This window comes from Polistes fuscatus, unplaced genomic scaffold, assembly GCF_010416935.1.
Source record: "Polistes fuscatus isolate 324 unplaced genomic scaffold, CU_Pfus_HIC Scaffold6, whole genome shotgun sequence".
Classification (NCBI taxonomy): Eukaryota; Metazoa; Arthropoda; class Insecta; order Hymenoptera; family Vespidae; genus Polistes; species Polistes fuscatus.
The window spans coordinates 9,234,396-9,438,170 of NW_025113140.1; the positions used below are offsets into that span (position 1 = coordinate 9,234,396).

Here is a 203,775-nt window from a genome sequence, read left to right on the forward strand (position 1 = left end):
AGGAGAAAAGAAAAAAAGGAAGATGGGAAAAAGAAAATGAAATAATGTAGTAGAATAAATGGAAAGAAATGAAAGTAAAAATTAAAAATTAAAAGAAATCATTGAAAACTTTTTACGAACGCGTTAATAAAAACGACGAGATTAAAATAAAAGGATGAATAGAGAAGACGATAAAAATGATTGAAAATAAAATGACAGACAGACAGACAGACAGAATAAGAATCACACACAGAGACAAATAGAAAAGGAGATAATAATGACGGATAGATTAAAATACTTATGTTGGTTTAAATAAATCGATAATGTATACAGATAATTAAATATGAATGAAATTAATTGTAATATAAAAGAGATGATAAAGAGAGAGAGAGAGAGAGAGAGAGAAAAAATGAAAAAATATTATGTCCCCCTTCGTAACTACGCGAATCGTAGGATTCGCGATACGATTAAACCGTGTCGACGTTCGCGAAGCTTTTGAAGGAAAACGAACGAGTAACCTCGGGTGCGGATCGATCGATAGAAGGGGAGCTTTCAGCATGCGCTGCGCTTTCTCTCTCTCTCTCTCTCTCTCTCTCTCTCAAACGTATACTGTCCGTCCACCTATACAGGGTGTATATCAATTTAATAAGCTTATAATATTTTAACGATTAAATCAAATTAAATACGACAAAATGAATCCTAATCTACATACATGAAATATATATGCGTGCGTATGTATTTAAATATATTATTAATATATGTATTTTTTAATATAATATATTGTATTTATCATTATATTTATATTATATAATATATATGATAAAAAAATTAATTTTTTTAATCATAAGATAATTACACACACATTAGGTATATAATTATATTATCATATATATGTATAAGATAATTTTATTAACATAAATATTTTTAATAAAACATATCTATATTAATTGCTTTGCGTCACACTTATGCGTCATGTTTTTAAAAATATAATTTTGATCTTGCGATATGAAACATAAAATGAGACCCAATACAAATAATTATATTTTAATATAATCGTATAGACACATGCGCGATTGTAAATTTTTAACGAATTAATGCTACACACAGCATTGTAATGTGTGCATTATATTCATTTACGGTACCTATCCTTTTTTTTTTATTAACCGTAAAAAATATACTTCTTTGTTCGGAGAATATTTGTTTTTTTTTTGTTTTGTTTCGATATTTCGTATATTTGATACCACCCTGTATACACCAAACACGAAAGCTTGAAAATATTTCCTTCTCTTTATGCACGATGGCAATGACGTCGTCGCAATCGTACTCAGATTTTCATTCATTTTAACCAAGCACATCTCGGCGTACATTAAACTTCGTTGATGTTTTCACGTTTTTCAAGAACCCTTATACAAGCGTTCTTATCTATCGCTTTTCACTTTTATATTTTCTGTCTGCTAGTACAATTATCTTTACCAGATGATCCAATCGTTGAGAATTTTTTTTACTACCTACTTCAATTCCTCTCTCTATCTCTCTCTCTCTCTCTCTCTTTGTCACTTTTTCGATAAAAAGACCAACAAAAAGAAAACAAGTAAAATATCTATCTAGGTTAGAGAAAGAGAAATAGAGAAAGAAAAAAGTAGAGAAAGAAATAGAAGATATGATTCAAATAACGAGCAACGTTAGATTTGCAATTTAACCGATGTGATATTTGTATAACGAATTAAATTATTCCTCGGAGAATTGGGGTCTCTTATCTTGTTAATAATTAATAATATTTTATAACGAAAAATGGTGGAATATCATTTCAATTATCAGGCATTTATATTATTGATCGAATGCTGGTTTGATTTTCAATATAATAATTTCATGAATTTTCTAACAAAGTGATATATCATTTTAATTGATCACATTGTCATTTAAGTGATAATAAATTAAGAAACAATGCAAATCGTACGTAACTATTGGGTTGCCAACTAAGTTAGCATGGTTACCTTGAATAGAAACCTATTGAAAACACAGGCCCCCCCGGGGGCCACATATTTTAATATCAGTTAAGAATTTAAAGAACAATATTTATTTTCTCGATGTTTTCCATTCATTTTTGATTTTGTTTTCGTTTCGTTTACCGAAAGAAGTATCCCCTTGTGAATTTTTCTCTCTTTCATTCCTACTTTTAAAGAGGAAGGATCACTTAGTTGCCAACCCAATATTATTATTATATGCATTTGCATCGGTAAATAAAATTAATTACCCCTATGTATGTACAATATATATATATATATATAATATTATAATAATAATAATAATACACGCGTGAAACACGCCTACCAATGAAAATCATAACCTGATTTGTATTTTAATACGTAACAAAAATACGGGATAGGATGAATTTATCGTAACAGCTTATTCCATTAGACAGGGAACATCCCACGCGTTGCATGACTCTTATGACATTTTGATATTTTCAACAAACCACGATCGAAATGGTTAAATCAAAATTTCTATGAGTAATTCTCTCTCTCTCTCTCTCTCTCTCTCTCTCTTCGTAGTTTTTTTCTGTCATTATTATTTCACATATTATTCAAGTTATTTGTAGGATATACAATTGACCTATTAAAATATAATATCGATATTATCGATAGTTTCTTTTTATTCGAATAAGTAAATGACAGGAGAAGTCATTTTGTACAGCTAACATAGAAGAATATAATATTTGTTTTCTTTTTTTATTAAATATATTTATTATTATATTTTCAATTTTTCTTCTATCATTTTGTCTCTTTTCAATACTTTTTGATAATACGAAATGCTATTTATATATACGAAATATTTATAATTCTAACATTACGTGCAGTGTTGCGTCTCGATCGACAAAAAAAAACACAAAAGAAGGAATAATCCTTTTCGGTAATAACTTTTACGATCTTCAAATCAACGTTCAAGATTCTCGCCATGCTTAAAATGTTTCTCCGTGTTAGAATTGTAACCACCGTCCACACCCACATTCGAATTCTCCCACGCATTTTCTCGTGACTACCCTTATCGAGTTGTTCTGATAACGTCGCCCACGATAACATTGGGATTATGGAGAAGGGAATTTGATTTGGTTCGTAAAGAAGTAAATCACAAACTTTTCTTACACTGCTAACGCAAATTTTCCTCTTTGACTTTTTTTTCTCTCGAAATGTCTGATCAAATAAAAAGAAATAAAAACAAATTAGAATCATTCATTTGACCCTTGTATTGCATAATCGGTTTCTTTACTTTTTTGGAGGGGGAAACGAATTGCTCCGTGGGTGATATAAAAATAATAAAAGGAAGCATGTTAAAATTTGTTATTCCTTAGCATATTATTATGCAATAAAGTAAAATAAGAAAATATATAATGTGTGAAATATAAGGTGTGCCATTAGATTGTGTTATCTAACGTAATTTGAGACAATTATTCGCAAACAGGGTGTTAATCGATGACTTATCACGAAGATCTTATAAGTTACGAAATTCGACGTTAGATGTCGTTACGAGTCAAAACGATTCCTTGATTTGTTAACAAAACTACCGACAGATAGCGTTTCCAGTGCGTTCTTTTGTGTGTTATAAAAAAAAAAGATAATTAAAAAGAATAAAAATCCCCGCATTTTATACCGGTCACGTTACGATATTATTTTGATATATTTAAGTCTTTAATAAAGTTCATATAATCATATGATAAATCAAATTAACGTCGTTGTATTTGAATCAATCTTGTGATGTAACATCTACGAAAGTTATAAATATTTAGCAATTTTGTTTAGTACCAACGAATAAACACAACTATAAATGCAAAGAGTAAGTGATACATATATAAGGAACGAAATATCATTGATCTATACGTTACTTCGAACAATTTAAAGTGTTAAACGTTTGTATTTTTGTAGATATTTGCTTACGTTCGATCTTTGAATTCAACTTTAATTCAATCATTCGTTCCGTACTTTACAACTAGAACCATGACAAGCAATAATGATACTAAGTCATCTTTTGGTGATACAAAGCGTAAGAAATCTATATCTTTCTATTAGTTTAGTCAGAAAATATTTTTATCACTATTTGTCTTTAGATAAAATTCATTCTCTCATATAGTTTACTAGTTAAGATATGTCAAACTTTTGTACTGTTGTTTTAGTAGAGTATCATAAATGATATATTTTTCTTATGTATTTAATTAGAGAAATACATGAACATGTCGTTAGAAGAAAAAAAGAAAATATTTAAATCAACTACAAATAGCGTGAATCAAATACCAACATGGGCAGAATATTGGTCTAAAAATAAATCATTTATAAGCGTTAAAGTTTCGAACCAAAATGCAAAGGCTGGCATGGAAGTTGCTAAAAAGATTTCCTTTTGGATGGGAGACATTACCACTCTCGAGGTAGATGCAGTTGTCAACGCAGCTAATTCGGTCTTAATACCTGGCGGAGGAGGTATTAAAGAATGGGTTTCAGCGAAAAGTATGATCATACTTTATTTGTGATATTTGAGAATATTAAATGTTCTTCAGTCGACGGTGCTATTCACAAAGCTGCTGGACCTTATTTGAAAGTAGAATGTGCCACGCTAGGGAGATGCCCTGCCGGAGAAGCTAGAATCACTGGAGGATACATGTTGCCAGCTAAATGTTTGTAACATACGTTTATTCCATCGATTTTTTAAACATTTTTCTCCTTTGATTGAGATATTTACAGAAGACAAATTTTAGATGTCATTCATACCGTTGGTCCAATAGGAAAGATACCTGAGGTATTGGAGCAATGCTATAAGAATTGTCTCGATTTGGCGAAAGCATATGGATTAAGAACCATAGCATTCCCATGCATATCTACAGGAGTTTACGGTTACCCTCAAGAAGCAGCCGCCCAAGTAGCCTTGTCTACAGTTACAAATTATCTTATTAATGATATAGATAGCGTAAGAAATATTTAACAAATCTTACATCATTCTTGATAGATACGATAAAAATAAAAAGAATTAATTGTCTAAAGGAACTAGCTCTTCGATGCATACACAAGTATATAAATATATTAAAAATTTTATTATAATTGCAGGTGGACCGAGTAATCTTTTGTCTCTTTCTAAACAGTGATAAAGAAATATATGAGAAATTGTTACCAAGTTATTTTGATCTGAACTGAATACGACTAGCAGTTAAGTTTATATTTAGGTATCATTCAATTAGTTAGATCCAATCAAATAAAATTGTATTTAAATATCTTTAATATTATTCTCATAAAATATTAAATCGAATACAGTGGATTTTCCTTGATCCCATCCGCTGATAGAGATTCCTTGTGACATTAACGTTCTATCTTTCTCTTTCTCTTTATTTACAGAAAAACAGGACATAGTCTCCAGAAAATAAATATTAACATTTCTAATCTAATTAGATTATTGTATCCAAGAAGAAATTTCAATTCGAAAATTCGCGGCATTCGAAAGAAAACCAATGGCGAGCTCGAGTCAGCGATCAAAGCGCCAGAGTTTCGGACGCTGACCGCGTCTGGTATCCAACGACGGCGCGCCGCCATTTTGAAAAATCGAAAGTGTGGTAATGTCTGTATGTGGTAATAGGTGGGGGACTGGGTCGTTAATGTCGATGATCATCTTGTGCGGAAAATCCGTCACAAATGGGTAAATATCGTACATTTTAAAAGTGATAAGGGAAAGGCGGAGAATTTTAATATACTATTCGCGTAATTTCGAGAGTAAATTATAAGATTGTGGGGAGACCGCTGTGGTGGATATGATCGCACACCCATCCTCGTCCTCATCCTCGTCGTCGTCGTCAACGTAGTGATCATCGTCGTCGTCGTCGTCGTCATCGTCGTTGTCGTCGTTGTCGTCTTCGTCATTGTCGTCATTGTTGTCGTCAATGGTTTAGTGTAAATTATAATTTTTAAGTGTTAGTCGTGGTAAACGATAAAGCCGCGATGAGTTAGTAAGTAGTGTCTTCCAATTTCTGGTCGCGTTTCTCTCTTTCTGTTTCTCTTTCTTGCTTGTAACCTCGCAGAAGGTACTCTGTTACGTTCTGTCTTTCTCTCTCTCTCTTTCTCTCTTTCTCTCAGTCTGTCTTTCTTTCTCGGTTAGTTTGATCGGAGGGTGCGCTCTTTCGAAGGTAGTGAGCGAGCAGTGAGAGCGGTCGGTGTCGCGGCGAGAGTAGTACGGGTGTCTTTTCCTCGTACACGGGTGTCGCGACATCGTCGTCTCCTCCCTTCGTATAAAGGAGACGACGAAAAGAAGACAAAAAATAAGAGAAGGAGGGAAATTGGAGAAAGAAAAAAAAAAAAAGGAAGGAAGAGAGAAAGAGTTGAGAAGGACGAGTAATTTCGCGTTACGCGAGTGTGTATAATACGTGTATTAAAATAATCTCGTGTGATATTGGCTGCTGTTGGACGGTAAAATAGAGTCTAATCTAAGGAAAGAGTTGAAAAGTTAGAAAACAGCCGTCAAGAAACCCACAGCAGCACACCACCACCACCACCCAATAGTAGTAATAGTAGTAGTAGTAGAAGTCGTCGTAGAGTCGTAGTAGCAGAAGCAGTAACGAAGCAAGAAGTGAGAACTGGCTTTGCTAGCGTGGATTGAGCACTCGTATTGGATCTCGTGCATGTGTGCGTGGGTCTTTGCCAGTGTGCAGCGGGAGGAGAAAAAGAAAGAGAGAGAAAAGTATAGTCGGCTTGGCGAGGTCGCCGGTGTGCCTGGCGAGAGGAACCCATCGCGTCTTGAGTCTTTCAAGGAGGACTCATCGTCCAACTAGAAGAAGAAGAAGAAGAAGAAGCCAGAAGAAGAAGAAGAGAAGAGAAAGAAAAGGGAAAGAGGAGAGAAGAGTTGGAGCAAAGTGACTGGTACGACAAAGAATACAAATCAAAATAAAAAAAAGAAGAATAAGGAAAAGGATGTAACTTCTAACTCAATATACATTAATACATATATATATATATATCGTTCTTTCTCTCTCTTCTTCTCTCTCTTTTTTTCGCTTGGACGAAGGCGGACAGAGTCCCGTAATCCTGAACGGCCGCCGCCACCGCTTTGTAGGTTACTGACGGACGCACGCGGAGCGAGAGGGAGCTCTTCGCAGCGCTAGCGACACAGAAAGAGACGGGTAGAGCTTCTTTCGAGAGAACAAGAAGAAGGAAGGAAGGAAGGAACGAAAGAAAAAGAAAGAAAGAAGAAAAGCAAGAACGAAAAGAAAGAAAGAAAGAAAAAAGAAAGAAAGAAGAAATAAGTGGTAGAGACAGTCAAGCAAGCAAGTAAGCAAGCAAGCAAGCAAACCCAACCCAGCAGCGAGCGCTAGGAGTAAAGTGTTGAAAGAAAAAAAATCGGATAGAAAGAAAGAAGAAGAGAGAAAGAGTAAGAGAAAGAGGGAGAGAGTAGAGAGCGAGAGCACGGTCGGGTGCGCGCGCGCGCGCGCGCGCAACTACTCTCATACATTCGCACACGACTACCGATGTACGGGCAGCGGCAACAGCAACAGCAGCAGCAGCGGCAGCGGCAGCAGCAGCAGCAGCAGCAGCAGCAAGGTACGCGATCACCACCACCAGCCAGCAGCCGGTTGTCCACCGTCTCGGGACACTCGGAAACCGCCGGTTTTCCGCCTACCTTGCCGTCGTTTTATTCCTCTCACATTTTATATCTATCCTTTTGCTAGTGCTCTCTTTATGTGTTAGTGCGTTATCTTCTCGAGCACACCACCTGTAATATTTCTACTATTATTACTACTATCTATCATTACTACTACACCACCACCACCACCACCACCACCATCACCAACCACCACCAACCACCATACCAACCAGTACCGCGATTGTCATCGTTTGACGACCACTACGACAAAGACGACGACGACGACGACCAACGAGGCGTCGAGTTTGCCTTTTAAATGCAACCGTGATCATTTCCCACATGTTGTATGCATCCTTACGATGACGACAACGACGACGACGACGACGACGACGTGGGTGGACGTGTACGTATCCTTTTTTTTTTGAACACGTTGCTAGCTAATCCTTTTTAATATCTTATTTATTGTTTTTTTTATTTTTTTTTTCGAGACGGTTTAAAACGAAAGTGCCAAGACAACGGCGATAATTTACTTCTCTATGGCAATAATTTGTCTTAGTTGCGCGGTAAACACATTTAAAATCAATTACTAATATATTATGCAAAAAACAACAACGATAATAATCAATTAAATTACATATTGATGAAATTTAGTATATCGCGATAGACAATATAATAAAGTTGCTGCTTAAAAAGAATTGAGAGAGAAAGAGAGAGAGAGAAAATGAGAGAGAGAGAGAAACACACACACACACGGTAGATCGTGTGCGCTAAGAGTGAGTGTATAGATATATATGTGTGTGCCTATGTGTATGTGTATCCATATATAATATGTCTTCTTCTTTTCTACTCTCTCTATACGTGTGCACGTCACTACTAGCCATCCCAGTAAGTAAGTACCTACAAAATCGTTTGCCTCTCTGTGGAGAGTGCCGCGTGCGTGGAACTCGAGCAGTTTCTCGAAGCCGGTAATACAGGGAAAAGGAGTGGTGAAGGGGACAGGAGAGGGATACAAATATCTATATATATATATTTAAACGACGTGTAGTCAGAGAAGCTTGACAATCTCACGGAACAACTTGTGACGTTTGGAGCTTTTTTTTGCTTTCTCTCCTTGTTTTTTCTTTTTTCTTAAATTTATTTTTGATTTATTTAAGAATTTTTTTTTTTTTTTTTTAATTTTCTTCCAATCTCGCTTCAGTAAATTGTATCGGGTTCGTTCAATATGTACGTTAACAAGATTTTTATTCCGAGTAAAAATAAATGACGAGAATCGTTATGGGAGAATCATATCGTAGGAAGGTAAAATGCTGCTTATGGGTTGTTTCCCCCCTTGTCCACTTCTCTTTCGATCCTTCGAATCGACGAAGATTCGATCGTTTCGTCCTTGTATGGTTCTACGGATCGGTCCGAACAACGCGCCATCTGTCTTTCTGTTCTTTCTGTTCTTTCTTTCTTTCTTTCTTTCTTTCTCTCTTTCTCTTTCTCCCTTTCTCTCGACATTCTTCATCCTTCCTTTTCTTTTTCCACCTTCTCTTCTGCCCCCTCCCCTTTCTATTTCCTTCTCTCTCTCTTTCTCTTTTTTTTGATTTTTTTTTTTTTTAAACTTTGATATAATACTTTTCGAACTACAAGGGTTGGCGTAATTTATATTATTTACCATGAAATTTTTAAAGTCAGTTTTCACGAAGAACTTACACCTATAATATGTTAACTACTAACTATGATTTAATTATATATTACTAATATTCGTTCGGAAACACTGAACCAAAGAAGAAATTTATTTTATATCAAATATATGTGACATAATAGGATGAGACATAAGTCACTTTTCTAACGAATAACTTTGAACAATTTATTTTTATATTTTTTTATATTAATTTCTTTCTATTTCTAATAATTCTGTATACTCGCAGTATACTACTTACATTTACTAATGATCAATTATATAAAACGATTGTTTTATCAACTGTTTGTTCGTTTCAATTTGATGATTTTTGTGCACAAAAGTTTGGCAAACTGGGCTTGAGAATGGGAAGGGGGGTACAATTTTGATCTTATCCTGTATATGATTTTTTTTTTTATAGTTGCTATAATTCGACACCGTGAAAGATTATTTAATACATACACACATACCATTGGTCGTCCGTTAACCCAGGAAGACGATCTTATCTACGTGTTTTCCACGAGGTGCTCCGAAAAAGTCTATGTGATTCCTCTTCCTCTTCCTTCTTTTTTTTAAACGGAAGAAGACGATTCTTTAAGTTAGAGTGAAAGAGTTGATAGAAAGACAGAGAGAGAGAGAATGGATAGGTGGAAGAAGTTAGAAAGAGAGAGAGAGAGAGAGAGAGTAGAACAAAGGCAATTTCGACGGTCAATACGCTCCTCCTGCTATGCATGTGTATGTATGTGTATGTGTGTGTATGGATGTATAATACGCTTACGTGCTAGCACGTTCTCACACATACACATGTTCGTAAATATCCCTTGGAGTTTCTAAACGTCTAAGCCTTTGCTAGATTCTCGACCCACGTTTGATAAAAATACCTTCTATGTATAAAACAAGCTTAACTTTTTGTTCTAACTATCTTTCCTTCATTTTGATTAAATATAATTTATAATCTATTGAAAGTTTATGTTTCAGTAGATTTCCGAAGCTAAGTTCGTTAAAAACAAACCTTCCCTGTTAATCGTACAATTTTAAGAATATTTTCTATCTGTTTTCCTTTTTTTTCATTTTTTTGTCGGTTGGTAAAAATTAATATCGCGTGCATTGGAAGTAATTGTAAGTTATGATAATTAGTTACACGGGAGTCCTTCATTTTTACAAGCCAAATTATGATAAATAAAAATGGAACTTTCAAATTACGCGATTACTAAATAAAGTTAAACATTATTCGAAACAGTAATCGATCAGAGATATTTTTTTTTTTTATAGGAGAACGAATTTTAAATGGTACATAACAGATTATAGAAATGGCAAGAATAATTGTAATATTTAAAGTGCAAGTAAGAACAAAATCCTATGTTAAATAATAGAAATTTGAACGTGATAATGAATAAACTTGCAATCCTGTTCTGATATTCAAACTTCAGTTATATCAATTTCATTTTTACACGTTTAACGGAGAGATATACACGTGTCGTGATTGGCTGAGTGAATGAAGCAATATAAGATACATCTAATAGAAATTTTTGGTTAAACACGTTAACAATCAATGTTTAATGTGTCGTCTATCCTGCATTCGATTCTCATCGTCCGTTCATTCGTTCAAATTCGTTCATTTATTTGATTTGGTGCAATGCAAAGACCAGATGCACCTGTCCCATCGAGTAACCATTTCTATTTCTATCTTCGTATCCGGATATATGTGTTATATATTTATTTAGTGATCCCATTACAATAATCTTTCATTCGTCCGATTAATAACATCAGAATGCGTTTGTCGCGTAGTATCATTCCAATCGAAATCATTTTCGCAAAGGTACGCCCACTTGCTGCTGCTGCTGCTGTTGCTGCTTTGCACATTGTGTTGTTAGTTTCATAACGATGATCGAAGCATTTTACGATGAATTAATATTACTATGCTCGAGAACAAAGAAAACGTTTTTCGATCGATCAGCAACGGCATATAAATTATATTCAACAACAAAAATTTATATCATTATTTATACGTAATTACCTATTATTATACGTTATAGAACTTAAATTATTAGTAATCGTACAAAATTCAATGTACAAATTGATTAATAGAATAGCATATTGTGTTTTCAATTGTAAAATATAATTTCGAGTATGAAAATTTATATTAAATTTAATTTATAATATTTAAAAAAATATATATATAGTATAGTACATTAAAGAAAACAAATAATTTTGATACAAATATATTTAGAAGTATAGAAAAAATATGATATAATTTATAATAATATTAAAAAAAAACCCCATTAATTTACATATATTATTAATATATTATTATCATCATCATCGAGTATAGGAAAAAAGATGATATAGTTCGAATTGTAGTAGAATCAAATGAAAAGGCAATGAGTTTTCCCTGATCAATTTCCCCCCTACCCACCCATCCCCTCCCTCCTCCTCTTCCTCAAAGGACTATCGGTAATGATATCGATGTCTTTTAACGGTCTCCTATCGATCGCAAAGCTGAAACCGTTACGAAAGCGTACGATCAACTGCGTTCTCTCGGGTTTGCTGTTGTAACATTCATTCGTCGATTCTTCGTGAGTAGTATATAGAAGGTGTATATATTTCTTCGTGTCTCTTTTTCTCGTTGGTGTTGAATCGTTAAAACAAGTCGTGTTAAACTCGTTCACCGCGTAGTTTCGAACCGGAAGAAGAAGAAGAAGAGGATCGAGAGATCGACCGATATTTCTTTTTTTTTTTTTCTTTATTTCATCTTCTTTTTTTTCTTCTACTTCAATTTTCATGTTAGGAGATCTTTGTATGTTCGGATAAAAGTGTTACGATAACATTTCAACACTCTTTTTTCTTTTTTTTTTTTTTTTTTTTTTAATTATTATATTTCGTTTTACATACGAAAATTTCGATCGATGTAAATCTTATGATGGGTTCGCAAAAAGGTTTCTGGATTTCGTTTCGTTCAGCACAACAGTTAGGATATTTAAAATAAATGTAATAATTCTAATAAAATGTAAACAAAACTAGAGAGACAGATAAATCTAATGAAATGTTTGATCAGATGTTTGATTTGTTTATTAGTTTTGTTATGATGCTTATGCGCGATGTTTAAAATAATTATATTAATTAATAAAATTAACACAAATATATATATATAATTTTAGAAAGAGGTAGGGAAAGAGAGTGAAAGAGAGGGCAATGTTTGATTAGGTGTTCAATTACGTATGTGGAAATAATATTATTTGTAAATGATAAGATAAAAGATAAATAACGAAAATTAATCAATGTTTCATTACGTATGTAATAATATATTATGTAATTTAAAAGATAACTAACGAAAATTAATTTTTCAATATATATATTTATTTAATTTAATTTTTATAATTATATATTTGAATATGAATATATTAAATAACACAACTCTCGTCTCTAATTTGAGTTGCAACATCGAACAAACTTAGGTAGCATCATTTTGTTCGTATACAACAAAATTTGGATTTTTCATATATCATTAGGATTAAATTTATTCACAATTTAGATATATTATGTGTGCGCTGTGTGTGTGTGTATAGAATTTTTTCTATAGAAAGAAAACGTTGATGAGATCGAATTGGAACAGTTGAAATAAACTGTGTGTGTGTTAGGGGAGGGGAGGGGAGGGTTTAGGGAGAAGGGGAAAATACCTTTGATATCGTAAACATAGATCATCCGACTTATTGGTACACCGGTGTTTACGTATTTTTCTCAACAACGTCTAGTAGAATCCTTGATACTATAATATCCTTTATCAGTATCACATCATCATTCGAATCATATATCGAAATGTAACCACTCGCGATGGAAACGTTATCGAAAACGTTTACGATTCTATTTACGTATATAATATGTGTGCCTGTATAAAACAGTATAGTGAACATTTTTTCTTCACGCGTTACAGAGGTTGTTTTTTTTTGTTTTTCTTCATTATCTTCATTGCACGTTCGATAAAGACAGGTGAGATTCATTTAAGAAAAAGAACATTATTCTTTTCTTCTAGTATTATATTTCATCGATTTTCACGTACACATATTCGCATCAATTTTCAAGCAATTTTCTTTTATATATATGTATATATATATATAAAACCGATTTAGTTAAGAAGAAAGTAATCCTACTCGATAACGTTGTTACCGATGTTTTATCGGTTAATTAATTAATCGTATCGAACGTGTGTACACATTTTCATCGAGTGACCAGGTTACTCGTTATTCTCTACTTTCACAACTCGACTTTACACAGAAACATGACGTATGTATATATGTATATCTATGTATGTATATGTGTACAAGGTGTTCAATTTCCATATATTTAAACCCCAATCCATGTAATGAATTATAATTATTATTTATACGATTAGATATGTGTAACAAAATAATTATTTATTGAAAAGTATCAAATCGTATGATTCGTGTCAATCATTATAACGTGTAATTTTGTTGTTTTTCAAACATTAACGATATAAATGATGTTTGATCGATTAGGATGAGACACACCATGTATATGTGTACATACGTATCTGTCTGTGTATGTGTGTATGTGATGTGTAATCATATTCGATCAGCAAGAAAGTCTGTTTTCTTAAACGAGCATTGTTCTATAATCAAACTATGTATATATATATATATGTGTGTGTGTGTGTGTGTGTGTATACTTCTATATAAAACAAACAAACAATCGTTTGCCAGCTCGAAGCAAGAGTAAGACACCTTTTATCGACACCTGCTTGCTTGTTCTCTTAGTGTTCTTAGTTTTATCGTAGTTCCTAGCGACAAAGATGATCGTTTAACGAGTATATAAGAATAATGCACCTTTGTTTAAGAGAGAGAGATACTATTAATTAATTAGGCATTGCAAAGTTGCAATTAGAGTGTTAATTGGGTCAAATTATACCTAGAAAATTAATGTACCGTATCAGTGATATAAAATTGAATTTAATTTAAGTTCAATGATTTCTTTTTCTTTCTTTCTTTCTTATTTTTTTTTCTTGTTTTTTTTTTTTTAATTAACAAGATATACAAACAGCAGAGTTTTATTTATTATTTTGATTTAAGTTATTTTCTTTTTTTCTTTTGATCGATTTTAATTTTAATTTTTATTTGATTTGTTATGTTTCAAATGATTCGTTTGTTCTTCCATTTCATGATAATAGTTTTTACAAAATAAAACTTGTAATTTGATTAAATAATTTTTTGTTTCCAATTATACGCATACGGAGGATTAGAAAGTTTGTTTGTGTGGTATAAATTGGCTCATTTAACGTGTCCAATTGAAAACACGTTTCCCTTCGAAGTTACCCTTTTTCGTTGGATTAAACATTCGTGTGATTTTTGATACGACTATCTATCGATTAGAGCAACATCACGTTGCCTTCAAATTGTTAAAACATTTCACGTTATAATCGCGTTAATAATTATTTTCTATGGTTACAATCTTTGACGCAGTTGCGTTAATAAGACGATTAATTAAGCGTCGCGTATTTAGTTACAATTAATTAGCGTTAATTACCGGCCAATTCGAGCACGTTACTTTCTAATAAATGTGTCAATTTATTTTTTCTTCTCTATCTCTTTTTCTCTCTCGTAGAATTTCTGATTCGTTAATTAATTCCAGGAATATTTCATTATAATCATGTTAATTATGCCGATGTTAAGCCTTTGGTTCCCATGAAATTCCATTATTTCGATAAACAATATTCCGATATACGTTACGGTAGAGTAGATGCTTTGACACGCACTCCCCCTCCTCTTCTCTGTGTTTATGTGTGTGCGTGTGTGCGCGAGTGTTCCGTTGACCTAGTTCTAAGGGACGGTCTAGGACCTAATTTTGCGTTTACTCCGAGTACCCTAGATTCACTTTTCTCGATCTACCGACCGAGTTTGTGCTTTTCTTACCTCATCTCTCTTTTTTCTTTCTCTTTCTCTCTTTCTGTTACATCGAAAAGAGTTTTAAGTAATTTTCATTGGATCTTTTAATGTACTAAAAGCATACACAAATATATGTCCCTATTACGTGTACACCTTGTGACACACAAAACTACTAACACAAATTTCATTTTTATTTAATAATATCTTTTTTTTTCTAAAAATTTATCTCCCAAGTTTTTAATGTTGAAATTGAAAATTGACAAATATTTCCAATCGTTTCGTACAAAATTAGTAGAGGATGATTTTTTTTTAATCAACCAATGATTAGTAGGTATACTTCGTGCAATTTGTTTTTTTAATTCTGTCGCATTTAACATACATTCTTTTTTTTTAGATTTGAAGTAAAATATTTTAAACGAAGAGCAGCACTTATTTTTTTTTTTTAGATTCGCAGGGAACGTTGTAGGAGGATATAATTTACGATTGTTTTTTTTTTTATAACAGTTACTTTACGTACGTAAATGGATTCGCTTATGGTAATTGAGTGATTTAAAAAAAAAAAAGAAAGGAAAAAAAAACTGTACCATCTTTTCTAACTGTCCTTTTTTTTTCTTCTTTTTTTCCACTCGACTCGGCTACTTTATCGCCGCGAAATTTCTCTCCTCGCGCAGTATTAATAACCTCGAATCGCGATTTACGTCACCCTGGCAGACTGGTGTACTGACCGGCCTCGAAAGCTTCTTGCATAATGCTTTTAAAGATGTTGCTCGCAGATATTCCTTGTTCCTTGCTTACCTATATATGTTTTTTTATTTCTTTTTAATTTATATATGTGTGTTTCTTTTCTTTCTTCTTCTTCTTCTTCTTCTTCTTCTTCTACTTCTTCTTCTTGTATTTGAATTTAATTTCTAGCCATATTTCTCAAGGGAGGAAAAACAAATTCGAACTAAACGTAATTCCGTGTAATTTTTTATTCGTAACCCATTTGTGTATTATTAAATGAAACTATAAAATGAAACACTTCATTTGCGAATAAGAAGAAGAAGAAGAAGAAGAAAGAAAGTATGATAAAAAATATATAATTTTCCTTGCCGAATCGATATACATATCTCGAACTTCCTTGGCTGGAAATTGGTATTTTATTTCACTTCCCTAAAGTTCGGTTTCAATTTCTTCCATCGAATCGATAGAAATAAATTAAATGTTTTCTTCTCGTGTGTTAGCTTCCTCTCTTTCTCTCACGCTCATGCTTTTCTTCTCTTTTTTATTTCGACAAGTTTAGCATAAAAACATAAGAATTAGTTCCAATGACAGATTATTAAATGAAGTTTTTATCAATCGATCATAGTTCGATTTTTCGAATCGGTTTTGTCAATGTAAAATTACATTATGTCTAATTTTGTGTTTTCGTAAATCATTTTCTTAATTAATTTATATACAATCTTTAATTGACGTCAATTAAAAATTTGAATAATCTAATTCTAATGACAGGCAAGAAATTCTATACAGAAGTAAATTAAGTTTTTGAGGTGTCTACACATCTACACACACATATAAGAAAAAGAATCAGGATTTATTTGATTGAATGTTTCAGTAGGATTTCTTTTTTTCTTTTTTTGATAAATTTCTTTATCGTTAAATTCGTAAAGTATTTTCTTAATTAATTTATATATAATCTTTAATTGACGTCAATTAAAAATTTGAATAATTTAATTCTAATGACTGGCAAGAAATCCGATACAGGAGTAAATTAAGTTTTTGAGGTGTCTACACATCTACACACACACATAAGAAAAGAATCAGGATTTATTTGATTGAAATGTTTGAGTAGGATTTCTTTTTTTTCTTTTTTTGATAAATTTCTTTATCGTTAAATTCGTAAAGCATTTTTTTAATTAATTTATATATAATATTCTTTTTTTTGAGTAGGAAATTGAGGTGTGAAGGAATTGAGTAGTGAAATGTTTGAGTAGGATTTTTTTTTGTTTTGATAAATTTCTTTATCGTTAAATTCGTAAAGTATTTTCTTAATTAATTTATATACAATCTTTAATTACGTCAATTAAATATTTGAATAATTAAATTCTAATGACAGGCAAGAAATCCGATACAAAAATAAAAATTAAATTTTTTAAGTGTCTACACATCTACACACACACATAAGAAAAAGAATCAGGATTTATTTGATTGAAATGTTTGAGTAGGATTTCTTTTTTTTTTTTTTTTTGATAAATTTCTTTATCGTTAAATTCGAGAAGCAGTGGTGGGAGGGTGGGGGTGGGTGGCAGCGGGCTAGTAAATCGTAAGAATTTTTTTTTACGTCAGAATTGTCTCTTTTTCTTTCTCTTTTGGTCTGGTTTCTCTCGACCATATATGCGTTCAGCATTTTATATCGGACGAGAGAGAGAATTGTCGTCATCGTCGTCGTCGTCGTCGTCGTCTGCGGCTTTTATGCTGCAAGGCGGTCGACCAAAGGCGGAAGTAGTATACCGATATCCTCTCACTTTATGCTTTGTGCCTTTGTGCAAAAAAAAAAAGAAAGAAAGAAAAAGAAAAAAGGGTTGGATGTTCTCCCCTACTACAATTTTTCTTTTGAAAAATGTGCGTTTAACGCCAAACCCGTTTTTATTTAATTCCGCAAAACGAAATATTCAATTTTGTTCTTTATCGAAACAACGCAAAAACTCGTGCTAGAAAAAAGAAATAGAAAGATAATAATAGAAAAAGAAACCACCTCCTCCTGTCCTTTCTTTTCCTCGGAAAGAAACAAAAAGAAATTAATTTTTTGTTTCTAACGTTTGTAAACCAAACAAAAAAGAAAAAACTGCAATAAATCGATCGGACAAGTGTACAAACGAAATTTAGATAGATAGAGAAAATGATAAACACGAATTGTGAGATTGAACGTAATTCTTTGATTTAATTATCATAATCGATTAGAATGATATAACAAAATATAATCGGATTTTGTTGGATATTATTCTAAAGTCTCCTCTCAAATTCCACTTATTTCGATTGGATTTTATCTCAGAAGACTCAGCATACGCAAACGTAGATTCAAAGTTTTGCTTTGGAAAGTATCGGGGAAAATAAAAGGATAGAAAATGAAAGAAAAATCCGATTGAAGGTAACACGCTTCAGAGAAAAACAGACAGCGAGAGAGAGAGAGAGAGAGAGAAATACGTCGTTAAGGATTACAAAATTTCTACGTGCATGCACACAAATGTTTTTGCAGAGAGTTGTTTTTACCATGCACATCTACACACACAAACAGACGACACGTTTGCTATTTATTTTCACATATACGAATGAACAGGATAAATACATGCGTTTGCAAATGGAATAAAGATTTGATATTTCTCCTCTCTCTCTCTCTCTCTTTCTTTCTTTTGCACCTGTCGACTACTCGTTTCCTTATTTCCATATGGTTTTTCTTTTTTCTTCTTGATTTTTTATTTATTTAACTTTTATCTTTCCGTTTTCTTTGTTGATCGGCTTGAACGAGGAATCGTAGCTCGGTTAACTTCGCCGCTTTCTTCTCTCTAAGCGAAGACTTAGTACGTTATTTTAATATTCATTGGATCCCACGCATGCACTTACATATGTATGCACGTACTACGTGAGTAATTACGTTTGGAAAAATACGTATAGGGAGAACGAGGGGATAGAAATTTCTCATGAATCTTTCAAACATTATATATATACATTTTCATTTCACAAATTTTCGATTCTTTTCTATGGGATCCCTTTCGAAAGTTTTATTTCACGAATTCACGAATTTTAATAGGTGAAATCATGTGTATTGTACATCAACTCCAAGTGTCTTTTTGTATTTTTACACGTTTTGTCATTAAGCTCTTGCAATTATTTCGTATAAAACTTACATAGTTTGTATTTAAAATAAAAGTTCTAATTTTTTTTTTTTATCAGTAATCGGTATTTGTTTAACATTAAATCTATCGACAATTCACTTATATTAATTGTAACAGATTATAAAAAATAAAACACATATCTTTAATATATAATGATATTAGAGATTTTAACAAATTGAATATAATGAACAATATATTTGATTTTATTTAGAAATTATTTAGAAATTATTTAGAAATTAATTTTATTTTTCATTTTTCATAGAATTTCATAGAATTTTTTTTTTATAAATTTTTCATAGAATTTCTTTTTTATAAATTATTGAAGGTAGACAAATAAATGTCTGCCTGGTGTTAGGTTTAATATTAAAATGATCATTAATATTTTATTGTGTGATATTAAATTCGTTAAAAATTGTGTTTTGAAAATATATTCTTTTGGATTTGATACTCTTAGAAATATTGTTTTCTTCTTGATTCTGATTGTCGTTTAGAAACGTTGTTAGACGTTTTAGCTCGATCTTGGCCTTTGAGTTACATTCCGAGACACACACGGTTGGTTACAAACTATGATTCATCTCTCTCGCCTACCTGCCGAACTTCTCTCTCATTCTCTCCCATTCTTTCTTTCTTTCTTTATCTTGGCTTCTCTTTGGCTGGATGGGTCTTCGTTTTACGTGTGTGTTAGTAAGATACAGAGATAGATACAATCGTGATCTATAGCAAGAGCCAAAAATCTTCAACAAGGGAAGAATTACAATTTATTTATAACGATTTCCTTTTTTTTCTACTTTCTTTTTTTTTCTTATTCGTCATTATCGTAAAATAATATATTCAAATATAAATATATATTATTACATTGCGGAGTGTAACACAGAGAGAACAGATATTTATATAATTTATATATATTTAAAATATAAAATAATATGTAAAATAATATATAATTATATAAATAATATAAATAATATAAATATAATATATAAAATAATATATATATATATATTATTTTATTTATTATATGCTTCGTTTTTCTCGAATAAAAAAAAATAAAAATAATATTAAAAATATTATATTAAAACGTGAATACTTTCATCTGATTGGTTTAAATGGGTTTTAACATAGAAAGAAATGTATCGTGATCGGGTCAAGGGGGTCATCATTATCATCATCATCATCATCATCATCATCATCGTCGGTGTGAATATACATATACTTGCATACATAAAACACACATCGATTGGTTGGTTGGGGACCGTGTAATTGAAAATACGCTACGGTGCTCATACCAATTAAAATGTATCTTGTCTCTCCTGTTAAAAGAGAAAGAGAGAAAGAGAGAGAGAGCTTAACAGTTTAAGCTTATATGTGTGTGTGTGTGTGTGTATCAGTCATGTTTATAGATACACATGTATTTACATATGTGTGTACTTTCCTGTGTTAAATGGTCGTTCAACGTTATCACGGTCGATATCTGATAAGCCACGGCCTTGTCTCCGATGCACATCCATGCAAAAGAAATAGAAAAAAGAGAGAGAGAAAAGAACCATAAACCATGGAAACAACGAATCCTACTTTTTCGTCTCGATGATTAGTTTAACTAACTACGATCCGAACAACTTTCTCTGTTTTATTTTTTTTTCCCCCTTTCTATTTCTTTTTCTTCTTCATCATATCTTTCTATTATTTTTTCATTTTTTTGTTCTTTTTTCTTTTTCTCACCCTTCCCTCTCTTTCATTTTATACTTTCAATCGTTAATTTTTCTATCAAATATACTTTTTACCACGATTATCTGGTGCTCGTTATTTCATAGCAAAAGAAGACAACGAAAAAAGTTGACCTTTTCTCTCTTTCTCGAATACTTTCCATCGCTAATTGTTGCATTCAATCCATCTCTTTCCTCTCCCCCTCCCCGTCCCCCCACCCCCGTCCTATCATCACGGTGCTCGTTATTTCAATTAAAATAATATCGCACAACCTTCTTTCGTACTCCCCCATTAATCAATTCTTCAACTAAATTCTTTCCATTATATTTTTAACTCGTGTTATTATGGTAAAAAAATATTTGGAAGGGGGTTTAGGGAGAGAGGAGGGGAGGGAGGTTAGGTTAATTTAACCCTTTGCACTCGAGCGGCGCCGATACGACGCCCGGCTGATTTCAAGTGTAATTTGAAATCTTAAATCAAGCGACTTAGCAAAACGGCACAAAAAGGGACTGCAAGGTTTGCTCTGACCGTAACACGATTGGAGGTAAACGGGAAATTTCGTATTACTGCGATACGTTTCCTGATAAACCAAGAATGCATCTTGGCTATTGTTTCACTAAATATCACACCAAAACTAATTACAGAGTGTAGTATTTATGAAAGTTTGTTTTTTTCGACATATGAATGAATAAACTGATGATATTTTATTATTTCTGTACGTTTGTTTGTTTATAAATGTTTTTAAAGTACCTGTAAAATGTCTACTTAATTTGTCTCTTACGAAATCGTCTCGAGTTGTTGGTTCGCGTAAGCGAAAAAGGGCCTCGAGTGCAAAGGGTTGAATGAAAATGAATTCGAACGAAATATTTCATACGAAATGTATAGAAATATTATATTTATATAAAATGTATACACTTTTGTGTGTGTGTGTATATTGGTTGTTTTATTTTTCCACTTTTCCCCTTCTATTTTTTGATTTCAGGCGTAGAGAGAGAGGGTGCATCGTCAAAGGGTTGGAGGGTTTGAGGCAGTGAAAGTGGCTGGCCTACAATGTCCGCTAGCATGCGGAGCACCCTGCAAACCGTTCCAGAGTCCGTGCCGGCCGACCACGTCACTAACTCCAAAGTAAGTCGAATTAAATTTATTTTACAACAATATAAAAATATTTATTTTATCTTATTTTATTTTATTTTATTTTATTTTATTTTATTTTATTTTACAACAACAACATTAAGCCTTGACACGCACGATCGAATGACCAATTCAATATTTTCAATAGAAAAAAAAAAAGAAGAATTTATTTTTAGCGACATTTAATTCTTTCTTTATATTCGTTTCATTTTTTATTATTACTATTATTTATTTATTTATTTATTTTGAATTATCTACCATATATCCTTATGCTTCAAATATATTTAAACGTTTGATAAATGATTGTCCGTTCTATTGAAAAATATAAAGCCATTGCACATTTGCTTTTATTTATAATCTATTTTAATTGTTTACTAATCGTTATTATTTGAATTATAATAATAAAGAAATTATTTGCAATTGTCCTCCACGAATCTTTATTCAAAAAAAAAACTAAAAAATCGGTCATTTGATCTTTTCATGTTATAAATCAGGTTTAGTGTTAATCGAATTAAAAAAAAAAAAGGGAAAGAATAATAATAATAATATACACACAATTGCGATGTTATTAGATAGAAACATAGATATATAATAAATAAATAAAAAAGAGAAAAAAAAGAACTTTTCTTTTTTCTCTCTTCAAACGACGACAGAATTTTCAAGAATCGAATGCAGCGACGATCCCACTTAACCAATGAGATCAACGAATGAAAAGAATATTTAATATTTTTCTTTTTTCTTCTTTTTCTTCTTCTTCTTCTTCCGTATCGTTTCTAAACCAAAACCATAAAAGCAATACCACCAAAGTAACAATCTATTGCACGACCTTTGAACCTTCTACCACTCGAAAGGAGGAGGATTACAAATGTCAGAAGTGCAAGCTGTTCTCTGCGGTAACACATTTAAAACAGCACGAAACACACATATTTACGCGTTACACACACACACACACACAATAGTAACAAGAATAATAACGAGTAAAGGGGGAAAAATATACGACGTTAGTCCTGCTACTTGACTTTACAATTATTTTTACCTATTTATGCACCCATACGTCTACATTTTATTATAATTTACTATAATTTATATACATAGTAATTTTTTTTTTACTATATATATTTTTTTATATATATATATTATATAATATTATAATATTATATTTTATATATATATTTTATATATATTTTTTTTTATTTATATTTTTCTATATATATAGAAATATTGTTACAGAAAATCTATAAAGATTCGTTACTTTCATTTTCCCGCCAATTGATTGACATTATTTTCAAATGAATGTTTTTTTTTTTATTATACAAAAGATCGTCGCTGGTATAGAATCCTTTGAAAATTCTAGTCGTCGATTAAATTAAATGTGTCTTATTGTTAATACTATGTCATGCATATCACACGTTCGGGGGTATACTAGCCTAGACATTGTTCTACGTTTACTTTTTTTTTTTTCTATGGTGAAATGTTGTGGCTATCCATTGCGATTATGGATCACTTTCATTATATTATTAATTATTTTTTTTTTCTTCTTTTACATATTTATATCTATAAATAATTATTTATTTATTTATTATGGTATATATATATCACGGATAATGCTTATGGTGCCGTCTATCTCTGGTTCATTGGTATACAGGGTCAGCAATGTTATAATACTAACAACAAAAAGCTTTACAGGGATTTAATGGATTAAAGACAGTCGTCCACATAACATAGAACACAGACACACATATACATACGTACATACATATGTATGTACACATATACACATGTATACATAAATATATATATATGGGTGCCTTTAACAGCGGCAAAACATAGAGGAATTGATTTTACATCGACCCACTCGTTATATAACTAAAATGCAAACCTATCGAACTGGGATGGTTGTTGTTAACGTGATAAAGTCCTTAATTAAATGATCAAAGTCTTTCGTTGAGTGCACTAGGAAGGAATCCCGAATTGAATTTTTTTTTTATATATATACTCGTATATATATATTTTTTTTTAATTTTCGTAGAATCGGCTGTTAAAATATTAAAAGGAAATAATATCGATCTAGGGAAATTTTTCTCGCAAATTTCTAGTGACTTTTTTTTATATATATAATAACAAATTTCATCCAATTCTCTAATTTTACACGGTAGACAAAGTTACAAGAATAAAAGGTGGTGATATACTCCGTGCTTGGAAAAAATAAGTTAATTTTATGGGAACTGTGTGAAACGTTATATATTTTAAAAAATAATAAAAAAAAAGAAACGAACTCCTACATACATTTTTATCTGAAATTTAATCGAACGAAGGTCGGGGCGGGAGGGGGATGTGAACACTTTTTTTAAATTATGCGTAACTACGAAATCAAATTTCCTTTTTTCTAACCGAGTTTTAGAGATGATTGCATAGAAAAAAAAAAAAGAAAATTGAACTTGATATAAGACACGCGGGTATTCAAATTTGTTGATTTGAAAAAAAAAAAAAAAAAAAAAGAAAGAAGAAAACGTTGAAAAGTTCGTGAGAACGTAATTTAGTCTTCTTCTCGATACTCGGCAAGAATTTCATTAGGTTTTCTACTATCTGAAAGGAGTCGTACTAGATGAGTGAGAGAAATACTACTACTACTACTATTACTACCACTACTATTCAAGTAGACAGGTTTTCTCGATTAGCAGCAATAGCAACAGTAAGTAAAGTCTATGCAGTAGCTTTCGAATTTTCTCTAGACGGCGTCAAAGTTCTGTTTTTCCATCTCTTTCTATTTTATTCATTGTTAACATGCTCGAACGGAGAGATAGATAGATAGAACATTTCTATTGATTTACCAATTGATCGATGTTGATTTTTAACAAATTAATAGAAAATTCTTTCTCCGGCTTTGTGAGTCTACATATGTGTATGTATGTGTGTGTATGTATGTATGTGTGTGTGTGGTTGTTGGTTGGTTGGTCGGTTGTACATGCTCGATTTCTCCCTTTTTTCTCTCTTTTTTTTTTGTTCTTTTTTTTTTTCTTTCTTTCTTTTATCGAACGATCTCTTTCCTATCCTCTCGGTGTGTTTCGTTTCCAACGTTCATGCTCGAATTGAAACGTGTGTTTCACCGACAGAACTGAACTCAACTGAACGGAATAGAACTGAACTGAAGGGAACAGAACGGAAAACCAGCTAGCCTAGTCTATGTTAGTGTATGTGTGTATATATATATATATTATATATATATGTTCGTTTAATCGATAACTAATTTATAGACGCCGAGTCTCTGAAAGGAAGCAGTTGGAAACGAAACGAGGTTGGTAGCACACCTAAATAGCACCTTGTCTGATAGTTCATCGGGCATCGTATATAAACTCTACGCTTTCGTACTTTGACTTTAAACTTAAAGATACTATAAAACTACTACTACCCAATTCCACCCCCGCCCGCCCCTACCCTTCCAGGATCAATAGATTTTCGTGTTTCATACTTTTATCGTTTCTAATCGAAGACTGCTATCATTTTTATTTCTCTCATTATGTTAAATATCCCTTTTGTTATTTTTTTTTTTTTTTTGTAGAAAGAATCAATAGATTTCTGTGTTTTATACTTTTTATTGTATCTTAGGATCATCCCTAAATCATTTTTTTTTTACTACTTACTTTACTACTTTTTTATTATTATTATTATTATTATTTATAAGTAGAGTAGTATTCTGAGTAATTGTGATTTATTGATCGTTTTTTTTTTTTCATAACATTATATGATTTGATGAATATGATTTTAATATTTTTCTTTCTTTCTCTCCTTTTTACTTTTTTATTCCATCATTCGAAAGCACGAAAAAACTTGATAACTTTTATGAGTTAATAATAAGTAGAGAATCAATTAGGGTAAAATGAGGAGGGGGATAGCGAGGGTAGAGGGAGTGATGATCGAATCGATTAATCAAACGTTCGTCGTAATAAATTTACTAATTAAAACAAAAAAAAAATATAGAAATGATTCATACGCTCGAACCTTTTCTCTTCTTTTCTTTTCTTTTATTTGATTGTATTTTATTTGATTTCCTTTATCGTTCAAAGCGATAAAATTATTGATCGATGGGGAGAGGTAGAAGAGAGAAAATAAAAAATAAAACTTTCATGTCGAATTGAGTATTTTTATTTTTCTTTTTTTTTTAAGGATAGGCTTTAGTGTTGTAACAACCAGTCACAGTCGGTCGATCGGTTGGTTGGTTGTAAATCACGAAACCTCGTGTTCAAAAGTATTATTTCCCCCCTACCCCTCGTAAAGATTTCACCTTAACTTTTTTAATGTTTTTTTTTCTTTTTTTTTTGAGATCTTTTGTAACACGCATATTATTTGTAATCCCCCTTAACACCCACCCACCCCCTCGCTGAAAAACAATACAGAAAGAAATCATCAAACGATTCAAACGTGTTGTGTTAGATCAAACGATAACAAACGTAATCTCCTATTTTTGGAAAAGATTACTATTACCTCCTATGATTTCATTCTTAGCTGAGTAATTCGAGTAAGCGAAACTACTAATACTACTCGCTTGTTGTTGTTTAGTGTTGTCATTACGAAACTAAATCCAGTAATTTATATTTGCGGTTTCTTATTATTTTTTTATTTTATTTTTTCTTCTTCTTTTTCTTTTTTAATTGAGAAATTTTCAATTCTTTTCAAGCTCATCCAAGAAATTTGATGATTTTAATTGATACAAAATTTAAATTATATCTATCTTGTATATTATTTTATTGGACACTTGTCTATAAAATTTCATAAATGTTCAATAATTTTCATCAAAGCCAAAGAACAAGTATGTTTCGATAAAAATGTTGATAAAATCAATTCTGATCATGAAAAGTTGAAAAAAGAAGAGAAAAAAAAACACACACACACGCAAAAATTAAACTAGGGTAATAATATTGTTCACAAAAATATAATTTCAATATTCCAGATGTATTTAGTACAGTCTGAAAATAAATATGACAAGGTCGATGAATGGGGGGAAGTGGGAGGGAGAGGGGTGTGTTAGATCATGAAATTCGTAGGATATTTTCGACGAAAAATTGGATCACAATATTTATCGATGGGGATTTACGATAAGAAGATTTGGTAAACGAAGAGGAAGATATCAGTTTGATATAGCGTCTGTGGTCGGTTAGGTTGATTGCTGACCCCCATACGTATGAAATATAGCTGCCTTGGAATTGAGCTCAACTAATAATTACGAAGTACCGACAACTATCCACGCTGATATCGCGTGGACTCGAATCGTGGTGACAACACGAACGCAACGAGAGTTTTTTAAGCTTCGACATTTGTAAACTACTACTCGGGTGCCCCCATACAATTCTCTCCAACAATTATATAATATAATTGATCTCGGTTATATTTAAAAATTATATATTTTTTTTATATGTGTGTGTTTCAGAAGAAAGAAAAAAAAGTTATTCATTATTGCATATATTATTTCTATACTATCTAAATTTTATTATTTCACGCACACTTGTTTATAATAATAATAATAATAATAAATAATAATATGTTATATTTATTATTATTATATTATATATTATAATAATATGTTATATTTGTTATTATTACGAGGAATGAAAAAAAATGGGAAAGAGGTGTTTTGAAGTTACGTGTAGGAATTTTGTTCTGCTGGAATGCGAGGGTAGGAGGGGGTGTGGTGAGGGGAAATATATAAGGGAACGAATTCGTCTTATTATAAAAGCGTGTATTTTATAAAGTATATTTTGTAATTGTTCGTTAAACCTCGAAATTAGTTCACGGCATTTCGCCAATGTGCTGCAAACGTTGGCACGATTATCATAGACGATCCGCCAACGAAAATCGTCGAAGCTTTTCGTCTTCGTTTGTCCCCTCCTTTCTCGTTCCTTCTTTCCTTCCTTCCTTCCTTCTAACGAAACCACTTTACCTATACATATACATAAATATATATTATCGACCAAGCGAAAAGAACAGATGTACGCGAATATTTTTCGCAAATTACGACTCTTTCCAAATGATCCGCCCACGAAATATTTTGTCAAACACATTTTTATATATATTTTTTTGTCATTATTTTATATTTTTTCTATTATATATATTTTTCTCGTCAGGAATACGAGATTAAATTGACTTAACAAACAGTAATAACTTCCTTATTGAAGAATTCTTAAATTAGAAATATATTTTTGTTCAATAGTTAACACATTAAATAAAGTTTGCAAAACACGAGATATACATGCACACATACAGCTGACTCATTCGTTACCCTAAAGGAAAAGTAATTCGCTATCGCATCCCAAGCGTTCTGCGCTTTAAATCGAATGACGTAAAAGGTATCATCGAAGGAAGAAGACGCTATAAAGTCTGGGCCTTATTTAATCATACAAGGTGATATATTGTGTCAGACCTTTTAATGTGTATATATGTATATATATATATTTCTTTGTTTTAATTTAATTTAAAATAAAGTAGAGGCATTTTAATGTATTATTAAAAATGATATAGGGAAGGGATGAGGTCAACGATCGTAAAAAAAAAAAAAGAAATAAAAAATTTTCATCATTCGTTGATTAAATATTGTAAAATTCGATCGAAGGATAAAACGCTTTGAAGAGAAATGTTTTTTCTCGATTTATTTTTCCACTCGTCTCTCAATTGGTTTCAACTAGTGAGAGAGGGAGAGAGAGAAAAAGGAAAAAAAAAAAGAGAGAAAATAGTTTTCGGTCAATATTTAACTAAACGCCATGCGAATTTGATTTCTTGAACGAGGAATTACCGATGGAGTAGAAAGTCGATCAAGAAGTTTGCAGATTTCAACGCCAGATGGCGAACCTAGTCAAGTCCGACATTTAACTCGAAAAAGAAGAAAGAAACATATAAGCATTAAATAAATATATGTAATACGTGTGTGTATATATAATGTATGTGTGTGGGGTGAAGGGGGGGGGTAAGACATATATATATATGTATAAAATTTATATAAAGAAATAGGTAAGAGAAAATGTAAAAAATCAGTTTCCAATACGAGCATACGTTTTATTTTTGAAATTATTTTCTTACATTTGCAATCATTCAATTTTTTTTTTTATAGATAATTAAAATATGTGAGAAGAGAGAGGTTTGATTTATTAAATGATATAAGATATTTCCTAATGATATTAAATTGTAATATACTGTTAAAAAAATTCTTCCTCGCTTCTTATCGATTTAACGATTATATAATAGATTTTGTAACTAGGACCGACATTTTGCTCCACCTGCCACCCCCCCACATCCACCTCCATCATCATCACCACCACCTCCTCTTCCTCTTCCTCTTCCTCTTCCTCATCATAAGAATACATAATACATATATTTTATTACATAACGTTATAACTTTGATATAATATAATAGTTCTCTCTTAGTATCTTTATTTCATAAAATTACCGATAAGGAGTTCTACTTTTTCTTCTTTCTCGTTTGCAAACTGAAAGATTTACGAGGCCGATAGTATGTATACTTAGGTGTGCATGCATTATAGATGTGTACAAAAGTTAACGTCTCTCTTCCTTTTCGACGAACTCATTCAAGCAAAAGTAGTATGCTCGTAAAACTATAAAAGTCATTTATAAGCTCTAGCATAGAAAGAGGAATGATTGAAATAGAAATAAAGAAAGAAAGAGAGAGATAGATAGAAAGGAGGAGAAGAAGAAGAAGAAGAAGAAGTAGAGGAAAAATAAATAGAATGAATGAATAAAATGAAACGTCTATATCTATATCAATACTTTTACAAACATGATAAATTCGATCATTTGATTCGTATAAGAAAGTAAGTTAGTTGTAAAGTTCCTAGAGATTCGAAAATAAAAACTAGGGAATATATAGTTTCATCTGAGAATATAGAAAATAATTTAAAAATTTGGTTGCAATTAAGTTAATTGTAATTGAATAGAATATCGAAGTATCATGAATAATAAATTCAAATAATAATAATAAGGGTTGTTTTTTCTAGTAGATATTTATAATCCTAATAAATCATTATAGAAAGTACAGTAGTTTCAATAATGATACAATTTTGTTGAAGTAAAATCAAAAGATAACACGCAGCCTTAGAATCAAATCGAAATAAAATCCATAGAAGAAATATCACGAAATATTACCTATACGCACAAAAATTCTAGTTAGAAATGAAACAAGATTTTGATCATAAGTTCGCGTGATCCTATCTATCATAAACCAGACAGATAATCGTTCTAACGTAAGATGAAAATAATCAATAATAATATATGATAATTGTGTAGGAAAAAGTAAACTAAAAATTAAGTAGAACGTTAAAATCATTATTAACGGAAAAAAAATCTTTAAGAATTATTTTAAAGTATTGTTTATATAAAAACAGACGAGAGTAATATATTGATCTCTCTCTCTCTCTCTCTCTCTTTCTAAAAAAAAAAAAATAAGAGAAAAGTAGTTGGCCGGTGTGCGCCTTTTCTCGTAGGTGGAACCAGCTTTGGTGCTTAAAAAGTGTTGACCTTTAAAGGCAACACGTTCGTAGGAGAAACATCGACAATAGTTGTTCGGCAAGGGGTTCGGCAATACTTGCTGCCATTTATGGCGTCCAGCTTTCGTTCCGATCGTCCTCGAACACTCACCGAGCAGCTGTCCAGTAAGATTTTGCAAATGCATATGAAACGAAAGCCTTATGACGTGTTATCGACAGTTTTACTTTTACGTTTTCGTCCATTTCGATGGAACCACAAACACACACATGGTTTTTTTTAATACATACGTCCATCGAATATTCTATTTTTAGTATGATTCTTTGAAGATATTTTCTCGAGAGTAGAAGAGATGTTATTTTATCTTATTATTATCTTGTCAGAAACAAATATCTTATAAAAATATCATTTATCATTTAAATCGTATACGCGATTTGTTCTTTTTTTCTTTCTCCCATGATAGTTCAAATAAATCAATCAAAAAAAAAATAAGATATCATTTTACTATAACATCACGTGTAGGAATTTAAATAATTTCGTATTGGTATTAAAAAAAAAAAATATGTTTGATAGAGAAATATTTTTCTAATGCCAATAGTGTAATTATTTTAAAGTTTCGTGGTTATAAAAAAGCGTTATAAAAAAAAAAAATGTTTCTTTTATAAAAGTATTAATAATTTCTGGAATAATTAATATCCTGTATAAACAGTTTATAATTCTTATTCGAATAGTTATTTAAAGACTCGCAGTAAAAGTATGTAACACGCGTTTGCTATTAATATGATCATAACACTTACATTTAGACATACTCTCATATACATACCACCGACACCCAACGAATTTATAGAGAACGTTTGTAACGCATTCGATTTTATAGACCATCCCATTAAGGATATACAGGCGTTTTACAGACTTTGTCTGTTTGTTCTCCAAACACACTCGAACCGATCACAAGCTAACAATTTTCGATTAATCGAGAAATATCGAGGGACGTGAATATATAAAATAGAAAAAAAGAAAATCAACTCTTTACTTTTGACAACCCATGTCCATTCAGGATATTTACCTATACCGTTTAAATAAATATATTGTCTATTGAAACTAGTATAAACTGATGAAAATTAATAATCGAACCGTAAATCCACTGACGAGAGATCAATTTTCAAAACCTAGTACATATAAAAGTTTAAAATACTTTTTCAACAATTTTATTTATTCGAGCAATCCAATTTTTTTTTTTTTTTATTTAAATTCAATCTGATACAATCGTGCATGAATAAAAATAATATTCACGTTGAAAAGAAAAACAAACGTACGTATTATTTCATTTTTATTAAAATATCGACGAATTATATTTATATATATATATATATTTACAAATATTTGAATTTAAATAAATTGACTCAATGAAATACCATTTATCATGTTGTAATCCATATAATAATAAATGTAATAAAAATCCCGAGTAAATCCGATAACTCGTTGGAAATAAGAGAGTAGGGAGAGTTAAAAAAATGTATATCGATAGTATAAAAAAAAATAAAATAATAAAATAAAAGAATATGATCAAATAAAATGAAAGAAAGAAAAAAAATGAAATGAAGAAGCTATCGTGAGGATATATAGGGGGATTCTTATCGAAATGACTAAAATATCGATGACACGACGTGGAACGTGACAGTTACGTGCAAGCTGTGCTCGAGTTTTAAGATCGAAGTGATAAGCGATTGCGAGCTTGTTCGAGTTTTGGAAAGAAAAATCTTTAAAAGGAAGATAGGTTCCTCCTTCCCTGATCTCTTTGGTTGGTTGGATCGTTGGTTGGTTGGTTGGGGCCAATCGCGAATCGATCATCCAGACACGTTGACTTAAATCAGATGAAAGAGGATTCAGTCTGCTTCGAGAGTATCAGCAACACCAGCAACACCAGCAGCAGCAGCAACACCAATACTATCAATACCAATACCAATACCAAAACACCAATACCAATATTAGGAACAGTAACAGCACCAGTAGCGGTTAACAGCTGGTGTGTACTACCCATAGCACGACGTGGCATATTCTGCCATCGTGATCCACTTGTAATACCCCGTTCAATGCGTTTCCAAGCGTGTTCAAGGACTGTCTTTACTCGTCCAACCAACCAACCAACAAACGTGTGAACGAACACAACTTTTTATACGCTGCGAAATCTTAACGAAACTCTTGCAACGTCCTTCTTTATTCCTTAAACATATTTACTGGGTGGGTTGTAATACTTAATTTGTATAATTAAGTTTATTTGAACGAAAAAAAAAAAGAAGGAAAAAGAAATCCTAGCTCGTTATTCAATTTGACCAAATAATAGATGAGATGAACGAATAAATTGACTCGTGTTAATTTGTATCCATGAAAAAAAAAAAATAAAATCTATTAGACATATCTTTTTTCTTTTATCTATAGTTAACATTTCGAATGCTTGATCTTGACCCGTATAGAATACGTAAATACTTTGTGACGTTAGTTACTTTAAAACTAGCCGTGCTGTCTAGAAAATAACTATTCACGGAAGTGAAGATTCATCGCATATCTTAGTCAGCCATAATAGTAGTTGTAGTTGTAGAGTAATAGTAATAGTAGTAGTAGTAGTAGTAGTAGTAGTAGTAGTAGTCGTAGTGTAGAATAGTAATAGTAGTTGTAATAATAATAATAATAAATATAATAATAATAATAGCAGTAGCTCGTTAAGAAAAGAAGGCTTCTACTCGAGTTTGTAGAAAAGGCTTTTCTTACAAGAGCACGATTCCTCCTCCTCCTCCTCCTCCTCCTCCTTCTTCTCACCTCCTCCTCTTTTCATCTCTTTCTATCTTTTATCTTCTCTTCTCTTCTCTCTCTTCTTTTTTCCGCGATTACATAACTGCTCGTGCTTGCGAACAAGATTGTGAGCGAGTGTGAGATCATTTCGAGGAGAGGAGGGGCAGGGGAGGGGGAGGGAAGTGACGTCACCAGGAGACTCCTTCTTACGAAATGAAACACCACATTTTTTCTTTCTCCTTTCCCCTTTCTTTCCTTTCTGCATATCAAAAATTACTATTATGATTTCAATTTCGAATATTTGACATTTGAAAAGAAGTTTGACGATAGAGAATGTAAGAGGGAGGGGAGAGGGGTGTAGGAAATATCAAGATATTTCTTTTAGACAAGTTATCTAGATATATGTATTTGATAATTAATTATAATTATGTTTTTTTTTTTTAATACAATTTACGATATAATTAAATGTATCTCTCATTTCAATTAATTGATATATATATTTTTCATTTATTTCTTAGCCATTCTTGGCCGAATATTCGGAATTAATGCAAACGATGACGCATTTAGCTAAAATTAGGCTTATTTACTTGTTAAAGTACAAAAATGATCAATTTGTGGATCCTCGAGATGTATTACAAATTTCATTAAATTGGTAAAATCAAAGATTATTTGTATAAATATTAAAGATATAAAAAAAAAGAAACTTTTGTGTGTGTGTGTATGGGAAGGAAGTGGCGGTGGTAGGGGGAGGGGAGGGGGGAGAAAAGACGACATCGATTATGTTTCTAAACATATCTCAACTAGGACGCAGCTCAACTAAAATTGGAGACGGACACTTGCTCTTGCGTACGTACGTCAAAAAAAAAAAGAGAAAAAAAAAGAAATAAAAGAAAAATATAAAAAAGAAAAATATAAGAAAAAATCTCAATGCCCTCGTTTCATCTCTCTCTTGTCTCTCTCTCACTCTTACTTTCTATTCTTTTTTTTCGTTTTTTTCCGAAAGAAAATTATGAATTTCAATCGTCTTTCATGTATTTTCATTATTTTATTTACGATTAAAACATATAACCGATAAGATATGTTGAAAGTAACATACGTTAGTTGAATTTTATTTGTTCTTTTTTATTTATTTATTTTTTTTTTTCTCTACCAATTGCAACATACGCACACATACTCACTTATTTGAAACGAAAGAGAGAGGGTGGAGAGGGAGAGAGAGAGAGAAAGAAATATACGTAATGATGCAAAACATTTTGCTTTTTATAGAATTGAACAAGAAGAAGAAGAAGAAGAAGAAATATTTAACATCGGTTAATGAAATTTTAGAAAATGTTTCTCACGATCACGTATCAAATTATCTTTCTCATTCTCTTTCTCTCTTTCTCTTTTCATTTTTCTTTCTTTATCTTGGTTATTAACCGTACTCGATTCGACTGAAATTAACAAGCTTGAGAACTCGTAAATTATAATTCTCGGATATTAAAAGCTTTACTTTTTAGGTAGGAAATTAATGATTATCTTAAGGAATCTTAAATATGATTTTCATTTAATCATTTTTCTTTTTAATCATTTAATCATTTTCCTATTTGAAATATCTATCAACCGGTATATCTATTTCTATTTCTATTTTTCTTTTTTTGACTGTTTAGAAAAATAATATAGAAAACCAAAAATATTTTAATTAATTAAAAAGCGAGAGATAAATGTGTACGCGTTACGTGTGCACGTGCACGTCGTATACCCGCACACACACACACACACACATATATACACTTGTCAGTTGAAAACGTATGTTTTTTTAATACACGACTGAAATGAAGAACTTAGAAGACAGAAAAGGGATTTATTAGAAATTTCAAGGCTTCCTCGAAGATTCCACCATCTTTAACGTAGTACAGTTGTAGTAGTAGTTGTGTAGTAGTAGTAGTAGTAGTAGTAGTAGTAGTAATATATAGTAATCGTGCAATGCCAAGGACACCTTTCACTAGGCTTATATGTTGATTAATGTGGCCAACGAAGAATCGATAAATCGAAGGGCGGGTGGGTTAACTCCTTTTAATACGACAAATTAAATTTTGTATTTTTTTTTTCTTTTTTTTTTTTCTTTTTTTTCTTTTTTTCCTTTTACAATCATAATAATAATAATAATAATAATAATTACAAGAAAAGAAAAAAAAATGAAATACCCACACCATCCGACACTTTTAACTTTATTAGAATTAGTCCACGAGATATATAATGTTATGTGTTTCTAAATTTTACAGGGAAAGGGTTCGTCTTTCACGCGATTCCGCGTAAGTACAATTAATTCAAGCGAAAGCACGTTTATCGCCTTCCTTTTTTTTTTTTTAATCATTTTTTCTTACTACTACTACTTCTTTTAATAATTATTATTATTAAACCAAAAATCCTTAGATCGGACTTTATTTTCCGTTCGTTCGTTCGTTTATTCGTTCGTTTGTTCGTTCTTTTTTCCAAGCTCGAATTTTTCTATATCTATATATAAAAAAAAAAAAAAAAAGAAATTATACTCAAAAAATTGTGCCAATAATTAATTATGAACCAGCTAACAGGGTCAATGAAATTGCAAAAACATTTGTTTTATGATTTATTTTGAATACGTAACGTATTTTAATGTCGGATAAATCATAAAATTCGTCCTATTTGTTTTTTTTTCTTCTTTTTATTTTTCATTTTTTTGACCAAAGTCCAACGTCATAATTAAATGGCACAAATTGTTTTTTTCAATCTACCCAAAATTTGTTCCCCCTTCTTCTTTTTTTTTTATTTTCTTACGTCATTTTACATACAAAATTATTGTAAACATTTTTACACGTATCTCATAGAACCTCTCCGTGTACTTACTAATTATATTGTTCCTGCGTTGTCGGACTATATTTATTTAATTAATTAATCGAAATATTGACGCATTACGTAATACGAGAAACCCCCTTCCCCCCCCGCCTACCCCATCTCCCCCCCAGAATTTTTGTGTATATTTTGACGCATTAATATTTTTCTTTTAATTCTGCAAATATTTACAAAAATAATACGAAAAATGTTGTCGTTATTAACTTGATTAATGAATCTTAATTACATATATAAGTTTTATTCGCGAGTTTATTAAAGAAAAGAAAACATAAAGTAATCAAATGCTAACTGTTTACGTGTATGTTTTGTATGCATACGCAAATACATCGAGCATGATTAAATGAAAGATAAGAGAAAACGTAATTTTATGGAATATTTTAAATCTTGGGTTATCTGCGGTTGAAACGATCTGCTTGTCAAAGGTCAACTGAATTGAAATATTTCTCTCTTTATAATAACTAAAAATATCATTTTTTTTTTTTTTTTTTTAAATTATTAATTCGAAACAATCAGAGACAATTGTGCCATATTTTTCTTTTTCTTTTTCTTTTTTTTTTTCTGGTTTTTTTCGTTCGTTCTTATCCCCGTATCTTACAATGAAATATTACAATTATTCTCGTAGCATGTAAAAAAAAAAAAAGATAAACGTTCGTTTAAAAAAAAAGTTCAAACAAAAATAGTTAAAAGTTTCTAAATACGATTTACTGTATATATATTATATTTTGTAGTAAAACTAGTTTATAAATTTCATATGTACTTTTCTTTCTTCATTTAAACTCTACTTTAGTTCTTTCTTTATATCTACGATACGCATTCTAATACTCGTGAATTCTATTCTTAGAAACTAATGTGTTCCGAGAGTATAATCCATTTATCCTATGTTTGTGTGTATATTTGTGTGCGAGTGAACGCACACTGACACGAAACTATGTAATTTTGTTGTATGACAAAACTCACACGTATACGCAAGCTCGTAAATTTATAGTAAGTTATAATAGTAGTAGTTGGGGAGTATACTACTAACAATAGAAGAATAAAAATTGCACAATTTAAATGAATATTAGAATAACATTTTCAAAAACGATTTAATGATAAGCAAATTTTCGTATAGTAATATTTTTAATTCGTTCCTATTGTCGAAGATCAATGTAAGTATTCCTTTTCAACTATACTAATTCGATGGTTTTTACATCCCTTTTTTTGTTCAATGCACGCAATTCCCATAATACGACGTTTAAATTCCCATAATCGAATATCGAAGAAAAATATTTTCCATAAAGTTTGTTATTACTCGTCTACTATAATTTATTCAATCTATAAATAAGATTATAATTCATTTATTTAATTTTTATATTTTAATACAGAATAGGAAGATGCAGTTAACAAATTATCCCCAAAAGAAACTATATAATAATAATAATATATAAAATATTTAGAAAAATCCAAATCAATATTTTTTTGTTCAGTACTACTAATCCGTTACATAGTGATTTATATTTTATAATATAAATAATATTAAAAATAATTTATTCAATTTTTAAAAATAAGATTATAATTCATTTATTTAATTTTTATATTTTAATACAGAATAGGAAGATATGCAGTTAACAAATTATAAAAAAAAACAAAAAATATTACATAATAATAATATATATATATAAAATATTTATATAAAAATCCAAATCAATATTTTTTTGTTTAATATTATAATATAATAATAAATATAATATAAGTAATATTTTATATAAAATAAATCATATATACAATTTGTTTTTCCAATTCATTGATGATAGTAAATCCACTGTCATAAAACACGTATAACAATTATACATTTTGTTAATGAACGTTCGATACTTAATTATTGATTCCTTTTGGTTTTTTTTTTTTTTTACGCGAATGACTCATAAATATTTCTTCGATCGTCTTACTCATCTCAAACTTCCGGAATCATAATGAAATTAGTCGATGCGCTAGATGGATAATAATTCACGTGAGTCAATCTTACAATTAGCTTCTTACGAGAACTTTTCTATTCACTATTGACTGATTATTTTCTATAATTTTTCCATTCAAATAATAACAGAGAATAATAATCTTTTTATATTAATTTTTATTTCAATTTGATTCGACCAATTACGTAGAGATAAAAGATTCGATTGATGATTGATCTAATGCAAATAACGTAAGATTACAATCTATGATGATTTTATAAAAAGATATACAAGGTGGTTAAAAATTAGGGACACTGTTTCAAAATATAACAATTTAAATATTTTGGTCATTTAATTTTATTCACTTTAAAGAACAAATAATAGTGATCATTTGAAAGTGAATATTGAAAATGATTTAATTATTTCTGAAGAAATATAATTATTTTAATATATAATATTAATATAAATTATAAAATTAATATAATATAAATAGGGAAATTTTTAATACGCAAAAGAGTTTAATTTATTTTCTTTTTTTTTGCGTGTAAAAAAGTTTAATAACATTTGGAAGTTTTACCTTGTATAAGTTGTAACGAGGGTGTGGTATTTCTCGTTGAATTCTATCTTCGAAACTCCGGTTCTTCGATTAACCCGAGCAATGTTTTAAAAATAATCCAAAAGAGCTTCGTCGGAAGATAAGATCAACTTTCAGTTAGGTTTTTTCAGTGCCAGTGACTTGGTCATTTTATTTCCTTTTTTTTTTTTTTCTCTTTTTCCCCCTTTTTTTTTATCACTCGCACACACAAACATACAAATAATACAGACGGTCCCATACGGCAGCAAACGTTTTCCTTATGCTCGGTTTTTTTTTTTTTTTTTTTTTTTAAATATACGATTCGCGTATATAAATACACATAATTTATTCTCATACGATTCTTTTGCTTTTAGGGAGACATTAATATGACGATTATGTGTTTCGTTAAAATTATATGATGATATTTAAAGTTCTTCGACTGATGAAAGAAAGAAAAGAACAAAAAAAGACAAAACTTGCTCGATAGGTTATCGAGTATATTTAATTTTTTTTTTTTTTTTTTAGTTATCGGTGTCAAGGTCAACACGTATATATACACATGTTCGAATTGTATCTACAATAATATTCGTTATTCTCTTCGATTATAGATCTATCTCAATTATAGCAAATATTTTTCCCCGTAAATTCTTTTCGTATTCGTTCTATGGGGGTCCCATTTATATATCAATCGCTTCGTATCGTTAGTTTTTATCCTAATACACCGTACACCGTACAACGTTTCGTAATGTTTTGTTTTATTTTCTAAAGCGATTAAAAAATTCGTTAAATTAAATTAAATGTTATTTTGAAACGTGTTATCTGTCATTGGTATTTTCCAAAATTATACAATTTCATTGTACATTTGTATTAAAAGAAAAAAAAATTGATCTGATGAATAATTAATTGGATATAAAGTCGAATAAATTTGAACGACTTTCGATGATAATTCAAACAAATCTCTATAGAACATTTCCTCCATTAAATTTCGATGTTTAATACGTTGACACACATTTTAGGTATAATAACATTAAATCCATTTATTTGCATACGTGTTTATTTGATATTCGTGTGCTGTCTAGTTATAAGAACGTAATAAAATTTCTCTTTTCGTATGCACCGTTACTTTCATCATTGAAAACGCATCCGTTCTCTTTACGAGAAAGTTCTATCTTCTCTCAACGTAGATGCAAACACACACACACACACATAAAATGCAACATATATTTTATACGTACTTTCCACTTCCGAAAAACGTCTCAACAACAAAACCGCAAGATCGATCACAATCTTTTCCCGTTATACGAGAATACAAACTATTATTCTATTCTAAAATAATGAAAAACTTTATAACATACAACAACAACAACAAGCAAAAAACTATCATTTATTTAAAATTAAAACATTATAATCAAAAATCCCACATTATCGTGCGATAAAATGTATTTTAAAACGATCGAAATTAAAATACATGAAATACGTCAATTCTTAGGATTGAATAAACTAAGTGAAATTAAAGGGAACACCACGTCAGAGGAAAAATGATTACTAAAATAAAAAATACAAAAAAAATAAAATAAAAAGATAAAGAATAAGGTTTCGAGTCAAGGTCCTCTTTTCCCCTTCGTTCACCTAGTATCATGTGAGTTGGGTCCCGAAGTCAATTAATCTAATGGATCTATCCTCATACTTGATGTTACCACTTTCCTCCTCGCTCTCTTTCACCCCCCTTCACCCCTCAATCCTCTTCGTGACTCTTACGAACCACAAGAGACGTCTCTTAAACGCGTTAGTTGCACAACGAATACATCTAGGCGCGGTTTATGCCGTTTAATTTCTATTCAGCTGATGGCATCCAAAACAACTGCAACTGCAACTGCAACTGCAGTAGTAGCAAACCAGGCAAGCTGCTGGTGTGTCTAAAAGAGAGAGAAAGAGAGAGACAGATAGATAGAACAGTAAACGTGACCAGCTTGTACAACTAACATTTCGTAAAACAACCACCTGGAGACCAAAGTTAGAAAAGTGCAAGAAGGTTTTCTTTTATAACCGAACTGTCAACTGCAGTCCTTCCTTCTTTCATTATTTTTAAGAATTTTTCAATGATTAGTTGTAAACTAATTATACATAAGTTTGATCATTTTTGTTTCTTTTTTTCGTTTTAATAAAATATTCGATGATCTATTTGAAAAAAAAAAAAATAAATAAATAATTTATTATATTATTAAACATATAATTACATAAATTTTTCAGTAAATGTTTGCAATTACGTAGACAAACGAACTATGATCATTTTTGATGTTGCTGCGTTGTATTTTTCCAATATGGAATTGAATTAAATTAACACGAGAGTTAGTTAATTGAATTAGAATTTCAAAGTATATGTATATAAAATATCCATTATTAGATTTCTTTAAAACATTACACTACTGAGGAAATTGCATGCATTTAAAAAATGTAAAAAGCACAGATTTCCATTAGTAACGATGCTCGTGTATCTTGGATTTGTTGATCCATCTGTGGAAGAAAACTTATTCGAGATATATATATATGCTGACTAAAAATCTTTAGAATGTTGATCCCCTTTTATGGTACCATTTCATTATGCGCAGAAAGAAGTAAAAATCGAAGAAGCGTGCAGAGAAATAGAAAAATACGCGCTCACAGATGCGCATACGTATCTATTCGTTAAACAAATTCGCCATATGGGACCGTTTTTTTTCTTTTTTTGAAAAACTATCTCACTTTTCATGTATATTTTTGTCGAAGAAAAATTAAAGATTAACATAATTGCAATTCAATTCAAAAATATAAATATTAATAGTTTCGCGAGTCAGACAATATTTCTATTAATTTATTACTATATTAGAGTAAACCCAAAGTTCGTCAGTTTATTCTGTTGAAACTTTACTTTGAAACTGCATTAATAGAGATTGGTTTTTGTTAAAATTTATTTTGGAAATATTGATACGTAAAAAAACGTTTGATTCTTTCCTAATATAATTTGACTATACATACAAATTTCCATACATAAAATATAATATTAATAGAGAGTCAGACAATATTTCTATTAATTTATTAATATATTAGAGTAAACCAAAAGTTCGTAAGTTTATTCTGTTGAAACTTTACTTTGAAACTGCATTAATAGAGATTGGTTTTTGTAAAATTTATTTTGGAAATATTGATACGTAAAAAAAACGTTTTGGTTCTTTCCTAATATAATTTGACTATACATACAAATTTCCATATATATATATATATTTGCTGTAAAAAAAATTGACTTCTTGTATACCATTTTCATAAAAAACATATCCATATGTTTACGCACATGCACGTATATAGGGAAAATGGTAGAGGGGTGGGGAGAAATGGCAGCACAAGTGTATCTATGCAAAAAATATAAAGTGAAAGAGAAAGAAAGAAAAGGGGGTAGGAGGAGAGGGGAGGAGAAGGAGGACCAGATGATAAAAACATACACATATACACACATATACATACGTGTACGTATACCCATATGCATAAAAAATATATATATATATATTATATAAAATAATATATAATATAAAATAATAATATAAAAATATATAAAATAATAATATAAAAAATATATAAAAAAAATAATATAAATAATTTCAATTATATATATATAATATGAAAGATTCATATTTTTGGCAATGTTTACGATTTGACAAGTAAGGAATAAATATATCTGATTGGTTGGTTATTTTAATAAACACACCGTGGCGGTGGTTTCGTTCGCGTGTTGGTTCCCTTCGAACTTCGAGCTCTCGAGAGAGTCAGCCACGGTTGCTCAGCAGGCAAGCAAGCAAGCAAGCAAGCAAGCAAACGAACAAGCAAGCAAGCAAGCTTAGCAAGCGGACGACGAGTTTCAGTTAGCACGAGGCCCGCGATCGAGCAACATTGAACACACCAGCCAGTGGCAAACGAGAAAGAAGAAACAGTTAAAAGAGAGAGAAAGAAAGAGAGAGAGAGAGGAGAGGAGACTGACATTCTCTTCTTTCTTCTTCCTCTTCGTGCACTCGATTATATTTTTCTCTCTCTTATTCGCGCGTACTAGAAAAATTCAAACGATATTATTTGTTGTGTTGTGAGTATCCTGTGTTGTATGTGTGCGCGCGCGCGTTTGTGTAGAATTTTTTTTGATATATTATTAATCGTTTGAACGTCATAATAGAAGATAGGACGTTCGTTTATCGTCATAACCACGTACGTTTCGTCAAATATTTCTACACATTTTTGTTCTTTTTTTCTTTCTCGTCATTGGTCTATCTTTCTCTCTTTCGCTATCTTTCTAGTTTTTATTTTTTTTTTCTTTCTCGTGACATATTTTTCATCGATTCTCATATATATATATTGTGATCATCGGTTAAATATCGTACGAATAAATGATGTACAATTATTTGTGATTTATTTCTGATTTTTTTCTTTTTTTTTTAATTTCGCGAGTGGTGTCATTTCTTATTTATTATCTTTTTTCTCTCTCTTTCTCTGTACGATGATTTATAGATCGATTTTCATCGATCGGTAAATTTGGTGTACGGTGTTGCGACAAATATCTTCGATTATTTTTTGTTCGTTATAATGTTTGTGAATTCTTTTTTCTTTTTTTTTCATTTTCTATCTATTTCGTGAGTGACGTTTAGTGTTCAATATAAATTCCGATGGATCTATAGAGATCTATAGATCCGATCGTTAAATTGTGGTGGGTATGCACGCTGAATTCTTCGCTTTAACGCTCGAATATTTTGTTATATATTATAGAATATATTATTCTCTTTATTCCGCATTATCGTTTTCGCATATCTTTTTCTCCTTTTTTTTTTTTTATCTTCAATTAGTACGGGATGTTGATGTCATATTTCTTCGTTGAAATTTTCGTCGATAGAGAGGAAACACCATGACTACATACTTGATTAGAATAATTTTTTTGTCTTTCTCTCTCTCTGTCTCTCTCACTCATTTATTATTCCATTTATATTATTTTCTATATTTCGAAATTTCGTTTCTCGAATATTTTCCCCCCGCCCGACCGCCCCGCTGCTTTTTCCTCAGATATAAAACCTTCTTGACTCTCGAAATATTTATAAATGAAGAAAGAGTTAAAATTATTACCTGCCAATGTTCTCTCTAACTACTCTTGGGAAACGTTAATTACAGTGATAATGATTTTTATACTATACCAACGTTGTAAAAAATCTACAAGAGTTTATAACAAACAACAAATCTTTACAAATATATTTTGCACGTCCATTTAAAAGAAAGTACGATAAAATATCGAATGAAAAATTAAAAAATAAAAAACAAAAATAAAACACTAGTGTTCAATAAACGAATTTACAAAAAACGAGTGAGTGGGTGAATGGGCGAGTGAAGTTTAGGGGGAGATGGGAATGGGGGGCGGGGAAAGAAATGTTTCAATCCAGACGGGGTCAATAAAACGCAAACATAACTGATAAAAAATTTGTCATCGTGTGTGTAAGTTTTTTTCTTTTTTTCTTTTTTTCTTTTTTTGTTTTTATTTTTTTCGAGTAATCAAATAATAAACCGAGTACGAAATAATAGATTAATTTATAAAAATAGTTATAGAATAGTTTTGCTTACGATACGTTGTGTCGGAACGTAGGGGTGGGGGTGATGATGAAGGATGGATGGGGTTGGGGGGTGGGAGGAATACGAGGACTTTGAAATCGATGCTCGAACAAGTTTGTAAAGTATATTCGACTATAATGGCGCCGTTATTGCTTGCGATTATCATCCTTGATTCGACTTTAGAATATTCATCAAGTTTGGCGTCCGGTTTAGTTAGCTGTTTAACTTACACGCACGTACTCAAGCACGCACTCGCGTATTTTAACGGCAGAAGAAGAAGAAGAAGAAGAAGAAGAAAAAGGTAGTCGTGAAAATCGAATCCGACTGACTGATAAATTCATAGAGTCTCTCTCTTGTTTTTGATTTGCACTTCGATCAATTTTAAAGATTAAAACAACCAACGAAAGAGAGAGAGAGAAGTGTCGTAAACATTCGTGACATGAATTAATATTTGTTGATATATATGTGTACAGGTGATTATACACGATGACAATTTTATTATTTATTTTACATCGAATAAAAATGAACCGTAGGAAATATTTCAAATAGAAATGATTAGTATTATAAATATTTGATTTGTTATTTGATAGTAGATATTATTATTCACATTGTGTATATTGAAATTTATTTTTATTTTTATTTTTATTTTTATTTTTATTTGGAGATATTGAATGGAGATATTATTTGCATTCAAAGAAAAACGTATCAATGATTTATATTATTTTAGGGATTCAACTAATCATTTGTCCTTGATTTTATATTACTCGATGATTCTTTTTTCTTTTTTTTCTTTTTTAATTTAAAAACTTTTGAAATCTCAGTCGTGTTCGTGCAACAGGTTAAACGACGAAGACAACACTTGGAATACTATTAAAGATTATTAAGAGACGTTTGTCGCGGTGACTGTTATCAAGAAGCGTGTAAAACTCTTCAGAAAATTTATGACATCTTACGGAAACACGGATTTATTCGAACGACGGGTATGGAGATTTGTTGTTATTAAAAGAAAATAAGAATACACTTGAGAAAATAAGAAAAGATAAAAAAGAAAAATTATAAAACCGATCGGTTTCTACTTTATTCATTTCTTTCATACGAAAATCAAACTCTCTTTACCTTATAACGATGTTTACTAATTTTTAACAAAAAGGAAAAAGTATAATAAAAAGATTATAAAGCTATTTCAACAGCAGATTTATGAATGTTTGGTTTATTACTTTTTTAACGACTTACAAACATTGAATGAACGAAGGAATCGAGAGTCGAGGGGGAGAAATTAATATTAACTTATATCACGTAACTAAAAACCACCATATACTTTTACAAAACAATATTTATAAATAATATATATATATATATAGTAATCAAATTTTTAAAGAGTCAAATTGGCTCAGTACGTAAAAGAATAAATCTAGTGTTAAGTATGAACAAAAGGAAAAATACAAATACAAATAAGGAAAAAATATAAAATACAGAGTAATTTGAATTCTAATGGTACAAACAATTGATGTATTATTCCTAACGTTGTTCTAACGAATAGCAAAGAGAGAGAGAGAGAGAGAGAAAACAACACTAGTCATTAAATATCACCAACAAAGACGCGTATCCTCCCACTCGTAGAAAATATGTGTGTACGCACATACACCCACCCACCCACTCCCTCACTCACTCATTTGTACGCACGTACATACACTTATAAAAAGAAACAGAGAGTGAGTGAGAGAGTGAGTGAGTAAGTGAGAGAGAGAAATACGATGAGAGAGGAGAGTGTAAAGTTACGAGAGCGTTCGAATAGCGCGTGACAGTCGTCGTCTAACAATCCTCGTTTATACTCGAGCTTCTAGAACCTGAGTCTAAGGTTACGTGTTTCCAACCGAGTATCGGAGAACCAACCAACCAACCAACCCACCGCTAATTCGTTTAACTTAACAACATTAGGGAGTGACAGAGACTCTTTTACTAATCTTTATGACGTTTACTAGTCGTGAGTGTAATTTTGAACTAGAACGTGATCGTTTAGATTTCTTTCTTTCTTTCTTTGGAAAGGACAACGACAACAATAACAACGAGAGAGAAAAAGAGAGAGAAAGAGAGAGGATCACAGGTGTTAAGCGTCTGATATCTTCTCAAGCGTGTGTTGATTATAAGTTTTCTCTTCTTTTTTTTTTCTTCTTTTTTTTTTTTATAGATATACCGATTATTGTGCATATTTAACGAAGTGTAAATCGGTGAGTGGAAGTGTCCTGTTTTCAATAAAGTGTCCGTTTACTTTTCTTGACAAAGATTTATTCTAGATTCTTTGTTCAGAATTTTTTTTTATTATAGTGTTGTGAGAAAGAAAGAGTTAGTTGTTGATATTAGATTGTTTAGGAATTGAATAGGATTAATATTTGATTAGATCATCACCTATCATTTCAATAATACATTCCAAGAAATAATTTCGAGTTAAACGTATTCATATTTGTTTATGATGTATTAAACACAGTTAGAGATCTGAATAGGATTAATAACTTATATCAATCACACATCATTGCAATGATATAGGTATGAATTATTCTTGGAAATAAAATAATTCTAAGTATAATACAATATACTCATATTAAAACACAATTAAATTGTTAGAGATATAAATAGAATTAATATTTATATAATTCATAGATCATTCCAAGAAATAATCACAAATAAAACATATTCATATTTCTTTAATATATATTAAAACAAATTTAATTAAAAACGTTAAATTTTTAGAGATTTAAATAGTATTAATATTTACATCATTCATAGATCATACCAAGAAATAATCACAAATAAAACATATTCATATTTCTTTATAATATATTAAAACAAATTTAATTACAAACGTTAAATTGTAATAATACATTCCAAGAAATAATCACAAATAAAACATATTCATATTTCTTTATAATATATTAAAACAAATTTAATTACAAACATTAAATTGTTAGAAATCTAAATAGAATTAATATTTATATCATTCATAGATCATTGTAATAATACATTCCAGAAATAATCACAAATAAAACATATTCATATTTCTTTAAAATATATTAAAACAAATTTAATTACAAACATTAAATTGTTAGAGATCTAAATAGAATTAATATTTACATAATTCATAGATCATTGTAATAATACATACCAAGAAATAATCACAAATAAAACATATTCATATTTCTTTATAATATATTAAAACAAATTTAATTACAAACATTAAATTGTTAGAGATCTAAATAGAATTAATATTTATAATTCGTAGATCATTGTAATAATACATTCCAAGAAATAATCACAAATAAAACATCATATTTCTTTAAATATATTAAAACACAGTTAATTAAAAACGTTAAATTGTTAGAGATCTAAATAGAATTAATATTTACATCATTCATAGATCATACCAAGAAATAATCACAAATAAAACATATTCATATTTCTTAATAATATATTAAAACAAATTTAATTACAAACGTTAAATTGTTAGAAATCTAAATAGAATTAATATTTATATCATTCATAGATCATTGTAATAATACATTCCAGAAATAATCACAAATAAAACATATTCATATTTCTTTATAATATATTATAAAACACAGTTAATTACAAACGTTAAATTGTTAGAGATTTAAATAGAATTAATATTCATACATAATTCATAGATCATTGTAATAATACATACCAAGAAATAATCACAAATAAAACATATTCATATTTCTTTCCAATATATTATAAAACACAGTTAATTACGAACGTCAAATCAAAATTGTCAGAAATCTAAATAGTATTAAATACTTCTATCAATCATAGATCATTCCAATAATCAACTCACACACAAAGGAAGAATTGTACCCGCTCATTATTTGACTACTTAACTAGTTCGGATATGACAGCGAACCAGCAGCACCGATGCAAAAATATTTATCCGTCCAATTCGCGTCCTCCTCTGTACAGACAGACAGAGAGAGAGACAGACAGAGAGAGAGAGAGAGAGAGAGAGAGAGAGTGAGATATATACAATATATATGTCTGATATCGTCTCCCTTCGTTTTACCAAGCCGAATTGCAAATAATTGGTAATTACCGTTCTTGTTGGGAGCGGACGTGCTCCAGATTCGATATCTCTCTCTCTCTCTCACACACACATACATACATTCTCTCTCTATCTCTCTTTCTATCCATCTATCTCTATTCTCTATCTATCTCTTTCTTTCTTGGAAGCCGTCGTCCTCGTGGAAGCCGATCGCACGCATACGATGAATGGTGGATGGGTGCTGTGCTGATGATGGTTTAATATTTCGCGGTTTATATGTTGGTCGTGGAACACGCGACGAACGGCTTATGTTTAAACGTCGTTTGTCATTGGTCGTCGTTTTCCTTGTCGCATACTACTCTCTCTTTATTATTTTCCTCGCTTGCCAATTCGTTCTTTTCTCAGATTTCTTCTCTGCATTTCGTTGCAAGGACACCCTCTTTTCTTCTTCTTCTTTTTCTTCTTCTTTTATATATATATTTTTTTTTTGTTCATATTAACCAAAACCGTTAGATGCAAACGGAGAAGAAGAAACATTTTAATCGTATTACGTGGCAAGGACAGAAATGAATTTTCTGGCACAGAACGATAGATTTCTTCGTACGAACGCGTTTTTATTTGTCTATGTTCTACTCGTCATAATAAAACAAATAAAGAAATTCATACTCGTCAGAGTTTTTTTTCTTGTCTCTTTTTTTTTTTCTTTTTTTTTTTATAAGTCATCGGATATTCAATGAAGTCTATGACGAGAGAGAGAGAGAGAGGATCGGTAGATCAAAAAATTTGACGGAGAGATATCTATGGTGGTGATGTTCTCGTAAATCCGATGGTTTTTTTTATACGTGATCTTTAACTAGGTATTAAACAAAATGGGGAAGGGGAGGGGAGGATATTTTTAGCGGAAGCTTCTCATTAGTTCATTTCTGTGTCAAGTTGCTGACATTTTATATTTTCCCTTCCGATCTTTAATGTAAAAAAAAGAAAGAAATTATCACGCAAAGTAACAATATAATTATATTAAAATTATATTAAGATTATATTATATTTAAAATTATATTATAATTATATTAAACGAATAATTATATTAAAATCATCGTTGTCACAATTAGTAACGTAAATTTGAATTAATCGACGAATTTTATAATTGACATTAAAAATAAAGAAAGAAAGAAAGAAAGAAAGAAGCTCGGTTTATGTTTTTCACAAATTTACTTTGTCCTACGTTGTCATTAAAAAAAAAAAAGGAAGAAAAAACAACTAGTGTTCTTTTCAACTTGGCAACCGGAAATTTTGTGTTCCTTTTTTTTCCCCAAGGAAAAAGGTCGTTTTCCGATTAAATGCATTTTATTTAACTGCAGTACATGATATCCTCTTCCTCTTTTCCTCCCCCTCCCCTCTTCTCTCTCTCTCTCTCTCTAATGGGAATGCAATACATAACATTATTCTTCCTCTTTAATTAGAGAAATAAAATACAAGTTATTATTATTATTATACTTCCAGGGTCGTATATATTCCGATGTTAAAAATATAAAAGAAAAATGTTTTATAAAAATATGATAAATTTCTGCATTGGATCGTACGAAAAGGCTTTCCTTCCTTTCTTTCTTTTTTTTTAGTTTCTTTTTTCTTTTTTGACTTCTTCTTCTTCTTCTTCTTCCCACGGATTGATTCTCGCGTGGGTAGAGTGCATCGGACGAGAAACGACGAAGGAGATATGCACCACCGAGCTTAGTTCTCAAGGAGACCAACTCGGCACCACTCACGCACGCACACCTTTATTTTTCTCTTCTTTTTTTGTTTCTTTCTTTCTTCCTTTCTTCCTTTAAAATGGCCTTTGGGAAACTAACGTTGTCGTCTATCCACTCGTTCAAATCTCCGCTTTTTCTTTCGAAATAATATTTCTTTCATTGGCCAATAAATATTGTCCGAGATTATTTTCTTTTTTTTTTCTTTTTCACTAATCTATGTTCCGAGTCAATAATACTAGTATTTTATATTACAAAAAAAAGAAATTATATAAATAATTATAAATTTTGATTTCACACTAATATTTTACTGGCTAAACAACATTTTTTTTAATATTCGATATCGGAGTAAATAAGAGAATTTTTCATATCTGAATGAAAAAAAAAAATAGTAAAGAATAAATGTCCAGACCTAAATTAATAGTTTATTCACAAATAATAATAATAAGAATAATAATTAAATATAGTAGTAACGATTATTTGAGATAGATATAAATATTGTAATATCTAACGGTTCAATAATCGATTCCCATAAATTTATCGATCTTTAATATAATCCGATAAGAGAAATGATCGTAACAGTTACTTCACACCATTCTTATCAACAATTTAACAAACTTATCGTAATCACCGTCCTCATCATCATTATATGTTTTTTTTTTGTTATTTTTTATTTTCTTTCTAATAAAATTTTCTTTCCTTTATTAATTCATTGTTCATTTAATAGAACATGTGAGAACATAGATTTATAAATCTTATTAACTTGATTGAATCGATAGAAAGCAAAAGCAAGTAAAAGGTTGAAGTTCGTAGATCATCGATCATGATTATTTCCTAACGCGTTATGTCTTGCATAATGACGTCACACGTGTATCATTCCATTCCATTTAGTTTCATTCCATTCCGATTCAATACAACTCATTCATTATTTTGTTATTAAGAAAATTCCATTGTAAAAAATAAAAAAGGTAAATTATATACAATTTAACGATGTTTATCGTAGGTTTCTGACTGGCTGACGAATGTTGACGAATTATGACGTCATAATACACTTGTGCCGTTGTTGTCATTGTCATTGTCGTCTTAATCATTCGCACATATTTTATGCATTTGTTTACTTGCAGGACGCGAGTGCACATTCGTAATAATAACCTTGAAATTTTATTAAGCGTCAAAAAAAAAAAAAAGACAAAAAATAAATAAAACAAGTACTGTTTCAATTAATTCATATCTCACGATTGTTGTTAACATATTATTGTTTTTTCTTGTCTCCTGTTATTAGTTGATCGCATTTTTGATATAATAATTAATTTCAATATATAATTTAATTATTAAAAAGTTGATATTTGTTTGATATCAAATTTGAGGAAATACAAATTTGGTTTTATTGTTTTCTAAAGAAGTAAAGTGTTTTAAAATATGGTATCACGGAGAGTAGAGTAAGGGTGGGTCTTTGCTTATGCGCTTAATGCATTTTATGATAAATGCAAGCCCCGTTTTACACGTCGTCGAAAGTTTCCGCTTCCTCGTCTAGAAAGTTTGAATTTTATCGTGGCAAAACTTTGCCTTGCTTTCTTTCTTTCTTTCTTTAACTCATATATGTTTTTTTTTAATTTTTTTTTAAAAAATAAAAATCTAAAATCGCATGACACAGAGAGATAGCAGTTAGGTATGCATAAGAATTATACTGGCGTAATAAGTAAACCAGAATTGCAACTATTTCCGCATAGGATTTACGTTAAATCACGTAACATATTTTTCTTGTTCTTTTTATCGATAAAATTTATCGATCATGCAACTTTTACGTCCACGCTAGACCAATCTATATAACGCAGAACATAAAACTTATTGCGTATATATTATGTTACATGCGTATGATGTGTGTATGTGTGTGTGTATGTGTGCATGAAGGAGAATATACGTGCAGGTGTGTGATTTTGAGTTAGTGAGAATTTGCGTGTGTGTTTGACAGTGAAAAAGAAGTATATGTCATCTCATAGATAAATTCAGATCGTAGGCAGTGCAACAAGCAAGCAAGCAAAGTAAGCAAGCAAGCTGACTGAGTATTATCAGAACACCGTAAACTGCATCGATTCGCATGGATGGTGTGGTAGTGAAGTATGACGTCATATGGATGATAGTCTCAGATGGGCGAGCACTCGTTTTACGCTAATCGCGGATAAAAGAGAAAGAGAGACCTCGATCCTACACATTCTCTTTTTCTTCTTATTTTATTGTCCTACATATATATATATAAATATATATATATATATATAAAATATTTATACACTTCAAAAATTATTATAATATATTAGGTCACATTAAATATGAAACGTTTGATTATTACGATTACTTCAAGTTCATAAATCAGATATTTTTCATATTGAATAATTTAATATATTTAATATAATAAATTATTATATATAATTATAATAAATTGTTATATTATATATATTAATATTGTTATATATATAATTATATAATTATAATATATTAGGTAATTAAATATGAAACGTTTGATTATTACGATTACTTCAAGTTCGTAAATCAGATATTTTTCATATTGAATAATTTAATATATTTAATATAATAAATTATTATATATATATTAACAAATATAAATTATTTTATATAATTATAATAAATTGTTATATTATATATATATTAATTGTTATATATATAATTATATAAATATAATAAATTTTTATATATATATAATATTTATATACATTTGAACAAGTATTATAATATATTAGGTCACATTAAATATGAAACGTTTGATTATTACGATTACTTCAAGTTCGTAAATCAGATATTTTTCATATTGAATAATTTAATATATTTAATATAATAATTAATATTGTTATCACAAGTATCGAATATAATGAATTATTTAGAATTTTCTTTCTATTAGAAAAAGAGAGAAAGAGAGAGAGAAAGGTTTTTATTGAGTGCGCTGACCTGCGTTACTACGTCGATGCGTGTCGTAATTCTACGATGCGCTTTGAAAAGTGCGCATGTCTGTTACAAAATTAAAGAGAACGAATTGAAACTCGTTATACTTTTTCAAATACTACTGGACAATAATTAAAACAAAAGGTAGTTTAGAAGGTAATTCTCAATGGGGAAAATTAAATTGATTTATTTTCTAAAATTAAAAAATGATTCAAGAGAAATAGTGTGAAATAAATCGATTAATTATTATTAATCATAATAAATATAATATTTCCTTAGAATATAAATAGATTGAATTTAATGAATTATACATATAAAAAAAAAAGAAACAAATAAAACAGAGGCTTAGAAAAAGAGAGAAGTAAATCGATTAATTATTATTAATTATAATAAATATAATATTTTTTTAGAATAAAAAAATTGATTGAATTAAATGAATTATTATAAAAAGAAATGAAAGGGTTAGAAAAAAGAGAGATAGAGAGAGAGAGAGAGAAGTGGGGAGAAGTAGTGCTTAATTATAATAAACATAATTATTATAAAAAGAATTATTTTAAATTTGATTATTGAATTATTATAAAAAGAAATGAAAGGGTTAGAAAAAAGAGAGAGAGAGATAGAGAGAGAGAAGTGGGGAGAAGTAGTGCTTAATTATAATAAACATAATATTTCGATATAGGATAAAATCAGGTCAACGAGATAAGATCGATACTTTTGTATTTCATTTATTTTTCTATTTTATTCCACAACGTTGGTATCGTCGATAAAAAGGGCTAAAAAGAGAGAGAGAGAAGGAAAGAGAGGATTAAAGGAGAAGATGAGAGAGAGAGAGAGAGAGAGAGAGAGAGAAGACCCTTTTTTCTCCTTGTTAAACGCGAGAGGAGAGCGATTAACGTGCTTCCCTGAGTGGATTCAAGGCTCCCTCTCTCCTCTCCTCTCATTCTCCTTTCTCTTTCTCGTACGAGAGAGTGAGAGAGAGAGAGAAGGGTGATTGTCGAAGGAAGGAAACCCCGTCTACTCGTCGTTAGTTGCTCGCGGAATCGACTAGAATACACAAAAGCAAGGAAAACAAATATATTAGAAAGAGAGAGAGAGAGAGAGATAGAATAGTGTAGACAAAAACAGGGGCAAGGGGGGTAAAACACAGAGAGAACATTAAATTCAGGTTTCCGTTCGTTCGTCAAAGAGGTCGACCGCATCGCACGTCTGCCATTTTCCGTGAAATTTCTCTCACAGTTTCCTACAGCTATCGATCTTTTCTACTATTATCGTAGATTAAGTGTCACTTTTAAATAAATAGATTCCAAGAGAGAGAGAGAGAGAAAGATTTGATCATTTCTATTAATTTAACTATCATCTTCGTTTCGTTGCAAACGGTTGAAAAATACAATTCGTTAGATTTATTTTTTTCTCATCTCGCGCGAATATATTCACAGAAAAGTGCAACAACCCCCTATCTTCCAGCACCACCACTACCACTACCACTACCAACAACACCATCATCATCATCATCCTCACACACCCCTCTCAAAATACGAAGATACATTCCACGAGGAGGATAGTATTGGAAATAATAAATTAAAATAGAAACAGGAGACACGACACGGGGGGTGTGTTATATAATCGTTTGTTTCCGTTTTTCGTATAAACTTGTTCATTTTTGTTCGTTTTATTGCGAATGTGCGCGAACGAGGATCTCTCACGAGTGTTCGCGAAAGCACCCGAAGAAGGGAATTATCATCTTCGTCGTCGTCGTCGTCGTCGTTCTCGTCGTCGTCTACTGCCACCCTTTTACCTTAGCAAAATCTAAGGTGTTATTTTCTTCTTGTCTTTTTTTTTTTTTCTTTCTCTCTGTTATCAAGGAAAATAATAAAGACGATCAAACGTCTAACGTCAATTTTTATTCAATAACAGAAGAAAATATATCAAAGACGAGTCGTTGTGTGTCGGGGTTTGATATTTATTCATCAATAAATCATATCATTCACCAATTATAATTCAAGGATTATCCGATCTTACGTAAAAAGACAATTAAATAAAAAGAAACTCTCGCTATCACGTTGTATCCGAGTGATTAAAAAGGATACACGCCCTTGGATAAGCGGTTGAAACGAAACTTCACTCGGTTAGAGATTGTTCACTGAAAGAAGATTATTCACAGACACACGCACATTCACAAATACGAGGCGCGTACACGCGGTATATGGAATAATTTTCTTCGATTTCTTCTGCACATTAAAACGAAGAATTATTTTGGAACTATACGAAATACGATCGTGGAAGAAAATTGTGAACAACGAGGAAGAATTAGAAGAACAAAAAGAAGAAGAAGAAGAAGAAGAAGGAAAGTGAAAAACGCGAGGAAGGTTAAAGGATATATAATATTATCGTCTGTTATAAAGAAGAAATTTGGAATAAATCAAAAGAGAAAAAGGGTGAAAAGGTGGGGACAGGTAAAAATTGGTCAGAATTGCACCTCACGTTGACACAGTGGCTGCAATGTACGTGATGGAGACGGGCGGCCACAAGGTGGCGCCTGTTCCAGGCACGAGGGTGAAGAAGGTCGACTACAAATCGATGAACCACCACCACCACCACCACCACGAGTCCAATTCCGGTGGTGGTGGTGGCGGCGGCGAACGGGGTGGTGGTGGTGGTGGTGGTGGTGGTGGTGGCGGTGGCACACACATTGCCGCCACCGTGAAAAATACCGTGAGACGATTGCTGCGTCGTACAAAGAGCCACAGGGACGCACCCACAACACCAACTGCTACGACTATGACGACCACCATAAATCACGGTAATCATCGCCAGCAGCAACAACAGCATAATCAACAACAGCAACAGCAACAACTTAACAATAACGAGAAAAGCAACGCGAAGAACAAGACTAACAACGAGCATGGCGTTAGGTGGTCAGAGAAACCACCCTCGGTTGCTGCTGCTGCTGCTGTTGAAAAACAACAGCAACATCAGAGAACGGATTTGATGAACAGCTGCACTACCAGGAGTTACATCAAACGACGTATCAGGGACAAGGTAAGACAGATACCCTATACACATCTCTACACTCCTGTGGTATTTAATAACTCGTCGAATTTAATTATCAGTTTTTTTCTTTTTTTATTTTATTCACTAATTTTTCTTATCCCGTTGATTTATTTTTGTAATTCCTGTTTTTTATATATATTTTATATTTTATATAATGAAAGAGAAATAATATCGTTTAATCAAAGTGATCAATTGATTCTACGTGTCATCGTTAATATTTTATTTTGACAATACAGTTCTCGATTGAATTGTTGTCGAAGAAAAGTGTTTAGAATCGCATAAGATTCGTTGTTTTTAGAATAAAAAGGATTAGTGATAATTATACGAAAATTATTATTATTACTATTATTATTATTATTAATATTATTTCTTCTCGGTATAGAAATGATGACGTAAAAAAAAATGACCAGATGATTTTTCCAGTGGACAAATTAATAAAGGTCACTTCTTGACGTGGTAGCATTAAATTGATCCAGACCTTGACCTTGTTAAAAAAATATGTGCTAGGGATTAGATCGCTCATATACATTTATATGTATATGTATATATATCTTACGTTCGATAGGCATTTATGAATTATTTACAAAGTTTATCAGTCAAGTTGACAATCGTTTGACAAATGATTCGCACAAATTATTTCGATACCAATCGATTGTTCCCCCCTCCCCTCAACTGTTTTATTTTATTTTTTTTATTTTTATTTTTCGACAAAAGAATATTGTTTCGAATATATCGTTTTCAATATTCGTGTAATTATTTTTATTATCGAATTTAAAAATTAACCTCGCGCGTCATTTGAGACTTTTGCACAAAATTTCCTATTATATTCGAGGAATGATAACGTAATGCAAGTATATTTATGTATGTGTTCATTTGGTATATAGCAACGATGTAATAAATAATGACTGGCCTCGAACGAACTTTTCTTAGAAAGCCGATGCAATTTATTTTCTCAGCCATCGACAGCTTTTTTAAATCTTTCCCATACGTTTAGAAAATGAAATGTCAAAAGAAATCTTTCAGGGAACAAAAAACTTAAATTAATTGAAATACTTAATTGGCAAAAGTTACATTTTAAAAATAACAGTCAAATGTTCACAAACACTACGATAAAAATCACCATTTTTATATTACAAAATATATCTATTATTATATAAATCATGAAATTATACAAATTTATTTCACGATTTATTTTACAAAGTATCAATAATTTGAATATACAAAATAAATCATAGGAAATGAATTCTTCCAATTTTGTCACTTACAGTAATCAACTTGACAATAATTTAAAATTCATCTGTTTATTTCAATTCTTCATTGAGTTAAACAAATCCTATTATTTTTATCGAACGATAATAGAAGAAATTTGTTGAAAAAAAAAACAAAACAAGAACAAAAACCAAATTACGAAAGTAAAAATATATGAAAGTTATTATATTAATGATAAATTAGATATCTATGCAATGAATTACGTCATATTACGTATATTAGGTTAGAATCCTAGAAAAACAGATGTGTGTATGTGTATCTATATATATCGATATTCTCCATAAATATTTTTCTACGAATAGAAGGAAGTCAGTATTCCTTTTGTTGTATATTACATATCTATCTTTCTTTTATATTCCTCGTACAATGCACGCTTCTAAGATAATAACTGCATAATTGATCTCGTAAAAAAAGAAAAAGAAAAGGCATCATTGGTCGAACGAGTTAAGATAATTCGTTTAAAAAAAAAAAATACTTGGAACATAGTAAAGTTTGAACACATGATTTATATAAACATGTTATTACATTTAAACCTTCAACTATAATAATTCATTCGGTGAACCCTTCTTGGAGTATTTTTTCTGACGATCACATATGCTTCAAGTATTAATTGATATCATTGCCATAATTCTTGTAAGTGTAGTAAGTTTTCGTAACGTGAGGGAGAAAGGGGGGAGGAAAAGTAAGGAAAAGAAAAAAAAAATCTTAACGAGAAGAGAACAATAGAGATTGTTGTTCTATCTTACAGTATCTTCGGTAATACTCGCGAAACGTTCCTTTTGTTCGTACCAATAATTTTACTCGTGTCTTATTTGTTGAGTAATCACGTCGATGAGTGCTACTTAAGATCTTTTAAGTTTACTTAGATTTTCTTAACGTAGGAGTTCAACACAATCTCCTCCGTCTCGTGATAGGTGGAATTATTCATTTTCTTCTTCCTAATCGAGATACTACACATCGTAAAAGATTATCTCTTTTGTCATTTATAATTTTTCCAGAACAAGTGGCGTGTTTCTACGTATCTGTGTGTGTGTACGTGTTTGTGCGTGCGTGCGTGTGTTCGTATATGTGTCGATATTCGTTGAACTTTAAAAAGAAAAAGGTGATAGATAAAAATAAAAATAACTAACCTCATCTCTCTCTGATAATCGTGTTTATGTATAGAATTTTATATACTAGTAGGAAAATATTTCAATTTAAAAAATATTTCTGTTAATCGGTAACAACGATAACAATAACAACAACAATAATAATAATAACAATAACAAAATAATGATTCATAGGTATTATTCTAAGTTTCTATGCCTAAAATTTTATTTTAGTATCTCTATTGATTATTTAAAAAAAAAAATAATACACAAATGTTAACAAAATTTACCGTGCACAACCTTTGATAAGAAAAAAAAATTCAATATTGATACTTCTGCTCATTGGTTTCTTTCAAAAAATATAATTCATCAGATTATCCTTGTTAAATAAGAAATATTTTTCTACTACAGAAATTAAAGAAAAAAAAATACTTAAGAAATAAATTGAAGCTGCCACGCCTTTGAGATTGTTAAAAGCAAGTGTGAAACCGGACGTGTGCCGTTAGAAACGCTTCGTTTCTTTTCTTTTCTTTTTTTTTTCTTCTTCTTCGTCTTCTATCGGGTTTTAATGAAAGAAGTTTTTTTTCTTATCGTTCTCAATCTATGGTATTACCTTGATGCGTGCTCGAATATTATGCAATATTGAAACACCATTATCGAATCTGTTTTATCGTCTTAAATTTAAATATGAAAAAAAAAAAATCAAATCTAATGAACGAACGAAAGAACGAAGTGAATATCAAACTGACATCATTGATTTTCTCTCTCGGCTTTCTTTTCATTGCCTAAGAATTCGTACGCACTGGATACTGCCCTGGTTATTGCATTTATCTATCCTAGAACCAACGATTAAATTGCACGCAACCAATGACGACTTTAAACTTTACTTTTATAGCATTGAACCAAACAGGTGCACCTATTACTAACAACTCACAATTCTTACTTCGAAGAATTATTTATCGATTACTCTATAATTCATAGAACAAGTAGAAGAAGAAGAAAAAATAAAACAATATTCTATAGAATAATTACATTGTTTATTTATTTTCTTCCTCTTCTTCTTCTTCTTCTTCTTCTTCTTTGCGTTTGAATTTTGTAGGTTAGAGTTTCAAAAGAAATGCAATATTTTGTTTAAATTGAAATTGTTACAACAACAATAATAATAATCTTGATTGGTAGAAACAATATTTGGAAAGGATAATTTTGTTTTTTTTTTTATTACAAATCTCGAAAATATATTCGTATTGTTGCATAATGCAATTATATTTGCATGCAATGTCACGTACATTTTAGAATAAACTCAACGATATATATTTAAACATAAATATTAATCTCTGATGAAAATCTAATAATCGTTTGTTAAAAATCTTAATATTGTCTTCCCAATTTAGTTTTAAAAAAAAAAAGAAAAAAGGAAGCAAAATGATTATTTTAATCGAACAATCCTCGCGAGAAAAATCGAAGGTTTGCAAAATGTACAACACGCTTAAAATTAACACCTGGAGTTCTATGAATCGTGAGCTCGTTTAATGATACGCCAACGTGTCATGAATCGTAAAAGAATAAAGTACACGATTATGTTCAGTGACGATACGATGATGGTGGTCGTGGTGGTCTGTCTATCTGTCTCTGTGTATGTTTGTGTGTGTGCACAATCGAGCACAATCGACCTCGGTGCATATGATTTCATTCGCAACGGATTTGAGTGGAAATAACGAGGTCAACCAGATACGCGAAGGTATTTTCACGTGAACAGGATTATTATTTGCCCTATCTCCAATTCGAAAGTATACACATATATACAGGTATTAATTACTTATCTACGTTCGATCACTCTCCTTTAAATTCTTTTTTTTTTTTTTATCTATAATCAATCCAAACCCAAAATTAAGCAATATTATTTCGTTATTACATTTTTTTTTTCTTTCTTTCTATATCATTTATATTTTTTATTTGTTTTTTGTATATACCTTATGATCATAGAAAGTTTTAAAAACATAATGGGAATTAATAAAAAAAAAGTCGCGTATAACTCGTATTTAAAAATTCATTTATAATAATTTATTCGAAAGTTTTCTAATGCACCTTTATGACATAATGATATATACGTGAAAGTTATTATGGTCGGTGACCCGATCGAAAATAAGTTTGAAAATAAGTTCGAGAAAGTAATAGGCGTGTATATGTAACTATTCTTACACATAGAAAGAAAGAGAGAGAGAGAGAGAGATACACGTTAAATTGATTTTAGGTAACATTTTTATTATACGTAATGCATATTAATCTTTTATTAATTTATTTCTCGTGATTATATTTTATTCAAATATATATATATAATATCACATTTTTATATTACGTAACGATAAAAGAGAAAATTAAATTGCGGTAAACAAATAATACTTAACGAAAGTAATAATGGGAGTAGTTACGTTAACCCTTTGATCGTTGAACACCGAAGAAACTTTTCAACCAACCCCTGGACGCAAACTTTCGAGGAAAACAAACATAAATGTCAGCTACTAATTAAAAGCGTGTAAATTAACTCGTCAAAGAATCGTTCAGAAACATTCAAACGAAATGTTTTCTCTCTCTTTTTTTTTCTTTATGTATGTCATATGTATGTATGTATATATGTGTGTGTATGTGTGTATATGGGTATACGTCGGCCCGTTATTTTCTAACACATTCCCCTAAAAGGGTTGAGAAGAAAAGTTTAAAGTTATTTGGGTCGAGATAACGAGGGAAGGTATATTTTTGCTCTGTGTGTGTACATGTATATGTATATATATGTATATGTGTGGTATGTGTGTAGGTGTGTGCATTTACAAAGGAAATTTCACATAGTTAGTTGGATATACACACGTATGTGTGTGTGTGTGTGCACGTCTCCCGATAAATGAAAAACAAAGATAGGCGTGGTCTTTGAGAACAATTTTTCTCGTGAAAGTGTGTTTCAAAAGAGAACCAAGAAAAGAAATTCTATTTTAACAGAAAAGAATAAAGATCATTTTTTCTTTAACCCCCCTCCCACCCCACTCCCCCATATACCTCTCTGCCCGACTTTTATTTTTCCTATAAACTATTTATTTAATTATTTTGTTTGTTTGTTATATCGTCTATAATCTATCAAAAGTATATTCGCAATTAACCGTGGAAAGTGAAAAATGATTTACCAAGAAATTGATCAAACTGCATACACAACACACACACACACACACACACACAGAGACAACGCGTGTTTTCTTTTCCCCACTTATCGTCAATTTAATCGAGAATTGTTATTTTTAATCATTCATGACGCCCCTCTCATTCAAGCAAACTCTCCGATTTATGTTTTAATACGTATATTAGAGCATAAAAGAACAAAAACATAATCTTTTTGATCTACGAGGAAGGTGCGCTTTTATATAAAAAAAAAAGAAAAAAGAAAAAAATTATCTTGCTTGTTCGTTTAAAGAAGAAAAAAAGATAAAAGTCTCAACAAGAGAATAAAAACAAATTGGTTAGGGGGGGAATAAAAATCAACAATACGTGAACCCAAAACGAGAGTAACGTAAAAGCGCAAATTGTGTTGAGTTTTAAAAAAAAAAGAAAATAAAAAACAAGAAAATAACGATGGACAGTCGGAAGAATTTGATTTAATTTTTCGAATCCTTTGACTATCTCTCTCTCTCTCACACAATCCGTTTGAATTCATTCTCATTCATTTAGTATTCCACTTGATATCCCTCCCCCATTCCCCTTTTTTTTCTCTCTTTCTTTCTTTCTTTCTTTATTTCTTTCTTTTTTTCTTTCATTTTTCGCAAGATCGCGTGCTCGTTAGGATTTTGTCGCTTTTTTGCACCGACTCGAACACCACGGGGTCGATTTCCGGTCTCCTCGTTATCCTCGAGTATTTTTCTTTCTTTCTTTTTATTATATTTTTTTTCACGAATATCATCTCAACGTTTTCACGCCATTTTCTTGGCGAATCTGTTCCCTTTTTTCTTCTTTCTTTTTCTTTTTCTTTTTTTTATTCTTTACCCCACTCGCCTATTGTTCTTATTTTTTTTTCATTTTAAAGACATTAAAGTTTTTAAATATATAAGAATTTGTATATTTTATATTTATAAAATAAATTTTTATATTATATTATAAAAACTTTATATTATACAATTTTTTATTATATTATATATATATATAATTTTTAATTTTATTATATTTTAAAATTTTATTATATTTAAAGATTTTATATTATAAAAACTTTATAAAATTTATCTCGAGATTTGTAAAATAAAAAGGAAATAAACAATTCGAAACGTGTTCGATTTATTAACGGATACCGAGATTGAATCGAATAAAAAAGAAATAAGAAATAAACAAAACTTCATTACGTTATTTCAACGATGCCATGGAAAAAAATGAAGGAAAAGGGGGTGGTGGTGATGTAAGTTAATCATTATTTACGTAACTAATTACAATTTTATATATTCAATCTTTGGAATATTAATTTATACGACAAAACTCGTGAAACTTGCTTGCGTGTCAGACAATCAAACGCGTTAATAATAAACGTACGAGATTACAATTTATTTAAAAAAACAAACAGAAGAAAAAGAAAAGTAGGAGACATCCAGCAAAAGGTTGGATTGCATTACGCAAATATTTTTCCTCGACGTTAGTTGAACAACTATCAAATATATTACGAACGATTCACTTCCCTGATTGATAACCATCAAAGGGGGGTCCTCCGATCATTCTCTTGACAAATTGTAAGCAATTAGCGTTTAACGCGAACACACATTGGTTGAGAATTTTCAACGAGGTCAATTTCATTGAATATTTCTAACTCCCTTCTCCCCTTCTCCTCCTCCTCATCCTTTTTTTTTTAACACGTGCCTACGTGCCTACAAATAATATCGCACAATTTATTTTCTTTTTTCTGCACAAAATAAGAAACATTTATTTCGTTTCAACGTTGTTTTGAATGAACTTTCTTTTTTATTTATTTTATTTTATTTTATTTTTTTTTTTTAGAAAACGTAGAGAAAATAGAATTATTTTATTTTTTTTTATTTTTTTATTTTTTTTTTTTTTTGTAAATAGAATTTGGTTTCGTGTTTTTTCAAGATATAATCTCATACAATGTTGTATATATATTTTATCTTTGTCTCTTTTCGATGCTACAACATATATCAGGATGTACTGCAATACGTTGCGCATATTAATGCATTCGTGAAACTATTTTCTTTCTCCATTTTATTTTCCCCGTTCTTCCTCTCTTTCTTACACCCGATTGCTATGTGTATTTGCGTATGTGTGTGTGTGTGTGTGTGCGTCAGCAGAGTAGTACATAGCGGTGTGTAGGAAAAAAAAAGAAAAAAAAAAAGAATTATTATGTTCGAAGTTGTTCATTTAATAAAACACGGCTCCGAGATTTAAATCGAAGTTTTATATTACTATCCCTCGTTGTAACAGTTTTGAAAATGATCATCGAGATAACGACACACCTTATTTCGCACAAATGTTGTAATACTTCGTTATGATTTATATATAATATGTATCTATATATATATGTGTATGTGTATGTATATTTAATTTCAAATACTTTCTCGTGATCGTGGCTTTTCGATAAGGTTTGCCGGAAATGTTTAACCAATGGCGTAACTCGAAAAGCAATAAAAATGTTTCCTTCAAAGGAAAAATAACAAAAAAAAACAACATTTGAACGAGAATTACTTTTAATACGAAAACAACGATATTTTTCTAGTTTTATTTTACATCGTTCTCTATTGATTAAAAAAAAAAAAAAAAAAAAACACGTCTCATTGAGTATCAAATATTTTCTATCGAAAAATTGATTAATAAATTTCAAATAAATATTTTAAATAAATTATATAAATATTTAAATATAATTAACAATAAATATTTTATTTTATATTTATTTATAAATAACAATAAATATTTTAAATATAAATTATAATTAACAAATAAATGTAAAAAAATTAAAAACCATCGAACTATGAATTTTTGTATAATTGAAAGATTAGAACAGTTGTTCAGTAATCGGAAAGAAACAAATTCGAGTCCCAATTCTTCCTAATTTTGTTTACGAACCCTTCCCCATTCCCCCCCCTATAATATTTTATAATAACGTATTGAAATTGACAAAGTAAAAAAATGAAGTAAAAAAAAAAATAGTCACGGTTCGAAATTCCCAAAAGATTACGCCATTGCATCGATACGAATTCGCGAACAACATGGGGGGGTTGTTGGTGAGAAAGAGGGGGCTCGGGGGGGAGTAGCGTTACGGAATGAACATGTTAGTTAAACAAGGGAGAAAATATTATTATTCGTTATCGATTTTCTTTCTACGAATAATGGTTTCCACTTATATTATATATATATATATATACGTAGATGTTAATAATGAATGATACGTTACGTGCATAAGTATGCGTGTGTTGTTACGTTCGTTCACAAAGGCAACGTGCGTACGTGTAAAAGTTTGCAAACGACTGCTACTTTCTAGGCAAAACCGGCTTCAACCGGTAAGTAAAACGAACGACTGTATCTAGATGCATAGATCCTTACGTTCTGTGTTCCTTTTCTGCTGTCATTTTATGTTAATTTCTAATTATTATTATTATTATTATTATTATTATTATTATTATTATTATTATTATTATCGTTATGCTACAAAATCAAATTCAATATTTACCAATCACCTTTCGTTTTCTTGATTATTATTCATCTACCCGTATCGATAAATGATAATGCAAACTTGACTACTGCAAACATTTGTTTTTCTTTTTTTTTTTTTTTTTTTCCACACATAAGAGGAACAAAAATGTCTAGACGATGTTATAAATTAATCATTATTATTACGTCGTTTAAAACTATGCGATAATTTGTGTATTTTAGATTATACGAGGGCTTAACTTGTAAGGATTTTAATTGGAAGTTTAAGAAAGAAAGAAAGAAAAAATATTAGTTTTAAAAGAAAAGCAATTAATTTGGTTAAAATAATCTTTCCGGGAAGAAATTTCGAACGTTGTGCTTGATAATAATTAAAATTATCGACACACGATTAGTTAACTGGGATTTGAAATCTTTCTCATTTATTTTCTCTTTGTCCTACCACCTAACCTTTCTTTCTTATACTTTTTCTTTCCACAAACTTGGAATTAATTTTCGTTCGTTATAATAAACGCGATAGATTTCTAAGCACGATAAATTCGTTCTCCTACGGGTTCTTTATATTCCACGGTGAATAGTTTCCGTTATCCATTATTTCAAAATGGAAACTCTTTCTCGCTTAGTTTCATTCTCGTAAAATTCATTTACCAGTCGATATTTCAAGTGTCCTCACCTAAATCTTGATAGTTTCCACGTTATTTTTTTTCTTTTTGTTGCTCGGTAACGAAAAGAACGTAGAAATAATTACAGAGATGCATAAAAATAATTATAATCTTCAAACAGTAGTGTTTTTTTTATTTTCCGTAATTTTCTTATACAAAATTTTAAATATGCAATCGTAAAATAATTCATTTATTCATTCATATGGAAAGAAGATAATTAACCTTTCCGGTAATAAAATATCTTCTTCTTCTTTTTCTACTTATTCTTCTATTTCTTCTTCTTTCGAAAAAATTATAATTTCTTTTAGTTAAGAAATAAATAAGGATTTGACGATCCTTCCTTAAACTATAAAAGTATTTTTAAAAGTGGAAAAGGATTTCTCCAATCTTCTTTCATTTTCTCATTTACTTTATTAGGGTGCTCGAGAAATAGAGAATCAACTTTGTTGGATAGTCGTAGTCTCTGAAGGAAACCGGTTTCTCGTAAATATACTCAAACGCGCAATTAATTATTGTGCTAGTCGAGAGTACCCAAGTAAATGGTACTATAGTAATAGTGGTTGATAGTGATAGTACAACCCAAACAGAAAGAGAGAGAGAGAAGAATCTTTTTCAAATTGTCAGAACTTTAGATTATTTATGCTCATCGGTTTTTTTTTTTTCTACTATTTTTTATTCTATTATCGATTTATTATAAATAAAAAAATAAAGAAATTACTTCTCTATTAAACCGAACCGAAATTATTTAAATTTATTTGTTTCCATACAAAAAGTTAAACATCGTATACTTTTTTCTCCGTTTTTTAAATTTTATCTCAACTCTAGACGATTCAATTGCATTCCGATTTCCTTTTTTCCAATTCTAATCCAATAAATATCAGTCATGAAAAAAAGAAAAGATAATAACTCCCTTGGTTATAAATAAATGAATTTACGAGATTAAAAGTTACAAAATTGAAAGTTGTTAAAAGTTTATATTAAAAGATTTATCGATCCAATTTATATTTTAAATTGTAAAACTACGTGTGTCTCTCAATTATACTTATACTTTATTTTTTCTCTCTTCCATTTGCTGAGAGATTATTTTTAGAATTATCGGCTAAGAAGAATATTTGTGTTCAAACTTTTTTGATATGTGTATATATTTCATTGATGTCAGAAAGAACGGAAAAATTTTCCTTTTAAACGTGAGATAATTATTATAGATCATTCGGATATATTTTATACCTGTCTGTCAGTTATAATTCTTTCGTCGCCAATGATAAAGCTTTTCGACAAACAACGTTAACGTATGATACTTCTAAATACGCTAGGTAGGCGCCTATGGGGGGGACGAGGGGGGACGAAAGTGAAATATTAATCTAAAAACTAAATTTGTCAATGCATCGTTAAATTGTTTTATTATACTGCAAGTGTAATGTTATTAAATAAAACGTGTTTACGTATGTTAAAATAAGAAGCACGTGACTGACGACATCAAACAATCAAACACAAATCGTACGAAACGAACGCGCGTTTACTCTAAGATTATTTACAAGTACGTCACTCGTATGAATTTTATATTCTTTATTTTTAATTGTAATCTTATAAAACACGAAACAAATTTTTCATTTCCTTCGTAGAGAAAGAAAAAAATAACATTGTTCAAACGAATATTTGATTTCTAAATACAAATACAACGCGCAAGTTTTATCGTTTTTTGACCGCGTGTAAAATCATCGATTACAGGTAAACGTTGTCCAACGCAACGTGTTAACAAATGTATTCGTAATTTTCAAAAATAAAATACACACATATTCAATTTATATATATATTATTTATTCTTATATTTTTGTTTTCCCGATAATAAAATAAAGATTATAAAAGATTGTATATGTACGTCATACATCGAGGGGGAGGGGGAGAAAATATAACATTCATTAGATTAAAATATTAATTAATTGATACGTTAGTTTCAATGTTGAATAAACGAGTCCATGATAAACGGGCTAGTTAACTTAAAAACTTAAGTACGAATGAATTGGAAAATATTTATGATCGATCGGCCATTTTGTCGGGAGGAAGGGGTGGGCGGAAAAGGGCAGTCATTAATCCTCGAAATGTTTTACGATCCCGATTGCATGAAAAATGTGCGATTATATCATCACGTGGAGAAATGAGCTTTCGTGTATTTGGAAAATGAAATCGGCAAATGTTATTTTTGTCAGTGATTTCGCTTGAAATTAACCAAAAGTGTTTATTAACGTTAAACACGACGAGATTGTACGAGAGTCGTAAAACTATAAAGGCTTGGTATAATACTTTCTTGGTATTTCTGTGTTTATATGTATAGAAGAAGAAGAAGAAGAAGAAGAAAAAGGAAAAGAAAAAGAAAATGAAGAAACAGAATCAGAAAGAAAATAAGAAACTCGTACACCTTTTTCGTTTTCTCGTATCAGGAATCCAGCAGCCGGAAGAGAATGGAAATTTTCTTTCGAGTACGCAATCCTCTCTTTACTCCTCCCCTTCATCCCTGTTATTTTTATTATCATTAATTGTTATCTTACTTTTCAAGAATGTATTCTTGAAATAACTCGTATTTTTTTCGCGTAATTATCAGTTGTCAACGAACGAACGAAGAAATATTATTTATCTACTACGAATAATAATCAAATTGTTGTATATTAAACGTTTGAAATTTATCACAACGTGTTTCTCAACCTATTTATTTTATCTTTTTTTTTTTTTTTTTTTTTTTATTATGTGACTTAATATATTTTTGTTTTTCAAACGATATTACGAAATATTTAGATTCGATACGATGCGATGATGTATTTTTACGTATCGTCTGCTAAACCAAATTGATTTCACTGCAAAATTTATTTAAACATTTCATATTTATTTCGATATATTCGCATAGGTTTAAAAATATTTGATAGAAAAATTGTTAAAAATTATTTACATAATGAATCAACTATTCACGTTCGTATGCAGGATAATTCCTATCATATCTTTTCTTAGTCCTATTCAGAATACGATTAAGGTCAAGATAACGTTGTCTCGATTTACAAGGTGGTCCTAAAGTTCTTTAGTGGTTTTAAAAATTTATTTTTCTTTTTTTCGAAACTTTCCGGACTGATTATTTTGTTTCCCCGATTATAAAACCACAATTTTAGGAAATTATTTTACAAGTCTTTAAAAAAATAAAAGAAAATAAATTCGAAAGATCTGAAGACAAATTGATCGATTGTAAAAATCATTTACTAAAGATCAGAGAAACAAACAAAAATACAAAAGTAAGAATCATTTATTTTCTAATCTTTAACTTGTCGTGTCTAAAAAGAAAAATCATTCCAACCTTTTTGAGAGAAGAAAACATGTAATAGGAAAGAATCGATCGCGACAACGACGAAAAAGAAAGAAAGAGAGAGAGATATGTAGAAGGAAAAAAGGTCTTTTAATGTCAGAGGTCGCGAGTCTTTTGTGTCGAAGAAATTGCAACTTCGTAAAAGAAAAAAGCCTAATACCTTTTATCCGAACATTTTGGGATCCGTGATCCTATTTACGATTTGCCAAAATCTAACTTTATCTATATATTTGTTTTATCTTCCATGCTTTCTTTCTTTCTTTCTTTCTTTACTTTTCTTTTATTTTCCTTTACCGGATGCTGATTACATAACTTTCTTGAGTTTTTACATTTTTCTTAATGTCAGAGTGAATAGAAATCCATAAAATAAGACCTTTGCTTGTATAAAAAAATTCTTTCAAGCGAAATAATTATTTGTTTTTCTCCAATTATAAATGGAGAAAACTAGAAAAATGTATTTTATTCGTGAACGAGTTACTGATAAATTGAAATAATTATGAACGAGTTTGTTACAATTCGTTTTGCATAGTATTTATAGTACAGTCATTTATACGGGGCTTCTACATGGAGAAACGACTCGTATAGAAGTTAAATAATATAAAATAAATAAATAGAAAATTAAATTAGCAAAATTAGACGAAAAAATAATGAATTATACAAAATATTTTGATCTACTCTTATACACGTGAAACACGTGTTTAATAAACATTTGAATTGTTAGCATATATTAGTAATACGACCTATCTTGACTCATTCTTTCTTGCTAGTGGTGTATCCTTTAAAAAGACACGCCTAGGAAAAGGTGGAGACATCGTTAAGCTTGGCTATTAATAAACTAGCATCTCTAAGAGAGAACGCGATATTTATCCCTTCTATATTATATTTATATATATCGCATATCGTATAACGAAAGGGCCTCTCTCAATGTGTAACATGATGCTCGTGTAACATCTAGTTCTCAAATTCAAGATGGCTTCTTAATCTTCTTTCAATTGATTCAAACCTTTTCTATCACCTACATTTCTGTTTTCAACATTTTGTACATATATATGTATATAATATGTCGATTACAACGATAATTTATGATTATCGAATCATTCTTTTATATGTAAAAAGATGAAAAAGAAGATATTTCATTCGAAGGATAGATAAATCAATCATTTCTTAATTACGAAAACGTATTGTTAGGTTAGACAATTTTAAATTTACCCGCGTGACTTATATTTTTATCGCTACAGATTAATACGCTCCCGGACGGTGCTGCCACCTGTACGCAACGTCAACATATCGAAAGCGAACTAACCACAACGTGTCCGAACGATCATTGGCGTTGGGTTGTTGTTTATATAGTACAGAGTTAAAAAGATCCCCGTTCGTATTATTTCCTCGAAACCGAGCTGAACTAGATAATCGTCTTGCCGTGAAAATCCTTCGACGTTCACCTGAGAAACAGGAAGGAAAAGAGAAGGATGAAAGATTGAAAGAGAGAAGGGAAACTATAAAAGAACGGATATCGAAGAAATACGCGAAAGGTGGGAAAAAAAGAAGACAAAATTCAATTTAAAATCGATCAAAATTGTTATAGTCTTTTTATAAATATTTGATAGTTATAATTTGTTAATCATACAATTTTTTCGTGCTTTATTATTATTCTCGTTGGTAGCCATCTTGTCGGCTATGAGAAAACTACGAGAAAACAATTAGGAAATACTTTTTAATACTTTTCTCATTTAAAATATTTATTATTTTTTTTTTTTATACTAAAGTATAATGATAATGTTCAATGTTCTTATATCTCTGTAGTCAATAATTATTTTTTTATTCTTTCCGTATATACAACGATAATCGTTACAGTAGGCAAACTTACACTCCCGTACTTTTTATTACAATTATTTCTGTTATTGAATAAATTATAAATTAAAAATTTTTTTTAACTTGCAATTAGTTTACTGTTATAATTACCGGACGCGTATACGTAATGACTACGCGAATCAAAGATTGCGCGTAGCCATCTTGTTTTTTACGTTTAAACGCGATACGAGTGTACAATTAAGAAACATTTTATCAATGCTCTCTCGTTCGAAACATTTATTAATCGTTTTAACGAAAGTATAAATATAAAACTTGATGTTTTCCATGTTGTCATTTTCTATACGATTAGCTTATCGGAAAAATATGAAAGTGGAACGGGAAAATATTTTAAAAAGCATAGTAATAGAGAGATACTACTTTCCCTCTTTTTCTGTCGGTTTTTCTTGTTCTTCTTGACCATAAAGCACTGCTATACTACAGTAACGGTGATTCATCATCGCTCATCGTAGTAGTGTGTCACGCTCGCTAGGACACGATTTGTTCTGTAACATAAACTCTTTTCGTCACACTTCACTTCATTTCGTTTCATTCCGTTTCATTCCGTTTCGTTTCGTTTCGTTTCGTTTCAACCCGTCTCGTTTCATTTCCGATCAATCCTCTTGCCGATGGTCACTTAAAGATCTGCCCTAAACTTTTATATTCTTGGCATTTCTATTTTAGTTTTCTATTTGAAAAGGTTCACCTTTGTGTCACATGGCACAATTTACTGCGATCTGTTCTTTCATCTAATTGCTTCCTTTTCTTCTTCTTTTTCTTATTTTTTTTCTTCCCTTTTTATTTTTCCTCTTTTACCTCCCACTATCAGACGCCATATTCATCTCTTCCGCTTCAACGACATTTTAAAACGAAAGAAGATCTCGGAGTTTTCACGAGACGAGAAAAATAAATCCTCTCCTTTATTCATTTTTATTTTCTCCTATTTCTTTTTTTGTCAAAGACAATCATTTCATTCAAATTATATTTTCTTCTTCTTCTTCATTCTTTAAATTATATTTTATTTCTTATTATTTTATCATTAATTTATATATTTTTTTTTGTATTTTAATCAGCAAACACTCAACAAAGCCGATTCAACGTCTTAGAAACAGGTTAGAATCGGCCGAGATCGTTTCGAAAGTTCCATAAACGAATTCACATTTGTGAAGGTTCAAAAACGTGCTGAATTTGTTTTGCACCAATCGAATAATTGCATACTAATCGTCTTACGAAACTACGAGACAAGTAGTAAAGCTCTTAATCCTCTCTATTTCTCTCTATTTTTCTTTTTCTTTTAACATGATCAATTTAGATCGATCGATCTAAACGATCTAAATGGAAAGTAGAATAAAGTAAGTAAAAGAATCGAATCTCACGAACGGCAGTAACGGATTAAACAGTGAATTGCAATTAATTAAGATAGGAAAGGAGTTACACTGATCGTCTACCTTCTATCTTTCTATTTTTTTTCTTTTTTTACTATTTTAGAACCGATAATCGTAGAACATTAAATCGTACAAGTTAGGGTATATACGTACGTAAATGTATGTGTGTATCGAAAAGGATGGAAAAGAAATTTAAAAAAAGAAACACCAGTGATTACCATTAATTCGATCGTCTTATCTCTTTCGATCTATCGTTCTCGTTTAACCGTTAACTTTTTTTTAAATCGTTCTCCTTGGGTAAAGACGGTTTAATCAATCTCTAACGGATTCTGTTTTATCTACTAAGCAAACGGTACAAAATTTAAAGCCTTCTCTCTTCTAAGCGAAGATTCGATGATTTTTACTCGATTAACTTTTCTTTTCTTTTTTTTTTTTTAGATGGGATAATTGGAACTAAGAAAAGTTCAAATTAATTTGTAAAAAAGATTTCTCGAGAAATAAATAAAAGATAATGCATTTGAAAGGTCGGTGTACAAAGGTCGGACTAAAGAAAGAAATTTCCAGACGAGATCCTGAAATTCTTAAATGAAATCTAAAAGTTTGCTGATAATTTTCAATAATACAATTACTCTTTTTATGCTTATAAAATAACGATAACAATTAAAATATGACAAAATATTTAACAAAAATAGAGCAACTATTTTTTTACGGGCGCTACTTTTATTAGAATTTTTAAATTAAATTCATCCTATTCGAGATGATTTTTTTAAAAGTTAAGGAACCTTCAGTCCACCCCAATGGAAAAATAAAATTGATGAATCTTATGAGAAGTAAGGTTGATTAATGGGAGACAGAAAAATAGAAATAAATAGAAAACGGTAGAAAAGAAAAGTTAATTACACGCTGCTTGTTGTTAAACCCGTGCAAGCATTTTCTTTTTTCTTCTTTTTTCTTCTTTTTAAACGTACTCGATCGATTCCTCGAACGAAGGTCGCGATCATGGCAATGCGAGAAGCGCGAAAGCACGTCGTTTTTCGTTCCGTGAGCGGCCGACTTTCTGAATCCGTTCGATTACTCTTTTCACGAGTTAGGGTAGAGGGAAGGTAAGAGGGGGATGGGAGGAGGAGAAGGGGGAAGGAAAAAAAGGAGGAAAAGGAGGTCCTTGAAGAGGAAGAATCGAAAGGTGAGATATATTATCTCAACCTTCACAATTCTCTCTCTTTTTCTTCTTTTATTTTATTCTGATTTCTATTAACTATCAAATTGTAATCTAACCTAACTGTTAATATTTGATTTGATTTTATTTTATTTTATGTTCACGCATTTAACGTTGAACATGATCGGTTATAAATATCATTTCTCGTTTATTCTTCCCCGTTTCTTTGAAAACTTTTTGAACTTTCGTTTTTATTCGCATAATGAAAGCAACCTGTGTGTGTGTTGGTTGGATAGGGTTGGAGGGATCCTGTTATTTAAAAGATCACGCGTGTCTTGCGTGCTACACAAAAGACTATGCTTCACCTTCAACTATTACTACTACTACTACTACTATTACTACCGTTTAAGAAAAGATGTATGTATTTTAGAGAGAAACTTTTTGAAAAAAGCAGCGCGTGGTTAAATACTACGCTCATCTTTCATATCGGCCTCCTTTTCGTTGCATATTTCTGTAGAAATAATATATTAACTTTCATATTTATAACTTGGCGTATATTATATTAAAAGTTCGCATGTCGGTAAACGATTCGAAATAATCCTTACGTGCTATCATATCCTGATTATATTCCGATTTCTTTTTTCTCTCGTTTATTTATTAAATTATTTTATTTATCTTTTTTTTTCTTCTTTTTTCTTTTTAAAGAGAGTTTAATTAATATCAATGGATAATAAGGTAAAGAAAAAAAAAATAGAAAGGAAAGAAAAAGAAAAATTGATTAACAATCTGATATTTATAAAGAAGAATAAACATAAAAAAAAAACAACACGTTTGCGCCGCGATACGTTGATCACTACCTTAGCGTGAAAGTATTGTCTGAAGTTAACCGTAGTACCAACATCATCGAGATATCGAGTTTAAGATCGTACGCATTCGTAATAACTCGGGAAAGATCGGAATCGAACGGGAAGATAATACAACAAGCGTTTATATTACTACTCTCTACCAACGAAGGATTTCTCGAACGGAAAATAAAAGAGAAAGAGAGAAGAACGTTGACTTGGTAAGCTGATGTTGCTGTTGCTAACAAACGTTCTTCACCATCAACCAACTTCAAAACGCTCGTCGAAAAGCAACAACTGATCTGTGATGCGAGTCGAGCTGGTTGCATAACGCAAAAACTTTTTTTTTTTGCTGTTGCTGCTATAATATTATAAAAGACAAGACAAAAATATTTTTCCCCATCGTGTTGAAAGAGAGAGAGAGAGAGAGACACGCTTGGGAGAAAATAAGAGGAATCGTCATGTGCTTTGCTTTCCGTATCTTCTTTCTTTTTTCCTTTTCTTTTTCTCGTTCTCTTCCACCCGCACGAGGAGAGACTATTTAAATAGGGAACGCGAGAAAACAAAAAGTGGAATAGGAAATACACGCGACCATGCATCCATCCACTCTATCATCCATTCTTTTATCGTACCGATGTATCTGTATTGTTCCAATTCAGTGCCGTATCCAAGGTTTTTCCTCTCCTCTCCTCTCGTCTCAAGGAAAATAAAACACTCCAATCACCTTGTTTTTTTCTTTTTAATCAAATACTTCAATTAATTTGTATTGTTCAAATCCAATGCTAGAGATCTAAGTTTTTCATCCTTCCCTATGGAAAAAGTAAAGACTCTCATCGTCAAATTAAAAAAAAAACAAAAGAGGAAGAGAGGAGAAACCCATGTACCCATTTGTATTCGTCAAATTTAGGTGTATCATATCTATAGCAAAATAAATATCATTTTCATATATTTTTTTTATTTTAGAAAAAAAAATTACGAAACTCGAAAGACGATAAATAAATTTCTTAAACGTCGAACATAACATAATTGTCAAACATCCTGTCCCATAATTCAAAAATTCGAACCCGTGTTCGTTGAAAAGGAAGGGAGGGTTTTCATGAAAAAAGAAAAAGAATCCAACATGGCGTTGAATAAAGAATGGTGGTGGGGAGAGGGGCGAATGGTTTGAAGTCGTACAGCCCTGTTTCTTCGGCACTTGCACTTTGAGCCCGGCCTACGATAGGCGCGCTGGAATCGACTTCACCGGCTCGTGACTCACGGTTGGTACACATCGCGAGCGACCGAACGTACGAACGAACGAACGAACAAACGAACGAACCAACGAACGAGTGAACGAGCAAGTAAGCAAGTAAGCAAGCAAGCAAGCAAACGAACGAACGAACGAATAAGGCTTTCGTTGCAGCCGCCGGGCACGAAGCCGAACAGTGTTTCCTAGTGTGTCGTTCTTGTCTTACGTTGTTAATATCTCGTCGTTTGTCTAACCAAAGAGTGAGGAGGAAGAGGAGGAGGTACTCACACAACTATTACTACTACATGCCGATCCACCTTTCCTTCCGATCTTTCCAACGAACCTCCTCCAGGTTTGCTTGCTACTGACAATTTCGTGATACCCAACAAACTATAATAACGACAGTTATGAAACAGCAGAAAAAGATAGAGAGAGAACATGAATACGCGTACACGCGTGTCAATATTGTGTACGATTTATGATCGTTTGAGATAAATTATTATTTGTATAAAATTAAATGATGCCAGGATTATCACTGTGATTATCGAGTTCTGACGAGATTTTTCCTTAAACTCAGTGCAATAATTATATTTAACGGGGGGCTTCCCCCCGCGTGCCCCGCCCGCGCGTGTGTTTGTGTTTTTTCAAGCAAATTTATTGGCTACTTTAAATCTATCGTTATTTAAATTTTCGCGCCATCTTGTTTTTCATTCGATATACATATATATATATATATATCTCGAGTGTCGCATACAGCGTTTACACTTTCAAGGACATTTTCTGTTACTTTACTTTTTTTTTTTCTTTTTTTTTTCTTTTCAATTTATCTTAATTTAATTTAATTTAATAATTTCAAACGATTATATATTGAATGAACATTTTCGCGTTTATATAATATACTGCGGGGGCTTATCGTTGTGTGTGTGTGTATGTGTGTGTGTGAGTGACTCTTCAACGGAAATATAATATAATAGTGAATTTTTGCCGAAACCGCATTGGATTGGTTGGATGGTGGTGAAGAAATGGTGATGATGATGATGATAATAATGATGATGATGATGATGATGATGATGATGGTGTTGATTATCTGTGTTGAAGAAAATTTCACGTGGTATATATCTAGCTATCTTTCTCGGTCTTATTCGAGTGCTTTGCCTTCCTTTTTCTCCCTGTTCTTTTCTCTTATCGGTGAATGACGTCGCATGGTGCGCCGCTCCGTTCTGCTCTGACGTAGGAAACCGGTCATCCCGTAGTCGTCGTTGTCGTTGTCGACGTTCCCTTCGTCGTCCCTCGTCAACCAGCTTCCGAAGGGGGACGCGCACACGCGCGCAGGATCGTAATCCCCGTCGTGTCCCATACCCCCAAAACGTTTCTCATTTTCTATCAACGCGGCCGACTTAAAACCTTCTCCTCCAAAAATTCTTTTTTTTTTTTTTTAAATCCCCCTAGTCTGCATTTACGATGTTATAATTTCAATGGTGTTTCTTTTTTTTTTTTTTTTCATCGTCCATCAACGTGGCGTGTTAGTAATACGCGTTAACACAAAATGAAGGTAATTACGAACAATTTTCGTAGATAATAAATTATCCTACGTACGAGTTTTTATACGTTTAATAAATTGTTGTCATGATTAGATCGTTCGATAATATTTTTAACCGCGCGAAATTTGAATTTGAATTTGAATTTTTAACGGTTACGAGTAGTTACTCCGTTACGCGTTCGATATTCAAATATTTTTTTCGTGCTGCCGCTAGAGGTAACATTTTACATCTCGTGCAACAATATTAAAATTGACATATAATCGATATAAATCTTGATGAAAATTTGCAACGCATAGATTTAAATTGTACCCAAAGTATGTATTTAACTTTTGTAAGTTACTGTACGATTAGGGTAACACCATTGACGTCAGGTTTACGACGTGCATGGTGTGTGCCGGTAATCGCAGCAATGCGGTGTCTCCGATTATTGATCTGTAAAAAGTATGCATGTAAATGAATGAATGGGTGTCGGTGTATGTGTGTGTGTATGTGTGTTTTGTATTTATACCTGCAAAGTAACCCCCTTTTCTCATACAGTAATATATTTTGTGCTTGTAAAACTAGTTTTGATAAAACTGTCGCTGGATATATCGCGTACACGTTTCCGTTCTCCATAAATTCTTTTTCTTTATCTCTTTTATTTATTTTTTTTTTTTAATGCATTAAAAGAGAATTTTTGTTTCTTTCTTCAACGAAACAATCTTTCTTTCGTGGCTTGTCCTTAATTTGTCCGGAAATAAAGAACGAATAAGGAAGACGGGAAAGATTATTTACGCCTTCTTTGCTTCACAATTGTAATCCACGATAATCCGTAGTACCGTAATGCACCAAGAACACGACTGTACCTTTCACGATAAGCCATATATACAGATATACATATATGCATACTTACATATATGTATATACATTTTTATATACAATGCCTAACAAAAGTATTGACAAAACATGAACGAAATTTTGCTATAATAATACTTTTTATAAATTTGTAAAAATGTACGATGATTCTTTATTTAATTCCTCTCCCCACCCCCTATATAGGAGTATAAATTTGAAGAAACGAAAAACATATTTAAACTTGCAACTGTGAGGATATATTATAAGAAAAAAAGAAAATGCATTCTTTTGCGAATTTTATCTTACAATAATGTAATAGAAAAATGTTGAGACTGCGTGTTAATAAATACTTTTGTCGGGCACTGTATTGACATACACATATACCTAGTCTTAATATCGTCGTGACTGTATAATACTAGATTTTTCCTACTTGATAGAGATAGAAAAAGAAAAAGAGAGAAGGGTGAACAGAGAGGGAAAATTCTTCCTCGGATGGTAGCGTGTAAACGAAAGAACTATAAACGGAAACTAACATAAGATCGTAGAAATTAACGGTTTACATAAGGCATGCTTCTTCACAGACAAAAGAGTTGGAGGATTTAAAAAGAAAAACGCTTGATTAGATTTAATTCTACAAAAGAATCTTATTATTGTTATATTTGTTACGTGGAATAACTTTTAAGATATTATTAACTAAAGAGTGTTTAAATAATAAGAATTTTTTATATCTTTTTTTTTTCGATGACTTTTTAATGTTGAAAAAATGGTCCGTAAACCAAATGAATAAATAATTGGTCACCCGGTATTGATAATTTACTTTAAATGTATGTTTGTCGTTCGTTTTCATCGGGAATCGATCATCGTAGATTGATATCATCGTTTAACTTTACGCGATCGCATTGTAATCATCTTTACACGTTTATAGTTCGTCGGAAAGTTTTTTTTCTTTTTTTTCTTTTTTAATTATGCACGCGACAATTCTGTCCGTGGGTGTATGCAAAAGGAGTCTCTCCCGATACGCGCAACATTTTAATTTATAATAAATGTTTAATTTGAATTATCTTTCGTTACGTTGTTTCAACAATATTAAAACGTATTTCTATCATACTTACAACTAACAATAAGTAATAGAATTTTGAATATTTTCATATTAATAAATATTGATCGATCAGTATATTTTAATGAAAAAAAAAAAAGAAAAATATAATGAAAATCGTTAAAAAATTAATTAATACTATATTATCGAGCCCCTCGAAATTATTCGCAAAAAAAAAAACAAAAAGAAAAATAAACATAAAAATGCCATTAGCCGTGTATAAATAAATGAAAAATATCTCTGAACTTCCCCTAGTATCTCAGAAACAAGTAACTTTTCTCATAATAAAATAATCAGATTCTTATACTTAAACTCGAAGAATAATTAATTAAAAATTTTGCAAATTTGAATAGTTTCGAAAATTAAGAAAGTGTCTGGGGTGAGAAGGGGGAAGGGGGAAGGGGGGATCAGAGCAGCAAGATCTTTTCTTTTCTTTCTATCTCGAATTCCTTGCGTCTTTTTACATCGATTAAAAAAAAATAATTCCCCCCCTTCCCCTCCCCCTCCTCTCACCCACTCGCGATTAAACATTCAAAGTGGAAACTCGAATCGAAGAAATGAACACTCGCACGTTTTTACGTTCAATAATAAGCAACTATTATATTATTATTCTTACGATCATCTGTAATTCTAATGTCAGAGGCGGTGTTCATTCCGCGAGAAACAAAAGCCCAACCTCTCTTTTCTACTTCTTCTTATTTTATTCTTTTTCTACTACTTCTACTTCTACTTCTTCTTCTTCTACTTCTCTGGCGCAACGTTAGCACTTTTCCAAGTTGTCTAAGAAAAAGAGGAGAGAGAGCTAAGAATTTCACCACCCTTAAGATGCTAAGTCTAGCTAGACACAGCAGCAACACACTTCATCTTTTCAACCGAGTTGTAACACTTGAGAGTCCGCATATTTCAACGAAAGCATTTTATTAATCGTTAGGTCGTTCACTTTTTCATCCCTTCATTCTTTTTTTCTTTTTTTCTTTTCTTTTCTTCTTCTTTTTCTTCTTAATTTAAATAATTGACTCAAAATATGGTTATTATTATTATTATTATTATTATTATTATTATTATTATTATTATTATTATTATTATTATTATTTTATATATTATATTTTTATTTAATATTTTATTTGTATTTTTCTATTTTAATATTTCAAAATTAAATTTCAATTTAATTATCTTTCTCGTTAGCGTGTTTTCAATTTTATATTTAAAAAAAAAAAAAAGAAAAAGAAGAAAAAGAAAAAGAAATTATATTCAACGTTGAAATTTTATTATAAATTCTAACCCAATTTAATTGTGTCGACATGATTTCATTTCCACAAAACAAGACCGAGATAGGATCCCTGGTAATTTTCATGTTACATTTTCATGGGTTTTTTTTTTATTCTTGCTAGAAGTACCTACGACTTACTTATTTTGCCTCATTTTGTATTTACCAATTACTTTCATGATTCTTTTATTTACAAAATGAAATCAGAATCTAAGATTTTTTTATTCATTTTTCTTGTACTCTCTTAATTTATATTCGAATTCTAAAGCCGTCAAACGTGCGAAAAAATTTATCGAATTCATTCGGCGTCCTTAATTTCAAATACATTCGTATATGTATATACACATATATATATACATATAAAAATAAATTTATCGAAATCGTTCTTCCGACCATCCTCAACGCGTCCGTGGACACGTCATCGTCCGCTTTCTCGACCGCGAATCCTCGTTTCACGATTCTCGTTTCGTTGCGTTTCTGTAACGAGTCCTAACAAAGTCCTTCGTCATACATACACACACACACATATATATAGGGAGAAAGAGAGAGAGAGAGAGAGAATATACGTATGTATATCTATTATACTCTTCTAAAATTCAAAGACCTCTTATGCTATGCAGAAACTCGCGTGTTGCACGATACATCGTGTCGGTTGAAACAAACACCATAATCGATATAACTACTACGATATATACCACCATGAATGACATTATCGTTTCTCTTTCTTTTTTTTTCTTTCTTTCTCTTTTTCTCTTACAATTTCTTTTTTTTTTCTTTTTTTTTTTTTTTTTTTTTTTTCAAGGGAAAGGAGGAACTGCACTTGCGTTTTTATACACGCGTATAGAAATTCTTTTTTTTCTCTTCGTATCGATTCGATGTATTTTTTTTTTTATTTCGTTTCACTTCATTGAGATTTTTGTCTTTTTTTTTTTTTCGCTACATCGACGAATTTTCTCGATCGTAATGAAAAACCCTTTTTGCCCATCCTCTTGGTCGTCATTCTCGTCTACGTCTACGTCTACGTCGTTGGGAAAAATTGCGACGATCATCTGGCACTATTCCAAAAATACTCGAGGCACGAGTTTTAAACTACTACGCTATTTAAAATTCTCTACGTACTCGGGGGTGGGTGGGAGGAGGGGTGGGGGATTAGTAGTGTACACGTTAAAAGTAACAAAAATTAGTCTGGCTCGACATATTGCCTAACAACAACATGTTTCAAAGATTAAATTAAGATTTTAATAAATTGAAGACTATTTTTTTTCTTTCTCTCTCTCTCTCTCTCTCGGAAAAAAAAATATTTTCTTCACAATTTAATCGGAATATTTTTCTTTTGGAAACATTTCAATATTCGTGTTCGCAATTTTAAAACGCTTGTAAGCCAACGAATTAAAAGTATTTATAGAAAAGTAATAATAATTAATTAATATCATATATATTTCTCTCTCGTATACAATTGAATGAAGAAGATTACAAAAATCCGAATTTATTCAAAATTGTCCTTATTTTTTTGTTGAATATCAAATGCGCGCGATGACTGTGACTTATAATTTTACGAATCAACTAACCCGATTTCATTATTACCACCGATCAATCGAAAACGTTTCGTGATTTTACGCTACGAAGAAATAATGGAAAAATCAACCTGGAAATATTTTCAGATTGAAAAATGCATATGGGGAATTTGGTTTTTAAAAAAAAAAAAGGATTATTGTCACGCGTGCTCCTATATAAACCTTTAATCATAATTCCACATACCTATTACGTTCGCATGAACGAACGAAATAATCGCATAAACTAAAAAGAGAGAAAGAGAGAGAGAGAGAGAAATACAAAACGTTTGCACTTGAGCTTATTAGTTAAACGACGAGGGACTCGCACGATTTAAAATCGTCTCGCTTTAATGCATCTCAACAATTATTTTTTCTTCTTTTTTTTTTCCTTTTCTATCTCTGTCACTCTCTCTCTCTTTCTCTATAACAAATACACGCACGCACACACATTTTTATTCACCCCACCCATTTCCCATTTAGGTGGCAACGCATATGTAAATTTTTTGTCTTTCCAATTCTCTCCCACACACATACATACATACATAGATACACGTATTTCTACACCCATATAAGGTTGAAGAAATGTGTGTCTTCTTGCTGCGTAATAAGAATCTTTTATCTCAATTATATCGAATACACATACACGCGCGCTTATAAATATCTATATATATTAAATACGTAGGTAAACTTGGAGCCACGCCCGTAAAAATGAAACTCCTCAAACTTCTCGTCTTCAGTATAATTTTTCAAGTTAACAAAATGTTTAATACATATATATATCCTTGAACAAATTTGCTGCTGTTAGGATACTCACTCGGTACCTTTTAATATATCGATTTATCAAATCGAATTATCGAACGTATCGATTCTTACCAACCATCGATGAGAATTTGCGACAATCTCTGGAACACCTTTTTTTTTTTTATTAGAAAGAGAAAGAAGGTACAACGAAAAACCGGGTGTGTGTTGTTGCTCGACAGACGCCTATCGCTTATCAGCATCTACACACTTGATAACGGAAATAACCAAGTAGTGTTAAACTGGTCACACACACACGCATACACGCGCACACACAGGCTAGGCTTATCATCGTAGCGTTGAAAGAAAATAGACCTTTCATATTCCCGTAGTAGTCGATCGTGTTATAAACCCTGAACAACACGTCTACCTACATTTTTATTTTTCCCTTTTCTTTTTCCCCCCCTTCATCTCTCTCTCTTCTCTCTCTCTCTCTCTCCTACTTTTCCCATCACTCTTCTTCCCCCCACTTATTTCCTATAATTTCTAATAAAATTCGATTCTCGGTCGGTAATACAGGAACAAGACAAAAAAAAAATTCACAGACTCGCGTTAAAAATTGCATACAAATTTGCTTTTTTTTTTTACACGTTTTAAATACATTAAAAAAGCAAAAATTAATATCCATAGAGAGGGAGAAAGAGAGAGTGAACAAATAAAAAACAACAAATGAAATAAAGTGAGTTCATTGCTATCGTCCCTCTCTTCCGGACGTGTTTTTTTCTTTTTCTTTTCCTTTTTTTTTTTTCTCTTCTTTTTCACGCGTCGTTGATAGCATATGGGCGTGTGGTGTTCTCAGTGAAAACGTATGTATCTCTCTCTCTCTCTTTCTTTCTCATGTGTTGTGTGCGGTATGTGGTGTAGCATTATTATAATTATTATAATTGTGTCGTGTCATGGAGGAGATTACTACACACGTAAAAGGTGTGTCGATATAAGGTTTTCTAGCTTTTCAGTAACATACGAACGATTAATAATTTAATAATATGTTGTGCAAAACTTTTACCAAGATACAAAAGTTTAATTCTTTCGGAAGGTGTACAAAAATATCGTTGATTGACATTGTCTCTTTCTCTCCGTATGTATTAATAAGCCAATCACAAATGTCTTTTCATATTCTTCAAAATGTCGGAACAAAAAAGCAAATTTTATTAATTATAGATTTATTAAACTCTTTTCTTTTTCCTTTTTTCTTTTGATTCACGCTACTTATCGAGTATTTTTACGTGCTATGTGTATGTACGGTTCAATTGAGGGGGAAGGGAAGGGGCAGGGAGGGTACACGATTTTTACATCAGTAAAATTGAACTTCATTTTTTCCTATCTCTCTTTCTCTCTCTCTCTCTCTCTCTCTTTTTCTTTCTTTTTTACTTTCTTTTCTTTTCTTCTTTTTCAATATTTTTGCATTCGATATCATTGAATATATTTCGTTTAAATCAAACTTCCAACGAACGGGTGGGTCACGCCCACGCTTCCTACGTTCATTCTCCGAGTAAGATACCAGTTGATAGAATGTTGTCTGTGTTCCCGTTAAGAAAGGTGTTGTCGGCCATTAAATGAATAATTTCTCTTAGGAAAAAGAAAAAAAAAAAAAGAGAAAAAAAATTGCCGTTTTATTTTTTCCTTATTTTTTTTTTAATTTTTTTCCTTATTTTCTTTCTTTACAAAGTCAAGACACGGATAATAATAATAATAATTTATAATTTATCTTTCGATGAGTGAGTCCTCCTCCCTACCCTCCCCGTCCCCCTACCTTTCCTCCACCTCCTATCGAATAAAATGCATCATAGTTAGTTATTCCTTATCGATCGATTCATCGAAATTTTTTTGTGGAAAAGGGGGAACGGGATGGGACGGAACGGGACGGAATTTTCTTATTATTTTTCGAAACGTTCGAAGTGAAATATCTATCAATCAATAATGGTTACATCACTCAACGGATATATTAATCGATTAATGGAATCGATATATATATAGTTCTTTTACGAATAGAATAATTCAATCGTATGATGATATATTTAATGAATTATTCACCCGGGGTGACATTTCCAAATGCAACAAACCTAAACGCGTGATTCATATTACCGATCTTTTGAGAGTTGATTATTCCGTTTGTAATATCATTGCACAATTACTCGTGTAAAAGAACACATCGTGTATTATATGTGCCAGTTATTATAACAATTGACTTATTGTAAATCAATCGAACTATTGTACAAATTTATTTTATTGTTTATTTTGCAACGCTAAAGTAATTTTTTTTAATATGAATGATTAAATTATTAAATATCATTTTTTTTTTCGTTAACCTTACTTCACCGTTATAATTATTGGCACATATATATTATACGTTTCCTCATCAAATATTTTGTTAACATTTGTTTAAACTTATCTACAAATTCTCTCTCTCTCTCTTTCTTTCTTTTTCTTATTTTCAACTATCCTTTTAAACAAATTAATTTACGCGCTAAAGTTAGTCATTTGAAAATATCGATCGTTAAAAATGAAAACACCTTAGAGTTTTATTTCACCGATGAATATTTTTTTTTCTTGTTTAAACGAAATCTCGATAAATATTATCTTACAGCACAACAACAAAGACAACATTAATATCAATATTAATATTAATAATAATCATCGAGGGAATGGGGAAAGAAAATCACTCGCATACTTATAAAAAAAAACAAAAAAAAAGGATAAAAAAACCACACCAAATTATTCGTGTTCGTTATCTCGTCCGTAAAAGCTTTTGAATATATTATTCGTTCGCATTTCATCGTGTTCGAAGCTCTACGTTTTTTGTATGCGCCCCGTTGTACGCTTTCTCGCTTATATTTTAATTTGTTGTATTGTGTTAACGAGGAAAATATTATGGGAAGAAAAAAAGAAAGAATAGAAACATGGTATAGAAGGAAACAAAAAATATATATCTAGGGTTGTGTTTTTTCTTTTTTTTTCTTTTTTTCACGTTTAATATATTCGTACGTAACACAGTCCTCGTAAACAAAAAAAGTGTTGGTTGAAATCGTCGAGCTTTTTTTATCCGATGCCCGAGCAGCAAACAAGCACCCTTGCGTCGTCGTTCATCGTTCATCATCGACAGCTAAAAAAAAAAAAATATTTATATACACGTCCGAATAAAAATAATTATTTAAAAAAAAATAAAAGTATATAATAAATCAATGACGGAGACAAATTTAACGAAGACAATACGTCTTCTTGTTCTTATTTCTAACAGAATAAAGGTGTCGCAAGCTCTCGTCTCTGCTTTTCGATCCGGTCCATCAACTCGGAGTATAAAAATCGATGTTGACAAATAATCGTTTACATGAAGAAGAACATCTCGTTGTACTATCGTGGAAGCCCGAGAGAAAAGAAGATAGTGTTTTAAGAAGAGGAAGAAGAGGAGGAGGAGAAGGAGGAGGAGGAGGAGGTGGGGAGAGAGAGAGAAAGAGAAGGGGGATTAAAATAATAATTAAGAAAGAAAAAAAATATATAAATAAATAAAAGAGAACAAACAAGCAAAACAAGAATAAACTGCTGGTGTATTATTTAATTTGTCAAGTGAAATAAGACAAACTCGCTCGATTCCTCGAACATGGAGGATCGAGAGAGTCCCTTTGCAAGGACTCAACCAAGTAGAAGTTCGATAAGACCAGCAAGTATTTTACGAAAAGCTGCCATGTTAGCGGTTAATAATAGTAGCAGTGGTGTCGGTGGTGGTCACGAAACTGGACGACAGGAAGTAACAAGTCCTAAAACAATGAACAAGAGACTACCTACGGCACACACTGCCTTGGACAATTTGAAACAATGGGAATTGGTTGAAGATGGTAATAAAGGTCTTCAAGTTGTCGAGAAAAGAAATTCTACGAAAGGGCCGCCAAGCAGCCCTTCGTCATACGGTAACAAGACGCCGGTCTTTACGAGAAGAACGATGCCCGTTGATAATGCAATGATCGACGTGAATTTCGAAGAAAAGTTAAAGGCATTTAAAAATTCTAAGATCATACAACCGATTCTCGAACCTCCGTTGATAACTTTGCCGAACGAACAAGAAATGTCGATTGATTCGTCTAAATCACCTGTCAGTCTTAACTTGATTTTAAAGCAACGTCAAGAACAACAGCAACAACAACAACTGCAGCACCAGCAGCAGCAGCAGCAATTCTGTAAAAGTAGTAATACCACCAAGGAGAGTACTGACATGCTTCAACAATTGGAACAACAGGTCAAAGCTATCGAAATGGGCACGATAGCGGCTGCGAAAACCCGTCAATTGGAAAACAGCGAGGAATTTCGACCGGAGGTTGAATTACGTTACAGGGAACACGAGGATCTGTTGAAGAATGTTACTGACGACGAGGCCGAGGGGTAAATTTGATCAATTTTATTTTACGTATTCGTTCGCGCCTGGGTGAAGTAAAAGTATTGAGTTTATATATAGATACGTGTATATATATATATATATATCATGATTTTAATCTGTTTATTTCTCTCCCATTTTCTTTCTCTTTCACTTTTGTTTTTTCTTCACATCCGATCGACGGAAACCGATCGTTCCGTGAAATTAATCGACAAGCACGAAATAATCCTACCGTAACGAGAGAACAAAAATCAATGTATTTTCTTTATTATTCGTTTTACTGCTATCATCATCCTGCTGATTGCGTTCATATACATTCGTACATCGTGGATACGTATATCTGAGGAACAATCCAACACTCCATTACACCCACATTCCCGATACCCCTCCTCCCTTCCTTTTTCCTCGCTCGAATAGTTTATCCAATTTGATCGTCGAACGATCCTTTTCATTTCCGCCGCGATTCAAGTTTTCATTTGTTATTATTGGCTGCCGTTACTGTTGTTACCTTTTTTTTTTACATTCCTCCGCGGTTCTGCGATCACGAGAAGAATAAGAACGGGGGATAATTTGCGTTTGGGTCTATGGGATGCTAATCGAAAAAAAAAATACACGCCTGGGCTTAATTTAATTTGAACATTTTTTTCCTTCTAATTTTTCAACAAACATTTTCTTGTTTTTTTTTTTGCATATCGTGCAAATTTTTCGTGCACACACATATATACACGTTCTTCACCCACGCGCGTACGATTACGTATTACACTAATGTAAAATATATGAAATGATACACCTTGAGAGAATAATAATCTCTCTCAAGAGATAATGGAATATACGAATGAAAACAAAAAAAAAGAAAATACACCTGACAACAAACAAAAAATAAAAACAAAAAAAGGGCTTCGCCGTTGCATCGAGGAGACGCTACGAGAAATTCAACCGGAAATGCGAGCATCGCAACGAAGAAGCCTTCCTCAGTGAAACTTTCAAGGACAGCTTCGGATACTAGACGAGGACAGGAAACGGAAATACCTTTAAGAGCTCAAACGAGGGTGCAACCAGTTCGCACCCTCGTACGACCAATCATCACTAAGAAAGATCATCGTCAGCTGCAACAACAGCAACAACTACAGCTGCAGCAACAACAGCAGCAACAACAACAACAGCAACAGCAACAACAACAACAACAACAACAGAACAATATTATCAGCAGTACTTTCAGGCCACTCTCTGACGTCATGCAGAAAGGTGTTCGTAACGAGAAGGAGGTATCGAAAATCTTTCTCTTTCTTTCTCATTCTATTTTCTGTTAAATTTTTTTTTTTCTTTCCTTCCTTCTTCCACTTTCCTGAACCAATGATAAAATGATAAAATGATAATAATGGTATCGTAATTAACGTTATCTCGTAGCATCTACTTGATTTCTATAGATATAATATTATATACCGTTCTTTCAAATCTACCAGCTGTTTCTATCCTTATTTTCAAATATTTACAGATGAGAGAAAATCAAAAGAAAAAAGAAATGAAAAATACTCTTTAAAAAATGATTTTTACCAAAACGCGAAACGTTTTAACCAAATGAAAAATATGAACGTGCATAAAGATAGATGATATATAATAGCACACAAATATAGATATATAAATCTGCTTTTTTTTTCTTGGAGTGGGGGGGAAGAGGGCAACCTTGAACGATCGACTGATTCGTCAGAATTTATCGATTGTACCCCTTTTTATTGCGTTCCTTCTATCATAACGTGACTTGACAAACAGTCTTGAAAATATCGCGTAATTCTTATCGCTGTTAAACACTTGATTTGATATCACAACGATATATTATACCTATCTCTCTCTTTTTCTTTCTCTCTCTCTCTCTCTCTCTCTTTAATTATTTTAATATTAATTTGACTTTTTTTTTATTTCTACCTCTTATTTGTTTTTTTTTTCTTTTCGTTGTTTTTTTCATTTAGAATCTCTCGATAATCGAAATACGATATAACAATAATGGATTAATTAAAAAAGGTGTGCAGGGGGGGAGGGAGTGGGTAGTGGGGTGAGTTAGAGGAATCAGAAAAAAGTAATTCGTTCCTATTGGAAACTTGAAAATGACAAAGGAGGATATTACGAATATATATGCACAAAATTGTCTCGTGTTAGCACCGAAAGAAAATTGCTAACGTTAATAAAAGTTCTCTGCTTGCCTGTGTGCAAGCCATGACCAAGTTGATGATGACTCGTCGTCGTCGTCGTCGTCGTAGTCTTCGTCGTCGTCGTCGTTGTCATCATCGGTACAGTCTGCGGCTCATCCGTTCGAGCTGAAATAATCCGGATGGCTTGCTTCCCTGCTGCTGCTGTCCCATCGGTTCTCTCTCTATACAATCTGTTCAGCGAGAGGCAGTCATATAACTTAACGATCGTGGGATCCTATCGAACACGATTCAATCCAAGTATCATCTTTTTCAACAGCAACAGCAACAGCAGCAGCAGCAGCAGCAGCAGCAGTAACAGCAACAGAATGAGATAGATACACTTGATCGAATAACGCATTTAAGTATGAAAAAGGATTTAAGGTTTCTTTCCAGATAGAGTAAGAAGAATCATCTTGGCTTTTTCTTTTTACTCTTTTTTTTTTTTTTTTCTTTTTTCTATTTTTACTTTCTTCTTCAAATAATAAATATCAATGACTATAGACTTTAGGGATTAAATGATACAAAAGGAATATAATTCTCCTATAATAGACATTCCAAGTGGGATTGAACGGGATCTATCCTCTCTAGCGTCACTTGATATCTAAGATATTCTCATTCAAGGAGAACTCGTAAAAGGGGGAAAACCGTAGACTCTGCCGAATTTCATATGCACCCCCCTGATAACCCTTAGGCAAAGGAGCCGATTTTGCTTTCCACTATATCAGCCGCCCTTCTCTCAAAAATATGTCTCTCATCTAAAACCTATCTCTCTCTCTCTCTCTTTCTCAAATATTCTACAAATCGTGGATCTATTTCTAAGATCATCTGATACAATTCTACGAAAACATAACTTCTCTCTATTGACCAATTACTACGTTCATAAAAAAGTATACCGTAAGAAATAATTTCCAAATGGAAATGACAAAATAATACGCGTCGCGTGTCGTAATTTTAAAAAGTAAACTTAAAATTATGAAGATGATTGGTAGCAGCTTTTCATTAACATCCGTTAACTCTGAATCCGATCAGCTGACCAAAACTCTACCTTCTCTCTCTCTCTCTCTTTCTCTCTTTCTCTCTCGTTCTCTCTCAACCGAGAGTATCCGAGAAAAGCCGATGGGCTGGTTGGTTGGTTGGTGGTGGGTCCCCTTCAGATAGGTGGGTCGACTTTGCTGCTGGTAGGTAGAATTCCACTCTTTATGTTGTCTCCCTTCTTCTCTCTCTTCTCTTTCTCTCTCTTTCTCTTTCTCTCTCTCTCTCTTTTCTCTTTCTCTCCTCTCGTCCCAGAGACGCGCATGCGTCGAACGACGTCGTTCAGGAGGCGGCAGGCAAACGTCGACGAGGTGGACGAAGAGGAAGAGGAAGAGGAGAAGCAGAAGAACAGAGAGAGAGAGAAGGGGGTGGGAAGGAGGAAGGGGACGGGGGAGGATAGGCTCAGCTTTCAAGGGTGGTTCGCTTCTACCGGGGGTGGCGACACACCGCGTATTGATTCTCCTTTCTCGCATCCCTCCGGCTGTTGAGACTTTCTGTCGTTCTCTCTCCTCTCCTTCCTCACCTCACCTCACCTCACTTCACCTCTCTCTCTCTCTCTCTTTCTCTTTTTCTCTCTGCTCCTTGTATCTTTCGTGTTCTCTCTCGGTTCCTTGTATTTCTATCTCTTTCTCTCTCTCTCTCTCTCTCACACACTCTCTGTCAGGTGCGCGCGCGCAACTGCAACCCAGCAGACACCAGTCAAGGGGTTGATTCGAGTCCCGAAGGAAAAGGAAAGGAGAGTCGGCTCCCTTTCGCGAGAGAAAGATTGATCATGTCGATGATCAATTCGAATAAAATCAGAAGAAAGTTAATCGTCGAGTCGTCGGCATGCATTGCGAATCAATCGATATCATCGTTATAACGATAGAAGAAAATTTGTTAAATAAAGAACGGACTAAAACGCGAAATTCGTCGGTGTATTATTAATGATATCTCTTGTCCGATATTGTTCATTTTGTCCGATGTTGAAATCTGATTGGTGGTGGTAGTGTTGTTCTATATGTTTCGAAAAAAATTAGGGAAACGTTACCTTACCTACCACACCACCACCCAGTCGAATCCGTTTTCTTTTCATTTGATAGTTTTATGTTGATAGACAACATTCGTGAATATCGAAAAGGTGTTGTCTACACAGAGAGAAAGATATTAGTATATAGAAAAATAAAAGGCGAAAGTTAATTGGTGATGATTATGTGGGATTATGTATCTTCTTCCCTAACAATTGCATCGAGGAGGAGAGTGTTAGTGTAATCAAAAAGAAGAAGAAAAATAAAAAAGAAAACTATAGACGTTATATAGTGCTAGTTGTTGAATGGATCGTTTCACGTTCATCTCTTTTTCCTCCTATCGTCGAGTACGACGAACGGGCTCGCATTTGTGGGATCTGATCGAAAGGATTCCATCAAGTTGTTGTCCTAATCGTCGTCGTCGTCGTCGTCGTCAACATCATCATCATCATCACCATACTTCTCCATTTAAAAAGAATTATCAAACGTGGAATCGTCATAATTATTCATTATCTAAACACCATCTTTGATCCTTCATTGCCTCGGATGCGAACTTCGGTGTTTTTCTCTTATTCCTGTTTATAATCTTCGAATCATTCATTCGCGAGAAGTTTGTTGTTCTTTTATTAATTAAATAATTAATTAATTCATTATTATTATTATTATTATTATATTGTTATTATTCTCTTTCTATGGTTTATTTTGTTATATTTATTAAAATATTAATATACATATATTCGAAAGAACAAATGTTGGATTTTGTTAGCGACAATTTCCGGTCGATTATTCGAACTCGTCTTTGTTCCGCGAACAAGGTGGAATCTTAAGCACTTAGGGGTTACATTGTAAGGTTGCTTAAGCCTCTCACGTCTATGCCTCAGAATCGTTCTTCGCGATAAAGAAATTTCTTCAAGATGACGTTCTATGGTGTCCCAAGTAATTATTCGTGTTTCTTAAACGATCCAACAATTTTATTGATGATCGATAAAATTCGTACAAGAGAATGGAATTCCTTGTCCTGAAATTTCATATTTGATCATCCCTGAGATATTGAAATATCTGATGTTTCTTATTAATAAATTAATTGTTTAAGTAATTAAAAACTGTGAAAATTAATTTTGAAGACCGAAGAAGAGATCGTACGAAACAAGAGAGAGAGAAAACCAACAGGGACTCCTCCTACTTCTTCGGGATATTAGATTAGAATAAAATGATCGATCTGAATGACCGTCGTTAATGCGTTTAAATCGACGCCTTTTTCTTTCGAAAGAAAACGAAAAGAACATTCAAGCTGGCGACCTCGAAGGTTGCTGCGGCCACCTCTTGCAAGATGGTCACTCGTGGCCTCACGCGGGTAATTGACCTCCTTGACAATTAATTATATTGCTACTTGCCTACTTATAATTTTCTTTTTGTTTTCTTGCTGTTTTTTCTCCCCTATTTTTTCTTTTTTTCTTATGGAACAAAAAAGCTTGAATCATTTTAGATATCCGATACTTTGTTGTAATTTGTAACGTAATTACGAAAATTATTACAATGAATCTAGCGTTAACGTTAAAAAATGCAAATGTTACAAATTTTCCGAGTGGGGGACACGTTGATGAATTTATTAGTAACGTTTTAAGTTTCATTCTTAAGGCATAAAAAAATTGTCCTTGATTCTTGCATTACAGTGGTTGTGTTGTATGCTGTTCTACACACAACTCTGTTCGAAATAATCTGTATCTGGTGCACTCTAACGAGCCTTAATTAATTACATTGACAATGGCTCGTCCCTGGAAGTGTCAAGTGCGATTCACGGTTCACACGTCCTTTTTAATATACCTATACATTTACTATGTACTTAGATCAACCTATAGAAAAATATACGAGCTAAGAGAATGAACTTATATATTCTTGGATCGTTTTCTTTAATTTTCTTGCAGCGTCTTAAAATAAGACTCTAGCCTTAATATAATGAAAAGATTCACGAACGTATGTTAATTTATCTTGGTATTTGTTTTATTTGCAGACCGGGGATGGCGTTGGAGCATTGTCGACCAGCGGTGGACGAATGTCGTCCAGGAGCCGAACCTCCGAGGAACCGCACATCGGTAAATACAAGTTACTCAAAACCATTGGTAAGGGTAACTTCGCCAAGGTAAAACTTGCTAAACATGTACCTACGGGGAAAGAAGTGGCCATCAAGATTATCGACAAAACGCAACTTAATCCGGGCAGTCTTCAAAAGGTTAATATGATGGAAATCTTTACTTGCATTAATAATTACATTTTTATAGTTGAATATTTTAAGCCAAATATCATTTATTTTTTTTTCATCACGCAGCTCTTTCGAGAAGTAAGGATAATGAAGATGCTCGACCATCCGAACATAGTGAAACTTTTCCAAGTAATCGAGACTGAAAAGACACTGTACCTGGTAATGGAGTATGCTAGCGGTGGTGAAGTATTCGATTATCTCGTTTTACATGGTCGAATGAAGGAAAAGGAGGCTCGTGCTAAATTTAGGCAAATCGTGTCTGCCGTGCAATACTGCCATCAGAAAAAGATCATTCATAGAGACTTAAAGGCCGAGAATTTGTTACTCGACAGCGAGATGAACATTAAGATCGCTGACTTTGGTTTCAGTAATGAATTTACACCTGGTAACAAATTGGACACTTTCTGTGGCTCGCCACCTTACGCGGCACCTGAACTTTTCCAAGGTTTGCGATTGTTGTTAACCTTTCATTTTACCTTCACACATACACACACACATATATTTTATTGATCTTTCGTTATTCTTGTGACAGGTAAAAAGTATGACGGCCCTGAAGTGGACGTATGGTCGTTGGGAGTAATACTGTATACTTTAGTATCTGGCTCACTGCCATTTGATGGGTCAACACTGAGGGAATTAAGGGAAAGGGTGCTAAGAGGAAAGTATCGGATCCCATTTTACATGTCCACAGACTGTGAAAATCTCTTGAAAAAATTCTTGGTGCTTAACCCTACGAAGCGAGCCTCGTTAGAGGTACGTGGAGATAAGGTCCGAGTAGTATTAAACTCGTGAGTTGTGTAGAAACCTAAGAAAGAATGAGATAACTTAAAGCGTTGATCTCCTTGTGTTTTTTTTTTCTTTTTTTTTTCTTTATATTTGTCTTACAGAATATAATGAAAGATAAATGGATGAATATGGGATATGAGGATGACGAATTGAAACCGTACTTAGAACCTGAACCTGATTATAAAGACCACAAGAGGATAGGTGAGTCTGCCAGTATGTACATAACACTTACTACTTACTGTTTTTATGTTTAGCAAGCAAGCATTCCATATCTAATGTGGGCACTCTTGACTTCTTCACTAAAAGCATTTTACTACGAAATATAATCATTTAACTAATGAAACATCATTTATTTGATTATATTACTAATCGCATCATCCTGTTCTAAAAAAAAAAGATTGACCACAACGTAAGACGTATCAGGAAATATCTTTATATATAATATAATAATTACGGATAATATATATCAAAATCCTTATTTTTAATACAAATTAATTAAACGCCATGCTACGTTATTTAAAATAGATCTTAGCGTAATAGCATGCAAAATAATAGACGTAATGCGTATGTTGTTAAATTATTATTAATAACCGATTCGATTGAACGAATTATTGCACAACTGTGTTCATCTATATTTATTTCGTTCTTATAAATAATATTTTTTTAACTGATATACCTATGCATGAATACATTTATGTGTCTTTATGTGTAGTTCAAGTTTATTAATTATATTATAATGTATGTATTAGTGAACCTTTTGTAACTAAACATCGAACATACATATCCAACTATATAATTGTTATCTCTTTCAACAAATCATACAAAAATTAGTCTCATTATTTTATAATTTGTTATATATTATATATGTAGAGTAATATCGTTACTTTAGTTAAAATACTTAGATATAATATTATTGTTGTATCGTATATACATGTTATATGTAGAATATTCTTCTTTTATTTGATGTGACTATGCCGATCCGCGTATTTGTTTCAGAGGCCTTAGCTAATATGGGATATACGAGAAGTGAGATAGAAGACTCATTAGGTCAAGCTAAATATGATGATGTATTTGCGACATATTTGCTATTAGGCAGAAAAACAACAGATGTAAGTAGAAAATATATTAAAATAGTAAATATCATTTTGGTAGATCATCTATGGTAGATTCTCATCTATTTTAGTTTATTATATTTGTTAATTATTCTTGTTTTATTGGAAATAGCCTGAAAGTGATGGCTCACGGTCCGGAAGTTCTTTATCGTTGCGCACTATTCCTGCACAAGTTAGTTCGGGCGGAGGAGGAAGTAGTGGAGGAGGTACAGGTGGTGCTGTACAAAGTCCGTCACACAGAAGTGTTCACAGAAGTATTTCTGCTAGCAATCCAAAGCCCAGCAGACGGGCCTCGTCTGGTGGCGAAACCCTTCGTAAGTGAATGTCATGTTTTAATACAATAACGGTCTAAACTAAAATGTAATGTGAAAACTATACGATACTGAAAAAAAAAAAAAAAAATAGAAAAAAAAGAAAGGACAAACGTTAATGCCTCGGGTAAGCAGATTGATTTTCTTAACTGTAAACTAATAGTTTTATGCTAAAAGCATGCCCCCCCGCCATCGATTTTAAAAGTAATGAAATTGAAAGAAAAATTTATTAAAAAGAACTAATGTATATATCTTAGGAGGTGCACCAAGTCCAGGTAATGCAACGAATCATAATCATGCTCCTGCTGTAACTGGTGGAACAGTTACCAGTAGTGGTGGTAGCAATTTCAAACGGCAAAATACTGTAGATGCAGCAACAATCAAGGAGAATAGTGCTCGTGTTTCTGCCGCTCGACCTTCCGCACCGAAAAATAGTCCAGGGCAACTCGATACCAGTGAGTTCTACTTGTTCAAAGTACTCTCATACGAGGCACTTTAAGAACAACATTATTTGCTTCTTATGCTATATCCTTAGTGCTTCAAATATCATTTTGCTTTGGACAAGGTTGCAGTGGATTCGTTGCTAATTTATTTTATTGAATTAGATATTAATTTGTAAACGTTCCATATTGTTATTATTATGTCACATATGTCTGTATGTGTTTGATCATGAATTTGTTTGCATCATACAATCTCATGATTAATATTATGTCATGATTCCTAAATATCATATACATACACCTCCTTCATTTTATTTAATTTATCTAGATAACAAATTTTTAAATTATTATATTTTGACATTTATTTTATAAATGAATCTAATTCAAGTAATATTTTGCCTTATTACATTATAATTTTCTTTTTCTCTCTTTTATTTTTGAATATTATTATATTTATATAATGAATGTGTACTCGTCAAAAACGAGAGTTACACAAATTTTCATAGAGAATCAGGATTGATATAGCTCTACAGAGCCATTGTTCTTTTAAACCTTGTCTTGTCTGTTATAATTTAATGTATGCTGCTTTGTTTTGTGTTGAACCATATCTAATGAGGCTTGCAGTGACAATGTTCATTCTAGGCGTGGGTACAAGTCCCAGTAGTAAAGGAAGGGTGGGCAAGAGCAACGCAATGAATGCAGGAGTAGGTGGAGTTCGACCAATTACCTCACCTGCTCCTGGTTCTGTTGGTCGACGTAGCACCATCTCCTATGACCAAGCAAAAACATCATCTTCTACTGAAAGAACCAACGACGTGCCCAGGTATAGTTCCATTCAAAAATTTTCATTAATTCCATATTATTTTAATCATCGACTTGGATTTTATATAAATCAAGAAGGGACCCTGAAATATAAAGTACCAATCTTTATTAATAATAATTTCATTTCAGTATTTCAGGTAGCCTACTTTATTAATATATGATCCTTACAAAAGGTACTGGATTTCTGATAGACGCGAAATGTTGAATCAAGTTGAAATATTATTCATTTAAAATATGAGAATCTTTATTATTATATCCAGTATCTCGATCCTTGTATTTTCTTACAAGATATATGAAGTGAAATTTAGATTGTGTATCAAAATTTTAGGTACCTTTATCAATTTAACATTCCTAATCTTACTAACTATATAGGTGACTAATTACTTGTATGTTAAGAGTACTAAACTAATTTAGAAAAAAGTTTGAAAAAGTTTGGATGAGATAACAGAATCTGTCAGCAGAGCCCCAGGGAGTTTATTTGTTTGTTGCATTGCTCTAGCATGTTGGCTGCTGCCTGCCAGACGGTCATTGCAGTTCACTTTCTTTATGGCTTGACAGATGTATTAAGCAAACAATCTAATTCAACGTGCATACATGTACAGATGCTTGCTAAAATTACATTGAACCACAGTTACATCCACATGTCTTATTCTATTTTTCAAATACTTTTAGATCTTAAGAACGTGTGTGTATAGAGAAACATTCATTAACATCATCATACATCATTCTTATGTTCTAGCGTCATATTCTTATTCATACAAATATTTGCAAAATCAAGTTATTTCTAAGCTAAGAATTTCTTTCGTTTGTATTCATCCTTTTTCCATCCTTTTATATTTCCTAGTCTCTTCATATAATATAAAATTTCTTTCTTTTCTTCTCTTTTCTTTTCTTTTCTTTTCTTTTCTTTTCTTTTCTTCGACTTCTCTTTTCTTTTCATATAAATTTTTCTAACAATAGACATGTACATATCATGTATAATATACACATATATTTAAGTTTTCCTACATATAACATTGTTTTCATATTGTTAAATGGAAATACAAAATATAGTTAAAAGCAAACAAATATGTAGTCTATGACACAAAATTATGTCACATATCTACATACATTACAATTAATTAGGTCGTTTTTATAATATACGTTTAGTACATAGATATCAATAGGATACTTTTAGGTAAAGTTAGTGAGAATTAGGATGTAGTATCGTAGTAGAGTATCATCCTATAAATGCAGAGAGGAATAGGTCTAACATGCAGAAAAGTAGGGCCAGGCAATTTGTTCATTAGTTTTGTGCACAGCCTGGGCGAAGGCACTAGACCAACACGGGGTCACACCAAGTCTGCGAGCATCAGTGCAGGTCACCGTTCCTCCAGTGGCGTACCTCCCAGCGACCATTCACTACTGGACCCTCAACCACGCAACGCCCACAACTCCTTACTCGCCACTGCTGACCCTCTTAGGCAGAGGTACAGGTTCCCTATACCTTATCGACCAACCTTTATACATTCCTGTATTATAAAATGTTCAGATACATTTCTTCATACATCTGATTGCTTCTACTCTATTTGGGCCACTAACTCTCTTAGGGTAACAAGGAATTATCTTATTAAGGTTTTCATTATTTGTATACCTTATATATATATAATATATATATAAATGTAATATGAAGCGCTATCAGATTTGTCTAGTTTGCTATAAACAGTTGGACCTATCAATATCTTCCACATAATTTCAAATAATCATCTCTGCATAGATTCTCTAGGACAGTTTTTGGTCATTTGTTCATTGCTCTATTTTCCTGTATCTTTCATTTGCATGTCTCATATTATATCCTTAATTTCCTCTGTTTTAATACTATCACTTTCATATTCGCCTTTATACATTTGATAATGCATCACCTTCATTCCTCAATAATAAATATGCACTACATCTGTCTATAAACAAAATTAAAGCAACTTAAGGGTGGACTACTCTTTGATCTTTATTTCATGGTAGATGCATAAAAATGTAATGCAATTACATGTCACCAGATCATTGGTTAGTATGCATGTATGTAATGATAGAACATTCTTAGATATGCTACATTTTGGAGAAGTTTAATAATATTTTGAAAATTATACAATAATACATCAATGTTTTTTTTCTTCTTTTAAAAATAATTAATAACGAATTTATAATATTTACGCGAATATCAATTTCATCAACGAATATACTTAAATACTTCAAAGTTTAAAACTCAAATATTTTTAAATAAAAAATTGACTATTTTCATTTATTTCTCATAATTTCTAGCAAGCTTAGACCAATTAATTATTCAACCTTTGACTTCTTTGAAGTATTTATTGATGCATGTTAGATAAAAAAGAAAAAATATCTGAATTAAATATATAATAATTCATAAATGCGCTTATGTTACATTATACTCTATTACATACATGGAATGTTGCTTATCTGATATGTGAATTTTTCTAGCAATTGCTTTCCACGACAGTTGTAAATTTATAATAAGTATATCCATATTCGATTCTCCATCGAATTTATTATTACTCTTTTTGCATATTATTTATTCTGTCTCTTTGAAACAACAACAAAAAATATATATTGTGTATATATATATATGTATATGTATATGTATATGTATATACATATATTTATATATATATATGCAAATTTTCTGCACAAACTTATTTTTATGCGCAATGTGTAAGAATCCAACCAAAATATATAATAAATAATAATATTAGTAGTAAGTTGAAAAAAGAAAAGTAATATTCATTGTAAAATAAATATTTTTTATTAGCTTGGGCGTACCTCCAAGCAATAGACTAGCAACACCAACAACACCGGCGTTTCCTCGAAATGTTCCAAGCCGTAGCACGTTCCATTCTGGGCAAAACAGAGCACAGCGTAGTCATACTCAGGTCAGTATGTGTATCTGTATAGGTATATATATTATATAAAACATATGTATATAATTTAGAAGATAAAATGAAATAGATTACACAAAAAGAATAAAAATAATAAAATTATTGAAATGTTCCCTTTTGTATTTTTTATTAGACTCTCGTGAATATACTAGTATGTACAAATAAATATTATCTTACTTTTTCTATTCTTACTACTATTTTTTATCCAGTATTTCATAGTTTTTATTTTATACAAATGTATATAAAATATTGCAGGGTCATACACATACACAGGACACAAATGCGATTAGCCCCCTAGCAAGGCCATCCTTTTTCTCCAAGTTGTCTTCAAAATTCTCCAAACGGTAAGTTTTACCATTTGTGTGTATATAGATATATAGATATATTACATATATATATATATATATATACATTTTTTTTTTGTTTAAATGCCTTATAGTTTCATATATATATATATATGAATTGAAATTATCATTTGCATGCTAGATGATGTTTTTGTTTTTAAGGATGCACAATGACTATGTATTTCTGAAAATTTCTATACTGTTATAATAAATATTAATAAGAACTACACAGTACTATTATTACCTTATATAATTTGATGAGCCAGCAGCGACCATTATCAATGAAAGCCATAAAACATGTAGTTCTTCATGTATATTCCGTTTTTTCTAGTTTTATTGACTTGTATATGCATATATTATATTGTACGTACCATTTTCATCCTCAAGCGTGTCTCCACTTTCATCTGTCTGTATTGCTTATTTGTCCCATAAATATATGCTTTATCAAGTTTTAGCACCTTTTTAGTTTTAAAGTCTGAGTAAAAATAATTTAACTTTTATTTGGTTATTTCTCTCTCTCTCTTTCTCTTTTTCTCTCTCTCTCTCTTTAGAATTTACATATATAAAAATAACTGCAATATTAACTCTCATCCTCTTGTACATTTTTTTTCTAGATTTTATTATATATAATCGTGTATAATTAGTTAACGTATATCACTTTTTTTCATGTTATTATTTGTACATTGTGTAGATCCTTAAAGCTCATTGAAAAAAAAACGAAAAAAAAAAATAAAAATAAAATAAAATAAAAAAAAAAATAGTACTGCTTGGCTAAATTAAAGGCCAGCTTGCATACTCATTGTGCATCCCTTTTTGACTTGACTGTAGCGAGGCATATCCTTACTTTATTATTTATATGGGACGTAATTATTATTGCACATTCGAAATTAAGAATTAAGATAATAAATAAAATAAAATTGACACATTAATATTTACAAACTGAGGATGTGATGCCACAGAATAACGAGAATAACTCAGACACCACTGTTTAATCGTAACTTTCATGAAATGGTCACTGTACTCATCTCTTGTTATATGTACAGAATATTTTAGAAAAAAAACTATATATATATATATATATATATACACATACATAAGGATTTGTAGAAGCATAGCCATTGATGCATCAACAATAAAATGATTGTTTCTCTAATTAACTTATATACTAGTATATATTCTATGATGCAGGACGTGAACAAAATAAACTTGGCTTCGTCAGAAGTTTCAACAAGCAAAACAGGCCATACAGATACAAGTCCTAACAATCATGTGTATGCTGATTGTCTTAAAATAATAAATTAAGCATGTTCAACACACACATACTTAAATTAAATCCAAATCATCGGACTCTTGGAGTGCTTGTATAACGAAAGTGTGCATTGAATCAGTGGATTGATGATCAGTGAAATTCAGTTCTGTTATTCTGTGGTTCAGCAAATAAAAAAAGGAAAGAAAAAGAAAAAGAAAAAAAAAAGCACGGACAGCTTCTCTTTTAGTGACTCTTTTACATGTTGATAATTAAAATATATGTCAGAAAACGCGTATGTATGCGCGTAATTAGTACTACGCATAAAAGTGCGACTAGTTAACATACATACATACATATATATAAAAACAATTGAAAGTATTAAAAAGTAGTCTTCCTGAGATCATCATCGTACAGGAAGTCGCCTTATGCACTCTTAGGTATATGTAGCACTGAAATCTGTGCCTTTTCTAATTCAGCCTGCCAATCTGCTATGTGCACTTTACGTCGATCATCTAAAAGAAAAGAAAAGAAAAGAAAAGAAAAAAAAAAGAAAAAGATAGAAGAAAACTCTGTAAACTTCCTTATATTTTTATACATTTTTCATAATAAGCATTATGGTGTACCTTTTCTTTTTTTTCAAAGAAAAGGTTACGATTCATGACTCTATTTAAAAATAGCATAATGATTTAGATGAGTTTCGACGTGGAGTATTAGCCTTTGAAACGTCAAAGGTATAATAATCTGTTTAATCAAATATTTAATTAAAAAGAAAAAAAGAAAATAGTGTCTGTAATTAAAAGGAAAAAAAAGAAAGAGAGAATAGAAAAAAGTCTTCATTTAAAAAAAAATATCATATATATATATTCTACTTTTATTTGGTTCATAGTTGTGAAAATTAATTAATTGTTAACTTTTTGTTTAACGAAAAGTAATATTTTCAAAAAATAAAAGAAAAGAATAAAAACGTGCATTAAAATCTTCCATATTTGGCGTACAAAGACACACGACAGGTATATATTACGGATGAAACTTCGAAATATTTTCGAGAGAAACTTTAGAATGCTTGGTAAATTTTTTTTTTCTATAACTTATATCCGCAAAAAAGAAATTAAAAAAAAATAAAAAACTGTCCATCATGAACAGCGAAAAATTCAACTTTGGAGAATGGTGTATTGATACTACTACTAACACAACATATTAAGGAGACAATCGTAAAGATAGAAGAATACATATAATTATTCATACATTGACAGGATTCCTAAGTGAAGAGTGAAGTCTCGCCTTGTTTCCCTCGAGCAGAAATGAGAGCGAGCTACGTGCCGAATATCACTCTACAGCAATACAGCCATTAATAGCAAAGTAATCTAGTTGAATGGCCAAGTGCGACTTCCAATAATTATTGTGTATTCTTTCAATTAATTGTTTTTCTTTTTATTTTAATTTGTTTTGTTTTGTTTTCTTTTTTTTCTGAAACAAGCTTTTATAAATTTACAATTGAAATCTAGAATAATAATGTACACCTTATAATAACGTAGCATATTTTGTTGGGGGAAAATGTGTTGGATAACAATAATATATTAAATATTAGAGAATGTGATTATTATCTTTGAAAAGAGTACTCCCTATGTTATTATTATTTTTATTATTATTATTATATATATTATTATTATTATTATTATTATTATTATTATTATTATTATTGTTTGCATCTTCAAAGATGATCTTAAAAGGCAAAATGCATATTACTATATTATATTATATTATATTATATTATAATACATTTTTTTTTATATAACAATTGTAAAGTATTATAGAACTAATTTAAAGAGATGAGTCAGTTACATTTTTGTTGATATCCAACATAAATTCTTTCTTTTAAAAATGGCGTAGAATTTGTTTGACTTTATATCGATCTTATGATGCAATATTAATTTCAGTCTTTCATAATATACATATAATTCTTATATCGATTCTTTTGATAACTTGGAAATTAAACGAGATTCTGATATTATTTCTTTTTTCTAATTTTGTGTTAAGAACATATTTGGAATAATAAATTTTATATGTGCTCTGATATACTAATATTTTATGTACGTGCATTTACATATTACTAATGATACAAAATATAATTAGAATATTTCTATTTTATTTAAAATAACTTTTATAAAATCTGCAATGTTTAATTTATATCATAGTCATTTGATTAAAACGTTATTTTTCTAAATTATACTATAAAAAGGATCGATATATCGGATTTTATTTTCTCTTCGGGGGTATTTTTGTATAATGTTGATTCATTGCAATTTATTACTATATATATTTTATAGTCGGTATTATAGTTAAAGCATTTATACTTTTTTCTGGTATACCTAGTATGCAAGAAGAATAGGATTATAACTGATTTTTTTAATTTTGACAAAGGTATGAGAGAAGATACTGTAAAATGTATGTGAAGAATTCCACTTTATTTTCCTATTCTGTTATGGGTGTAAACAGCAGTTGCACTCGTAATTCAATAATAGCTTATATATTTGAATTAAAATTTACTCCTCTCTCTCTCTCTCTCTCTTTCTCTATCTATCTATCTCTATCTATCTATCTCTATCTCTCTCTCTTTGGTAGTGTAATCAAATAGTTAAACTATTACAAGACAGATATTTATATATGCAAATATATATCTATACATATTTGTGTAAAATCAAGTAAATATTATTTTTTAAAATGTGTACAGCCGTTACACAATCTGCTGGTAATGTAATAATAATAAAAAAAATATATATATGTGTGATCTCAAAACAAAACTATTTAAGTTAAAAGAATGATACTATTTGATTGCATTACCATTGGTTCAACATTTATTCTCACACATCTTATTTAATTTATTGTATTAATGAAACATTGATTCGAACCTTATATATATATCATTTGGAATATTGCATTTTATGTTTATAGAGTATTAATTTAACAAAAAAAAGGCCATGAGTAATACATTATTCATTTATTTTAATGATTATTAATATATCTCGAGATCACAGAATAATATATCTCATTAACTATATAAAAAAAAAAAAGAAATATACAATACATAAACGGAGAATGTACTCATAGTAAAAAGAATAAGTTGAAATTTTTTGCGTTAAATATTTTTTCTTTTGTAAAGAAAATTTTGTAAATTAATCTTGAAAAACAAAAAGACAAGTGATTAATATAAATATTAAGTGTAAGAAATTTCTACAATCTCTAATATATGTATATTTTATTTTTTCTTAATATATAATCACAGAAAAATTAGGAGAAAAACAAATCTCTAAGATTGTCAAAGACGTGTGCCTTTTTCCATTTGATATTGTATATTTCGCAAATTTGACTGGACGAAATTTGGTATTGTTAATCATTTCGATTTTTGAAAGAGAAACTGAATGATTAATAACTTGATAATAGAATATGATAATTCTGCAATTAAAATAGCATTATTATTATTATTATTATTATTATTATTATTATTATTATCTTTATCTTTATCTTTATTATTATTATTATTATTATTATTATTATTATTATTATTATTATTATTATCTTTATCTTTATCTTTATTATTATTATTATTATTATTATTATTATTATTATTATTATTATTATTATTATTATTATTATTACAAAGTTATTTATATAAAATCCTACAGAGTGGCCTTAGACTACTACCTATATTTAATTTTAAATCTAAAACAGATCGAAATAATTTAAAATACCACTTTTTACTATTTTCTTTTTTTATTTTATTTTCTCAGATGCCTAATAATTAATTTAACTAAATTAATAATGCTATATGAACACAAAATCTTATATACTTTTACAGCCCGCCAAATAAAAAATATTTAGAGTAATCGTGCATTTGTTTATCATTGATTATTATTTTTAATTCATATTGTATTTGTTTCACTCAACACTGTTTAATAAGAGAGTTCTTTTTTATGTACTAAAACATTTTTATTATCTTGCATTTCCATTAAGCATTTTATACTGTTAAAGATTAAATATTAACTTTATATTTTCATTATGTTTACATATATAAACATATAAATTATTGTAGAATATTGTAGAAGAAAGAAAAAAAAGAAAAAGGAAAGAAGTTAAAATACTATTCCTAAGGCCACCCAGTAGATTATTAATATGTATGACAGTGAGTGATGAAAGAGATATTAAATCGTTAGATCCTCCAATATATATATTTATATATACAAATATAAAAATATATGTATAGGTATACATACATATAGAAAAGTATGCAATGTGTGAAGGCATTTATATGAAAGATAATAGAGACCTGTAAAGGACCATGCTGTTTGCTGCACTCCAACAGTGCACCCGTCCAAGCGTCCAGAAGATCCTTATCATTTTTGGTTAATTATAATCACTTTATTATTTAAACAAAAAAAGAAAATTAATTTAAAATTATTAGCTTAGATATTGTAAAATGGAGGGCAGTAAATAGCTTGTAAAACGCAGGATAGAAAAATTATTTAATAATTTTATATATATATAAGAAGCAATGATAGTAATAATTTCGTAATAATAAATATGTTTAAACTGTCTTGTAAATGTTGTATCAATTTATTTCTAAATCCTCTCAAAAGGAATATTTAGTTTACACAAGACATTACTTTTGTGTTTGTTCTGCATATATTTATGTATATATATATATGTACATATATATCATCTATATGTATGTATATATGTATATTCTGCTAGCAGTACTGTGTGTAAATCTGCTTCATTTAAGGGGTAATGGCTATACTATGTAAATGTTTTCTTTTTTTCGCATAGTGATTATTGTAACTCAACATTTATAAATTTATTAAAAAAGAAAAAAAAGTAACAAAAAATTTGACATATATAACAGTCAAAACATTAACTTCCACATTCATGAGAAGTATGATGTGTTTAGGAAAAAATGTATAAATTTTTCCAAAAAATTATTTATATATATATATATAATAAAATAAGAGGGTTTGCACTCTTATGTAAATGTAAAAATTTTTTTTATTTCCAAATGCAAGTATTTTGTTCGTATAATATTACATCAATAACATCATAATTCTTATAATAACTTCGAAAAATGTTAATAGAATGGTGGTGGTTATACGTATGAAAATTTAATTGATTTATCATGTTCAGTGTCTGTTAGCAACTGCCTTTGTTTTGTTATTTCAGCCCCATGGACCCATCCGTACCCCCCAAGCACCCAGTAGTGAGGTACGTTGCTGCATACCATAATACCACTATCCATATCCTGATTTTGCATTTATTATCCTAAACTTGCGTCCAATCTTTAATTTATGAGTTCTTATATGATTTAAATAATGCTTCGATCACACGAGCTAATTAATCAAAGTTTCTTTCATATTTTAGGCAGCAATATATATATTCATACTTAATTATGCCTGAGAGAAAAATAGGATAAAATTAATGATATATATTTAAATATACATTTATATAAGATATATAAGTTATATAGTATATCATGAAACTACTTTTTGCATTTTAATACATAGCCAAAGAGATACATACTAATCATTTAAATTGTGCTACAATTAGTCATTGTTAATTACAAATTTATGACTTTTATAATAACAATTAAAACCTGATAGAGTGAAAGATACATGTTACAACAGTACGTTCATTATCACAAATTTATATAAAATTAGGCGCATAAAATATATATAATAATATATGCTCGCAACTAACAAATTATTTACATCAACTTGCTTCAACTAAATATTGTAAATAATTGCTCAAAGTAATTTCATAAATTGTGTTTCAACGTAAAATATATTATTTCAAATAGTGTATTCTGAAAATATTCCTTTAGAAAATACATTCGTATTTTGAATAGACAAAAAGTCATATTATATCTACAATTATATCAAATATGTGTTTGTTAAAATTGTAATTCATTTATTGTGAATTGTATACTGTCGTATTTATTGTTATACAACAAGTGCTTCCTTTTTTATCATTCTTTTTGCAAATTATGTACATTTACAGTAGTTGTATTATTATTATCATCATATTCGACATTGCATTTGAAACTGGACGCAATTTTTTTTAAAAGTAAATGTTTAATAAATGATATGTATATGCAATTATTGAAATAGAAGTAGTAAATAAGCGATTTTGAACAACAGTTTTTACCAAATGTAATCATTTTTAATTTTTATACATTTAAACAAAAATGTGACTATCTCTTTAATATTTCTAGAGTATCACATAGTTTGAAAAAAATGATGATAAAAGACAATTGTTTTTTTTTAATACTTCCATTAAAAAAAGATGATTATATTATTGGATTACTCTAATCAAGAAGAGAAAAAAAAAACAAATAATTCAATGAAATAATTAAACGTAAATATTTATTTACAAGTGAATTTAACTTATTCAATTCTCTTTTATCATCTATTTATTGTTATATTAAAGAAATAACGTTACAATCGATTACTTGTTAGGTTGAATTTAACATTTAAAATATGTATAAAAAATAATCACACACACAAGTAATTATCATTCTTACATTCTTTATGAAGGAAATATTTTGGAAAACTGTTACAAAGGGATATTAAATATTTTAATGTTAATTTGAAAAATATTAACATGTAAATACATATACTGTATTGAGAGACCTTGTTAAATTTTTAATTGCAATGGCAAGAGCCTGCATGTTACTTGCACGTGTATTATTATTCTACAATATATACTTACAAATTTTCGAATTTATATACATTCTCTATCAGTAATTCAATAATAGTTTGCTACATATATTATTATATCAGTTTGTAGCATTTTCAATGTTACAAAATAATTCTATTAATAGATACTGCTTTGGTTTCAATTATTGAACGTACTCTAAACAAAAACACAAAAAATAAGAAAAAACCATTTGCGTTTCTAAAATTTAAAATAAAGAAAATACTAAATCATTAAAGTTTGTAATGGTAAGATCTCAATGTATTGTCTAAGATTTATATTGACAATTTATAATAATGATTGCATATTTAAAATTATTATCGAAATGCATAATATTTTAATAATTTTTTTTTATTAGAGTTAAGACATTCATTTGTTACAGCGGTGCACCAACCACTAATGATGAACAAGTTAAACCACGCAGTCTACGTTTTACTTGGAGCATGAAAACAACCAGTAGTCGAGATCCAAATGAAATAATGTCGGAAATTCGAAAAGTATGTTATTAAATTAATTAAAATAATGTAGTATATAAAATAAAATGATTACATGCACACAAATTTAGTCAAAAATAAAAATATATAAATAAATAATTACAATTAATACTAATACTGAGAATAATTTCAGGTATTGGATGCTAATAAATGTCAGTACGAACAACGTGAAAGATTTCTATTATTATGTGCTCATGGAGATGCGACAACTGACAGTCAAGTACAATGGGAAATAGAAGTCTGCAAACTGCCTCGACTTTCCTTAAATGGTGTAAGATTTAAACGTATATCGGGCACTTCTATTGGTTTTAAAAATATTGCCAGTAAAGTTGCAGACGAGCTTAAACTATGATTATCGGCCACGGGCGCCTTAGCAAACCGCGCCAACCCATAACGCCCTCATGAAGAGTACCATCAGATGGCAGCCTGCGAGGAATTTTATTTTTGTTTCTTCTGGGATTCCGATTCAGAAACAGATAGTCAAGAAATATTTGTTTGACGATTTCTCCATCCCAGAGAAAAAGACAGAAGACATCTTACGGAGTAGATCATCAATATATTTCCTCTGTGTTGGAGGTATGCTGTTGCGATTCTTGGAAAGAAAGCTTGGAACTGTGATTTGTGATGGCTAATACATTTTGAAATACTCTTGAGTGCCAAATGGAACTAGGTTGGCTCATCATATATAATACTTCAAGAAAGGCTGAACAATTAGCCAACCAACTTATGTGTAAAGCTGGGCATTACACACAAAAATCTCTACATGATTAGTTTTTGAACTTTCTTTCTTTTAGTTTATCTCAAATGGATCTGCATAATTGACAATGAGTGAAAGTATCAGCATTTTGCTTACAGTTTGACCCACACCCTAATCGTGATCTCTTTCTCTCTCTCTCTCTCTCTCTTTCTTCCTCTCTCTCTCTCTCCTCCCCCTCTTTCTTTCTCTCTCTGGCAGTTTTCAATTTAAGTACATCATAATTCAGTTCTGACAGTATTATTAATATGGCATTGCTCTTCTCTAGATATTGCAGGTGTGGCTGCAGTAATATATATATATGAATATATTTATAAACTTTTTATATTATAATACGCTTTGTAGGTGTCAAATATTATTTTCTTCTTTAATATGTTGTTAGTATAACTCTACTAATATTCTAGAATGAAAATCAGTAATATATTTTTAATGTGCCTAATAAAAAGAATATGAAAAATATGCCTTCTTCCTTCTGAAAAAGGTATTGTTTAAAATATAAAGGTCATTATAAAACCTTTCGACGAAATATAAAAGGATTTTGGGAACACACATGCGGTACACTTTCAATGTCCAGAGAATTTTTTCACAATACTATTAAATTAAATTATGTTTCATATTTAAAATGTTATAAGTGGGGTATCTCTGTAAATAATTTATCGAATCTAATAACTCGTGAGAAGAAGAAAAATAAGTATGTAGCGATCTATTAATAAGAAATTATCATCACTATAACCAATTACAGTAAAAAAATAATAAATTGAACTATATTTTAACGCTGGGCAAGTGCACAGCCAAACTTTACTTTTCAAACATTTTTATGATGTTTTACTTTTTTATCTATATTATATAAGTTTGAAACTACACAGCACTTTAGATATTAGCAAATTAATTCATAATAATTGCTATTATTAACAACATTTTTATTTTTATCATAAAATATAAATAATATTCGATGCAGTACTACGAAGATAGAAGGAAAAGAGAGCTATATTAACATAATTTAAGAATATCACCGAGCGACAAAACTCATGTTTCATGTGAATAATACACAAGCTCTCCATTCTCAAAAAAAGTTGGGATATACCTAGAGACACCTCATTATTATTAATAACAAGATCTGTCATTTCTACGAGAGAATGGTTATGATAATATTAAATTTAAGTATTATAATTGGCTACTTATTATTAAATATAGTACTATTTAATATCTTTTATTCACAAAATAATTCACGATCGATGAAGTCAAATTCTAGAAGTTATTCTAAATGTAGAGGCGAATTTACTAGAGACTTGGTGTAAATAATATAATAACAAAGGTACTAAATTAATCGAATGGGAGAAAAAACCGCCTCTCATACCAAGAATATTATTAATACAAAACTCGGAAATTCAAGTATCAAACTTTTTATATTTGCCTAAGATTAATGAAGAAGAAGTATGTTATGAAATATAGGCAATGACACTAATAATTTATTTACGTAAATACAACAAATGCAATGATTTTTTCACATTTCTAACACTCGCACTTTTAAAGAGTACGAGTAATTTCAACGTACATAAAATACATATATTATACCACTGCATTGGCTGCTGTGTTTTGGTAAGCGGTGTTACAAATTGATATACATAAATGACTGATAGCAACTAAGTATCGACGCCGGCAGTTCTGTATTAAAACATCTCTCTTCGAATGAAAACTTTAAATACGATGAATATACAGAAAAAAAGGGCATCGGGACTTACTCTCTTTACACTTATAATCATACAAGTTCCATTTATCAAAATTATCCTACGAACCAATAATACAAAGGACAGTGTAATATATATATAAATTAAATAAAATATGAGATGTGTTAAATAAATACACGCAGAGAACATACTACACATACACATGAAAAAGCCGTGTTAAGTAAAATGGTGGACGTAATATAAAATGCATCTATCGCAAACACTTCATTATTAGAGAATTAGATCTCAGGATATGATCAAGGGTTTTTTCTTTTCTTTTATGTTTTTTTTCTTCTTTTTTGTTCTTTTCTCCTTCTTTCATTCTTTCTTTGTTAATTCCGACATTAACGATTAGTATATATTGAGTACAATATTCTCACGTTATTGCGATCACACACGATTAATTCGTCGAAAAATAAAACAAAAATATAATCTATACGATCGCTATAACAAACTGACAACATATAGAAATATACCTTTATGATAGTATAATTATTATTAATGTTAAACATGTAAGGCTCTTCAATAGCGTTAAATGGTATATCCCTATATTATTAGGAAAATGATTATATAATGTAATCTATACATACATCGCGACCCTCCGGTCGCTTGCTTTAACGAGAATAAATGTATAAATTAATTATTAACGCTTTCATGAAATGAATCTAAGTTTAAGAGCAACAACAACAACAACAACAATAATAATAAAAAAAAAAAAATAAAAAATAAAACGATATGATTTGAACGTGAAAATTATTAAGAACACACGATTGTATATAGCTGAATGGATGACACTAAAGTTCTTTTTAAATGGTCGTGGTAGCGGAAAAAAGTATTGTGATTTTTTGTATGTAAGTGCCGTGTAACAAACAAACAAAAAATATATCTGCTCCCCAAAAAAAAAAAACAACCTGTGTTGTCCATGCAGCTGTGTTTAAATTACACCTTGCACGCATGCGCACATGTACACAATGCCTGTGTAACTTTGTGCACCGGCAAGAAAATTATATATTACATGCGTACATATATACAATACATATTATACACACACACACACACACATTATACACATATACATACATATACACATACGAGAACATGTCAGTCTGTAGATAGGTACATACATAAAGCTTTGCTAAGTGTTTTCTGGTGATCGGTATCTAGCCAACTGTAGCAAAAATGTTTATAATAAAATGGTAACATACATTGTTTCCCAATATTAAGATTTCTTTTGTAAAAATGCCAGCATATATATACACGCATACATACGTTCAGGCTCTTTCTATCCTACTTGTATAAACAAATTTTCTCTTTCTTAAATGAGAATTATATTACATCAAATTTTGCGTTCTAAATGAATATACTTTTTTAGTATGCAAGAAAACTCTTTTAACATTAGTAAAGTTTTTTACGTATATAGACAAAATAAAAAGAAACAAAAAATATACTACTTGATGCGAACAAGTAAGATCGATGAGTTGATATAATATACCTATACATATATTCAGCTTTTTCAATCTTCATAATGTATGTATAACTTAAAACGTGGAGAAACAATTGACGTATTAGAACATAGAGTTCGATAAAAAAAAATTTTTAAAAACCCTTTATGATTATTATAATAAATTAATTTTCTTTTTAAAAATATATTATTACTATTATTATTATTATTATTATTATTATTATTATTATTATTATTATTATTATTATTAGTTATTATTATTATTATTAATTATTAGTTATTATTATTATTATTAATTATTAGTTATTATTATTATTATTATTATTATTATTATTATACATAATAAAAATTGAAAAGTTCCTCTGAAAGACAACATAATCTTTACCCACGACTTTTCTATTTATAAATACTTATATGTATCCTTATATATTTATTTCGAATACAGGATGAATTATTTCTTATCACAGATAATTCTATTTATATAATCTTTTAAACAAAATCAGAGTTTAGGTTGTTTTCTTACCCCGCATAAAACTATTGAAAATAACATTTATGTTAGCAATGAATCCGAGCGCGATTTTTAACTAATTTTGACGATCAAAGTTTCATTTAAAAAATGAAGATTCCAGGGAGAAGAAATAGCTTTTTTTGAATTTGTGAATAACGTAGATACAAAAGAGCCTAAGAATAAAGTGCGTGTTTAACATGTAACATTTAGCGAGTACTTAGATAGGTAGATAATTGCATTTCATGAAATTTAAATATGCTTGAATATCTCTTCAATAAATCGTTATACATTTTTTGATAAAAAAAAATTGCGTTTATTCTTTTAACAACCTTTACCCATCTCAACACATTGCATTGACTTTTATATTAATTTCTTTTTTTGTATGTATGAACTTTTACTATTCATTCTTTTTTGCATTTTTACTAGCAATTTTTATGCTGCCAAATATTAGATTAACAATCATTATTCTATTTGATTAATGTAAAATTTATTAAAATTTAAAAAAATATTGATTAAAAAGAAATTAATACTTTACATTTGTTTCACACTTTGGATATGAAAAGATAAATAGATTTTTTTAAGTCACCATTTTTAAATAGTCTACTATTAACGATACTAAAAAAATGCACATGTTATTATAGAAGATCTAAATTAAAAACATTTTACGTGTTTTAAAAAACGGGAATTCTTTATTACCTACAGTCGAAAAAAAGAAATTCACTATCATCAACCCATAATACAAGAATCTACTATGATCAAAGCAGCAGGTAAGGATTCATTTTTCTAGTATAGGTAATATAAATATAAAATTACAAATATAAGCAATTTTATTCTATGCCTTTCAATATTACTAGTATAAAAATACAAAACTACAGATAGATTTATGCAACCATTGAGGTTGTAAATCTGAAATATATAATTTTATTAATTAATTATATTATTAACCCTTTCCACTCGAGAGTAACTCTATAACGTTAGTTTAAACTCGATAGTCGTAGCAATAGAAATATTATTTTCAAAGTTACGGAGTTTCAATAAGTACGGAATACGATAAAGAAATTAGTTCAAGTAAAGATGAGTTCGATTTTTCATCGATGAACTGGCTGAAATAGCCGATCATTTCTATTTTTTTTACGAAATAACATTTATCATACATGAAATATATAAAAGTACTTTGTGTTTGTATATGTGCCTTCAGAAATGCATGTATCATACATATGTATTTTCAATAACAGTGCTCGTCGATAATTTATTTCAATAATTACAACCAGTAGCTCGTGCCGATTAGGACCTTTCATCCTCGACATGATTGAGCACCGGAGGGACTTTAAATTTTAACTCACGATGTAAGAAGTTCTACGATGGCTCCAAAACACTCCTACTTCATAGCAAGTATAGCAGTCTAACAACCGGAAAGTTTCTCAGTTTGCTATTGAAGAAGATCGATCGAAGATCCATCGAAGAATTCACATTACATCTTTGATAAGGTAGAAAGTCCGTCTTCATATCTGTAACATAAAATAGAACAAAACGATAAGTTATCTGCAATATGATCAAAAATCATATAAAATAAAATCGAATAAAATGTTAATAAAAATGAATACTTACAATGCATTCCAATGAGATGTAGCTCAATGGCATCATGGTGATGCATCTCGCGTGAATCTAATAACGCGGTTAAACGAAAATAAGAAACTATAAATGAGTTTCTTATCACGAAATCGAAATTTGATTATACGGCGAACAACACTGACTCTAATTCGCGTATGATTTTAATTTATTATGCGCCCGATCACTGATTCTACAACTGCTTCCAAAGACTGCTTTGCACACAGTCAATGCAAGTAAAAAAATCTTCATTGATGCACTGATTCTAATACGCGAACAGTCTGTGCGACTGTTTAAAGATAAAAATACAACTTTACTCGAACAAACTCTAATGCAATTACTGCATTGGTCGCAGTTAATTTAATATATAAATTGCAAAAATAGTTCACGAACGCGACGGAATTGAAATTAACGAACGAACGTGCTTCTAATCCGTGATTTTAATTATATTTAACGATACAACACTCCCGTATATTGCTTCGCGCACGATAGCAATGCACTGACACTTGCAACACTTCACAAACACAATTCACAAACACTTCCAACACTGATATATTCCCATGATGATCTGAAACAGAAATAAAAACAAAATTATAAATATCATTGTTGTAAGTAAAAAAATTATTATAATTATTGAGAAAGTGTTTAAAATAAAAATTGACTTACGTTTATTCTTCATTGATGAATGCACGATGGGTATCCTACCCTTAGGATGACGATGAGCTCACGTTTAAACCGAATAAAAGAAACTTACGGAGTTTCTTTACGCGAAAAAACGAAACTTTTAAATACGGCGAACAACACTGATTCTACCCTTTCCGACTTTTTTATATTTTATTTTATCGATGCAACACACGAGTACTTCATTGCCTACGCGCTCGATTGCAATGATGTTCTGAAACAGAAGAAGAAAAAGAATTATTATATTTAATATTAATAAAAAACGATTGAAATTATCATAGAAATGTTTGATAGAAAAATATACTTACTTTTAGTCTTCATTGATGAGTGCAGGATGGGTATCCTACCCTTAGGATGACGATGAATAAAATAAAATTAAATAAAAAATCTGAAAAGCTGAAACATACTAAAGATTATAGTACAATATTTCCTGAAATCATTTCTGAAGGCAGAACACACATGAAAAGATATTTTATCATAAAAATATCAGTAAAAATATTAATTAAAAATCTTTCAAGTTGTCTATACATAAAATAATAATTGTATTAACAAACTCAATAAAGAGTAACCTAAGAAACCGTTTGTTATACCGTTCTATGTAATGAAAAACTCTTGAAAGTATTAAAATAATCACGATAACGATAGAAATAAGATTATTAAATAATTTGATACGTCGTCACTTTTACCGGTCTTAACTTGTCGAAGGATGGAAGAGGAATGAGCATCTCTCTCTCTGTTTACCCTTGAGAGTAACGAATTTTGACTGTTTTGTTTTTATCTCATTGTTAGCTTAAGCATTGCTGAAAAACACAGAGACGTATTAATACGTGTTTATAAATCGAATGTTTTGTTTTCTTATTCTCTTTCTCTCTCTCTCTCTCTCTCTCTCTTTCTTTCTTTTTCTCCTTCTTCTCCCTTTCTTACATTCTTGCTTTTTTTCTCATTCTTTCTATTACACTTCTCTACGTTATAAAAAAAAGAGGTAGACTTACTTCGACAAATATAAAGGAGATAAAAAAGTGAACACAACAATAAGGTTAGGTAGGCGTATTCGCGTTGGACTCTCCCAATACTCAGAAACCTAAAAAAAAGTGGAAAAAAAAACAAGAGTACATTAGTACAATATAAAGAAAATAAAATATATGAGTGTATGTGTACGAGCTATTTATACTTATGTAAATATGCCTCTATGCATGTGTATGTGACAGGAATCGAATTTAATACGAAATACGATCTTTAAAGACATTTTAAAGATCATTAAATCACATTTAAAGACATAAAAAATATTATTTAGTAATATTGGTGAGATTTGACGCGAAGCCGAAAAAAGATTTCACGGATGAAATCCGTGAAATTTGATTTTCACGGATATTTTTCGAACTTTCCAATATTTCGTTTTGAAAACACTCACGTATAAAAATCTTGCTTGTAGCTATCGTTTGATATATAATAGGAAGGTGTAGGTTAGAATTATCTTTTTAATTACCTGAATTAAACGGGACGACAAAACTTTCGTGCGATCTCCTGCACCGACGTCGTGAAAAGAACGCTGATTGGCTGAGCGATTGCCGTCTTGTATTTTGAACGTTACTATATAAAAATCCATATATTTTTATAAATAAAAAATACATGATAAATAAGATAATAATCACATTGTATAAAGTGATATATCTTATAAAATCATATAACATGAATTAAAGAAAGTCGTTAGAAAAGTATTGTCAATCGATCGAACGAAATTAGATAAATATTTTCTTACTTGCAAATTCAAATTGTTGCTAACGTTTTATACACGCACACAAGCTTGTCGTCACACGTACGTAACTCGGCTTTCTTCATGACCATGCTAGTCAAGTTAGATATGATAATTTATTTATTAAATAAATAAAAAATTTATTCTATTTTACTATTTAATGTACACGTATGTTGTTAATATTTAAAAAATAACGAAAAGAATAAAGATAATATGCACTATAAACCTTATCATACCGCAAAGAAAAACATACATAATTTATTTATTACATAAATTAAAAATCCACTTTATTATAAATTATATAATTATCCAATTTATAATTATTACTATATATATCCAATTAATAATTATTATTATCCAATTTATTTTTCTATTAAGTGTATATGTCCATTGTTAATATTTAAAAAATAACGAGTAAAATAAAGACAATATAGACTAAAAATTTTATCACATCGCAACGTTCTGATTGAAACATTCCTTCAATTTTTATGTAATTATTTAAACTAATGTACATTTGTTTTAATGTTCCTGTGCAATGGTGACTTCGGAGGGGGAAATTTTCATCGAAAAGAATATCACATCGAAATTATTTAATATTTAAAGTATGTTAATAAGAATGTAGTGTTCAAACCAGTGCATATGTGTTAAAACAAGCTGAAATATAAAGAGAGTGCATTAGAGTATTAAAATAATTGTTAATTAATCGATAGAAATGTCTATTGTTGTTTAAAAACTCGGAATATATGATCTTCTATTATGTAATTTATAAATAATAATTACATCTTTATAGTGTAGTTTTATTTAAACAATTGCATAAAAATTGCATAGACATTAACATCGATTAATTAACAATTATTTTAATGAACTAATGCACTTTTCTTATATCACAGCTAAATTTTATCCTCGAAGTCATCACTGCGCAGGAGCATTAAAATAATTACATAAAAATTAAAAGAATACTAAAATGAGAACGTTATAATCTTAAATTTTATTGATTAGGTGGATTATTCTTTTTGTACACATGCGTAACGTTCGGAAAGTCATATAAACAACTTTCAATAAAAGTAATTTACATAAAGGACAAAGGCCCAGTCTGAAGGGCAATTTCGAAGAGGACGGAGCTCCGAACATATACTCCGAGCTTTTTAACAACAATAGACACTTCTATCGATTAATTAACAATTATTTTAATATTTTAATGCACTCTCTTTGTATTTCAGATTTTTTCAATACATATCTACTGGTTTAAATATTACATACATATTAATAAACATTATAATTGTAATTAGTTTCGTTTAAATCCCTAATTAATATCATATCCTTCTCTCTTCCTTTTTCCTTTTTCCTTGGTTCCTTTTATCCATTTCATCTATAGAAACTAATTACCTTATAATGTTTTTTAATAACTTTTATGTATTTATACAGATACCAGTGGTCCAAAATTATTGAAATTAAAGTTGCGATGTATAAAATAGATTGCATTCGATTCATTCATTGCATTGCACAGGAACATTAAAAAAAATGTACATTTGTTTAGACAATTACACAAAAATGAAAAAATGCTAAAATCAGAGCATTTTAATCTTAATTTCTCTTTATTACAAATCAAATTCTCGTTACTCACATGCACAACGTTAGGAAAGTCATATAAATAAAATTTAATAAAACAAATTTTATAGAGGACAATGACTCAATCTAACGACGAATTTCGAGGAGGACGGATCATAGATCGTATACTCCGAGTATTTAAGCAACAATAGATACTTGCATCAATTAATTAACAATTATTTTAATGCACTGATGCACTCTCTTTATGTTACAGCAGAATTTTAGCCTCGAAGTCATCACTGCGCAGAAGCATTAAAATAATTACATAGAATAGATAAAAATACGAAAATCATAACGTTTTAATCTTAAATTTTATTAAATAGATTTATTATTCTTTTTATACACATGCTCAACGTTCGGAAGGTCCTGTAAACAACTTTCACCAAAAGAACTTTAACAGAGGATAATGACTCAGATTAACGGTAGATTTCGAGGAGGAGGGATCACGGAACATATACTCCGAGCTTTTAGACAACAATAGACGCTTGCATCGATTAATTAACAATTATTTTAATATTTTAATGAATTCTTATTATAATTAAGATTGTTTAAACGCATATATATTTATTTAAACATTACCTAACTTTTGACGTACTTTGAATATTAATTAATTTTGATTTTATGTTTTAATAAACGAAAATTTTACCCCTTCCCTCCGAAGTCATCACTGCGCAAGAGCGTAACAAAATATGTACATTAGTTTAAACAATTACATAAAAATTGAAATAATGTTAAAATCAAAACTTTATATAATTTTTATTTCTATTTATTACAATTAATTTTCTCGTTACATATATAAGAAACTTTCGGAAAGCCATGTATATAACATTCATTAAAAAAAAAACTTTTTTATATGACAATGTTTCAGTCTTACAATAGATTTCGAAGAGGAAGATTCATCAAAAGATACATCTTTATTTTTAGATTACAATATACATTTCTATCGTTTAATTAACAATTATTTAAGGTGTATTGAACAAAATGTATTATTCTCTACTAATACTTATATATATAATTGCTTAAACATATACATACATTATTTTAAATATTACATACTCTCCTATTGACTTATTTTGAATATAGAAAATAATTTTAATATGAATTTATTTTTATGATTTTAGATGACTGTGTCTTCAGCTTAATTGCGTTCTTGGATTGTAACATAATTATAAACTATACCAATTACTTAGATTGTTTTTCAATCATTATTACATAAAATTTAATATCAAACGTTTAATAAAATTTTATTATTTTTTAGAAACAATTCAATGGGTAGCGGGTGGATTTCTTCTTCGCAAAGGGCGCCATTTGTTAAGAAGGAATTTACTTCAGGGATGCGACCCTGCCCACGCGAGCCTTGATTTTATCTTTCTCCCAAGGATAGAATCATGTCCTTCCCTCAGCTTTTTAAAGTGAAACGCCCTACCTTTTTTTTTATTTTTTTTTATTTTACTTTGCTTTTTTTAACTCGCGATTTTGCAAGCATAGATGTGCACGTAGCATAGGAACTGAAACTGCATTAGAAGGGATGTCTACCACCGCTATTAGTAAGACGGGCCCAGGGATTCAGTTCCTCAAGCTTGCAGTAAATATAGTGCTGGTGGGCAAACTGTACGTGCAGCGTAAGTTCCTCGTAATATAGATTAGAGTCAGTGGATTAGTCCAACCGGTGGGATACCACTTAAAAAAAAAACGTAAAAGGTTTCACTTTAAAAAGCCTACTTTTCAACTTCTTCCCTATCCCTTTGCTTTTTTTGTTGCAGGTTACATAGGAGGAGGACCACACAAGGACAGCAAGAGGACCATACCAGGACAGCATGAGGACTTAGTTATAATAAAGGATAGTGTAAGATAATTATTTGTAGAATTAAATGTATAATTAAATTTATAATTACACGTGTAATTTTAATCTATTTATTCTTCTCCCCTTAGCACATTACACACGTGTAACATTTATATTTAATGTATTTTATTTATTCACAGGTTCCATGTTACTTCGATTCCATTCATGTTTTACTCCTCTTTTATCATTTTTTTATTTGATTTTCCATTTTTCTCTTCATTATCGATAGTAATTGTAAAGATTTTCCGAATAAAACTCTTAGGGTGGGGCCTAAGAGTGGGGCTCATTAGAAAACGTTCTCGGGGTTTCCATTTTCTTTGGTTTCGATTTAATTCGGATGGGGACATCTTTAGGATGCACATCCCGGGTCTTCAGAAGCGGTTACCTCCTCGTGGTTAGACCTGGGCAATGGTATTTTACTTTCAGTATAATGTTTAACATATTTAATATGTTATACATTCCATTGCAAGTAAAATCCAGCTAAAGACCGCTTACCATTAACATTATAATTATAATTAGTTTCTTTTAACTTCCTAATTAATACCATATTCTTTTACTCCTTTCCTTGGTTCCTTCTATCCATTTCATCTATAGAAACTAATTAATTTATAATGTTTTTTTAATAATTTTTCTATATTTACACGTATTAGGAAACAATGCGAAATAGTTGAAATTTAATTTTCCCATCACTTTTAACACTTTATTGACCGCTCGTAGTTGACGCTGCTACTAAGTACTGGCTTAGTCGCGCGCGCATTTACTCCCAGTACCGGCTAATTTTCCAACTGTACGAAAACCGTCGATAGCTAAAAGCCGATTAATAGACTAACGGTCGAAAAGCTCTGGCAATCGGAAGCTGATAAAAAGGCTAGCGGTCGATAAAGTGTTAATACTCTTCCTCATTACACTTATAGTTCTTATTTTATCTATAGCTGTCGCTGAAATCGCACGTTTTATACAGAAACAGCTGATCACATATATGTCATATGTATACTTACTGTAACTAGATTAGAAAATTCATCCATGCGACTATAATTTTATAAACTTGTAAATCTTTTAACGTTAAAAACAGTGATATTTTTTCGTTTGACAATTATCGTTTATGCTAATATTAATATGTCTATGTATAAACGTGCTTGTGGTTTTGTGATATTTCGTCAAATTCAAGATTCAATAGAATATCTTCTCATGCAAACATCTTATGGAAATCATCATTGGACTCCACCTAAAGGTCGACTTTGACACCAACGTTTTTAATATTTAAATTAATATGATTATTAAAAAAAAATAAAATTATGTATTATAAAGAATTTTTATAGAAAAAAAAAGAACAATTACAGGATTTTGTTTAATTAGGTCACGTTGATGAAGGAGAAACTGATTTTGAAACTGCCTTACGTGAAACAGAAGAAGAAGCTGGATTTGTAGAAAATGATTTAAAAATTTTTCAAGATGCCAAAGTAGAATTAAAATATATTGTTAATGGTGTTCCTAAAATTGTTATCTATTGGCTGGCAGAACTTATAAATCCTAATCAACCTGTTAGAATGTCTAGCGAACATCAAGCATATAAATGGTTAAAATTTCAGGAAGCTTGCAATCTTGCAGAATATATGGAAATGCAAAATGCTTTAAAACAATTTAATGAATATATAGATAAAAACGTAAAAAAGAAGTAGGATGAAGTATAATTAATTTCAGTAACAGCAAGCATTTCCAAATACATATTTATATCAATAAAAATTGATATACAAATACATATTTATTATTAATACAGATTGAATATGTGTATTTGACATTTTCTAATCTGATATGAATATTCTTTATAAATTTATACATACTAAATAGGATACTAAAAAGGAAAAAAGAATGGAACGAGCACATCAATAGAATGGACAACAGAAGAATTGTCAGAATTGCACGGGATAAGTCACCGGCAGGCCGCAGAAGCACGGGGCGCCCACGAAAACGATGGTGCGACAATCTAACAGTGCAATAGGCAGAAAAACGTCGTTAAGGAACAGGCAATTTGCCTAAACTAAAGAAAGAAGAAGAAGAAGAAGAAATTTATACATATTATGTTAGACTATTATTATAATATGCATACTGTTATTTTAAATGGTAAAGATTATTAAATAGATTATTAAGAAAATTTTACAATTGTAATATATAAGTTATGCTTATATTTTAATAAATCATAACTCTATTAATTATCATTTTCTAAAAGATACAATTTTTCTTCCACGCGTTAAACATTTAGTAGTTACTTATTTCAAATTTAAAAATAATACAAAAGATGTCAAACGGAAGTAGACGGACAGTTGCGCCCTCTCACAAAAAGCACACATTTTTTCGTAATCATTTTCAGTAACATCCAGGATCATGCACATGGTGCATCCATATATTTTTCAGTTTAATATTACTGTGTGATTGAATAGTGAAAATATATATTTTAAAAATTACTTATGACCGACGTTAAATTTAATTTTCGATAAAAAGATGGAAAACTTAACAGTATCGCGTCAAAGTTGTCGCAGTTTGGAAGCTTTAGAAAATGAAATTTTAGATAATTTCAAATATTTAAAAATATTATGTACAATTAACCCAAACAATGATGATTTATACATTGTATTAGAAAATCAATTGTATGTAATACCTTCGAATCCAGAGTGTGAAATAACTTCTGTAAATATTAACAATGAAACGAAAAACAAAATTATTGGGTTAGAATATACTAACATAACTCAACAAGTGTATTGTGCGTATGAAAATGGTGACTTAATTACAATTAGTATAGAATCCGATTTAGAATGTGAACTAGTCAAGCAAATAAATGAAGGTGTAGATTGTATGAAACTAAGTCCTGATCATGAAATTCTTACATTAGTAACACCTAAAGATACTGTAATTACTATGGTATCTAGTTTTGATATTATATCAGAGGTATTCTTAATTATTTTTTATATTATATTTGTATTATTATAATTAAAATTATGTCCTTATATTACAACTGTTTTGTACAATATATTACAGGTAGATTTACAAGAATCTCATTTTGGGAATAAACAGTTTGTAACAATTGGCTGGGGTAAAAAAGAAACACAGTTTCATGGATCAATAGGTAAAGCTGCAGCGATAGTTCAACCAGTAGAAATAAATAAAAATAATTTTGACGATGGATTACCAAGAATAACATGGAGAGGTGATGGTTCTATGTTTGCTGTTAGTTTCATCGGAAAGGAGAAAGGCATTCGTCAATTTAAGGTTTTCAGTAGGGAAGGTATTTTGCAATATACAAGCGAGTTGTTGGATAATATGGAAGAGCCGTTAGCTTGGAAACCTTCTGGAAATTTGATAGCTACAACACAGATATTAATTAATAAGCATGTAGTATCTTTTTTTGAAAAGAACGGTTTGAAACACAGAGAATTTTTACTTCCATTTGAAACAAAAACTGTTTCAGTAAGTCAAAATTATTTTTTATTTAAATAGCTTATATAAATCTAACAATGATTATGCAAATAATAAATATTATATTTTATCTAGGTAAAAGAAATATTTTGGTCTCCAGATTCCGACATTTTGACTATTTGGTGCAAACAAAATAATTGTAATACTACAATATTACAATTATGGACAGAAAAGAATTATCATTGGTATTTAAAACAAACATTCTATTTCTCTAAAGACAACCCACTGTTATATGGTACTTGGAGCTCTAGGACTAACTGCGGGAAAACATTAATTCTGCTCACGCCACAAAATGTTTTAACTTATTCATTTCAGCGAACCATTAATCATAGCAAAGGTCAAAGTTTGCAAGACAAAGCAGTAGTTGCTGTTATCGATGGAAATAAAGTTTTATTAACAGGATTTAAAATTGGCATAGTACCACCGCCAATGGCACATCAAACTTTAGAACTTTCAGAACCAATCAATGCAGTAGTCTTTGCACCAAATGTAAAAAGTACTGAATCTTTAATAGATACCAATGCCTTCTTTTGTGTTCTAAGCAATAACAAATTGGCGTTTTTTAAATGTACAAATGTAAGTATTATGATGTAATAATTATATATCATTATAATATTTTATCATATATATATATATTAGGTTGTCCCATAAATTCTTTCCGCATCACGCAATGTATGACTTCGAGCCGGCTATGTTTGTAGACATGCAGGCTTTATCTATTGTCCATTTATGGCATCGATTTCAGTCGTCTTATAGCTCTTTCAAAGTACATTTCGTTGGTGACAAAGTCTCTTTTAAAATCTTTTTCTACGCCGTTTAATATGTATAGACCAAAAAAGCATTTGTGGCATGTTATGTTTCATTACTTTAAAAAAGGTAGTAGTGTAAAGAACGCTGCAGACGAGATGACAGATGCAGACTTCCTAAGATGGCAGAAGGTAATAGAGCAGAACGGTTCATCTATAACACAGTAAATCAACCTTAAACAACAAATATCGTCTATTGAAGTCGCATCTAAAAAAAGGAAGGAACTTATGGGACAACCTAATATATATTTTTTTTTTCAATAAGCTTTTATATGCATTACTTTTACTATATAGGATTCAAATAATCTTGAATATAAGAATATAAGTACATGTGAAATGAACTGGGATGCACCAACATTTGATACTAAAAATGTTATACCTATAATGCAACATTTCTCATGGTTTAAGGAAAATACTATATTAAGTTCTATTTCAATAGATAATCAAAGCATTCTATGTGTGATAAATTTAGATCTTGAAAATAATCAAGTTACTGTAAAGTATGTATGCAAAATTTAACATTTATATTCTATCATAATGTTATATTAAATCGCTTCAATTATTATATGTATGTATTCATTTGTTTATTAGACAAACGCACATTATGGATGCGTTAATCGAACACATAATATGTTCTCCTAATACAGATGATATATTTCTGATAGCAGAAGGATCTGTTTTAAAATACAAAGATAATGAATTGGATTTGATTGGAATCAAATTACCAAACTTTTCTTCTAAAGTTGATCTAATACATAATGGTACAAGTCATGCAATAATATCTTTATCTCATGGCAATCGTTTATCAATTAATAGTAAAGAAGTTGCAAACAATGTTACTAGTTTCTTTCTACATTCTAAACTGTTACTTCTTACAACTTCGCAACATACACTGATTTGTGTTACTTTGGATGAAGAAGGATTGGAACAATTATCTAAACAAGATTTAACTACTAAACCATGGGAAAATAATATGTTTCAAAAATCTGTTAATGGTTTGTATTAATTATGATCGAACATTTATTATGATTTGTGTGTGTGTGATATGCATATATATTTTTATTTTATATATATAATTTTAAAAAATTACAGATGTGAATATAAGGAGAATAGAAAGAGGATCTTTTCTAGTAATAGCTCTTCCAAATAACTCTAAAACTATATTACAAGCGCCTCGTGGTAATTTGGAATGTATTCAGCCTAGACCACTATCACTGTATATTATTGGGGAGCATTTGAAAAAGTGCGAATATTTTTCTGCATTTGATCTCATGAGAAAACAACATATTAATTTGAATTTAATATATGATTACGAACCACAATTATTTTTGAAAAATGCAAAAAAATTTGTTGAAGATATCGCAAATCCACAGTGGTTAAGTTTATTTTTAACTGAATTACAAAATGAAGATGTTACCACTACAATATATTCGAATTGTTATTTAAAGTGCAAAAAACAAGACGCATCAGTTGCTCAAAATGGAAATAAGGTTTCAATGGTTTGCAATTTGCTAAAAACCATCTTGGAGGAAAAACACAATGCAGATTATTTTATACAACCAATATTAGTTAGTTTAGTTAAAAATCGTGATCAACAAGGTTTGGAAGGTGCACTTAAAAAGTTGAAGGAGATAAAGACATTGGAATCTACAAAATTTTCTCATACAATATCGTCCGAAGATGCATTGAAATATTTATTATACTTGGTAGATGTAAACGTTCTATTTGATACAGCTTTAGGCATGTACGATTTTGAATTGACAATGTTCATTGCAACAAAGTCACAGAAAGATCCTAAAGAATATATACCATTTTTAAATAATTTAAAGATACTCGAGGAGAATTTTATGAAATATTCTATTGACATATATCTCAAACGATACGAATCGGCTTTGAATCATATATCAAAAGATACAGAAAAGTTTGATGAATGTTTAAATCTCATACGAAACCACAGTATGTATAAAAACGGTTTGAAGATATTTAAAAAAGGTAGCAAAGAATATAAAGAAGTTGCACAAATTTACGGTGAATATCTTTTAAGTAAAAATAAATTAAAAGAAGCAGCGATAATGTTTCACAAGGCTAATGATTATAATAATGCATTAAATACATATAAATTAGCCGGTTGTTGGCAAGAAGCAATTATGGTTTCAACTTTACTTCATTTATGGTAGATATATAGAATTACTTAAATTTTTTATTCTTTTCATTCTGATATATTCTCACATTGACTGCTTTATAAAAATTATTACTTAGTCCTACTGAATCATCTGCATTATACGAGGAACTTAAAACAAGATTATGTCAAGATAAAAGATATTTAGAAGCAGCCCAAATATCCGCACTGTATATAAAGGATTTTGAACAAGTTATTACAACATTATGCGAAGGCAAATATTGGAAGGATGCTTTAAGAATTGCAACAGATGTCAATCGTTCAGATTTAATTGGTATATAACACTTAACAATAGAACTACTTTTTAATACAATGATTTTATTAAATAATAATATATTACATTTTAATTTTAAATAACATTTTTTACATAGTAACACATATTCAGACTGGCGTACAAGAACATGTTGATTATATTACGGCACAAATTATTAAGAATAAAGAAGATTTGGAGAAATATAAAAATCGACTTACAGTAATAAGAACAGAAATGACAAATAGACAAACACAAGTTTGTGACGATACATTAAATGATAATATTTTAACGACAAATAAAGGATTTAACGATTTTCTCAGTGACACTAGCAGTGTTACAAATTCTATAACGAGTCATGGATCAAGAACTTCTACAACATCTAAGTAAATAAAATAAAAAGTGTATAAATTAGATTGGTCGATAAATCAATGCCGTTTATGTAATTTATTTACTTAGAAAAAGCTGCGTAGACTTATTGGCCAATCAGATATACATATACATATACATATATATATATATATAAACATCATTTTCTATCACTTAATCAATACGATAATATTCCAAATTTCATAACTTTTTTTAGGAGAAGTTACAGATCAAGTAAAAATCGTAGGAAGCAGGAAAGAAAGCTCTTAAGTATGAAAGAAGGAAGTATGTTTGAAGATTTAGGAATAATGCGAGCATTACATGAAATTATCACCAAAACATATCAGCAAAAAGGTTTGTGTGTATTAATCTGACATAGCAATAATTAAACATGCTATTAATCATACAATTTTCATGCAGATGAAGTGGATTTGTTAACGCAAATGTTATTACATTTTAATTGTGACGAAGTTGCTGAAGAATTACAAGATAGTATGAAAAAATTTTTAGCTATTATAGAAAGCAGTAAATCTAAAATTTGGGATAAATCAGCACCTATAAGTCTTTCGCTCTATGAAGCAGTAAGTTTCATATATTAATATTATTTATGATTAATATTTAATTGATTGTATATTTTTAGGATTCAATTGATAACGTTGTATCAAAAAAATCTCAAGAAACCTTTGTACCGCAGAAATTAGTTGGTAAGTTTCTATTAACAGTTCCATGCTTCTTAAAATAATTATAGTTGGAAATCAATTTAAAAAATAATTTTAATTATTCTATAGAATCACGCATAATGTATCCACCAGAAGAACCTATATCTACGAAAAACCTATATATTTTTTCTAACTAATATTAAATAAAATATTATAAACCTATAATATATATTAAAATTATTTTTTTTTATCTCCTCGTATGCATCTTACTACATAAAACTTATATATAAAGCTATATTTTTATACTTAATTTAATTATTTCTAAACAAATAATTATAATTTTAAATACCTAATTTTATTCTAAGTTTGCTACATCCCAAAATAAAATAACTAGCTAGTAATTTGTAAACTATATTATTATTTAGCAAGAACTTCATTTGTTACTTCTGATGTAATACAATCATCCGTTTATTTACAATTAAATGGATTTCTTTGTAATTACAAAATATAAATAATGCCGCGTACAAACTATATATATATATATATATATAATATTTTTAATCCATATATGTGGATGTGCGTGTGTGTATATATATATATATATATATTTTATTACATTTAAAATTTGCTCCAGAGATGTACATTACATTTGAAAATTATCGTACTTTATTTCGAGTCAAATTTCCCGTATACATAAATTTATACAATCTTTAATATATAGAATACATAAGAACTGCTAGTTTGACTTATGAAATAACAAGGCTTTTTGAGTTAAGATATTTATGAATAGATTTTTATAAAAGTATAAATTAAAATATATATTTGTGAAATATTAATATATCCCATATAGTATTGTTAAAATATATGTTGTGCTAATATGTATAGAAAAAAAAAAAAAAGAAAAGGGTAAACAAAAAAGTTTTCCTAACGATTTAAGAATAAAACTTAAAACGCAGCTTAATATTCTATTATCAAATACCATATTTTATGATTTTTATCGCGTTATATCTAATATTACTATAACAGTCCAAAATATATTCTTCTCACTACATTCTCATGCTATTCTATATCTATACTAAAAAATTATGGTATATAATTCTTCTAAATGCACATAACACACTTTTGTGTAAACGAGGCTGCAAGCTTTTATAAACAATATTTGTGTCAAATGTCTAATAGACACACGATAGACACTTTCTATAATTTAGTCTACATTTAATGTGATACGGTCCTTTGTATAATTATAACACTAACTGGAATATATCATAATTAATATGTTTTATGGCATTGAATAATGACGAAGAATTTTTTCTTACATTTTCGTCTTGTTGTTGGTGTTGTGTTGTTGATGATAATGATCACATTATTTTATAAAATAAAAGAATTTATTATTATGAAAGAATTAAGTTTGCCTGCCTTCTAGTGCCAGAGCAACTATAATTGGCGATTTAAGTTCTGGACGAACACTAATTTTCATATATTTGGCATTTACGTATTTCTTCCTAACAGCTTGGTATTTGCTTTTTTCTGCTTCATTTATAATCACAGCAATATCCCTTACAACTGGTAATATATCCTCTTTAGTATAAGTGCTATAATATTCTAAAGTGTTCGTCCAAATGTTCTTATTTTCACTTTCATCGTTGTTATCAAAAATTCTATCAAAAAATATATCACATGTTAATGTTTATATGTTTTATTTTTACAAAAAAAATAAGCATATAAAAATATATTCAAATAGAATACTTACATAAACGCTAAATATATGGCGGCTGCTGCTATCAAACTTGGCGGATAATGGCACATTTCATAATGTACTAAACAAAGCTCCAAAAAATATTTAGCCATGGTATGGTGTAGAGGAAGTGCCTTTAATCAATATAAAATATTAAATTCGTAATTAAAATTAAAATATCTCGAGCATATGTTTTATAGATATTACATTATTATCTATTATTACCTTTCCAGCTTTACTATATCTTCTTAAAAAATGAAGTGGTAGTGGTCGTCCAAATGAAAAATCAAGAGTTGGTATAATGACCAGTTCCATTTTTAAGATTTCAAATTTTGTATACGCATTGTCCGTTATATATACAAAATCAGAAACATCTGGTGAATACATTTCTTCATATTTACTAGCTATAAACATGGCTGTTACACCAACTAGTTGTAATCTTTTTCTATCTATCGTCTGATATGACTGTTATCAAAATAAATAATTTATTTATTATTCATACAAACAATATTCAATGATTTATATTTTATTGATATAAAAACAAACCTGTAGAAATCTATCGATAATAGATATAGTAAGATATAAAGTTTCTTGCATAAGATGAAATTGTTGATGTACTTCAATGAGCCAATCTACAAGAACACTTCTCATTTTGGGTGTTACTTCTTGACCAGTTAAATATTCCTTTTTAATGGGAAACTTTTGTTCTAAACTTCTTAAATATTCATATATATCATTACAATAGGTAGAAACTAAAATTGGATTTTCTTTATCTGTTTCATCTATATTTTCAATAGTTATAAGATCAGACGAAAATGATTCTTTTTCTTTTTTGATGCATATCGTAGGAGCTAATGATAACTGATTAATTTCTATGGGGGCTTCATTTTGGATTGAAGGTTTAGTTATTTGCATTTGTGGTTTCTCTTGTATTTTGGCAGGTTTTTCTTGTAATTTTGTAATTGGCTTTTCATTAATTTTTTCTAAAGCTTTACCAACTTGCTTCACATCATTTTTTTTAGAGATGATTTGTTTCTTTTCCTTTAACAAACTACTTCTACCAATTGGTTCAACACCTCTCTGTGTATTTACTTTATTTCCTAAATCTCCAAATACAGGTCTCTTAGTTGTTATTGTCTTTGCAGCAATAGATGATTTTATATTTGCAACATTTTCTTTATTAACATTCTGTAATCATTGTTCTCTCAATTAGTAATTATATCAACTAGAATGTAAAACTAACTCAATATTAAATTAAAAAGATATATATATATTCTAAAATTTGATGAAATTATATAATATATGTTTATAAAATTACTCTATACATCTATTAACTTAAATATAAATAACAGATTACCCCCTATACATCTATTAACTTAAATATAAATAATAAAACTAAAGTTATATACATTCTCAAAATAAGATCTTATGTTGATGATAAAAACAAAAACATTATTATAACATTGTCGTTAAAGAAAAAAAAAAAAAGAACACGTTTATGAATATTTCCAATTACATTAGAATTGAACAAAAAAATCAGTTAATACAAAAAATAATTTAGTTAGAAACAAAAATATGAATCTCTCATATACGTAAAATCGATCATCGTTGGGTCCATAGGTAATAGTTTGTAAAAAAAGAAAATAACACGTGCAAATGATAATGTTTCCTTTTTTTCAAATTTTTCTAATTATATATAAGAAGGTATTTAAAAATGTCACGCACAGGACCGTTAACCATTACACTGTCTTCTCCTCGTTAGATGTTCTAACGAATATAATCGTCTATTTACTTTCAAATGTTATCTAAGAAAATTTGTTATATTTACTTACCATAAGCACTTGTCGATTTCTTAGCGCCATCGTCAACTCGGATAAAATATAATCTTTATTAATATAAAAAATATAATTCCCTTAGAATAGTCTTTTTCCTTCAGATGCTTGCCAAACAACGTTCACCTCTCGTTTAATAACGACCTCAGCGGTTTGAATTTGTTTAGCTGCTAAACCGGAAGTTAACCACCGATAGGTGGCAATGCACTGATGTACAAATGGCGCGAAAAATATCTTTTTTTGATTTGTTTCCTAACATTGAAAACTAACTTCTTTTCTTTTTCTTTTTAACCGTCAATTAATATACACTTTTATTTATGTATTCGTAATAAAAAGACTTTCATATTATTTCTAATTTATCAAAAATTGTTTATTAAATTTTAGGTATTTTTTGTTGTCAATTACAAATATGACGTAAAATAATAATTTTTCGTCATAATTTAAACTTTTTTAATATCTAATATTATATAATATTATTATATACATATTTTGTTTATAAATTACATAATTATATTAAAAAGGGAAATAATACTTTTAAAAGATATTTAAAAATGAGGTGTATAAATAGTTATATAATATAAGCACATGTTCCAATATGTCATCCGTATCAGATTAGTTGTTAATCATATAAATGTCATAGTTCTATATATTTTGAAATATATATAAAAAGAATATAATTATTTAACATGTCTATTAACATAGATATTAAGTTAAAACGTGCTAGTAAAATATATCATGAAGGGGTTTGTCTTATTTATTATTTTGCAGTAAACAACAGTAATAAACAGTAATATTGAGGTTATATTTTAGGAGGTTGTAGTTGGTCTTATATTATTACAAACAAATTCCGATTTAAAACATGATGGTATATTTCTTACAATGGAAGGTTCTGTTAATTTACAATTGAGTTCCAAAAATGTTGGTATTTTTGAAGCATTCTATAATTCTGTCAAGGTTAGTCAATCTTTGTCATCGTTCTTCTGCGGTACTATTAAAATAATTTTATATTAAATACTATTTTACATAATATATCAAAATTAACAATAGATTTACATTATTTACAGCCTATTCAGTTAGTACAATATACTGTGGATGTTGCTCCTCCTGGCAAAATACCAAGTAGTAGAATACCTTTTGAAATACCTTTTGAATTACCATTAAGGCCACGAGGAAAGAAACCATTATATGAAACTTATCATGGAGTTTTTGTTAATATACAATATTTAATACGCTGCGATATAAAGAGGAACTTTCTTGCAAAAGATGTAAGCAAGTCATTGGAATTTATTGTAGAAGACAATTTCACCATTAAAGTTGATAAAGAACATAGTAAAATAGTATTTTTTAAGATAACACCGGAGTCTTTACAAAATACAAGAGACAAAGCTAACGTTCCAAGATTTTGCATTTCAGGAAGATTAGATTCGTTGTATTGTAAAATTTCAGAACCTCTTAAAGGCGAGGTAAAAGTATTAATCCAATCGATATATAATTAATTATTTCTTACTAAATTTTATTTTTATATAACTTCAATTTATGTATTTAAGGTAGTAATTGAACATTGTGAAGCTGTTATAAAATCAATTGAATTGCAATTGGTAAGAGTAGAAACGTGTGGCTGTGCTGAGGGATATTCGAGAGATGGTAAATATAATTAACATATATCACGTATAAATATCAATAAATAAGTTGATTGAATTATTCTCAAAAAATAATATATTTTATAGCAACAGAAATACAAAATATACAAATAGGAGAAGGAAACATATGTACGAATTTGCCTATACCTATTTACATGATATTTCCAAGATTATTTACTTGTCCTACTTTAAGTACAAGTAATTTCAAAGTTGGTAAGAAATTGTTTACGATATCAAAGTTTAGAGGAAGAAGAAAAAGTGATTTTTTAAATACTTATTCAGTTGAATATTTAATATTGCATTTTATTTCATTTCAGAATTTGAAGTAAATCTTATCATTATATTCGAAGACGATTATTTAGTTACTGAAAATTTTCCTATAATACTTTCCAGATGCTAGCAATCGTTTAGTATATAAAAATATAAACTGTAGTAGCACATAAATGCAATTATCTTAAGTTAGTTAAATAATGTATTCATTTTACATTATTTATACACAATATATTATTTTATATCAAATATTTTTATATTAGTTTATATAAAATGAAGTATAAGTAATTATCGTTATATGCGATAGAAATTTTTTCTATATTTAAGTGTAAATTAAAAGATATTTTTTATGCCAAAACAACATCAGCTTTTTATAAGTAACAATGTGTATTCATTAGTTTAGATTATTTTAGATTATTAAATTTTATTAAAGTTTTTTTCTCTTGCTTTAATCAAATCCAGTTTTTTGGACAAGCAATCTATAATATTTTTCGACTTGCTTATTATGCGTAAGTCCAACTGAAGCTAATAATATGACATATCCAAGCATAAAAGTTAATAATTTATGCTGTCTAAACCATTCTAATAGTCCCGAGCTTTCATCATTCCTAAAATATAGAAAATATATTAAGTTAAAATCTATTAACTTTTATATATGCAATAGAAAATATTGATAAAGATTATTAAACAAATATTACCTCGTTGGTAGAACTTCTTGACTATAAACAAGAAGATAACGAATTCTTACCAAATCACTGTTGGTAACTAAATAATATTTATTCGGAACTGATTCAGATGATGTATTTTGTATTCTAGCTTTTGGATTATGTTTTTTTATGGCAGGGTGATTAATAAGTTCACAAAGAGCTACACAACTCAATTCACTACCTAAAACACTACCACCCCATCCATAGCCAACAGGACTATATGGTAAACTTACTCCTAATTCACTTGAAAGATATATTCCTTTTCCATATAATGACTTCTAGCAGCAAAATTAAAAAATATAATTTATAAATATTATATAGATTTTTTTTTATTACGTGTATGTGTGTAAAAAAATCAAATATTAACATTATTAATTTTACCTTACACATGTTCTGTTGTAAACCATAGTGTAAAATAGAATGAAAATTCTCTAAACGACTGCCATGATAAGCATATAACGTGGAATAACCTTGTCCATTAGATTTCCACTTTTCCTCTGCAGTCGATTGCTTTGCACTTGCTACTTGAAATATTAAATTTGGTGGAGCAACTTGCATTTCTGAAGGTATTTTCTTTAATACAGAATCATACTGTAATAATAAACTTTATCAGTATTATTATAAATGCAATTTTGAAATATTATATTGGCTTTTGCAATATATGTTGAGACTTACATTTTCCTTACTTATACTTTTAATATAAGGATCTCTTAATCTTATTAACACCCAATGTAACAAGTCTATTGCTGGTCCATAATTAGCATATGCATTTGGCTCATGAAGTTCTCTAAATATCACTGCCAATGGAGGTATCAGTTCTACGGTCTTTCTCTATTGATATGTAAAATTAAAATATAAGAACACCATTAATATAGTAATTTTATTTGGTGATTGAAATAATCTAAATTAATGTTAGAACATATAAAAACCATTTTTGGGTATTATACCAAAGCTTCGATATCCTTGCATTCATTTTTTACATACATAGGTGGAAATGGTCGTAAACAAGTATCACAACGATATGTATTACATGCCGCTACAAAAAGCGACCACTTTAAATCTGCAGCTTTTGGATCTTTTTCAAGTAAATGCTTAAGAAGTACAATTTTCTTTTCTGCATCATCTTGATAAGGTGTGGTATCCATTTTTGTACTATGTAGTATATCCAAATTTATTTCAAGCGACTTGTCCTCTTCATTAATGTCAATTTTATTATTGCACTTAGATTTTATTGCATTCATTTGATGACTTTTCTCCATGCACTCCATTGTTAATAATAAATTATTGAATCTATATATATTTGATATTAGTTATTATAATTACTTTTTATTATTAATACATTTTCATAAGAATATTTTTTGTTATAGTGTCTCTTTAATAGATTAACAAAGATATTTTATATATTTAAATGATATTTTTACTAACAAATTTAGAAAGTTATTGTTGTTATTTATTTATTAATTCTTATAGATTAATCCTTAAAAAAAGAATTTAAGTTCTCTAATATACATTTATTTTAAATTAGGCAGTATTTCCACTCACTTATAAGTTATGTTTATATAGAACTATCAAAACTCAGCTGATATATTTTCGAATGTTACTAGAGACACTATACGTTTACGGAAAGAAGCATAACAAATATTTAAAATAATATAAGAAAATTAATTAAATTATTCGTTTAAAAAATTAAAATATATAATTTTTACATATGTATTATGTAAGTAAATTTAATTAGTGCATTTATTGAATCTTTATTGAATCAAATTTGTTTTTTAACTGTTGGACAAATTTTGATGGTCTAGTAAAACTGTTTTGATTTCGAAAAGATTTACTAATAAATAACAAATAGTGATTATTCTTTTTGGATTAAAGTTAGGTGCTTTTTGTAACATTGTTTTTTTTTAATTAACTAATCATTAATAAATATTACTTCTATCAATGTATTAACAAATGTAAAGTATAACCTTTTTTTTCTTATAGTTTTATGTAAACATGTACGTTATCAGTGTTTTAAAAAAGATTTGAATAAAATAATGAACATATTACATGTTTTTCAAAATAATATTGAATAATAATATAAGATAAATTTACTCTGATTCATAAGTATATCTGAATGTTTTTACTATTAGAAAACTTGATATCCTTTTTTAGCCTTAAATTTCAAACATTTCCACGCATACACAATTGTCACCGATACAAATATTAAACTTGCATGATAAGAAATACTTACACTTATGTTACAAGAAATTTATATAAAATATTGACACATTTTTTTAATAAGTTTCGAGATTTATGACTTACGATACTTCATTTCTATTTGTTTCGATATTCGTTTGTCAAATCAACGCATTTACAATTATATATTTGTATGTATACATATATATATGTATATTTATATATTTATTAATACATTTATCAAATATAGATGGAAGTTTTTGATTTAAAAACAAAGCATACAAAATATTTTTCTAATCATTTTATTAGAGAACTTATAAAAAATTCTTATTGTATATAAAAATTGTTTAAAAATTGAGATAGTATTATATAAAGTATATTGGTGACTATCGTATTAAAAAATATATACAATATGTAGCTAATGCTACCCAGTGGCTAGCAAATCCAAGTTCAGACCATTTTTTAATAGTATGAATATAACTATATCCTGTTTCTTGTAATTCGGAAGTATCAAACATAAGACCTAAGTATGCTAAATGAAATATTGTTAATACTGTAAACATTATGTTTATCGCAATAACCCACCAAGAATTATAAGGATTATATAAGTGGGTACATTTGTTTTGAGCGCATTCTCTTGATGCTATGCATGCATCAAAGATATTAGCAAACATTATTCTAAGTTGGTGCTCTACGTATGTATATAAACCGAGACTCAATAATACTGCTCCCAATTGAAAATTAAATCCATGTAGAAGAGAACTCATTAGATACGTAATAATTACTGCTCCAAATTTTCCTAAATACTTTAGACTTGGACGGAATATATCTAAAAATAAAAAAAGAAAAACAATGAGCAAATTAATCTTGTTAAAATAAATAAATGTTATTTTCTAACATACATTTTTTTAACCAGAAATGCATTGGCATATTCCAATAAACAACAACTTGGACGAGTGAACGTGGTAGTTCAATTTCTAATGGTTTAACAATAGATATTAATGAGAATGGATATCCTCCCAAAAATGATATAGCCGATGCCAAATACGAAATAAAATAATGGGATGTTCTAAATGATAATGCATCTCTATAAGCTAATAACCACCTAAAACATAATCAAATTTTATTCGAACATATATCTTATCTTATTATATTTTTTTAATAACTCATATATTATGAAATATAACAATAATGAAAATAACACTGTATATTTTGATACTAACATCCATGAATCGTCTGGAAACATCCATTGTATCCAGCAATTTGACATACTTAAGAAAAGGAATGAACAAGAAGTAAATCCAATTACAATCAATAACCACCACTTCCCCTACAATATAACAATTATTTTAAAACAGGGAAAATAATGCAGACAAAATTAATGAATGAGTTAATAAGATATCAATAACTATACTTGCTGATTTGGTCGACGTAAGGCCAAATAATCTTTCAATGGAACCCATGGACCTAAGTACGAAGTAGCTGCACAGAACATGTATCCCATGTAACTATAAAAATCTGGTATGTCATTAGATTCAATACTATCTGCAGCAACGCTAATAGTTCTCATTGCCATAGTCATAATTATACTGCGCACTTTATGCCAAATTACTGGTTTCATATAAAATTCACTGTAAAATAAGATCATTATTTGAATCTTAATTATTGATATCTGGATACGTTAGAGTAATATATACCAGTGGACAATTATAAAAAGTGATGGCAAAAAGACTGCTATCTCTTTATAATACTTCTTTGGTAAATTTAAAGTAATGTAAGAAAGTATAACAAATAATACTAATAAAAATAGACATTCTTCTGCATAATGCTGAATGATACATATTCCGATAACCATTGATAATCCATGAAATAATTTGTCAGAAATAGATTCTGCAACATTAAAATAATATCATGAAAGTATATACGTGTAACAATATTTATTAAATAAATAAAATCCTTACGCATTTGTGATATAAGTCGAAAAATAAACATTGCAAGAAACAACGGCAATATATAAAATCCTGTATCGTAGAACGTAGGAGTGAGACAATATTCATAAAGTTCAGATAGTGTTTCTCCTTCTGCATCTTCGTATTCATAGTCATACTCTTGACCATGATGATAACCAAATCCAAAGAAATCATTTTCATCATCATAATACACTGAAGTATCAACATCATCCATCACAGCTATTTATCCTTCAAAAACTTAATGCAACATCCTATTTTATAACCTGAATATATCCTAAATAATTATAAAAGAAAATAAACTGACAATAATAAATTATTACATAATTAATATTAAACATAATAAATACTAATTATGTGAACATTTTGAACGCACCCAATGACCATTTTACACAAATAAACATATCAATTAATAAATATTTAACTAAATATATTAAACGAATAAATTATTTTTTGTTTAATTGCTTTTTGCATATTAATATACTGATATAATGATTAATAATCAAGATGATTATTGTTAATAAATAACATAAATAGTAAATTGCACGATACTCCAAAAATATACGTTTAGACAATCATTCCCTCTTTAGTACGATGGCCGAAAATACCATCATTTATGGGTTTTTATATGATGCAGAAATATAACCTATATTAAGTCATAAATTTATCTTTTATGTTATTCATAGAAATTGTCAATAGCTGGGAATAACAACAATGTTTTTTATATTTAATCAATTTTTCATACTTAATATTTATTGTAAAATTTTAAGAAATTTCAATATATTAATAAGAAGTATTTAATGTGAAACATTCTTAATTGTGAATATTTAGTAATTATCAAAACATACAAGAATGTTAAGTCAATGCATTGATACCGAAGAAGATGAGGAGGTTATATTTGAGGTATATTACAGAAAAAGAAATAATTTAATATATCTATATGTAAATTTAATTATTAATTACTTTATATATCATTTTTAGGGTAGCGATTTGCATGAACATTTAGTTACATTAGGATATAAAGATTTTGAAACCGCAATAGTTTTTAAAACTCAACAGACACCGCAAAAGAAATCTATGTATATGGTACTTCATTTTAATTTTACATACTTCAACTTACTTACAATATAAATTAAATATATCTTTTTTAGGATGTCAACATTATTAAAGATGTAGGTAAAATCATCTATAAATACATATTAGATTTGAAATCTTGGATAACGCAGGTACGTTCATTTATTGAATTATAAAAATCAATACAAATTTAATTAAATTATTTTATATCAGGACTCTGATTTATCCAAGGAACAATTGCATACTATTTTAAGTGCTAAACCGCTTTTAGATGATCATGCATCTGCGATTAATAGTTTTGCAGAGAAATATTTTCCTGTCGCTCCATGGAAGTATGTTTCTATCATAAATGTGCTCATATATATCATATCATTACATCGTTGACAAAGACTTTGATTTATTTATTACAGGAAAGTGTTAAAGAATTTACTTGCTAGTGGTACAATAATAGCTTCTTCTACGTACTTAATGTTTTACAAACATAAAAAAGCTTTAAATGTTATAACAATACTTTTTACGTTATACTATGCTGGTTATAGAAACTTCCAAAATCTATGGGCACATAAAGAACTGAAGCAATTAGTATTATTACAAAATGAATTTTATGATTTATGTAACAAAGGATTAAAAATTTTGAAGCACGGTTATAAAGTAGAAATGAATTCTAGGAAAATTAATCAACAATTGCAGTAAGTATATATTTAACAAATAATATTTTCTAATTTAATTGTATATATTCAACAATCTAAATAATATTTATTCTTATTAAATTAGTATTCTCATGGGAGAAAGATTAACATACCTACAACCAATAATGGAGAATTTAATTAAATGTTTAGAAGATGTTTGTCAAATTTATCATTATATTATTTCCATTATGATATCAAAATTTCCTAAACATTTATCCAATCAGATTATAAGAACAACGTTTGAAGATAATGTATTTAAAATACATGGAGAAATTAACTATGAAGCATTGAAGGTGATTATATAAAAGGTTCTAAATTCTATACCTTTGCACTAATTGCACATTGTATATTTCTTAACAGCAATTGTTCTATACTTATATTCTTATGCAATCGGAATTATTATATTTACTAGCTATTACATATGATTTTAAAACATGGTCTTCAACTTATGATAAGATTTCCAAAGCGAGTGTAATTTATATTATTTATAAATTGAATAAACAATTGACAAAATACAATAATAAATTATCTTTATACATTAATTCTTATTATAATTACAAAAAGGAACCAGTTCAACATAATTATAGGTAAGTAACTGCTTAAAATATATTTTAATGTCAAATTTAATGTTACATTAATAAATCATTTTTATTTTTAGGGGTCCCGTTACATCCAAATGGCAAGACGTTTATTTACATTTGAATTTAACATTAAATAAAATTCAGCAGGCCTACGATCAAATAATATCAATGATTAATGATATCGATATTTGTACTGACGATACTTCAATTAATAATGAAATGCTAGAAAGAATGATGGAAAAAATGAATGAAGCGTATAAGCAAATAGATGGAGCTAGAAATTTTGCTGAATTTAGTAGTTTATTAATAACAAAAGCAAAGTATAAAAATTCCAAAATGAGTTATACAAAGGAAGATATTAAAATAGAAAATGTAAGTGATAACTTGCCAGTAATAATTGATAGAGAACCAGAAATACTTGATGAAGTGTTTGAGGAATATATTAAAGAGGAATATTTGAAACCTTTGTATGAAGAAGATCAAGAAATTTTATTACAAGAATATAAATTAGATAAATTACTGGCAAAGAATTTTATGAGCGAGTTAAAGGAAGCTTTAATTGATAAACATAAAACTATGTCAGAAAGAGAATCTAAAGCACTTCAACGTATGTACAAAAATGTAATAAATAGTGCTAATGATTTGGAAAGTAATAACTTCAAATCTTCGATACCTATACCACCTCCAATGCCTTCTTTGGTCAATAATTCTAAATCACTATGTGATAATGATTCTATTAGTTACGATCATAATATTTTTTCCACGAAATCAGCAGATAGATTAAATATTCCAGCATCTGATAAACAAATGTTAAATGTGAATAATGATAATATAAAAAATGTTAAAGAATATGTGGACATTGACGATAAAGATAAGAATAATGATTTTAAACCATTATCATTGAAAAATTTTCAAAATCCTGTTATGCAATTTGGATTAAATAAGCCTCCTCAGTTATTATCTATGAATGAAGAAATGTTTATAGGTAGTGGGGAAAATTCGGAAAGTGATGTCGAACCAGAGAATGATTCAGTTGCATAATATTTTGTATTCACATATCAAAATAAATAATAACAAATTTTAATATTTATTTTGTAGATATAAATTATATTAAGTAATAATGAAATATTGCTACCAACGATATCATTTTTAATCAATTTATATTTGATATGAACAGAATTAATTGTTGGGTGAGAAATTATATAAATTTTATCTTCATAAATGGTAGCATCTGCCAATTAACAAGCTTTCAATTAAAAATATAAAATTAATTTCTTTAAAAAGAGAAAATTGATTATTGAAAGTACTTTTTACATAGTCATTTTTATATGTAATACTATTTTTAATAATTTAATAATTTTATATAGTTTCAGATTTAACTATTTTCAATACCATTTTCATTTTTGGCATACTTTCACATACAGTAATACATTTTACTGTTATTCTATTCTTTAGCATATTTTTTTTAGGTAAGAAAAATATGTATACTGTATTTTTATGTAACATCTTTTATATAACAGTAGTACATATATTCAATAAGTATGTGTCCTTTTTTATTTTACAGTCGTGGAATAACTCATGTATATTATATATATGTCTGAAATATTATTTCACAAAGAGACATATATAATTAATCAGACAATTAATGTTGATATTGTTGCAAAAAATCTTGAATGATTATGTAAATCTAGTATAATGTAAGATGACAAATATAGTATTCATTATTCAAATGGAATGATTCTCCTTTGTGTAAGTTATTTTGAGACATGAAATTTTATATATCCAATATTAACACTCATACCATTTGTAACCAGCACAAATGTATCCACATTTGCAAAACAAAACATTATAGTAGATGCTGTTAAATGCATCGCAGTCTTAATGAAAAGACTATTCGTAATTAATAATTATTTCCAAGATAATCTATCCTTTAGTAAATTATTACTGGAGCTATATGTATATAATATACAAATGTATACAATATATTTAGATATAAGCATCTTTGTGTACTATGTACAGATCAGGATCACGAGTTCATTATATTTTAGGCTTTAAATAAATAATTAATTTTTGCAAAAAATTATAATGAAAATGTCACTTTAGATCGTGATTCATAAAAATAATTATGCCTATATTGTACGTATTTTCTTCTAAGTAAAATAGAAAAATTGCTTAGAAAATAAAATTAATTCATTATTTTATTGTGCGATGATCATAGTTGTTTAGAACCTTCTGTTTGTTTTGTTTTAGGTGGAACACCTGGTGTTAATGATGGATTGTTCACATTGGATTTGGAATTACTTGTTAAAATTTCGGCTGATTTTTCTGTACTACTTTTTTCAATGGTTGAAATTTTAAATTTTTTTTTAGGCTCATAAATATCATCTGTTAGTTCTTCTTTTCCAAGTGGTTTTTCTTTTGTAACGGGTGTAGCAGGAACTGGTGAAACTGGTGGAACAGGCACTTCTTGCGAGGATTTACTTTCTGTTTGTAAGATTTTTTGAATTTGCTCATCTGCTTCTAATATTTCTTCCTTATCCATCATTTCAATTAGTTCATCTAATTGTTTCTTATTTAATTTGACGTCTTCTTTTTCTATAAGTTCTATAATCTATAAAAAAAATGAGATTTACATACAAATATAATATTCAAATTACAATATATATCACTATATTTTATATTATAAATCATACCTTTAAAACATTTTCGAGTTTAATAGCACCATCTTTATCGTCGTCCATTTTTTTTAATATTTCTGCTATACTTTTTAATTTAGGTTGATCTGATACATTTTGTATTTGTTTTATAGTTGCAATAAGTTCATCTATTTTGACTAATTCTTCAACAGTTTTAGATTCCTTTTGTTCTTCTGGACTTAAAGATTGTATTTTCTCTTTAACTTGTTTCTCTGACTGCTCTAGTTCTAATAAAACTGCATCCGCCTTCTGAATCATCTTGTTAATTTTATTGAATAATCTGTTGGCTCCTTTTGATATTTTAATATTGTCAACATCTACTTCACCCTTTGCTTCGGCTTTCATCTGATATAATTCTTTAACATCCTCTTGATACTCTGCCATCTCTTCCTTAAGTTCTTTCAATTCTTCCTTTTCTACAGTCATTTTCTTTTTATCCTAAAATATAATGAAAAGAAATTTGGTTATTGTATTATATATATATATAAGATAGAAAAATAAGATCTATTAATCAAGATACGAACCTTGTCCAGTGTTTCAAGGGCTTGCTCAATAACTTTTACATCAGTTGCTGTAATTTCATCTTTTTTAGATTCCTTTTTAAAAGTAGTAGGTATTGGTTCTGCCTCTTTCTTTTCTTTTTGCTTTTGTTCTTCTCTTTCTTCTTCAATTTTACGTTCTTCCATTTTAATAATTTCAATATTTGCTTTAAGATCAAGTTTTCCTTCTTTTTCTCCAATGGCACATGTAGTACGTGCAACCACTGTTTCAGGCAATGCTGATATAGTTGCTATTAATTTGTCTGACATAGGAATGGTGTCAGGTACCATAAGTGCTCGAGATAGAAGTAACAATGACGGTGGTACTTTTTTATTCAAACTCAAATCTAACCATTGCGATAGCTGTTCTCTTAGCTTTGTATCTGGCATTCCATATGCTCGCATAGCACGTGCTCTGCAGGCTTGTTGTAATTCGCTCCTCGTTAAGCTATCTACACCTTCTTTCTGGATTAACTGTTCATTGAAAAAACAAAAGGAATAAAATTTTATTTATAATAATTTTAATCAAAATTAAGTACAATTAATCAGAAACATACCTTATCGTCAGCAGCAAGACTTCTTAACCGCATTCGAAGTAGAAAACGTAAAAAGTTCGTAGTACCGAGTGTTTGAACATCCAATACTCTGCATAAAGCAATTAATTGTGGTCGAGATAAAGAATCTAAAGTAATTTCATCCTCAAAAAGTTTACTAAATCTCATTATATCTTCGTTACTCGCCACATTACCGGTTGTTCTAACTTTATAAAAAAATTCAGCAAACTCTTTGGCTTTTTCGGATTTATGATCCGATGATTGTAATGACATATCATCTAATGTTTGTTGTAAAAACTTGGCCATCTCAATTTTAACCTAAAATAAATATTTATTTAAATTAATTAATAAAGCAGCTAATATTTTCAATAGAAATTAATAATATAATAAATAATTGTATATTATATCTTTACCTTTAAAGCTTGCTTTAATTTATCTTCTTTTTCAACTGCAGTTTGAAAAGTAGATGGCAATAAGCCAGGAAACAATTTAATTGCAACGGGAAGTAAGAATTCCATAAATGGTACAATGATGAATACGGAGAAAGGTATTAATCTAAACATGTCTCCTGTTGTTTTAACGAGCTAATAATAATGAAATAATATTAAATTAGAGTATATAAATATTTAAATAATAAATACTAAATATACATAATGTTCAATAATGAGTAATGATTATTTTCAAACCAAAACATTAAGTAAATATTTGGCAAAATTCCAATATACTTCTTATACATTGAATTTACTTATATTATTAAACATGATTAACTTATATTATTAAACAGATTAACTTAGATTGTAATTTGAAGAATTTTCAAGTACATACCAATCTGTGTTCTCTTCTACTTAATTCTTTACCCTGCAAGATTCTCCAAATCAATTTGGCAGAAACTTTCATATCTAATCCTAGTAATCGAAAGCCATGGTAATAATGTAATAATTCCCCTTTCACTCTTTCCAATAATGAAGGTTTCTTTTCCATCAAAGCTTTATCGGTCGATGAAACAATGGGTTGACATTTACTTTCGATTGATTTTTCTTTCAATTCTTTTTGTTCTTTTATATTTTTAACAGTTTCTTCAATTTTAGAAGATGGTTCCTGACCATGGAAAACTAAAGATCTCGAGAATGAACGAGTTTGTAGATACATCATATTTTTTGAATGAGTATCCAATAGAACGAAGTCTACTAAAGTTTGATTGCATGTTGGTCTCTTTAAATCTATACATATAACACTTGGAATAGAATTAGTATGATTACTATTATACCATGATTTTAGACACCAATACTCTGAAAAAAATAAAAAGAAAAAAATTTTAATTAATAAATAAAAACATTTATTAAATGTTGCATTAATGAAAATACAAACAAAAATTATTTTAAATTTTTTCTTAATTATCTAAAAATTATCTCTTAAATTTTCATCTGACATATAAATTTCATAACAATTCATACATAAACTTTAAAAAATATATGCATAATAGTTTAATGAATTGATACCCTATGAAAATATAACCTATACAACGCATAAAAAAATAAAATAAGAAGTTAAGACAATTATCACGAAGATGGTAACATTTTAAAATGAATTTATATTACATCTCATGTACATTGTATTTTTCTACTGTTATGTAAATGTTGTAAAATATTGATTTTAATAATTTATCATATATACGCATATAAAAAGTACACACAATATGCAATTATGCACTATATATAAGTTGTTTTTAGAAAAATAATTATTTAATTGGTGATAGCAGTAATGGATCATAAAAATACATACGTCTAATTAATCTTCCATGATTATTCGTTAAAGTTTTCGAATATATCAAAGGATTCATTTCGAATTATTTTTATAATATTTTTTCTATTATTCTCGGAACCGTGATTTACTACACCATGCAACACTAGCCGACCATTACAAATTTTCCATTCTGAAGGTAATAAGACAGATTGAAAGGCTTATCTCTATGGCACCTTTGATAAATTTCATTGAAACAAACCCGATTTGCAAAATGCACATTAAGTGCATTGTGAGTAACCAATCATATAAATCTTGACTAAGTGCAATAAAAATAACCTTTCTTTTTTCAATAAATCTAAAAGAAAAGTAATTAATTCTTTTGAAAGATAAAAGATTTTATTTTAAAGTATTTATTGTTCATTTTACTGCATTTCCTTAAATCATTATCAGGAAATTTTATACCAAATTCAATTTAAACAAAGTTTGAATATTTTTAATTTTTAAAATGTCGATTATATAATCGATAATATAATCGATAATATTTAATATTGATCGATATATATCGAAATTAAATAATGCAATAATACAGTGTTGCCAACTACGTTTGACAGAGAAATTAAAGTCATTAGTTATATATATTTGAAGTATAGAAATGCATTTGACAAATTTAATATCAGTTCAAAATGATCCAAACTTCTGTGATATTTAATATAATAGTTGGATTGAAATAATGAATTATTAATCTGGCAATTCTGTTTTAATTATCTTTTGTTTTCTAACGAAAGAAGTTGACAAAATCAGATTACACTGGGACGTTTGTTGCTTAACATCTTGTAAAAGTGCAGCTGATTTGGCATTTGTTAAGAAAAAAGGTTAACATTAGTTGATTTCAATAAATGAATCGTTTATTGTGAAAGTGGTGTAAGTTCATTTTTTAAATAATCGAGAAGACACGTACTTTCTATTTATTATAAATAAATCATTACAGTTATGTGTTTTCACATTTTTTTTAAATGGATTTATACCACTTTCTTAATAAGCGATCTTAATATTTATTGCTGTCTAGAGAAATAACCAATAACTATTGGCATACTAAATTAAATATAAACTTTTGTCGAAGAGGTTTAACGATTTAACAAAACTATGTTATATACTCCATATTCTTTATCACAATGTTCAAATTGGAATCCTATATAACACCTATAATTCTCAGCTATGTTGAGAAGTATGTTAAAAATTTTAAACCGGAACAATCCCAGGTATATTTCTCAAAGAGAAATTTATATTTTTTAAACAATTAAGAATTTCTTTAAGTAATGAATATAATAAAACTTAAAGAATTGCATAACATTATTCGTATATTTTAGGTATCCTTATGGGGTGGGGATGCATCTTTTCAAAATTTGGATTTACGATTAGAAGTATTAGAGGAACAGCTAAATTTACCTTTTAAATTTGTTAGTGGTCATATACATGAATTATTAATCCATGTTCCCTGGGTAAAAATTAATTCAGAACCAATAGTGGTAACGATTAACACAATAGGTAAGTATTTATTACTGTATAAAACAAAAGGTTTTTTTAAAAATGTTATTTTAATTTAAAGTTTTAACTTATTTTTATTATAGAATGTATTTTAAAGTTAAAAGATGAAAAAAACACAGAAACCAGAAAACCTACCATGCAAAAGAAAAAAGAAATGGTTCAGTAAGTAATTCTATTACAATATTGTAGCATTAATTTAAATAAAAAACAATGATATACTTTAAACAGAGAAGAAGCACCGCCTGGATATATTAAAAGTATTATTACAAAAATTGTTAACAACATAACAATTCATTGTAACAATTTAATATTAAAATATGTAGAAGAGGATATCGTGCTGAGTGTAAATGTTAGGTTTTTAAGTGTGCAAACTGTTGATGATAAATGGAAACCTGCATTTACTGGTAATTATTGGTATAAAATTATTTCGGTATTTATCGTCTTTAAAAATATTTCATTTTTTATTTAACAATATTTATTTACAGATGTTAATATTTATGAAGTTATGCTCAGAAAAGTTGTTACCATTCAAGATTTAACTTTATGCTTAGATAAAATGGATGCTTCTGGAAAAATAGAAATTTATCAGGTATCTCGGATTTATTTAAGTTTAATATTATTTTTAAATATAAAGAGAAGTTATATATATATATCATTTATTTGAAATCTAGGATCCTGTTTTATATCGATGTTCCTTGGCCATACGTTTAATTGTAAATTATCACAGTAATACTGCTAAAAGGGCATCTGTTACACGTTTAGATCTTCACTGTGAGAAAATGGAATTTAGTATGACTGAACAGCAAATACCAATGTTACTTAGATTAGCTTCATTATTAGTGGCTTTACAAACAAAACAATTTCCAATTAGTAAAGAAAAATCACTAAATTCCGAGACTGGAGAAGAAGCAGGCCAAGGTATTTTTTCTTATTATTATATCATTAACAGAAGTTTTTTTTGTAACTTTATATATGTAAAATATTTTAGATGAAATTAGTCAAATAATTGGAACAATTACTGAAGCAGTTGGTTGGGGTGGCTGGGCTTGGAATGTAGCCTCTACAGTTTTACCAATTGATTGGGTTGCATCTGGCTTTGTTGATTGGGATAATGATTGGTCTAATCAACAACAAATGGCATATTCTGGGCACACTATTCATTTAGGCATTTATATCGATGATACTATTTTAACTTTTAAGGTATATCCAATTATGAACTATTATTTTTATTTAATATTATTACGAATGCATATTAAAGTTCTGTTTGTAGGTAGTTGAGAGTGTGAAAGAACAACTGTTTTACAAGTCGCGAAAGCTTAGATACAAATCGTTTTTGTCATTACGATTGAATGGAGTTTTAGTGGATGTATTACTGCAAGGTATTGAAATGACTAATTTTCAAATTGGTCTGGCTAACATACGCCTTTATCCCAGAGGAACATGCAGTTGTGGGCATCTTGAAGTTGTTGATGGTGCACAGGTATATTTCTTTTAATATTTATATTATTAATGTAAGAATATTTTTCTAATTAATAAATATATCATTTTTCAGCCACCTCTTTATTTAGCAGCAGGAAAAGTGAATACAAATTATTTAAAGGATTCTTTATTTGATAATAATGCTTTAGAAAATAATGGAAAGAAAAGAGATTATAAACAAGGCATACATTATCATTTAGTAACTGCTTCAGGTATTACAATTAATAATTATACAAATACAATTTTAATAAATCTAAAAATTCCTCTATTTCTTATTTCAGTGGAAAAATTAATGGAAAGAAGTCCAGCCTTCGTAATGGATTATGTTCATTGTGTACAACTTCCAGATGACATAACAACTGAAAAGTTAGCAGAGCTTGGTTCAAATTTTGAATATAGGTAACGAAAAAATTCGAATCTTCTGAAATATACAAAAAGTATAATAAAGATTATGCAATGTTATTTTATATTTCTTTTTTTTATACATTGTAGTAACTTTCCGGAGCAAAGAGTGATTAGATATATTATTGGAGATGTAACGATCAGATTGTGTTCAGGAATTTTCCATCGTATAGACACAATAAAACAAGCTGCTTCACAATATGATTATACACCATATATTATACCAAAACCTGGTAAGCATATATGCATAAATTAAATTTATTTTTATTTCGTTTTGTTTTGTAAGTTGCTTTTTCATATAAAAAAATTCAATACTTTGAACGATGTAATTGTATGTTTGAGATCCTTCTGCTGAAGAACTTCCTCCAGTTACACTAGAAGAATTTGAAGCTTTGAGAGAAAATGTATCAATGGTTAAAACTAAGTTGATTATTGTAAAAGCTTCTTTACAATTTCAATTAGCTGATCATTGTATTACTGGATTGCCACGACAGCGGAAAATAGTTGAAAATAGGGTAAATATTTAATTATACAAATTAATGAATGTGTTTTCTATAGTTGAAAATATTTCATGTAGTCATGACTCTTACAGACTGTGCCTTTAACACCAGTTTTTACAAATGATCCTTTTGTAAGCATTGAATTTGACAAAGCAACTGCAAATATGATTCAACCTTTGTATCCGTTTAGACTTACTGCTTGTGCTTCCAAACAAACTGGATTATTACCAGAAATGTTTGAACAATGTCATCAAACTATTAAAATGCAGGTATTATTGTGTTAATTTTTTCATTTATACAAACCTAAGATCACATATCAACATGAACATTTTTGTTTAGGTTGACGGAATAAAGAGTCAATTATACTTGACAACAAATTGTCATACATCATTAATGATGCCATGCTTAGTAGAATGTTCTGTTAAAAAATTACTTTATCCACAATACTGGACGCATCTAGATTTAATTTGTGAAACATACACGTTTCATACTGATAGTATTACTATTACGGGAACTAAACCAAAATTGATGGTTGCCACTTCTATAGTAACATCATTGCTTGATTCCACTGAAACAACAAATCCTCTTGTTTGTTCTTCTCTCTTTAGTGATGCATGCCAAGACAAAAGTATGTCCAGTCGTCTAATATAAATGTTAGTTTTAATTATTTCAAATGCACTTTATATAAGAATTTTTATATTATATTATATGTAATTTTATATGAGCTCTTTCATTAACTTATTGATATTATTAAAAAAAAGTATATAAATAAGAATTATTTTTACACACATTTCTTTAATATGTTACAGATCCAATTTATTTAGAATTACTCTTGGAAAACATCAATTACAAAAGGCTTTCAACATTTATGATGAATGTTAATGAAATAAGTGTAAATTCTCTTAAAATTTTTACACTTAGCGATACCCAACAAGCATTTATACTCTCAGGTCCAGAATATGATGTCAACAGGTTATTATATAAGTATAAATAATAATTGAAATTATAAAGTAACAAAAATTTTTCTATATATTCATTATATGATTTTAAAATAATACATATATTTTTTTATTTAGCGAAACGGAAAACAAACCCCTTTTAATTGCTGTAATACAATTTCCTAAAAAGGCTCCCGTAGAAATGTATCCAACACTTATCTCACTCCAAGTAGCAGAATTAAGAGGTTCCTTAGATCCACTCTTTTTGAAATGGCTGGAATATCAAGTTACTTATTACGAATTAGGACCATTATGTACAATGCGTCAAGACAGCCAATTATCTGCTGAGGGTGCATCATCTGACACCAGTACAAGAAAAAAAACTTTTCCAAGCTTGCATGAAAGCGTTCATAGTTCTTCTGACAAGGATAGAAAAAGATCTTCTACAATAGTTGAAAAACCAAAAATGCTTCAAAATGAGGAAACTCAAAAAAAGAATGAATCTAAAATCGACACAGAAAAGAAGGTACAATTAAAATAATATTTACTTTTATTATTGATTTTATTTAATCCTAAGTACAAAAAAATATTTTATCTTATTAGTCTAGATGAATAAGTTAATATATACATATCTATTAGATAATGTAATTATATTATTTGTTGCAAAATATATTACATTTACGCATAGACCATGATAGAACTTGCAGAAATCGGGACTATTGGTCAGATTAGCCGAACTCTATTCATGGTGGTCTGGTCTTGTTTTAAGTGGATGTATTGGTCATATTGTTATCTATATACCATCGACTACAATGAGCGGTATAGGAGCACATGGTAATTAAAATATAAATTAATTATACACGATTAATCAAATAAAAGATAAAGTTTTTATAAAGTCTTAATAAATCATAACAGGTATAGAACAAGCCAAAAATCGAGCATTAGAAGAAGATCAACGTCTGCAGATATTAAGTTTAAAACTACCAAGTATTCTGATTCATTCAAGTAATATTAATTCCGAGCAATTATCACCTTATCTTAAAACATTCCCAGTAAAGTTGCCTAAATCGATGTGGACATATCGTAAGTTTATTTAATATGTTGAATATATGATATTAGAAAAATCCTTATTTTTGTTCTATTTTTCTAGGCGTACAAAGTTTTCCTTGGACATTAAGTCTTTCCGAATTTCATTGTTATACATTACAAGGAGATATGCAACAAAATTTTATTAAGAAAATGTCATTAAATGCAACTTTAGCTCTTACTACTAAAACTACTACATCCCAAACTTCAAATATTCTTACTGCATTGAGTCTTTGTGTTCATATTGATAATTCAGCTATTATTATCTCCATTTCAGAAGAACAGGTTATATAATATTTCTTAAAATATATTTTAATATGTGTATCCCTTTATTAACGTTGATATAGACATTATATAAAACATCTTCGTGTACTAATAAATATAACTAATGTATATTATTTTCCTAGGTTGTGTTCATGAGTAGTATAATACAAAAAATTTTGAATATTTTATTAGTAACAAATAATTTTAAAGAAAGTAGTGCTGTCGTACCTCATATCATTAACGAGAATGTAGTCGTTTTTCCGGCTATACCACAAACCCCTTCTACACCTACACAGATTATATATCCAGAAGATACAACTACAAACTCAACAATATCTACATCTAGAGATGATACCATTACAGGTAAATTTAAAAAAAAATAAAATTAATCTTTTTTCTTTAATTTATATTTCACCTTAATATATAATATAATTTTAGAGAAAGATAACGTGACTTTAACGGCATGGATTCAATGGACAGTAACAAAAGTAGCCATTAAATTATATGTTACGGGACAAGAAATAAAACCCTCTTTGAAATTAGTCATGGAAATGGAAGATATTATTACCTCATTAGATTTACAGCCGGTTTATTTAAAGTTAAAAAATAAAATCACAACTGTTACAATATTTCATTATACAAGGTATTTTTTATCGCATTTAATTTATTAACAATTATTTGTTGCTTCGCGTAGAAATACATCTTTTTAAATCATATTTAAACAAAAATTGTACTTCATTTTTCTTCTTTTTACAGAGCACCTTATGCACAAAATTGGGATGTTGGAGAATATGTCGGTATAATTTTATGTGGCAGAGAAGACAATTTAGAAAAGGGAGATGATTCTGGTTTCTTGAGTTTTACGCTAACACGAGCACAATCGGGTAATGTCCATACTCGTTGGGGTACTTATAAACGCTACAAAAATAATAAGGTACGAATATATATAAAAAGAATATATATAAAAATATTCGTAATATAAATAATATTTTTGTATTTTATAGAAAGATGTTATAACAGAATCATTAGTATCTACAAATGCATACATCTCTGAAATAGATATAAAAATACAAATGGTTGACATTATTTTACCTCTAAGTATACTTAGCAAATATATGCAATTGGCAAAACCTCTTCTTCATCTAAATAAAAAATATTCAAAAGTAGCAAAGAGCAATCAAGAAGGAATTATCACATCTACATTAGCAAAGATTACAAGTATTAATAATGAATTTTTACCATTGATACATTTAGAATTTAAAGGGTTAAGACTTATGATACCAGTATCTACACCTGCTAGGCATCGATTACAACATGACTTATTAATTTTACAGGTAATTATAAGTATACTTTATTTATCCTAATTTAAGTTTGAAGAACAAATTATATAATTTTACTTTTCTTTATAATTTAGCTTGATGGTATTCGTATTACACCGCATGCAGAAAATCCAATTTGTAGAACACCGTTACGATCAGATATATATCAACTTGCAGCACAAGCTAATATATTAAATATCCCAGGTTCTGCAGTGGAAGATCGTCAATATCAAATTAATATGAAGGGTATATGCGTATATAGCACTACATGGAAGAACTATCAAATGAGTATTAATAAGGTCTGATACAGTATTTAACAATATTTTATTTACATTATTTAAATTGATAACATATTTTCAATGAAAGTTTTATTTTCAGCGTATGTCTCAATCGTATCTTTATACAATGAATGAGAATCCCGCTTTAGAATGGAACAAACTTGGAAATGGAAACAGTTTAGAGCCACATTTTTCAACTTTTCCTGTACTAGCTAAGTAAGTTTTATAATAAGATTGACACATACATACAAATTCTATAATTTAATTTAATGTTTTTATAGGTTTGATCTCTGCTTGATTATCGCTCCAACGATCAAACTTAAACCTGATACAATAGTTTGCGGAAGTGCAGTAGAAATAAATTGTATCACGGATATTGAAATAACAGTTAATCTAGATCAACTTAAATTAATTTCCATTTTATCTAACGAATATAAGATGTTACTATCAGGAGATGTACAGGAGATAGAAATAACAGATGTTTCTTATGATAAAAATGACAAAAACTTACCAATTCCAAAACAAGTTAATTGGATAAAACAAATGTCTGAAGAACAAGAAATAGATATTACAAAGGACAGTGGTATAGACTTTGAAATGTCTAGCATAAATTCAACGATTGTTGTATGTAAAATTTATATTTTGTATTTAATGAAACTTATAAATGGAATAGTGTTATTTTATGTTTTTTTATTTTATCGTAATAGGAGAAATCACAATTCTCAGAAATGTTAATACTTCCACCATGTGAATTTCTAATAAATTGTGGAAAAATCACGTTCATATCTTACGAAACACAAAAGATACATATCAGTTCTGAATATGAAGTAGTAAGTAATTTGTCTATATGCTTTAATAATTAAAATTAATTAAAAATAAATATATTACAATTGTTTCATGTATTACAGGAGATGAATGATGCAGATGAAGATGATACCAGTAATTTAAAGCAACCTTTACTTTATTTAATGATCAATCAACCAAACCTTTATCTTTGGCAACAAAATTTATCACAAAAAATGCAAGTATGTTATAGTTTTTAATACATCCATTTTTATTTAAATACTTTCACAAGTATATATTTGTATTATTATTATTATATATTATTGCAGATTTCTTGTTTTGATATGACAATAGCATTAGGTGCGAAAGATGCACAAGATTTAAGATCAATACCAACTGAAAAAGATTTTACTATTTTTATAATACAAACGAAAAATGGCGAACCGCATCCGGACACTGGTATTCCACCATCATTTGTAACAGTAAAATGTGAAAAATATCCTGGAAAAAATACTCATTTCTTTATGGACATGGGTCGACCTACTAAAGTTCATTTTTCATTATCAAGGCTAAATCAAATATATGACATTAACAGTAAGGTATTATATAAAAGAAATATACGTGTGTATTAAGTATATTTTATTTTAAATTACCATACAGTAAATATATGTTATTTATTTATTTTTTATTAGATTATGTCATGTTTTGCTGATGAGAACATCACGAAATCATCTATGAAAGATGCCGATGGTAGCAAAACTATGGACGATCAATTGTCATTTAAATGCAAAAGGATGCATTTACCAGATTTAAATTTAAATACGAAACAAATTGTACTTTCCTTAAAGACTAGCTCTGATTCAGAAATAATTATTAGTTTGGCAACATTAAATGGAAATATTTCAACGTTATTAAGACCAGATAGGATATTCTCAAATATATCCGTCGATTCTTTCATTATATCTGCCATTCTTAATGGAAATATGAAAGTTTTATTAAAACCATGGTGTTATAACGTAACTATTTGTCTTCTTTGGGAATCTTGGCAAGATGTCGAAGCTCTTCCTCAAATACAAATACAAGCAGACAGTGACAGTATTTATCTTGATATCGGGCCAGATCAAATTCAAATTATGAAAACAGTAGTAGAAGATTGCCAACTACTTTTAAGTAATTTTCAAACATCTAATGTAAGGGATAATAGTCGTGAAATGCAAGTTGTGTTATCAACTGAACAGCATTACAAGGATGACTTAAAAGCTGGCGCATTCCAGTTTATAGATGGTACAGGAGATGAGTTACCTTTCCCATATCAGGTAAGATATATATGTTTTATTTTAAATGAAATATTTTAACGTTTATTATATTTGCAGGTCATATTTTTTACTTATCCTCAACAAGCAATGGCTTGGAGGTATCCTCAACCTAGAACTTTAACAAAAATACATGTTTCTCCCGTACCATTCGAAGTAAGTGTATTATATTATTTATAATAAACAAAAAAAACATAATTTATATATATATAACTTTACATAAATTATTTAATAATTATATTTTATTTCAGACATTAGACAATGAAGGATTTTATACTGATAGAATATCCTGTGTTTTACAATACTGGAGTGATAGTCACATGGCTTATCAACATTATGCTGATTTTTATTTATCAGAAACTGATACTTATCGATTGGATCTTCCCGAAAAAGCACCAACACGAGTAGTGGCATGTGTTTGGCGTGTAATATTAATAATGCCTGTTAATAACTCTGTTTCAAAAACTCTTGTATCTGCTAGAGCATTGGCAGCCTGCTTACGTATTGATTCTTATTTTAATTCATCGATAATACCAAATCTACAAGCAGCTTTAAACATTGGTATTATTCATGTGTCCCTGTACAATCATATAGATTCATCTACTTATGATTCTTTACTTCCTCCTTTGCACAATTTTACGGTGAAAGGCACTATTCCTGAAATGCAATGTTTCATGTCGATAGAACACAAAGGTGCCATACTTGTTTTTAATAGATGGACAGATGGCTCTACACTTATCGATATTAATGGTGTCATTAGTATTCATATATTGGATTATAGTTATTTAATTATGCAAGAAGTATTAGATCCATTAGATGGAAAATTTCAAATTTCTCTATCAGATAAAACTGATATTTCCGTAATGTGTAAGCCTTTCTCGTTAAAACTGAGTCCAACTATAACACACACTCTTTCTGTGTCTTCTTACTTATGGTCTGCATCGTTAAATACAGAAAACAAAGGTGTCATTATATTAACAAGATATGTTATAGCCAATGATTGCAATATTCCAATTCGTTTTGGACAAAGTGGTACAGATGATAACGTACTCTTAAATACCAGAGAATGTAATTTTTATTCATGGAGACATATTGGCAATAATATGATACGAATATCGATAGAAGCTAATGCTTGGATGTGGAGTCGACCATTTCCAGTAAATAAGGATGGAACTCATTTGGTAGAATTTGCAAATCCATTGGTTGATATTACCATATTTGTAAATATTACATCATTATCAGCTACGCAAAAACTTGTTACTTTTAGTGGACAATTCATAGTGTCAAGTCAATTAATAGATAATTTTGAAATGAAATTAGTGAAATATGAAGCTGATACTGGTACCAAAGTAACCGTATCAAAAAATGTTTACATGTTGCTTGGAAAAAGTCAACCATCGACTATTGTTATTGAAAATAACAGAAAAATGGCAATGCGCTTACGTTTTACGAATATACCAAATTTATCATGGACAGGAGATATACCTCTTCAGCCGAATGCTAAATTGAGTCAACCCTGGCTCGTAAAAGTGCCTTTACAAGAGCGTGGTCAATTTTTTAGTATTTGGGTGCGGATAATAACACAAACTGTTCAAGAAAAAATTAAGATACTTGCCGTATTGAGTCCACTTTATATGATACGATCGCATTTACCAGTACCAGCTAAAGTACAAATGGAAACACCATCGTTAAAAATGTTATCAAGCACAATAGTGAACGGACGTGGCGAACGTCAGCAATTGTATTGTCCTGGTACATTCGAGCACTTCCATCAATTAACATTCCAATTAGAATCTGGAATTTGTGCATCTAATCCATACGTACCATTATCGTACAGTTCAGTCGATCAAAGAAAATTTTTTAGAAGACCTGAAATAGAAGATATAGACAATATTTTAAAAGAATTAGAAAGTCAGAAGGATGAAATAGGATGGCCTTTTCAAGCAGACGATACAGCAGACTGGATACCTGCGGAACAACCACAAACTCACGTTCAAGTTAAATATCAAGATGCTGGATTAGTGTCAAGTACTCTTTTATTGGAATTACAACCATGGTGTTTCATATTAAATTCTTTAGGATGCTATATTTCTCTTGTATCCGAAGATATCGAACTTTGTCAAGTTCCTCATTATGGAATTGTAACACCACCAAAATTAGAAGGTGTTTTCCACTTAGGTGTTGGCATTGGTGATACTTATTATACTTCGCAAGCTCTTCAATTAGCTAGACCTGATTGGAGTCAAAGTTTTTATATGCCTCGTATAAGAGGATTAATTCCTGTTGAAGGCAATATCAAGACTATTGTTGATTGCGTATCTAGCGTGACTATAATTAGTATTACTTCTAGCATGCACGAAGATATGCGTTTAGTGAGAGTAACAAGTAGTCACGTTATCGGAAATTTAACAAATCAAGAATTATGCATTGCTACACTTGCAGTTGATGAATTATCGAAAGATTTAAAGTTACCTCACGATCTTACTCCTTACAGTCAAAATATTCTACCATCTGAAGATCAACATCAAGCTACACCTATTGTTCAATGGCATATGTTGTACGAAAACAGTAACATCGAATCTCTTGTCTTATATATTTCTCTGAGCTTAGGACACAGGTGGTCCTGTCCAATTAAAATAGATCAAACCATGAGCCGTAAGTGTGTTGCTATTCCAAATGGCTCCTCTACTATGTCAGTAGTATTAACTATTCAAGAAGACAAAGGTACATCATATATTATGGTGCATATTGATAATCATCCTCAATTATTGCTAGAAAATATATGTCCCTATAAACTTTTATTGGGACAGGCTAATGAGAATGTAGATGGAATTGTACTAGATGCACCACATTTTGCATGGATTTGTGAAGTGGAAACTGGTGCTACGTGTCATTATTCTCTTCCATGCATTGGTAACAGATTACCTGATACTCCTATACCAACTACATCTAATGTATTGTTATTATCTGCATTACCTAATACATACAACAATGAAGCAATACAACGAAAGGAATTGCAATGGTCACGCGGCATTAGTCTGTCTGCATTGACAAATATACCTATGGATCATTACGTACGATTACCTTCTTATGGAGATGTTAAATTAATAATGCACAATCGTTGCTATACTACACATATTAGCGTCGTTCCTATCTCACAAATAGAGGTGTCTGCTAGAGATATCAGAAATCGATTAATGCGTAAGGAACATAAATTGAAAGAAGTAGAAATAATTCCAAGAAATTTTAAAACGCTAATGGAAGATAATCAAGACTTTCTTAACATACAATATTCTAGTAGCTCAACATCAGCAACTAGTTTTTTCTCAGCACAAGAAGATGTTCCTGCAACAAATTCTTCTATCTCATCGCAAACACATTTAAAATTATTAATTCCTCATGAAACTAGCAATAAAAATCATGATGAATATCAAGTTAAAACAATAAACGAATCAAATGCAACAGTAAATAACAGAGAAGGTTCCGCAACTATTTATTTTCATGGAATTACTATTATTATATTGAAAGATATTAATGAGATTGGTCAAAGGACTGAAGTAGCAAGTTTGTCTATGACAGATTTAATTGTTACTTTGCATGCGAAACCTACTCTTGTGAACTTTTGTATATGTATAGGAGATTTACAATTAGATAATCAAGTATTTGATCAAGGAGGTTTTGATTTTCCTGTAGTATTAATCAGTCAGAGTCCACTTACAACAAGAGAAACATTTTATCCATCTAATTGTTTAATAAGTAATATGGAACAAATAAAAGAAGATTCTTTGGTAACTGCTGATTACATTTGGGAAAAAAATGGGCAAATAATAGGTATGAATGATTCCTTTTTTTAATTGTGTTATAATTTATGTATATATACTAATATAATATAATAACTTTAATAAAAATTATTTCTTTTAGTGTCAAAGGAGTTACACTTGAAAATTGCACCTATTAGCGCTTATATTGAAGATACATATATTAGTCATTTATTAGATTATGCAAATTCTATGATACCACCACGGTTTATTGCTCCAACTAGCATGTTAAAAAAGACTCAGCCAGCATTGACATCAACAACTATTTATGTATCAGATTATATTATGGTCGATGCCAAAATATTGAGCGTGCCATTAAGATTACAAAATTTTACAATAGATCCAGTATCAATTTTACTCAGTGTACATACATCTGTACGTTTATATGTGGCATTGGATCATTCCCCTTTATATTTTAGTACTTTTGAAAGGAAAAATATTTTAACTACAACTTACAGGCTAGGGAATGCACTTACTATGCATTATTTGTCTGGAGCTATATTTGGTGCTGGTAAGTTTAAGTTACTTAATAAATATTATTGATAAATATGGATATTTAACAAAATATATATTTCAGGTTGGGTGGTTGGATCTTTAGAAATACTTGGATCTCCAGGAGGTTTAGCGCAAGCACTTGGTTCAGGTCTTAGAGACTTTGTTTCTCTTCCTTTTCAAGGCTTGTTGCAAGGACCTTGGGGTTTTATTGTTGGCATAACACATGGATCTGCTAGCTTAATGAAACATATCACAGCAGGTGAATAGTTTAATTTATATATATACACAAGGTGTTACCAAAAAATGTTATCATGCTTTGAAAGCTTGAAGCACTTGAAGCACTTTAAAACATCGAAAGCAAATTCTACATTATTTAATGAACTCTCTATAAACAATCAAAGTGTGGTAAAATTTTGTTGCGACACCCTTTATGTACACATACTAAAATATTTTAATTTTAATTTAATTATATTTGTTTGTTCTTATAGGTACTGTTAATTCAGTGACAAAATTAGCGTCTAGCGTTGCTAGAAATTTAGATCGATTAACATTAGACGAAGAACATCTTCAACGTCAGGAAGAAGCCAGAAGAATGCGCCCACAGGGTATGGCACAAGGACTTTATCAAGGATTAACTGGATTCGGTATGAGTATCCTTGGTATGTATTTCTTTTTAAATAATTGTACTTTTTTAATCTCATTTATATTTGTATATTTCTATATTCTATCATATATATTTTTGTAGCTGCTGTTGCTGGATTGGCACATCATCCTTTACAACAGGTGTGGTCAGGTGAAGCAACAACAAAAAGTTTAGTTACAGGAGTTGGACTTGGATTAGTTGGTGTAGTAACAAAACCTCTTAGCGGAGCTGCTGAATTAGTTGCTCTTACGGGACAAGGCTTGTTACAAGGCGCAGGGTGGAATTCTTTGCCTTTGGTATATTACTCTTTGCAAAATGTGAATTATTTTATATAACATTTATTTTTAACATTAAATTTATTTGTTTTCTTTAGCCTCGACAACATCCAATCGTTCAATATAGTACTGGTAATAATAATGCATCAATTCGATATGCATGGCGTTTACTACCATTACTAGAAAATACCCGTGACAATATTCTGCATGTAGCTAATGCAGATTACGTTTTACAACAAGGAAGTAATCGTGCTGTAACTTTAGTTCTCACACGGCAAGCATTGTTACTTGTTAATATAGCTGAAGACAGCGTGGAAAAGATATTGCCTTTAAAAGAATTAACCAGTATTGATCATTCTTCAGAATCAACGCTTGCTGTTTATATTGTCCTCCAGCAACAACGCAGACTAGTAGAGGCCTTATCACCCACTGAACATGAAGTATGATGAATACCCGTGACAATATTCTGCATGTAGCTAATGCAGATTACGTTTTACAACAAGGAAGTAATCGTGCTGTAACTTTAGTTCTCACACGGCAAGCATTGTTACTTGTTAATATAGCTGAAGACAGCGTGGAAAAGATACTATTTGCCTTTAAAAGAATTAACCAGTATTGATCATTCTTCAGAATCAACGATGCTTTGTTTATATTGTCCTCCAGCAACAACGCAGACTAGTAGAGCCTTATCACCCACTGAACATGAAGTATGATGATGATCATCAATTGTAATTTTCCTTATAATCTAAATGTATATATAAAAGTTTTCTTTTTTTCAGATGGACCAAGAAATGAGGGCAAGAGTTGCAGAGTATGTACGTACGAGCAGTACTGGTTTAGCTAGTTTATCTACAAATAGTGATGAACAATCTGATATTCTAGAAACATCTACAACAAATTCAGAACATACACTTACTTTTTATGTCTGTCCAGAAACACGTAATTATTTATTATCTCTTTTTAATATCGCCAAACGACAAAGTCAAGGTAGCGGATTTACTGTGTTATAAATGATTGAAAATTAAAATGATAAAAGTAATTTTAAATAAAAATGTTATCACTCGTGAAAATTTAATATTGAGGTTTTTTATTAAAAATATAAAAGTTTATATCAATACAATGGATATCTTTTTGAATTATTGCCAAACAATTTATATAATATATTTTGCAATATATGTAACATATAATTCGTAGTAAATCTTTTGTATAAAATATAAATGCACAATTCCATTTTTTAAATTACTTATTTGTTTAAACAAAGTATTGTGATGGATATATTTATGAATATGTATACAAATGTAAATGTATGGTAAAAACATAAATGTATAAAATTATGTGGTAACAATATTATATAAAATATCACATAATTTATTAAAATATTTATTATACATTTTGTATATTTTATACAATGTACAGCAATTAGATTTAATTTCAAAATTAATAAAAATTCAATAAGTACATCTGATAATAATTTTTAATGATTATAAGCATCATATAATAATTTACAATACTTAAAACATTTTTGTCTAATTATGTATACGTTCAACAGCACTTCTTTGATAAACTAAACCACATAATTGACACTGATTATTTTTACTTGTGGTTAGCATTCTTCTACATAACACATGATTACATGGCAGTTTATATAATATACTATTTGTACAACAATTGCAGGTATTTAAAATTGAAGTATTAAGTTGAAGACTTTTTGGTGTACTAAAACGTTTAAGACAAGATAATTCAAGTCGAACATCAGCATCAATATCGCTATCTACATTATTTTGGTGAATTTGTTTATCGCTAATTATTTCTATGTCATTATTACAGTTTTTAAAAGAATCAATATTGGATGTTTTGAATCTTTTAGCATAAGGAACAGTCTTTGAGTTAATTGGAGTCATAGGTAATCTATGACATTGGCTTTTTAATTTCATCGTATTACTTATTTGTAGATTATTAGTATTTATTTTGGTTGAATTGTTTATCAGTGAATTAGCTTCTCTTGAATTTCTATTCACTTGGCATGCAACAAGATATTGATTGGAGGTATTATGATTAGCCCGTTTACCACCTAATACTCGTGGTAATCTTTTAATTTCATTCATAGTTGAATTTTCAAGTAGGAATTTGTCTATTCTCATTTTTAATGCAGTTGCCATAATAGGTCTACGATTTTCATTAAATGGAAGCCCAGTAAAAGGATCTGATAGAGATCTACCCCACGAGGCTTCACTTTTCCCATGTTTTTCCAATGTAATTTGATCGATAGTCTTACCACTGGGTAATAGAATTGGTTGGGTCATAATTTCATATGTAATTGCATCTAAAAAACTATCCGGTACTTCCAGTGAAGATTCCGTATTGTTCCTGTTACAAATATTTAATGATTAAATATTTTTTTACCATTTATCCTAAAAACTATGTAAATTAAAATATACATACGTATTCTGCATATCAACATCCTTGATATCAGCATCTTTGATATTAGTAGCAGAAATACTAGATTGTTGATTTATTGTAGGTAGGCATACGGATGTTTGAGATGCTGACCATAAAGCTTTTACATTTGCTATAACATCTCTGCTAGTATTCTGCGATACAGATCCCCATATTTCAATTTTACCCAGTGCTGGCACTGAATTTTGTGTTCTAAATATAGATACTTTTAAACTTTTAGTTTGAGATATTATATATCGTGCTGATCCTTTCATGTAACGTTTCAAGAAGTTAGGTGCTACTGAAATATTAGCAGGATTTACATTAGCTGCGTAAAACAAAACTCCACTATCATTTGCACTTAAAAATCCACTCGATAATAAAGTAAATGGCATAGAATCATTATCTTCTGTCTTTGCATAAATTTGAAAACCAGATGATTTCTGGGAACCAACCGATGGCCATATACAAATATGATGAATCTGTATATTGCAAGGAAATGTAAAAACAATTTGAACTGGTGGTTTGATACAAGAATAGGCTAGGAAGCCTTTACAAGGATCTTGTATAAGATTAGTCACTTCGTATCCTTCTGTACTAATAGTATCACATGTAACTTTAGGTTGCAAGCAAGGTGCACAAAAATTCATAAATGCATCCTTTTTATTTTTTAATACAGCTTGCAACATGATTTTTTTTAAATTTTATTACTTTTAAATATAGACACTATTATTACATATGTAAACACTGTGCTCTTCTTTCAATCTATTTATTTTTTTTATTATAATACAATAAAGTTCGATAAACGTGGTACATATAATATTTCAAAATACATGAACACATCTACCTCATCTAATTATTTAAGCATACTACCATATTGTAACAAATTATTTTCAACCAATCAAATTGTTGGTTTTCAACGACATTTTTAATGCCCATATCTCGACCAATTAGCAAAAAGTATAAGTCTAATGGTGGGAGGTAACATGTTTTTCTCTTGTTTCTATTGGAAGAAAAGATTGGTGTTCATATAAACTACAATTAATCATCCAATAGTAATCGCAGATTGAAGCGAGAGTCAGTATTTCATGATTGGTTAATTTATTTTTTTATATTGAACGGTGAATTATAGTAAACGATTAATAAAAAAAATACATTTGATTTTATAATTTATTTTTATTAATAGTGAAAATTTAATACTCATGTTATATTAGTAACATTGTGTTGTATTTTAAGTAAATATAAATTATAGGTTATGGAGACTTTTTATTTAACTCTGGTATTATAATTTGTTTCTGGAATTCCAGGGACGATATCCTATATTGTAATATGACGTTCGTTTGTAAAGTACGTGGTTGTTTATCAAATCAAAATACGAAGATTGATGGTCGTGAAATAACATTATTTGCTTTTCCTGAAGATGACACGTATGTAACTTCCTTATTTTTTAACCCTTTTGTCATAATAAAACAATTATATTATTTATTGTAACAGATTAATTATATTTTTATCTTGTTGTATACATTACAAAAATGAGAATTTTGTAATTGTTAACAATTATTTATTTTAATGTTTCTAGGAGACGTCAGGAATGGATTAAAAATTGTAAATTAGTTCTTGATTCCAGTGATGAAAGTGACTCTTTATACGTTTGTGAATTACATTTTGAAAAATGTTATTTTACTGAATCAAATGAATTAAAAACAAATGCAGTACCAACTCTTTTTCATAATAGCGAAGGTATTATTTTCTTATTTTATTTTGGTTACTAGTAATTAAATCTGAACAAATTGATCATCTTCTAGATTTGCAAAGAAAACGAAAGGCTGAAAATAATATAGAAATGGAATCTTTAATGGTTCAACCACCATCAAAGCAAAAACATTTAGATGAAGATTCGCATAGCTTGGTAACACCACCACAAAGCCCATTTACACAATTGGGAGATAATGTAAGTAAAGTTTAATCAGGAATTTAATCCTAAATAATATCTGATTGTTCAAATATTCTTTTTAATTTTTATTTTTTATATGTTTAACAGATTGAGGAATCGGGTTTAGAAAATAAGACAAATGTGCTTAAGGAACCAGTAAATAAAGTTGACATAACTACATCAGACAATGGGCAAAAAGTATATCGTTTAACGATACAAATAGAAAAAATACATACGGAGCCAGATTCAGACAATAAGGATCCAGTAATCATACCTAGTCGAGAATTAGAAAATTCTCCAATTTCCAATAACAGTATGTTAATATTTAAGAATGAACAAGAAATGGATGATGAATTGCAAACAGAGAAAATGGTAAATAATAGTAAAGTGAAAAAACCGCAATGCATCAAAGGAGCGTGCAAATTAAAAAAGATCATGTATGGGACTAAACCAGCATTTCAATGCGATGAGTGTAATAAACATTATGTCATGAAGAAAAGTAATGCACAGATAGAGAAAACCAATGTTTGTTCTGTATGTCAGATGTCTTTTACTTCTCCGCAATCACTTTATCTCCATGTTAAAAAACATTTTGTTTGTGATATGTGTCTGACTGAATGCAGTTCACGAATATCGTTTGATAAACATGCTAAGTCACATGTAAGCACTGATCCTTTATTTCCTTATAAATGTCACAGATGTTTCGAAATATTTGATAGCAAAGACGAAATAAGGAATCATTACGTTCTTATGCATCCTTCGATAAAACTCGAAGGTATTGGTAAAGCAAAAGTCTCACCTGTAACAGTGCAAATACCTCAACAACAAGAATATCTATGTCCTACCTGTAACATTACTTTTAGAAATGAGCAGGCATATAGGTACAGATTCATAGACTTTGATTTTAAATGATTTGTCAATCTAATTTATAAGTGTTCATTGTGTCATATTAAATGTTAATTGTGTTAATTCGTTATTTTACAGAAATCATATCAGTTGTCATACACAAAAGGAAGGAATACGTTGCAACATTGCAGAGCCAAGTAGTATAATCTCTGTACCAACACCGATAACTGGTGGTCAGATAGGAATTTTGCGAGCTGTTACATTCAGTTGTAGAGTGTGTTCGAAAGAATTTGATAATGTTGCTGAAGTCGATCAACATACGAGAACGCATTTGGAAAATGCGGAAGAATACAAGTGCAATATCTGTAAGAAAATATTTAAAACCAGTGCGCAGTTAAATGAACACTTGAAGCATCATCTATCGCGTGCACATCCTTGTCCCATATGTCCTAAAGCATTTATCAATAGAACAACTTTAAAAATACACTTAAAAACACATGGTGATTCATAATTTACATAGACTATGAGTGTTCTTTTTTCCTTTTTCCTAGTATTAAAAATAAATGAACTCTATTTCTTCAAATAAACTAATGTAAACTAGTGCAAATTGAAGATAAAAATGGTTAAATTTTAAAGATGTCTGTACAGTAATATCATAATTGTATATTTTATTTTAATCATATAAGTCATTAAAGTATTGTGTAAAAAGTTTTTGAATAGTTGAATCGATTTTATATAGATATGCGATAGACGATGTGTAAATATTAAATTATACGTAATAGATTCAACGGATATTGTAAGTTTCATTTGCATGTCTAATCAAAATTTCAAATAATTTAATAAAACGTTTTTATTCTTTTCAGAAATTAGTCGATTAAATTGATAAATCATTAAAAATACTTTATTGTTTTTAACTATGCAATGAAATAATATTTATTTGCCATATTGGAATATGTAAATATATTTTATGAACACAGTGGAATTTTGTAAAATTATGAGAATATAATTCAATATAGACTTAATATAATATAGAATCGTAATCACAAGAATACGAAAGATTCTTGAAAAATTGGATTATTCAAAGAATGTTTAATGTATTCGAGTGTCATTTAATCGTATACATATTACATTTTTTTCTATCAGAAGAAAATATATAAAATTTTAGACTCGTCGATAAAAATGACGTGTTTTCAAAATTCCAAATCTTTTTCTTTTTTTGAGAACTTTCTAGCAAATTCGATTCGCTTTGGCTATTTATATACAGTTTATGTCGAGTTATTCGTTCGTAGAAATCGTTAGATTTAAATATTCTTCTAATAGTAGACTCTCTTTTATCCCTAAATATTTTTTCACTTAAACGATTAATCTTGGTAAACTAATTCTTGGATTATCTTTAACAATTCTAGTAATTCAACACTCGTCTCGCGTATTCAGCTTCTTATTTGACCTGTTCGATAGACGATTAGATTTCCTGTATCTCTTAATTATATATTGCACCGTATTTTTACTTCTATTAATTATTTAAATAATTTCTCCATAACTAAAAATATTGTACCGATAGTTTTCAAGCAAATATATAGTTAATGCAACAGTGTACAATTTTATATAGGACTCGCTGTATATACATATATACAAGGTATCCTGTAACTAATGACAAGGGGGTGGTATTAGGGTTTTACATGAAAACCAAAGTCGAAAATATAGAATAAAATTTGTCATGTACGCGTGACATTTGGATTCAGTTTTAGTTCGATAGATTTTGTTATTTTATAAATTTCGGGGAGGGGGGGGAGAGCATTTTAATATTAATAATATATATTTTCTATCGGGACTCTACTCTTACGTTCGTCGAACAAAGTTTTTAGTTTTCAGGGATTGTAAGCTCAGTCCGAGTGCACGTCACATTGTACGAACAAATTTTATTTTACATTTACGATTTAGATTTTCACGTAGAATCATCATTCCCTGTTCGTTTAAACTACTAATTAATTACAGGACAACCTGTATATTTACTTATATATTAAAGATATGTAGTAGATTTGTTCTTTTTTTTTTTCTATTACAGAAATATTTTTGTCAGGTGTTGAGAAAAGAAAAAAAGTAAGAGTGCTTAGATGATATCTTAGCAAAGAACGAACATTCGAGTGAACAACAATAATGTTTCAAACAGCGGTTACCTTTGTGGTCATCTCACTCCTTGACTTGGCTTCCTCTACGAATATACTAAGAAGAATAATAATACTGATTTTACCAAAAGGAAGACGTCTTCGAGTAACAGAGCGGAGAAACCAGAGCAAAGGAGAAAAAAGAAGGCCGACGAAAAAGATCACAAGGTGAACAATCGTTCAGCACCTTTTCTGTTATAATAGTGGAACACCACTTCAAACGCGGAGCCGATCTCAATGTGTTTGTTTGCTCAACTTCAAATTTACTTGTTATAAATGACGAGGGATCTCGAATCGATCTGTCCGTACTACATATTTTTTTTTTACAGAAAACTACATTTCTGAAGAAAGTTTGGAAAACGTTTTTGTTCCATTTTGCAGAACAAATTCATATACATTATATATATTTTAGTATATTTTTAGTAATATATGCTATTAAATATACTACTAAATACTTTAATAATATTAATCAAATTATTTTACCATTTTATGAAATAATAGATAATTGCCATATTATCGTATTATCGATATTATTATTATATTTTATGACGTTATTTTATTGATATACTAAAATCATTCCTTTTATAATTGTTTTATATTAAAATTAATGTAATTAGATCGTAATTTAATCTCAAATTTGGATTCAAGTCATTCGTTTAGTGTTAAATAAATTTATCAATTTTATTTGTTCACATTCGCTTTAAAATATAATCTTAAGGATACCATATATTTTTTTTCGAACTTCTTGCTTTTTACAAATGCATTAATTCACGCTTAGTTATTTACTTTCGTGTAGTCGTAGTACATTTCATCGCGTTTCGAATCCAGGAGAAAAACAAATTTCTATAAATTTGTTACGCTTGTCTATATCCTCTTAACACACATCTACCTAGGGTTACCTATTAGGGTACTTTTAAATTTCTTTTTTATAGCTTTTAATGTAGTTAACATTAAACAGTAAATAGTACCGCAACGAATTATTCGATTTTCTGTGAAAAATTTAAAAAAAAAAGTTACTTTCTTTCATAAAGCTTTTGTACCATTTCATTTTCACTTAGGTCATTAACATGAAAATCTTTATAAATTTTATCCTCGAAATATTAATTTATTTAATGTAATTTAACGTTTATATATTATATGTTGTATAATATTTCAATACCGTTTTAAATTGATCGTTGATGAATTGTTGCAATTTTTGAATGAGAAATGTTTCGTGCGTATTCTAACGCTATTGAACAATTTTTCGGTCATCCCGTTTCGGTATTTCTTCTTTTAAAGTAAGCCGATTTGTGTAAAGATGGCAAAGGTGTCGAAAACCTCCTGCTGTGAAATTTGTAGAGCATTTTTCTTGGCGGTTATGTCCAAGGGTTAGCCATTCGCGAGAACAACTATGGGAGGAGTTGCGTATGAATGATATTTTTTTGTTTTTTTTTTACAGGGGATATACGATGTATGAAATTTCGAAAGATAAACTAGTATGAGAAGAAAATTCATACAAATCGGAATTAAAAAAGAAAAGTAAAAATTACAAGAGAGAACAACAACGTGAACAACGAGACTTGCTCAACAATAAAAACCGCGAAGGTTTCGGGTACGAATTTATGAAATGGAATAGGTAAAAATGGATATCTATAGTTATAATTTTTTAATTTTTTTTTTTTGGAAGAATCACGGAGGGAAAAAGTAGCTGAGTGGTGGAGATTTGTAAAGTGGAAAAAAAAAAAGAAAAAAGAGTGGAGAGAGGAGAGAAGTGACTCTATTCGTCCTCGGCACGGGCCATCTGGACGAACGTTCTTTTATATTTTATAGTATTTATCTCTCTCTCTCTCTCTTTCTCTTTCTCTTTTTCTTCCTTTCATTTTCACTCGTGTCTTCCGTTCAAGGATAAATTCACTCACGTGGAAGTTGAGAATCTTTTGATTAATGGCCGACGAGATAAAACCGCAGAATGATTTTTCGTTCGTTGCTTGCCTGCTTGCTTGATTTTTCTTTTCTTTTTTTTTTCACGAATACGAACTACTCTTCGATCATTTTCTTTTCTTACCGTTGGAGGACCAACGTTACGAGACGAATTTTCTACGTATATTACATTTTTAAAAACGTTATACGTTTCGTACACACACACACACACACGCGGTTTGTGTTTTGAAAAAAAAGGCTTATCGAATTTATAACAAAATTCGAAATTAAATTAACAAAAAAGAAAAAGAAAGAAAAAGAAACTTCAAGTAGTAATATTTTTTGAACACTGTATACGCAATTTCTATCCCTTTTCCTATATTTCCAAGTGTTCCATCCGACTGAATAACAAAGACAACTTGTCACCATGGTAAAGAAAAAGAAAGAGAGATAAAAAGAGAGAGAGAGAGAGAGAGATAGAAAAAAGAAAAGATGAAATATTTCATCGGCGGGTTTCAGCAATGAATCTAACAGGTTTAGTCGAGTGGAAGAGGCATAATCAAATTTAGGGTCGCCATGCAAGGGGCGGCGACTTTGCGGTTGTGCACATTTTCTCTTTCTGTTTACCGGGAGGGTTGGTCCCGTTCGAGGGCTATAATAGGGCTTGCCGTGACTTTAACCCTCGACTTTTCGACAGAAGCGAGTGAGAGTGGCTTGACCATCTCTTCTTAAACAGCCGTTTTCTTTCGAATTCATGTGAACTGTAAGTAGATACCAAGATTCTTCATAAACAAGTGTTAATATATCAAAGAAAATGTAATTAGTATTTGTATATTAAATAAGAGGATATTTGAGAAATAGAAATTTGTTTGTTTGTTATTAAGCACGTACAAGGGTTGTTGGTTCAATTAATTATTAACTATAGATATGAAGATTATTCAAATTTTGTTTATTTTAATGTACCTGTATGTGAAATTTGTTTTATTCATGAAACAACTAGTTATTACATGACATAACTATATTAACCAATTAATTATACAATGTATATAAACATTGTTCTCATTTTTTGTTTAGAATTTTACGTGTAGTAACAGCATGCGTCGCGTTACTGTTAACAATTTTGTAAACGTACAGAAATGTTGGAGAAAATAAAGAAAAAAAGAAAAACAGAAAAGAATTTCTGTTCATCGAATCATGGAAGGCACGCGACATGATCGATCGATGATAGCACGCTTATGATATTTATCTTTTATCTTTTTCTTTTTCTTTTTTTTACAAACATCAATCGGTCCGATTCAATTGTGAATTTTTTTCCCCGTATAGTCCCCACCATTCTTACCTATCTCAATTTCCAAAAACATGGAATTTTGATGTATAACCAGTAACAAAAAATTCGCTCACGCAAATTGTCTATATTCAGGATTTTTCGTTCATAAAGATCGATCGATCATTTTTTACTGACAGATTCGACAAGATTTTTAATACTACGATATTCTTTAGTTTCTCTCTCTTTTATCTTTTTTTTTTTTCTCTGTTACATTCTCGGTCAATTTTCTTTCGTTTGTGAGCACTTTTTTTTTAAAAGAAAAAAAAAGAAAAGGAGAACAAAACGAAAACTCGAGAATAGATTTACGCATTAGACGTTTATACTTGAACGTTAAATCAAGTATATTATATTGATTAAAATCGTTGTTGAATTACGATTGTAAAATTAGACGATAAGATGTCGATGATTTTCAATAGAAAAGCGACAGGAAGATTTTTCAGTCGAGAATTCGATCCATCAAATTTAAAGGGGGGTAGATCAGTGTCCACGATTCGCAACTTAAAAAGGGGAAAGAAAAGAAGAAAAAAAAAAGAGAAGAATTTTGTTGTTCCCATCGGCGAACATTTAAATTTTTCATTTCAAAGATATACATACATTACTTTTAATTCTTTGACATGGGTTAACACGAGAACATTCGATTCGATCGTTTTTTGATATCTCATGAGATTTCTCGTTTTTTTTTTTTTTTTTTTTAAATAAAACAAATCAAAATTCGAAGATAAACATTAAATAAAAAATTGTTATATTATTTTAAAAAAAAGGATCTTATCAAAATTCGTTCAATTATTTCTTACCTATTATTTGGATAAGAAGAAAAATGAAATTTAAAAATACGAACAAATAGTTGAAATAAATTTAGAACGTAATTATATTAATATAAATTATTTTATAGATCAAATGGTAAACCAGAATAGCCAAGTTACACAATTGACTATCGTAAGGACAACAAGAAGTTTTGATTAAAATATAAAATACAAAATTATGATTATAGAAATTGTACGGTAAGTTTAATGAACAAAATATTGGATTAATTTGAATCGTTTGTTAATTGAAGATTAATACGAGATAAAAGATGTGATTTATCATTACGAAGTTTTTCTATGCTTTATCGTTAAAATGGCATATTTGTTTAGACGCAAGAAATAAAATAGATCATATAGATGTTCGATATAGAATATTTGTCTTTATATTATATTTACCATACATGCGCGAGTTTGAATTTTTATCCAAAGAAAAAAGATTCCAAAGGAAACGTCAAGAACTAACCAAATCGGGAAGATCTTATTTGGTATTACGAAAGTCTTTAACAGGTTTGATTTTCCACGGATGTAGGAAAATTCTGTTGTATTATTAAATAGCATGTGACGTGATCCGGACTGTGGATAAAAATAAAAAAAGGACGTCGTGACGAATATCACAAAAGACACTAGGATATCAATGGTAGCGAGTTGGTTTTTGTATGGTTGTTCAGTCGTACGTCGTTTGACAGAAGGGTGTTTTTCTTTTGGTTGCAGAGAAAAAGAGCAAGAGAGAGAAAGAAAAGAAAGGAAAGGGAAGGGAAGGGAAGAGAAGGGAAGGGGGAGGTCAAACGGGGACGGCTCGTTTCTGGAGGGTAGTTTCGCTTGAAGTGTTACAATAAATCAAGGAAGCGCTTTGCAGGGCTCCACCCTCGCAGCTTTTCTACAATATATTCCATACAAGATGCGATAACATAACATACACACACACAGACACACGAGAAAACGGTATACTGTCCCTTATTTTCATTGTTGTCTAAAGTGGTCTCTCTCGCGAGTGTTCACATCGATGTGTCTATGACATTTAAGCGATTGTTTCTTTTATTTTTACTTTTTCTATTAATATTATTATTATATTAAGTATATATATATCAAACAATACTCAAATAAATGAACAAAAAGATAATTTTGATATTTACAATTTATGTATAAAATATAATCCATAATGGAAATAATTATCTGTGACAACGTGTTGCAAATAAAATAATTTATATTCAAGATCTATGTATATATTAATGATTCGAAAAAAGAAACAAAAACAAGAGAACGCATTTTGGGAAAGAAAATTTATAATTATAATAAAGGGCACGTTTCTGGAGAACGGAGTGGTGGGCGGCATGTCTGAGGGTTGCAACGCCTCGGTCGTACCCCCTTATTTCAATTCCAAACTCCCCTCTTTTTTCTTCCCCCCCATAGCATACAGTTGACTAATTCACGACAAAAGGATCGAGCTTTGTAAACCGTGCCTTCGGCAGGCCCTCCAAAAGCCCACCACTCGGTTCTTCTTCAAACCCCGTGTCTATCTCTTTCTCTCTACCAATCAACTTTCTTTTTTTCCACCCTTCTCCAATGCACTCCGTTCAAGGGTACGACCCAATCCCGAGCAAGAGGGTGGGAACATTTGATGGTATATAATCTTTTTCAACGGGTAACATTCGAACAGTTACCAACTGGCTACTGAACCCAAAGGAGAACGAACTGAACGGATAAGATTAAACCTATTTAGGGAACCTCATCTTTTAATTGTACATGTTAAACATGTTTTTCAAAGTTTTTCTTTTTTACATCGAGTTATACAAAGATATAATTATTCAACGAATCAAGATTTAAACAATTATAATACAAGAAAAATATATACAAGAGCCAAATATTTCATTGGAATTATATAAAAATAATATGTAAGAGAAATAAACACACCATAACGAAAGAGAAAATAAAAAGAAAAAAAACAATTGGAAAACAGTTAAGTAAAAATAATCATTGAAATATATGTACGAGTTCCTCGAGAAAAAGAAGAAAATTATTTCAATGCGTAAACGTTGAGATATAAGTGCAGTTACTTTTTAGTATTTTTGTTTGTTTGATCACGAAATCAATTAAAAAACAATCTTTATAAATGTTTATTGTGAATATATATTCATTACGAATTTGGATTGGACAATATGGCTGAGAAATTGTTCCGTCCTTGGGTGAACATGAGTAAGGAGAAAAAAAAGTGTAAACGTAATTTACGAGAAGATGATAGTAAAAGTACAAAGTTAGTAGTATCTACGAATGAGAATAATATACAATCAAATTCGTGCGAGAAAAATGACAAAGGGATCGTGGGTAAAAAATGCAGGATGGAAAATAATGTCACGGAAGAAATAAATTCGAATGGACCGAAGAGAAACTTCGTTTACAATTCCAATGGATCGTTATCCGAAGACAGTGATCAACGTTTTTCTACGAATCAATTTCCAACCTCCTCCAGCACCGTGAATTTACCTGCATACAATCCTGCAAGTTTCATATCTTACTTGCATTATCTTACGACAGGGTTGTATCATCCATCGGAAATGTTTCCTCTGTTAGACGGGAAGGATGATCCATATCGTTCATCAAACTTTTTAAATACATTTCCTAATACTTGTCGTATGCAGGACGTACCACCGTTTCCTCAAATATCTTCGATTAATCATTACGACACTCTACCAACGTATACCGCGTCCGTTGAAAAGGCTGCTGAATTGGTCAACTTGCAAGACGTTGCAGCTAAGCAAATCAAAAAATTACGACCGAAAAAATTTCGCTGCGAATACTGCGACGTGGCTTTCAGTAATAACGGCCAATTGAAAGGACACGTTAGAATACATACAGGTATACATTTTATCTTAATAATGATTTTAACGTGATTAATGTATAGACAAAAATATATATATATATGTGTGTATTATGATATAAAGTATTTGACGATGTTGATCAAGGATTTATTTAATTTTCATTTAAAATTTCATTTAAATTTATTAATGTAATTGCAATATTTTCTTGATAAATAAATAAGCAATTATAATTAGTTCGAATTAAAATATATATAGATGATGTATGTGATGTTTCTTTGTAAAAGGTGAAAGACCGTATAAATGTGACTCGGATGGATGCGGCAAAAGTTTTACGAGGAATGAGGAATTAACGCGACACAAACGGATTCATACCGGATTGAGGCCACATTCTTGTTCAGCATGCGGGAAAAAATTTGGAAGGAAAGATCATTTGAAGAAACACACGAGGACACACGAAAATCGTGATTTATTGTATCACGTTTCTACTCCTTTGAGTGTTTTTTCGTTAGGAATGTTTCCGTCACTTGCATAAGAAAACAAAACAAAAATCCGAACTTGTGGTCAAAAACAAATGAAGAAACTTTGGTTAAAGAAACTTCGTTACGTATGGTATGATATTACTTTCAATAATGAGAAGCCATTAGAATACATGCAGGTAAATTAATTTATAACAAAAAAGTGAATACGATTCTCGATCATTTTATGATCATAGATCCTAATTAATGTTTAGAAAAAAGGATCTTTCGAATAAGTACACGATGACCCATGAAAAACGCGATTTATGTCACGCACATTTTTGCGTCCGCCATTAGTGTCTTTCTCTGGACAAATATGGAGTCCGCCATATTTGTATATCGGTATTTGAATCGGTGTATTTTCGGTGAATTTTTCTATTCCCATTTACAATTATTAAATATATATATATATACATATATATACATATATATTTATATTTTAGATCAGATATATTAGGTGAGGGTAAACAAAATTATGTATAACCTAAAAAATAGTTTATACATAATACTGTTGTTGCTAAACATACATTTGATATCTAAATTTATTTACATTTTGATACCAAAGTTTTCCTAGAATTGATTCAAAATGTATAACTTTTTTTCAAGTACCTTTTAAGAATCGAATAGTATTAAATCTACTGGATAGTTTTGTCCGTTTTTTGTATGAAAAGAAAATAATATATTTTTAATAGAATGAATTTCATTTAATATTAGAACAATGAAACTGTTGTTTCAGTAAATTTAGAAAAACTACACATGTAGAGAAATACATTGGTAAAAGGAAGCAGCCATTATGGATAGACAAAAAAAAAATAGATAAAATTATCGGACCAATTTTCTGGTATATGTAATATTAATGAACACCGGTATCGAACATAAATAATCGTGTTCTACGTGATATTTGTATATAATAAAAGAAACTTCTTCTTTTATATATATAGTACTATAAAATACTACGTAAAAACTTGTTGATCTTTGAAAAATATATAGATATGTAAATCTTGTATATATCTTCTTACGTTATATTAACGCGTTAAGACCAATTAACTAATAATATATATATATATATTTATAAAAATGTTGATTATTATTAATTAAAAATAATAAATATAGCTACATATATTTTAAACATAAAAATGATCTTTTGATTTTTTCTTTCTTTTGCTTAAACAAACTCACATATATATAGTTTAATTATATAGAAATATAAATGAATATATTTAATTCATTAATGAGTTAATAAACGCGAATGAAAAATATATTCGATAAAAATATTGTCGCCACCATTTTCTATTAGATCGTATCAAATATGGCGTAGAAAAAAAAGCAACTCGGTTGAAGTGGCAAGCATCTCCCTACTTCGTAGAAGTAACCATCGAGGGCGAGGGTAAATAAAAGGGGAGGAGAGGCCGGTGGGGATGGTGGTTGCGCCCTTTTGCACTCATGAACGATCGCTTTACCACAAGCAAGCCTATCCCATGCCTTTCTCATCGGTTTTTTTCTTCATTACAATACGTTTTTATAGGGTGACTCGTGGTTGGGTATACGAGTGTTATGGATAGGAGTAAGAAGGGATGGTAAAGTACGAAGGGTGCAAATCTGCGATCGTGAAAAGGGATAAAAAAAAAAGAAACCGAAGAGCAATTAATTTCTCTGTTCAAGTTGAAATTGAATCCCCCATTTTTAGTTGATAGATCAGTAGATACGTATTGCGTGTTTTCTCTCATGGGATGGGGGAGAAGGGGGTTAAGAAATTTAATTTATAAACAACATTCGTGAAAAATTCTAGAAAAGTATGTATTTTAATTAATCGACGGTATTTTGTTAAATATATGATTAACGTATTACGTGAGCGGGTTTGCAAAGTTTTGTGATTCGAAAAAAAAAAGAAATATTAATATTTAATTGTAAGTTCAAAAATGTTCGAACCAAACCACGTGTATTGGATAACTTTGTTCGATAGAAATAATTTAGTTGCAGTATCGAATCGTAGCTTATATCTTTTATATCTGATATTTTTTATATCTGTTTATGCTATATTACAAGAGCTGATATTATTATATTAAAATACTTATTACAAAAATGTTCACATAACTTATATAATTTTTATTCAATTTAATTTAAAATGACTGATATATATATATGAGAGTATATTATGTACATTAGCCTAATAACGATGGTTTATTAATTAAAAATAATAAATACACGTTATAGATTGAAGAAAAAAAAAAAGAAAGAAAGAAAAAATAAGAATAACCAGATGCCAATCGGTTGGCGTGTGCTGCCTTTAAGAAAAAAATCCAAGAGTCGCGTGGTTGCATTAGAAACTAAACGCGTTAGATTCTCACACTTGGTAGGTTACAAGGACAGTAGCCAAAAGTTAGGAGCACCGTAGATATAGAATGGCATCCCTGCTGGGACATTCGTTCAAGCTCGTTGACACCCCCCTACCGATCTGCAGAAATATGACAGCTCACCCTCCTGACTTTCTTACTTAGTCTTTCTCTTGCATTAGGGTAGAGAGAGAAACCTTTCCCTTTTCTCACTCTATCTTTCTTTGTCGGTTACTGCCTCTTTATGTATTAATACCTTTCTCTCTCTCTCTCTCTCTCTCTTTATTTCATTCCCCATCCTTTTCCAGCCTACATTGATCCATCTGTTCATCTCTATTCTGTAGGGTAAGTTCAAGCTTATCCACTGAAGTTAAACGATCGCTTAAATGTACCAAGATTACACGGTTCCACTTTAAAGGGGGTGGGAGGGGGGTCATTCCGAGAGTTCCTAATTTTTGACAATTTTGTTTTTTTTTTCTTTTTGCATACATTTCTCGTCAAAAAGAAAAAAAAAGCTAGCCCAGGTGTGCAATTTTTCTTGTATTTTTTTATTTCTTAATAACGCATGTACAATTTTATCCTTGGCATGAATAATATTAAAACATCGTGATCACGTAATATTTGATTTGTTGGAAATAAATGACAATATCGTGGAGGTTTGTTTAATACGAGTCTGATACGTCACGTTTCGAGGTGAAACGTTCATTTCGGTAACTTACTCGGGGGACCGAATTTTAAACGAACGAATGGGAAACAGACAGCTGTACGTCATAGTTGTGTTTAGATATTTAGAGAGATATTTCAATCAAAATTCTTTTTATAACGTTAGAGATTATTATCTAATCAATAATTGAAGAGGGATATTAATTTACAAAATCAAGAAACAGTTTAACGTCGTAAATGATAATGTAAATCGTGTCGAAGCAACCGAACAACAACTTTCTTTATAGATTTTGCACACACAATTTCTTCTCGAATCTCATCCGTGATGAGTGTGTGATTTTCAGGTGTGTGACACCCGTAGTGAGTTCACTTTCCGATTTTATGTCTTTTTCTCTCTCTTTCTCTCTCTCTTTCTCTTCCTTTTATACGAGGAATATCCTGGTGTGCACTCCAGGGCGTTTGACATGTTACTTTTGAAAGAAGGAAAAATAAATAGGAAGAAGAAGAAAAAGAAAAAGATAGATACATTCATTCGCGAGAAGTTGAATTTCACGAGAGGAGGAAGAAGTTTGCTTGCTTGCTTGCTTGCTTGCTTGCTTGCTTCCACTATTAGAATGCTAAACGATTTTTAAACTTGGCAAGAAAAGGACAGCGTGAAAACGTCGTTCAGCAATCGAATAATATGTCGAGAAAGCGCAACACAATAAGTTAGGGAAACATTTCGATATACAGGGCCACCCGTTGTGGGGGTGCCTGCTATTGCATCGTAGGGTGCAATCCTGCATTCTTAGATTCAACAACGATTTTGCGATCAATCGTTTAGGATCTAAATTCTTAATATCTTAAAAGTTTCGAATCCACATCCAACGGATAGAAACGAGTAAATAAGGCGACGAAATATCGTAAAAAGGAAACTTTTTCTACTTTTATTTTCTTTTATGACTAAGGAAGTAGGTAGTTAAGTGTTTGTGCTAGGCAATTCAGTAGCATTCGATTCAACAACGACTATCCTAAGATTCGATCTAAATTCCCAATATTTTGATGTTTAGACTCTTGCAACGACAATAATATAAAAAGAAGGCGTGGATTTTATTTATTATTTTTTTATTTTCTTTTTTACGCATTTGCGTGACTAAAACAGGAAGTATAATATTGTTTTACGAGATACGAATATTTGTCTGTTTTGTAATAGTTATTTATAACATTATCGTCCTAATGGAAAATTAATGCACTTCTATATATTTTTTTTAAGTATCTTCTGTAGTAATTTGTAAAAAGCAAATGGTCAGTATAATATGAATATTTTGTTCAGTGTAATTAATGATTTTTTGGTATTTTAAATAGATTGCATCAGAGCTATCTACGAATTTGCTAAAAATATTATTTGTATCTAAGAATTTACTCGCCATTGTGTACAAATATTACGTAACGATTGTATAAATAATTTTTTTTTTTTCCCAGTGATTTGTCAAGACAAATCAATTATATTTATTTACAATTGGGTTTTTTTCCATGAAATCGTAAAGTCGACGACAATATGAGGTAATAACACTGCGAATGATTAATTCGAATCGATTATAAATTCTCATTATTTTTTTTTAATATCTCGTAAATTAATTTCTTATTCGAGAAGAGAGATGCGTTTATTTATCGTTTTCGTCGATAAGAAGAATTAATTAAATAGATTAGATTTTGAAAGTTAATCAAGATTTTTATTGTTTGTTGTAATTATTATTTGGAGATACAATTTATTAGATTAAATAGATTGCAGTTTAAACGGTTAATTTAAAGTGAGAAAATGTTTTTAAGAAGTTTCATTATATAAATATCAATACATATATATATTTTCGTTCCACTTTCATAAGAAAATGTCTTCCTTTCTTTTATTTCTCAAATTATTTTTTTGTATAAGGTAGTTGACCCAAGTAATTTCCAGCTGGTCCATAATTACATATAAGGTAATGATGTTGCATATTATTTTTCATATATTTTAGAGATCCACAACCAATTTCCTTAGTTTTAGCCCAAATCATTTGAGTGTAATGGCCAACTTTACCAAAGTTTCTAAAATATTCATTTCATATAATAATAATATATATTTTTTTTTTGTTCTACTCACTGTTTTGTTATTCCTGTATTGTAATTAAAATCTTTCACTTCGTTTTCCCAAAGTTTGATTAGACTGACAACATCTGGTAAAGAAGAACCACCTGCATAGGCTATATTTTGTCCAACTTGATATTTTGCTAAAATTGTGCATCGTTAATGGTATTATTATTTAATTAAAATGAAAAACTATCGATCGATAATTATTAATATTTTTCCCTTTTTTTTTGCCTTAACGTTTATTCCTTTTTTCTTTTTTTAATATTTTATCGTATATTTTTTGTCACGCGAATGTATAATTTGTTTACCAGTATTCCTGCATTTGTCGTGAACGAGTATTTGACATTGGCTGGCCCATACTTGTGCGATATGTGCTAATTCATCGTTCCATACCTTTATAATAAAAATTTATTTTTGTTTTATAATCGTTTTTGTGTTCAATGTATACGATTAATATAATTATCGGTTTATTCTTTTTTCTTTAGAAAAAGTTACCAAATTATTCATGTCCGAGGCAGCAGGTTGTGGTCCAGGATTACCTCTTGTTTCCAACCCCTGTGCAACTTTTTGTCTAAACCGATTATGCTCGTTTACGATTAATTTTTTCTCCTCTTCCGTTGGACCAACCGATTTGATTACTTTATCGGCACAATTCTTGCTTGGTTTTGTCGACTATAATTATATATATATCGATTGAATAATTATTTGTAAAATTATTGTTAATTTTCTGAATTTATAAATTATCGAAATAAGAAAAAGAGAGAGAGAGAGAGAGGGAGAAAAAATTGGAAAAAAATTGGATGTGTAAGTGCAGTACATTTCGTGATCAATTATATTCCATTATAATGAGTCATTGAGCTTGTAAACATTTCAAAAGTCATTTTCTATGCCAACGATTATGTAATTTAACAAAAAAAAGAACAAAAGAAAACAAAAAGAAACTATTTCTTATCAGTGTTTGTTACAACTAACGATAAACAAAAACTCGTCAGATACCAGTTCATGAAATTGCTTTTTATTCTTTCTATCGAGGATAAAATATTTTCTAGTAAATATTGGTGTACGTGCATTTGCGTATTAAATGAAAAAAAAAGAAGAAAAAAAAAATAATAATTAAGAGAAACAAACAACATTTTTTTCCTCTTCTTTTCATTCATTCATTTTCGAACGATCATATATATGCGTCTGTTTCTTATACGTTGTGCATTTTAAACGTAATTTATGATTATATTAAGTAAAGAAAAGAACGTGACTAAGAAAAAAAAGTTAAAAAAAATTCGCGATAACGAATAGCAATTAAATAATGAGATTTCTTACTTCTCCATATTGGCAGACTGTATGGATACCAGATGAACACTTTATTTTACAATAATCAACACCTTGCGATGAATGAATAATTGCAACGACAATTACGAGATAAACTAATCCACTAATTTTCATTGTGATTCAGATTATTCGGATTGGAGTATTCTAACGAAGGTTTCTTCTTAACTCTTGTAAAACAACGTTACGCTCGACTATTTATACCAGTTAAAGCGTTATCAGTAAGACTTCACGTTATGGTCACTAATAAATTTTAATTTTTTTTATCTTTTCCGCATTGGTTTACACTTTTTCTTTATTTCCAATTTAAAATTTTTTTCTCGTGACAAATTAGTCTGCATTTAATATTTTGTTAACGTTTCAACTTGTTCGGGATCATTTTTCAAACACGTAACTCAATTTATATATATATATATATATTTGTAAATTTCTATTAAATAGATTTTCCTTTTTATTTGTTCAAAAATTAATTTGTTTTTGAGGTATCTTCTCTTATAATTTCTTTATTAAATTTTATTGTTATATTTATGCATATACGATATATTACATTATAATCCTTGAAATAAATCATTCAAGTATCATTTTCCATGTGATACAGTATCAAAATTTTGATTAATAAAAAATAGATGAAGATGAAAGATATGTAAAAAAATAATACGTACGCGGTTACTACGATTGGATCAGAATCGAGATTCATGTTCATACGAAAAATCAATGAAATATAATATATTTGATTGATTAATTTTCCAATGGGAATTTTAGTCCTTGATCAAAAAGCGATTATTGTATACGTAGGATATATTATATGCAATTATGAAATCTATCGATAGATGGATAATTACTAAGTATTGTATAATTTATATGAAGGACATTTGTACATTTATACGTCTCAGGACCGATTATGACAATTATACTGAAGTAGTCAAAGAAAATTATATTCTTTTATTTCTTTGTTTCCTTATTTTTCTTTCTTTTTTTTCCTTCCTTTATCTCTTTTCCTTTTTTTATTACATTTTTTTGGAATTCTACTAGAAAAAAAAATTTAATTATGTAAAAGCAAAAAAAAAAACAATTTAGAAGTAGACGTGATTTACATAACCAATAATTGATTAATACTTATTATTAATAAGCATAATTTTTTAATTAACGATAATTACCTTTAATTTCAATAAATTACGTATGAAAAATAGAACTAATACTTATTAGAGTTAATACTTATTATTAATAAGCATAATTTTTTAATTAACGATAATTACCTTCAATTTCAATAAATTACGTATGAAAAATAGAATGTGCATGCGATTAACGTGGTTATGCATTAACTTTGTTTGTTTTTTCTTTTTTTTTTGTTAAAAAAAATAGCAAACATATGGAGAAATAATTTACATATTATCACAAATATATTTTTAGGGTTTTTTCCATCGGGACCGTTAAAACGTATAAAATATTAAATAAGTGATGTAAAACGTCTATCGTGCAATTAAAGGTTAACCTCGATGTATTGAATAGTTAACCTGACACTCGTGTTATTTTAATTTCTATTTAACGTTTCAACGAATTTATGTATTGTTTTATCGTTTATGTTGACTTTTTTATTTTTCTTATCTGTTTTCTCCTAGAAAAAAATAATAAAAAAAAATCAAAAAAAAAAAATACGAGCACACAATGATAAAAATAAAATGAATTCGAGTGAGACAAAATATAAGTATTATTGTTTACGTTAAAAAAACAAAAAAATATTAAATACAAATTTTACAAAATACTATGATAAAAGTATAACAGTAATTTTATAAAAGTCATTTCTCGTTAATAAATATTATTTTGAGACACACGATGCGAATTTAGAAAAAATTGTTTAGAATTATTGAAAATAGGACTTTAGTATGGTATTGTAGTAAATATTTAACGAATCATAAATGTTATTGTCTTGCTGAACAATTCGTTAAGCTTTAAGTTAAAAAGGGTTTTCGTTAGGTATAATAGAAAAGCCTTTTCCCTTTTCTTCTCTAACATTAATTATACCATGAAATATCACAAAAGAGGTATCTTGGAAAATAGGGAACGAATAAAAATACGATTATAAGATCGTTTTCTTATTAATGGGAAACGGATATTGAAAAATTATATTGTTCTTTAAAACTACGAAGAATATTTCTTGACTACGATCACTAAGTCACAAATGAAGAAAGAACGAAAGAAAGAAAATGAAAAAGAAAAAGATAGAAAGTTATGGGTGTCAAGCCCCATTTATGACAATCGTAATTCCCTGTGACAACAGGTAAATCGAGTCTTCTCTACTACCATGAGAAATCGTTTTTCTTATAACCTTCTTTCTTACTATCTTCTTCTTCTTCTTCTTCTTCTTTTACGTTTTTTCCTACATTTTTTTTTCTTGATTCACCCTCCGAATTCGGTGCTCTCAAAAAATGAGCTCTTTAGTGGGCGGGTGGCTATTCGAATCCTTCGAGAAGAATGAATGGATAGAAGAAGTCCATTCAAGGAAGCACCTGACTTCTGATTTTCAATCGTGAGAATATCTTCTCGTGAACGTGATACTATATATATATATATATATATATATATATATATATCTGTATAATATAAAACGTCCTTTATTACAGAATATTCATTTCAAGAGCATTGATCAAATTTATTGTATCCCAACGTATGACAAATAATGACTATGAATTATGAAAGAAAAAATATATATCATATCTAACGTTTTATATACTTTTCTTAAAATTCATATATATATATATATTTTCAAAGTAAAATGTAGTACGATGGTATGAAATAAAAATGAAAGAAGGAAAAATGTCTTGACATTCTTTGTAATATTGATATTTTTTCAATTTTTTAAAAATACCTATCTATTTCCGAAACAAATCGAAAAGATTATATCTAACACTTTGTATACACTTTGGTTAAAATTCATTTATTTTCAAAGTAAAATGTAGTACGATGTTAGAAAATAAAAATGAAAGAGATACTTTCCTGATTTCTTTAAAATACGTATCTGTTTCCGAAACAAATCAAAAAGGTTAAACGTAGATACGCGTAATCTGGATCTTCGCATGATCCGGAAATTTGATTTTCCCCGATCAGATTTGAGATTAGTCGCGGTGTTAGGCGAAGAAAATGATCTCGTGGGAAGAAAATTGGAGCGGATCATCGTTCATTGACTGATCAAAAAAGGAAACAGCTGTTATATAATGTATATGTCAGATAGAAAAGATTGTTAAAAGAACACCGCTGTTTTTGGGCTCTTATAAAAATGGTCTCGATAATTATTTCTTTTCTTTTTTGGAAATCTTTTTCTTTTCACCAGTACGTTGGCTTTTTTTCTTAACCGTTGTATCATCCTTTCGTTCATTTTCAGGATTCATTTGTAATTGAATGTTGGGACGTTTGATTGGTTCGTTAAGTGTTCGATTGATCCATGGTCTTGGTGCACGAAATTCTAAATTAAGTTTATGTTTCCCATCAACGTTGCGAGACATTTTACGTATTCTCAATACAAATATATTTGGATTTTCTTCTAAATCTATCTGATGCTTGATTGTTTTATCTTTTTCATGTTTCTTTTTCTCTTTATCATCTTGAATATTGTCAGATACTTTCTGTAGGATTCCAGGATGGGGATACACAGTTATGGTACGTCCACCTTTACCTTTATATAAATGTATTTAAACGATTATTAATGTAGAGGGATAACAGTAGATTTTTTTTGTTCAAAGCTATTACTTATCGTATCAAATTTTTTTACAAATTACTATTTATTTTTATTCTTACTATTATTTCCATTTAGTATTTGATTATTCATTTTTCTTTTTATTTATAAAATACTGACGAAACGTGTTTGAAAATATTGACCAATTGTAAAGAGTGTTAAAATTCGTTTAACAGAAAATTATGGCTTACCACTTTGATCGCAACTCTGTTTGATCATTGAATTTTGACCAGTACACTTGTATCCTGGTTTAGATAAGTCACTCATTTCATAGACAATATCATTTCGACATTTGGGGGATCCTAAAGATTTGATTTCGTTATCAGATTTCGATGGAAGTATACCTGGACCATTTGGACAATCGCAAGGTGGTTCGAACTCTTCTTGAACGGGTTCCTTTTGCATTCTAATCACCATATGATTGTCATTAATGATAGCTTCTATTTCTTTATATGGGAATCTTTTTTTAGAAATATCTGAAATTATTTTAGATTTTTTTTCCGTTGGACAAGGATCCGATCGTTCTTCTTTACAGTCCTCCAATTTTTTTAATCCGCATTTACAATCGTCAGGAATTTGTGAAATTTCAACGAGTTTAGGTGGTTCGGGTGAACAGGTGCAATTGTGTATTTTGTCAAAATTTGGACACGAAGAAATCGCATTACGACAGGTTACTGAATTTTGTCTATGTGGATGTACGTTCGTCTATAAAATCACGTTATTAATGAAATATACATACATATAAATATATATGTAACTTTAGAAATAGTTTACATACTTTAAAGGTTTGCAACAGGAATTTCTTGGGGAAGAAGGAGTTGAAACAGCGTGACATCGTAGTAAAGTGTATTTCTGTTGTGTCTGATCGTGTGAATGAGATTTCAAGCAATTTGAATACGGGCGAGTGATTTTAGGTGGTATACAACCACAATCGTAAGTTCCTGCGATCATGTCGTGTTACTTTTCACGCGTTTAGAAACCAAATCATAGCGGCTAATGTTATTGCATATGATTATACATGTTGTTTAATAATTTTCAATAAAAATTTTCCTTTTTGTTTATACATTATTCCAAATAATTGTTCATAACCAAAATGGGATGTTTGAAGAGAAATGTTGACGATTTGAAGATGTTTAGAATTTAAAAAAAGGGAAAAAGATATCGATATACATATCAAAATCGATTGTGAAATAATTTTTAACATCTAAAATGGAAAACCACTGTTATTATTAAATAAAGATATTGATTTATCGTCATCAAAATTTTGCAATTATAAATTAAACATGCAAGACATTTGTAAACCAGGTATGGTTTACAAATAAATAAAATATTCGTTACTTTTATTAATATTTTAATTAATTTTATGTAAGATCCCTGTTGTTGTCCACCAATACACGTTCCAATGTGTCCACCACCTTGTTCATCTTCGACAGAAATCAAGGATACATGTTCTTCGAAATATTACGAACAAATCGGTGCAGAGATGATCGGTAATCGATTGATCATACGAATGGAGAAGGATAAATCAAAATCTAAAAAAAAATTAGATCAATGGGATCCGCCGTGCGATTGCGACGTTGTAGAAATTCAAAGACCAACGAGTAAATCGGGTCCTAAAATTTTGAAAGGTTCCAACAATAACAATCGCATTTTATTTCGCATACTATCTAAAGGTCACATGGGTACCAAGGAAGATCCTCATTATAAACCTCAAGGCATTTCTTACGAGGTTCGTTAGATCTCGTTGTTAATGCAACAAAAATAATCGCATCGTTATAGTATTTATATAATGAAAAAAAAAACAAATTATTACATAAAATAATATTTATAATATTAGAGTGAAGCAAAAGTTCGTACGTTTATTGTGTTATAAATTGTTTTATAAATTGCATAATGGATTGTTTTTGTAAAATTTATCGTTGGAAATATTAATTTAAAAAATGCACGAACTTTCTGGGTTCACCCTAACAGTATTTTTATCATAATCATTTTGATTTGTAGATTTATATTCAATTATTCGTTAAATCATATATTAAATAATTGATACAATTTACGATTGATACAAATATTTATATGTATACAAAAAAATGTATATTAAATTATTATTGAGAAAAAAGATATGTATAACTAAATGTATCACAGATCGGTTCGTGCAAGGGTGGACAAAATACTAACGACGAGTGTCGAACTATTACGTTTTTACCTATACTCGGTGCACCTGGATCGCAAGAAGTACACACCGATCAAATAACCGATGGCAATGAAAACGTTTGTTTGTTAAGAATCAAAAAGAAACCGGATATAACGGAAAAAATTAAAAGAAACGTCGAGTTGGAACTTAGAACACCCAGACCACCAACGCCACCTTTACCTCCACCTTCTTCTTCTTCGATTTATTTTAATGAGAATCTAATTGAAAGAAAATCGGTGAAAAAATCGAAAAAAGAAAGGACGAAGAAGAAAAGAAAGAAAAGTAAAAAGTAGAAAGATTTCTTTATTTTAAACGACGTAAAATCAAATCTGAATTTTATCTAATACGAATGCGTACAATTTGATCTTGTAAATTTTGTGATACGATATTAACAATTTGACAATAACAATTTTAACATTAATCGATTGCTAATTAATTTTTCTTTCTTTATCTTTCTCTCTCTCTCTCTCTCTCTCTCTCTCATGCATATTAATTTTATAAAACGAATATGATTGAAATGGGAACAAATTTCAACAATGGAAACAAATTTCTCGCGAATCTTTGATAATAAAATTTATTTTTATTATAAAGAAAAAAAAGAATTCCTCGATGAATCGAGACAGGATCAATGAAACGTAGTAGAAAAGGCGTAGAATTTGTATTTTTCCGAATGAATTATTAAAGAACGGGTGGTAGACACATTTGAATAAAGTTAGCAAGGAAAGTGTGAATACGAATACGAACAGGCGTGAATGTGTTATAAAAGTGCACGAGTCAGCGTATATTGTGTATATATATTTTTATTTTCTTTTTTTTTTTTTTCAATTCATTCATAATACGAAATATTCTACTAACCGGAACGAATCGTTTTCTTACGGTTCAGATTTTTCCTTCCTTTAACTTTTACCGAAGATCACGAAGGCGTTCTAACTTTTCAATAGTTCTCCGGTAGCGTGGCTACTACTTGCTTGGAATGTCAATTCATAACGATTTACGATCACGAGATGTTTTTTTGTGGTTTATTCCTATCGTTGCGTTTCAATGTAACATCCTAATTGACACTTAACGATCTTACCGATATCCAGATGTCTAAATCATGATCATTCCAAAGTACAATTATTGTTTTTTTCTTTTTCGAAATAAATATATAGATAATTTATATACGTATTATTTATACTTTTATAATTATATCTTATACGTTTGTGATGGGTTGAAAAGTTTTGATCCTAATCATAAAAATAATTTTAATTTTGTAGTAAAAAATTCATTTGTATAGAAAAGAAAAAAGTAAAAGTTTGTTTTACGTCGATATACAAAAAACTTTCTCACTCGTAAATATTTGATTTTCTATTAGCACCATGATCGAAGACAAATTTTATGCTAATCTTTTTTTATCCAAGCAAAGAAACCAAATATTCTATATTATACTTTCGTGAAATTTCTATTAGACGTATTTTTTTATATTTCAAGAGAACCGCGAATGGATATAGATAAAGAACATTTCTAAGAAATAACATTCGTTCTTGAAGTATATTAGAAAATCGTACGAATAGATGAAAGAAAAAAAAAGAATTGGGGAGGGGAGGGGGTGGAGGTGAGTTAAGGGAGTTAGGGGAGTTAGGGGAGTTAGAGGAGTAGATAAAAGAAATAGAAGAAGAATGAATAGCGTGGGTGAATGGCTATGAGACTTCATAAAGGTATAGTTCGCTCTGTGTGTGGTCTGTTAAAGACTCGACAATATATAATGGAAGCCAATAAATTAGAAAACTATGCGGAATAGTAGTCACGTTCTCGATTCACGAGAAATACCATGACAAGTATGATCTTAGGTTAGATCAGTATGGTGCTTGAGAATCTTCTTCCACATTGGTTTTTCCACTTTTCTTGCTTGCTTCATCGCGAACGAATGAATGAATGAATGAATGAATGTGGTTTGTGGTTGATACTTGAATGAAACGACAAGTGACATCGATATTCTATGTAGGATGTGAAAATCTTGATGTTTAGAGTAGTAAGAAGTGAAGGAATATGTCTTTGAACATTCAAAGAGAACCGCAATAATTCATCGAACTCTGAGCAAGAAAATTTCTAAATTTTGATAAAGGACAGGGATGGGAAATATCGATTTTTTTTAAATGTTCCAAGAAAAATGATGTCTCCATCTGTTGTGGTTACGGATTATTAAACAGACATCTTTCATTCTTATTTAATTTATTAAAATCATTATACTGTTTTATAATTAATAAATGATATTGAAATTTTTAGTATTTTTATTTAATCGTGAGTAAATAATATTGAATTTTTAATATTTTATATATAAAAAAGACAACATCAACAATACCATAACTATAACTGTAATACTCTAATATTAGATTAGTCAATAAATAATAATAATAATCTTACTTTTGTTTTAAATTAATATTTTGTTTATATAATAATATTCATTCAATATCAATTAACAAAAAATCGAATATAAGAACACTGACGTATTAAATTACGATTTAAAAAATTTGGAAAGATTGTAATATAAGAATTTCTATGAAAATTGTATGATATTCTCGTTAATAATGTTAATGACTTGGCGGAGGTAACTAATGGAACAAATAAATCGTTAGATAGGTAAACCCAGCAGGTGGTAACGTTTTCCTGGAGGGTGGTCTTTCGCATTTTGATTGTGTCAAAAGGAAATGGTGATCGGTGGCTTTTGAAAAGTTCTGCAAGCGGAGCTGCTCAATTGTTAGATTATGTTAGTGTTGACGAAATCATTCGTAATATCATCGTTATATAATTCCACAGACACACACACGTATTATACACGTTTACCTATACACATGTATAGATATATTCATAAATATGTAAGAAAATGTCGTTTTGTCGGTCGTTACGTTGCGGTTAACGGATAGCTTTGTATCACTGTCTTTCAAAATCTCTGGCAATTATATAACCTAAGCAAACCCTAAAAAGGGAACCCCCGTTGAGAAGTTTTACTTGTCCCATACATACGCTTTGATCATCGAATTTATTCCCCTGTCTGCACCAATAGCGTTTAAGTTTATCCGAATATTTGACCTCTCTTTATGAATACGCTATACTTCCTATATCGATTTATTATCTCCCGTCGTTCTACTTTTACATTTTCTTTCATCGTCACTTGCCGAACACTAACTTGTAGATTTCTTGGATGAAAATTTTAAACTCAACGTATTTTTTTTCTTTCTGAAAATGATATATAACGTGTTATTTTTATCAGAGTTAAAAGTAATCAAAAGTGTATTAATGTGAATAAATTTATATTCGTATATATATACGAATTTTTTTTCAAAAATATCCAATAATTTGATTTATTTCATACTATGAAATTATTTATCGTATCGATTAATTATTAACATTCGATATATCTGGTACAGTTCGTTTCAATTTATATACTGGTACACTTAGTTTTCTCTCATTTACACTTTTTTTATATTTTATTTCACTTTTTCTCGTAGAAATTGTTTCCTTAGTTGCTTTCCTTCTAACGAGATGACGATAAAAACACGAAAGACACGAGATGCATAATACTACGGTCAGTGTAATTAACATTTTTATAGAAATGTAATCAGTATTTTGACAAGGTGAGACGAAGAAGTGGTAGATTTAATGTAATACATCTTCAATTAATTTGCTATTTAAGGTTTCGTTATTGCCAGTCAACGAATCATGTTAGTGACATATTTCAAACGATCCATTAAGGGTAAAATGGAGCTAATATCAGCAGAAGAAGTGCAATGCTTGCATTCCTCGAGTATATCGTAAAACTTCTTCGTGTCTAATCGTGTTTAATGTTAGGCTATAAATTTAGCACACATATAGACACAGGTATACATAAATACACACATTTTTGTGATTAGAAAATTAATTATTTAGAAAGGAGACAATATTTTTTGCCATTTATACATTTCAATGATAAAATATCCATTATTAATTTTCCAAAGAAAAATTTAATCAAATTTATATACGGGCGACATTATTTATTGTTATTGTTATTTAAACTTTATACCGTGTGAAGTTATCTATTTTATTTTTTAAATATATATACATATATATATATTTAATCTTATTAGATCTAATTTACAAATGAATACGAATATTTCGTCAAATAATTATTTCCAAATTTCATTAACCTAATAATAATCGATACGCGATTTTACGTTAATATAATACGATAGATGAATTTTATTTTTTTGAGTCGATAGAAAAAATATGATATAAATAATTGATCATGTTGGAGCCATTAATAGTGTTGACAGTTTTGAATTGTTTTTTCATGTTCAGTTCGACTGTGACCACGTGTGCATTATGGTAATTTATATATAAAAATAATTGTTCTGTAAAATATAAATCATGGGATCACTTTCTATCCATTTTTTGTTCTTACTTATCTTAATCTCGAAGTTACTTTTGAATTTTTATGATAATTATAATAATTATCGGTACGTATATAAAAGCGAATGAACTTTAAAATATTTTTAGGTGGCAATATAGGAATCATCGTTGTTGTGCCAGAACGATATCTTCTCGTCAAACTTCTAGGTCTCATATGAGAAAATCGAAAAGCTGTTCGAGTTGTCACGTTTCCAAGAAAATATTACCTCAAGGAAAGGTAGACCCAGACATAAACGACAGAAATCATGTTTTTGGCAATAGTAGATCCTACACGAATAAAGATGAACAATACAAAAGGAAAGATACGAACGAACCTAAGCCTAAAAGCAAGCTTAGATATTTGTCCGAGTATAAAAAACTCAATGGCAAAAAAACATCTCCTACGAGGTAATTATTGTTTCAATGTTTAATAATTAATTGCTGTAAAAGAAATTATTTTATTGTAATGTAAATTGTGATTTACAAAAAAAAATCAAAAATACTATTATTATTATTATTATTAGCTTATCAACGAGAAATAAAGATCCTACAATTGTTAGAAGAAAAATATCGAAAATTTCTCAAACCACCGACGACACCAACAAGTCTACCGTTGTAATGGAATTTTCAACTATACAAAAAATAGTACAATTAGTTGACAATAATGGTGACGTGTCTACGGCAAAGGTTACGGTTATACCTGCGCAAGATATTATTGAGAAAAATAAAAATTTCGATTTAAACGTAATAAATAAATTTGACGATTGCGTTGATACAAATGTAGACAAAATTTCACGTTCTACGATACGTTAGAATATATTTATACGATATATATATATATATATATTACGATTATACGGTAATAAAGTTTTTCTTTTAATAAAAAAAAACAAAGATCTCTTATACGTAAATATATATTTAAACAAACAGACAAAAAAAAGTATAATAATTATACATAAGAAGAAGAAAAAAAAGGAACACTTTTGTCGTCCTTTATTTTACATTTTAATAAATTTCAAAATTTGTTTCCTGTTGATATTCGTCAAATAAGAGTCATTTAAAATGTTTGCAAAGGAAAATGCAGTGAATCGGAGGTAATAAGATTCGCTGTTGGAAATTCTTGATTATTTGCCAAGGTTCTTAAATTTGTCCATTTGATAGATATAACAATCGCTGGAATCTTTCCTTATTAAATTCGTACGAAATTTCGGATAACTGATATATAGAAAAATATAAAGAGAATGATTATAATAAAATGAAAATATGATTAAATTAATTAATATTAAACCGTTACCAATCAATTAATTAGGTTATTTGTACCAAGTTGATAAAAGAAAACACCAGATACATGCGATGCAAGCGGTGTTGCAAATAGTAAAACAATCCACCATATTGTTTAAGAGAGAATTTAATTATTTTTTTTATATAATATATATATATATATACACACAAACAAAATATTTATACCATTACATTGACAATTTATTTCCCGATCCAGAATTATCGTTCAACAAAACAGAACGTATCGTGAAGTTACAACAACAAAAAATAAAAAATAACAAAAAAGAAGATGAAAAAACTTTGTAAGTTAATCGTAAGAGGGCTAGAAAAAAGACATTCGTAATTAAAGGAGGATCCCAAAATGGAACAAAATTCTTTGTAACATAACCAACATAATAACACGCAACGTCAGGTTGCGTGAATAATAACAATTAAACTGAGACAATCCCTGGATTGAAATAAACATTTCGATTTTTTTCTCGAAATGCTGGAAATCTTTGCACTTTGTAGCTGTGCTTGTCTCGCATGTCTCTGGTGTGCTATTGCACTTGAATTGTAAGCTTAACCTTCGATATTTATGTTTAAATATTCGTACATTCATTTATGTTACATACATTCGTATATACCCATTTGCATTTGAATATGTAAAATAATCTTTAAAGAAGTCTGGGACGGATAAAGATACTTTTTTTTTTTGTTTTGTTTAAACGAACGATATTATTCGTAATTATTTAGAACCAAGGACAGATACTCTCGTAAGAAATTCGACGAAATGTTTGGCACGAATTGTTTAAAATGCGCTAAGGATCGCCGATGTACCGTGAACAAAGTTAACGTTTCACGAAAAACGTCAAACGAGGACACACCTGTCAACGAGTAAGTGCATCATTTAACACGTTAATTGATAATACTGTTATAATATGTAACATTTTTCTTAGTAACAGTCTCATTAAACGAGGTAAACATAAGATAAAAGAAATAAAAGAAGCGAAGGAACGTAAGGATAGTAAGAAAAAACAAAAAAATAATAATAAAAATAATAATAATAATAAAAATAATAATAATAATAAAAATAATAAAAAAATTGACAAGAAATTAAATTCTCATCGTTTGTCACCCGTTACGTAAGTTTGAATGAATTTTCTTCTACGTAAAAAAAAAAGAAAAATGAACGTTCTAAGTAATTTTATTTTATTTTCATACAAAAACTGTCGATTGAAATTTTCATTCGAATGTAATCGTAAATTCAAACGAACAATTTTTCTTTTTATTATTCTTTTTTCTTTTTTCTTTTTCCAAGGAATCATTGTGAGCCCACATCTTCTAAGTCACAATCATTTTCGCATTTGCAAGCAAATCAATGGTACGTGCATATATATATATTTATGTAAACGTTAGAATAATAAATTATGTATATTTCTTTTTGAAATATGATCTCGTCATCTTTTATTACAGGATGCTAAGTCCCATTTTGCCGTGCAAAGTTCGTTACCGAGTAAAACATGGGTGTGAGTGTAGCAAAGATAAGTAAGTTATCTTTTACGTTAGTAAATAGTGAAAGGAATATTTAATAGTTACTATATATATATATATATTTTCTTTTCCATTTTTTGTTCCGTAAAAATTTGCAGTAATTTGTTTTTCATTTTTTTCTAGGGAAAAGTTATCCTCGTTCGATATGTCAATTAATAATATTTCCTGTCCGAATTTGATGTCTCAAGATAGACATCATCGACCACCAATTCGATTATCATACTATTCGTTATCTTTCGATCCGTCTCAGAGAACGCCAATATCTAATATACCTAATATACCTTATCTACCTAATATACCTAATATACCTAATATACCTAATTTATCTAACATACCATTTATGCCAAACATACCATTTATGCCTAACATACCATTTATGCCTAATATACCAAATGTACCTAATATATCTAATATAGCAAATATACCAAACATAATGAAAGATTATGTGGGACGTTATAAGCAAGGACGATCAAATTTAAGAAGAAATCGATATTTTTCTAGGAAACGAAAATAACGACGAAATTAATAAAATAATTGTAATAATTAATATATATATAATAAGTTATGTATATGTATATATATATACACATAATATTATTGATATATCTTTGTTCTTTCATTTAGTTGTTTTTTTTTAAAAAGTCAATAAAAAGTTTCCCTTGACCAGAATACATGTACACATATACATACATGCATACAAATTTCTAGTGATTTTAATAAACGCACTAATAACTGTAGTTATAATGGGTGTGGTAAAATTACAGATAGCAAGGTAAGAATTAAATGAACAATTCTCTAGACTTTCATCGTGTATCAGTAATGTTTTTAGAAACGTTTGGTATGGTATGAAAGTAAATAAGTATCTATTTTTATGTACGTTGTTTCCAAATACAATTATCATTAGAATTTAAAATCGTAAGCCAGTAAATAGATGCATATAATTGATCGATTTAGGTAATATAATATGTTAAATCATTTTATTTCAATTGCAATGTTTATTGTATCTTCCTTTTTCTTTCGAATGAACTAAAAAATTAATTTATACGTACTTATATTAATTTGATCAGTATTCTTACATATTATTGTTCAATATCCTGTAAAATAAATAACCAGTATATAATGACAATCTATTTCACAAATACTATATATTATAATAAAATAATAACTATATATCAAATACTTAAATAGTATAATAGTATAATAGATTATAATATACAATATACACAATATAATATAATATATTAATCAATGTAACATTGTGATCATACTTGATCAATACGAATTGATATTTTTATTAATAAAAAGAAAATACTATCCAATCTCGAAAAATAATGATTAAAAATAATGGTTATAAAGTTTTATACTTTTTCGTTAAGAATAGAGTATCAAATTAGGGAAATCGAATCACGAAATCGGAGTGTTACCATGCGAACGTTGTGAAAACGTTTGGATACTGTCTGCCATACTTTTTCCAACCTATACCGTTTACATTGTCTATACGAATGTGTGTGTATGTATGCGTGTATGTGTGTGCATACGTGTACACGTATGTATACAGTTAAGACCACCCATCTGTTAGCTTGATGTTGTACACTCGTATGTGAGTCTCGTTCTTACCTGAGAATCCATGACTCGTATGGGAGAGAGGGGCTTACATTAGGTTTGTAACGAGAGGATCCATCCTTTTCAAAGTAGATAGAAATGTTTCTTCTACTGGTACAGTCGTACATAAGTCGTAGATAGTTTGACGTTGTAAATAAGTGTCAATTTATATTCATTACGATTTATTATTATTATTTTCAAAGGATTTTCTTACTCCTCGAGAATAATCATTGAGTAAAACTGATCATCCTATTTGTATAAATCTTATCGTTTAATCTTCTAAAAACAAAAAAATCTACACGTAAGTAGTTATTTTAAGAATTACTCGTAATTTGTAGATTGTTTGTATTACGTTTATGGGGGAAACAATGTTTTGTTAATCAATGTATTATCTATTTTTTATTGTTCTGTTCACATTTCTTTAATTTTATGTAACGTTTATTAAAAACAGAAAAAAAGAAATAATAATTACCGTCGTTCGATTAAAGAAATAAAAATATTTGTTCGAGAATTTATATAATGAAATTTATATGTATATATATATCGTGTATAATAGTGTTAGTTAAAATTACAAATGATGTTAAAGGTTGTGCACGTGCGTGAAAGTGCGACTGTGATACACGTTCGACGAAATTTTCGAAGTATAGTACTTAATAATACGATCACGATTACGATCGTTCAACGTTACTCGCAAGAAGAGTTCAATATACATGGGACACTATTTTCTCTCTTAAATGGAAAGTTGTTTGAGCTGTGGAGAAAATTATTATTTTGTGCTTTCTAAAAAAACTAATCTAGTAGATATTAATTGAATGATTTTAATTTTTAATCGGATATTCAATTAGATTATATTTTATTTCTTATTGTTAGTTTTATAATTTTACGTTAATTGTTTATTTAATTAACGGGAGATATTAGCGAGGATCATTTAATTGTAATAATTTATTTTCATTTTGAGAATTTAGATAGAATATCATTTAATCTTGCCCAATTAAACGCGATTATTTGTATATATTTATTTTTATTTACAAATTAAAATAAAACAAATCAAATAATGATCACACGGACTACAATTAATGTTGTATTAATTAAATATTCGAATTGTGTTTTGCCAATACTCTCGTTGTATTCCATAATAATGAAGTTGTTCTAAAAAAATAAAACAAAAAAGGAAAGAAAGAAAGAGACAAAGGGAAAAGTTTTACGGAATAATTTATAAGGCTGACTAAAAATCATGACACTGATCGAATACAAGTCACACCGTCGATTCGTTTTTTTACTTTCGCACTTTTCTTCGAAAACGAACACACTCACACCACATACATGCAAACACGGATACACATACATGTATCGGATGTACCCCGATAATTAATGTAAATATGCTTTTGTAACGATATACAAATGAAATAAGCAAAGTATAACTCGCTAATCTTTAAAAGTTACTTAAGTAAAAGAAAAAAAGAATTTTTCTATCTTTCTTATTCTTCTTCAGATGTATTATTTTCTTCAATATATTTTTCAATGAGAGATTTCTTTCGAGGAAAACAAAAAATAAATAAAAATATCGAATATTGCAAATGTTTGCAATGTTTTTGCATATTTTAACATCTAATAATAAGATGTTTTTATATTTCCTATTTAACATCTACGCGTCGATATTTTGTTCGAATGAATTATCGAATAAACAAAATATTAACAATTGATTTGCATTTGTTGTTTTAGAAAATGACGTTGCTACCACCAACGGTGGAGCAGCAAAAACGGATCAATGAAGAAATTCCTACGGATCCGGAAATGGTGAAAAGAGATATCATTGCTATTCGTGAATGGCTTTCCAAGCAATCGCATTTGCCAAATCATATGGGTAATTAAAATTAATTAAACATGTAATATTCGATCATTACTTAACAATAATAATTGTACACGAGTTTCGTTGAATTATTTCAAAATCATTCGAGTTCACGGCTTTGTTTTTTCATTTTTTTTTTGAGAGAGAGAGAGAAAAAAAAATTTTGTTTTTTTACAATTGACCAGAAATGTTTAAAAATAAATAAAAATTAAATATAATTAAAAATATATATACTTGTGCTCATTAAAATAACGCGAAAAAGATAATTATTTATTGTCACGTCGAGAATAAACAAATATGTGGATATATTTACTTTATTTTCCACATACTCGTCTTTATAGAAATAAAATTGATAAATAATTCAAACTGAAGTTTCAAAATATCTCGAGAATGAAAAATATCGTGACGAACAATTAGACCATTTTCGTAATCGTCAAAGCTAGCTAGCTAGCTAGTTAGCTGCGTTAACTTGTAAATTTTTGATTTACACATTTACAGACGACACCAGGCTGAAACATTTTCTATTCGGTTGTAAAAATAGCGTTGAACGATGCAAGCTTATTCTAGAAAAATATTTTAGCGTTCGCACCGCATTGCCGGAATTTTTTTCCATTCGCGATCCTCTATCGCAAGTTATTCAAGATTGTTGCGAATCCATGTAAGTATTGTCCACATCGACATATTTTTTATTCTTTTTTTTATATTTTGTTTTAATAATGATAATATAAATAAAGTGCATTACAACGCGAGATAATTATTTTTAATTCGTGCAAAACAACGCGTTTAACTTTGTAAAAGCAAATATAATTAATTAACATTCTTATTACACGAGATATAACAATTCAATAGGATGTCAGGATGTTAAAAGAAAGATAAGATCACTATGTATTATTCACTTTTTTAAAATTATACTTGAACTTTAGTATTTATAGATACACATGTAATATTACATGGAAATTTATTCACGTATAGATAGATATTAATATTAATCATATACTAATGGTTTATTTAATTATTTTTTTTTCGACAGGCAATATTTCGTTTTACCATCTTTAACAAAAGAAGGATATAGAGTTACAGTTTTTAGATTAATTGATACAGATATCGACAAATTTAGTATTCAAGCGATAACCAAACGAATTTTAATGGTACAGGATATTCGTTTAGTGGAAGAACCATGTTCATCTAATGTTATGGTCATAGATTTCGAGGTATGTATTACGTGGCAAGTTAAACAATTACAAAATATATTTATTTCAATGAATTTTTGTCTTGTGATTAGTTAATACAGGATAAGACAGAAGATATTAGATGATTTCAAATAATCATTCATTATTATTTTAAGCTAATATTTTCTTTTCAAATTGTGTAATTACAAAGTTTGCTTTTTAAATTCGAAACAGAATAATAAATCCATAAAACTTTCAGAAGTGAATTTTTGATATCATCTAGAAACTTTACTGACCAGTCTTGCGTAAAAATATTTTTAAAATCTCAATCATAGTATTTGTCTACTTCTATATATGCGTTTACTGATTACTTAAGGTATTATTTTAAGTAATTTTTCGTGTTTATATATCAATCGTTAGATATTTGAATAGAAAGAAAAAAAAACCGATCAAACACACAAATGGTACAATAATATTTAATACATTTTTTATATACTAGTGAAATTTGAAATAACAAATATTAAACGAAAGATAATTATTTTCTTAGGGATTTACTGCAGTACACGTTGCTAAATGCAGTCCAACGCAAAGTATAATAAGGCGAGCAATGTTGGCAATACAGGATAGCATGCCTATGCGACTTTACATGATACACTTTTTACATGCACCTAATTTCATAGTTAACGTTCTTAATCTATTTTACCCGTTGCTCAAAACAAAATTAGTGGAAAAGGTATGTTTATTCGATTTATTTAATATTTCAATTATATTATTTGTTAATTCTTAGTTATTATAAAAGAAAAAATTAAATTCGATAATTCTTAAAAACATTAAATATTTTTACAGTATTTCCGTTAAAAAGATAAAAAAATTGTTAATAAACATTTGTAGAAAGTAAACGAACGTTTTCCAATTCGAAGGAGTATTTTTATCATAATAAGAAAAAAAAAACAGAAATAATTTGTCATTCCGTTATAGAAATAAAAAAAATGAAATGATAATTTTTTTCTAGTTTCGTATACACTCGGGTGGCGGTGAAGAATTGTATTCATACATGGATCAAGAAATTTTACCTAACGAATGGGGTGGCAAAGCTGGTACATTTGCCGAACTTAATGGTACTACTATTATTTAGTTTATTTTATATTTTTTCTTTTTTTCTTTTTCTCTGATTTATTTTTTTTTTTTGTATACGTATCCTTACGTAGACATACCGGGAAATAATTTGAAATGAATTTACAATTGAATTCGTAAGAACGTAGGTAACATAACGTAACGAGATAAGTAGAAATGTAAATTAGTGTTTGTAATACAAACGAGAATTTGCTCGATTGCAGATGCTTGGAAGAAGAAAATCGAGAGAAACAGAGATTGGTTATTGAGAGAAGAGAAACTCAGTCGTACTGACGAGAGTGTTCGTTTACCAGACACGAAACCAGGTTTTATCTTGGAACTCAATGACGTACAAGGTTCTTTTAGAAAATTAAATATCGATTAGAAAATTCCAAATAATATTACGAGGTAATAAGGTATAACTGACACTGTGAAAACAACAACCAAAAATATACGATTGGTTGACAAGTAATGTTCGAAATTTGCAATATAAAACATATTGATATTAATTATTTCAATAATGAAAAAAATATATATATATATATATTGTACAGTTTTGTATACATAAGTATAAAAATAATTAAACATTTTCAATAAAAAGTTACATTAGTTGTTATTTATTTCGATATAAATTATTTGAAATTTGGACATTACTTATTGGCCAATTCAATATCATTTATAATAAAATTTGCAATAAAAATAATGATATCGTATTATTGTGAATTACAAATACCTAAATATCTCAAAGATGATCTCGTATTTATACAATTATACAAAACGGTATATTTAAATGTCAATGAACAAATTTCCATAAGTATTTTTGTTAGTTAAACAAATAGTAAATTTATAATTATATCTTATCGACATTAATATACCTACACAATGTTAAATCTTATATTCCAAAAGATAGCGCCACAATACGTCTCTACTAAAATATGCACTACACACAACATATTATAGATTTTATCTTCATTCAAGTTAGGTAGTAGAGAGGGGAGAGGATTTCATTCATTGTCATTCATTAACTTGCAACTTTGATAATCGATGTGTATGTATTCGTTCTTATATAAATCCTATTTTTATTGATTTATAAACGACACTCATATGTAATAAAATAATCGATATTTTATTAAGATGGGAGGGGGATGGGGTGGAGGAGGAATAATAGAACGCGGAGTTTAATACAGTTATAAATAATAGAAGAAGAAGAAGAAGAAAAAATAAAACAACGTCGAAATTATCTTGCACTTTTTATCATACGATGAAAGAGAGAGAGAGAGAGAGAAAGCAAAAATTTATTCGCAAAATGTTCGCATGTAAAAACTGATAAGAAATGTTACTAATAGATAATAAAATAAAAAAAGAAAAACAAGAAGTAAAATTCTTATCAAACAATATACGAACATAACGTGAACATTTGTTCTTAAGGTGTCTCAGTTCGCGTTTTCTTATCTAGAAAGTAAATTGGTATAATACATATACGTAACACTTACGTGCATAAGTATATATGAATACATATATTATATAAAGATTTATTTTTACGATCAGTTTAAACAACGATAACGCCAAATTATTGAGCTTTTGCGTTATGAATTGTGACGACATTTACAACGATGTCCACTGGACATCTTTTGTCCTCGCTTAACTAACTTAATAACCTAATGATGGCCGACTTCGTTCCATAACAGCATCATATAAGAATTCTCCATTATATGTGTATATGTAATATACGATATGTACATATAACGTACGAACATTGTTATCATTTTATAATTGTTTTACAACAATGCAATAGATAATTATTACCGGATGACATAGGAATCGTGATCAAATATTTTTCATTTTTTTTCAATAGTTTGATCTAAATAAATAATATGTATATTAAAAATATAAATTGGCTAATATATATAATACAAAGAAACAAATTAAATATTTTTCTTTTTTTTTTGTGAAATTATATTGTAGAAAAATTTTAATTAAATCAATTTTATCATATCACATAATGTGTACATCAATGAAAAAAATATCTTTATATATATATATAGATATGTTAATTGGAATGATATTATTTTTATGTATTATAAACGTTAATGCAGATATGTTAATACATTTTAACAGTTATTTTTTTCTAAC

At 29.6% G+C, this 203,775-nt stretch overlaps 18 protein-coding genes and 2 long non-coding RNA genes across 58 annotated transcripts; 12 read left to right on the forward strand and 8 right to left on the reverse strand.

The window, feature by feature from the left end:
- Positions 1-3,418: 3,418 nt before the first annotated feature.
- On the forward strand, positions 3,419-7,181 carry LOC122522928 (macro domain-containing protein CT2219-like). Of its 3 annotated transcripts, none has more exons than XR_006305206.1 (7): positions 3,419-3,810; positions 3,900-4,017; positions 4,191-4,448; positions 4,526-4,642; positions 4,724-4,932; positions 5,070-5,959; positions 6,426-7,181. XR_006305206.1 is itself a non-coding variant. In XM_043644344.1 (6 exons), the coding sequence occupies exons 1-6, from the start codon at positions 3,802-3,804 to the stop codon at positions 5,154-5,156; spliced, it is 798 nt and encodes a 265-aa protein (XP_043500279.1). In that variant the 5' UTR covers positions 3,419-3,801; the 3' UTR covers positions 5,157-7,181. The 3 variants fall into 3 exon arrangements, 1 of the variants encoding a protein (XP_043500279.1); XR_006305207.1 differs by having other exon boundaries at positions 5,070-5,652; XM_043644344.1 differs by having other exon boundaries at positions 5,070-7,181.
- Positions 7,182-46,325: 39,144 nt separating this feature from the next.
- On the forward strand, positions 46,326-112,285 carry LOC122522926 (serine/threonine-protein kinase MARK2-like). Of its 21 annotated transcripts, none has more exons than XM_043644340.1 (17): positions 46,326-46,342; positions 54,780-55,904; positions 93,110-93,328; positions 93,425-93,803; positions 93,891-94,126; positions 94,246-94,357; positions 95,141-95,253; positions 95,369-95,570; positions 95,825-96,022; positions 96,632-96,830; positions 98,119-98,298; positions 99,633-99,753; positions 99,893-99,910; positions 100,015-100,103; positions 106,564-106,605; positions 108,476-108,590; positions 108,721-112,285. In XM_043644340.1, exons 2-17 carry the CDS (start codon positions 55,365-55,367, stop codon positions 108,937-108,939), a joined length of 2,982 nt encoding a protein of 993 aa, XP_043500275.1. In that variant the 5' UTR covers positions 46,326-46,342; positions 54,780-55,364; the 3' UTR covers positions 108,940-112,285. The 21 variants fall into 21 exon arrangements, with proteins under 21 accessions (XP_043500275.1, XP_043500274.1, XP_043500276.1 ...); XM_043644339.1 differs by lacking the exon at positions 46,326-46,342 and adding an exon at positions 54,469-54,676; XM_043644341.1 differs by lacking the exon at positions 46,326-46,342 and adding an exon at positions 54,469-54,676 and having other exon boundaries at positions 54,869-55,904.
- LOC122522929 lies at positions 76,341-85,882 on the forward strand. The gene is made up of 2 exons (XR_006305208.1): positions 76,341-76,529; positions 85,746-85,882. It is a non-coding gene; the product is annotated as an uncharacterized LOC122522929 (long non-coding RNA).
- Positions 112,286-120,738: 8,453 nt separating the features above from the next.
- On the reverse strand, positions 120,739-121,163 carry LOC122522931. The gene is made up of 2 exons (XR_006305209.1): positions 121,027-121,163; positions 120,739-120,932 (listed from the first exon to the last, which is right to left on the reverse strand). It is a non-coding gene; the product is annotated as an uncharacterized LOC122522931 (long non-coding RNA).
- A 321-nt stretch (positions 121,164-121,484) lies between these two features.
- On the forward strand, positions 121,485-122,236 carry LOC122522930 (bis(5'-nucleosyl)-tetraphosphatase [asymmetrical]). The gene is made up of 2 exons (XM_043644346.1): positions 121,485-121,762; positions 121,888-122,236. Exons 1-2 carry the CDS (start codon positions 121,648-121,650, stop codon positions 122,208-122,210), a joined length of 438 nt encoding a protein of 145 aa, XP_043500281.1. The 5' UTR covers positions 121,485-121,647; the 3' UTR covers positions 122,211-122,236.
- A 585-nt stretch (positions 122,237-122,821) lies between these two features.
- On the forward strand, positions 122,822-128,487 carry LOC122522932 (putative elongator complex protein 1). 2 transcript variants are annotated; one of them, XM_043644347.1, is made up of 12 exons: positions 122,822-123,474; positions 123,565-123,993; positions 124,078-124,578; positions 125,103-125,308; positions 125,400-125,803; positions 125,901-126,981; positions 127,068-127,261; positions 127,359-127,623; positions 127,824-127,960; positions 128,027-128,187; positions 128,247-128,310; positions 128,395-128,487. In XM_043644347.1, exons 1-12 carry the CDS (start codon positions 123,031-123,033, stop codon positions 128,460-128,462), a joined length of 3,954 nt encoding a protein of 1,317 aa, XP_043500282.1. In that variant the 5' UTR covers positions 122,822-123,030; the 3' UTR covers positions 128,463-128,487. The 2 variants fall into 2 exon arrangements, with proteins under 2 accessions (XP_043500282.1, XP_043500283.1); XM_043644348.1 differs by lacking the exon at positions 122,822-123,474 and having other exon boundaries at positions 123,648-123,733; positions 123,807-123,993.
- A 1,044-nt stretch (positions 128,488-129,531) lies between these two features.
- LOC122522933 (G2/mitotic-specific cyclin-B) lies at positions 129,532-131,994 on the reverse strand. The gene is made up of 5 exons (XM_043644349.1): positions 131,833-131,994; positions 130,547-131,188; positions 130,226-130,465; positions 130,016-130,134; positions 129,532-129,923 (listed from the first exon to the last, which is right to left on the reverse strand). Exons 1-5 carry the CDS (start codon positions 131,860-131,862, stop codon positions 129,668-129,670), a joined length of 1,287 nt encoding a protein of 428 aa, XP_043500284.1. The 5' UTR covers positions 131,863-131,994; the 3' UTR covers positions 129,532-129,667.
- Positions 131,995-132,425: 431 nt separating this feature from the next.
- On the forward strand, positions 132,426-134,178 carry LOC122522873 (vacuolar protein sorting-associated protein 26C). 2 transcript variants are annotated; one of them, XM_043644218.1, is made up of 7 exons: positions 132,426-132,575; positions 132,643-132,786; positions 132,897-133,097; positions 133,182-133,295; positions 133,380-133,476; positions 133,560-133,685; positions 133,790-134,178. In XM_043644218.1, the coding sequence occupies exons 1-7, from the start codon at positions 132,519-132,521 to the stop codon at positions 133,870-133,872; spliced, it is 822 nt and encodes a 273-aa protein (XP_043500153.1). In that variant the 5' UTR covers positions 132,426-132,518; the 3' UTR covers positions 133,873-134,178. The 2 variants fall into 2 exon arrangements, with proteins under 2 accessions (XP_043500153.1, XP_043500152.1); XM_043644217.1 differs by having other exon boundaries at positions 132,897-133,295.
- LOC122522872 (protein mono-ADP-ribosyltransferase PARP16) lies at positions 134,042-136,815 on the reverse strand. Of its 3 annotated transcripts, none has more exons than XM_043644213.1 (6): positions 136,680-136,815; positions 135,397-135,739; positions 135,125-135,280; positions 134,831-135,040; positions 134,441-134,727; positions 134,042-134,350 (listed from the first exon to the last, which is right to left on the reverse strand). In XM_043644213.1, exons 2-6 carry the CDS (start codon positions 135,715-135,717, stop codon positions 134,191-134,193), a joined length of 1,134 nt encoding a protein of 377 aa, XP_043500148.1. In that variant the 5' UTR covers positions 135,718-135,739; positions 136,680-136,815; the 3' UTR covers positions 134,042-134,190. The 3 variants fall into 3 exon arrangements, with proteins under 3 accessions (XP_043500148.1, XP_043500151.1, XP_043500149.1); XM_043644216.1 differs by lacking the exon at positions 136,680-136,815 and adding an exon at positions 136,541-136,663; XM_043644214.1 differs by lacking the exon at positions 136,680-136,815 and adding an exon at positions 135,992-136,065.
- A 169-nt stretch (positions 136,816-136,984) lies between these two features.
- Positions 136,985-139,712, reverse strand: LOC122522876 (protein-serine O-palmitoleoyltransferase porcupine). Of its 2 annotated transcripts, none has more exons than XM_043644225.1 (7): positions 139,555-139,712; positions 138,586-138,868; positions 138,322-138,514; positions 138,039-138,255; positions 137,848-137,954; positions 137,527-137,729; positions 136,985-137,453 (listed from the first exon to the last, which is right to left on the reverse strand). In XM_043644225.1, the coding sequence occupies exons 2-7, from the start codon at positions 138,806-138,808 to the stop codon at positions 137,011-137,013; spliced, it is 1,386 nt and encodes a 461-aa protein (XP_043500160.1). In that variant the 5' UTR covers positions 138,809-138,868; positions 139,555-139,712; the 3' UTR covers positions 136,985-137,010. The 2 variants fall into 2 exon arrangements, with proteins under 2 accessions (XP_043500160.1, XP_043500158.1); XM_043644223.1 differs by lacking the exon at positions 139,555-139,712 and adding an exon at positions 138,968-139,058.
- Positions 139,403-142,670, forward strand: LOC122522875. Of its 3 annotated transcripts, XM_043644221.1 has the most exons (10): positions 139,403-139,494; positions 139,573-139,677; positions 139,743-139,817; positions 139,879-139,997; positions 140,076-140,354; positions 140,440-140,647; positions 140,715-140,941; positions 141,013-142,125; positions 142,303-142,404; positions 142,500-142,670. In XM_043644221.1, exons 1-8 carry the CDS (start codon positions 139,444-139,446, stop codon positions 141,974-141,976), a joined length of 2,028 nt encoding a protein of 675 aa, XP_043500156.1. In that variant the 5' UTR covers positions 139,403-139,443; the 3' UTR covers positions 141,977-142,125; positions 142,303-142,404; positions 142,500-142,670. The 3 variants fall into 3 exon arrangements, with proteins under 3 accessions (XP_043500156.1, XP_043500155.1, XP_043500157.1); XM_043644220.1 differs by having other exon boundaries at positions 142,303-142,670; XM_043644222.1 differs by lacking the exon at positions 139,573-139,677 and having other exon boundaries at positions 142,303-142,670.
- Positions 142,671-143,117: 447 nt separating this feature from the next.
- LOC122522874 (mitochondrial proton/calcium exchanger protein) lies at positions 143,118-146,673 on the reverse strand. The gene is made up of 7 exons (XM_043644219.1): positions 146,507-146,673; positions 145,550-146,013; positions 145,138-145,308; positions 144,728-145,042; positions 144,156-144,644; positions 143,629-144,069; positions 143,118-143,546 (listed from the first exon to the last, which is right to left on the reverse strand). The coding sequence occupies exons 1-7, from the start codon at positions 146,562-146,564 to the stop codon at positions 143,148-143,150; spliced, it is 2,337 nt and encodes a 778-aa protein (XP_043500154.1). The 5' UTR covers positions 146,565-146,673; the 3' UTR covers positions 143,118-143,147.
- A 416-nt stretch (positions 146,674-147,089) lies between these two features.
- Positions 147,090-162,817, forward strand: LOC122522848 (vacuolar protein sorting-associated protein 13B). Of its 6 annotated transcripts, none has more exons than XM_043644177.1 (39): positions 147,090-147,388; positions 147,534-147,726; positions 147,835-148,012; positions 148,096-148,174; positions 148,241-148,416; positions 148,498-148,601; positions 148,684-148,930; positions 149,001-149,212; positions 149,283-149,492; positions 149,565-149,703; positions 149,773-149,890; positions 149,984-150,126; positions 150,236-150,408; positions 150,486-150,662; positions 150,733-151,021; positions 151,203-151,365; positions 151,470-151,857; positions 152,030-152,165; positions 152,247-152,414; positions 152,482-152,702; positions 152,825-153,044; positions 153,120-153,324; positions 153,438-153,615; positions 153,686-154,015; positions 154,096-154,299; positions 154,379-154,494; positions 154,560-154,902; positions 154,986-155,108; positions 155,187-155,303; positions 155,391-155,660; positions 155,754-156,377; positions 156,435-156,530; positions 156,626-160,205; positions 160,296-160,703; positions 160,770-160,946; positions 161,176-161,346; positions 161,433-161,626; positions 161,704-162,045; positions 162,385-162,817. In XM_043644177.1, exons 2-39 carry the CDS (start codon positions 147,640-147,642, stop codon positions 162,613-162,615), a joined length of 11,337 nt encoding a protein of 3,778 aa, XP_043500112.1. In that variant the 5' UTR covers positions 147,090-147,388; positions 147,534-147,639; the 3' UTR covers positions 162,616-162,817. The 6 variants fall into 6 exon arrangements, with proteins under 6 accessions (XP_043500112.1, XP_043500116.1, XP_043500113.1 ...); XM_043644181.1 differs by having other exon boundaries at positions 152,039-152,165; XM_043644178.1 differs by having other exon boundaries at positions 147,090-147,339.
- A 244-nt stretch (positions 162,818-163,061) lies between these two features.
- Positions 163,062-164,982, reverse strand: LOC122522850 (RING finger protein 37). The gene is made up of 2 exons (XM_043644187.1): positions 164,048-164,982; positions 163,062-163,972 (listed from the first exon to the last, which is right to left on the reverse strand). Exons 1-2 carry the CDS (start codon positions 164,728-164,730, stop codon positions 163,132-163,134), a joined length of 1,524 nt encoding a protein of 507 aa, XP_043500122.1. The 5' UTR covers positions 164,731-164,982; the 3' UTR covers positions 163,062-163,131.
- Positions 164,983-165,065: 83 nt separating this feature from the next.
- On the forward strand, positions 165,066-173,738 carry LOC122522849 (zinc finger protein 287-like). 4 transcript variants are annotated; one of them, XR_006305185.1, is made up of 8 exons: positions 165,169-165,468; positions 165,621-165,781; positions 165,847-165,992; positions 166,083-166,855; positions 166,959-167,185; positions 168,886-169,153; positions 170,424-170,600; positions 173,104-173,738. XR_006305185.1 is itself a non-coding variant. In XM_043644185.1 (6 exons), exons 2-6 carry the CDS (start codon positions 165,371-165,373, stop codon positions 167,329-167,331), a joined length of 1,551 nt encoding a protein of 516 aa, XP_043500120.1. In that variant the 5' UTR covers positions 165,066-165,118; positions 165,349-165,370; the 3' UTR covers positions 167,332-167,686. The 4 variants fall into 4 exon arrangements, 3 of the variants coding, with proteins under 3 accessions (XP_043500120.1, XP_043500121.1, XP_043500119.1); XM_043644185.1 differs by lacking the exons at positions 168,886-169,153; positions 170,424-170,600; positions 173,104-173,738 and adding an exon at positions 165,066-165,118 and having other exon boundaries at positions 165,349-165,468; positions 166,959-167,686; XM_043644186.1 differs by lacking the exons at positions 168,886-169,153; positions 170,424-170,600; positions 173,104-173,738 and adding an exon at positions 165,146-165,162 and having other exon boundaries at positions 165,349-165,468; positions 166,959-167,686.
- A 1,366-nt stretch (positions 173,739-175,104) lies between these two features.
- Positions 175,105-176,498, forward strand: LOC122522851 (zinc finger protein 347-like). The gene is made up of 2 exons (XM_043644188.1): positions 175,105-175,867; positions 176,115-176,498. The coding sequence occupies exons 1-2, from the start codon at positions 175,171-175,173 to the stop codon at positions 176,360-176,362; spliced, it is 945 nt and encodes a 314-aa protein (XP_043500123.1). The 5' UTR covers positions 175,105-175,170; the 3' UTR covers positions 176,363-176,498.
- A 4,528-nt stretch (positions 176,499-181,026) lies between these two features.
- Positions 181,027-182,944, reverse strand: LOC122523687 (venom allergen 5). The gene is made up of 5 exons (XM_043645602.1): positions 182,765-182,944; positions 181,943-182,119; positions 181,756-181,840; positions 181,461-181,587; positions 181,027-181,405 (listed from the first exon to the last, which is right to left on the reverse strand). Exons 1-5 carry the CDS (start codon positions 182,885-182,887, stop codon positions 181,237-181,239), a joined length of 681 nt encoding a protein of 226 aa, XP_043501537.1. The 5' UTR covers positions 182,888-182,944; the 3' UTR covers positions 181,027-181,236.
- A 3,095-nt stretch (positions 182,945-186,039) lies between these two features.
- On the reverse strand, positions 186,040-187,451 carry LOC122523320. Its single transcript, XM_043644993.1, has 3 exons — positions 187,279-187,451; positions 186,692-187,185; positions 186,040-186,440 (listed from the first exon to the last, which is right to left on the reverse strand). Exons 1-3 carry the CDS (start codon positions 187,449-187,451, stop codon positions 186,058-186,060), a joined length of 1,050 nt encoding a protein of 349 aa, XP_043500928.1. The 3' UTR covers positions 186,040-186,057.
- Positions 187,452-187,783: 332 nt separating this feature from the next.
- Positions 187,784-188,879, forward strand: LOC122523321 (the record flags this gene model as incomplete). The annotated part of the gene is made up of 3 exons (XM_043644995.1): positions 187,784-187,805; positions 187,871-188,229; positions 188,643-188,879. Coding segments are annotated over exons 1-3 (618 nt in total), but the record flags the coding sequence as incomplete, so codon positions are not given.
- Positions 188,880-197,309: 8,430 nt separating this feature from the next.
- LOC122523685 (alpha-tocopherol transfer protein-like) lies at positions 197,310-202,190 on the forward strand. Of its 2 annotated transcripts, none has more exons than XM_043645601.1 (7): positions 197,310-197,569; positions 199,234-199,375; positions 199,859-200,018; positions 200,391-200,571; positions 201,077-201,262; positions 201,542-201,647; positions 201,867-202,190. In XM_043645601.1, exons 2-7 carry the CDS (start codon positions 199,237-199,239, stop codon positions 202,025-202,027), a joined length of 933 nt encoding a protein of 310 aa, XP_043501536.1. In that variant the 5' UTR covers positions 197,310-197,569; positions 199,234-199,236; the 3' UTR covers positions 202,028-202,190. The 2 variants fall into 2 exon arrangements, with proteins under 2 accessions (XP_043501536.1, XP_043501535.1); XM_043645600.1 differs by lacking the exon at positions 197,310-197,569 and adding an exon at positions 197,590-197,812.
- Positions 202,191-203,775: the final 1,585 nt, after the last annotated feature.

What these genes read in the sequence shown, in the direction of transcription:
- LOC122523687 (XM_043645602.1), bottom strand. Translation starts at nt 182,887, where the DNA reads ATGAAAATTAGTGGATTAGTTTATCTCGTAATTGTCGTTGCAATTATT. An exon ending in CAGTCTGCCAATATGGAGAA is followed by an intron (nt 182,120 to 182,764) that starts GTAAGAAATCTC and finishes ATATAATTATAG; the next exon opens with TCGACAAAACCAAGCAAGAA. An exon ending in CCTCGGACATGAATAATTTG is followed by an intron (nt 181,841 to 181,942) that starts GTAACTTTTTCT and finishes TTTATTATAAAG; the next exon opens with GTATGGAACGATGAATTAGC.
- LOC122522876 (XM_043644225.1), bottom strand. Translation starts at nt 138,808, where the DNA reads ATGGATGATGTTGATACTTCAGTGTATTATGATGATGAAAATGATTTC. An exon ending in TCGACTTATATCACAAATGC is followed by an intron (nt 138,515 to 138,585) that starts GTAAGGATTTTA and finishes TTAATGTTGCAG; the next exon opens with AATCTATTTCTGACAAATTA. An exon ending in GCATTTCTGGTTAAAAAAAT is followed by an intron (nt 137,454 to 137,526) that starts GTATGTTAGAAA and finishes TTTTATTTTTAG; the next exon opens with ATATATTCCGTCCAAGTCTA.
- LOC122522932 (XM_043644347.1), top strand. Translation starts at nt 123,031, where the DNA reads ATGGAAAACTTAACAGTATCGCGTCAAAGTTGTCGCAGTTTGGAAGCT. An exon ending in GTTTCAAAAATCTGTTAATG is followed by an intron (nt 125,804 to 125,900) that starts GTTTGTATTAAT and finishes AAAAAATTACAG; the next exon opens with ATGTGAATATAAGGAGAATA. An exon ending in TCAACTTTACTTCATTTATG is followed by an intron (nt 126,982 to 127,067) that starts GTAGATATATAG and finishes ATTATTACTTAG; the next exon opens with TCCTACTGAATCATCTGCAT.
- LOC122522851 (XM_043644188.1), top strand. Translation starts at nt 175,171, where the DNA reads ATGGCTGAGAAATTGTTCCGTCCTTGGGTGAACATGAGTAAGGAGAAA. An exon ending in ACACGTTAGAATACATACAG is followed by an intron (nt 175,868 to 176,114) that starts GTATACATTTTA and finishes TCTTTGTAAAAG; the next exon opens with GTGAAAGACCGTATAAATGT.
- LOC122522848 (XM_043644177.1), top strand. Translation starts at nt 147,640, where the DNA reads ATGTTCAAATTGGAATCCTATATAACACCTATAATTCTCAGCTATGTT. An exon ending in TAAATCGATGTGGACATATC is followed by an intron (nt 152,415 to 152,481) that starts GTAAGTTTATTT and finishes CTATTTTTCTAG; the next exon opens with GCGTACAAAGTTTTCCTTGG. An exon ending in ACAATATTTCATTATACAAG is followed by an intron (nt 153,325 to 153,437) that starts GTATTTTTTATC and finishes TTCTTTTTACAG; the next exon opens with AGCACCTTATGCACAAAATT.
- LOC122522926 (XM_043644322.1), top strand. Translation starts at nt 86,106, where the DNA reads ATGGAGGATCGAGAGAGTCCCTTTGCAAGGACTCAACCAAGTAGAAGT. An exon ending in GAGGATAGGTGAGTCTGCCA is followed by an intron (nt 94,358 to 95,140) that starts GTATGTACATAA and finishes TATTTGTTTCAG; the next exon opens with AGGCCTTAGCTAATATGGGA. An exon ending in GTCTGGTGGCGAAACCCTTC is followed by an intron (nt 95,571 to 95,824) that starts GTAAGTGAATGT and finishes TATATATCTTAG; the next exon opens with GAGGTGCACCAAGTCCAGGT.
- LOC122523320 (XM_043644993.1), bottom strand. Translation starts at nt 187,451, where the DNA reads ATGATCGCAGGAACTTACGATTGTGGTTGTATACCACCTAAAATCACT. An exon ending in TCCTGTTGCAAACCTTTAAA is followed by an intron (nt 187,186 to 187,278) that starts GTATGTAAACTA and finishes ACATCCACATAG; the next exon opens with ACAAAATTCAGTAACCTGTC. An exon ending in ACAGAGTTGCGATCAAAGTG is followed by an intron (nt 186,441 to 186,691) that starts GTAAGCCATAAT and finishes ATTTATATAAAG; the next exon opens with GTAAAGGTGGACGTACCATA.
- LOC122522849 (XM_043644185.1), top strand. Translation starts at nt 165,371, where the DNA reads ATGACGTTCGTTTGTAAAGTACGTGGTTGTTTATCAAATCAAAATACG. An exon ending in GCTTTTCCTGAAGATGACAC is followed by an intron (nt 165,469 to 165,620) that starts GTATGTAACTTC and finishes TAATGTTTCTAG; the next exon opens with GAGACGTCAGGAATGGATTA. An exon ending in TTACACAATTGGGAGATAAT is followed by an intron (nt 165,993 to 166,082) that starts GTAAGTAAAGTT and finishes TATGTTTAACAG; the next exon opens with ATTGAGGAATCGGGTTTAGA.
- LOC122522873 (XM_043644217.1), top strand. Translation starts at nt 132,519, where the DNA reads ATGTCTATTAACATAGATATTAAGTTAAAACGTGCTAGTAAAATATAT. An exon ending in CAGAACCTCTTAAAGGCGAG is followed by an intron (nt 133,296 to 133,379) that starts GTAAAAGTATTA and finishes TATGTATTTAAG; the next exon opens with GTAGTAATTGAACATTGTGA. An exon ending in TACAAGTAATTTCAAAGTTG is followed by an intron (nt 133,686 to 133,789) that starts GTAAGAAATTGT and finishes ATTTCATTTCAG; the next exon opens with AATTTGAAGTAAATCTTATC.
- LOC122522872 (XM_043644213.1), bottom strand. Translation starts at nt 135,717, where the DNA reads ATGGAGTGCATGGAGAAAAGTCATCAAATGAATGCAATAAAATCTAAG. An exon ending in GCAAGGATATCGAAGCTTTG is followed by an intron (nt 135,281 to 135,396) that starts GTATAATACCCA and finishes ACATATCAATAG; the next exon opens with AGAAAGACCGTAGAACTGAT. An exon ending in CAAGAAGTTCTACCAACGAG is followed by an intron (nt 134,351 to 134,440) that starts GTAATATTTGTT and finishes TCTATATTTTAG; the next exon opens with GAATGATGAAAGCTCGGGAC.
- LOC122522933 (XM_043644349.1), bottom strand. Translation starts at nt 131,862, where the DNA reads ATGGCGCTAAGAAATCGACAAGTGCTTATG. An exon ending in GAAATCGACAAGTGCTTATG is followed by an intron (nt 131,189 to 131,832) that starts GTAAGTAAATAT and finishes CAATGATTACAG; the next exon opens with AATGTTAATAAAGAAAATGT. An exon ending in GCCATATATTTAGCGTTTAT is followed by an intron (nt 129,924 to 130,015) that starts GTAAGTATTCTA and finishes ATTTTTTGATAG; the next exon opens with AATTTTTGATAACAACGATG.
- LOC122522875 (XM_043644220.1), top strand. Translation starts at nt 139,444, where the DNA reads ATGTTAAGTCAATGCATTGATACCGAAGAAGATGAGGAGGTTATATTT. An exon ending in AAAATTAATCAACAATTGCA is followed by an intron (nt 140,355 to 140,439) that starts GTAAGTATATAT and finishes TTATTAAATTAG; the next exon opens with TATTCTCATGGGAGAAAGAT. An exon ending in TTAACTATGAAGCATTGAAG is followed by an intron (nt 140,648 to 140,714) that starts GTGATTATATAA and finishes ATTTCTTAACAG; the next exon opens with CAATTGTTCTATACTTATAT.
- LOC122522928 (XM_043644344.1), top strand. An exon ending in CTTAATACCTGGCGGAGGAG is followed by an intron (nt 4,449 to 4,525) that starts GTATTAAAGAAT and finishes AATGTTCTTCAG; the next exon opens with TCGACGGTGCTATTCACAAA. An exon ending in ATACATGTTGCCAGCTAAAT is followed by an intron (nt 4,643 to 4,723) that starts GTTTGTAACATA and finishes GACAAATTTTAG; the next exon opens with ATGTCATTCATACCGTTGGT.
- LOC122522850 (XM_043644187.1), bottom strand. Translation starts at nt 164,730, where the DNA reads ATGTTGCAAGCTGTATTAAAAAATAAAAAGGATGCATTTATGAATTTT. An exon ending in GATGTTGATATGCAGAATAC is followed by an intron (nt 163,973 to 164,047) that starts GTATGTATATTT and finishes TATTTGTAACAG; the next exon opens with GAACAATACGGAATCTTCAC.
- LOC122523685 (XM_043645601.1), top strand. Translation starts at nt 199,237, where the DNA reads ATGACGTTGCTACCACCAACGGTGGAGCAGCAAAAACGGATCAATGAA. An exon ending in GCATTTGCCAAATCATATGG is followed by an intron (nt 199,376 to 199,858) that starts GTAATTAAAATT and finishes ACACATTTACAG; the next exon opens with ACGACACCAGGCTGAAACAT. An exon ending in TACATTTGCCGAACTTAATG is followed by an intron (nt 201,648 to 201,866) that starts GTACTACTATTA and finishes GCTCGATTGCAG; the next exon opens with ATGCTTGGAAGAAGAAAATC.
- LOC122522874 (XM_043644219.1), bottom strand. Translation starts at nt 146,564, where the DNA reads ATGAATCCTTTGATATATTCGAAAACTTTAACGAATAATCATGGAAGA. An exon ending in TCATGGAAGATTAATTAGAC is followed by an intron (nt 146,014 to 146,506) that starts GTATGTATTTTT and finishes TATTTTTTTCAG; the next exon opens with AGTATTGGTGTCTAAAATCA. An exon ending in AACTCGAAAATGTTTTAAAG is followed by an intron (nt 143,547 to 143,628) that starts GTATGATTTATA and finishes TTTTTTTTATAG; the next exon opens with ATTATAGAACTTATAGAAAA.
- LOC122522930 (XM_043644346.1), top strand. Translation starts at nt 121,648, where the DNA reads ATGTCTATGTATAAACGTGCTTGTGGTTTTGTGATATTTCGTCAAATT. An exon ending in TCATTGGACTCCACCTAAAG is followed by an intron (nt 121,763 to 121,887) that starts GTCGACTTTGAC and finishes TTGTTTAATTAG; the next exon opens with GTCACGTTGATGAAGGAGAA.